The sequence below is a fragment of the Spermophilus citellus genome (genome assembly GCF_964194105.1).
Source record: "Spermophilus citellus genome assembly, chromosome: 17".
NCBI lineage: Eukaryota > Metazoa > Chordata > Mammalia > Rodentia > Sciuridae > Spermophilus > Spermophilus citellus.
Window position 1 is genome coordinate 52,851,648 of NC_138199.1, and position 277,582 is coordinate 53,129,229.

The 277,582-nt window shown below is 45.2% G+C and overlaps 11 protein-coding genes across 23 annotated transcripts; 9 read left to right on the top strand and 2 right to left on the bottom strand.

Annotated features, from left to right (window-relative positions):
* Positions 1 to 3,163: 3,163 nt before the first annotated feature.
* Positions 3,164 to 12,978, top strand: GSDMA (gasdermin A; the record flags this gene model as incomplete). Of its 3 annotated transcripts, XM_081271825.1 has the most annotated exons (11): positions 3,164 to 3,377; positions 3,576 to 3,756; positions 6,644 to 6,809; positions 7,631 to 7,727; positions 8,201 to 8,248; positions 8,614 to 8,640; positions 9,179 to 9,199; positions 9,818 to 9,972; positions 10,845 to 10,959; positions 12,146 to 12,219; positions 12,736 to 12,978. In XM_081271825.1, the coding sequence occupies 11 exons, from the start codon at positions 3,164 to 3,166 to the stop codon at positions 12,976 to 12,978; spliced, it is 1,341 nt and encodes a 446-aa protein (XP_081127951.1). The 3 variants fall into 3 exon arrangements, with proteins under 3 accessions (XP_081127951.1, XP_081127950.1, XP_081127952.1); XM_081271824.1 differs by lacking the exons at positions 8,614 to 8,640; positions 9,179 to 9,199 and having other exon boundaries at positions 8,201 to 8,252; positions 9,774 to 9,972; XM_081271826.1 differs by lacking the exons at positions 8,614 to 8,640; positions 9,179 to 9,199 and having other exon boundaries at positions 9,782 to 9,972.
* A 3,470-nt stretch (positions 12,979 to 16,448) lies between these two features.
* On the top strand, positions 16,449 to 33,935 carry PSMD3 (proteasome 26S subunit, non-ATPase 3). Its single transcript, XM_081272477.1, has 12 exons — positions 16,449 to 16,847; positions 19,915 to 20,105; positions 22,645 to 22,782; positions 24,345 to 24,481; positions 25,600 to 25,790; positions 25,923 to 26,026; positions 31,006 to 31,120; positions 31,222 to 31,341; positions 31,427 to 31,530; positions 31,785 to 31,940; positions 33,245 to 33,295; positions 33,463 to 33,935. The coding sequence occupies exons 1-12, from the start codon at positions 16,628 to 16,630 to the stop codon at positions 33,538 to 33,540; spliced, it is 1,605 nt and encodes a 534-aa protein (XP_081128603.1). The 5' UTR covers positions 16,449 to 16,627; the 3' UTR covers positions 33,541 to 33,935.
* Positions 33,936 to 34,894: 959 nt separating this feature from the next.
* Positions 34,895 to 44,329, top strand: CSF3 (colony stimulating factor 3). The gene is made up of 5 exons (XM_081272494.1): positions 34,895 to 41,300; positions 41,453 to 41,613; positions 42,047 to 42,154; positions 42,282 to 42,428; positions 42,720 to 44,329. The coding sequence occupies exons 1-5, from the start codon at positions 41,192 to 41,194 to the stop codon at positions 42,882 to 42,884; spliced, it is 690 nt and encodes a 229-aa protein (XP_081128620.1). The 5' UTR covers positions 34,895 to 41,191; the 3' UTR covers positions 42,885 to 44,329.
* Positions 44,330 to 45,026: 697 nt separating this feature from the next.
* Positions 45,027 to 80,767, bottom strand: MED24 (mediator complex subunit 24). Of its 5 annotated transcripts, none has more exons than XM_081272478.1 (27): positions 80,413 to 80,767; positions 68,689 to 68,855; positions 68,521 to 68,603; positions 60,263 to 60,301; positions 59,783 to 59,856; positions 59,201 to 59,433; positions 59,009 to 59,065; positions 57,511 to 57,622; positions 57,222 to 57,372; positions 56,840 to 56,953; positions 56,260 to 56,307; positions 55,751 to 55,833; positions 55,399 to 55,485; positions 54,712 to 54,823; positions 53,706 to 53,848; positions 53,222 to 53,259; positions 52,615 to 52,697; positions 51,749 to 51,927; positions 51,532 to 51,631; positions 51,047 to 51,222; positions 48,437 to 48,701; positions 47,992 to 48,173; positions 47,699 to 47,789; positions 47,255 to 47,354; positions 46,119 to 46,199; positions 45,631 to 45,779; positions 45,027 to 45,491 (listed from the first exon to the last, which is right to left on the bottom strand). In XM_081272478.1, exons 1-27 carry the CDS (start codon positions 80,532 to 80,534, stop codon positions 45,375 to 45,377), a joined length of 3,186 nt encoding a protein of 1,061 aa, XP_081128604.1. In that variant the 5' UTR covers positions 80,535 to 80,767; the 3' UTR covers positions 45,027 to 45,374. The 5 variants fall into 5 exon arrangements, with proteins under 5 accessions (XP_081128604.1, XP_081128608.1, XP_081128607.1 ...); XM_081272482.1 differs by having other exon boundaries at positions 68,693 to 68,855; positions 80,413 to 80,553; XM_081272481.1 differs by lacking the exon at positions 80,413 to 80,767 and adding an exon at positions 69,325 to 69,377 and having other exon boundaries at positions 68,693 to 68,855.
* On the top strand, positions 80,072 to 104,120 carry THRA (thyroid hormone receptor alpha). The gene is made up of 9 exons (XM_081272493.1): positions 80,072 to 80,230; positions 91,697 to 92,054; positions 94,441 to 94,508; positions 95,234 to 95,334; positions 97,493 to 97,640; positions 98,255 to 98,460; positions 99,531 to 99,677; positions 100,130 to 100,388; positions 101,248 to 104,120. Exons 2-9 carry the CDS (start codon positions 92,002 to 92,004, stop codon positions 101,496 to 101,498), a joined length of 1,233 nt encoding a protein of 410 aa, XP_081128619.1. The 5' UTR covers positions 80,072 to 80,230; positions 91,697 to 92,001; the 3' UTR covers positions 101,499 to 104,120.
* A 640-nt stretch (positions 104,121 to 104,760) lies between these two features.
* Positions 104,761 to 112,192, bottom strand: NR1D1 (nuclear receptor subfamily 1 group D member 1). Of its 2 annotated transcripts, XM_081272491.1 has the most exons (8): positions 111,600 to 112,192; positions 108,538 to 108,870; positions 108,183 to 108,271; positions 107,934 to 108,078; positions 106,997 to 107,637; positions 106,510 to 106,695; positions 105,867 to 106,077; positions 104,761 to 105,245 (listed from the first exon to the last, which is right to left on the bottom strand). In XM_081272491.1, the coding sequence occupies exons 1-8, from the start codon at positions 111,628 to 111,630 to the stop codon at positions 105,046 to 105,048; spliced, it is 1,836 nt and encodes a 611-aa protein (XP_081128617.1). In that variant the 5' UTR covers positions 111,631 to 112,192; the 3' UTR covers positions 104,761 to 105,045. The 2 variants fall into 2 exon arrangements, with proteins under 2 accessions (XP_081128617.1, XP_081128618.1); XM_081272492.1 differs by lacking the exon at positions 111,600 to 112,192 and having other exon boundaries at positions 108,183 to 108,341; positions 108,538 to 108,636.
* Positions 112,193 to 134,280: 22,088 nt separating this feature from the next.
* MSL1 (MSL complex subunit 1) lies at positions 134,281 to 147,492 on the top strand. Of its 2 annotated transcripts, XM_081272993.1 has the most exons (9): positions 134,281 to 135,679; positions 138,419 to 138,642; positions 140,324 to 140,706; positions 142,622 to 142,669; positions 143,132 to 143,196; positions 144,525 to 144,592; positions 145,002 to 145,126; positions 145,293 to 145,365; positions 145,872 to 147,492. In XM_081272993.1, exons 1-9 carry the CDS (start codon positions 134,912 to 134,914, stop codon positions 145,960 to 145,962), a joined length of 1,845 nt encoding a protein of 614 aa, XP_081129119.1. In that variant the 5' UTR covers positions 134,281 to 134,911; the 3' UTR covers positions 145,963 to 147,492. The 2 variants fall into 2 exon arrangements, with proteins under 2 accessions (XP_081129119.1, XP_081129120.1); XM_081272994.1 differs by lacking the exon at positions 142,622 to 142,669.
* Positions 147,493 to 150,620: 3,128 nt separating this feature from the next.
* Positions 150,621 to 176,958, top strand: CASC3 (CASC3 exon junction complex subunit). The gene is made up of 14 exons (XM_081272992.1): positions 150,621 to 150,984; positions 151,367 to 151,394; positions 151,785 to 151,822; positions 166,512 to 166,670; positions 166,757 to 166,908; positions 167,249 to 167,425; positions 167,588 to 168,273; positions 172,410 to 172,474; positions 172,783 to 172,897; positions 173,129 to 173,227; positions 173,463 to 173,674; positions 174,406 to 174,528; positions 174,675 to 174,738; positions 175,297 to 176,958. Exons 1-13 carry the CDS (start codon positions 150,754 to 150,756, stop codon positions 174,696 to 174,698), a joined length of 2,109 nt encoding a protein of 702 aa, XP_081129118.1. The 5' UTR covers positions 150,621 to 150,753; the 3' UTR covers positions 174,699 to 174,738; positions 175,297 to 176,958.
* Positions 176,959 to 180,088: 3,130 nt separating this feature from the next.
* Positions 180,089 to 194,224, top strand: RAPGEFL1 (Rap guanine nucleotide exchange factor like 1). The gene is made up of 15 exons (XM_081271987.1): positions 180,089 to 180,992; positions 183,701 to 183,779; positions 184,848 to 184,983; positions 185,200 to 185,297; positions 187,755 to 187,867; positions 188,082 to 188,249; positions 189,097 to 189,194; positions 189,297 to 189,419; positions 189,940 to 190,118; positions 190,214 to 190,304; positions 190,832 to 190,882; positions 191,210 to 191,297; positions 191,553 to 191,617; positions 191,992 to 192,046; positions 192,283 to 194,224. The coding sequence occupies exons 1-15, from the start codon at positions 180,473 to 180,475 to the stop codon at positions 192,405 to 192,407; spliced, it is 1,989 nt and encodes a 662-aa protein (XP_081128113.1). The 5' UTR covers positions 180,089 to 180,472; the 3' UTR covers positions 192,408 to 194,224.
* Positions 194,225 to 206,137: 11,913 nt separating this feature from the next.
* Positions 206,138 to 254,400, top strand: WIPF2 (WAS/WASL interacting protein family member 2). 5 transcript variants are annotated; one of them, XM_081270484.1, is made up of 9 exons: positions 206,138 to 206,372; positions 221,527 to 221,705; positions 227,473 to 227,604; positions 238,784 to 238,916; positions 239,602 to 239,718; positions 240,905 to 241,561; positions 250,244 to 250,450; positions 253,810 to 253,911; positions 254,101 to 254,400. In XM_081270484.1, exons 3-9 carry the CDS (start codon positions 227,542 to 227,544, stop codon positions 254,139 to 254,141), a joined length of 1,320 nt encoding a protein of 439 aa, XP_081126610.1. In that variant the 5' UTR covers positions 206,138 to 206,372; positions 221,527 to 221,705; positions 227,473 to 227,541; the 3' UTR covers positions 254,142 to 254,400. The 5 variants fall into 5 exon arrangements, with proteins under 5 accessions (XP_081126610.1, XP_081126611.1, XP_081126609.1 ...); XM_081270485.1 differs by having other exon boundaries at positions 221,636 to 221,705; XM_081270483.1 differs by lacking the exon at positions 221,527 to 221,705 and adding an exon at positions 224,160 to 224,349.
* A 7,331-nt stretch (positions 254,401 to 261,731) lies between these two features.
* On the top strand, positions 261,732 to 272,709 carry CDC6 (cell division cycle 6). Its single transcript, XM_081270481.1, has 12 exons — positions 261,732 to 261,800; positions 262,651 to 262,864; positions 263,676 to 263,957; positions 264,074 to 264,273; positions 264,884 to 265,059; positions 265,406 to 265,512; positions 266,456 to 266,595; positions 267,518 to 267,618; positions 268,918 to 268,982; positions 271,279 to 271,481; positions 271,772 to 271,912; positions 272,185 to 272,709. The coding sequence occupies exons 2-12, from the start codon at positions 262,687 to 262,689 to the stop codon at positions 272,272 to 272,274; spliced, it is 1,683 nt and encodes a 560-aa protein (XP_081126607.1). The 5' UTR covers positions 261,732 to 261,800; positions 262,651 to 262,686; the 3' UTR covers positions 272,275 to 272,709.
* Positions 272,710 to 277,582: the final 4,873 nt, after the last annotated feature.

Sequence of the window (277,582 nt, forward strand, 5' to 3'; positions counted from 1 at the left end):
CAGGGACATTACATTCAGATACTCTGTCTTTACTCTGAGTTCAGCCCTCCAAACCCCTGTGACTGCCTTAACCATTTCTTAACCTTTCAGTAACCCACACACACTCACACACATGTATAAAGTAGAATTTGTGACTTGAGAGTGTTATAGATATTAAATACTAAGATTAAAATTTAAAAATCTGTGATTGCCTGATTTAGTACTACCAGATGATTCACAGGTATTCAGTAAACTGCCGCTGATTAAAGTGGTTTAGCCTGTGAATTTATTGTTATTCAATAAATTCTGACATCATGACAAGACACAAATGTGTTTCACCTCTGTGTTCATGACAGAGCACACTCAGGACAACATACAACACATTTCTACATACATGCACACTGTGACAGGGACCAAAAGACTAATGACAACCTTCCCACACACCCACCTCTCCAACCTTGCCTCTTCTAAGGAGCAGGGACATTGGATGACCTATGCAACGGTTAGAGGTGTTGAAGGAGGAAGTGTTTGATGGATACACAAAGAGGGCAGGGGTGGATGGGAAGGGAAGCAAGCAGTGTGGTAAGGAGTGAGGACCAGAGAGGCAAAGGCAAGGTGGTTTTCATTTTGTTTGTTTTGTTTTAAAACATAGGGAGGAGCCATATGGGAGCATCTGTCGCACTGAATGAGACCTTGAAGACAAAAGTAGAGTAATAAAATGTTTAGGGAGTTTTACTGAGTCTGGGTGGTCTCATCTTCCCATTCACCACCAGCTCTTCAAGGAAACCTCCAGAAAAGATCAATCATACTCCTCACGTCCTTCACGTTTGCATTAGTTTTTCCATGAGCTCTGCTGAGGAACGCCTCACGGTGAACGCAACAGCTCAAGGGTGGTCAGGACCCATGTGCACACATACGAGACCACGGAGCCCCATGCTACAGGCCTTGCGTGTAAATCCCTTAACTTGTCATCTACAGAGCTAGGCATGGGTGTCAGGTCTCCTTTAAAATTCCTTCCAGGCACAGACAGAAGACAGAAGCAGGACCTGAGTGACCTACAGTGAGACTCCTGACCCCCCTCAACAGGCATCTTGGGCTTTTCCAGTAATATTGCTGCTATGCCTCTGCCTCTGTTGACAGACATGTCCATGAGCAGCTGAGACACAGAACACTTGACGACAGAAAACCTCCTGGCCTAGCTCCGTCTCTGCCTACTCAGACTTACATATCTAGCGGTACCAGAGATATGTATATGGGGCTAAAACAAATGCACTGAGGCGGGGATGGGCAGGCTGACACACAGGACGGTGAAGAACAACTTCTCAGCTGCTCTGTTCTCTCTTGGAATCTCTCCTGGAATCTTATCCCCTTATCGCACCTGTAAGGCCTACCATGAATCCCAGATGCTTCCTGATAGACCACGTTCACATCAAAACAAAGATGCCTGTCCTTCCTCATTCATACACACATACGCACACCCGTGTGTGCGCACACACACACCCCGACTCCCTCTGCCTCTCTGTATCTCCCAAAGATGGCCACAAACTAACCTTCACCTGCCACCTAGCTCTTGGCCCGGTTGCCCCCACCTACGCTAACACCTTCCTGGCAGCACCCTTTCCACCCCCTCAGCCCTTTGGATGCCAGAGCCTGGGGGCCTGGGGCAAGGCGCACCTGGAACAGGTTGATGCTGTTCTCCCGGAAGTGGAGCGGGAGGGGGCGGGGTCACCGGGGCAGGCGGGGTCCCTGGAAGCCTATATCCCTGTCTCCACAGAGGCATAAAGCAACCTCTCCTGGCAAAGGACAGTCATCCTCTCAACCTACAGGCAGAGCAAGCCCTGGGCCCTCACTCCACACCAGGTTTCCCGAAGGACCCAGAGCATCATTCCCTGGTAAGAATTTGATGACGGGAGAGGAGGCAGGGGACAATTTGGTGATCTAAGGAGCTGAGTGGGACCAGAAGGGCAATCGGGTAGGTATCCTGCTAGATCTTGGGGACAGAAGGGGAGGTGGCCCAGTGAGTGCCTCTCTGGTGAGGAATCCCATGTGCCCCCATTTATCCCCAAGAAGGTTGTCCTAGCCCATCATGGCCCTCCCAGGAGTAAGGGGTGACAAAGCACATTGGAGCAGTCACACATCTGTGACTGTGCCTCCACTTCCCTGACTCTGTGAGGTACCACAAGAAAGCGAGGCACTTCCAGGCCAGCTGGTAGGTTCTCTTCCACCCACAGGGATAATCTGGGTGTGCCTCCAGCTGCCCAGCAGAGCACCTGGACTTGAACATCAAACACAGAGACCTAAGATGGTGAACCTCGGGCTCTCGTAGGCCCCACATTCTCTGAGGCCCTCTTACCCGAGCATGTGTCTCCCAGGGCTACATTCATTCATTCATTCGTTCATTCATTCTTTTTTCTTTTCTGCACTCATTTGCCAAGCTCCAACTCTGTGCCAGGCACTGCCTTGGTACTGATGCCTCAGAGGTGACTAAGACCCATTGCCAGCTGTCGGGGAAGTCACAGTAGCGTAGGTGAGTCAGGTGAAGAGATCATAACAACAAGAAGTGGCAGGTGTTTCAGGAGATGTACCCAGCACTTGGCTGTGAAGTCACCAGATGCCTGAAGGAGTGAGGGGAGGTGTCACCAGGGAGTGACCTAAATTGAGTCTTAAAAAATGAATAGGAATGCTTTAGATTGGGAAGAGGATATGAAAAGCAGAGAGAACAAAAGCAAAGAACATCAACAGGCCTGGAGCGGTGGGGCAGCCACCATGATGGGAGGTGAACCCCCATCAACAAAGGGCAGCTAGTGCAGTGCCCAGCTCTGCCTTCCGGCACCTTGACCCCAGCATTCCCTAGCAATGGCTGCTCCCGGGTGTGAGAGAAAGCTTCACTTCTACAACTAATGAAATGCTCCATCCAGGCTCTGTGACTGTGGAAAAAAAGAATGTAGACTGAGAAAAGAGCCCTTTGGTTGTGGCTTCCCTAGCCCACCATGTAAGCTCTGGAACCTGAGACTCCTCACCATAACATGAAGACTTCTTGGGTTCTTTCCAGGTCTAACATCTGAGAATCCAGGCATCTGTAAGAGCTTCCCCTGCCCCAGAGCAGGGTGGCTCCCCACTTCAGGGACCTTACCAGGTCCTTGGCAGCCATCTTGACAGACTCATCTCTCTCCTCACAGGGACAATGACCATGTTTGAAAATGTCACCCGGGCCTTGGCCAGACAGCTAAACCCTCGAGGGGACTTAACACCCCTGGACAGCCTCATTGATTTCAAGCGCTTTCACCCCTTCTGCCTGGTGTTGAGGAAGAGGAAGAGCACACTGTTCTGGGGGGCCCGCTATGTCCGCACCGACTACACCCTTCTGGATGTGCTTGAGCCAGGCAACTCACCCTCAGGTGAGCCTCAGCCGTGGGACTGGATTCTGAGGGGTGCTGCCGGGTCGGAGTCAGGCACCTGCTCCATGAGGAGGACTGGGAAGCTCCTCTCTGACCTGCTATGGTTAGGAGTCATCTCCTCGACATATTCATTAGGAGCTGAACAGGTGACATAGAATGCCTCTCACCCCAGACCCTTCTATCTTCTCCTTCCTGCAGATCCAACAGACTCTGGGAACTTTGGCTTTAAGAATATGCTGGACGCCCGAGTGGAGGGAGAGGTGGATGTACCAAAGACGGTGAAGGTGAGGGGGACTGCAGGGCTCTCCAGGAACAGCACGCTGGAGGTCCAGACACTCAGTGTGGCTCCCAAAGCCCTGGAGTCCTTGCACGAGGAGAGGTGAGAATGGAAAGAGCACAGGGGCTAGCAGGGTGGAGTGGGGCAGGGCATGGAAAGGGTGCATTGGGCCCTGAGTGAAAGGGTGAGACCCTCACACTGACCTATGCCAATGTGGTCACCACAGGGAGTGTATTCAGGGCATTTCCTAAGCACTCCTTTCTATCCTTCACTACCCCCAGGGTCACACACACCTGGGGATGAATACATCCACTTCATGAGACCTTGGAAAAGTCATTTCTCTCCAAACTTCAGTTTTCTGAATGATAGAGTTAGATGATCATTTCTAAGGTTCCTTCCAACTCTAGAACTATTAAATGCCCTAAAATGGGGAGGGGCCCGATCTTAAACTGCTCCCTCCTGAAGCATGAGCCAAGTGGTCTGCTCCCATAAGTGAAGCTTTCTGCCTGGCCCCATACACACACCAAGCACACACTCGGGAATGCTGTCCCAGCAGCACAAGGGGTGTGGCAGATGCCACATTGATGCTAGGCTCCATGCATGTTTGGCTTGATGGGGGAACTGACTTTCAAGTAGTTAAGTAGTGGTTAAAAGAAGAGGTAAGGACTGGGGAGTCCAGCTGGAAGGGCTGGAGTGTTCAGAAGTTACGCAGTAAACATTTGCACGACTCTGGTTGAATGCAAAGCATCCGGTTATGGGCTTGGGTACCCCTCGAGCATCTTTGTCCAAGAACTCTGTGACCTAGGAAGGTGAAAACTAACATGCCACAATTACTAAAATCCAAGACAAGAAGTGGTCAGTGCCAGGGCAATGAACCTTGTGGAAGGCCATAGGAACTTCTCATCAGGGAAAAAAGGTAAGACCCCACAGAGGTGGTGGCCCACGATCTAGGGCTTGAAAGATGAAAAGAAATTATACACACAGGGCTGGGAGAAGACACACAGGTAAGACCTCTCAAAACCAGTAAGAACAGCCCATCTGGCAGGTGCAAAAGAGGCACCCATGGAATAAGAAGAAGATGTAGGGTGGACTCGGCTCACGGAGGAGTAGGGCCAAAGAAAGGAGGTGGACGTGTAGGCTCTGATGTGTCCCATGACAAGATGGAGGAAGTTGTTGGATAGAGGAAGAGGGAGAGGGGTTTGAGAACCAGGAAAGTTACCGTTCTACTATCCATCAGAGATGTAAAATGACACAAGAGCTGGGCGAGAGCAGCTGGAATGAAGACAGAGGAACAGATGGACAGCCTATTCTATGCAGAGGGCAATAGAATGGCCAGATGCAGTGGGGTATGCCTGTAATCCTAGCAATTTGGGAGGGTGAGACAGGAGGATTACAAGTTCAAGGCCAGCCTCAGCAACTAAGCGAGGCCCTAAGCAACTTAGCAAGACCCTGTATCAAAATAAACTACAAAAAGGGCTGGGATGTGACTCAGTAGTTAAGTGACACTGGATTCAATCTCCAGTACTACTACTACTACTACTACTAATAATAATAATAATAATAATAATAATAAAGGCAATAGAATGGACTTGGCTTGGCAGCTGATTGCAGGGTGAGGGCAAAGATTTTGTCAAAGATGACCCTGTGTTTTGACCCAGATTGTGACATTATGAGACATTAAAGGTGACATTACAGGTGATAAGAAGACAGAGGTGAGAAGTGGATCTGTAGAGAAAGATTGTGAGTTTCTCTTAGACATTTTAAATTTGTGGTTCTGCTTTGGCATTAGCTGAGAATGTTTAACAGGTAGTTGGAATCAAGGACCTGGAGATCAGGAGTGAGAAGGTGCTTTGGACCCTCAAGTAAAGACACATATGTGGGCTGGGGATGTGGCTCAAGCGGTAGCGCGCTCGCCTGGCATGCGTGCGGCCCGGGTTCGATCCTCAGCACCACATACCAACAAAGATGTTGTGCCCGCCGAGAACTAAAAATAAATAAATAAATATTAAAAAATTCTCTCTCTCTCTCTCTCTCTCTCTCTCTCTCTCTCTCTCTCACCTCTCTCACTCTCTCTTTAAAAAAAAAACAAGACACATATGTGTTGAACAGCAAAATAATACTGTAGAAACTGGCGGGGGGGGAGTTGGAGGGAGTTCCAAGAGCAGAGGAGTGAGAACAAGATCTCAGAGAACATAGCATTTTAGGGAGCCAAATAAACTGGAAAAGGGGATTCAGACAGAATGGATAAGATTCAGGAGCCAGAAAGACAGGGGCAGAACCAGCATGGTACAGTGTGCTCAGAAACCAAGAGAAGACAGAGTTGCCTTGGACAGCAGGTGCAGTGTCATTGATTTTGATGAACATTGATTTTTGTCATTGTGATTTCAGCTAAGTTGGGGAAATAGAAGCCAAGTTATAGACAATTCAGAATTCAGGGCAGTAAGGAATTAGAGAGTGGGTACAGTTGGGTCTTTTGAGATATTTGCCAACAAAGTAAAGGAAAGAAATAGGATGGTCATTTGAGAGAGTAACTGGATCAAAGGAAGTGAATTTTTAGGATCAGGGACATGTTTATATGTGGAAGTAAACAGAAGGAGCAAAAAGAGAGGAGAGATTGGTGTTCATGGCAAGAGATGAATCCAGAAGAGATGAAGCGGAAGGCAAGGAAGGAGAATCATGGCCGGGCAGAAGGAGAAGGGGAAAGGAAGCAATCATGAGGCCCTTTCTGGGCCAGGTTCTGTGCCAAATGATGACCTGATTTACCTCCACACTGGAGGGAACCATCTTTATCCTCCTTTTATAGATGAGGCAACTAAGCCTCAGAGAAGCTGTGGCTGATCTGGGTTTCCAACTCAGACTGATCCCAGAGTCCTCACTCCTTCCCTGTCACCATAATGTCCAGTTCCTACAAATGACCATAGAAAAGAGAAGGGCATGGTCCAGGTGGGGAGAAGCTCTGGATGGTCCCCTTATCCTTCTTCTGCCACAGGAAGCTGGCAGCAGATCACCCTTTCCTGAAGGAGATGCGAGATCGTGGTGAGAACCTGTATGTGGTGATGGAGGTGGTGGAGACGGTACAGGAGGTCACTCTGGAGAGAGCCGGCAAGGCAGAGGGCTGCTTCTCCCTCCCCTTCTTTGCCCCACTGGGGCTACAGGTTTGGTCCAAACACACACACACACACACACACACACACACACACACAGGCACTTACATTCCCAGAGGTTTCATTAACTTTGCTGGACAGGTGCCCACTAAGGATACTGAAGAAGACTTACTGACTTACCCCTTCTCCTAGCTCCTCAAGATCCAAATCCTAGTTGGTCAGACACAACCCGCTTCTCCAGTTGATGGTGCCCAGTGTGAGCAGATTTCTGATCCAGACGCCACAGGGAATATTGGGAAGGGGAAACATGCTCCTGAGTATTCCCTTATAGTGCTCCCAAGCTCCTTGCTCACAGAAAGTTCTCAGGCTCAAAGTCAAGATGCATCGGTTAAAGCCCAGACTACAGTCTTGGGAAATTCAATGGAAATAAGCAAGGCTCACATACCTATACCTAGTAAGTGTAAATATTCAAGGATGATTTGGCATTTGGGGCCAGGAGGAGAGATTAGTCATGAAAGACTTCTGAATGAGGTAAGCAAGGGACAGATGGAGAAGAGAAAGAAGGAACCAGGGCCTGGAGGTAGGACAGGGTGGTGTACAGGTACTTGATGGAGCAGGTTGGCCCAGTTCCTTTCATGCATCTGAACCAGGAAGAATCCTGGATGGGCACTGGAAATGAGTGGGAGGGCTTCAAAGCCCGTTCCACAAGTTCAGACTGGATAGAAAGATGATCTGGGACACCACTGAATGGTTCCCAACTTGCTATCTCCCCAAAGCTCTCAGGCCTGGCTTTCCACCTGCCCCCACCACCACTCTCATGTCTCATGCTTAGGATTTCTGCAGACTCACAAATCCTCATTGTCTAATCCTAGGGATCTGTAAACCACAAGGAGGCTGTAACCATCCCCAAGGGCTGCGTCCTAGCCTTTCGAGTGAGACAGCTGATGGTCAATGGCAAAGATGAATGGGGTGAGCGGAGTCCTGGAAGATTTTTCCCTATGACAATTACTCGCATCATTACCGAGGCATCCTGGTCCCCTCTTGTGGCCATGTCAGGGAATGGCAGAAGGAGTGTATTGTATCATCCAGTTCTGGGGACTGAGCCACAGGGCCTGCTCCAGAGGAAGGGGGAAGGGGCTTCTGGGTTCTGAGCATCTGCTGGGTGCTAGGCATTGTGGAGGCTGGGACAAGGGACATAAAACTAAACAAAATCAGCCTCCACTCTCAAGAAACCAAAGGAGGATCAATGCCAATACTAGGATGCCAAGTAGAAACAGTGCTATCTAGGAGAGAACTTCAAACTTCCTGTAGTGGAGGTCAAGTGGAGAATTAGATGAGCCATTTGAGGGACAGGATCTAGCCCTGAGAAAGGGGCCCTTGGGCTTGAGGCTGGAGAAAGAAGGGTAAGCGACCTCCTGATCTTCTTCTCTTGCTCCTTGCAGATATTCCCCACATCTGCAATGACAGCATGCAAACCTTCCCTCCAGAAGGTAAGTGAACTGGCTCTCCACAGCTCCTGCCCTGCCCCCTACTAGCAGATTCTGTAATCCCTCTGGGAGCCCCCTGCTTTTGTCTCCCACATCCCAGAATATCTATCCTCAACTTTAGGAAAGACAGAGGTATATAAATAGTGCCCACAAGGAACAGAGAGAAGGACAGAGACCAGAGACACAATTGGAAGCAGAAACAGGACTTGGAGTCAGTGTATGTTGCCAAATTGTGGGGGTGGATGAGCTAACAGGATCTCCATGTGTTTGTATAATCATCCCCCATGAAGCTACCTTGACAGATGCTTTAGACAAAAAAGGCAGAAATTAGTTTTACGCTGACCGATGTGCATTGTTTCTCTCTTTAGAAAAGCCAGGAGAGGGGAAATGCGCACGTAAGTGATCCTATCAGTCCACTGCAACTTTCTTGACTCTAGTTTAAAAAACACTAGTCTTTTCCCCTCCTGCATGAGACTGACAGGGAAGAGGGCAGAGCGGGTCTCATTAGCAATTTGCCCCTGACACGTGGCAGAAATTCTGCTAGCTTAGGAAAAAGCAGTGGAAGGGAAAGACCTTTGGACAAGATACTCGGGTGGTCTGATATCTCAGACCTTTATCCCCAAAGTCCTTGGAAGCTATAACCTATTTCAAACATATATGTTACTCTGCCACCCAGGATCTGGGACAAAAACTGAGTCACAGTGATGCCAACTCCATCTGGATGCCCCTTTTCACATTCCTGATAGCTCTTCTCCTGACCCATTCCTGATTCCCAGGAATGGTGCAAGAGTATCTTTAAGATAGTTGGGATCTCCCAGGAGCCAGACTGGACCTGTTACCGCATTCCGATTAGTGTCTCATCCCCTGGGGATGGCTGCCAATCTGAAGGTCTGCATTCTTATCTATTTTGTTTGTTTTTCTTATGTTTTTCAGTTATCCAGGCATCTGATGTTGGTAAGGAATTTTGTTTCTTCCAAGATTTTGGCACGAAGGTGGAGGGAGAAGCATTAGGGTAGAGGGAAGGCCAGGCAAGGGCTGAGTGCCAGGTTCTAGGGTTTGGAGCCACTTCCAGGGAACCACTCTTTCCGGTGCAGAATCAATGTATTCCCTGGATGCCAGGCCCCAAGAGGGCCAGGTTCTTGTTCATACTCTCTCTGGATACAGAGCCACTGCTCTCTGAAGCATCCCCGTCTTGGCCTTTAGGAGGTCACCAAAGTCATTCTCCCTTGTCTACTAAATCTTGAGAAGGGGGATTAGACCTTCCTCTCAGCGTTTAGCTGGCATCTCTGAGAATGGGAAGTCATTTGCTTACTGATACAGGATGAGGCCTGGGGTCTCAGGATGATTAACTGTTGGGTTAGGTGATACTGCCTTGCCCCACCCCTTCTGTTGGGGCTGGAGGATAACTTCATAACTCTGATCCTTGGCAAAGAAAACAAGGCCATCTCCAGCTGGAAGCAGGGGATGGAGCCCTGAGTGGGGCGAGGGGAGGAGCCTAGGGGAGAACACTTTCTAAAAGGGAGGAGAGGCTGTCAGTTGAAGGACTGGTGTGTATATTTCCTGTCCTCGTAGGGGAGGTACATGAGGATTTTGGGACACTGAAAGAAGAGGTTCAGAGAGAGACCCAAGAAGTGGAGAAGCTGAGTCGAGTGGGGCAAAGTTCCCTGCTCAGCTCCCTTAGCAAACTTCTAGGGAAGAAAAAAGAACTCCAAGACCTAGAGCTCGCGGTAAGTCCCCAGCAGGAGGATGGGAGGTGTGGCAGAAGGAGGGGTTTGGGTGGCGGGCATTTGGGACACTGCTCTTGGTGGGGATACCTGACAGAGGCAAAAAGTGGCCAATGGCCAGGAAAATAACTTCCCTGACACTGGGCAAGTGCCCCCAGGCTACCAGGTGACCACTGCCCTCTCTGTCCCCTGAAAAAGGCCAAACCATACAGGTTTCCCTGAGACACACACTCCCTTTGATGGACAGAAGGTGGACAGTAGACCAAAAGTGCCTCTGCTGGAAGGAGCCAGAACCTTTCCAGAGTCCAGAATCCAGTAACCAAGGAACGCAGGAGTCTAATCCTTTACAGGATTTGTTACTACAAGAGAAACTGGGAAAAGGGAGAGAAGTGCCATGTATCGAGGGACTATCACGTGTCAGGTGTACCACCTGTTCAATCTTTTTTGTTGTTTTTTGGTACCGGAGATTGAACCCAGGGGCACTTAGCCACCGAGCCACATCCTTACCCCTTTTTAATATTTTACTTAGGGCTGGGGATGTGACTCAAGTGGTAGTGCACTCGCCTGGCATGCGTGAGGCACTGGGTTCAATCCTCAGCACCACAAAAAAACAAATATATTGTGTCTACACAAAACTAAAAAATAAATATATATATATATAATATATATATCATATATATGATATTTTTATTTATTTTATTTTATTTTTTTTACTTAGACAATGTCTCAATGAGTTCCTTAGGGCCTCACTGCTGAGGCTGGCTTTGACCTCCCATCCTCCTGCCTCAGCCTCCCAAGGCCCTAGGATTACAGGCGTGCATCACCACACCAGGCTTGTTTGGGCAATCTTAAATGTCATCTACCTTTTCCCACAGCTTGAAGGGGCTCTAGACAAGGGACATAAAGTAACCCTGGAGGCACTCCCAAAAGATATTGTACTATCAAAGGAGGCTATGGATGCTGTCCTCTATTTCCTTGGAGCCCTAACAGGTAAGTAGGGAATAAAGTCTTCACTTTTTCAGTTATAGAAATGAATCACCTGAGTGAATACCAGGACATTATACTACAGTTATGTAGTTGATATATGCATTTTTTTTAAAGATATATGCATTTTTTTTCTTTTTTTTAAGAGAGAGAGAGAATTTTAATATTTATTTTTTAGTTTTCGGCGGACACAACATCTTTGTTTGTATGTGGTGCTGAGGATCAAACCCAGGCCGCATGCATGCCAGGCAAGCGCACTACCGCTTGAGCCACATCCCCAGCTCTATATATGCATTTTTAAAAAGTAGTTCTATTCCTAAGGATTTATTTGATCTCTCTTTTGTGTATGTGTATATTTTGTTGTTATTATTATTTTTGGTATCGGAGATTGAATCCAGGGATGCTTAACCACTCAGCCACATTCCCAGCCCATTTTTATATTTTATGTAGAGACAGGGTCTCGCTGAGTTGCTTAGGGCTTTGCTAAATTGCTGAGTCTGACTTTGAACTCCCGATCCTCCTGCCTCAACTTCCCAAGCCACCACATCTGGCTCACTTGATCTCTTTGGATAACCTGAGAAGGCAGTCTTTCTTATAGATTTGGGAATTAAGCCCACTTTTTTCAACTACATATATAAACCTTCTGCACATAGCTAAGCTCACAAACTTCTATACTGATATCTGTTAGCTTTCATTTCTGAGAGTAACATCCTATAATCTTGTCCCTACATTCTCTCCTTCCCTCTACATGAAACATCCCCCCACTTAGAAAACTCTGGTGGTTAGAGTCAGGTGATGGGTGGCAAAGAAGGGGAGGAAACAAGGAAGAAGAAAAACTCTCTTGTCCTTTAGGTATAAGATGAGGTGTTTGTTCCCATAAGAAGGCTGCCTTCAAAAGCCAGAACCAAAGTAGACCCCTCAGCCATGGCTCCCTTAACACCCCAAACTGTAATTCCACTACAGTTTCTTTGTCTTCTCTATAAGACTGCAATTTCCTTGAGTGAAGGGAGTATGATTTTTACATAACACCTGGCAGCGAAGCCTAGCCTAGTGCAGGCATTCAACCATGAATGAAGGAATGAATTAATCAATTAATGCGTGCCTGAGTTCCAGAAGTATACTATTTGGAGTCTGCTATCCTCTCTGCACCAACAACATACATCTCTTTCTCTGCTTTTTTTTTTTTCTCCAGTGCTGAGTGAAGCCCAACAGAAGCTTTTGGTAAAGTCCATGGAGAAAAAGATCCTACCAGTGCAGCTTAAGCTGGTGAGAAATACACACACACACACACACACACACACACACACACACACACAGAGTGTCAGGCAGAGTTCAGGAGGAAGTAGCTAGAACCAATGGAAAGGTATAGATTTAGACAAAAGAGTCTGGAAGGCCTCTCCCTTATTTCAAGAGCTCATGCTCTTTCCATGTTTCTTCCTTTTTGTTATTTCACAACAAGGGGAAGGGCGAATTTCTGGCCATACTCTGGGTTTATCAGCCTGTTCTTGGGAGACAGAAAACTGGCTTTGCTTATTCCTGAGTGATGTAAGCAAGTCTTTAAATGTCTCTGAGTCTATCTCGATTTATTCCTCAGTAAAATGGGGCCAAAATAAATGTACTGCTGATTGTATAGGGCTGTTAAAAGACCCACATGGAGCTGTAATGTGTAAGATAAGGAGTTATGATAAGGGGAATATAACCTTATGTTTTTTCACAAAGTCGGGAAGGAGAAGAGAGCCTTCTAGATCTTCCTTTCCATGATATTTTGTTTGGTTCTTGCAGGTGGAAAGCATGATGGAACAGAATTTTCTGCAGGATAAAGAGGGCATTTTCCCCCTGCAACCTGAGTTGCTCTGCTCCCTTGGTGAAGAGGAACTGACCCTCACAGAAGCTCTAGTGGGGCTGAGTGGCCTGGAAGTGCAGCGATCAGGCCCCCAATACACTTGGGATCCAGATGCACTCCCCCACCTTTGTGCCCTTTATGCTGGTCTCTCCCTCCTTCACCTGCTGACCAAGGCTTCCTAATGAGACTTCTGTCTGCCCCCTGCTCCCCGATGCCTGCCCAGACTCACAGTGCTGTGTCCTTAATACCCAAAGGCATTTCAGAACTACCAGGACAAAGAGGACTAAAATCCTAGTTGATCATCCATGATAACCAAGTTCTACCTGCCCCACTTTGTATCTCGCCCGCTACCTCCACAACCCACTAAGCTGGTCTGCTAATGCCTAAATCCTGTAGAAATAGAAGCACTCAACCTTTAAACTATGAGCCATTTCAGCAAAACTGAAAAAAAAAAAGATAAATTAGTTTCCTATCCTAATCTCTCCTACTTGTGCTTAGAAAAAAACAAGCTTTATAGGAATTAGAGGAAATTAGGATAATGTGTCTTTTTGTGTTTTTCTTTAAAGAATTTGTCATGGGATGAACCAAACAGCTATGTACAACCATAAAGTTCCAATAAAAATAAATAAAAAACAATTTGTCATAAGGAAATTCTTTATGCAAAAAAAAAAAAAAGAAAGAAAGATTAACCTACTACCTATGAATCATATGTACAAGATTCTACTCTACTGTCCTCAGGTCAGTTGGGAAATGCTTAGAGAACATTTATAAGGATATAGAAAGTGGAATATAGAATGACAAGATCATCAAGGCATCTTGTCTTCAAATAAAAACATTTGGAGTCCTCTAGCCCCAGGTTGAGGGATTAGGGGTGAGAAAAAATAGAGCTAGTACAAGCACACAAGAAGAAAATTTTCAAGTTTGTTGATTAGAAAATGCAGATGAATCTTTAAAAATGAAACCCAAAAATGAGATTGACCCAAAACTTTTTTTTAATTGTGTTATCTCCACCAGGCATGATGGTGCACACCTGTAATCCCAGCAATGAGATAGGAGAATGAGATAGGAGTAACACAGGTTCAAGGCCAGCCTCAGCAACTTAGTGAGACCCTAAGCAACTCAGTGAAACCCTGTCTCAAAATAAATTTTTAAAAAGGGCTGAGAATGTTGCTTAGTGGTTAAGTGCCCCAGGGGTCAATCCCCAGTACCCAAAAAATCCCCAGCACCCACCCCAAAATTGTATTATTTTCTTCTTTCAGCTCTCTATCTTCAATTTAGGGTGATTGTGGGAGAAAGCAGTGTGGATAGGTTTGACCTATTGACCTGCTAATATGTGTATTGCACTCTCATTAAACTTCTATGTTTACATCCTTCTCTGTCTAAAACTGGGCTTGAACATCTTCCACCAATCCTTCCCACCCCCACTCCCACTCCCACCCTCGGTGCTGGGGATTGAACCCAGAGGTGCTTAACCACTGAGCACATCTCCAGCTTTTTTATCTTGAGGCAGGATCTTGCTAAATTGCTTAGGACCTTGCTAATTTGCTGAGGCTGTCTTTGAACTTGTGATCCTCGTGCATCAGCCTCCAGAGTCGCTGGGATTACAAGTGTGTACCACTGTGCCCAGCTCCACCAATCTCTTTTGAAGTAGTTTTATGGGAGGGATAATCTCTCCAAGGCTTTTGACCCTAGGAATCAAACTCTTCCCCTTCTTAGCTAGCACTTGCCCAGGCTAATTCCCTCACTCACCAAGAATTCGTGACCAACTGCCAAAAGCTTTGTGTTAAGCCACCTCCCATTTCTGGGCATCTTCCAAAGCCTCACTAATTGCTCATGGACATCTTGGGTTGTTATCTGCTGACTTGGTTATTTTTCCTTTGTGATGTAAACTTAATAGACAGGTGAGTTAATATCTTAACTATCCAGAAGGGTAACTTGGATTGTAAGGATGAACAACACAGCAAGTCTGTGTTCTGCCTTTATCATTCTCATCCACCTCAGCTACAGATATGGTGTTGTGAAGAAGACACTTTAATGTGTTTACTCCAGTGATGATTCAAAAGAATGTTATCCAAACTCTAGCCCTGGGAGGTGAGAGGACAGGAAGGACTTGGTCAAAACATGTTCTTTAAAACTGGAGCACACACCTTTTTCATTTAGCAAAGTGGCTGTTTAATGCAGGCAATTGTTTGCAGGAATAGTATGAAAGGAAGAATACAAAAGATATGTTAAGATATCACATATAAGGGCTGGGATTGTGGCTAAGTGGTAGAGCGCTCGCCTAGCAAGGGCAGGACCCGGGTTCGATTCTCAGCACTACATAAAAATAAAGGATGTGTCCACCTACAAAAAAAAAAAAAAAAAACATATCACATATATTCATATGAATACGAACCAGAATATAGTCAAAACATATCCTCTGCCTCTAGGTTCTTGCAACAGGGCTAGATTGTGTGAAGGGTCCATCCAAGGTCTAAAACTTAGAACTTCCATTTATGGAAGAAATCAAGGTTCCAAGATGGGAAATTACTGTATTGTATCTTAAGAAACTGGAACCAGTATCCTCCTACCCTACAGAATCACTGGAGGAGTTCTTTCAAATGTAAATGGGCAGGGTTTCTTTCTGGTCCAATTTAAGGCCCCTCAACAGGTTCCCTAAAGTCTCTGCCAGGGGGACTTTCCACCCTTACAATCTGCTGCAGGCCAGAGCATACTGTCCACTATCTTACTTTCGGACACCTTTCCCCACCCCTCCCCGCTACTGTACTAAATTCTTGAGCAGTTTTCCACACCCCCACCCATGCCTTCTGCTAACTTTCATCCATACAGAGAGTGGACCCCTATCTTTTATTAAACTGCAGTGATTCTACGCAAACACACTCTCCCCCATTCACACTCCCAGGCTGCAGAGATTTGGTGAGGGAGGGTTGGGGAGGGTAGAGGTGTACTGGGGATTGATAGAACCCAGGAGCACTTTACCACTAAGTTACATCCCCAGCCCTCTGTTTTTAAATTTTGGGACAGGGTCTCGCTAAATTGCTCAGGTGGGACTTGAATATGAGATCCTCCTGCCTCAGGCTCCCGAGTCCCTGGGATTATAGGCGTGTGTGCCTGCCACCGCCGGGCTAGGCTGCAGAGAAAGCAGTAAACTACAATCTGACAAGGAAGTCCCGATCCATGGGTTTCTTCCTACTCCCCAATTCCGTTTATTTAAACCCCAACAGCCTAGCCCTCCTCCGCAGCCTTCTTTTCTTGCCTCGCGCTGGAGGCACCGGGCGGCCGTTGAGCACGAGCCCGGCGGATCCCAGTGGCCACTCGAGACCCAGCAAATTGCTGGAGCCTGGACGCAAAACCCGCCCGGCAACTTGTGACGTCATCTCGCTCTACGCTCGGATAGGCCCTACCCACTCCATTCCAGTTGGGGTACTCTTAAGAGTCCGTTGGAGTCCAGGTTGGAGTCTGAGGGGACCTCTCGTGGACACCCATAGAAATGCACTCGAGGAGAAGTTAAAATCAACACATTTAAGCACTTCAAAGAAAGCCCCACAAACTCATACAGGCTCCTCCCCGTCCTTCCTCCAAGATCCGCCTTCATCCTGCACTTCGGCTGTTGATTTCTTTCCCCTTAATTGACTCGGCCATCAACCCACGGGGCCTGGCGTTTCCCAGAAGACCCAGCGCCGGGAAGGGGTTTGCAGCTGCTCCGTCATCGTGCGGCCCAACGCGAGCCCGCGCTTGTGTACAGGCCCGGCTCGGTTCCTGGTCCCTGGTACCAGGATTCACGCGAGGCCCCGGCCTCGGTCCCCGGACTAGGCCGCGACTCCGAGCGCCATGAAACAGGAGGGCTCGGCGCGGCGCCGTGGCGCGGACAAGGCGAAGCCGCCGCCGGGTGGAGGAGAACAAGAACCACCACAGCCCCCGGCCCCCCAGGATGTGGAGATGAAAGAAGAGGCAGCGACGGGTAGCGGGTCAACCGGGGAGGCCGACGGCAAGACGGTGGCGGCAGTGGCTGAACACTCCCAGCGAGAACTGGACACCGTCACCTTGGAGGGTACGGGAGCCCGGGTCGGGGAAGTACCAAATCAAGGGTGACAGCGACCCGAGTGATGTGGATTCTCTCTGGAACACCAGCGCAGCCTCCACCACCCTCGATTCCTTGGGTTCTGTCATTGGGCCTGGGGTCGGGAGTGCCTGCCCCCACTACCCTGACACTCTTCTGACCTACTCCATTTACATCCTATCCAAATGATTCTTGCACCCCCACCATATGACTTACCTCTGTAGAATCCATTGTGTGTGCATGTGTAAACTTGTGTAAAAGGTGCATGAATAATATAGATTACATGTTCCCTTAGTTTAAAGAGTGTACAAAGGGTTTCTGTTGTCCTACCTGCCCTTAGTAAACTTCCCTAACAGCGCCATTTAAACCTATTTTATTGTTTACTTATGTCTGTAGTTGAAGTGCCCAAACGATCTCCTCTCCTTTCAGATCATTACTCCCTCTTGATATTCTAAGTGTTTAAACACATACACACTTTCAACTTTGTTTGAAATTTTGGCGTTTTTGAGTTCCTAATTATCACTTTGACCTCAACTACTATATACCAGTACCATTCTGTCCAGTACCCATTTCTTTCCTCCTGGGTGCCATTTCCCATTCTCTTTTTCCTCTAAGCATCAGTTTTGCATTTCCCATGTAGAACATCCTGTGCACATTTGGAATGGGTAGAGAGAGACTTCCCATGTGACCCTGATTCTATTTTCTGGCTTCTGGATCAAGTAGGACCAAACTACTTATTTAACTGCATGAGAAACTACTTTAAAGCATTGAGATAAGTAAAGCTATGCTCCTGGGTGATGCTTTTGAGGATTTGGTAGTGTTGACTGCATCAGCTCCTGCTCTGAAGTTGGGCAACAAGATCATAGAAGGTCCTTTTATCTAAAACGATAGCTAGTAGCAAAGGTGCCATTTAACATTACCTGTGGGGTAATAGATACATGTGTTTATTTTTTTCCTTTTTTTTTTTTTTGTAGTTGTAGATGGACAGAATGCCTTTATTTTGTTTGTTTATTTTTATGTGGTTCTGAGGATCAAACCTAGTGCCTCATGCGTGCTAGGCAAGCACTCTACCACTGAGTTACAGCCCCAGCCCCACATGTGTTATGAACACTTTCATTTTCTTATTTTTTTTGGGGGGTGGGGAGTACCAGGGATTGAACTTGGGGACACTTGACTATTGAGCCACATCCCCAGCCCTATTTTGTATTTAAAAGACAGGATCTCACTTAGTTGCTAAGGACCTGGCTTTTGCTGAGATTGGCTTTGAACTCAAGATCTTCCTGCCTCAGCCTCCCAAGCTGCTGGGATTACAGTCCTGCACCACTGTGCCTAGCAACACTTTGATTTTCTTGTTTTAAAGTAGTTTTTGTTCATCAATTTTGGGAAATATAAAAAGTCTAAATTAACAGGGGAAAAAAATCCAACCATAGTTATTTTTTTTTCCCTATGAATTTTTGATCTAGTCTCCCATAATTGAGATATACAATTTGGGTCAAGATGTAACTAAGTACAAATAATTTCCTACTTTTTTCTTTTTTCATTTAACATCTATAAAGATAACATTCAATTTATTCCAGAAACACATATCAAATACCTAGTATATTGGTTAAGAGTACAAGCTCTGGAATTAGTTTCCTCATTTGTATAGGTGAAAGGGATAGAACCTTTTAAATGTTAGTATATCAATAATGTGTCCCATATACCCTGTGCTAATTACCGAATATTCATAGGTGACTAAAAACTGCCACATTGCACATCTGAAATATTTGTAGGATTTGAAGGTATAACTTAGTGGTAAAGTGCTTGCTTAGCCTGCACAAGGCCTTAAGTTCAATTCCCAGATCCAAAGAAATAAAAGTATTTTTAGTTTCATTCTTTTATAAATAGCTTTACATTGTTCCTCTTTGTGTCCAGGTGTTTTTGGTTTTGTTTTGGTACCAGGAATTGAACCCAGGAATGCTTAACCACTGAGCCACATCCTCAGCCCTTTTCTATTTTGAGACAGGGTCTTGCTGATTTGCTGAGGCTGGCTTTGAACTAAGATCCTCCTGCCTTAGCCTTCCAAGCCACTGGGTATGCCTCACCATGCCTTGTGTGCCCAAGTTTTTAAATCTATTCTTATAATTATTTCTTGTGCTGGGTACATGAGCAAGGTCCGGCGTCTGATCCCCAGTATTTGGGGGGGGGGGGGGATTTATTTTTTTAAGTATAGGTTCCCAGAATCTACATGCCCAAGTAAAGTTTTTGATACTGTCTAGAAAAACTGCTGATTTACATTATACTCGCAGAAATATTTTTTTTAGTTGTATATGGACACAATATCTTTATTTATTTTTATGTGGTGCTGAGGATTGAACCTAGTGCCTCACATGTGCTAGGCAAGCACTCTTCCACTGAGCCACAATCCCAGCCCAGCAGAAATATTTTTTATGCTACAATGTGTTTTCATTTTTTAAATATTGCTAATTTGGTAATATTAACATTTGCAATTATTCAAATACTAGCTAAATATATTTTGTGTGACTGTTTGCTAATTGCCTTTCCTCTTCTGGTTTATGACCATTTTTATTTTGAAATTATGGCAGTAGAGTTTCTCTAAACTATTTATACAAGCTTTTTATAGAAAAAAATATGAATCTTTGGTTACATTTTCTGGTAATATTTTTTTTGTTTACACAATTATTCAAAAGGCTTTTTTGCAAAATCAGGTTCTTCCATTGCACGTATATACATGTGTATTTGTCACATTGTTCACAGTTAGAAAGTTTCCTATTTTGAAATCTAATAAATTTCCTCTTTTTTTTTTTTTTTTTTTTTTTTGCTTTTTTTCTGTTTTTTTCTTTCTTCTCATTCTGTCATCCTCTGCCCGTCTATATTTTTCCTTGTCTCTTGGTTACGTCTGAAAAAAAAGTGTATAAATCTATAAATATTGCTTAACCATATTAGGGCAAAAGAAGTGATTGCATATTCTGCCCTAGAAGCTCCCTAGAACTGCTTGCCCAGAGTGGTGATAGAATAAGAGGAGTTAGAAGTAACATCTTTTTCTTCTCTTTTACAGACATCAAAGAGCATGTGAAACAGCTGGAGAAGGCTGTTTCAGGCAAAGAGCCAAGATTTGTCCTGCGGGCCCTGAGGATGCTACCTTCCACATCACGCCGCCTCAACCACTATGTTCTGTATAAAGCTGTGCATGGCTTCTTCACCTCTAATAATGCCACCCGAGACTTCTTACTATCCTTCCTAGAAGAGGTGAGTGGGTCAGTTGAGCTTAAAAGGTGTGGACTTGGCCTCAGACCTCCAGTATAGAATTGAAGACCTCTCTTACAACCTTTTGTGGCATCAGGAGTAAAACCAGAGCAGCATATTTAACACTTACTTGCCCAATAGCAAGGGATCTATCCTTCTCTTGTATAGTGTCATTCTTCTAAATCAGGGAATCCCTGATTTAGAAAGAAAAAAAAATCAGTATTCAAAAAGAGTTGAGGTATAGCTCAGTGGTAGAGGGCCACTGTGTAAAGGTTGCATGAATAATACAGATTACATGTTCCCTTAGTTTAAAGAGTGTACAAAGGGTTTCTGTTGTCCTACCTGCCCTTAGTAAACTTCCCTAACAGTTAAACTCATATTTGAATTGAAATCCAAACTATTTAGTACCTATGGGACTTGGATGGTGACTTAATCTCCCTGTACCTTATCTTCTTCATTTGTTAGATGTGATGAATAGATTAGAGGTAGGGTGGAGCTAGTACAGAAAGCTCTTAAAACAGAGCCTGGCATATCATGGATGCTGATGAGGTCTGTTTAATGAGTGACTGTGTTCTCCATGGCAGAAGAGACCTCTCCTTTGTAGTTATGGAATTCCCTCTTCATTCATGGTACAGTCCAGATCTTAGCCTTCCCAAACCTCTCAGACTTTCCAGCCACTGGCATCTCCCTAAAATCCTGTGCACTCAACAGTCTATAGATGTGAAAATCCCTGGAGGCAGAACAATGAAGAGTTTATTATCTGGGAAAGGAGGAAAGCACACCCTCCCCAACCCCACTTTAGATGGTTTTAACCTTCACATCTCTAAAGTCACCACATGTGATTAATTTTGGGGTTGACTTAACACATTATGTCTTTCAGTGTCAGTGACTAGATGAAAAATGTCAGTGACTAGATCAAAAATAAGTATTACATATATATGTCAACTTTATTTCCTTTGTTCCCTCTCCAAAAAAACCCACAACTTTTTCTTAGTCTCATTTTGCCTCTTTTTCCCTCCTTGCCATACTGGGGATTGAACCCAGGGGCCCTCTACCACTGAGCTATACCCCCAACTCTTTTTGAATACTGATTTTTTTTTTTTTGCTTTGTTTTTGTTTTTTTCTTTCTCCTCTTTTTAGTATTCTTTATCCGTCTGTATTTTTCCTTATCTCATGGTCATGTCTGAAATTGAGTGTATTGAATCTATAAATTTTGCTTAACTATATTAGGGCAAAAGAAGTGATTGTATATGCTGCCCTTTAATAAGAGGCCCCCTAGAACTGCTTGCCCAGCCCTTTTTATTTTTTTGAGACAGTCTCCCTAAGTTGCCCAGGTTGGCTTTGATCTTGCATTCTCCTGCCTCAGCCTCCTGAGTAGGTGGGATTACAGGCGTGTTTCATTATTCTCCGCTTATGTCATTATTCTTGAGTTCATCTTTAGAATTATATCACTCATTAAGCCCTGTCTGGTAGGATTTACAATGGTTCCAGGTGTAGTGTTTTATTTATTTATTTATTTTGAATTTTTTAATATTTATTTTTTAGTTTTCGGTGGACATAGCATCTTTATTTTATTTTTATGTGGTGCTGAGGATCAAACCCAGCACCCCATGCATGCCAGGCGAGGGCGCTACTGCTTGAGTCACATCCCCAGCCCCTGTAGTGTTTTAATCTCTACTTAAGATTAGAGTCTCTTTGAGGATTCCTCACATTGTTCTTTTTTTTTTTTAAAGAGAGAGAGAATTTTTTAATATTTATTTTTCGGTGGACACAACATCTTTTATTTTATGTTGTGCTGAGGATTGAACCCAGTGCCCCGTGCATGAGAGGTGAGTGCGCTACCACTTGAGCCACATCCCCAGCCCCTCACATTGTTCTTTATGGTCCCATTGTATTCAGAAAAGAAGCCTATGATACTTGTCTACCCCCTTTATTTAAAAAAAAAAAAAAAAACAGAAGGCTTTTTTTTTTTTTTTTTTTTAGTTGTAGATGGACACAATACCTTTATGTTATTTGGTTTTAATCTTTATGTGGTACCAGGGATCGAACCCAGTGCCTGACAAATGCTAGGCAAGCGCTTTACCACTGAGCCACAACCCCAGCCCCCCCTCTACCTCTTTTTTGTATTTATCATATAGCTAGCCTCCTTGACTCCCTCAGGAAAAACTGTCTTTGTTTTTTTCCTGGTACTGGGAATTGAACTTGGGGGCACTCAACCACTGAGCCACATCCTTAGCCCTATTTTGTATTTTATTTAGAGACAGGGTCTCACTGAGTTGCTTAGCACCTTGCCATTGCTGAGGCTGGCTTTGAACTCTCGATCCTCCTGCCTCAGCCTCCCGAGCTGGGATTACAGGTGTGTGCTACCATACCCAGTGGAAAAACTGTCTTTTTTATTTTATTTTTAATCTCTAATGCCTAGCAAAACCTTGGAACATAAAAGGTATTCAGGAAACATGTTGAAACACATTGTGGGTGCTCAATAAATTCTCAGTTGATTGATCTGATTGAGCTCTTCCATGGTAACTTTCTCCTCTCCCAGCCCATGGACACAGAAGCTGATTTACAGTTCCGGCCCCGCACAGGAAAAGCCGCATCAGCCCCTCTCCTGCCTGAAGTGGAAGCCTATCTCCAGCTCCTCATGGTCATCTTCCTGATGAACAGCAAACGCTACAAAGAGGTATCCAGGACACTGGGAGAATGTAGTGAACCCAAGCAGTGTGAGGGGTTTGTGGGGAAGATTGTCCCAGGTGAAGAAATGGAGATAATCACTGTTTTGTTTTGTTTTCCCCTTAAGAACCATCCTGCACACTCTTTTCCAAGTGGGTATGTGTTTGACCTCAAAACCAGGGAGATCCGCCTTCTACTTCTTTCTGGGCACCATGGGAAAGGGCTGGCCATGGTCATTCTATCCCTGTCTTTGGTTTGATACCAGTATAATGGATTCTTTTGGGAAGAGTAGGAGACTTGAAGACAAAGACCTGGGTTCCAATCCTAACTGTATCTTAGGCAAATTTAATTTCTCCTAGCTATATGTAAAAATGGGAATAACTATGCACTTTACAAAATTGTCACTAGTATTGCTTTAAATAACATGCTTAGAGTGCTTGCTAGCGTGCACAAGTCCTTGGATTCAATCTCCAGCACCACCAAAAAAAGAAAAAAAAAATGTCAGCTATTTTTATGGGACTAAAGAACTCCATTTTGGATACAGGTTAAGCATCCTTAATCCAGATGCTTCAAAATCTGAAATTTTTGGAGCACCAACATGGTGCTATAAAAGGAAAATACCACCCCTGACCTTATATGACAGGTCTTAGTCAACAGACGTGCACAAAAAGTACTGTATAAAATACCCTAGGTGTGTAAGGTGCCTAAGAAACATGAGTAAATTCCATGTTTAGATTTGGGTTCCATCCCCAAGATATCTCATTATGTATATGCAAATATTCCAAAATCTAAAAGAATCCTAAATCCAAGATACTTCTGGTCCCAAGCATTTTTAGTAAAGAACATTCAATCTGTACCACACTTCTACCACCACCACCCCAGCTAGGGCCAGCTTCCTCCTCAGTCATAGCCACTGTCACAGAAGGCTGCTTAAGAAATGACAGGTATTACTCTTCAACTCCTTATTTTGTTTATTTCTTTCCTCATCCCTGTTTTGTTTGTTTGTTATTGAGATCAAATTCACCCCTTTGATGTGTACAGCTCAGTGGTTTTTATTATATTCACAAGGTTGCACAGTGGTCAACACTAGTTCCAGGACACTTTTTTCACCCCAGAAACATCATACCTGTTAGCAGGTATTCCCCCATCCTCCCCTCACCCCAGTCCCCAGTAACCACTAATCTGCTTTCTGTATCTATAGAAAATTTGCCTACTATGAATCACAATATATGCAAAGAAGCCTTTGCATCTGGCTTCTTTCACTTAGCATAAGGTTTTATAGATTTATCCATACCTAGTGTGCATCAATCAGTTCTTCATTCCTTTATACGACTTAATAATATTCCATTACATGAATATACCACATTTTGTTGTTCCATTCTTCAGTCACCAAGGAACATTGGGTTGTTTCCGCTTTGTTATTAGGAATAGTATGGTTATGAACATTTCTGTACAGACTGTTCTGTGGACATGCTTCAAGTTCTCTAAGAGAGGAATCAACTGGCTCATATGGTAGCTCCATGTTTAACCTTTTGAAGAACTGTCACTTGATTCTTTTGGCTTCTTCCTCAGGCACAGAAAATCTCTGATGACCTCATGCAGAAGATAAGTACTCAGAACCGCCGGGCCTTGGACCTTGTAGCTGCAAAGTGTTACTATTATCATGCCAGGGTCTATGAGTTCCTGGACAAGCTGGATGTGGTACGCAGGTACAGATGGCCAGGTCTCCCTTGGCAGCCCTTCATCATCACTATGGAACTATGGGCATGCAGAGAGCAATGAGCTGGTGGGTATAAAGTACCCAGCAGGTAGTGGGAACAACAGTTTATATGTCCTGAGTATGGAGGGGTGATCTTGGACAAAGGAATGGAGATAACACTGGACTGTTAAGAACTGTCTTCCCTCGGGGTGTGATGGCATGTGCCTGTAGTCCCAGCGACTCAAGAGGCTGAGGTAAAAGGATCAAAAGTTTAATGTTAGCCTCAGCAATTCAGTGAGGCCCTCAGCAACTTAGTGAGACCCTGTCTCAAAAAATAAAAAGAGCTGTGGTTGTACCTCAGTGGTAAACACCCCTGAGTTCAATTCTGAATACCAAAAAGGTGGGGAAGGAAGGAACTGTCCTCTGACACTTTTTTCACCCCCACATCAAGGGAGGACTGAGAAGTAGGTTAGGAATGAAAGGAAAAACTGGAAAATATTTTCCCCTTCTACTCAAAACCTACAGTGGGTCCCCATTTTTCTCAAAGAGAAACCAAAATCCTCCCATTAGCTTATAAGGCTGACATGTCCTATCCCTTACCACCTCCTTGACTTCACCTCTTTCTGCTCTGCCCAGCACACTCGGTACCCTCAACCCCATTAGCCTCCTGCTCTTCCTTGAGCAGGCCAGGCATACTCTTCCTCAGCCTTTGCACTGGCTCTCCCCTCTGCCAAGAAGGCTTTCCTCCCTGCCTTCTTCAAGCCTCCACTTAATTGTAACCTTCACAGTGATCAAGCTATTTGAAATCACAGTCACATCCTTGCTTCCTGCAGTCCCCATTGCACTTACTCTGATTTCTTCTCAGCCCATACCACTGCCACCACCATCTGTCATGCTACGTAGTGCCATGAGCATTGTCTCTCCATGAGGTTCCCTAAGAGCAGGGTTTTATTCTTTTTGTGCAGCTAGCATGGCACTTCACACAACTGCCAGTCTAGAGTTGAATATTCAGTGAGTACCCAGAAAAGCAGTTTGTATCACATTCTTAGGAATCAAGAGAGAATGCAGAGTCAAAGACAGTTCAGAGAGTTGTGGCTTGAGGCCTTTGACATCTTTTCTTTCTTGAAGCTTCTTGCATGCCCGACTCCGGACAGCCACCCTCCGGCATGATGCAGATGGGCAGGCCACCCTGCTGAACCTCCTGCTGCGGAATTACTTACACTACAGCTTGTATGACCAGGCTGAAAAGCTGGTGTCCAAGTCCGTATTTCCTGAGCAGGCCAACAACAATGAGTGGGCCAGGTACCTCTACTACACAGGTGAGTAGAGGGGCCTGACGACAAATCAGAAGAGGTCTCAGGCTCACTTAATGCAAATTTTCTAAGGGTTGGTCTGTGTGCTCTCTGGTGATGGCACCACTCTCCTGACCATTCTTCTTTCCTCCACTCCAGGACGAATCAAAGCCATTCAGCTGGAGTATTCAGAGGCCCGGAGAACGATGACCAATGCCCTTCGCAAGGCCCCTCAGCACACAGCTGTCGGCTTTAAACAAACAGTAAGTAGCAGTTGCCATCATTCCTTCACCTCTAACTCATCTGATACCACTTCAATTTGCTTTGATGTCCAGGGTGCCAGGAAAGGCTTCCTTAATCTTTGTCATCCCAGAGGTTGCTTCAGCTGTCTATTTATGGCTATTATTTTTCAAAGCACAGTAAACATGCCTTCAGCAGCTTGTGTTCAGAATATTCTCCTTGGGAGATAGGTTTTAGAATATTCTTGATTCCCAAGCACTCCTGTCAGTTATTCTAGGTGTGGGCATGGATTGTGTTGATAAGCCCCAGGCTCTATTTTATCTGGTCCCTCAGCACACATCTGAGATCAGTGTTGTCTGTGGCCAGGGAACCCAGAAATTTCCTTGAAGCTGATGGCTCAGGTGGAGATAAACCTTGGCCACTTAAGAGCTGTGGGTCACCAAGGAAGTTTTGAGCTTTGACTTTGGTATTAGGCATTGTGATGGACAGGAATTGGCATTCTTAAGGATAACATTTTGAAGAAATAAAGAATGTTGATTCAGGCTTGCAGGCCTGAATAAGGTCTCAGAAAGCAGTAGCTCGGATTTGGACTTTGTTTTCCCCTACTGAAGACCTTTGCTTCTGCCTTCTGCCAGGACATATACCACCCTCAGTGCCTGACAGAGAACAGGGAGGATATGTTTAATGATTGGGTCAGTATAGTGGAGATTCGTTTTGTATCTCTTCATAAAGGCAGAGAAAGACAAATTTATTTTTGGTCTAATAATTAAAGAGATCAAAAAGTTTAAATTTGAACTGATTTTTGGAAGATGGATAGAATTTTCATAGAAAGAAATGGTTTTCCAGACACATTGGCATGTGAGCAAATGATTAGATTACTTAAAACCTAAGTCACACTAAAGTGTCTTTTAAGAAGCCGGGTGCATGCCTGTAATCCCAGCAGTTTGTGAAACTATGGCAGGAGGATTGTAGGTTTGAGCCAGCCTTAGCAACTCACTGAAACCCTGTGTTAAAATAAAAAATAAGGGGCTGGGGATGTGGCTCAAGCGGTAGCGCGCTCGCCTGGCATGCGTGCGGCCCGAGTTCGATTCTCAGCACCACATACAAACAAAGATGTTGTGTCTGCGGAAAACTAAAAAATAAAATATTTTAAAAAATAAAATGTAACGCAGTGGTAGAGTACTTGCCTAGCTTGCTTAAGACCCTGGGTTCCATCCCTAGTACTGAAAACAACAACAACAACAAAATACAAATAAGGAATACACAGAATGTCTGGTGCCAGGGGAAAGGCTTTTTGGGGCAAAGCAATATTTTCAAACTAGGCATAAGGTTTCCATTTGTCCTGTGGTGGAGCAAAGTGGCAGGAAGGAGCAGAGAGCTAGAGTGAGATCTTTGGCCAGTGTGAGAAAGCCTGGGAAGATGAAAGGGGATGTCTGTATGTTTGTGTGAGAGCCTGCTTCCCTCTGCCCTTCCCCTTACCCTGAGACCCCAGTGTACTGCATGGGAGGCGCCTGGGATTCATATTGAAGGCGGGCATTTCTAATAGGCTCTCAGATGATGCCAATGCTGTTGGTACATGGACCACACTATGAGTAGGTAGGTGGCTCTGGCTCATGTCCTTCAGGGATAGAGGAAGGCCATTTAGCATCTGTTAACACAACTGCCTTCTCTCAAAACCTGATGTCTCTCCTTACCTGTCCCCTACCCCACCGAAAACACCCAAATTTATTATCTTTGCTGAGCATGGTGACACATACCTATAATCCCAGCTACTTGGAAGCTGAGGCAGAAGTATCACAAGTTTGAGACCAGCCTCAGCAACTTTTTGAGCCCCTAAGCACCTTTGTGAGACCCTGTCTTAAATAAAAAAAATAAATAGATAAAAGACTGGAAATGTAGCTCAGTGGTGTAGGCAGGGCTAATGTTCCTCTGTGGAGGCTCTAGGCAAGAATGTATTTTTTTTCTTTTCAGCTTCTGGAAACCACTGGTATCCCTAGGCACGTGGTTTCCTTTCATCTTCAAAGCCAGTAGCAATGGACTGAATCCTTGTCACATTGCATTACTCCAACCTCTGCTTTCTTCTTGGACTCTGCCTCCTTTTCCACTTTTAAAGACTTGCCTTGGGTTCTCCCAGTGTCTTAATCCACCTGGGCTACTAAAATAAAGGACCATAATCTGGATGGTGCATAAAAAAATAGATAGAAATTCATTTCTCCCAGTTCTGGACTCTAACAGTCTGAGATCACAGAACCAGCACAGTTGGGTTCTGGTGCAGCTCTTTTCCATGTCTCACTGTGTCCTTACTTGATAAAATACCCTTACTTCACTCATTCTTTCCCTCCTGTTTTTACCTAAAGATAGCTTCTCAACTGTATTCTTTTTTTTTTTTTTTTTTTTTTTTTTTTTTTTTTTTTTTTTTAAGAGAGAGTGAAAGAGGGGAGAGAGAGAGAGAGAGAGAGGGAGAATTTTTTTAATATTTATTATTTTTTAGTTCTCGGCGGACACAACATCTTTGTTGGTATATGGTGCTGAGGATCGAACCCGGGCCGCACGCATGCCAGGCGAGCGTGCTACCGCTTGAGCCACATCCCCAGCCCCTCAACTGTATTCTTGATCCTGTTCCTTCCTGTCTTCCAAAGCCTTGGCCTGACACCTGTTCGCTTAAAGTCTACCCAGAAAAGAAGTTCTGGGGCTGGGAATGTGGCTCAAGCAGTAGCGCGCTCGCCTGGCATGCGTGCGGCCCGGGTTCGATCCTCAGCACCACATACCAACAAAGATGTTGTGTCCGCCGAGAACTAAGAAATAAATATTAAAAATTCTCTCCCTCTCTCTCTCTCTCTCTCTCTCTCTCTCTCTCTCTCTCTCTCCTCTCTCACTCTCTCTTAAATAAATAAATAAATAAATCTCTAAAAAAAAGGAAGTTCTGCTGCTTTCCCCTCAGGCAATCACACCTGCACTGTCCTGGCTCCTCACTGGCAGTCCACTGGCCAAGCACCTCGTCAGTCATTTCTTTCCCTCTGTTTCTTTTTACTTCCCCAGTCCCCATCAGAACACCTTGAAAGCTTACCTGCTCCTAGTAACATCCACATTCTCTCCTCCAGTAATCTTGCACATTCAGAACTTCAACCCTCGCCTCTGTTAATTTTCATTCAAGTCCATTACTAACCATGTGAGTTTGCTTGGGCTGCCACAAGGCACCACAGCTTTGGTAGCTTAAACAGAATTTAATTTTGTCCTAATTATAGAGACCAGAAGTGCAAGATCAGGCTGTCAGCACAATTGCCTTCTTCTGAGGCCCTCTCCTTTATTTGTGGATAGCCATCTTCTTCCCATATTCTCACATGATCTTCCTTCAATGGGTTTCTGTGCCCTGTTCCCTTAAAAGGATGCTAGTCATACTGGGTTACAGCTTATCTGTGTGACCTCATTTTACCTTAATTATCCTTTTCTCCAAATACAGTCACATTTTGAAGTCCTGGGGGTAGTCTTCAGCATCTAATTTTGAGGAAGGATATAAATCAACCCAAAACATTAATTCTGACCCCTCTTGTGAACACCAGACCTGGAACTATAACCCCCTCATCACTGTAGACACTCCCCGATTCTTCAAACTCAGCCTGTCCCTAACATATTCCTTTTGGCCCTTATAGCCTTTCCTTCTACTCTGCAAGAAGGAACCTCGGGGTCATCTCTGACCTCCCCTTCCTTTTCCCCCTTACTGAGTTGACTGCTGTGTTGGCTCACGTCTTCAGTATTTGCCTGCACTTTCATGTTGCCAGCCCTCTTCTTCGAGTCACTGATCCTCCCCCTAGCATTCTGGACCATTGGGACTGGTCATGTTCTTCCCCTCTCTAGCAAGCCAGCTCCCATGCAGTTGCTACCTAAGCAAAGCTTAGGCCTGCCTTTCCTTTGCCCAGGAAGCCTCCCTGGCTCTCCATCATCCACCCAGTGGAAGGTCCTAACACTTTCGTGAGGCAGACAGGCCAAGTGCTGTTATTCTTATGTTCTTTTGAGGGATGAGGAAGCTAAGGACTAGTGTATCAGCACTTCCTGGCTCACACAATTAAAAATTGGACCTCAGATGTCCAGGTACACATTCTGAACTGCTCAGCCTCACATTCAAGGTGGCACATTTCTCCTGAGGGCTCCCAGGCACTTTTCCTGCCTCTTTAATCTTCTCTCTTGGCTCAAATGTGCTCCCTCCTTTTTCTCTTTGTCAGAATCCTTAAGGCGCTCATTAAATTCTACCATTTCCATGGATTTCCCCTCTCACAGGGATTATGCCAAGCAACAGGGCAATCTCATGGGTATATGTGGGGGATGAAGAATCTTTGCCCAGCTGTGAACATAATCACACACTACCATTTTCACCCTCACCTCTCCTGTGACATTAGCTGTCTGTGTCCCTGTGCCTCCTGCTTGGTTGGCAATCCCCTCCACCATAGTTTCCCTTCCACGGTGCTAACCCTATAATGGGCACCATTCAGAAACACCTCACAATCCTATGGAGACGGAAAGGCCCCATTTTCCAGCCAGTCTTCTGTGTCTGTCCCTTGCTCCCTCACTGAGGTCTGCCAGGCCCTCCCTGTGCTTCTGCCTCTAGCTAGATAAGTAGCTCTACACATTGTCCCCCTCCTCTCCTCCAGTAACAGTCCACCTGTCAGCCTCTCCAGAAGATACAGTCTTCCCCAGCCTCCTATCCTGTCTGTCCTCTGTCTGCTTCAGAGTGTTGCCTTTGCAGAGCAGTGTGTGCTCTGATTGCCCAGATGAAACTAAGCTGAGGGCTCTGTGTGGCCCAAGGGTCAGCTGTTCTCAGTACCTGGCTGCAAAGATGTAGCTTTGATTCTCTGCCCAGCATGGGTCCTCCGGGATTTTCCCCTCCTAGGGAGCCTCATCTCAAGGCTGCCCCCTAGTATGTCTGACTGATTGAAGCCCCATTTCATTTTCTTCTTCCATGGTGGGACTCCCTGCCCACTGTGCTCCTGTGTCATGCCCTGTCCAGGTGCACAAGCTTCTGATTGTGGTGGAACTGTTGCTAGGGGAGATCCCGGACCGGCTGCAGTTCCGTCAGCCCTCCCTCAAGCGCTCACTCATGCCCTACTTCCTTCTCACCCAAGGTAAGGCCAGTCCCCTCCCAGAGCCTGCCAGAGCCCTTCTTTGGCCTCTCTGATTCATGTGCCCATTTGCATTATCTAACCCATGCCTGTTCCCCCTGCAGCTGTCAGGACAGGAAATCTAGCAAAGTTCAACCAGGTCCTGGATCAGTTTGGGGAGAAGTTTCAAGCAGATGGGACCTACACCCTAATCATCCGACTTCGACACAATGTGATTAAGACAGGTATGGGTCCAGGTCTCTGGCAGGGTTTCTCCAAGGGACAGAGTCCATACCAACCCTGCTCACCCCAACGCACCTTCCTCCCCAGGTGTGCGCATGATCAGCCTCTCCTACTCCCGAATCTCCCTGGCCGACATTGCTCAGAAGCTGCAGCTGGATAGCCCAGAAGACGCAGAGTTTATTGTTGCCAAGGTGAGGCTGGGTCGGGAGCTGTGCTATCCCAGGTTCTCAGGGCCAAAGTGGGAGGAGATTGGCCAGAAGGGAATAGGTAAAGCAATGGCACAGTCTCTTCAGGAGTGCCAATTATTTGCAGAGAAGCCAGGAAGTTACCAGAAAGATTGTGGGTGTGACTTTGTGAGAGTGTAAGGATGACCAGGCAACAGGATGGGAAAAGAGGTTCTCAGATAGGCATTCTGGTAACCTTTCCTTCTTTGGGGGGTTTGCAGGCCATCCGGGATGGCGTCATTGAAGCCAGCATCAACCACGAGAAGGGCTATGTCCAGTCTAAGGAGATGACTGATATCTACTCCACCCGGGAACCCCAGCTGGCCTTCCACCAGCGCATCTCCTTCTGCCTGGATATCCACAACATGTCTGTCAAGGTGCGAAGCCCTTGGCTGTGGCCCAATCGCCACCTACTTCTGAAGCCACTGAAGTGGGCAGACAGGCGCAGTGGGGGAAGGACTCTACCAAGATTCCATAACCACTTGCCTGCGGGACTCTGCTGCCTTCTGTTGCTCCTTAGGAATGTGATTGCTTGCGGGGCACCAGACAGGGATGCTGGCTGCAGGGCTCTAGGTCTGTGTTCTCTGAGCTAATGGTTAGGTACTGCCTGCCTGCCTGCTTCGCAGCATTGTTGAGTAAATGACATCACCATGTGAATTCAGGCAAGTGGCCAAATCTAAACCATATAAAATGTAGGGCTGGGTTCCACAGGGGTGATAAGCCCTTATCCTCTGTTAGGTATTGAGTGTGATGCTATTATTTTGTGTCTACCATTGTTCTTTTCTCCAATCTTCTCCCAGGAAACCAGGGATATTACTGCCTTGCTTAAAATCTGCCAAAGCCACAGTCAGTGGGACATGCAAGATCCTTTGTGATCTGATCCCTTCTCACCTCCCCTTCTTCCACTCCTTCCACTCCCAACTTGTGCTATCCCTTAGGCCAGGCTTTCTCACATGTGAGCCCTCCACCTAGAAGGCCTAGTCCCTTTCCCATAACCAGTGCCTCCTTCCTCCCTTTTCTTCTCTCTACCAAAGAGCAGGTCAGCAATCCTTCCCTCCAGATCCTTCCAATCTCCCGTTTTAAGCATTTACCACCTGGTATTATAATAATTTATTTCTGTGCTGGGCACTACCACACCTACTTGTAATCCCAGAAACTTGATAGGCTGAGGCAGGAGAATGCCAGGTTCAAGGTTAGCCTGGGTAACTTAGTGAGACCCTGTATCAAAAATGTTTTAAGCCTGGCACAGGGGTGCATACCTGTAATCCCAGTGGCCCAGGAGGCTGAGGGAGGAGGATCAAGAGTTCAAAGCCAGCCTCAGCAAGTGAGGAGCTAAGCAACTCAGTGAGACCTTGTCTCTAAATAAAATACAAAACAGGGCTGGGGGGTGTGACTCAGTGGTCAGGTGCCCCTGAGTTTGATCACTGGTGCCTAAAAAAAGAAAATGTTTTAAAAAGGGCCAGGGATGAAGCTCAGTTGTAGAGCATCCCTGGGTTCAGTTCCCAGTATTGCATAAAATAAAAATAATTCATTGTTGCACCCAGCTCCCCAGTCAGCTAAAGTAGAGATGGTCCCTGGTGTTCAGATCTTGTTATGGTAACCTTGGAGGGGTGTGTTAAGTGACCACCTCCCCTGTGGTTCCTCCCCCGCCTTCATCCTGCTCTTCTTCCTGCTCTACTAGGCCATGCGGTTTCCTCCCAAATCATACAACAAGGACTTGGAGTCTGCAGAGGTGAGCTTCCTTCTTTTTTGACCAGACTGAAAGGTCGACTCTCCATTCAGAAAGCGGGGAGGGAAGTGTGTGGAGAGCCAGGAGCTGCTCTGAGCTTGGGCAGTCCCTGGCCGTGGGTGAAGCACCTAGGGAAAGAGCCCAACCAGCCCTCACCCATCTCTCCCCAGGAGCGGCGTGAGCGAGAGCAGCAGGACTTGGAGTTTGCCAAAGAGATGGCAGAAGATGATGATGACAGTTTCCCTTGAGAGGGGGACAGGGTGGGGGGGGTGAGTGGGGACTGGCTCTTTATCTTTCCCCCTAAGGGGTCCCCTGCCCAGGGATCTGGCCCTTTTTTCCCATACACAGCTCACAGGCTGCATACGTGCAGGGGGTGAGGGGTGCTGGGAGCCGGCCACCCCTACCTCACCCCAGGCCCCTCTCCAGTGGTGACTTAGCACACAGTGGGGAGGAGGGCAGGCAAGCAGCCTCCCCAGGGCAGGGTCCTGGCTAGTGGTGTGGGCAGCCGGAGGGGAGGGACAGCCCCGTGCTCTTTTCTAGGCAGTTAGGCCTAGAGTTGGAACATGTGTTGGGTTGTTCGTTTTTTTGAAACTTCAATTATGATTTTTAAAACAATAAAAAGTTCTCCAAAACTCCTTGTACATCCCATCAGTAACTGTGCTTTGCTCTTGCTGCAGTATTGATCAGCCTAGTTTTTTGTGTTTTTTTTTTGTTTTTTGTTTTTTGTTTTTAGGGCTAAGAGTCCTTGCCCTAGATCTGAGGACCAGTGTGTCTATAGAGAGGGGAGCAGAGGAGGGTGAAGAGGCTGAGAGGCTGAGCTGGGGTCAGTAAGGAGGGCTCAGGTTTACTTTTACCTGACTCAAATACAGAACAAATCACAAAATCTCTCCGGTATCCCTTCCTTTCCTACATTTATCAAAAGAATCAGACTCAGTGGCCTCCTGGTTTTTAATGTCAGAAACCTAGGCCTCAAGAGGCTCAATAAAGGGCAAGTGTGTGACGCTCCACTAGGGGGCACAGGGGAGCAGAATATGGTCAGGTTGCAACAGGCCAACTTTGGCCCTATGAGTATGGGTGAGCTGCTCCCTGAGCATAGTTGGGGGTTAGCAGGGGCTACGGGGCTATCTCCAGGTAATTCCAGATGTAAATAGTGAGGAAAACATCTGCCTGTGACCAAGTCTCCCAGCCACTCCTGACCGAGCTCCCTGTAACAACAGGACAATGGAATTATTCCTATTCACTGGCTGGCACCTGGGACATTGCTGTGCATGTCCTTTTGTTCCTGCCATGCTCTTGGAAAACTGTGGGCTTCTGCCTCCACCCTCACTGCCTGCCTCACCACCTGGCTGAATTCTGCAGGCCCTCCAGGCTGCCTGCCTCCAGGGGCATCCATGCCTCAGCTTAGAGGCCACTCAGCCCTTCCGGGGCTGGGGATGTGGCTCAAGCGGTAGCACGCTCGCCTGGCATGCGTGCGGCCCGGGTTCGATCCTCAGCACCACATACCAACAAAGATGTTGTGTCCGCCGAGAACTAAAAAATAAATATTAAAAATTCTCTCTCTCTCTTCTCTCGCTCTCTCTTTAAAAAAAAAAAAAAAAAAAGATTAACCTTCCCAGCTAGGTTGAGTTATCTGGTCTGCTCACCTTAGTAGGAATGAAGGAATCCAGATTTTGGGGTTGGCACTTGCAGATCTAAAAAATGCCAATCTCTCAAGGCTGTAAATGAATTATGACCCCCCACAGGGCACACTTGGAGTTTTCCTCTCTTTAAAAGATCTCTTCCTTCTGGGCATGGTGGTACATGCCTGTAATTGCAATGACTCAGGAGGCTGAGGCAGGAGGATCACAAGTTTGAGGCTAACCTCAGCAATTTAGTGAGACCCTAACTCAAAAAATTGAAAGAAAAGAACTGGGATATAACTTGGGGGGGGAAGTACCCCCTGGGTTCAATCTCCAGTACCTCGGGGGAAAAAAAAGGAAAAGGTTTCTAGCAAAGAATCCCACTGAACTACCTTCTTCCTTGTTCTCCAAACCTTGTCCTCATTATTGGAGCAGCTTATGTATCAACTCCTGAGTCTGTGGAAGATGATTTTATCCTAGTGTCCAGATTCTTGTTGTTTGTGGTGCGGCGGATGGAGCCAGGGCCTTGTGCGTGGTTGGCAAGCGCTCCTAGCTGCACAGTTTCTCTTGCCCGCCACTAGTTGTAAGGATTCCAATCCTTTCCCTATTTTATCCTCTGATTTTGCTGGCCAAGGGAGAGGCGGGCCATGGATGCAGAGTACCATCTGTGTCCTTTAATGACTCCTGCATGTCAGATGTGTAGGGGGCGGAGCACGGAGGTGGCCCCAACCTGAAGCCCACTGCACCGCAGGCTGCATTGCCTCCTCCCGACCTGAGGGGGTCTGTTATCTGGTTGGTCTGTCTGGTTCTGGATCTCATCCTCCCGGCCTTTGACCTCTTTATCTGACCTCCAAACTTGGCTTTCTGAGCCTGTGGTTAGGAGGCTAGTACACACAGGAAGGAGCAGGGGCCTCAGCTCTCTCTAGTCTGCTTGAGGTTTCTAGTTACAGCGATGCCACCTCTATGAGGTTATGAATCTTAAAAGTCAGTGCTGACCCAACTCAGGCCCTCTCTTGGTTGGAAAAGGATTGGTGAATTTGTCACGTCACTCTCTTCGGGGGAATTGGGTTTATTTGCCATGATTTCCTGGTTCTTGCCCTCTTCAAGCCTATGGACCCTTTTTCCTTCTACTCGCTGAAAGTTTCTTGTAATTCCTGCCCACTGGCTTGGATTTTACTTCCTGGAGAAGCTTAGTGTCACTTTCATGTTTGGAGAGTTCATAATATTCTGTATTTCCTGGTTTTGTTCTTTAGTTTGAAAATTAGATAGGACAAAAAAAAATAGCCATATACTTTCTACCCAAGTTTAATCAATGTTAACATTTCATTCTTGTGTGAAGTGTTAATTAACAAAGAAATAAAACAGGTTTATTTGTTTTTGTTTATTTTTTGGTACTGGGGATTTAACCCAGGGATGATCCACCACTGAGGTATACCCTTAGCCCTTTTTATTTTTAATTTTGAAATAGTCTTGCTAAATTGCTTAGGACCTTGCTAAATTGCTGAGGCTGGCCTGAAACTTGTAATCCTCCTGCCTCAGCCTCCTGAGTTGCTGGGATTATAGGTGTGTGCCACAGCACCTAGCTACAGGTAATTTGGAAGTTCATCTTGCTCCTGCGGCAGAGGCAGCCACTCCCATTAATACGGCGGGTAGTTTTCCAGTATATCCTTTTATATTTTTACTACAAAATACAATTAAACTTTAATGGGAGGCTGAAGCAGGAGGATTGTGAGTTCAAAGCCAGCCTCAGCAAAAGTAAGGCACTAAATTTTCCATAAGTGGTGCATCACATGATGTAACTTGTTCAATTCTCACTGGATATTGTTCTGATTCCTGGTTATGTGTGTGCTCAGACCATACAGCCTTGCCCCTTCCCTGTGGAGCTTTCATTCTGTGGAGGAGGGAGGCTTATATGGTGTTTTTTAGCCATTTCCCTGCTAAGCTGCATTTAAAACATGTTTCCAAACAACACTGCAAAGAACTCTGTATATGTCCCCTTGTACATATTCACTGTGTATAGTCGTTCCTCTATATCAGGGGGATTATTGCTTATGGGACTCCCATGGGCACAAAATCAGAGGATACTCAAGTCTTTTGTATAAAATGGTGTAATATTGCTGGGCACAGTGGTGCATACCTACGATCCCACAGCTTGGGAGGCTAAGGCAGGAGGATTGTGAGTTCAAAGCTAGCCTCAGCAAAAGTAAGGCACTAAACAACTCAGAGAGATTCTGTCTGTAAATAAAGTAAATACAAAATCGGGCTGGGGATGAGGCTCAGTGGTCGAGTGCCCCTGAGTTTAATCCCCAGTACCACAAGAAAAAAAAAAGGCATAGTATTTTTATAAGACCTTCACACATCCTTCTTTTTTTTTTCTTTAGAATTTTTAAATATTTATTTTTCAGTTTTCGGCGGACACAACATCTTTGTTTGTATGTGGTGCTGAGGATCGAACCCGGGCCACATGCACACCAGGCGAGCGCGCTACCGCTTGAGCCACCTCCCCAGCCCCTTCACATATCCTTCTGTATACTTGAAATCATCTTTAAATGCCTTATAATACCCAGCAATATATAAATGTTATATAAATTGTTGTCATATAAATTGTTGTTATATTGTATTGTTTGGGGGAAAAAAGTCTGTCCATGTTCAGTACTGACACAATTTATTTTTTCTGAATATTTTTAATCTGAGGTGGGTTAAATCTACAGATGCAAAGACCAGGAAGCTGAGAGAACTGTACATAGTTAACAAATATAAAGGGACAGATAGCAAATGCATAGCCTTTTGGCCATATGTTCTCTATCATAATTCATCAATTTTTCTTTTCTTTTTTTTTAAAGAATTTTTTAATATTTTTTTTTAGTTCTCGGCGGACACAACATCTTTGTTTGTATGTGGTGCTGAGGATCGAACCCGGGCCGCACGCATGCCAGGCAAGCACACTACTGCTTGAGCCACATCCCAGCCCCCTCAATTTTGCTTTTCTAACACAAAAGCAATATAAACAATATGTAAATGAATTACTTTGGGGATTTGAATTTCAAATGATTTTTGTGTGTTACTTTTGTTCCCCCAACCAGTTAAAAATCTACAGGCCATTCCTAACTTAGGATGTACAGGCCTCATCAGCCCAGAGGTTGAGTCTACCTCTCTGCTCTAGACAGGCCTGAGAGGTACAACTGCTGGCTCACAGGACATGCCTATTTCCACCTTGACTAGATGCCATGAAGGTGCCCTCCAAGGAGGTTTTACAATTATACTCCCCCCAGCAACAAATGAGTGTACCCCAGAACCTTATAAAGATGCTGAACCTAGCACCAGATGAAAACAAAGTGTGAGAGGAAGTTGCCAGGAGCTCTGACCATTAAAAAATACCTGGGAAGCCAGGTGCAGTAGCACACATCTCTAATCCCAGCTACTCAGGAGGCTGAGGCAAGAGGATAGCAAGTTTGAGGCCAGCCTGGGCAACTTAGTGAGAGCCTGACTCAAAATTTTAAAAATTAAAAAAGGGAAGGTGGCTGGGGATTGTAGCTCAGTGGTAATACATGCCCCTGGGTTCCATCCCCAGCACCTCACATACAAAAAAAGAGAGAAAAGAAAAAGAAAGAAAAGGGGAATATCTGGGAATGGGAGGGGCATAGCTCAGTGCTCAGTGGTAGCACACTCACCTAGCACGCACAAGACCTTCGGTTCCACCCTTAGCACCACACACACAACACAAAGAACTGCCCGGGAGAGGATGGAAGGATATTGGAAGGATGGACAGTAGGGGTTTCTGGAGACAGATCACTTTGGCCTCTAAGCTTCTAATCTACCTAGTCCCTATGTGTTGTGGCTGGTGATAACAAGTCCTTACGCTCTGGTTATTATCCTCCCCTGGGTGGGACCAAAGTCTGGATTGAGCCATTATCCAAAATGTATGCTATCTGGTTGGGAAGACAGCATAATGAGGAAAGAGCGGGGCTTGGGGAAGAGCACCTACTACAAACCAACCCTGGCTCTTCCACAGACGACCTTGGTCAAGGACCTTCACGTCCCCTCTCCCTTTCTCATCTGTAACATGCCAATTGGCTGACAAAATGAAATGACAAAAGCACAATGAAAGGTGCCTTCAGGTAAGAGGTGCCCAGAAGGGCTGTGGCTGTGGCTCAGTGGTAGAGTACTTGCTAGTGCGAGTGAGGCACTGGGTTCAATTCTTAGCACCACATATAAATAAAATAAAGGTTCACTGACAACTAAAAAAATATTTAAAAAAAAAAAAAAGAGGTGCCCAGAAGTGCTGGCCAACATTTTTAAGAATGCTGCCCTGGCCAGGTGTGTTGGCACATGTGTGTGATCCCAGCAACTCTTGGGGCTGAGCAGGAGGATCGCAAGTTTGAGGCCAGCCTCATCAACTTAGTGAGGCCCTAAGCAACCTAATGAGACCCATCTCCAAATAAATATAAAAATGGCTAGGGGGCTGGGGATGTGGCTCAAGCAGTAGCGCGCTTGCCTGGCATGCACTGGGTTCGATCCTCAGCACCACATAAAAATAAAATAAAGAAAGATGTGTGTCCACCGAAAACTAAAAAATAAATATTAAAACATTCTCTCTCTTTCTCTCTTAAAAAAAAAAATTGGCAGGGATATGGCTCAGTGGATCAGCGCCCCTGGGTTCAATCCCCAGTACCAAAACAAAAAAAAACAAAAGCCCGCTGCCCTTCTGCCCTCCTCAGTTCTCTTGAACCCACCCTTGACTTCTGAGGAGTTGGGCACAGATCTGAGTGTCATCCTTATGTGAAGGTGAACTAACTACTAAGGAGCAAGGAGCGCAGGGGGACAGGAAGGCAAAATGTGAACAGATTGGCAGATGAGGTCCCTGCCAGTTGTGGCCACCAGAGGGCCCTCCCGCCCCAGAGATGGCCCTGCCTGGTCAGACACCCACTCTCCACATTCTGTATGCTCCTTGAGGGTAAATTAGTTCAGAAAGTGGACAGCCTGGGGTGAGGTCAGTCAGACCAGGTAGGTCCCATCCCTCGTGGGAAAATCTCAGGACTGAGGCAGAGCCCAGGTTGGAATTCCAACTCTGCTATCCGCAATCTTGGGCAAGGCACTTCCCTCCTGGCCCAGTTCAGAGCTGGGATGAAATTGAGATCACTTCAATGCTAGGGGTGGAGATTGGCACTTTCTCCTTTGTCACTCCCAGCCCACGTCCACTTCAGAGCAACACACTCTGGCTGGTAGCCTCTTCTCTGGGGCAATGGGTTATCAGGGAAGTCACATGTCCCAACCCTGCCAATTCCAAGGCTCCAGGAACTCTGCTGTCCAAGGGGTAGTGCACTGGGTAGTGCGCAAGGAGGTGAAAGGGCAAGGTCACGTGAGCCAGAGCCCCAAAGGGTCTTACTTCATTCAGGATGGGCATCCTGTTTCCTCAGGCTCTGCCGGGATTCCAGGGGCTTAATGGAATGAGTCATGGGTGGGAGTTATTGGGGAGTTCCCAGCTAATCAGCTTGGGACAGGACAGCCTGAAACAAGGGATGGTGCCTATCTAAGCTTTGGGTGGGCACAGGAGGCAAGACCCCAGTGTCTCAGGTCCCTGTCCCTGCAGGAGTTTTGGAATAAGAATGGGGACAACTAGCTTTTGCCTTCTCTTTTAGAATTTGTTTTCACATTTTTACAGTTTATTGTGTGCCCCCCATAGCAGAGTCATAGTTGGTATGTTCTCCATGATTTGACCTAAGACAGTAACACAGCTAGGGGCATGAAATAAGAAGAACAGCTTAAGTTTCTAAATTATGTCTCTTTTTAAAAAATATTTTTTATTTTATTTTCTAATTTGTTCTAATTAGTTATACTTGACAGTAGAATGCACTTTGACACATTGTACACAAATGGAGCACAATCTTTTAGAACTTTTACCTAGGGTAAAGCGAGGGGCAAAAGGAGCTGCCCAGCAGTCTGCCAGAGGGAGGGAGGCAGCGTCAGGTCAGCAGCCTGAACAGACTCTTGCCTCCAGGGCTCTGACCAGCGCACAGCCTCCTGACGAAGTTCTGTTCAAATACCCTGGAGGCAGTTTAGGCCTGGGTGGGGCTGGAAGGGGGAAGAGAGTTTGAGGGGGACTAGACGTCAAAGAAGGATCAGAGATTCCACAATTTCACAAAACTTTCGCAAACAGCTTTTTGTCCACCACCCCCCCCTGCATTGTCCTGGATGCCAAATTTGCATAAATCCTGGAAGTTATTACTAAGCATTATTAGTGGCAGCCCCAGGTAATTTCCTCACAGGCCTCCATGGGGTTATGTATAAAGGCCCTCTGGAGTTGGCCCCTGACAGAGCCCAGAGCCTGCAGCCCAGACCCCACAAGACCATGGCTGGCCCTGCTGCCCAGAGCCCCACGAAGCTGATGGGTGAGGATCCTGGCTACCTATTTGCTCTGGGTTTGGGAGGGAGTCCGGAGTGGCAGAGGAGCTGGGATCTCCTTTCTGGGCTGGGGGATTGGAGACACTTGGAGGGAGCCAGGTGGGAGGGGACAGCGTCTCCTGAGCAGAGTCTATTCCAGCCCTGCAGCTGCTGCTGTGGCACAGTGCATTCTGGACGGGGCAAGAGGCTGTGCCCCTGGACCCTGCCAGCTCCCTGCCTGTCCCCCAGAGCTTCGTGCTCAAGTGCTTAGAGCAAGTGAGGAAGATCCAGGCCCAAGGCTCTGTGCTACAGGAAAAGCTGGTGAGTGAAACAGTGGAAGCCACCTGAGGGTGTGGAGGAAAGAAGACACAGAGAGAGAGAGAGAAAGAGAGAGAGATACAGAGGGAGCGGGGAGGAAAGGGGAGCTAACTGAGGGAACTGAGAAACTGAGAAGATGTCATCAGGAAGGGGCGCAAAGAGTGAGACACATGGGGGACATGGAAGAGAATGAGGAGAGTGGAGCTGAGGCCGTGCTGCAGGTGCTGGCCAGGGCAGACGGGATGAAGGTGGAGGCCACACATTTGGGAGAAGGGCAGGGCCCGCGGCAGTCAGAATTGGGGAGCATTGCAGAATGGGGCTGAGAAACTGGGCAGGACACTGAGGGAAGGGAAGCCCAGGGAGATGGGAAGACTTGAGGAGGAGCAGCCTGCAACCTGGCCCTGGTGAGTGGTCCTCAACATCCTTCCATTCCCAGTGTGCCACCTACCAGCTGTGCCATCCTGAGGAGCTGGCGCTGCTCGGCCACTCTCTGGGCATTCCTCAGGCTCCCTTAAGCAACTGCTCCAGCCAGGGCCTGCAGCTGGTGAGTGGCTGGAGGGGAATGAGGAGAGGTGGGTCAGAGGGAGGGACCACACCCCTATGCCAAGATGCCTGAGAACAGGGAGTGGCCCACCCCATGCAGCGCCTACCTCTCCTACTCTGCCCTCCAGACAGGTTGCCTGAGCCAACTGCAGAGTGGCCTCTTCCTCTACCAGGGCCTCCTGCAGGCCCTGGCAGGGATATCCCCCGAGTTGTCTCCCACTGTGGACATGCTACAGCTGGATGTTGCCAACTTTGCCACCACTGTCTGGCAGCAGGTGAGCCCTGGAGGGAGAGGCAAGTGACTGACGGGGGTGGAGACCAGGTCATACTGCCATGGCCACACTACATCCTGGAAGCTCGCTACAGTCGAGAGAGCATTCTGGGGGCGGGGGGGGGGAGGGCCTTGTGCCAAGGGCAAGGAGTCAGGTCTCAGACCTGAGTCTCAGTTCCACCGTGAACTGCGTGGCTGCCCACAGTCCTGCACAACAGCCCCCTCCAGTGTTTTCTCACTTGCAGCAACTCCTGCTCAGCAGAGCCTGATCCCTCATCTCTTCTTTCCCCTGCAGATGGAAGACCTAGGGGTGGCCCCTGCTGTGCAGCCCACCCAGGGCACCATGCCAACCTTCACCTCTGCCTTCCAGCGCCGGGCAGTAGGTGTCCTGGTTGCTTCCCGACTGCAGAGGCTCCTGGAGCTGGTGTACCGGGTTCTGCGCCACCTTGCTGAGCCCTGAGCAAAGCCCTCCCCACCCAGTGTATTTATCTCTATTTAATATTTATGGTTATTTAAGCCTAATATTTAAAGTCAGGGAAGAGAGAACAGAGCCCAGACCTCTGTGTCCTTCCCTCCATCTCCGAGTTTCATTCTCCTGCCTGTAGCAGTGAGAAAAAGCTCCTGTCCTCCTGTCCACTGGGTGGGAGGTAGATAGGTAAATACCAAGTATTTCTTCCTGGAGCTGCTCCCTGGCCCTGGCTCTGTGGGGCACTAAGAAGAGCCACAGTGAACCCTGAGGTATCTACCTTGGGGCCCCGGGAAGCATCAGAAGGTCTCTCACGTGGGAGACAAGCCAACCCTGTTTAATATTTAAACAGCAGTGTTCCCCAACTGGATCCTTGTATCCCTCTTTCTGGTCAGCCAAGTCCTGTGTCCCCTCACATCCCCATCCCCATAGTCATTATTAAGTCTCTGGAGAAACACAGGCAGCCGGGACTAGGAGTCTTGGACCTGGAATTTGTTGAACAATCTAGTTTCTTTCTGATTTGGGGGGCATGTTTGACTCCCAGTACAAGGAGCTCAGACATCAATGTCCTTGGGTTTCTTGCCCCTGTCCCCACCAAAGTCAGATTCTCCTTTTAGGACTGGGATTAGGAAGGGAGAAGACAAGGGGCAATCACGAAGGGAGTGTGATGTGAAAGGAAGCCCAGGCCCAGCTTCTACCCTGTTCCCACTCTTCATTGTAACCAGGCTGAGGATAATAAAGTATTTGTCTCTAGTAAATGTCCTTCCTCCTTCTTGAGTCCAGCTAGTGCCTGGCCAGGGACTGGTGAGTGGTGGGAGAGGCCAGAGGGAGTGGGGAGGAGGCTGAGGAGGAGGCAGGTCCTCTCGCTCACCCAGCGCTGACTCCTTCAGCATGTACCACCTGGGTGCCTACTCTGCAAGTGCTGGGCTGTGCTAGGGACAGAGCAATAAAAAGCACACATTCCTTGTCCTGGTGCAGCCATAGCCTTGTAGGAAAGGCAGAAGGCAGACAGACTGTGGGTGCTGGAGGCGAGAGAGGGCTTGGGGCTAGGGTGGGCTCACCAGGCCAGACACAGGCCGACTGGGCTGTAGCCAGGGGTCCTGAACATGTGCACAGCTGGCTGCTTTACCAGCTTCCATAAATTTGAGCCCATCCACAGAGTTGCCCACAAAGACAGAAGATGAGGAAGCTGAGTGTTTGGTGACCACTTGGGTCAGAGCTCAAATTCCAGGGGCTGGGATTGTGTTCAGTGGAGAGTGCTTGTCTAGCACATGCGAGGCCCTGGGTTCAATCCTCAGCACCACATAAAAATAAATAAATAAAATAAAGATATCGTGTCCAGTTACAACCGAAAAATAAATAAATAAAAACATTAAATTTTAAAAAAAAGAACTCAAATTCCAGGCCTGGTTATCTCTTCCTCACAGAGCACTCCAATCAGCCCTTTCCTGCCTGGCTCAGCCTGTGGGTGAAGAGGCCCCAGGGCAGGGCTGGGATGTGGCCAGGGAGGGCTGGGTCCTCGCCTCCTTACCACATGTGTGAGGCACACCTGTAACTGAAGGGTCCCTGCCTGGTTTGGGAGTGCCCCCCAAGCCAAGTGGAGCCACCATCCTCAAGACCTCCCGCCTGTGACTCCTCAGTCACCTCCATTCCCTTCCCCACCTGCAGGATGGCTCAGGGCCTTCTGCCTCAGGCTTGGAGAGTGGGTTGTGAACAAGAAAGGGTTAAGGAGTTCCTGTCCTTATCACCCCTGCTCTTTTTCTGGAGGGGACAGATCAAATTATGGGTCAATCAGACTGGATGGGGCATGAGAGAAGAGAGGACACCCTGCCCCAGCATCTTAAGGCCTTCTGCCCAGGCTCCCTTCTCAGGGTACGGCTCAGGACAGGGAAGGCGGTACCTCTCCTCTCCACCCCAGTTGAGTCTGTGGAAAGCAGCTGTTCTCATCCCCTGCCCTGCCCTGCCCTCCTGAGTGGACAAGCGGGAACCTGAGTCCTGCCTGCCTCTGCACCTCTTCCTTCTCCTCCTCCCTCCTCACCACAGGATTGAGCCCCTCCCGGCCACAGCCCAACAGGAAGAGTGCAAGGAGAAGTCCCCGTCCTGATCCAGGCAACACAGGTACTAGAGGCACAAAGGACCCGTAAGGACTTTTATTTACAAATGAGCTTTCCCTCAGTTACTACAAAAATATATTTATATACATATACGAATCTGCAAAGTTCCTCAGGGCTAAGTGTACTTCTGGTATGTGGGGGACACCAAAGGCTGAAGATCCAGGCTGCTCACGCTCTTCAGGCATTAGCATAAGGGAGAGGAAATCACAAAAGAAACTGTGAAAGTCCCGAGAGGAGCAAAAATCTGGAAACTGACAAAGGGTTCTCACATCATGTGGATTTGAGCAACAATGGCTCATCTTTCCTCACTGTTCCCATCTAATGCTCTTGGGCTGGAACCTAGCCACTCACTGTGGCCCCTCTAAGTCCCTCAGAGCGCAGCAATGGCTTTGGCAGCCACCTGGCGGCCCAGAGGAAGGCTGAGGTCTGTGATGGCCAGAACCACTTTGGGGCTGGACATGGCTGACACCTTCACCAGTTCTGAAACCTGCAAAGAAAGATGGACAAACAGCTGCTCACTGGGGTAGTTCAGGTAGGTGTGATGTCCCAGGAGGAAGAAGTCCCTTCCTTCTGTGAACTGCTACCCCTAAGGCTTGCCACCCTCCTCATCTAGACGTGGTACTCACGGTGGTGAAGGGCATGAACTGCAGGATGCTGCCCCGACTGCCCTGCTCCAGGCAGTCCACGCACTCCTCCATGAACCACTGCACAAACTGGGTGTGGGGGCCCGCGGTGCGGGAGCCCAGGATGGAGGAAATGAGCAGAAACAGGTTGGCTGTGTGGAGGGGGAGAACAGAGAATTCATGGGAGGATCTGAGAACAGGTCAGACTCAGGGGGAAGACGGGACTGAGAAAGGAAGAGAAAGAAGTGCTGGAAGTGCTCCGGATGGGGATATCAGAGAGAAAAGGCAAAGAGGAAAACAGAGAGGAGAAGGGGGCAAATGGGAGCCGGGGAGACAGGAGAGATGGAGGGGAGAGGTGGGGACATGCGGTGGAGGGCAGTGAGGGGGTACTAGGAGGACCCCTTCCACGACAAGGCCTCCTGGCCTCCCCTGAGGAAAGGGGACTCCTCCCAGCTCAGCCCCTAGATTCAGACGCAGTTGGGAAGACTCACCCAGGACTCGGTTCAGAGGGTCCCTCATGTTGACTGTGTGGAGCTGAGAGGCCGAGAGGGAGCTGTTCATGGACCGGTCAGCTGTGGGACAGGGCAGAGGGGGCAATGCACTCAAAAACTGGCTCTCCCGGGGCTAGCCCTCACCTGTCCACCCACAGGAGATATTTGGTGTGTGCTGTGTTAAGAGAAGATCTTTGGATCAAGAGTCACAGTAGGGCCCCAAATACAGGGGATGAGTGAGAAGAACTAATAAGCACCACCAGGGCCAACCTTGGCACTTCTCATGGAGTACGTGGCTTAACGTTCTCAACGCCCGCTTTACAAATGGGACTCAGATTTGCAAAGTAACCAGCTATAGGTCACAGGTCTACAGGTGGTAGACCCAGCATCTTTCAAGCATGTGGTTAGTTCCCTAGTCTCTGAAAGGCCCAAAGAAACTTCTAGGTTCAGGAGCAAGCTCTGGAAACAGGAGAAATTAAACACCACCGAAGCCGCCTCTGGCAGGAAGCCACGCAATGAGGGGAGGACAGTGAGAAGGTAATGACATCCAAGGAAGCACGCTGGAGAGGGCAGGAGGAGCGGGAATTAGCCTCAAGTCTCAGCCTGGGCCTGCTCCAGGCCACAGGGCATGTTTCGGGGGAAGGAAGGAAGGCCACAGCTGGTGAGTCAATGGCACAGGCTGTACCGAGGTAGTGAACTCCCTTCATGCAGTGTCACCCCTTAACCCTGTGCTGAGGAGGTTCGGGAGGGGCAGCTGTGGGGCTGGGAGGACCTGGGCAGAGGAGCTCCTTATTTATTTATTTATTTATTTATAGTGCTGGAATTGAACCCAGGGCCTCGTGCATTCGAGGCAAGCACTCTACCAACTGAGCTATATCCCCAGCCTGCAGAAGAGCTTCTTTATGGACAGAGAACAGTGACCTTATCTCTAGGGGTAAGCAAGGGAGCATCCCCTAGGGAACAAAATGACACAAGCCCCTGCCACACCCTCTGACCAGCCAGCACAGACTGGTGACCAAGGCTGTAGCTGAGGTGCAGGGCTGAGGCCCATGGCAGGGATCAAGCGGAGCAGCTTCCCCAGGGAAGAGTGAGTGCCCAGGCAAAGAGGGGCCCATGCAGCCCTCCCACACACTCACTGGGACTGGAGAGGATGTTGGCGTCGTCCTCATTGGAGCTCAGCAGTCGCATCAGCTTTGATGGCTGCATGTCGTCCAAGGGAAAGAGGCTGATGTAATCCTGGAGAGCAGGAAAGTCACTAACACTTACCCCCAGCCCTCAAAGTTCTAGCAACCAGCAAAGAGGACTGGAACTCAAGTCAGAGCCCACAGTATCGGCATTGCCAGCACGCTGGTCCCTTGCCTCACCCCTCCACAGACCCAGTGAGCAGACAGGACCTTGGCCAAGGGCAGCTGGGGGTCCATACAAGCCACCTCTCCAGATCTTGACTGATCAGGCCCAACCAGCTGAGGCGAGGGCAGTGCCCATGTTTCTGACCCTACTTCCCGAGGAGGCCTCTTTCACCAGCAAACACTCAGAAAAGGTGAATAGAGACATTAATAAGTGAGCAGAGAAGCCTCTACCTCAATGTCTTCCCGGTGTCTCTTCTTTTGGCGGGAGGATGCCTGTCCCTTGTGGGAGGAGTAGGAACTCAGGGCACACCATACAGCTAGTCTGGCAAAGGGTTCCAGGAAAAGGAGGTACAGTTAGTGGGAACCAGAACAAGGTACCTGTGTCCACACTGATCAAGCCCCACCTGATAGGACATGCCCACAGCCAAGCTCCCAAGGTGGTACAGGTTGGGGTGCCTAACTTTGGGCGGCAGGGGCTGGAGGCCCACGTGTGGGAGCCAGGCAGGCTCTGAAGAGAATCCTACTTCGCCAGCGCAGTGCCGGGGGGATCCATGAGGCTGTGCCACTTGGAGGAGTCGGTGAGCAGGCCAGGCAGGATGTGGCCCAGCAGGACGAGGGTCACTTGCTGCATGTCCAGACAGAAGATGGAATAGAGCAGCTCCACTGCCCGCAGCGTGTGCTCCTTCCGAGTCTCCTTCAACAGCTCCTGATGGGCAGGTGAGCCGGATGCTGAAGAGCTGAAGGCCCGACTCTGGCACTCAACACCCCTACCACTCCTGTGGGCTCTCTGGGCAGGTACGGGGGCCACAGTGCTTTATTCCCCCACCCCCATCCCATACTCAGTATTCCCAGGAGGCTGCCCAGCTCACAGCAACTTCTTTAAGAGAATCCTAGCCAGCCGGGCTGGAGGCTGGGTCTCAGGCTGAGGACACCTGCCCACCCCAGCCCACACCCACCCAGCCCAAGTACCTTAATCAGGTTGTTGCAGAACCAGTAAACACCTCCCATGTGCAGCAGGGTGTCGAAGATGTGGATGGAGCGGCTGTCCACCCAGCCCTTTTCCAGCACCTTGGCAAAGATGTCTGTTAACACCTCCTTGATGGGCCGCTTGGGGGGCAGCAGGTTCCAGTAGGGCATTGTGTCCACCCCCGTGGATGGGAACTTGATCTGAGTGGCTGTCTGCTGTAGCACATCTGCACACATGTGCTCCAGGATTGAGTTCATAATCACCACTCTGCAGGGGCCAGGGAAGAACATGTAGGCCAGACTTGGGTTGAGGGAATTAATGCCACTCTGTGCTAGTGGAAGAGACACCCCATAGCCCCGGAACTGGCTGGGCTTTCACCTGCTGGGCACAAAGCCTAGTAAAGGTACCAGGCAAGAGCTGGATCAAAGATGGATCTAGCAATATATTTATATTTTCTCTGCCTTCTCCCTCTTCAAAAGTCCCCATCCCCCAGGTCTGGATCTTGCCAACTCTCTGGAATAAATAAATACAATCACTTCCCCCTGGGCTGAGTGCTTGGTGGGGGGGTCCCCACCCAGCCTTGGCCTCTTCCCAAAGTAAACTGTCACTTCCAGGAGAGGGCCCAACTCCTGCCCCACAGGAATCTTCCCGGCCCTGGATAGCTGGGCAAGTACATACGTCTATCTAGGATCCTGTCATGAGAAACTTGAGCTGTACGTACAGACCAGGGTCTGAGCACTGACTGTTCTGAGAACACTGTGCGGCTCCGGGAAGGTTCTATCACTTTCAGCTTTCAGAGCCACTTTTTTCACCCATACAACGGAGCCACAGATCCTCCCTATTCTTTACCAAAAGGTCTTAAGGTGCTTAGGATGGGTGACGGCACAGCAAATATTACATGACTTGTTGAGGGAAAATGAGGAAAGAAAGGAAAAAAGAAAGGAGCAAAAGAAAGCAGGTGTGACTTCATAGAGCCCCTGGAACCTCACTTCAGCTAGATCTCCTAAAATATCCTCTACAGCTGTCTTGTGAATTGTCACTCAACACACATTCACAGCCGCAAGAAACAGAAGTAACCCAAGTGTCCACAGAGGGACAAATGGGTGACCAAGATGCAGTATATCACGTACAATAGGATATTACTCATCCTTAAAAAGGAAGGAGATCCTGTAATATGCTACAACATGGATGAATTTTGAGGAACTTATGCTTCATGAAATAAGTTAGTTGCGAAAGGGCAAATATTGCCTAACTCCAGATATGAGGTATCTAAAGTCATCAAATTCATAGACAGAAAGTAGAATGGTGGCTGCAGGAGCTGGGGGAGGGAAGCTGTTGTTTAGCGTACAGAGTTTCAGATTTGCAAGATAAAAAATGTTCTGGAATCTGTTGCACAATAATGTGCACAGAGTTAACACTGCTGAACTGTACTCTTTCTTAAAAAAAATACTTTTTTAGTTACACATGAACAGAATGCCTTTATTTTGTCTACTTATTTTTATGTGGTTCTGAGAATCAAACAGTGCCTCACATGTGCGAAGAAAGTGCTCTGCCACTGAGCCCCAGCCCCAGCCCTGAACTGTAGTCTTTTTTTTTTTTTTAAAGAGAGAGTGAGAGAGGAGAGAGAGAGAGAGAGAATTTTTAATATTTATTTTTTAGTTCTCGGCGGACACAACATCTTTGTTGGTATATGGTGCTGAGGATCGAACCCGGGCCGCACGCATGCCACACGAGCGCGCTACCGCTTGAGCCACATCCCCAGCCCGAACTGTAGTCTTAAACTTGGTTAAGATTAAATTTCCTGTCATGTGTTTCTTGTCACAGTTAAAAAAAAAAAAAAAAAAAAGCCAACTAAACAACTTATTGGTTGACTACATGAACCAGAATCACTGAGTTCAACACAGCAGAGGTCACCAGAGAGGTCACTCAAGAGCAGAACATGAAATAAATGTCACAAAGATCGGTCGGGGAAGGCTGTCAAATCCATAGATGCCTCATAGTTCCTCGAGAGCAACACAGCCAGATAAGCCCTTTGCTTTTCTACTCAGTTAGTTCTCTAGAACTTGAGCCCTTTGAGGGTCTGAATCGTAGCTGTTTGGGGTCTCCATCTCCACAGAGATGCTGGATTAAAACACTACTGGCATAGAAATACACATTCAATGTTTGCTGAGCCAGCTAAATAAATGTGTGAATAAGAATTGGTGGGGAGGGGCTGGAGTGGTGGCTGGCACATGTGAGGCCCTGGGTTCAATTCTCAGTACCACATACAAATAAATAAATTAAATAAAGGTCCATCAATGACTAAAAATTATTTTTTAAAAATATCATTGACTTTAAAAAAAAAAAAAAGTATTGGGGGGGAGCGGGGAGGAGGGACGCAGAATGTGAGCAAGTCTACAGCCATATTACCCTGAATGTTCCTGATCTCTGAAGCTAAACAGGGCGGGGCTGGCTAATACTTGGATGGAAGGACCTGAGTGAGAATGGAAGCCAGTGAGGGCAGGAATGAGTGGCATGTTTGGGAAGGTAAGAGAAGGATGTCTGTTACTGGAGGTGCTGACTTATCACGACATACCTGCAGGGTATGAGAAGGGCAGGGACAGTTTACTGACCTCTCATTGTAGAACTGCAGGGTGTTCTCACTATACAGTGGCCCTGCCAGCTGGCGGATCATCTGCAGTGACTTCTCACGCTCGTCCAGCCCCAGCATCCGGACATGGGCCACCAGCCAAGCCACAGCACACACGGCCAGACTGCATACCTTTCCCTTGATATTATCAGTGATTTTCTAAGAGGAGGGGAAAAGGGTGACTGGAATCGCTCTCTCCCCTGCCCTGCCATCATTTCCCCAGCCTCAGTGGGCAGCTGAGTGCAGCAGGTATAGTCTTAGGCCACAATCCACACCTCTTTCTACCACAAGTCTGACTTTCCCAGAGCCACCTGAGTGAGAGCAAGTGGCTAAGACTACCATTCTAGGGAAGACTGATGGCAAAAACTCCGGATTAAAGATCTTCTTGTTCTTAGGAAATAAAACAAGCTATCAATGTCTGACTCTAGGTCTCAGGGAAAAGAAAAACTGGTAGAAAGATGGGGCTACCTGGATGGACTCGAAGGCCAGCACTCCATTCTCCCAGGCATTGAGGATTTCTAAGATGGCAGCCGAAATGCTCAGACAAGCTTCATGCCACTTCATCTGCCTACAAAGGGTTGGCAGTGGGAGAAAAATCACCTCAGGTGAGTACGGAAGGGCTTAGGAGAAAGAGTCTTGGCTCTATCCCACCACTGCCCTTAGAGTAGGCACCCAAACCACTAACACCAGCTTCATCTCTGAGGAGTTGTTGAGCAGGGCCACCAAGGATTCCACTTTGGTGGAGTCAGGCCGGAAGCAGGGGTGGTCAGGGTTCAGGATCTTGCCCTCCTCTGGCATGCAGGTCTGCATCCAGGTCTCAAAGAAGGGTACCTCTGCTCCTGTGCTTGACTCTGACAGAATCACCTGGGCAAGAGTGAAAGGAGAGGTCCTAGTTAAGTGAGGAGGATGAGCCTGGGATTGAAATTCTGTTTCCTGCCCCCTGCTATTTCCTTCCCAGCCTGAAGAACTAGGGGCAAACTGGTCTCAAGGGATGCAGATAGGGCCTATGCTGCCACCTAGTGGTTGGTGTGGCTGTGGCACTAAAGTATGTGAGGCATGACTAGGGGCATCTATTGACTTCCCCCAGGGATAGGCACCTGATTTCTGAGTCCAGCAACACCAACTGGCTTGGTGAAACAAATTGACCAATTATATTGTTATGCTGTGTGTATGTATGAATACATAACAATGAATCCCACATAACAAGGAATAATTACAATGCACCAATAAAAATTTAAAAAAGAAAATGCAATGTAATCCAGAATAAGACTTCTACCTCACACATAAATTAAGGTCTTAAGAGTCCAAAGAATTTTCCCAAGAAAATACAAATGTATTTTCCATGTTTTAACAAAAATAATGTTAAAGAAGCTATATCATCAATTAGTTGAATCAGAATAAAAATTCTGATCAATGGAAAATAAAAAAACAAAACTCCCAAAATAATGGCTTGGGAGACTTACGGGGTGAGGGGAAGTTATTGATTGGTTGCTTCATCTTTGCCCTGACCACTTGTCATCCCCTAACCCCACCTGCAGTCCTCTCACTCACCTCTGAGCCATAGGTCTGGGCCACATGGCACAACATGAGGAAGGAGATATCAAAGAGCAAGGCACGAACTGAGGCTGTTTTGGCTGTGGAAGGGAGAAGAAGGCCAGCCCCTCAGCCCAGGGTGAAGACCCAAGGCCTGTGCCTGGATCATGAGAACAGAATTTGTCTTTTTGTTGTTGCTTTTTTTTTTTCTTTTAGTGGAGCTAGGGACCGAACCCAGGGTCTTGTGCATGCTAGGCACACACTCTCCCACTGAGCCACATCACTAGCCCAGGATTTGTCTTAAGGAAGGTCAGGGACCACATGGTTCCTTCAAAGCTCTGAGGCTCAGAATCCTTTTCTTGAGTCTCAATTAGAACATCATCCCTTCCTTGGAATCCTTGTGTATCCTCCAATACACAAACAAATCACAAAGGGAACAGGTGGGAGAAAAGCAAAAGGATGGCATTAGAAGATCCCATTCCCAGCATCTCCTTCACTCAAGGCTCCCAAAGCTTTAGTCAGTCATGGCTCAGAGGAGGAAACCCAGCTGCCCCAGAAGAAGCAAAGGCAGCCCCTCCCTCTGCACCCTCCCTACTGCCACTGAGTTCTTGCAAAGTTGACTTACTGCTCTCTCCACTGCCATGGGTGGTAAACTCATTCAAACTGTGGAAGAAATGGACAGGGTAAGAGTTAAGCAACAGCCAGGAACTGAGGGCCGCAGGGCTTGCAGGGGCAGTCACTAGAATATAAACTACAGGCTAAGCTTAAAATGAACACCATTATACCAGAAAAAAAATTTTTTTCTATTATTAAAAGATTTTTTAGGCCTAGAGAATAGCTCATTGAATGGAACAATCTTCTATATGTCAAATTCCAGGAAAATTAAAAAAGGCAACAGAAATATGAAGTTCCTTATTAATAACTGGGAAAGGAAAAGACCTCTTCGAGTCAAGAGAACTGGCTCCTCTGTCGAGGCCTCTGGCTGGGTTGCCCTGGCCTAGCCTGTGCATCTCAAGGGAGACCCAGACCCAGGTGCCCAACTCCTACTCTGCCACCTCCTCCCTTTAGAATGTCCTCCCCTCCAAGGTCAAGGGCTCAGTCATTCTCACTTGATGAATTTCCGGGCAAAGGATTTAAGCTTCCCGGTGGCAGCAGCAGCAGCCAGCAACAAGTCCAGGCTCTTCCCGGACAGCATGTGTCCCAGGACCCCCAGCAGCCCCTCTGGGGACTTGGAATGGTCTGCATCCATCGTCTGGGGACAGGACAGGAAGTCAAGTCCTGAAGAACATTGAAGATCCCCACCCCGCCCAGATACAGCCAGGCATATTTCCTCTCTTCATGTCTCTAATAGCTAGCATACCACCTCTGCAATTTAATCTGTCGTTCTGCCTCCAACCTGGAAACCATTCCCAAAATCTAAACACTGCTCTATAATCCACCCCTCTCATCCATACTGTCATGATGGTAGTGGGAATAGGAAGCTTGGCTATTGTGTCCTTTGTCCCCCCACAGTTCTAGAGATTGAACCCAGAGTTGTTTTACCAATGAGCTACTTTCTCATTTCCTTCTATTTTTTTATTTTGAGTGGGTCCTACTAAGTTGCTGAGACTGGCCTTGAACTTGCAATCCTACTGCCTCAGCCTCCTAAGTCACTGGGATCCCAGGCCTGCACCACTACACCTGGCTACTGTGTCCTTGTGAGATGGCATCTCTGAAACACCTACATGTGAAGCTTATAGTGGCAGCTGCCCTTGCCTTCCCCCTTTCTCTGCTTCTAAAGTAACTATGACTGGAATCCAGATGAGAGAGATCTATGAGCCCTGTTTATTTATCTGGACATAGAGGAAAACCAGAAGGAAGAAAGAGAAGACTGCTGGGCACAGTGGCACACGCCTGTAATCCCAGCAGCTCAGGAGGCTGAGGCAGGAGGATCGTGAGTTCAAAGCCAGCCTCAGCAAAAGTGAGGCACTAAGCAACTCAGTGAGACGCTGTCTTTAAATAAAATACAAAAATAGGGCTGGGGATGTGGCTCAGTGGTCGAGTGCCTCTGAGTTCAATCCCTGGTACAAAAAAAAGAAAGGGAAGACCCTGGTGGCAAGGAAAGGATGCACTCACCTTGAGAATGTTTGTGACAGTAGGCTCTGCACGGAGGATGAGCCCAGGATTAGGCTGGATGTTGGCATTTTCTGATGACTTTTGCTGGGGTGCATGTTCCCGATCTGCTGAGCTATGGCCATGACCAGTTGGCAAGAGAAGGGGACAGGAACCAAGAGAAATTCTTCAAACACTCCCTACTCCCTAGTCCAACCCCAGAAGCAGAGGCACAGAGGTGGTGGGAAGCATACAGAAATTCTGGGGGTTGGGATGTAGCTCAGTGGTACAGTGTTTGCCTTGTATGCACAAGGTCCTGGGTTCTCTTTTCAGCACCACCAAAAGGGGAAAAAAAAAAAAACTTTGGCGTTGGGATGAAGTTTATGAAAGGGTGTTCGATACTGGAATCACTTCAATTTGTCATGACTCATTACATTTATTTTGAAAGTTAATTTAAGATTTGTTTTGAAAATTTGAATTTTTTCTTTGGTCACAAAAGAAGGTGAGTTAAAGAGCAGCAAAGAATAGTGTAAAACCCCGGTCTGAAGTCAGCATCTTCTTTCCCCCCTGGTTTCCTGTGTTACAAGGTATGGTGCCAGTCACTTGCAACCCAGCGTTCAAACAGAAGAGGGAAAGGTACCAGCAGGCAGTCTGACATGACAGAGGAATGTCACAGGGCTCTTGAGGCAGCCCAAATGGACTTGCACTTACCGCTTGGCTACAAGGTTGGCGAAATTAGCTTCAGTCAGAAGGCCCTGCTTGTTACATTCTTGGAGGAGGAAGTTTGTACAGTCACAGCTGTGAGGGAAAACAGGATGAGGAAAGTGGGCACAGAGCTAGGGCTTTTGAGGAATGGGAACAATGGGTTCCTGCCCTGTCTCCTCCCTCCTTCAGGATGAAGACAATTTGGATTGCCCGAAGGCAGGCAGAATGACTGTGGATACTTGACAACATTGTGTCACCAACAAGGAGACAGGATCTCTTGAAATTCTTCTGACACAGAGAGCAGGGGAAGGGCCCAGACATCTTCTAGTAGCATAGAGGTAAGTAGGGGAGTTCATACTTGCAGCGCTGGTCAGCTTTGTCCAGCAAGGGTGTGAGCTTCAGCAGGAACTCAAAAGCACAGTTGACATCCTCAGTGAAGTCCTGCAAAGAGTCAGCAACTTCCCCTGGATTTTGGGTCCTCCATGCCTCCTGAAGCCTATGGTGTAGACTCACAAGGATACCATGCTGGGTGAGCCTCAAATAGGCTGCACCCACCACTATGCCCCAGCAGCTGGGTGGGGAAATGTTGGAGGCATCACTGCTCCCACGTGTCCACTCTTGCCCAACCATCATGGGCAACCTTGCCTGTGGAGGGTCTGAACTGAGATGTGTCCTATCAGGAGCCCGGGAGTGCATCCAAGGATGCTCCCAGGTGCTCAAGCACATCCATGGGATTCTAGCCTCCCTCCTGTCACACACACTCTGCTGCTCAGCCAGGGTCTGCGGGACCCTCTTCTTGCCCTTGTTTCTCAAGGGAAGAAATACCCTTAGCTGCTCCCATCCTGCCATCTCATTTCTCCAACTCACCTTGTCCCCATGACAGTATTTCTTCAACTTCACCAAAACCTGTGGAATCTAGGGAGTGAGGTAGGAGGAAAAACAGGAATTTCAATTTCTTTTCTCTTTCACCCGCCACTGAAGGCCCCCCATTCCCTGCCCTGGACACAGTAACAGGAACATTACTGTCCTGGAAATGAAAGCATTCTTATTAAAGACCAATCTTAAAGTCCATGGGCACCCAAACACCTGATTCCCCTCACCCAAAAAGACCTGGTGACCTCTCACTTATGCTGATTCAACAAAAAAATATCATTTGCAAAAGTGGAACCCAAGCTTCAAGGGGGACCAGGACCACTTTCTCTGACTCCCTCAGCTGCCCTGCACCAACATGACCAATGACAAACTAAACAGCACCTTGTGGCAGGAAACAACAGAGCCCTGTCAAGTGGGCTAAAAAGACTTTCAGAGGAAATAATCAATTGGAACTTGTGCTGGGGACTTAGCAGGCTGGGTCTGATGCCAGCAGAAGGCACATGTCCAGCATTTCACTGCTTCTCCTAAGAACTATCCCTAGACGGGCTCTCTGTTGCTTGCATGTCCCAGGTACCTTGAGGTAGGTGAAAGCCGTCCACTTGAGCTCCTCCGTGCCCTCAGGAGACTCAATAAGCCCCACGAAGCAGGCTTTCCAGATCTCCAGGACAAAAAGCGGGGTGGGGATATGCTATAGGAAGATCCAAGGATGGAGTATAAGAGAGTGCCCTGTACCCCTTCATCCTTCTGCAGGTTCTGGGGACCAGGTTGGGTCAATATTAGGACTAGGGACCTAATGTTAAATGACAGGACTGTCATCCACTTAGTATCAGAGCATCCACTTAGCATCAGGGACCAAAAGAAAACCTATTCTTCCCAAGAAGTACCAGAAGAATCCTCCCTCCTTCCCAAATGGCCAGCCCCCCTTAGAGAAAGGAGAGCCATTCGGCCCCGCCTACCTGCATGCGCTTCACCATCATCAGCTGCTCCACCAGGGGCTGCGTCTCACCGGTCAGGTTCATGGTGCCCTCAAGCAAGACCACCGCGTGCACAGTGGGAAAGCCAGTCTTGTGCAGCTGCTCTGAGTGCACAGATAGCATGGTGGGGATGCTGAGGAGAACAGACACAGGGCAGTGTTGGGGACTGAAGGTAAGAGCGAGAGGACAGACTGGGTACCACATCTTCCCTTGACACCCCAGGGCATTTCCTCTCTCTCCCTTCACCACCTTCACCCTGGAAGCTGGGTACCTCCTAATGAGTGTGCCACACTGTTCAGCCTGGCTCCGGAGCTGAGGGTTGCTGAGATTGGCCAGGATCTCCCCAAGCTTCAAGAGCGAATGCTCAATGGCAGTCCAGGAGGCTGGCAGAGAGAAAGAAATGCAGAACCATGATGGGAAACAAAGGAGAAACAGAGCCTGGCCCCAATCTCCTCAATCGTGGCACTCCCTGGGCCCAGGAAACTGCATAGGGAGGCTTTCCCTGAGGACGACACAGAGGTCTGGGCCATGAGGGCAGCATGCACTAGAAGGGAGTGAGCATCAAAGGCCAGAGCCCCTTAAAACCATTCCCGAGGGCCTGACTTCCAGGGGCTACACAACTGACTTCACTGACTGGCAGGCACATGTAGGCAGTGAGAGAGAGAAGTGAGGGAGGCTAGAGTTCAGCAGCACAAAGACAGAAGTGACCACAAATTGGGTCAGAAGCAGCCAATTCAAAAGGCAAGCCTTGTAGTGGCCATCACCTCCACTCTGGGCAAGCTGGGATCCTACACACTACCCACCCTTCATCTGGGCTGGATGATGAGGGCTCCCCCTTCTGAAATGCCTCAGTTATACATCCTTCATGGCTCTGTTCCCTTAATAACCTGCCCAACTGGTCTAACCCACCCATCAACTGGTCTAACCCACCCATCTCTCTCCTAAATGCCTGCACTGCATATTTATCACTTAGTTATAAGTCATTTATCCTAGTTACAATTCCAGAAGGTCCAATGATGAATAATGGCACCAACCAGCCCATTGACTATCATGTAGCATGGGGCGGGTGGAGGGAGGGGGGGAAGAAGACAAGAACTGAGATCCATTAAAAATAAATATTCATTCACTTTCCAGCAATAAACATTTATCACATGTTCAAAGTAGGCAAGAAACTGTCAGCATAGCCTATTTTGACACAGATTCTCTTTCTGGACTTTGCATTCCCAGACAATAAAACATACTTAGAGAAGTAATAAATAGACTAAGCTCTCCAACCCAGGACACTGGGTGTCACCCACTCTAGCACTTAACAGAAGACAAAAGCTCCTTAGGTGGTCCTGAGCCACCAAAGTCTAAGCAAGACTATGGCCTCAAGACCCCTCAGGGATGATGGAAGGCTTCCCTCCCACAGATCTTCCTGTTCTCAGGCTCTGGAAAGTTCCAACATTTTAGCATCTGAACTTGAGTGAAGAGATGGATGGTACACAGGCCTGATAGGCACCGAATTTAAAGGGACATTTCAGGTCATACTCAAATTCAAGAGTTATTTGCTTCCAGAAGATGAGTAATATGGAAACAAACAAGAACAGACGGTATAGTTGTCTTGTCCTCTAATTTTCTTTGCACATATGATGTACTAGTCTTGCTTCCCACTAGTGTGTAAGCTTGTTGAGGGCAGGGACCCTGCCACATGCTCCTTTGAGAGCCCCCCTCCCCCCTCCCCCAGCACCTGGCACAGTGCTGGGCAGACGACAATGCTCAGTAAATACCTGTTGGTTGATTGGCTCGGGTGCCACCCTGCCCAAGTCCCTGGGATGTATGCAATGCTTATGGGGAGAGAAAAAAGGAAGTGGGATGGTTTCAGATCCTCCTGGAAAGAAGTGGGATGGCATCCTGCCTCTCCCCTCTCAATTAAAAGGAACAGCTACAAGAATAGTGGCACAGGTAATCAGGGGACATACAGGCCTCCTCTAGTTTGGCGATGTGCAGCAGGGCCCGATTCTTGGTGCTGCTGAGGGTATTCTCCAGGCGCTGCAGGCACATGGCAAGCTGCTTCTCCCCAGTGGCTGGAGTGCCGGCCTCCACTCCTTCCTGGAGCCGCTCTGCAGAGGCCGCGGTGCAGCGCAGCAGCCAGTGGAGGGCGCTGAGAAGGGCTCGGCACAGCCCAATGCACTCCTCTGCTTTGCCGTGACAGCTACCAGGAAAGGATGTGAAATCTGTCTCTGATCCAGAGGCTGAAATCTGACCCACACCAATGTTCCCCAGAGAACTCTGGCACTCCCCTACTAGGGAAGAGAGTTGGAAAGCTAGCAAAGTCCTAGGGAAGACACCGAACTCGGCTGCCTTCCACCAGACAAGATTTCAAATGAGCTATTCCAAGTAAAGAGACATTTCGACTTAAGGGAATAAATAGAAAACATGGGGATGGGTAGGTGGGTAGAAAAAATGTGGGAATCCACAGAGTTGATCTCAGACTATATGCTAGGAGCTTCTCCTATACCTTGAGAGAATGCTGGGTGAGAATCTCGTCACCCAGCCCTTACCTCAGTCGGTCACAAAACATGTCCATGATATCCAGCAAAGCCTGGATACACAGGTCTCGGGAAAAGTCATCAAACTGTGGAAAAAAACAATAGAGAGGTTCAAGAATGCCCCAGCCAACCCCTGGATCTCACACATAGAACAGGTGGCACAAGTAGGACTCCTGCTTTTCTTTCCTCCAATCTCAGGTTTCAGATTCAACAGCCTTCTCATATTAAAAATTGGCTTCTAGAGCTGGGGATATAGCTCATTTGAGTGCTTGTCTAGCATGCACAAGGCCCTTGGCTCGATCCCCAGCACCACAATAAATAAATAAATAGATAGATGGCTTCTACTTGCTAGCCCCCACTTCCCAGGACCTCCTTTCCTGATGGTAAGGGCAGCATCCAGCTTCACAAGTCATATGAGGTGGGCCTTGCTGGCACTATCATAGCTCTCTGGCCCCTGTATCCTATCTGGCTGGTGAGTGGTTATGTTCATACCTTACTGATAGCTGTGAGAACAGAAGAGTAGGACACCATCTAGAGGGAAAGAAGAAAGAAAACATTCAGATTACTAGTCTCCTACTCAAAAGGAACAATGATGCTTAATGTTACTGCAGCTCTGAGACTCTGACCCCTTCAAGAGGCCTCCTCAACCCATTAAACAATATATAATAATGCCATACATTGCCCTATTTCTGCTTCTATCAGACTCAATGCAAATGATACCATCAACATAAGCCCATTGAGATGAGTTTAGGGCCAGGTGTAGTCGCATGCCTGTAATCCCAGCGACTCGAGAGGCTGAGGCAGGTGGATTCCAAGATTGAACATAGCTTCAGCAACTTGTCGAGGCCCTGAGCAACTCAGCAAGATCTTGTCTCTAGTAAAATATAAAAAAGGGCTGGGGATGTGGCTCGGTGGTTGAGTGCCCCTGAGTTTAATCCCTGCTACAAAAAAGAGATAAGTTTGGGGGTACCCAAAGGTGCTATATTTCATGTTCACATGCTACTTGTCCATATAAGCAAGGTTTAACTGACTACCAGTAAGTAAAAGAACCATCAAGGGCTAGGGATATAGCTCAGTTGGTAGAGTGCTTGCCTTGCATGCACAAGGCCCTGGGTTTGATCCTAGCACCACACACACACACACACACAAAAAAAAAAAAAGAAAGAAAAAGAAAAAGGAAAAGAACCAGTAAAAGTGAAGGCTACTATTATTTTATTCCTATAACTTCTTTTTTTTATTTTTTGGGGGCTGGGAATTGAACTCAGAACCTGGTGTATACTAAGCATACATTCTACCACTGGGCTACAACGCCCCCAGCCCTGTTCCTATAACTTCTATCAAGAAGAGTAATTTGAGCTGGGCGTGGTGGTGCATACCTGTACTACTAGTGACCTAGGAGGCTTAGGCAGAAAGATATCAAGTTTGAGGCTAGCTTCAGCAACTTAGTGAGACCTTGTCTCAATATAAAATAAAAAGGGCTGAGAGCAAAGCTCAGTGGTAGAGACTCTGGATTCAATCCCTGGTACTGGGGAAAAAAAATGTGATCTTGGTTGAGGGTACAGCTCAGTGGTAGAATGCTTGCCTAGCATAAATGAGGCCCTAGGTTCAATCTCCAACACCACTAAAAAAAAAAAAAAAAAAAGGAGGAGGAGGAGTGGAAAAGAGAGAGGAAGAAGGAAAAAAGGAAAGAGTAATCTTATTTGGGCAGAAACTAAACAGAAACAAACATCTATGATGAACAAGGGCTACCTGCACCTTGAAATATGGAGTGAGCTTCCAAAGTTGAAATTTTTCCTCTATGTTCCAAGTAATTCCCTTACAACCATCATTACACATGCTGCCCCCACAATCAAGGAGCTCCTTGAAGATAAGGACACTCTTATTCAATGATTACCTCAATCTGTTTTTTTGTTTGTTTTAGTACCAAGGATTGAACCCAGGAGCACTTAACCACTGAGTCACATCCCCATCCTTTATTTGTTTATTTAATTATCTAGTTAAATTTGAGACAGGGTCTCACTGAGTTGCTTAGGTCCTTGCTAAATTAATGAAGCTAGCTTTGAACTTGTGATCCTTATGCCTCAGCCTCCCAAACCTTTGAGATTACAGGCATGCACTACTACGCCTAGTTGACTACTACAATCTTGATATTTATAGAATAAATTAAAATGGATCTTTGGCTGGGTGAAGTGGCATATGCCTATAATCCCAGCGGCTCGGGATTACATGCCTATAATCCTCAGGCCTGGAGTTTGATCCCTCCCCCCCAAAAAACCCAAATATTACACAAACACAAGGCTCTTTTTTTTTTTCTTTTCTTTTTTTTTTTTTTTTTTGGTAACAGGGATTGAACCCAGGGGGGCTTAACCATTGAGCCTCATCCCCAGCCCTTTTTTTTTTCTTTAATTTTTTTTTTTTAATATTTTATTTTTTAGTTATCGGCGGACACAACATCTTTGTTTGTGGTGCTGAGGATCGAACCCGGGCCGCACGCATGCCAGGCGAGCGCGCTACCGCTTGAGCCACATCCCCAGCCCCCCAGCCCTTTTTTATATTTTTATTTAGAGACAGGGTCTCACTGAGTTGTTTAGTGCCTCAATCAGTTGCTGAGGCTGGCTTTAAACTCACAATCCTTCTGTCTCAGCCTCCCAAGCTGCTGGGACTACAGGCATACACCATCACGCACGGCTAATACATAGCTTCTGAGTAATATAAATTTGGGAATCCTTGATTAAACATATATACATAGTTTTCTTTTTTCTTTCCTTTTCTTTTTGTAGTACTGAGCCTTGTACATGCTAGGCAAATGCTATTCCACTGAGCTATAGCCCTACCACTTTTGAGACAGGGTCTAAATTGCCAAAATTGGCCTCAGCCCCCTGTGTTGCTAGGATTATAGGTGTGCACCACCACAGCCAGCTTACATAGAGCTTTCTTTATTGTAGGACTTCTCAGAACTATAATATATTCATATACAATGAGAATCTCTAAGATGGCTAGAGATAAAACAAGCAAAATTCTTCAGATTTTTTTGACCAAAGGATTTCATTTACCTAGTATTTCCAAAATACATTTTGGGAAATTCTACCTGAACAGAAAGTTCCCTGAAGACCTGGGAAGAGTATTGAATTTATATCTGTTTCTCCAGCACCTAGCACTGCGCCTGCTCCTAGCAAAGTTTTCATTACTTTAAATAGTTGAATTTTAGGGCTGGGATTGTGGCTTAGTGGTAGAGCACTCGCCTAACATGTGTGAGGCCCTGGGTTCTATCCTCAGCACCACATAAAAACAAATAAATAAAATAAAGATATTGTGTCCAACTACAGCTAAAAAAAAAAAAAAAGTTGAATTCTAGAGACTGGAGTTGTGGCTCAGTGGTAGAGCACTTGCCTGGCATGTGTGAGGCCCTGGGTTCGAACCTCAGCACCACATGTAAATAAATAAATAAAATAAAATATCCATTTACAACTAAAAAATATTTTCAAAAAAAAAGGTTGAATTCTATTAATTAATTAGCTACATTCTGAAAAAAAATTATCTTAAAATAAATTTTTTTAAATATTTATTTATTTATTAGTTATTGGCGGACACAACATCTTTGTTTGTATGTGGTGCTAGAGGATCAAACCCGGGCCGCACGCATGCCAGGCGAGCGCGCTACCGCTTGAGCCACATCCCCAGCCCCTTAAAATAAATTTGTTAGTAAAACCTATTCAGGGGAAGGCAGGAGATGTGAGCATAAGGAAGATAGTAGAATGAAACAGACATTATTACTTTATATATGTATGTAACTGTATGACCAATGTGATTCTACAATATGTATACTCAGAAAAATGAGAAATTATATCCCATCTATGTATGATATATCGAAGTATATAAGTGTATTCTACTGTCACGTATAACTAATTAAAACAAATTTAAAAATTAAAAAAAAAGTAAAACCTATTCATCACCATAAGATGAAGGATACCCAGTTCAGAAGAAATAATTTATCTTTGGGGCTAGGAGTATAATTCATTTATTGAATGCTTACCTAGTATACACAAAGCCATGGGTTCAATCTCCAGCTCAAAAAAATTGAGATGGAAATTTTTTAATATATTTTTTCAGTTGTCAATGGACCTTTAATTTATTTATTGATACATGGTGCTAAGAATTAAACCCAGAGCCTCACACATGCCAGGCAAGTGCTCTGCCACTGAGCCACAACCCCAGCCTGAGATGAAGAATTTATACTGAATAAATTTAGTCCATACATAAAATCTCTCAAGTTGTCAGATGTTTAAAAAATAATTATAATCTGGTGTGCATATCTATAACCCATGTGACTCAGAAGGCTGAGGTAGGAGGATCACAAGTTCCAGGTCAGCCTTGGAACAAGTTCATCTCAAAATAAAAAAAAAAAAAACAAAAAAAAAAAAAAAACAGGGGATTTGGCTCAGTGGGTAAGTGAAATCCCTAGCACAAAAATTTACCAAAAAAAAAAAAAAAAAAAAAAAAAAAATTAAAAAGCAGAATGCAATGATAGAAACTACCAGAATAATCACCCACTTCCTGGGTTGTCTGTCTCCGCTTAAGGAGAAGAAGCCTCCAAAGATTTGAGAAGAAAGCTACATCAGCTTCAATGACCTGAATATGTATTTTCCCTCCATCACCTAAACAGACTGCTCTCTGTTCAGACATCTTTAACTAGAATTCTTGAACAGGAGCAAAACACAGAGAGGGCTTAAATACAATCAGTGTTCAGAATTACCATCAGCAGGACATACTGTGAAGCCAAAGCTAGTGTCTGACAGTGATCAGGAAGCTGGGAGCCTGCCTGGGCAGAATGACCATAACCTTCCAGGCTAGTGTTTGTTTATTTACAACTGATGTCCCCATAGCAAGAGCTTGGCAAAGAACTGAACTTTGTTGGATACCAACCTCTAGGTGGAGCTGGCTGTTCCCAGTAAAAGAGACCCCACACTACAAGGAAAGAAACTCCCAGTTCTGCATGTTTTGAGGAATGCTGTTAGACAAAATTAATTTATGGTCTTCAAATTGTGAATTCTGTAGGTTCATCAATTTTTTGTTAAGTATATTAAGAAAACACTGCTCCAGAGACCTGAAAACACTTTCTATGTGGTAAACTTTCACACAGGACTTAACGTATTCCAGTCTCATTAATTCCATCAACATGCTAGCTCTGAACCACCACAAACCCCGGAGGCTGGAGGACAGTGGCATGGCCAGCTGGACACATGGCTCGCCCAGCCTGACCTTGCAGCTGCTCTCTAATCCTCTCTGCTCTTCTTCATATTCAACACCCCAACTACTCTTAAGTGCCCTCTCCAGGCACAACACTGGACCAAAGAGCCTCTTGACTCTGAAGGAAGAACGAATTACTGATTTTGCATAGCACTTGACAGGTCATGAAGGTCTTTCATGTATATTTATTTCTTACTCTCTTCAGCCTCTTTCTCCTTCTTGCCTTTCTCATCACTGTTTACACATCTCAAGATTCATCTACTTTTGAAAGAGCTTCCCGCAGACCCCACATTTCTACTTAGCTACTCACTGTCTCTACCCACTCTCTTCCGTGTGCTCTTCAACTCACTCCAATCACTTCTGTTCTGACCACAATACCTTCATTTTGTTTCTATGTGGTGCTGAGGATCAAACCCAGTGCCTTCTCTTTAAAGTCATCAACTAACTCATGCTGTTAAACCCACTGGATCTGTTCTGATCAACTTCCTTGTTTATCGATCTACCTTTCCCTTGCCTTCTCTTTTTCTTTTTTTCCTTTGCAGTACTTGGGATTGATGCTAGCCAACAGCTCTTCTTCCCCCAGCTCCTCCCTTGGCTTTTTTTTTTTTTAGTATCACAGATTGAACTCAGGAGTACTCAACCATTGAGTCACATCCCGAGCCCTGCCTCTTTTTTTTCCCCCATGGTGCTGGGGATTGAACCCATGGCCTTGTGCATTTGAGGCAAGCACTCTACCAACTGAGCTATATCCCCAGCCCCCCAGACCTTTTTTTTTAAATTTATTTTATATTATTATATTTTTAGCTGTCGATGGACACAATACCTTTATTTTGTTTCTATGTGGTGCTGAGGATCAAACCCAGTGCCTCATGCATGTCAGGCAAGCACTCTACCACTAATTAAATGTGTCAATATTGGAGTATCTATATGATATTTTCCAAATGACAAATCTGTGATTTGCAAAAATCATACCTGGATAAAAGATCTATTTGAAGTGCAAGAGAAAGAGATCAATGGATTCTAATGTTAATAGCATGTAAAATCTTCTTTGATAGGGCTTCAGATTACCTGTCAAATTTTAGTACAGTATCAAAGAAAAACATCCAGTTATCTTTATTTATTTTTTAAATATATATATTTAATTTGTAAAAATTTTTTAGTTGTATTTGGACACAACACCTTTATTTATTTTTATGTGGTACTGAGGATCAAACCCAGTGCCTCGCACATGATAGGTGAGCACTCCACTGCTGAGCCACAACCCCAGCCTCCTCAGTTATCTTTAAACTTATTAATATTTTTTTCTTTTCAAATTAAACATCTAATGTGTAAAATCAGATTTTTTTCAGATGCTTTAAGCAAAATAGCCTATTATGACAATTGAATGTAGATCCAGGTATTATGGCACACACCTATAATCTTAGCAACTCAAGAAACTAAGGCAGGAGAATGGCAAATTCTAGGCCAGCCTCAGGAACTTAGTGAGCTCCTATCTCAAAATAAAATAAAAAATAAAAATGGCTGGGGACGCAGCCAGTGATAAAGTGTCCCTGTGTTTAATCTGCAGTACCACCAAAAAAAAAAAAAAAAAATTGAATTCAGAAGCAGTTTTGAGAATTCACATTCTATTTAAAAATTTTTTAAAATAGGGCTGGGGATGTGGCTCAAGCAGTAGCCGCTCGCCTGGCATGCATGCGACCCAGGTTCGATCCTCAGCACCACATACAAACAAAGATGTTGTGTCCGCCGAAAACTAAAAAATAAATATTAAAAAATTCTCTCTCAAAAAAAAAAAATTTAAAAATAAAAATATAAATGGTTGGGTTGTGCCAGGGGCGGTGGCCACACCTGTAATCCCAGAGGCTGCAGAGGCTGAGGCAGGAGGATCACAAATTCAAAGCCAGCCTCAGCAATGGCAAGGCGCTAAGCAGCTCAGTGAGACTCTGTCTCTAAATAAAATACAAAATAGGGCTGGGATGTGGCTCAGTGGTTGAGTGACCCTGAGTTCAATCCCTGGTACTACCCCCCAAAAAATGGTTGGCTTGTAACTCAGTGGTAGAGTGCTTGCCTAGCATGTTTGAGGTCCAAGGTTCAATCTACAACTAAAAAAATATTTAAAAAAACCAAAAAAAAAACCAGGGGCTGGGGATGTGGCTCAAGCGGTAGCGCGCTCGCCTGGCGTGCATGCGTCCCGGGTTCGATCCTCAGATCCTCAGCACCACATACCAACAAAGATGTTGTGTCCGCCGAGAACTAAAAAAATAAATATTAAAAATTCTCTCTCTCTCTCCTCTCTCACTCTCTCTTTAAAAAAAAACAAAAAAAAACAGGGGCTGGGGATGTGGCTCAAGCGGTAGCACGCTCGCCTGGCGTGCGTGCGGCCCGGGTTCGATCCTCAGCACCACATACAAACAAAGATGTTGTGTCCGCCGATAACTAAAAAATAAATATTAAAAAAAAATTCTCTCTCTCTCTCTCTCTCTCTCTCCCCTCTCTCACTCTATCTTAAAAAAAAAAAAAAAAACCCAACACCATGTGATTTCTGCCTCCCAGACCTTGCACACATTTTTCTCTTTGCTTTATACACTTTCATCAATCTGCCTGGTTCTTACAAAACATTCAGGTCTTAAGCCTGAATAGTTTAAAATGGCTTAAACATCACTTCTTTTTTTTTTTTTTAACATCTTTTTGAGAGAGAGAGAGAAGTTTTTTAATATTTATTTTTTAGTATCGGCAGACACAACATCTTTGTTTGTATGTGGTGCTGAGGATCGAACCCGGGCCGCACGCATGCCAGGCGAGCTCGCTACCGCTTGAGCCACATCTCCAGCCCCTAAACATCACTTCTTCCAGAAAGCCTTCCCTGATTGCTCAGACTGAAATTGGTACCCCTTCTGTGTACTCCCATAGTACCTATACTCTTTATCATAAATATATCCTGTGATTGATTAAACATCTGTTTTACCCACTACATTCCTTATGTACTGAGATCAGCTCTTGTTTATAGTTATGTCCCCAGGAGTTAGCACTGTCTGGCAAATATAAGCATTTGCAAACACTTTTTTTTTTTTTAAGCATTTGCAAACACTTTTTTTTTTTAAGCATTTGCAAACACTTCCCCCCCCCCCCGGGGGTGGGGTGGGGGTACTAGGATTGAACCACTGAGCTACATCCCCAGCTCTTTTTATTTTGAGACAGGGTCCTAAATTGCTTAGGGTCTGGCTACATTGTTGAGGTTCACCTTGAACTCCAGATCCTCCTTCCTCAGCCTCCTGAGCAGCTGGGATTACAGGCTTGTGCCACCATGCCTGGCAGCATTGGTAAACACTTATTGGTAAACTGAATGTAATATTCATCAAGATAAATGAGTTATTAGGTTTGCAAGTAAAGTGCAGTTCAGAAAGTGCTCTATTCAAATTCACTTAAAAAGTGTAAACTGACAACTGCATTCCAAGTGTTTTACCTCTAAAACCCTCACTCTTTGGGGGATGGGGGCAGTTTACCTGGGAACTAATGGCATACTTCAGATAAGACAGGATGAGAGGATTAGGGGAAGGTCCAATCATGGCCTGCTCCAAAAGTGCTTCTGCAAGGGAAATAACAAAGTAAAACTGAGTGGTTGCTCTTGGGGGTTTATTCCTCCCATCCATCCTTCCCGCTTTACTTGAGACCTGCCAGGTTGAGAATGTCCCAGGTGGCTCCTTTGGGAAAGAATTTCTTCATGTTGATTGCCCATTGGTAGTCACTCCATCGCTCCTTCCAGGCTTGCAAAATGGCTTGCTTCAGGTTCACCACCTTCATGACTTCACTCTGAGGAGGCGAGGCCGACAGTCGCCAGCTTTGAGGTAAAAGAAATGGAAAGAGAGAAGGGATGAGGTGCTGAGGGCAAGAACAGGGAAGGTAGAGTTAAACAGAAAGGAGATTTGGGAAAATAAAGCAAGGCATAAGAACCGGAAGGAAAATAAAGAGAAAGGGTGCAAGGCAGAGATCCTGTCAAGATCTCCCCTCCTGAACCATCCTCCCTTAAACTGGGGCACTAAAAGAAGGTGTCACGTTATGTATAACTATAATGCACCAGTAAAAAATATGGAAAAATAAAAAGAGAGTGTCAAAGGGGCTGACACAAAAACTAACAGAGGGCAGGAAGGGGTTAACCGAGCTCCGGTTGTCTCATTACGCCCTTAGCTATCGCTGTGTCCCTCAGCCATACCACCCCAAATCCTGACAGCCCTCTTTTCCCCATCTTCTCCTGAAATTATAATTCCCCACTTCCATTTCATCCACTACCACCCCAAATTTAAGCCTACCATACAATCGAGTTCTAGATCTTAGGCAACGCCATTTTGGCACCTATGAAGGAACTCGTTTTCTATTGGCTGAGGATACCAGATACTAACCAATGAGAATGCAGCAAGAGACAGGCTCCCGCCGCAGTGTCTTCTGGAAATTGTAGTTCATTCGACCGGGGTCGCGTATGTCTAAACTAGCCGGGAAACTACGGAATTAATCTAGTGGGCCTTTCTCTCCTTCAAAGGACAACATCAAGGAGCTGAGGCATCAAGAGATTCAGAGGTTAGGCGAGCAACCAGGCGTTGTCCAATGACGTCACTGTCTACCGGACCCTCAACTGCATTCTGACACCCCTAGTTAGTAGGCACTGCAAGCATGTTATGCTCAGTAACACGTTCTTTTCTGGCTTTGCCCTATTCACCCACTCACTCCAAAGCCCTGGCACCACCAGAGTTCTCATTTCTACACCTGTATTTCAGAAGTGACACTGAAGCGTAGTTAGTTGCACACATCACTACCTCACTCTAAAACCTGACAGTTCTTCCAGAATCTCCAGGCTATGCATACTGCTTGCATGCAGGTTAAGATCACCAAACCAAGTAAAGTCTAAGAAACTGTCCAAAAGGACCTAGGGAGACGTGATGAGGTAATGTGGTACCGTGAATGAGATCCTGGGACAGAAAATGAATATTAAAGAAAATCTTACTGGGCACGGTGGCACATGCCTCTAAGTCCGGTGACTTGGGAGGCCAAGATAGGAGGATTGAAAATATAAGGACAGGCTGGGCAACTTAGCAAGATCCTGGGTCAAAACAAAAAATAGGGGCAGTGATTGTGACTCAGGGGTGGAGCACTTGCCTAGCATGTGTGTGGCACTGGGTTTGATCCTCAGTACCACATAAAAAATAAATAAAATAAAGGTACTGTGTCCATGTACAATTAATTTTTTTTTTTTTTTTAGAGAGAGACAGAGATAGAACTTTAATATTTATTTTTTAGTTTTCGGCGGACACAGCATCTTTGTTTGTATGTGGTGCTGAGGATCGAACCCGGGCCGCAATTAAAAATTTTTTTAAAATAGGGCTGGGGATGTGGCTCAAGCCGTAGCGCACTTGCCTGACATGCGTGCGACCCAGGTTCGATCCTCAGCACCACATACAAACAAAGATGTTGTGTCCGCCGAAAACTAAAAAATAAATATTAAAAAATTCTCTCTCAAAAAAAAAATTTTAAAAAATAAAAATATAAATGGTTGGGTTGACGGGCTGGGGATGTGGCTCAAGCGGTAGCGCGCTCGCCTGGCATGTGAGCGGCCCGGGTTCGATCCTCAGCACCACATACCAACAAAGATGTTGTGTCCGCCGAGAACTAAAAAATAAATATTAAAAATTCTCTCTCTCCTCTCTCACTCTCTCTTTAAAAAAAAAAAAAAAAGGATACTAGTCCTGTTGGATTAGGGTCCTACCCTTAAAAAATAAATAAATAAATAAATAAATAAATGGTTGGGTTGTGCCAGGCGCGGTGGCCACACCTGTAATCCCAGAGGCTGCAGAGGCTGAGGCAGGAGGATCACAAATTCAAAGCCAGCCTCAGCAATGGCAAGGTGCTAAGCAGCTCAGTGAGACTCTGTCTCTAAATAAAATACAAAATAGGGCTGGGATGTGGCTCAGTGGTTGAGTGACCCTGAGTTCAATCCCTGGTACTACCCCCCAAAAAATGGTTGGCTTGTAACTCAGTGGTAGAGTGCTTGCCTAGCATGTTTGAGGTCCAGGGTTCAATCTCCAGTACTGAAAAAAGAAAAGGAAGAAAAAAAAAAAAACTAAGGAAATCTGATAAAGTATGGAATTTAATTAAAGGTTATAACTGTAACATACTAATATCAGGATATTAATAAAAGAAAAATTGGAAGCCGGTGTGGAGGCCAGTGGTAAAAACTTGCATAAAGCCTTGGGTTCCATTCATAGCACAGAAGGTAAAAGAAAAAGACCTCCAAGTATATGGAGACCCTCTACTATCTTCAAATTTTTCCCTAAAAATCTAGAGCTTTTTGAAGTTCATTTTTAAAGCTCTCTTTATTCCTAAGAACTATATTGTAGTTTATTATGTCCACAGCTTTTGCTTGTTTCCCTCCAGTGGGAAACCCAAAACCAAATGTTATCCACCTCTGGTACGGATGTCTGAGCGTCCCTTCTCAAAGTCCCCATGCCTTTCCTGTTCTATGAACAACCAGCTACAAGAATAACATGGAGGCCCGCCACCAATGTTCTGTCATTCCTCATTTTTAGCCCCCAAACCCATGTTCTGAAGAGCATGATATCCCAACCCATGAGTCTAGTCTCCATCTCTCTCTCTCTCTCTCTAAGACAGATTTTGACTATGTAGCCCAGGCTGACCTCTAACTCACAGTCCTCCTATCCTAGCCTCCCAAGTAAGAGGAGGGCTGGGGATGTAGCTCAGTTGGTAGAGTGCTTACCTCACATGCACAAGGCCCTGGATTCAATCCCAAGCATCAAAAAAAAAAAAAAAAAAAAAAAAAACATAACCGTATAAATGGAATTACAGATGTACACCACCACAACTGGCTCCTCCTAGGTCACCTTTTGAAGGAAAATCTTGATAATTCCAGAAGAGCATCCCACTCAAGCTCTGAAAGTAACATTGTAGCTATGTGGGCAGATAATAACATGATCCTGGTTTTCTGGAGCATGGTCTAAATGGGAAGATAGGAATACTGTCCAAAGGGCAGGAGGGCCACAGCATGTCCCTCTAAGATTGATACTGCCTATGGCCTTCCCCACTCTACTCACCCACATTCCCCTCCATTCTGTTCCCTTTGTGCCTTCCCAAGTGACACTACTAGAGAAGAGTGTTTATACAAGACAGTTGTCAAATATGTGTAGCTAAAGTATTAAAAGCATGAAGGAGGGAGAACCTCCAGGTTCCCCCAGAAACCCCCCCCCCCCAACACACACACCTGCCACCACTACAAGCCCTATTTCTCTGTAGTCTCTCACATAGCTGATTTCCCTTTTTCTCCCAGGACCCTCACTCCACCTTTGCCTGCCCCCACTTCCTATTCATTTTCTATTACAGAAGCCTAAGCCCCCAGCCTTGGGCCATTCCTAGATCCTGTGCTACTATCCCATCCCTCATAGCCCAAACTGCCCTTCTTGGAGAGAAGCTGTTAATGTGGTGACTGCACTTGACCTCACTGAGTTAGTGGGTCTTGACTCCGGTCCACCTGGGAGGGGGGAATATTTGGACCCTGAGGATAGTAATAATCTGAGCTCAAACCATGCCCTCTGGCAGGAAGCCTGGAAGATTTCTAAGGAAATGCCTCTTCCCCATTTCATAGTGATGGGAAGGCAACTGTTGTAGTCAAGTCATCTGCCTTCCCTGTCACCCTGCCTCTCACAAGCAGTCCTTTCTCTAGTCTTGGCAGGGTTCCTCAAGGACCAGATTCCTATTCAAGGACTCCCTTAGTTCTGGGCAAGGGCTATTTTCAATTTCTCTACTTTGACTCTTTTCTACTTTCTACTCTTTACTCTGTAAATATCAGAGACAGCTTTTCCCTATGTCACCTCTACCCATGCAACACAATATCTTCCTGGGGATCCTCTTAAGCTCTCTGCCTTGCCCGCCATAGGAACAAGACTTCACAAAAATCTTCCAGAGGATCAGAAAAGATCCTGAAGTCCTCTTTGGATTAAAAGGAAGTGTCACCTGAACACCCCCCCTTAAAGTCCCCTCCTAACTTTCCACTGTCCTTGGCTGTCTCTCAGCACCAACAAGGCTGGGCTCCCACCTCTGCTCTCCCACCCCTGAGCCCCAACATTTTCACCTTGTTGATTGGTCCCAACAGGAAAGGGTCTAGCTGGAGGGGAGGGGCAGGCAGAAGCCAAACAGGCAGAGTGACCTAGCAACATCAAGAATGGTGGCAAGAGGCTGGGGTTGTGGCTCAGTGGTAGAGTGCTCGTCTAGTACATGCAAGGCCCTGGGTTCGATCCTCAGCACCACATAGAAATAAATAAATAAAGGTGTTGTGTTCAACTACTTCAAAAAAATAAACATAAAAAAATGGTGGCAGGGGCTGAGGTTGTGGCTCAGTGGTAGTGCTCTCCACTGGCCTGTGTGAGACACTGAGTTTGATTCTCAACACCACATAAAAATAAATAAAATGAATGTATTGTGTCCATGTACAACTAAAATAAATAATAATAATAATAATAAAAGAATGGCATCAAAAGATCTGGGGATATAGCTCAGTTGATGGAGTGTTTGCCTCACATGCACCACACACACACAAAATGGTGGCAAGAAAGCAGCTAAGCCAGGATCTGGTAAGAGGCTGGGAGAAATAGGCTTTTGAGTTCTCAAGGGGAAGGGGACATTCTTTATCTAGGCTATTGAGGAAAAGAGGCAAGAGTCTAGACCCCCAAACACTGAAATTATTAGTAAGCATATAAGAAACAGAGCTTCCGGGCTGGGGATGTGGCTCAAGCGGTAGAGCGCTCGCCTGGCATGCGTGCGGCCTGGGTTCGATCCTCAGCACCACATACAAAGATGTTGTGTCCGCCAAGAACTAAAAAATAAATATTAAAAAAAAAAAAAAAGAAAGAAAGAAACAGAGCTTCCTTTCGCTCCAGAAGGAAATTGAGTCATTCCTGTCCCCAAGGTAGAACAATTTCCTTGGGAAGCTTTCCTGGGTCCCCCAACTCTGAGCCGCAGGTGAATGGGAAAAGAGAGTTGTTACCATACACTCCCACGTGGATGGCTCCAAAGCTGTTTCCTCTCCCTACCAGTTCCCAAATCAAAACCCCTACTTTCACCAGGTGTGGTGGCTCACACCGGTAATCCCAGAGATTTGGGAGGCTGAGGTAGGAGAATCACAAGTTCAAGGTCAGTCTCAGCAATTTTGCAAGGCCCGAAGCAATTTGGTGAGATCCTGTCTCAAAATAAAAGATAGAGATAAAAGATAAAATGGGTTGGGGCTGGGGATCTGTGGTTAAGCATCCCTCAGTTCAATCCCTAGTATTAAGAAAAAAAAAAAATCCCTGCTTTCTATTTATCTGGAGGAAGAAATCACAGATAAGAGGCCTGTGAAATGTCTATAACCTCAAGCAAAGCCCCAAGGACAGCCCTTGGACTCTCAGATCCCTATCTCTGTCTTCACACTGTTTCAAGAAAGGCAGAATTTGAACCAGCCCTCTCTAATACCTTGGAGGACACACTCCCCGCACACTTCTCCACACTCCCCGCACAGCAGGAAAGAAAGGTGTAGTGATCCTGAAGCCTGACAGTATCAGGGAAGGGAGACCAGCCTGCATTTCCTGCGTATTGCACCTGCTCCAGGCCCTGAGAGCCACTCTACTTTTCCTGGCTGTCTTTCAGGGTTTCTTCTACCTTTATTCATTCCACACTTTTCCCCCCTTGTACTGTGAATTGAACCCCGGGGTGCTCTGCCACTGAGTCACATCGCCAGCCCTTTTAAAAATATTATTATTATTATTATTATTATTTTAGTTATAGGTGGATGGACACAAGGTTCATTTTATTTTCATGTGGTGCTGAGGATTGAACCCAGTGCCTCATGCATACTAGGCCAGCGCACTCTACCTCTGAGCCAGCCCAATCCCACATTGCCAGCCCTTTTTATTTTTTATTTTGAGTCAAGCTCTCAGTAAACTGCTGAGACTGGTCCCAAACTTGCAATCTTTCTGCCTTGGCCTCCAGAATAGCTGGGATTACAAGAACGTACCACTGCCTTTGGAGTCTATTTTATACCTCCATACAGGAGTGTCCCATCTTCTCCACTAACTGGAAAGGCAGGACTTCAGAATAGTAAGCCCCAATTCTGATGGTAAAGGAGACTGCTCCCTCTTCTCTTCTCTTTTCTTCTCTGCTCTCCTTTTTTTTGGGGGGTACCAAGTGTTGAACCCAAGAGGGTAACCACTGAGCTATATCTCCAGCTCTCTCGCGCGCGCTTGCTCGCTCTCGCTCGCTCTCTCTCTCTCTCTCTCTCTCTCTCTCTCTCTCTCTCTCTATATATATATATATATATATATATATATATATATATATATGTATATGTATAATTTTGAGACAGGATTGCTTAGGGCCTTGTTAAATTGCTGAGGCTGGCTTTGAACTTGTGATCCTCCTGCCTCAGCCTCCCAAGATGCTAGGATTACAGGTATGCGCCATCACACCCGGTGCTCTCCTGACAAAGGTAAGTTGAGGGGGTTCTGTGGGGAAATGAAACCAGAGACTGGAAACAATTGGGGGATATAATATCTGACACAAATTTTAAAAAAAATTGCTGGGCACAGTGGTACACACCTGTAATCCCCCAGCAGCTCCAGAGGCTGAGGCAGGAGGATTGCAAATTCAAAGCCAGCTTCAGCAATGGCGAGACACCAAGCAATTCAGTGAGACCCTGTCTCTAAATAAAATACAAAACAGGGCTGGAGATATGGCTCAGTGGTGAGTGCCCCTGAGTTCAATCCTCAATACTCCCTGCCCACCCCCCCCCCAAAAAAAAAGAAAGAAAGACTGGTCACTGGTCACAGTGGTGTACACCTGTAATCCCAGCTACCTAAGGAGGCTGAGGCAGGATAAGTGCATGAAAGACACTTAATAAGACCCTGTTTGGAAATAAAAAATAAAAAGGACTGAGGATGTAGTTCAGTAGTAAAGCACTTGCCTAGTATTCTTGAAGCCCTGAGTCAGCTCCCATTACTGGAATAAAAAAAAAGTGTCAAATTTAAAAATAAAGGTAGGAGAATCCCTAAAAGACAGATGCCTGCTTCTTTTTCCATTTCTTGCTTCTACTACCAAAAGCAATGCTCCACCAGATGTGATCCTTCCCCTGACTCCCTCTTTGATGATTCATAGCTAGGGTATTTAATGAGACAAAGGTGATAGGGGAGAAATAAGTGGCTATTTTACTCTTTTATTGTTGTTGTAAATTTGTTTTGGTGTTGGCAAGTAAACCCAGGGTGCTTTACAACTGAGCCACATCCCCAACCTTTCTTATTTATTCTTTTTTTTTTTTTTAATTTTGAGACAGGGTCTTGTTAAAGTACTTAGGGCCTCACTAAGTTGCTGAGGCTGGCTTTGAACTTTCGATGCTCCTGCCTCAGCCTCTGCAAATCACTGGGATTACAGGTATGTGCCTTCATGCCCAGCTGCCCCAAAACTTAATTTCCTTCTCCACTTTCATCTCTCCTTCTCCTTCTCCTTCTTCTTTTATCCAAGCATCATTTATTCTTGATTAGGAGATCATTAAAGGGGAAAAGCATCCAAGTTTTATGTTCTCTTAGCTGGTGGTACCATAGTTTCCTCAGTTTTCCAGAGCACCCCTAATAAGAGGGGCTGTGTTTACAGAGTGAAGGGGTGTCTGCTGGACACTTATTACTTGTTGACATTACCCAAAGTCCAGGAGGTCAAGATTCAGTAGGGGCACTGGTAGTGTAGTTCAATGGTAGATAGAGATTATGTTTAGGCCCTGGGTTCATCCCCAGCACCAAATAAACAAATAAATAATGAGATAGGGAAGGGAAATTATTAAGGTTCAGGCCACAGAGTTAGCTCCAGGGCTAGCTGGCAGAGGCTTGTCCCCTATTTTCCCAAAGTGTCAAAGATGTATGATGCTTTTTTTTTTTTTTTAAGAAAGAGTGAGAGGAAGAGAGAGAGAGAGAGAGAGAATTTTTTAATATTTATTTTTTTAGTTCTCGGCAGACACAACATCTTTGTTGGTATGTGGTGCTGAGGATCGAACCCGGGCCGCACGCATCCCAGGCGAGCGCGCTACCGCTTGAACCACATCCCCAGCCCCTGTATGATGCTTCTTGGCAGAGGTGAAGGATGCTCTTCAGAAAGAAAGGAGGAATCTCTTCAGAAAGATATCTGGGTCCTCTGGCTGAGAGGGGTTAGATCCTCAAGAAATCTTGGGGTGCTTCCTAGCAACAGTCTGGGAGGAAGGGAGGGAGAGAAGCAAAAGAGAGAGGGAGGGGCCTGGGCATGGCTGCTCCTACTAGAGCCCAGAGAACAGTCTGTTCCTGCTGCCTCCTTGGCAACCAAAATCTAAGCTGGAGTGGAGGGGAGGGGGACCGTCAGATTTATCCCCCTTGGAGGGTCCCTAACCATTCACATTCATACCCCACCCTCTGGCTCTCTCCATAGGAGCTGGGCGTGCCCTGAAACAGAGTATCAGGGATGGGAGGGGATGGTCTAGGTGAGGGGTATCATAGCAAGAAGGGAACAGGAGCTGGGGATGAACTGAATCTGAATCTGAGAAGAGCTAGAAGCTTCAGGAAACAGGTGGGCAGGGTGACCGGGTGGGAAGAGGAGGATGCAACACAGGGACAGGGGCTATAAGCCCAGACTTGGTTTGGATCTGGGCGTCTGGTGAGACACCTGTTCTGGAGGCAGTGTGCCCTTCATTTTGCCCTTGCCCAGGTCTGTTACCAGACCCTATTGGGAAATCAGGAAAAAGGGAGAGGTCAGGAGAAGATGGGAAGGGTTCAAGTTACCCCACTCTGTCCCTAGCAGGGGTTGGAGGGAGGTAGATCTTGAGGCATTTCATTTTTTTAGCCCTGGCTTTAGTATTTCTTTGGGGAGGAGGGCATCTAGGATTTCAGAAAGTCTCTCCCGCCCAGTATTTTTAGGACACTGCATCAAAGACAGATGTGGTGGAGAGAGAGAGAATAGAAGGGAAACAAAAACAATAGCACCTTCATCTTCCCCTTCTGGATTCCTCACCCCTGCCCTAATCTAGATGACTGCTGGGCCTCTCTGTTGCCTTCTATTTTTACCTGGTCCAGGCAAAATGTGTATCTCATGCACCCAGGTTATCTCCCAACTCCCAGGGCAGCCTGGACCCGAGGAACTATTTTCATGCAGGACACAGCATGCACACTGCAGCCTTGCTCCCCAGGGTTTCAGTCAAACCTGATCACTGACGAGGTGGCATCAATTGGCAGGCAGCCACCCTCGAAGCACCTACACTGCACACTGCACTGACTTCACACTGCAGCCTTCGGCCCCACACTGCAGCTGTTGAATGTTCGCTCTGAGCCCAGACTGAACACAGGTGCCCTTACTGCGTGCTGATTCTGCACACTGCAACCTCAATTCCCCCACTGCAGCTGCCACTGCACACCGCAGGTGCCCTTCACCTATTACATTGCCCTCATCACCACCAATTAACTGCACACCCCATGGGTGTGTCAGCCCAGCTGCCCTTCTCATCCTCATGGTCTCAGGGGCTCCAAGAAAGGAATCCTCCCCTCTGATATGTATTGCAAACCCTAACACTCGCTGTAAGAGAAGTGGTTCCATCAGAGAATGGAGGTGGCTAAGACTATGATGGGCAAAGGGAGCCGAACTTGGATAGGCTGTTGGTCAGAACCTCAATTCAGCAAGTGATTCTGCCCAGTATAAACTGGGCGATGAGCAGAGCAGTCCGCACTCCCCCCACCTCATACACACACACACACACACACACACACACACTCTCTCCTCCCCAAGAACCGCCTGTGAAGGCAGTGCCCCGCCCTGGGAACCGTGGGAAGCTTGTGGCCCCCGCTGGTAAAACTGGGCTAATGACAGCGGGGGAACCGGCGGGGCCAGAGGGGGGGGTGCTAGAGTAATTAGACCTCTGCCTGGCGCTAAGAGGTCCTGAGATGAAAGGGGCTCTGGCGTCACTGGCATGGTTTTATGTCCATGAATGCAGGTGTGTGTGTGTGTGTGTGTGTGTGTGTGTGTGCGCACGCTCGCTCGCGCGCGCGCGCGCGTGTGTATGTGTGTGTGTATGTGTGTGTGTGTGTGTGTGTAGGGGGGTGGGGCTGCAGTGGAGACCTCTTCTTCCGGGAAGGGGATCTATGTATACGCAGCCCTCCCTCCTCCTTAGGTTGGCCCTGGTACCATTTGGATTTTGGTGGGGCAAACATGGGAGGAAATACCACGTCAGTAAAGCTGGGAGATGAGGGATTGTGGCAAGTCTTGACCCCTTAGAAGCTCAGCCCGGGGAGCAGATTGTTAGGGAAATGGCAGGTGGCCTTGAATACAAAGAGCCCCTACTGAGAAGGGTGTAGTTTGAAAGGGGAGGCAGTGGATGAGTATTAATGTTAGAAATGAGGGAAGGTGGTTAAGGAGAATGATTCCCCGAAGGATTAAAAACATAGTTAAGAGGACCCCAGGATTCACCTGCCCAGTCCTCTCATTTTTAACTGGAGGTAACTCTACCCCCGCAGCAGTGGTGATTTGTTCAAGGTCATACAAGTGAGTTACTGGTAGATAAGGGACCCGAACTCCGAAACATACTCTACACCTCTAAGCGTTTTATATTTGGCCTTCTTTCCCAATTTATTAGGTGGAAGCAGCTCTTCAATACTTCCTCCCCCACCCCAAGGTGCAAACCCTCAAACCCCCAATTCCCTCAAAAACCAAAGGCTGTTTTTTAAATGACATCTTTTCCAAATCATGTCACCAAGTACCACTCCTGCCGGAGCCGTCTAAGTGGGAAGGCGAGTCCGAGCCCGGCAGGGGCCCGGGCGGCTGGGGGGCAGCCGAGCCGCTGGCCAGGGTCCCGGGGCGCGGCGGGGGGCGGGGGGCGGGGGCCGGCGGCTGCAAGGCGGCCTGCAGGGAGCAGCCGCGAGCCGGCCTGGCGCGCAGATCCAGAGCCTGAGCCCCAGCCCGAGCGGGGCGGAGGAGGGAGGAGCCAGAGCGGCCGCCGCCTCTCCCGGAGGAGCCGCGGGGCCGCCACACTCGCCCCCCGCCCCCCCCGCGCTCACTCGCTCTCACACCCGGGCGCTGGAGGCGGGCGGCCCGGGCCCCACCGGCCCCCCCATGGACGCCCCCGGTACGGGGCGCTGAGACCCCAGCGTCGTTGCCCAACCCGGTCCAGCGCGCCACGCCGAGGTAAGGAGGAGGGAGCGAGGGGGCATTAATATGCAAATATCTCGCGATTGATTATGCAAAGCCGCGGGTCTCTGTGGGCAGCTTGCAGGCGGGCTGGGGGCGCCCAGGGGGTACCCGCTGCCAGCTTCAGCCTTTCCAGGCGCCCCGGTGACCCTGTCACAACCTGGGAGCTTGCAACTTACGCCCTGGGGAAGGGAGGTGCTGCTGGGAGGTCGGTGGGCCCCGGGGTTCGCCGAAGGAGATGGCGTCTGGGCCTCCCCCTCGAGGGCCCGCCCGGCCTCTGTCCGGCCGGTCTGCTGCGCATTCCCAGGCCGGCCCCGCTGCCGGAGCTCCCCCGCCCGCCGCGCCGCGGTTTGTTTACGGTGCGCCGGAGGACTGCTCCCACCAGCCCCCACCCCTAGCCTCGGAGGCCGAGTGGCCTTTGCAAAAGCTGCCTCCAGCTGCGGAGGGCAGCGTGAGTGCGGTGGTGGTGGTGGGGGGGGAGGTTTGCGTGGATCGGAGGAGAGGGAAGTCCCCCTCCCCTCACCCGCCTCCCCAATTGAGCATGGCTTTCTGGTTGCAACATTACTAATTGCAAAAAAAACGAGGCTGGTGGGGTGGGGTGGGGGGAGTGTGTGCATGTAGTGGTGGGGATGTGCTTGATGGTCCCTAGATGACTTAGGAGAGTTGCTGGCTGGCATGGCTGGGGCAGAGAGGAAGGAATAGAGCTGTGTTGTGTGCCCCCTCCTTGTTTCCCTCCCTTTGCAACGTGTCTCTGGTGCCCCTTCTCTGTCTAGGGCCCTCCCTTATCCAATATGAAAGGAAGGCCTGGAGGGATGACAAGCAATGGAAAGAGCCATCAATTCCAGGGATTGGAGGGGTGGGCGCATAGAAGGAAAGCCAGTAAAATGGGAACCTGCCTCTCAATACTGGCTCCAGCCCCAGGAGTGGGGGAATAAAGGGGGTTGCAAGATGAAAAGGGGAGCAAAGGTGGCATGCAGACACAGATATGTCCACACAGACAACTACCCAGGGACACCCAGGCAGACTCAAGGACAGGAGCTGCTGGACACACCCACATGGGGACAAGGGAAGAGGCTGCCTGCTGATGCACTGTGGAGCTCAGGGTGGGACACACCCACGGGAGACCAAGAGCAGGGAGACCAATCCATGCATGTACCCACGCACAGGGTCACACAGAGATGCTGTCACACGCAGGGGCAAGGAGGAGTCACTGTCACCCACACAGAAAAAGTCACTATCGCATGCATGCATGCACACAGAGCATTTGCACACAGCCCGCACAATTACAAAAGACCCTGTCACTCACAAGCACACACGTGCTCACATGTGCCCGGTCACCAAGTCATCATCGCCTGCCGTGGCAGTTGTTGTCACTCAAACACAAATGCAGCTACACATCAGTACATGTGTACACAACTTAGCAACAAGTATTTTCTGGACTCTTACTGTGGAACCCAGAGGTTCTATAGAAAGAAAAAAAAAAAAAGAAAAAACCCTGCTCCTGAAAAAATAAAATTTGAATGAAAAGACTTTCCTGCATAATGGTGCAAAGATTACATTCTCAATAACACATTCCAGTCACTATTGCTTGTCATACCACTGTTACTAGATGGCAAGCTCCTTGAGACCTGAAAGAATCATTGGAAGAGTTCTGGATCCCTCTCAGAACCCAGCCCAGGATGTACTCTGTAAACACTTGTTAATTGATTGACTGTGGGAACTCCAGACACAGGTGCATTTATTTGCACACAGTCCCACGGACTCAGGTGCAGGACACATCACAAGGCTCCAGTCCACACAGTCACAGGTTCACGCCAGCAGTGTTCAGACAGCCCCGGGTGCACACATTGCAACCAGGGCTGCCTGGCATACACCTAGATGCACAGTATCATAGACTTTTTCCTTCACCTTCTTTCTGTCTGCTTCCTTTAGACTCAGCACTGTTGGCAATGGACTTTTTTTTTTTTTTCCTTTTGGAGGGACAGAGAAACAAGAGCAAGTGGGCACAGGGGGGTTCCAGAGGGCCGAATCATGGACCCAAAACAGTGTCCAGTGACTTCTAGCAGCTGGGATTGTCCTGGTTGCTCCGGGAGGAGGGTGTCTTGGGAAGAACTGGTTCCTAAGGAGCAGATCTCTAAACCCTACCCTAAAAGCCAAAAGGGACCTAACTGCCCCTGCTAGGGGTTATTTGCCTGGGCCTTTCTTGGGGACCCTCTGTTGCCCCCAGCTGAGTGCCTGCCTCACACCGGGAGTCCGCCCCTTTTCCCACCTCGGCTCTCCTGTCCAAACTTGGAAGCTTTCCTTAGGAGGCCCTAGGCTGGCGAGTGTCTGCGTGAGTGATGTGTATTTTTGACTTGGAATTTCTCTCTAATGCTGTCTCTCTGTTGCTCTGTCTTGGGGTGTCTGATTCTCCCTCTCTTGTTCTTCTGCCAGTCTGAACTCTCTCTCACCCTGTCCTTGTTTCTGTTTCTGCCACAGCCTCTTTTTTCAAGCTGGGAACTGGCAGCGACTGTTCTTCATACTTTTCCAGTTGTTAATACTCAAAACTGTGGCCCTCTGCCCCGCCCGCCCAGCCTCTGGGGTCAGCGGGAGGTTGTGGTGGGGGTGGGGGGCTGGGGGGCTCAGCTGGCTGTTCAGGACATCCTGCACTTCCTTAGTGCTGCAGCTGCAGCTGACCAGCAAGTTTTGGGGGCTGGGAAAGGGGGAAGGGGAGGGTCAGCTACTGTCAAAGGGGTCAGCTACTGTCCATGCTGACCCCTTAGGTTGGTAGGTCCAGCCAGGGGACACCAGTTCTGTGGACACCCTTGCTGTGCAGATTGCAGCTCCTAAACAAGCCAGTGAGCCTCCTCACTGACCCAAGCCAGTGGATATTGGCTGGAGTTGGCAGGACTAGGTCAGCTGGGTCCACATCAGGACTTGCAATGGCCTTTCTCCACACCCCTGGCAGCTGAGACCCACCTCAGAGATGCCCAACAGCTGTGTCCTTCTTGCCTCGGCTCAAGCCTGGTTCTGAGGGTACAGCTGTTCAGAATCTGTGGGGCGCAGTGAGGCCCTGTCACAAACCAGCAGGTTTCAGCCTAGAGAGGGCAGAAAGGGCAGGAGAATTTGAGCAGTGGGCACAAGGGCAGGAGACCCAAAGCCCAGGGAGGCACCAAACATTTCTGGCCATGCTTCCTTCTAGCCTTGGCCTACTTGGATGAGGAGGTACTGGTAATGATTCCATTGTGGAGACTCCTTGGGCTGCCACAGGAAGGAAAACTGAGGCTTGGTCACAGGAGACACTTAGCAAGATGAAAGAGCAAAGTATCCTTTTCTCAGTATATCAGGGATTTATTTATTTATTTTTGTGGTGCTGGGGATTGAACCCAGGCCTTGTGCATGCAAAGCAAGCACTCTACCAACTGAGCTATATCCCCAGCCTGCAGAGATTTTTTTCTTTCTTTTTCTAGAGACTCCCTGGGTTTGAATCCCACCTCTGCTTCTTGCTGGTTTTTGCGACCTTGCACAGAGTGATTAACTTCCCTCTTATCTATAAATTGGGGATGGTAATCTCTACCTCATTTAGCTTTTTGACCTTTAGAGAAGTTAAAATACATAAAATTATTTTAAAAGTGTCTGGGTCAGGCATGGTGGCTCACGCTTGCAGTTCCAGCAACTCTGGAGGCTGAGGCAGGAGGATCTCAAGTTCAAGGCTAGCTTGAGCAACTTAGCAAGACCCTGACCTCAAAATAAAAAAAAAAAATAAAATAAAATAAAAAGGGCTGGATATTTAGCTCAGTAGTACAGTACCCCTGGGTTCAACCACCCCAATACAAAAAAAGGGCTGGGGGAGTACCTTGGTACACTCATACCAAGCTATATGTGTAAGCTTTACAGTAGACGAAGAAACCTGTGGGCCTGGGGTTCCCAAGATTTCTTAGAAAAGTGTGGTAGAAAATTGAGTCTCCTAGACATCACAGGAAAAGGAATGGAACTAGGGTGGGGGACATTGGGTCTCCAGTTTCTAGCTTCCTCAACCCTTCACATCAAATCTTTTTTTTTTTCCTATACATTTTTGCAACCATGAACAAGTGTATGGAGCCCAAGGCAGATTCCCTTGCCCGCCCTCCTTGACTCTCTCCTTTTAGCTTAAAGGAAGTCCTTGGGAGGGGCTGGGGTTGTGGCTCAGCGGTAGAGCACTCACTTAGCATGTGTGAGGCCTTGGGTTCCATCCTCAGTATCACATAAAGCTAAATAAATAAATGTATTGTGCCCATCTACAACTAAAAAAGTATTAAAAAAAAAAAGTCCTTGGGAGCAGGGGTTGTGGCTCAGTGGTGGAGTGGTGGAGTGCTTGCCTCATGTCGTGGGGCACTGGGTTTGAACCTCAGCACCACACAAGTAAAATAAAGGCATTGGGTCCACATACAAATAAAATTTTTTTAAAAAAGTTAAAAAAAAAAGTCCTTGGCATCTCAGCCTGGGACACACCTCCTTAGCTAAGGGAACATGCATGAATCTTTGTACATAGCTACATCTCTCTTGGGACAAGACTGAGTGAAGGGGCAGAGAGATAACAAAGAAAGTCTTTACTTCTCCCTAAGTTCTCTCCCTTCTCCTGTGTGGGTATAGCACAGAGCTCAGGGAGGAGCAGCACCCTTCCTCTCAGGGACCCAGCACTGCAGCTACCAGGACCCATCCTGGCTGACAGATGCCAGATTCCACTTCCCTGCACAGAGCAGGCATTAATATGAAGGGTGGTGGCAGAGAGAAACTGAGACCCTGAGGAAGGACCAGCATGGTGGGCCTGATACCTGGAGATCCTGGGTCTCTCCTGTGGTGTCTCTTTCCTATTTTGAGCCTGATGATCAGGATCCCCTCTTCCCCAATCCCCTTTTATTCAGCCTCTGCCCTTCAAGGTGAAGCAAGGACAATGGTGGATGCCCCATGGTGGGGTGACTGAGAGGCTGTGGAAGGGGAACCCATTGAATTCCACTTCTCACAGCTGTAGAGATGCTTGGGGAATTTTGGTGCCTCTGGGGGGATGGGGGGGAGGCAGGCCTGACTGTGGAAAGATCTCTGCCTGGGAGTTGGGAGGCTAGGTTTTTGCCATTCACCAATTGTGTGATTTGGGGCCTAGGTTTTTATTATTGAGAAACAATGATGTCCTTCCTACTCAGACTGAAGATAAAGGACATAAGGTAGTTCAGGCTGGTGTGTAGCTCAGTAGTAGAGCCATTGCTAGCATGTGCAAGGGCTGGGTTCCATCCCCAGCACTGCAAAACAAACAACCCTCCTTAAGATGGGAAGATACCTCCTTCAATCCATTGCTGGTTGGTATGGTAAGCAGTGCCTGGGGATCTTTCTTCCCTCTCAGAACTGGCACACAGTAGGCTGGGTATGCACATACCACTAGGAACTACTAAGACTGTTCTCAGTAGTGGGGGACACGTGTCTTCACCTTAGTGTCACCTGGCAGGCCAAAGTTAGGGTTCTAATGGCAACCTCCCTCCTGATTGGTATGAGGTAGTCCAGAGTGGGGGCTAGAAGTTCCCTAGGTAGACCAGGGGAGCCAGATGGATGTTATTGTGTCCAGGAAATGCTATCCTTGCTCCCTTGCTTTGGGAGTGGGCATTCAGTCTGGAGAGCAGGGACTGGGGTTAAAAGTTAGTGCCAAAGGCACAGCCACACCCCCCAGCAGTGGCAAAGAGCTGCGTGATTGGGCCAAGCCCCCAGTCACTGCTGTCTTCCTCCTCCTCCTCCTCCCCTCTGCTTCTGCCTCCTCTCCTCCTCCTCCTCAGAAGAGATGGGCTCTTGGCTGTCTGAGCACTAGCTGCCTGTTTCATTTTCTCTTTTTCCAGGCCTGGGGAGGAGGAGGGTACGGGCTTTGGTGGCTATCAGCATTTTCGTACACATCAGTGAGTGGGTGTGTTGTGCACGCATCCATGTGAGAGTGTTTTTGTGCATGTGTGGGCTGGGGAGGGCTCTGAATATCTCCTGGAACCGTGCTGGAGCCCTGCGGGTCTGCGCATGCGGGGTGAGTGTGTGTGTCTGCACGTGTCCGTGTGTGTGCCGGAGACTCAGCTGCATTTGCTTGTGCACTCTAGCTTTCTCTCTCTCTCACTCCTCTCTCCCTCTCTCTCTCACCCTCTCCCCCCTTCTTCCCTCCCTCCCTCTTCCCCCTCTCCCTCTCTCTCTGCCTCTCTTTCTCTCCTCTCACAGATACATGCACTCGAACTTCTCAATCCCTCTTCGTTTTTCTCTCCCTCCCTCCTTCCTCCTCCCTCCCTATCTTCCCCTCTGTCTCTCCTTCTTTTCCTCTCCCTCCCTCTGCCTCTGCCAGTTCTCCCAGGGTGGGGGCTAGCTCCTGCCTCCATAGGGCGCCTGGGAGAACATCCCTGCCTTTCTTTTCCCTTCCACCTTTCCCTCCCCTCCTAGGCCAGACTCCCAGGGCTGGCTGACAACTTCTGCCTTAGAAGAGTGCAGAGGGAGTACCCCAAGCCCTGCTGTGCCCATGATGCCATCTGCAGCAAACGCCTTGGCCCTGTGACATTCATGCCTCCAGCATTCAGCTGCCCCAGCTCCCAGCTCCAATTACCCACTGGCTGCTGGGGGGAGGGTGGGGAGAGTATGCCATGCCCAACTTGGGGGTGCTCCTCATTCTGCCTTTTTGATCATTTAGATCTCCTGCTTCCTGTTCCTGAGGGGAATTAGGAAAGGGGGCCTGAAGTTCTGTGGGCCTGTAAGGAAGGTGCTGAACTCTTGAGCATGGCTATAAGCCCAGTCATCCATCAATGGGCATGGGGGCTGAACATGACCAGGGAGGTAACCCCCCAGTCCTGGATGCCCACCTTAATACCTGACTGGAGCTGGCCTGGGCTGCAGGAGGTGGGGGGGAGGAGATGCAGGTGGGTGAGGTTATGGGGGAGTGGGAGGGGAAGCGCTGTCTTTGATGTTAGTACTGGGCATCTGGCCCAAGACAGGGCTGCTGTTTATGTCTTTCTGTCTTTGACCTGCAGGGGGGAGTTTCCTGTTATATTCTTTGTGGGGGGGGGGGCAGGGAGAATCCTTTGTTTAAGTAACCAGTCTCCCCCTTATGTACACCCCCACCCCATCTCCCATTTTCTAGCCTCTAAGTCCCCATAATAGCTGGGAGATGAGATTCTGTTCTTAAGCTCCAGAATCCCATCTCCTAGGGGACCCAGGGAGCACCCACCCAAGGGTGTTGTTGCCTCACTCCCTTCCTGCCCTCCATGCCTGTTAAGCTGTGCCCAAGTCTCTGTGTACTTCTGTGCCACATCACACCTGCCAAATTGTACCTGCCTTCCTGCCTTCACTTCCCTTTCCTGGCACTAGGATAACAGATTTGGGTGGGGCAGCCCTGTTCCCTCTATACCTGAGAATAGAAGAGAAGGGGGTCTGGGAAAGGAAACAGAGGTCGCAGCCCTAGAGAAGCATCTGACCCTTAATGTGGGGTGTGTGCTGCTGCTGCAGCGCTGCAGTGGCCACAGACTCCCACAGACAGTTGGGTTGGTGGCTGCCCGTGGGAGCCCACCTTGACACAGGGGCAGCGTCTGCACATGCATACCTGTCTGCCTGCGCGTGCCATGTGTGTTTGGGCTACAGTGGCTGTCCTGGTCCCATAGTATTGCCCTTCTTGGCTGTGATGGTGTGGAGTCAGGGCATCCATGCTGGATGATTGGGAGTGGGTGGTGGGGGAGGGATCTCCCCCCACCCTAGCAGCAAGCAGAGGGGAAGGGGAGAGGGAGGTGTGAACCTACCCACAGCACTATTAATAGCCCACATGCCAGGCCACCAAGAACCAGCTGTCACCGTGGAAACCATTCCTACTCCCCCTTCCCCCAGCCTCCATGGGGAGGGACTTAGGCGGGGCACAAAGCACCCCCCACCCATCTTTCTTTGTTACCTTTTTCCCTTTGTCTCTCTTCCTTCATCTGTCTCTCCTCCCCTTATCTGTCCTCTTTCCCACCTCACCCCTTCTCTCCCACCCTCTTCCCATCCTTCCCTTTTCTTCTTCCCCTTTACTACGTTGACATCCCTAGCTTTACCTTCCCATCCCTGTGCTGTCTCTTTGTTCTCTCCCCTTCCCATTTTTCTTCCCCTCTTTCCCTATCACCTCTTTTGCCCCCTCCTCCTCCTCTCTCTCCCCTTTTCTCAGCCACCCCCCTTTCCTGTACGTGTGTCTGTGTGCTTGTCAAGAAGGAGGGTAGGGCTGTCTTCAGAACATTAAGGGCAAAGTTCAGGGGCCCCAGAAAGGTGGGGCCAAAGCCAAGCTCAGAGTAAGAACCACCGGGTGGCAGCATGGTGTGCAGTGTTTGAAGCTAGATCCTAGGGGCAGACAGTTCCTGCTGTCAGCCCCAGAAGTCCTCTGGGGGTGTCCCTCAGATCCGCAGGATTGCGGAGTGGGACTGACAGCAGTGGGAACCTGGCATGGTGCCCATGGATGCCGCATTGGCTTCTCATCTCTGTACCCCCATCACAGAAGCACTTAAGCTTAATGAAATGCTTCCCCCTCTGCGGGCACCTTGCCCACGCTGCCACGAGGCAGCTCTTATCTGACAAAGAGGGAGTGGGCAGCCAGGCCAGTCGACAGGTGGGTCTTACTGTCCTGCTGTCCAGCAGACAGCAGTCTCAGAGTCCGTAGCTCCACCCTCTCGGCTTCCTTGAGACTGAGCCTATGCCTCTGCAAAGGATGTTCCAGGAAGGAGCTTAGGAATATTAAGCTGGACCCCTGGAGGAGGGGAAAGGGGCTGCCCTTCAGGGAGGGTATCCCTGTCCCAGCCCCCTTGCCCGCTGACCTCTTTCTGCCCCAACTAAACAGGCTCACATGGTTTGTGCCTCCTTACATTCTAGGCCTTCTTCATGGGCTCTGTGTTTCCTCAGAGGCCCAGATTTGTCACTGAAGAGATATCAAGGAGTCCCCATGGATTCTAGACTCCTAGTCTAGAATGCCCTAGGCAATAAGGGCAGCACCTTGGTCTTCTGCCCACTGCCAGGACCTAACTATAGTCTGAGCAGCACTGAGTGGCACCAGGGCACAGCTCTTGCACAGAGGTGGGGCAGAAAAGGACCCTGCCCCTCCCCCAGTAGGCACGTGCAAGCCCTTGGCAGTGCCCAGACACATTTGGAGTTAAAGCTGGGCTGGGGAGGGGGAAGGGGAAATAAACAGGGTGGCTTAGGTTGGCATTGCCCCAGGTCAGCCCTGTAGCAACTGGTAGTGGTGGGGTGTGGGGAAGGGGGGTCCTCCAGAGCTAAAGCCTGGGGCAGGAGCTGCCTGTGCCCTGTGGCTGTTGCTGGGGTTCCCTGCCCAGTTTGACTGATAGCTGCTAATGCCCATTCCTATGTGGACCTCTTTGCCTGCCCTGAGGGCCTGCTCCCCAGGGCTGCCCCTCTCTTAGCTTGCCCACTCCTGGGCCTGCCTCCTCCCCTCCCTGGGGGCGCTTGGGCCTCCGGCTGGCGAGTGGATTTTTCCAGCTTCTGTAAACAAGTGGTGGCAGTGTGCCAGGCGGGCAGGAGACAGGCGGGGGCAGCACCGCAGCCAGGGTGTGCCAAGCACCGAGGCACAGTCTGGGGGGAGACAGGGAGACACCCAGAGAGAGAGAGAGAGAGAGAGAGAGAGAGAGAGAGATTTAGAGGCAGACAGACAAAATGAAGCCTCTGGGCTCAGATAGAAGTGGGAATAGAATAGCCTCTATTGTCCAACCCAACCCCCACAGCTTTTCTCGCCCCCTACCCCTCTCTGTTCTGGCTGAGAGTAGCGGGCCTCAGTGCCCAGCCCCTGGGCATCCCCACCCACTCCTTCTCCTCCCCCCAACCTCCACCCCTAAGGGCTGGCTACGCCATTATAAATTTATAACAGGAATTTCTCCACAAGCCAAGAAAAACTTGACCTACTTTCTTGACGGCTCCCTGGGCTAAAGCTCCCTGCTTCCCCCCACCACCCCCCAGTCTCCTGTCCAGCCCCGACTGCCCAGTCCTGGCCTGAGGGGGGGATGTCAGAAGCAAAATGAGCCACTTTTCTGTGCTCCTTCCACACTCCCCACCCCAGGGGCTGTCTGGGTGCAGAGGCCCTGCTCAATGCCTTGACTTATCTCTGCCCCCCTCCTCTTACCCTGGCTCCTTATCAGTTCTGGGGGTGGGGCCAGGGGGCCCAGGGCAAGGTATCTGGTGCAGCAGCCATGTGATGGAGGTTGTACTTGGGGAGCTGTACCCTTTGTCCCCCTCCCTCCCATATGCCTGCACCTGCCACAGATCCGCAGCCCAGAGCCAGAGGTACAGTACAGAGGGATGGTGGGCCTGGAATGGCACTGCTGTGGCTCCAGGTATCAGACCAAGGCTAGCATGAGAGCCAGGCTGTGGGGCTATAATTCCTGAGCCACCTGCTTCCTCGCTATATGTACTCGAGTAAATAGTCAAGTTTTCTAAGACTCAGTTTCCTCATCTGTAAAGTTCTGAAGCCCACTTGAGAAGGCACATATTATCCACTCAGTCAACACATATTAGTGTCCTTTCCTATCCTTGTTGGTAGCAGCTCAACCAAACCAAGAAGTCTGGCCCTTTCTGGGTGCAGTGGCATATGCCTGTAGTCCTGGCTATTTGGGAAGCTGAGGCAGGAGGATCACGAGTTCCAGGCCAGCCTCAGCAACCTAGCAAGCCCCTGTCTCAAAATAAAAAGGACTGGGGATGTAGTTCAGTGGTAAAGCGCCCCTGGGTTCAATTCCCAATAAAAAGAAAAATTAATAAATAAAGTCTGGTCCTCAAAATGGACAGTGGGATTTGGGACCTTGTTTGGAGGTCTGGAATCCTTGAGGGGCCAGAGTTATGGGGTTCTTTCTAGGTCAGCAGCAGGGGAGGTCAGCACCCAGTTTCTTTCAATGTCTCTGTTTGTTAAGGGACTAAGGTGAGCATTCAGGATCCCTGCATGCTGCCCCTCCCCCGGGCCTTTGTGGGCACCCTTATGCCTGTGCTGGAATTTGCTCATCTCTGGTCCCCTCTTACAACAAAGATACTGATGGATCTTAGGAAAACTTGGATGGGGGTGGTAATAATAACTAAAGTTTAATTAATAGAGAGTTCTTAAGGACCTTTCATTTGTTTGAATGGGGCTGGGGACGTAGCTCAGTTGGTAGAGTGCTTGCCTCGCGTGCACAAGGCCCTGGGTTCAATCCCCAGAATCACCAAAAAAAAAAAAAAAAAAAAAATCTGCTACCCATGTAGGTAATCAAGATGAGCTCATTCTTTCCCTCCATATCTTTCCATGTCTGGGGCTTGGGATATGGCTCTCCAGTCTTCACTGCTGTGCTGTGATCCGAGGTCATTCTGGTCTTGTCCCTGTACCTGCCCTCCATGCCCACTGCCATCTTATTATGAGCCCCAGAAGCCCCAAATATTGCCACCAAAAGAAACCTACCCACCTCCTGCCAGTGGTGCCTTCTTACCCCTGCCTTTCTCTTCTCTCCACAGGGATCTCTGGACAGGACGAGACTCTGAAGCTACTCCCCCAGCCCCTAGCCCAGGATCCCCCATAAACCCTGCTTACCCCCCAGTTATCCTACCTGCCATTCCCTGGCCCCTCCCACCGCCTGCCCCTCTTGGGGTGCAGGGCATGGTGTGAAAGGCCAAGTGCTGAGGCGGGTACCATGGGTGCTATGCCCTAGGGCCTGGGTGGTAGTGGGTGGGTGGCCTGTGGGTGTGCCCGGGGGGGGGGCCATTGTGCCCACCCCAGTCTCTTGGCGTGCTGGAGGGCATCCTGGATGGAATTGAAGTGAATGGAACAGAAGCCAAGCAAGGTGGAGTGTGGGTCAGACCCAGAGGAGAACAGGTAATGGGTCCAACAACCTAGTAGTTCCCACTCCTAGGCAGCAGGGCCTGGTCAAAAGAAAACTGAGCTCCCTTTGAAGCACTACCTTTTAAGTACCTCAGGAGATGGGTGTGAGGCCAGCAACCCTGATGCCTGCTACCTTTATCCAGGAGATGAGGGATGTTTAGATGCCACAGGGAATTAGACATTTGGATTGAGAGGTACCCATTTTGAAGGGCGAAGTGATTTAGAACAGAATAATCATAGGCAGCAGGCATATGGCCCCTTCCTGGACTCTGCTGAACAGTCTCTAGCGTCCCCAGTGTTGCTGCCCTCATCTGGGCATGTGTGATCCAAAAGGCATTACCATTATCTTCCTCTCCTTATCAGCCCTTTCACCATCTGACCCCAAGCAGTTATGTTGTCCATAAGCCAGACTGCACATAACTTGACATTTCAGGGCACAGGCACCAATAACTATTGGTCATAACCCACTCTTGAGTTTGGAATCTTTTGGGAGCCCCACAAGTTTTTCCTTGTTCATGGTTAAGGGTGGGCACTGCTATGGAGGTCCTCCCAGGAATTAAAAGTGCAAGCCAACCGTAAAGATTTTGTTTACAGGTGGGTGAGGAGTCAGCCCTGCCACATAACTAGGGACGGGTTACCTATGATATGCACTACCCTTGAGCAGCCTAGAGGGTCTTTTCCCCTCCCATCAATTCCAAGTGGCACAGAGCTCTGTCCCAGTTGGCATGTTGTCCCAGGAGCTGGGTACAACTTGTGCCTATGGCTAGGGAAAGAGTGGGGGTGGGGGTACTCTGGGGAGCAGTGTGGCTGGCTGTTGCCTAGGAGATCAGATCCTGAGCCAGAAGGCCAGAGGCCTGGCCAGGCAAAGCCCTAGGGCTCAAAACTGGTTCCCTGGAGAAGGAGAGGAAATGGATGGGGATTTGCAATTGTTTAGGCATGGTGCTGGAGTAACCCCCCTCCCTGAAAGGCTAACTTCTGGCAAAGATATAAGAAGGAAAGTCTGTCTGTCTTGTCATTGTATATCTGTCATTTGTAGCTACTGCCCAGACTTATGTGGGTTTGGGAGAATCTGCCCTGAGAGGTTGTACAAAGGCAGGAATGCAAGTTCCCAGTTCCCCAGACTGCAGCCCCTCCCCCATGTTTCCGCGCCACCTTGTGACTGTCCCTGGGACGGCAATTATGAGTCTGGTAATTGCTGAAGCCAGCCACTCCACTGGGGCCTAGGTGGCCGAGTTCCTCTGCACTTACTCCTCTGGAAGGCGGGAGGAAGGTCTGACCCTCCAGCCCTGTAGGAACCAGACAAGGGTAATCCCCAAGGGGCGTGGAGCACTGGGCTGTCTGTGACTGTGACCCTGGCCAAGGTCACTGTGTCAGTGTGTTGGGAGCTGCATCCGGCTCCAGGAGGAGGGGCCGTGCAACGTGCCACATGCAGGGTGGGTGTGGAAGGTTATACAATCCTTGCATGCGTGTAGAGGGCTTATGTAACCTGCATGCACTGAGGTTATGTAACATGTATGTGGAGAACCCAGCCACATATATGTGAAATGACTGAGTTGCTAATAATACCTTGCATGAAGGGGCTCAGGGTCCTTGTCCTGGCTCTGACTTCATTGCACAGTGTCATCAGGCACAAGTGTCACCGTTTGCTGCTGTGTTAAATGGAGGCTAGGAACAGGGTGACTCTAGTATTTTCAATCATTATGGATTATTTAGCATGTGTGCATGACCTGGAAATCAAACAATGCATTCACACTGGGAGAGGGGTAGTAATATTAGGTGGCTGTCCAGAGGCATATCCTAGAAGTCACATAACACACTTGAGAATGCCCTGAAAGTTGCACTGATATGTAGACCCTTATTTCCATCCTTGGGTTTATACTGAAGGTTGTATTGTTATTCATATGCACAGGTGTCCCGTTGCATGTATGTGTTCAAAATGATACGTAGCTTTAAGAATATTCTGATGATTCTTTTTGCATATTTATCATCTGCTGAAGGCTTAAATATGTGGATATCCTGTGTATTATGAGCGTTTAAAATCTTTAGCGTGTGTGTGTGTGTGGGTATATGTGTGTGTATATATATATATACACAGAGAGAGAGAGAGAGAGTGAGTGTGTGTGTGTGTGTGTGTGTGTGTGTGTGTGTGTGTGTGTTGGGGTCCTAAAACATGCTTTTGCCCTAGTCAAGCCCCTTATCTTTCTCCTGCAGCTACCAGATAGCTGGATCCTTCTCTAAGTTTTGTCAGCTGATGTTGGGGGTGGGTAGGATGAGAACCTAAGATGGAGGAGTTGGGCCTGGAAGATCGAATGAGGCTCTTGGATAAGGAAGGGCTATCCAAAGACTGCTCTGTGATTCTACTCACTTTGCCCCCATCCAGTGCCAGGTCACCAGATGGAAAGCGAAAAAGAAAGAACGGCCAATGTTCCCTGAAAACCAGCATGTCAGGTGAGCCTGGCTGCATGTACCCCTTCTCTGTACTCCTACCCCATCAGACCATATGGGGCCCTCTCTGGGCCTAGGTTCCCTTCTAACACCTTCTATGTCCCCTGGGAGAGCCTCCTACAGGGCTTGGGATGGATTTACCTGGGGGTGAGAGTGGTGATATGGGACATGCTCCAGCCCTTGAGGAGGGATTAGGACAAGGAGGGCCTCTTCCTTTCTCCCATGATCTCCTCACATTACACCCCCCACCAGAATCAGAGCTTGAGATAGAGGATGGAAGGTCTGTATTCTCCTGAAATGAGCTGCTCCTGTTTGTGTTTCTCTCTCTGCCATCCTCTGTGCCTTAGATATAGCAAAATGTACCCATGGTGTGCACACCTGTAGTCCCAGCTACTTGGGAGGCTGAGGCAGGAGGATCACTTGAGCCCAGATCAGCCTGGGCAATGTAGTGAGACCTCATCTAAAAGAAAAAAAAATGAAGGGGGGAACCTTAAATGGGCAGTCAAAAGAACTGATATCTGGTATATTTGTAGAAAAAGGGATGGACAAAATTAGCTCCCATATTATCTCCAGGATTCTACCTTTCTACTTGGAGACAGAGATCCCTTCAGCAAGGCCGGGCTAGGAGATGGGCCAGAAAAGAAAAGTTGGGGCTGGGGAAAAGTATAGGAACCTCTCTGCTGGGCTCCTCGCCATGCCTGCTGCCTCCATCCTTTCCTCCCTCCCAGGGTATATCCCTAGTTACCTGGACAAAGACGAGCAGTGTGTCGTGTGTGGGGACAAGGCAACCGGTTATCATTACCGCTGTATCACTTGTGAGGGCTGCAAGGTATGGACCAGCCATCTCCTGCCCCTCCCCCACCACCTGAGCCCCCTTCTCATTCCCTTTGAGTCCCTCAGCACCTGGCATGACAGACAAGCTCTGTAAACATCTAACCTAAAGCCCACCTGTGATATCATCATTTTTCTTCTCTTAAACATTCATTTATTCACTCATTCATAATCCCTGTTCTACCACTCACAGGTTAATGGCCTAACCTTCCTGAGCCTCAGTTTCTTCATCTATTCCATGGAGATAATCATACTACCTGTTTCATAGAGATGTTGGTAGAATTAGATGATTCACATGAAGTGTGTAAAACAGTGCCAGGCACATAAGAAGCCCTGGATAAATGTCAGCTGTTACCCATCCATGCAGTTATTAGGAGTGAGGAGTGCAGACTATGCCCTGCCCTCCAGCTGCCCACAGCCTACAAGAGAGGAGCAGATCTGAAACAGACATTGGTGTTTTTCAAAATGTGGTTCATGGACCACCTGGAGTACTAGCTAAAATGCAGATTCCAAGGCCACATTGCCACCCCTTCTTGGTCAGAACCTTTTTGTGCTGGAGCTCAGGGATTCTGACTATAAACAGGCTTCCCAGGTGCTTCCAATGCACCTGAAAAGGTGAGAACAAGTGCTGGGGGGGTATCGTGGGTGCACACAGGAGATGAGAACAGCAAGTTCTCCCTAGGCAGAGGGGCAAGGTCATAGTCTTGGGGAGGCTTAATTAGATTTCACTTTGGTTGTTTCGACCAGCATGGTTTTTCCAGGATCACCACCTTCTGCAAATGTCAGACTTTCCAAGAAACAGATCAATTAAAAATCTGTGAAAACTTGGGCTGGGGATATAGCTCAATTGGTAGAGTGCTTGCCTTGCATGCACAGGCCCTGGGTTCAATCCCCAGCACCACACACACACACACACAAAAAAAAAAAAAAAAAAAAAAATGTGAAAACTTAAAAGCTACTCACTTTCTTAGTGTCAACCAAATCTGGTGGTCCAGGGATTTAAGTTCCAAAGCAGTGCTCCTAGAAGCAGTGCTCATAGTGTAGCATAGAGCAAGACATCTGGGTCCCAGGGAACATTCCCCCAAAGACAGAAATGTCTTGGCTCCTTTCCTAGAGAGTTTGATTTTGTAGGTGTGGAATGAGAACCAGGAATCTTGTGTTTTTTGTAATTGCACTAGATGATTTTATTTTTATTTATTTATTTATTTATTTTTTTTTTTTAAGAGAGAGGGGAGAGAGAGAGAGAGAGAATTTTTAATATTTATTTTTTAGTTCTCGGCGGACACAACATCTTTGTTGGTATGTGGTGCTGAGGATCGAACCCAGGCCGCACGCATGCCAGGCGAGCGCGCTACCGCTTGAGCCACATCCCCAGCCCCTAGATGATTTTAATGTACCCCAGAATCTAAGATCTCAGACCTTGATGTCCTCTATCCTTTACCTGGGGCTGAGTTCTGGCTCTGCTGTCTAGTTAGCCATATCACTTTGGGCAAATTGCTCAATCTCTCCAAGCCTCAGTTTCCTAGTGTGCAAAATGGAAACAATGACAATTTCTACCTTGTAGGATTGTCATCAGAGTTAAATGTAATAATGCAGAAAAAAAGGTATATCTTTACATAGTAAGCATTCAGTTCAAGTCCTAGCTATTTTTATTGCCACCGCCTTGATTCTTGAGATTTTTTCCTTTAAAGCAAAGACTAATCCTGATACATGTAATTTTTTTTTCAAGCTGATAGAGTTCATACCCAGTATTTTTTCATGACTTCCACTTTTCCTATTTCATGAGTTCCACCTGCATGGGCAGCAAGCAACATACTGTATATGAAAATGAGTCAATGTCAGGTTAACAAGATGGAAAATAAGATATCAGCTGGACTTCCAAAGCTGTTATTCCTTCAGGTTTCACAGCTTCTCACACCATCCCAGACCCAGTGCTCACCAATGCAGCCGTCATTCTTACCTCTGCCATTCCCAGATACTCCCCACTTCTCTGCAGCCTGGGGGCTGTATTTCTCAGGTCATTGTGCCTGCGGTGTCAGGAGGATGCCAGGTTCCTTCACTGATCTTAACTCTCTCACCAACCCCCAGTGAGCTGTGTGGTTGGCCCAGGAAGGGGAAGTCATGATTAGAACCTGCTTAATCTCCCCCTATCCCAGGGCTTCTTTCGCCGCACAATCCAGAAGAACCTTCATCCCACCTATTCCTGCAAATATGATAGCTGCTGTGTCATCGACAAGATCACCCGCAATCAGTGCCAGTTGTGCCGCTTCAAGAAGTGCATTGCCGTGGGCATGGCTATGGACTGTAAGGGGCACGGGCCGGGGGAGTTGAGCCACTCAGCTGGGCTAGGGGTGATTCAGGGGTGGCATCTCCCTTCCATTGTACCCTTAGGGCAGAGTCACAGTTCAACCCAGGTCAGGTTGGTGGTGGACTGTTCAGAGTCTTGGTCCCTGATACCCTTATCATAAGGGGAAAGGGAACAGGATTCTCTATGGGTCTTACACATGGGCCCCAGTGCCCACCTGCCTTTCACTACTTAGGGACTTAGAGAGGGCATTGTTGGGTAAAATGAACTCCTGAGAACTCTCCTAGCACTGTGATCCTGACCCCCAGGAAAAACCTCCTTTCTGGATAAGGGGATATTTTTATTGGCTGGGGACTAGGAGGCAGGATCATCTAGAAACTGTTATCACCATAACCTATTGGACCATAACATAATACTACCCTGGATCTTTCCAAATTGGAGTTGACATTGTCCCCCTTATTGTGCCACCCAACTCCTAGGTGATTTGGGTGGTCACTTAACCTCTCTGACCCTTGGTTTTGCCCAACCTCTGCACTAGAAGAATAGCTTCTGAGAGGACTGTGGATAGGGGAGGGAGAGTGCCCTGCAAGGAGTCTCTTGTCTCTGTTAACAGTGGTTCTAGATGACTCAAAGCGAGTGGCCAAGCGCAAGCTGATTGAGCAGAATCGGGAGCGGCGACGAAAAGAAGAGATGATCCGATCTCTGCAGCAGCGACCAGAGCCCACTCCTGAAGAGTGGGATCTGATCCATGTTGCCACAGAAGCCCATCGCAGCACCAATGCCCAGGGCAGCCATTGGAAGCAGAGGCGGAAATTCCTGGTAAGGGGCACCAGGAGAGCAGCAACCGGTTGGCAGGAGAGGAGAGTGGGCTCTGAGGCTTGCCTCCTATGGAAAGCCTCCTCAGTGTAACCCAGCCCAGAGCTGATACTCTCCACACCTTGGTGGTCCTGATTTTGCACATCATATGCAAAATCACTGCTCTCTGGTCCTACCTATTTCCTAAGATGGGGTGCTCTATGAGGAGAGGGCTTGTTTTACTCATCAAATTTTTAGTGCAGAGGTGACCTCTTCTCGCTCTAGGTGTTGTGTTAGGCCCTGGCAAAACTGAGTGACAATGGATGATTATTTTTTTTCCAGAAGATGGACAAGTGTCTTTATGTGGAGGGGGGAGACCAGAAACTGGATCCTGGTTCCTGATAGAGTGTGCAATGGGGTGGAACAGTGCACTATTAAAAGCATGTGCTCAGCCAGGCACAGTGGCCCACGCCTGTAATTCCAGGGGCTCAGGAGGCTGAGACAGGGGGATTGCAAGTTCAAAGCCAGCCGCAGCAATGGCGAGGCACTTAGCAACTCCATGAGACCCTGTCTCTAAATAAAATACAAAAAAGGGCTGGGGGATGTGGCTCAGTGGTTGAGTGCCCCTGAGTTCAATCCCCAATATCCTCCCCACCCACACACAAAAAAAATTGTGCTCTAATACCAAGCAGATGTTTATCAAGATGTAGTCATATGACTTTGGCCCTAATACTTAACTATACTAGGCCTCAGTTTCCTGCTCTGTGAAATGGTGATAATTTTATCTTCCTCAGAGTTGTGGCTAGGATTAAATAAGATATGTAGAACATGTAGTCTAATGCTTGGTCAGTCATTACAACTGGGATTATTATTACATTACTGCTGCTACCATTCTTACCATTGTTATTATTAGCAGACTTGGAGTGCTCTCTAGGGTTTATCCTCTGCCCCAAAACCTGGGAGATGGGACACAGCTAGTCCTATCTGGCCCCTCTTCCCCAGGCTGCCTTGGAGCTCCCCCTGGTGGGCAGGGAGCCTCAGTGAGAGGTTGAAAGGGGTCTGCAGCCTCAGATGACCCCTATCTCTTCCTCTAGCCGGATGACATTGGCCAGTCACCCATCGTCTCCATGCCTGATGGAGACAAGGTAGACCTAGAGGCCTTCAGTGAGTTTACCAAGATCATCACCCCGGCCATCACCCGTGTGGTGGACTTTGCCAAAAAACTGCCCATGTTCTCCGAGGTGAGTGGCAGATGGGAGGAGAGACATGGTGCCAGTTTGGAGGGCACCATGCTCCCCAGGGCACTGCATGCTCCTCTGAGGTTCTCTGGACAGGGAGTCCTATAACTAACATACAACCATTGCTAACTCCTTGTGCCTACCTCCCCAGCCCTTCTCCCCTCAAGTCTCCGTGGCCACCCACCTCCAAGCAGCCTAAGCGTTCTCCTCATTGTGGGCAGGAAACAGGCTGCTCTCCTAGCTGCTGGACTTTGGCCAAGTTAACTAAATCTCCTGTACCTCAGTTTTCTTATCTGCGGTGGGCTGGGGTGAATAACAGGACCACCCTCAGAGGCCTAAGTGTGAAGTTTAAGTAAAAATAGGATAGACATGGTTCCGCATCAGGTCAGCTGTGGGAGAGACTGGAGTATGGGGAGGGCCGTGCTGAGTGGTCCTGTGACCCTGCCGCCCCACAGCTGCCTTGTGAAGACCAGATCATCCTCCTGAAGGGGTGCTGCATGGAGATCATGTCCCTGCGGGCTGCTGTCCGCTATGACCCCGAGAGCGACACCCTGACGCTGAGCGGGGAGATGGCCGTCAAGCGGGAGCAGCTCAAGAATGGCGGCCTGGGAGTGGTCTCCGACGCCATCTTTGAACTGGGCAAGTCACTCTCTGCCTTTAACCTGGATGACACGGAAGTGGCTCTGCTGCAGGCTGTGCTGCTAATGTCAACAGGTACCTGCTGAAGGGCTGGGAGGGCCCAGGAATTGACAGGGACCCCAGAGCTAGGCTGAACCCTGGGCTTGTTGCCTCTCCTTTTTTCTTAATCTTAAAAACTCTGTACCCAAATCTATCTCTCTGACCCATTCCCTCTTCTGCAGGCTACCTGTCTATCACCCAGGCTGCCCTCTGTCTTGTCTTTTTTTTTTTTTTTTTTTTTTTTTTTTTTAGTTGTAGATGGACATATATTTTTATTTTTACTTATTTTTGTGTGGTGCTGAGGATTGAACCCAGTGCCTCACACTTGTGAGACAAGCATTCTACCACTGAGCTACAACCCAAGCCCTGCGCTCTGTCTCTTATTCCCTGTTCTGTCACCCATCCCATCTTTGGTCCCCAGGCCTATCACTTGTTCCCCAGTCCCTGTTCTGTTCCTTATCATGCCTTTGCCCTGTTCTTTCTCTCTACCCCCCATCCTTTGTCTCTAATATATTCCTTTGTTCCTTTCCTTCCACACTCTCTTCCCATCCACCTTCTGTCCACCATTCCTTCTATCTCTAAGTCCTACCTCTTATCCCCCAAACCCTTTTCTTCCCTCACTACCACCCCACCGCTCTGCCCACCAACGCTTTTCTGTCCCCTGGTCTTCCCCTCTCCAAACTTTCCTCTTGTCCCAGGCCCCCCTCCCTATTCCCCTGTCTTCCTTATGTATTGCTCCATGCCTCCTGCCTGGCGGCTGGTCCTCACATCTCCTTCAGTGCAGTTTTCTTCTCTGGATCTCTCCTAACCCCTCTGCTCATATCCTCCCCCATGTTTCACCTATGTCTCTCTCAGACCCTCACCACTCACCTGTCATGCCCTTTCTTCTTTGCAGACCGCTCGGGCCTGCTGTGTGTGGACAAGATTGAGAAGAGTCAGGAGGCATACCTGCTGGCGTTCGAGCACTACGTCAACCACCGCAAACACAACATTCCGCACTTCTGGCCCAAGCTGCTGATGAAGGTGACTGACCTCCGCATGATCGGGGCCTGCCACGCCAGCCGCTTCCTCCACATGAAAGTCGAGTGCCCCACCGAACTCTTTCCCCCACTCTTCCTCGAGGTCTTTGAGGATCAGGAAGTCTAAAGCCTCAGGCGGCCAGAGGGTGTGCGGAGCTGGTGGGGAGGAGCCTGGAGAGAAGGGGCAGAGCTGGGGGCTGAGGGAGATCCCCCCCCACACCTCTTCTCTCCTTCCTCTCATCCTTGGATAGATGCAGCTCCCACACACCCCTGCACTGCCCAGGTCCCCCTCAGAACCTCCAGCCCTGAGACAGGGCAAACAAATGAACTTGCTATGAAAGGACAGTATGGGAGGCTGGGACCGTGTCCTGCAGTTCCCAGGGGCCCCGTCCCCTAAGAAAGTAGGGGAAGAGAACTAAGAGGGACAAGCCATCTTGACTGTAGGGATAAGAGGAATGTGGGATGGGGGAAGATGCCCTCACACCCTACACATACAAGAGATTTCCCCCACCCAGTTCCTTGGCCTAGGTTTCCCCTCCAGGCTAAGGGCCTCTACTTTCCCAGATGCCTGGGTGCAAAAAAACGGCTTGGCTTGGATCCTCCCCTGGAGGTTAAAAAATGATAGTCATCCTAACTGCACTTTGGAAACCAAGCAAGGGGAAAAGTTAAATGAAGAAAAACTAGACAGAGAGAAAAAGACAAAAAAAAAAAAAAAAAAGAGAGAGAGAGCGATAGAGAGAGAAAGAGAGAGAGAGATATTAAGTTATTAACTAAGGCTGGCCAGAGGGGAAGGATCCCCCCCCTTTCCCATCCCCATGCACTTTGAGAGCTGCCCTTCCTCCCCCCAGATCAGAGAGAACCCCCCCCAATTCCCCAGAGTAGGGCTGCCGATCAGAGCTGTGAGTTGACACAACAGGGTCCTGGCCACCCCCTTGCCTTGCCCCTCCCTCTGTGCCCCTTTGGCACCCCCACCCCAGTACTTTCTCTGCTCTCTGCCACTCGTGCCCGCTGAGTTCCATCTACCTCTCACGCTGGATGCCAGCTGGCCCCTCACCAGCCTGCCCTACTGCCCACACAGCTCCCCTTTCAAGTGCCCAGCCCCAGGGGCCTCTCCCTATCCCCCCTCCTTCTGCACCTTGGCACCCACACAGGAAAAAACTGTGGCCCAGGCCCCTTCCCTCCTCATATCCTGCAGTATTAGCTAAATCCAGATGCTGCGTGGGGGGTGGAGGGGTTGTGTGTGAGCGTCTCCCAGGCCTCCACCCCTGTAGGACTCTTTCCCTGTTCCCCGTCTTCTGGGCTCTCTCTCTGATCTCTGCCCTCCTTCCCCAACCCCACTCAATGCACTGGGGCAGGCGAGCAGGCATATAATGGGGTTGTTTCCATTGATGGCACTTGGTTGGGGCCCCAGGGGAGGAGGCAATTGGTGCTCCTCCTATTTTCTTTGAAGCTCTTCAGGCTGGCCACCCCTTTGCCCCTGGGACCCCTTTCCCCTCTTCTTTTCTCTATTCAGGGACTTTGGCTTGAGCCATCTCCCACCCTCCTGGTGAGGAGTGCTCTGTTGGTCTGCACTTGGGTGAGCTGCCCTCCTCTTCCTCCTGCCTTTGGCAATGCCCACTCCTCAGGGGAGAGAGGGGGGGAGGAGGTGGCCCTCCCACAGGTGGGAAGGAAGAGATGAGGGAGACGGACTGAGCAGACCAGAGAGCCCTGGGTTCAAGGCTGCATGTCGGCAGGGATGGATGGGTGGACATAGATGCCCCCGGAAGCCATGGGGAATAGGGCAGGGGGCAGGGGAGGGGTGCCAGGGCTTCCTGCGCTTTGCACTATTGGGGCACAAATGTCTTAAGTAGTGGGGAACCTGCCACCCCACTCTGACCCTCAGCCTGCCACAGCCCCCTATACACACACACACACACACACACAAAGGCAGTGCTCCGCTGTCTGCCAGGGCAGTGTCCCTCCCCACTCTTCAGGTGTTTCCTCCAGGTAGACTGCCTGGAAGAGCACATTGTCACCTGTCTGAACGCCTGCCCCAATCCTCTGGGCCCCCATGCTGCCCATGCTGTCTTTGTCTCTATCCTCTCTCTCTCTCTCTCCTGGGGTACTGATTCCTGGATTCCTCCAGTCCCATGGGGAAGCCCTCTCATACCTTCCTCCCACACCTGGGGGCCTAGTAGAGTTCCTGACCTGTCTGCTGTCTCCCCACTTCCTCCAGCCCCACCCCTGTCTTTCTATCCCCTTTCTCAACCATGGACATGGTGGCCTCTTACATGCACATGGGAATCCCCCCACCCTTCTCAATCATGTGAGCTGTGATCCCCCACCCGCTGGCCCTTCCCCTTCCCCTCAGTGATGTGGAGTGTATGTGTGTGTGAATGTGTGAGTGAGTACACGTGATGGGGGAGGAGCCAGGGAGACTCAGGAGTGCCACGCACCTGCTCTAGAGAGGCAGCTGTCCCAGTCCCTGCTGAGGAAGTGGGGGACAGGGCCCTCTCCTGGGGGCCATTGGTGCTAATGAGGGGGAATGGCCTTGACGTGGGTGCTTAGCATGCCTCCTCCAGTGTTGGCCCGGGGCACTAGGGCAGGCTGGGTGGGGCAGCAGGTGCAGTATTGGTGGGAGGATGGGTTGCTGGGAATAGGTTGAGGGGGCCAGGCCAGGACAAGGGGGTGCCAGAGCCATGACCACTACCCCACCCCCACCACCCGCCTCTCCATCTCAGTATTCCCCTCCCATCACTTATAACACACATACCTCATCCAGCCTCCTCCCTGCTCAGACTTGGGGAGGGTGGGGGAGGAGGAGCCCCTACCCCTATCCCCAGTGGCAGGTCTGCAGGGCTGGGAGAGGGCAGGGCGTGTGACATAGACACCGTCCAAAAGGGGACAGTACTTCCTGCCCTGGGAACTCCTGGGTGGGGGGAGGGGGACACTGCCCAGAGGCGCTACTGAATGTATGAGAAGCTGGTGCTGGGGTGGGGGGAGGGGGGTTGTGGCCAGAAACAGGGAAGGAGGTAGGTCCCTTTCCCAGGGAGGGGTGGGACCGGTAGGGGTGACTTGAGGGGCTCCTACTCCTGCCCCACATTGACAATCAGTATGTCTGTTATGTGCGATTTTTCACCCCGTTGTGTTTTGGGTCAGGATTTTAAAGAAAGATATTTTTATGGTAATTGTTGCTCGTCTATTTTACTATATATTTATGTAATAAATATATGATGAAAATAACCCCCTTGGGCACCCCCCCTTAGACTTGTGTGCTGTTTCCCTATATCCTCCCATCTGCTGGCAGAGTACCCACCCCACAAACTGACCAGATGGAGAGGTGTCCCCCCCCAAGCCTTGGCAATAGTCCCACCCCAGCCCCCAAACGAGCACACACCACAGAAGCCAGCTCAGCTGTGAACTATTGGATTTGAGACAGGAACAGAACAAATGGGGGGCCAGAGAAGGGTGGGAAAGTGAGAGTGGTTTAAATAGGGGAGGATGGGAAGCATGGTGATGGGGGAGGGAGCAGGTATTTACAAGAAGGCTCAGGGGGCCAGAGGCTCATCTTGGAATATTTTATAACAATATAAATAAGATTCTGGTTTGCTTTTCCTTTTCGTCTCGTAAAGGAGAGAGAAGTGCAGAGTTCGATTCTGTACAAGGGGGCAGCGGCAGAAGGCCGGCCGGGCGGGTCACTGGGCGTCCACCCGGAAGGACAGCAGCTTCTCGGAATGCATGTTGTTCAGGGTCCGCAGGTCCGGCAGCTTGAGCAGCAGCTTGGTGAAGCGGGAAGTCTCCGAGGGCCGGTTCTTCAGCACCAGAGCCCGAAGAGCCCGCAGCAGCGTCTCCTGGAGCTGCTCCACCGAAGCGGAATTCTCCATGCCCGAGCGGTCTGTGGGGAAGACGACAGCAGTGAGGCAGGCTCCCTGAGCTCCTCTGACGAGGAACCGGAGGTCTGCGAGGACCTGGCAGGCAAGGCAGCCTCTCCCTGAAGCCCCTCAGAGGGCCCGTGGGGAAGGAAAAGGAGCGGCACAACTCCTTCCAGGCCTCCGCCCAAGAGCAGGGGGTGCCTGAATGCTGGGAGCACGGCTGGCAGGCTGGCCACCTCCCATCCTACAAGACCACTCTCCTCCCCTGAAAAGGCCATGTGTGGCCAGGCTCCCTTGCTTTTTGCTCTGTAGTTCCCTCTGCCTGGGATGCCCTTCCCCCTTTCTCTGCCTGGCAACATCTTACTTGTCCTTTGAGACCCCACTCAAGTGTCACTCCTTCCCCAGCTCCCCCAGGCAGAAATAGTTGTCTGTGCTTCCTTGATTCACGCTTTTACTGTGACACTTATCTCACTGTTTTATAATTAGTCGGGCATGAGTCTGTTTCCCAAGCTAGACTGTGTCTGAATCATGTCTGTATCCCCAGTGCCCTGTGCAGGGCCTGGCATAGAGTAGGTACTCCATAAAAGGTGTGTTGAATTGAACTGCGTCTGCCTCCTCCCGGGTTAGGCGAGAGCTTGACCTACCCGCAGAGACAAGCACCACCGCGGTAAAGAGGCCCAGCTCCTCCTCAGTAAGCGCCAAGGAGTTGAGCTTCTCACTAAAGTCGAACATGGCATTGAGCAGGTCTCCCATGCCCATGGCACCAAGCTCCTGCAGGCTGTAGGTGGTACGGCTCAGGAACATCACTGTCTGGTCCTTCACGTTGAACAGTGATGCAAAGCGCACCATCAGCACCTGAAGGGAGGACCGTCATCCTGGGTTAGGTGGGAGAAGCAAGTGCAAAACACCCCAGAAGTTTGCCAAAGGGTTTAGTGGTACTGCCCTATGTTTCTCAGGGTGGGAGGGTTGTTTCTGAATGGGCAATGCGGTGGGAGGGGGCAGGTGGAAACACTGGGAGCATCCCACTGGCTTTGGAATAGGTACTTCACCAGTTAATTTGCTCACATCTAGAATGGGGGTAGCACTTTTCATGTAATGGGTTACAATTAGATGCCGGCTGGGATGAAAGAAGTTCTAGCCATCCAGAGGTGGGCATGGGAGGGTTCTGCCCCTCTATCAGATTCTGGGATTCCAGAGCCTTTCAGAGCCCCTGCTCACCCCAGATATCAAGCCATTCTGCTGGATCCTTCCCAAGCTTAAGAGCAGGGAGCACAAAACATCACTCACCTCAAAGGTGCCGGCCTTGAGCAGGGTGACCTGGTCATGCTGAGAAAGGTCACGGAAGCCAGGGATGTGCTTGGCAAACTCTACTACCTCCCGAACAGCGGGGGTGAAGCTCATGGAGAAATCTTCCCAGATCTCCTGCACAGTTCGGCCACTGCGTCCGTGGGGATACATGTTCATGGGACATGCCTGAGGAAAGAAGGGTTGTGGGGAGGGTAATGTCAGCCAGGTTGGCTTAGATGGGTTTCCCAGTAGGGCCAGCCCCCAGATTTTGCCTGGGCTAGGGGCTGTAGTCCTGGAGAATGGACAATAGCAGTCAGGTGCCAAGTGGAGATCAGGGATTCCCAGGCAGAGCCCAGACTGCAGGGCAGGACACCCTCACCTGGGAAGAGGATATCACCACACTTAGCCTCCAGGAATACCCAGCTGTCCTATATTTAGTCTGTTCTTCCAGGCCCCCTCCCCTCTCCACCCCTTCCCATGTCCTCACCAGCAGAACATTCTTGGAGTTGCCTTGCCGCGGACTGTTGGCAGGTGCCTCGCCTTCTGGGGCTGCATACACGTGGGTGGGGCACAGACGGTGCCCATTGCTATTGGGCTGGTGGCAGCTGTGGTGAGGAGGGCCGGGGGGCCAGGCAGGAGGATAGGAGGAAGGGCCCTGGCGTAGACCATTCAGGGCCTCATTATTCCGCTGCGCGGCCAAGGTGTTGTCATTGGGGGCAGGCGGGCAGCCCTGACTCTCCCAGCGATGTGGGATGGTGGCTGAAGGGCTACTCGATGTATGGTTAGCATTGAAGTTGCCAGGTGAAGTGCCCAGCTTGTCGTGGGCATAGGTAAAGATCTCTCGATGTGCCCGGGCCACCTGAGATATCACATCCTCCACGGTGGGCTCAGGGCTTGGGGATCTGGGTGGTGTCAGCTGTTGTGGGAACTGAGAGAATCCCACCAGGGGTGAGGGGGTCGGAGCAGGAGGTGGCGAGGGTCCCATGGGGCCTGAGGTGGGGTGCTGGGTGGGTGAGGTCTCCAGTGGGCACTGGCTGCTCAACTGGTTGTTGGCCAGGTTCATGGCACTCTGCATCTCAGCAAGCATCCGCTGCTTCTCTCTTTTGGGGATGCGCCCAAAACGCACAGCTGTGACAGGATAAGAGCAGTGTCAGGAAGTTCTCAACACACTCACATGCATCTCTTCCTTCCTCAGACCCTAAAGGCCTGAGGAAAACCAAACCCAGCAAGGCCACACCCATCAAGGTGATCTTTCCAAGTACAGAGGAATTGATGGGAAAGAAGTATGTGTTTACCCAAGAGGATAACATAGGGGCATCCTCCATGCAAATGAGATTCACAGTACCATGTGTCTCAGTTTAGGAGGGATTAGGTCAGAAGGTTTGGGTGGAGGGAAAGGGGAGGATATGAGAATGCTGCCTCACCATCTCGAGACATGCCCACGGAGAGACACTTCTTGAAGCGACATTGTTGGCAGCGGTTGCGATTGATGCGGACAATGGAGCAGTTCTCATTTTTCAGACACCGTTTGTACTGGATGTTCTGCTGGATGCTTCGACGGAAAAAGCCCTGGAGGGCAGGGGCAGTTAGTGAGCATCTCCATCCAAGCTGGGCCTATGTGTTCTGGGAGAGGAGTGTCACCTGCCCCTGCCCTCACCCCCAACCTGCCTCACCTTGCAGCCCTCGCAGGCGTGCACACCATAGTGGAAGCCTGAGGCCACGTCCCCACACACTTTACACAGTAACACCATGCCATTCAGCTCTGTGGGAAGAGATGGGCAGTGGATAAGCAGAGGCCCTTCCGTCTGAGTGGCTTGAAATGTGGAGGTTTTCTAGGGTGGAGATTTTGCAGGGGAAGAGTTAAGGAAGCACTCCAGTGTTTAAGGGCCCCTCAGATGACCAGACAGGGCTGGACAGGGGCAGGCTGAGGCCAAAGTATGCCCTGAGAGTAACTGTCTCATGAAAACGAACTCCCAACCTAGCCTTGGCTCACTTCCCTTCCCTCAAATCATCTGGACATCAACTCACTGGTGATATTGCTGGTGCTCTTACTGGGGGACACGCGGCTGCTGTCTTCCATGGCCACTTGTAGACTCCCTGGGGGGCTCCCATTATAGAAGGAGGATGATGATGAGGAAGAAGAGGAGGAAGGGGAGCTGTCATCACTTAGGCTGGGTGGAATGCTCCCAAAGGAGCGAGCTGGGTCCTGGGTAAGGGAGCCAGTGGGCGATGGTGGGAAGTAGGTAGGGCAGCTTTGGGTCAGGGACTGGAAGCTGCCATTGGAGTTGTCACTGTATAGAGACTCCGGACTGGTGCGGCTTGGGGAGGAGCCACTGGAGCCAATGTAGGTGATGACGCCACCTGGCAGGAGAACACAAGGGAAGGGGATGTCAGCTGCCATATTTTTGATCCTAGGGCATCACCAATTTCATCCCAAATCACTATTCCTCTTATAAGTTAGCCATGTGGAATCCCTAAGCTTGGAGTTCATTAGTAACTCCCAACACAGACATGACATTGCTAATCTTGTCATAATAAGTAACTCCCCAACACATGCTAGGCATAGTATGGCCAAACAAGTGCACTGTCCTTTCTTCGCAGGATACAATCAATTTCTGCTTGAGTATGAACCATGATGCCTGTAGTCAACTCATACCTCCTGCCCTAGATACTCAGCTAGGAAATGTCAACTGTAGGCAATGACTTAATTGTCAGTGTCAAAACTAGGGATGGGACAAGTAGCAGAGAGCCATTCATAGTGCTGGGTCTTCAAAAACAAAAACCAGCTCCCATTTCTAACTTCTTGAACAAAGACCATTCCAGGGATAGAGATCATAGACCAAGAAGGATGGCTAGCTAACAGTAAAGAGAACAGAGGTCTGTCAAAATAAAATGGTCATGTCCCCCCCACCCCCCCAAAACAGGGAGACAAATTCTCATAAGGTATTGCAGGGAAGAAACCAGCTCAGCCTTGCTTCCCCCGCCTCCAAGAGATGAGTCACAGTGGACTCTATCTCTGAGTCCAGGAAGGGCTTAGCGGTGAGTTGCAGGAGGTGGAAGTGAAGTACAAATTGTCCAGCCTGGGGCTCTGGAATTCCCCCTTCCAGATCTTAGACTGGTGACATATTCAGCGCTCTGGCCACTCAGGGACTTTGGCACTCTAATTATAATCAGCTGGCTCTGCTCTTATGGTTTCAGGAGAAAATGGTGACCTGCCTGCCACACCTCTGCCAAGCACCTAGCAGGGCCTGCCATGGGTAGGGTGGGAGAAGGGAGGATCCCAGGACACGTGTAAACTGACACATGCCATGCCACCGTGTCTACAGAGGCACATGTCTTGCTCACCCACTGACACTAAACTGGGCAGGGCAGCCTTAAAATAGCTCAAGGTTGGTCAGGGTGAACACAGCTCCCTGTAAAGTAGTTGCACAACAGATCAGCTCCTACAGTTTCAGGGCTGAGGTGGGGGATGGGATATTTATTTGGTAGTAAATGAACTTGACCCAGTTTATCCATCTCCGAAAGGGGAGCAAGACCTTTATTCAAAGAGCCTTCCCACTTTGAAATGAGGGGCCCACCAAAAGAGTCTAATTCTAGATCTAGATCTTTCACCAACCAACTTTCGTTGGGACCTGGAGGAAATCATCCCTCTACCCTCTGCCCAGTTTTTCCTTCTGTGAGGAAAAAAAAAAGGGGGGAAAGAGAAGAAAAGCAATATCCTTTCAGCTAGGGTTCTGGGTTATAGTTATTTGGGGGCAGTCCTTAGAGGCCAGCTGCTGTTTAATCTGTGGACTGCTTCTTGATGGGTGGAGGTGGAGGAAGATCATGCTTGGAGGGAGGAAAGAGATGCTTGGGGAACTGTAAGAACTGGGAATGTGGATAAGGAAATTGGGTCCAAACGCAGTGCAGCTAAGTACATGCAAACAGAATTGAAGGGGAAAAGCGAGCAGAAGGATAATCAGATGTGAGGTGCCTTTGGGGAGCATAAACACGAGGCCAGGAGAGGTCAGGGGTGGCTCCATCTTACTCTGCCTCTGTGATGGGGGAGGGGGGCCGGCAGGCAGGCGAGAAAAGGAGGCAGGCGGGGGCGGTGAGTCAGCCCAGCTTCACCCAGATCTCGGCTGGGCGGGGCGGGAGCCCAGCCCTCAGCCGGCCTCACGTCCCAGCTCCACGTGTGCCCATCGCACGTGGCTCCCCAACGAGGAACCCCGGAACTCAAGGCCCCGCCCTCTCCGCTTCCCGTCTGCCGCGAGCAGCAGACCCGCCCTCCCTCCGCCCTTCCCTGCAGTCCTGGGTCGTGGGCTGGGCCCAGAACACTCGCTGGGCCAAGACAACCAAGGGGAGGAGAGAAGGGGACACGCGTTGCCGGAGCAACGGGGGCGGAGCTCATTATGTAACGGGGCCGGGAGGCAACAACCAATGGGGTGGCGTCCACGGCCTCTGCTGAATGAAAACAAATGCAGCACGTGGGCCCGGCTCTGCGGCCATGTGAGTCTTCCTGGAGCCCGGGCACTATGGGTGCCCTCCCTGGGGCCCAGCACCACGCTCCGGACTCCTCAAGTGCCGCTCCCTACTGTCACTGAGGATTCCCCTTTGAGATTCGACCCATTCATTCCCCCTGCCGCTCCTGCCCCCATCGCCCCACGGCTTCTGATTCCCTGGAGCGTGCGGCAAACTACAAGAAGGAGAAAAAGAGAGAATTCCTCCTTCCGAGGCCAGGCATACCACAGCTGCAGGGGATGACAGATGGGGACGTTTCAGGACACTGCTCCAAAGTTCCCAGTCTCCCTAAGCTCTTCAGCTCACTATTCCGTACCCGCTCTCCGCTTCCTCTTGTCAGGGATATGAGTCCTTCTTGGCTCAAGGGAGCTTTGGGACTGATGGGTGGCGGTGGTGGTGAGCTTCAGGGTGCATTCCCAGAACGAACAACCCGCTGTGGAAATCCTACCTTATGAACCCTCAGCATGCTAGCAAATGTCTGAGCAGAGGGATTCCCCAGTCTCCTACAAAGTTCCTCTTGTGATAAGGCGTAAGATGGAAGTTGGGAGACAGACAGAGGTAGGATGATAGTAGTAAAGGAATTTCTGTACCTGTATTGTTATTGGAGTCCAGGGTCGTCATGTCTTCACCGGTCGAAAGCGGTCATTCAAACTGGACCTTGACACAGACTGGAGGTTGCGGTTGCTGTTCTTGCCCCCGGGGCACTGGCTGAGGGCGGGGAGTGGACCCCGCTGCTCAGGTTCAGGATCCGAGGCACCCTGCAGCAAGCTCTTAGGGTGGCCGGACTGCAGCCCTGCTGAAGGGTAGGACGCTGAGGCAACGGAGGTCTGCTTTGCATGGGAAAAGCAAAGTTAATGTGTGTGGGGAGATCGGCCTGCAGTAGTTCTGGCTAGAAGGTACCAAGGAGGGTCGGGTCTCTGCAGTGCACCGGGTGCTACTGCCTGACGGCTCCGCAGCGCTGCAGGGTAGCGAATCTGGAGCTCCCGGTGCAAAAGTCCCAGAGGGAGAGAGGTTGCAACCAGGAAGTAAGTAGGTGATGGGAGAAACGGGGCACCCAGGCGCAAAGCAGAGAGACGTGTGCCCTGCTACGTTCCCTCAGCAGCAATATTTCACTCTGCCAATCTCAGCCGCCTTTTGCCCGAGCCTTTCCCTGGGACAGAGGGCTCTGCGCAGGCGCCAGCAGCCCAGGGTTCCCGGGCCGCACGCGGCACTGGAGCAGGTACCATGTGATCCCAGGGAGCGCCTCGTGCCCCAGTGACACACTTTTCCAACAGCCGGCACGTTGAACTCCGTGCGCCTGCGCACGCTAAGACTATCGGGATTTGTAGTCCACTGACAAAGTGGGCGGACTGCGTGTGTTTCCCCTTTCTGCTTTGCAAAAGTGCTTGCTGGCAGCGGGGAGGAGCTGAAAGTGGAAAGGGGTGGGGTGCGCGGAAGAGTCAGGCTGGCGTGTTTGGAAAGCCTGTATGGCAGGGGCATGTGAATTCCTGGGGAGGGACTGGCAAGCTTGTCTGCTCCCTGGGAGATCAAAGCTTAAAAGGCCCTTTCTGCAAACTTTGCAAACGTGAGAGCTTCACGTGATTGCAGGGCTGACCTCGCCCTGAGGTTACTGGTGACGCGGGGAGAGAGACAAACAGGGGAGGGAGATTTCCCTGGAGTCAAGAGCTTAAGCTGCTTTTGCTGCTGGGCTAAGGCCTGCGATGGAAAGGCAATGTGACCCCTTTTCCCTTCTACTCCCCTTAGGGAGAACACCCCAAGGGAAAAGAGTGTCAAGGAAGTGGGGATATCCCTAGGGACTCCCTGTTTGCTTGTATGACATGCTTGTATGACACCACCCCACCCACTCGAGGTGACTTCTGGGTGAGTCATTTCCCTTTATCTGGGAAATAAAAAGGACAACCAAGGGGAACTTCATGGTGAAAGTGCTTTGAGGTCCTTAAATAATGGGGCAGAGGTGAAGCTGGGCCCTGGAGGAAGAATGACAGCCCCTACCCTTCACCCACAGTGCTTGAGGGTGGCCCATGGATTCCACAGAAGATAACAGAAGAGAATATGAAGATCGTCTTAATCTTCCCTCCTTTTACTGAAGAGGAAAATGAAGCTTAGAAATTAACTAAGGGGGGGTCTGGGGATATAGCTCAGTTGCTAGAGTGCTTGCCTTGCATACACAAGGCCCTGAGTTCAATCCCCAGTACCTAAAAAAAAAAAAAAAAAAAAAAAAAAAAAGAAAGAAAAAGAAAGAAAGGAAAAGAAATTAACTCAGGGTCAGGTATCCATTGCTAGTTTCATCTGCCCACCCTGAACATCAGAGAGATGGGTAGATGTGCAACTTCCAGTATACTCCCTTCAGAGTAGCAACTACCATGGTAGTGAAAAAAGTCTCCAGGGACTGGGGATATAGCTCAGTGGTAGAGTGCTTGCCCAGCATGTACAAAACCTTGTGTTCTATCCCCACCGCTACCAAAAAAAAAAAAAAAAAAAAAGAAGAAGAAGAAGAAGAAGAAAGGGCTGGGGATGTGGCTCCAGCGGTATCGCGCTTGCCTGGCATGCATGCGGCCCGGACTCGATCCTCAGCACCAAATACAAACAAAGATGTTGTGTCCCCCGAAAACTAAAAAATAAATATTAAAAAATTCTCTCTCCCTCTCTCTCTCTCTCTCATTCTCTCTCTCTCTCTCTCTCTCTCTTGAAGAAGAAGAAGAAGAAGAAGAAGAAGAAGAAGAAGAAGAAGAAGAAAAGGCTCCTGTTCTCAAGCTGAGGTCAGTCCTCTCAAAAGGCTTGGATAAGGGAGAATGGGAGGTTTCTCTAGCAACCTGGTGAACCTGAGAACCTGAGCCCCCGGCTGCTCCTGCCAAGTCCTCAGGTCTAGTATGTCTAGGAAGGATTTTCTTTTTTTTTTTTTTTCTTTTTTTTTTTTTAATATTTTTTTATTTTTTAGTTCTCGGCGGACACAACATCTTTGTTGGTATGTGGTGCTGAGGATCGAACCCAGGCCGCACGCATGCCAGGCGAGCGCGCTACCGCTTGAGCCACATCCCCAGCCCTAGGAAGGATTTTCTTCATGCAGGAAGCCCTTCTCCTCTACAAGCAGCTCCTTGGGCAGCCATGATGGATACCTGGGAAACATGATAGCTGCCAAAGAGGCAGAGAAAAGAGTAAGGGCTGGGTGTGGTCGTATATACCTGTAGTCCCAGCTATTCAGGAGGCTGAGGCAATAGGATCACTTCACCCAATGAGTTAAAGACCAACCTGGGCAACATATAGAGATCCCATCTGAAAAAGAAAGAAAGAAAGGAAGGAAGGAAGAAAGGAAGAAAGGGAAAAAAGTGGGGCAGGGGGGTCACCAAGGAAAGAGCTGGCTATTGAGGCCAGTGAGGTTGGCAGCTAGCCAGCTGACCAATGACCCCTCTAACTCCCCGCAGAAGAGTGGCTCCCTAGAATAGCCTAGGCTTTAGCTTTGTTCCCCTGCCCTCAACGAAAGTGAGAGAGAGAGAGAGAGAGAGAGAGAGAGGTAGGTAGGTGTGGGGGGACAGTGGGCTTTTCTCTGGCCTGGAGCCTGGCTCTAGGGCCCAGAGCCTGGAAGCTGCTGCAGAGCGTGGGAGGAATTGGGAGGGACTAGGAGAAACAAGGAAAGAGACTTTTCAGGAAAACTGGGTTCTGAGTTCAGTCTCCACCCCCCCTCCCTCCTCCCAGGGGACTGTGGAGGGAAAGCTGGGAGGTAAGCCACCATGTCTGGTGCTGTCCACTTTCTGCAACCCTCCTGACTCTCCCCCACAGCCAGGGCCAGAACCCCAACACAGGTATCTGTCAGGGGTGGACTTAAAATCAGGACCCCTATGGTGATGTCTAGCTCCCCACTGGCCCCAATCCTGTCACTGGGGAACATTCCCTTTAATTGCCCTGGCTCCGCCCAAGACCCCCTGATGTTTGTGGCTGTGGTGGTCCTGCCCACTCCCTGGCTACTTGCTGAGTGTTTCTCTCTAGAGGAGAAGGGCCAGGGGTCAACATTTCCTCCCTGAGTTTTCAGCCAGTGAGAAGGAGGAGGCTGAGGCAGCAAGAGCTGAAATTCAGTTGGCCTAACTCTACTCTTGGCAAGAAGCTGGGTTGTTTTTGCAGTCTGTGTGAGGTATGAAGGCAGAGGCTGGGAGGGAGGAAACCAAAGAGAGAGGTTACCTCTGCCCTCTCCTTCCTCTGCACTTCATATAGGGCAAAAAAAGTAAGTTTTGCCTGGACATGGTGGTCCATGCTTGTAATCCCAGCTACTTGGAAGGCTGAGACAAGAGGATGGCAAGTTAGAGACCAGCCTGAGGGACTTAGTGAGACTCTGTCTCAAAATAAAATATAAGGGCTGGGGATGTGGCTCAAGTGGTAGCGCACTCGCCTCCTAGCATTCGTGAGGCACTGGGTTCAATTCTCAGCATCAAATAAAAATAAAATAAAGATATCATGTCCACCTAAAAAACTAAAAATAAATATTTAAGAAAATAAAAAGGCCTGGGGCACCCCTGGGTTCAATCCCTAGTCCTCCTAAAAAAAAAGTAACTTTGGGGTCTTTCTCCTTCCTCTTCCTTCTTTTCTTTTTTTTTTTCTTTCTTTCTTTTTTTTTTTTTTAAAGAGAGAGTGAGAGAGGAGAGAGAGAGAGAGAATTTTTTAAATATTTATTTATTTTTTAGTTCTCGGCGGACACAACATCTTTGTTGGTATGTGGTGCTGAGGATCGAACCCGGGCCGCACGCATGCCAGGCGAGCGCGCTACCACTTGAGCCACATCCCCAGCCCTCTTTTTTTTTTTTTTTTGTACTGGGGATTGAACTCTGGGGTACTCAACCACTGAGCCACAACCCCAGCCCTATTTTATATTTTATTTAGAGACAGAGTCTCACTGAGTTGTACCTTGCAATTGCAGAGGCTGGCTTTGAACCCCATTCTCCTCTCTCAGCCTCCCAAGCCGCTGGGATTACAGGTGTGTACCACTGTGCCCAGCCCTCCCCAGCCCTTTTTATTTTTTATTTTGAGACAGGGTCTCACTAAATTACTGAGGCTGCCCTCAAAATTGTGATCCTGGGCTGGGGATGTGGCTCAAATGGTAGCACGCTCGTCTGGCATGCGTGCGGCCTGGGTTCGATCCTCAGCACCACATACAAACAAAGATGTTGTGTCCCCGAAAACGAAAAAATAAATATTAAAATTCTCTCTCTCTCTCTCTCTCCCCCACACACACCTTTAAAAAAAAAATTGTGATCCTCCTGATTCACTTTCCCAAACCTCTGGGATTACAGGTATGCACTACTGTGTCTGACTGAGTCTTCCTTCTGCAATGTGTGAAGGGGATACACAATGAAAGGCAGGGCTAACCCTTGTCTCTAGAAGCTTCTAGTGTATCTATCAGTCTACTTTTTGTACTAGATGCTACTGGCAGGGCAGAGAGTAGGAGACCCAGAACCAACAAACTGGGGTTGGGAACACTGGGTTGTCTGGCTGTTGGGAACCTGGAATAGATTCATAATCGCTCTTTGACCTCACCTTGGCTTTAGATAACAGGTGTATCTCAATACAATCTTCCTCTCCCTCCCACCAGCTGGACATTCCAGTGCACTTCTACACACACACACACACACACACACACACACGCATGCATACACACGCCATGCATACATGCACAAACACATCATTCCTCCTACAGCCCAATTTGGCCCAAGAAGGGACCACATTCAATGAACATGCTCAGCAAGACACAGTCCTGGATCCATATTATATACACTTCCACTCTGATTCCTCAGAATCTGGGATTGTAGAGACCAGCCCACCATTTAGGGGCTACGTTGGATCCTTCATGTGTGATTCTAGAAAAGACAAGGGAGATAAAGGAAGGAAAGGGATCAGGATCTTTATATTCTGGTGAGTGCGTCTGCATGTGATTCTATGATTGTAAGTGTGAGACTGTACCTTTGAATGTGAGTATGAATGCTGTGAGTGTATGTGGGTGTGTATTTGATCCAAGATCTCGTCTCTTTGCCAGTAGGTTGTTCTGGGTAACAGGGCAACGCCCTGTGCAACTCTTGGGTGGCCTAAATCTTGGACTGACTGCTTGACTGACTGACTGACTGACTGAGGGTGCGTCCATGCTGAAAACAGGTCAGACTTCAGTAAGTAGCTTCCCATCCCCCTCCTTTCTCACCAAGGAACCATTGCCCAGGATAAAACCTGTCTGCCCAGGTGATGCAAACCTGGAACAGAAACCCTGGGGATGCCCCCAAATCCAGGAACCAGCTGTGTACCTGGAAGAGTCTCATTCCCTGCCCTGCTAGATCCTTTTCCTGGTCTCTAAAAGGCCAGCTTTCTTTCTTTACCACACCCAAGTCTTCAGTGTCTGGGGAGAACTTTAAGACATGCTAGAAGAGTAATAAAATCTGAGCTACCTTGTTCTTTGGGAGATAGAGAAAGAGAGGTGAGGTATGAATTGGCGGTGGGTTTTATGAATGTATTTCACCTCAGATTCTTTTTTTTTTTTACCTCAGATTCTTTTTAAAAAATATTTTGTTAGTTGTTGATGGACTTTTATTTATTTATATGTGGTGCTGAGAATTGAACCCAGTGCCTCACACATGCTAGGCAAGCGCTCTACCACTGAACTACAACCCTAGATTCTTTTTTATTTTTTAAATATTTTCTTAGTTATCAATGGACCTTTATTTTATTTATATGTGGTGCTGAGAATCAAACCCCATACCTCAAACATGCTAGGCAAGTGCTCTACCACTGAGCCAAAACCCCAGCCCCAGATTCTATCTTTTTAAAAAATATATTATTATTATTATTATTATCATCATCATGTTAGGTGTAGATGGACACAACACAATGCCTTTATTTTTATGTGGTGCTGAGGATCGAACCCAGTGCCTCACACATTTGAGGCAAGCGTTCTGCCATTGAGCCACAATCCCAGCCCCCAGATTCTATCTTTAAAAAATAATAATAATAATTTTTTTATAGTTGTAGGCATGGACAGCATGCCTCTATTTACTTTTGTATGCAGTGCTAAGGATCGAACCCCATGCCTCACACATGGTAGACAAGCAGCTCTACCACTGAGCCACAGCACCAGTACCTCATATTCTATCTTTATCTAACTACTATTGTTTCCAAGGAAAGGAAATAATAAACATGTATTAAGTGCCAGTTTATTAAGTGCCAAAATATGCCAGACACTGCTCAATACGCATATTATTTCACTTAATATTCACAACAACCCTATGCTGTAGGTGGCATTCTTATTTTAGAGATGGGAAAACTGAGACTTACACATGTTTACTAACTTGTGCAAGGTGCCAGAGAGGCTAAGTGGTTTGTCTTAAAGCCATATTTGCATAGTACTTAAAACTGAGATGTCATATGGAAGAATGACTGAGCTGATGGAGATTATTCAAAGGGCTAAAACTCCCAGCGCCCGCCCACCTTTGGTACTAGGGATTGAAACCAGGATTGCTTTACCACTGAGCCACATCCCCAGCCCTTTTTTATATTTTATTTACAGAAAGGATCTCACTGAGTTGCTTAGGGCCTCATTAAATTGCTGAAGCTGGCTTTGAACTTGATATCCTCCTTCCTCAGCCTCCTGACCCACTGGGATTATAGGTGTGCACCACCGCACCTGAATACTCCCCAACCCTTCTTGAACTACTACTGTCCACATCATGAGTATGGCAGTGCTAGGATTCAACACCAGGCCCTAAGTCCAAACTCTTTCCACTGGCAACACTGTCCCTCCCAGAGAGACTGGTTGCTCCAGGGGGCACTTCTGAGCAGCAAACATCCCAGTGTTTCCCAAGGATGGATGGTGCTTGGAAGTGAAATGAACAGAAGAAACCTGTTCAGCATCCCTTGTTCCTCCCCCCACAAGAATCTCAGCTTCCTAGAACCTCTCTTTTATTTATTTTTGTGACACTGGGGATCGAAGCCAGGGCCTCAGTCATGCTAGGCTTTACCACTGAGCTACACCTAGCCCCTCCCTCCTCCTTTTGAAACAGGTTCTCACTGAATTGCCCAGGCTGGTCTTCAACTTGAGATCCATCGTCCTGGGGCTGGGGATGTGGCTCAAGCGGTAGCGCGCTTGCCTGGCATGCGTGCGGCCCGGGTTCGATCCTCAGCACCACATACCAACAAAGATGTTGTGTCCGCCGAAAACTAAAAAAAAAATAAATATTAAAAATTCTCTCTCTCACTCTCTCTTTAAAAAAAAAAAAAAAAAAAAAAAAAAGAGATCCATCGTCCTGTCTGAGCTCCAGAGTAGCTGGGATGACAGGCATGTGCCACACACCTGGCTTAGAACTTCTCCCTCTCTCTCTCTCTTTTTTTTTTTTTTTTTTCTTTTGGTACAGGGGATTTAACCCAGCGACATTTAATTTCTGAGCCACAACCCAACCCTTTTTATTTTTTATTTTGAGGCAGGGTCTAAGTTGTTGAGGGCTCCCTAAATTGCTGAGGCTGGCATTGAACTTGCAATCCGTTTGTCTTAGCTTCCTGAGCCACTGGGATCACCGTGCCCAGCTTAGAACCTCTCTTTTAACTTCAACACATCTTCTTCCCTAAACCTTTCCCTTTTTCCATCCTACATTCATCTTTTCTGGTTGTAAAGTTGGGAAGAAACCACAGTAGGGTGCAAAAACCAAAACAACCAGGTAGCAAAAAAATCTCCCACATAGATTGCTTTAGAGGTGAGTAACAAAGCAGGCATATGAACTCTTTTCCTTACTCCAACCCCAGACTTTGGGGTTTGTAGCTGATGGGGGGATAAAGGGAAAGGTAGGTTGGGGCCCATTAGAGTTTCATGGTGCTATCTTCCAGGGGCTATATTAAGAACTGATTGAAAGTGTGGAAGGTCACCAGGGTCAGAAATTGGGTACAAAACCCTAAGGAAGGAACTTCTGACTTCCCCATTTACCTGCTTGAGCAAAGTGCATCTCTACAGCTGCCATCCTGAACAGATGCTTCTCCAGTAGATTCTTTGGGGAACCCAAAGGACCAAAGGATGATCCCCCTCTCAGAGTAGAGGATCCCACGGACATCATAGGATCCCAAAGGTGGCATGGACTGTCCTTGGCATTGGAAGACTAAGCCCCAGGTAACCCATTTTCTGTCGTGGAACTCCTCTTCCTAGTTAGAGGGTAATGGCATCCAGCACATGCAATGCCAAAGTCTTCTTCCTGTCCACTCTGCTGTGCTGCTATTGGAATCCACTGGTGGTATCTTCCAGGCCCCCGTGTCTGACCACTGACTGACACTGAGCTTCTGTGGACTGAGATACAAGGGAGTATGGGCATTTGTATGTGCATGTGTGTTGTGTATACATGTTTGTGATGGTAATCCTATATGTCTGCCTCTGTCTCCACCTCTTACCCCAAGATGCATTTCAAACCCTCTCCTTATCCAGCATTTCCCTGTTCTTTGGGCTTATGCAGATCTCTATGCAGCTTCCTGTGGAGACCAGAGGCTCATGATAGTCCTTGTGATCAGGATGGACCTCAGAGGAGCTGAGGCTGGGGCAGGCATTAGGGGCCATGTGTAGCTTCTGGGAGGCTTACATAAACACTGGCTGGGATGTGGAGGGGAAGAGGGGGTGTGCAATGGGCCCAGGAAAAAAAAAAAAAACAGCAACTCCTGCCCCACCAGCCAGCTCAGCCTGCTTGGAAACATGGAACAAGGCTCACTTTCCTTCCTCCTGCCCCTCTCCCCTGATCTGCAGCTGTTCGTTGGGCTGGAAGGACTGCAGAATCTTGGGGGAGGGAGGCAGGGGAAGGAGAGGGAGAGGATGCAACTTCATAAATTTGGGATCTTTCTCTCTCTTCTAAATTAGGGGGGAGGGAGGAAGAAGCAATTTGCCAGAGAGATTTTCAATGCTGCAGGAAGGAGGTTTGGCTCATTAGAATGCACAGTTTGCACCCTGGAAAAAAAAAAAAAAATCTGTGCTGGTTGCAAAAATGCAGACGTGTGTAGGGGCCCAGCGGAGATTTAAAAAAAAAAAAAAAAAAGCGCTAGCTCTGCAATGCAGGATCTCTGAAGTTTTGGTGCGATGAGGAAATGTGGGTCGTGCCCATTTCATTTGCTTGTTCCTGCTAACCTACTGTCCGCCTGACTCCAGCAGTCTCCCATCCCAGCAAGAGCATTGCTGCTCAGAATGAGGGTCACAGGCCACGGGTGGGAACAGAGGACTAAAGTGGGGGTCTGGGATTAAAGTGTGGGGGAGGAGACACTTAAGTGATGGGTGGAAGTTGAAGTTATCTTTTGCACACTTACTTGTTCTCCAGCTGGACAAGAATCTGTGCAAAAGTCCTTCCAGTTCTCCCCCACTTACCCATGACCCACCTTTGGGTCCTCCTCACCCACTTCCTGTCCTCTGACAGACCACTGCTGCAGAAAGGAACTTTGTTCCAAGTCCCTTATCCCACAAATCCCTAAATTCTCCTTGTTCTAATCAGAGAGCGGGCACTAGCTGCATGCACAAGTGGCATCCTTCTTCCTAGAAAGAGGGGACAGAATAGCCTGATTTGAGGAGCCCAGACTGCAAGCAAAGCAAGTCTTGGCTCTGGGCTTCCATCAGGACATCAACAGGAGGGGCTGGGGAGGGATTTTCTGTGCTCTCAGTTGGGGGAGGCCCTTTGTTCTTTGGGGGGTTAGGACTTTGGGTGCTATAAAATGCCAAGGGACTGCCTGGAGGAGAATATGCCTGGAGAAACCATGTTTCCTTGCTGGTGTTTGTTCCCTGGTGGCTCAGGAGAGACAAAAGGGCAGAAGCAGGATATAGGGCCAGGAGACAAGGGAGCCCAGTGCCCTTTCACTCTTGCCTCCCGTTCCTCCGGCCGCTGGAGGACAGGACCAAGTGTGTTTGTGCAGGCAGGAGGCTCACGCGGGCTGCCGGGGTCACATGGCCCGGGCATGTGCAGCCTGCTCCATTTCTACCACAACAACTCGCTCATAAACAGCCCGGCTGCTGCGGTGGTGGCGGCGGAGACATGTGCAAGCGAGGGGGTGGGGCACGTGGCCCTGCCCGATCCAAGGGAAGGCGGTCGATCGCTCAGCATTGCCTCCACCCCTCCCGGTACTGGCGCTGCCTCGCCACAGGAAATTCCTAATGCTCCGTTGCTGCTGCAAAACATGTTTTAGGGAAGTGACTGTCAATAAGGATGGAGTCAATAGACTATTTGAAAAAAGATATCACAGATAATCAGTCCAACACCAACTTATACTTGCCCTCACTCTATCTTTCTTAGCACCCTGAGGTGGAGGGCTAAGCAGGAGTCACATGCTCATTATTCTCACCAATTCTTTCCTCCTGAGTTATATAAAATTGGGACTCTCTTGGGTGAACATTGAAGTGAGGGGCTGGAATTCTCTAAGACCATTATTCTCAGCATCAGCAGCAGGGCCAGCATCACTTTGGAACCTGTAAGAGATGCAAATTCTCAGCCGGTTGTGGTTGTGCACACCTGTAATCCCCGTGGCTCAGGAGGCTGAGGTAAGAGGAACTCAAGTTCAAAGCCAGCCTTAGCAATTTATCAAGGCTCTAAGCAGCTCAATGAGACCCTGTCTCTAAATAAAATAGAAAATAATGCTGAGGATGTAGCTCAGTGATCGAGTACCCCTAAGTTAAATTCCCAGTATAAAAAAAAAAAAGATGCAAATTCTCAGCCCCATCCCAGGCCTACTGAATCAGAAATTCCCCGGGGCAGAGACCAGCAATCTGTTTTAGTAAGCACTCCTGGTAATTATGATGCATGCTGAGGTCTGGGAACCAGGGATCTAGGTGTAGTTTCCTCAGAGGAATGTAGACCAGGACCTGGGAATGTGTCTACCTTTCCTGTTTTTGTGGCTTCATTTCAAAGTTCAGCCAGAAAGCATAATCAGATTTAGTTTGACTCAGCATAAAAAGCATTTATTGAGGAGCTGGGGTTGTGGCTCAGTGGTAGAGTGCTTGCCTCGCATATGTGAGGCACTGGGTTCAATTCTCAGCACTGCATATCCTTTAGAACAACCAACTGTGGTTTAAATAGCTTTGAGGCTCAAGGTATAAATTGTTTTCTTGTCTATTTTTGCTGGCCATAGGGATGCTAATATATGTCCATAGACTCTTGACTCCCCATGTGTAACTAAAAGGATGAGGACCATGCACATATGAATACACAAACTCATACTCCTTGGGATCTCAGAGGCAATATTAGGGAGAATCAAGAAAAGGAATGAGGTCCCAGAGGGGTGGAAGTTCCCTGGGCAAAATGTGTTTAACAGATAATAAGCAGGAAAAGTCTTTCAATAGAAGAGGGTGGGGACAACTCTGGCCTACTCCAGCTTCCTGAGACCCAGAGACTGTGACCAGAGGAAGCAGAGAGTCTCTGAGGCAGATCACAAAACTCCTGAGAATAAAACCTGAGCCTGGAAAGTGACAGGAGAATAGGGAACAGACATCAGATCAAAGGGTTCCCTTACCCAGGCAAAACAGAGCAGGGGAGAAGGGAGCAAAAGCCAGGGATGGGGGCACGCCCAGCCCCTCTCCTCTGGCCTTCTCCCCATCACAGACAAATGCTCAGGAGCAGAGCTTCTGCTACTGTCTCAGCTCTGACCCGTTGACTCCTGGTTTCTCCCTCTTTCATTTTCTTTTTTTTAAATTTTTTTTAGAGAGAGTGAGAGAGGAGAGAGAGAGTTTTTAATGTTTATTTTTTAGTTCTCGGCAGACACAACATCTTTGTTGGTATGTGGTGCTGAGGATCGAACCTGGGTCGCACGCATGCCAGGCGAGCGCGCTACCGCTTGAGCCACATCCCCAGCCCTCCCTCTTTCATTTTCTGAGGAATTTCTTTCCCTCTGATTCTCATAGAGCTCTTTTTGCTTCTCTTCAAGGCTTCCTCTCTGTGCCTGACAGGCTCTGGGCTCAAGGAGCAGACAGCCCTGCAGGCTCAGCTTCAGTGACCTACATTGGTTCTCCCCTAGGCCCTGGGTGTGGGGGCTGAGGTTTCAAGATAGGAACTTGGGAATCTGGCACAGGTCTACAGATGATGACGTCAGGCAGATAGGCTGCAAAAGTGGCAGTGAGGGACTGTGAGGCAGAGGGCGCCACAGGACTGATTTCTCACTTTGTTATCTAAGGGCCTTTGTGGATAACATCATAAGAGTCTCCTCCCCCAAATGCAAAAACATTTCTGAGCAGTGACCCTTTAGATAGGAGCCAGAGGTCCCTTTTAGGCTTTGTCTCTGTTCATGAGATCTGAGAGTTGTTTCTGTCTGCTCCCCATTCTTGCTAAACCCACTCATTTGCTTCAACAGAAAGAGTTCCTCAGTCTTGATGTGGACAAATGGGTTGAGATCTCAGTTGATTTAATTAAGGGAAATGGAGGCTGAGAAGAGGTCAGATATGCACAAATTCGCTCACTTCTGGGCTTACCTGTACAGAGACCATGGTACTTTTTTAGACTCAAAGCTTCTGAAAAGGATCCAGAAGGAGCTTTAGGGATGAATCATCATTTATAACCCAGGACTCTGGCAACTGAATCTCTCTTTCCACCTACAAGCCTCTGGGGAAGGCAGATTTTCAAATAGGTGCCTTCCCTCCAGCTCACTATAAGCCACAATGTTCAGGATGCCCACCACCTCCAGGTTGTGGATGTTTTGTCCTGGCAAGGATATCCTATGGTGGTGAAGGGGAAGTAGGTGGTGCTGGTGATGACAGAGTATGACAGATGAGCCTTTTGCTTGGGGCAGTGGGGGTGTGTGTGTGTGTAGGACTGGGTGACTCTCCTGTCCAAAGGGCTTTCCCTTGGCCAAACCACTCCCCATAGCCCAGAAAGTACACAGCTTGGCACCCAGCCTGGGAGAGCATTCCTCAAGACTACGATAGGCTGGGGGATGGTTCCCACCATAAGAATGGGGGACGGAAGGAAACTAGCAGGGAAGGAAATGACCACAAAGCTTGAGAGGTGGGCAGTTAGTTCCTAGTGACATGCGTATTTTTTGTTTTAGAGAGGAGGGCTGAGACTTGATGCCTTCCAAGGACCATGCAAAGGGTCTGTAGTCTTAGAACAGGTGACCCCTGGGTCACCTTTCCGCTCAGGGTCATCCCTGACGTCCCAAGTTGTCCTCTAGAGGCTCCATAGCTTGCTTACTTTCTCATTCCTTTATTCTGGGACTGTGGTTGAGCTCGGGAGCCCCCGAGTGGCTAAAAACTGGCACTGCAGTTGGGCTGGGGGAGGAGCTCATCTAATCTCCAGCTGCCCCTCCACCTCGCCCCTCCCTTTTCTTCCCACTAAGCTCAGAATTCTGGAAATAGCACCTGGTAATGGGAGCGCTGACAGATGCTGAGTTATAGGAGAGCAAGTGTCCCGGTCAGAGTCCTCAGTCTTCTATCTTGATCTTTTGGGGGCTGTCTCCATTGAAAGTCGGTGCCTTGGGGCTGGGGATATGGCTCAAGCGGTAGCGCGCTCGCCTGGCGTGCGTGCGGCCCGGGTTCGATCCTCAGCACCACATACAAACAAAGATGTTGTATCTGCTGAAAACTAAAAAAATAAATATTAAGGAAAAAAAGAAAAAAGAAAGAAAGTCGGTGCCTTGGGAATCCTCCCATTCCTTTCCATGCATTGCTCCTTAACATGGCCCTAGTTAATGTGCTGTTTGTCTACCATGAGTTCTCCCTCTGTGGGCTCCAAGGCTTGTAGCTCTTGGGCCATCTGCTATTCATGACCCCTGTGACGTTGGAGGACAAATGGCCCCATGATAATTCCGAGTTTAAATTTATCCTTCCCTCCCCACTCGACTTATACCCTACTTTTTCCCCCCCTCTGAGCATCACAATTCCTTTCAGCATGTTCCATAACCCCCAACTCCCTATACAACTCTTTAACTCCACATCTCATGTAGGGTGAAAATGGACAAAGTCTATGTCAAAATTTTTCCTAAGCAAACTCATTCCCTCTTTTTGGCTTCATTTGACCTATTTTCCAGCTTTTCCTGGTTAGCTCCCTTGTTCTATACACTCCCACTGGATTAATTTTTGCTGCCTAGTCCACTCCTTCTTCCTCTAACACTATCTCCTGCCTGCTCTTTCCTTCCAGGGCAAATGTTCCCCAATACTGGAAGAGGGAGAGACACTGTTTTAGAAGTAATCTGCCATCTACACGGAGAGAACTTCTTAGGGAAGGGGGTGGTGATGGAGGCCAGGACCAGCTCACCCACCCCAGGAAAGGCCCTGTATCACTCAGCCCATAATTAGGGAACTCTTGGCTCTTGTCTGGTATGGGAGGATCTGAGCTCTCTGCCAACAACATGAAGAACTCTAGGGGAAATGGAGTTAGAGTAGAGGTAATCAACTTACAGTTAGGGAATTAAAAACTTTACCCAACTCCATCCCAGTCTTGTTTTCTTTGCTATCCCTTCTCTCAAACCTGTCTCTTTTTCTGGAGGTTGGGGTGGTGAGGAGGAATGCTGGGGATTGAACCCAGTGCTTCAGCAGCATGCTGTCTACCACTGAGAGACACTCATGGTCTGTCCCATCTTTTAGTTGTGTAATTCTTTGATTGGCCAGGAAACTGTGAGGATATGAAATCTTTACGCCCAGGCAGCTGCATTCCTCTATTGTACTCCAGCCCTCAACAACCCCACAGGATGCTGCCCCACAATCATCCTGAAGGGGGCACTTCTGTTCGGTTGTTACGGTGGTACCAGCTAAAAGGAGGCCCCAGGCAGGAAAAATAACAATTGATCACGTGTTGGGGGTGGGGGTTCTCGCAGGGGCTGCTGGGACAGGGAAGGGAGGTCCACGTGGAGTGGGCGGAACGCGTGAAAGTTTTGGCGGGGCCTCCGGACGGAGAAAAATAGCCAAATTTGAGTTGTGATTTTATTAAAAAAAAAAAAAAAAGGGGGGGGGGAGGGTGCGGGGTGGGCAACAGGGAGTTTTGCCTTCTCCTCGGAGAGGCCCTCACAGAGGGGATAAGGGGAGAAACACTCGAGCATCCTGATCGCGGAGGCCTGCTGGAACGCAGGGCAAAGTTTCTGCCAGAAAGAGCTCAGCCCGGCCAGGCTTTGGAGCCGGAAGCCGTATGGCTCCATACTGGTTTTCCATCCCCCACCCTCCCAGAGAAGGGAAAGGTGGCCTCTCAGGCTGTGGTCTCTTTCGTTCGTGGCTGGCATTAGCCCAGCCCCTCAACTCCAGTCTTTATTTACCTTTCCAAGAGCCTCAGGAAGCCGCCCAGATGAATTCTCTCTCCCTGGGATGGAGCCAAAACAAGTCTCTGCTTTTAAAGACCGAGTTCTGCCCTGCTAGCAGGCAAATGCAGCTTTATAGTCATAAAGCTGGAAGAGACTTTAAAGATGATCTATTTAAATTTTCTTTTGAGTCTGGGAAAACCAAGTTCAGGCAGGTAAGAGGGCTCTCTACATGCTCTTTCCACACCACAGCCATTCCTTTCAAAGAATGGAGTTCATGGAATTCTGTCATTCTTCTTAAGCCTGGGAAGGGTGGTTAAAGTTGCTTTAACTCTCTCCACACCATTGGCCAGAGGGCAAAAGGAGTGGTCATTACCGGTAAAGTAGAAGACTATTTAGGGACTTGATTCATGAGTCCTAAACCATTTTCTTAGGCTTCCTAACAGCAATTCCACATTCTCCCTCTTGGCCTTTACTCTTTGAAACCTGATTTCCTCACATAGCTTAGTTCAGACATAACCAGTTTGAGATCTATTTGGAAGAATTTCCTACTCAGAAGACTTCCCTTCAGGTTTTCAGTTTTGGGGGGTGGTTTATCCAGGTTATCTTAAGAATTGAGATGAAGATTGGACCTTCAACTCAAAAGTTCCAGTTTTAGTTTTGGGGGAGAAAAAGTAGGGTTGCTTAGTTTGGAGCAGTGAAACCTGGACTCTGTATTTCAGAGATCACCATTCACCAGGGTACAGGGGTGGAAGGGAGTTGAGGACTGATGTTGGATTGCCAGCTTTTTACTTTGCCAATAAGGGCTTTTTTTCTTTTTCTCTTCTTCTTCCTCTTTGTTTTTTAAACCTTTTACTTATTTATATATGGTGCTGAGAATTGAACCCAGTGGCTTACACATGGCTAGGCAAGTTCTCTAACACTGAGCCACAAAACCAGCCCTGCCAATAAGGATATATAAAAACTACCATGCCTGTAATCCCAGGTACTTGGGAGGCTAAGGCAGGAGGAGGATCACAAGTTTGAAGCCAGCCTGGGCAACTTAGACCCTGTATCAAAATAAAAAAAAATAAAGGGCTGGGGATATAGCTTAGTTGGTAGAGTGCCCTGCCTTGCATGGGTTCAATCCCCAGCACCACAAAAAAACAAAGGAAAACAAAAATTAAAAGAGGGGAGTTAGGGATGTAGCTCAGTGGGAAAGTGCTTGCCCAGCAAGCATGAGGCCCTGGGTTCAACCCCCAGTACCACAAAAGTAAATAAATAGATAGATAGATAAGAATACAATAAGAGCAGCATGAGGGCACATACTGGTAATCCCAGCAATTTAGAATTTTGAGGCAGGAGGATAGTGAGTTCAAGACCAGCCTCAGCAATTTAGCAAGGCCCTAAGCAATTCAGTGAGAACCTGTTTCTAAATAAAATATAAAAAGGGGCTGAGGATGTGGCTTAGTGCTCCTGGGTTCAATCTTCAGTACAAACACAGAACAATCCCCCCTCCCCTCAAAAAAAAAAAAAAAGCAAGTAAATAAATAAATAAAATAAACAAATAAGAATAGCAGGGGTGTAGCTCAGTGGTATAGGGCCACTGAGTTTAATCCCAGTACTGCAAAAAATAAACCAACAAAAAAATCTACCACCATCAATTGCTGTTTATTATTATCCTTTCACAAAAGGAAGTATATTTTTTTTTAAAGAGAGTGAGAGAGGAGGGAGAGAGAGAGAGAGAGAATTTTTAATATTTATTTTTTAGTTCTCGGCAGACACAACATCTTTGTTGGTATGTGGTGCTGAGGATCGAACCCGGGCTGCACGCATGCCAGGCGAGTGAGCTACCGCTTGAGCCACATCCCCAGCCCAGGAAGTACATTTTAACATACACAAAATAGAAAGTTTATCATTTCAATAACAGGTCATTCATTCAACATTGATCCACAATGGGTACTAAATAATGCTACTCCCCCATTTTGCCTTAGACTGGCTCCAGTTTAGTTCCTCCATCTCTAAATCAAGTGGGGGCAGCCTGAAGACCAAGTCCAGACCAATGTCTTTTTTTTGTTCCACAAGATAAGAATTTTGCTGTGAACATTTGTTGGTACTAGGGATTGAACCCAGGCTCTTGCAGTGCTAGGCAAATGCTCTACCACTGGGCTACATTCACAGCCCTTGTTATTTTATTGTGAGTCAGGGTCTCTTTGGCTAAATTGCCCAGGATGGCCTTGAACATGTGATCCTCCTGCTTCAGCTTCCTGAGTAGCTGAGACTATGATGTGTACCATCAGGTTCAGTTTAAGAATTTTTTTTTTTTTTTTTTTGTACCAGGGACTGAATTCAGGGGCACTCAACCACTGAGCCACATCCCCAGCCCTATTTTGTATTTTATTTAGAGGCAGGGTCTCATTGAGTTGCTTAGTGCTTCACCTTTACTGAGGCTGGCTTTGAACTGGAAATCCTGCCTCAGCCTCCTGAGCCACTGGGATTACAGGTATGCACCACTGTACCTGGCTACAAGGATTTTTAAGTATTTGCAAAATTTAAAATAATTCATGACATGAAAATTACATAAAATTCAAGTTTCATATAGTAAAATTTCATTGTACAATGGCCATACAGATTATTTTGAGGCTGTTTTTGCACTACAGTGGCAGAGTTGAGGAATGAAAAAAAGACCCTCTGGCAGTCAAAACCTAAAACAGGCTTTTCCTTCAAGAATAAGTAGGTTGGAAGCCACATGCCTGTAATCCCAGTGACTTGAGAGGCTGAGGCAGGATTGCAAATTCAATGCCAGCCTCAGCAACTCAAAATTTTAAAAAAGGGCTGGGGATGTGCTTCAGTGGTTAAGCACTCCTAGGTTCAATCCCTGGTACCAATAAACAAACAAACAAACAAAAGGTAGGAGCAGAGTGCAATGGCACATACCTATAATGCCAATAATTTAGGAGGCTGAGGCATGAGGATCACAAGATAGAGGCTGGCCTGGGCAATGTAGCAAAACTCTAAAATAGAATAGGGCTGGGGATGTGGGTCAAGCGGTAGCGCGCTCGCCTGGCATGCGTGCGGCCTGGGTTTGATCCTCAGCACCACATACAAACAAAGATGTTGTGTCCGCCGAAAACTAAAAAATAAATATTAAAAATTCTCTCTCTTTAAAAAAAAATAAATAAATAAAATAGAATAGACCTGGGTGGTGACACATCCCTATAATCCTAGTGACTCAGGAGGCTAAGGCTAGAGAATTGCAAGTTCAAGGCCAGCCTCAGAAATTTAGAAAGACTGTCTCCAAAATAAACTTTGTGGTAAAGCATCCCTGGGCTCAATTCTCAGTACTAAAAGATAAAATAAATAAAAAAGTGCTGGGGATGTAGCTCAGAAGAAAAACTTCCTGGATTTAATCCCCAGTACCAGATAAACCAAACAAACCACTATGCATGTTTCATTTCATTAATTTTCAAAATAACCATCTAAGGTAAAGTACTATATTATAGTCATTTTACAGATAGGGAAATTAAGGTAGAGTTGGATAACACACTGCCAATAAACGTTGGAACTGTGTTTGCTTCTTACAATTTCACGTCTTTTCTCTTAACTGCTTAGTTTCCTACCTGCCATTCTATTGCCACTATCTATTTATTGACATTGGCACTCTACATTAATCACTTATCATCTCACATCTGGACTAATGGCCCTCAAGTTGGTCTCTGCTTTTCCTGAAGAGACACAGATATTGTAGTTAGCTTTCAGATCTAATCATTTTATTTATTTATTTTATTTTTATTTTTTAAATTTATTTATTTATTTTTTAGTTCTCGGCAGACACAACATCTTTGTTGGTATGTGGTGCTGAGGATCGAACCTGGGTCGCACGCATGCCAGGCGAGCGCGCTACCGCTTGAGCCACATCCCCAGCCCCAGATCTAATCATTTTATACTTTGCTGAAAGGAAATCCTTCTATGGTTCACCATGGCTGGCAAATTATACATTTCTTTCTCTGTTGGTACTGGGGATTGAACCCAGGGGGTGCTTAACCACTGAGTCACATCCCAGCTTTTTATTTTTTTTTTTAGCACTGGGGATTAAACTCAGGGGTCCTCAGTCACTGACCACATTCCCAGCCCTATTTTGTATTTAGACACAGGGTCTCACTAAGTTGCTTAGCACCTTGCCATTGCTAAGTCTGGCTTTGAATTTGAAATCCTCCTGCCTCAGCCTCCCGAGCTGCTAGAATTACAGGTATGCACCACTGCTCCCAGCTAGCCCTATTTTTTTTTTAAATTTTATTTTTTAGTTGTAGGTAGACACAATACCCTCATTTTATTTACTTACATGTGGTGCCGAGGATCGAACCCAGGGCCTCACACAAGCTAGGCAAGTGCTCCATCACTGAGCCACAACCACAGCCCTCAGCTAGCCCTGTTTTTTTTTTTTTAAATACCTTTATTTATTTATTTATATTTATGTGGTGCTGAGAATGGAACCCAGTGCCTCACATGTGCGAGGAGTGCTTTACTGCTGAGCCACAACCCCAGCCCCCCAGCTAGCCCTTTTTAATATTCTATTTAGAGACATGGTCTCAGTAAGTTGCTGAGGCTAGCTTTGAACTGGTGATCCTCCTGCTCCAGCCACTTGTCAGTCACTGGGATTACAGGCATGCACCACCATGCCCAGCCAAAAACACAATTAATGTTATATGACTGCCACTCTCAACCATGGTAAAGGTCAAGGGCAAATGTCTTCTCTTAATGTATATATCTAAACAGCTTACCCATTCAATGAATATTTATTAAATGCCTACTTTGTGCCAAGTATGATTCTAGGTGTTGAAGACACAGCAGTGAACAATACATGCAGTTTATATTTTAATGGGGGAGGACAATGAACAGGATAAATTACATATTAGATGGTAATAAGCACTTTGAAGAAAAATAAAACAGAAAATGAGGCAGATGTGGAGAGGGTTGAGTTTATAGTGTGGCCAGAGAAGGTGCCACTGAAAACATTTAATTAAGAGCTGAAGAAAGGGAGGAAGTCATGTGAATATCTAAGAATGATCTATGTAGAGGGAACAGCAGGTATAAGAACCTAAGCAGATACATGCTGGGTGTTTGAGGGACAGCAAGGTGGTGAGTGTGGCAGGAGGGACATAAATAAGGGGGAGAGCAAGAGTTGAAGTCAGGGAGTAGTACTAAGGTGTCAGACCCTACAGGGCATTATGATGATTTTGCTTTTATTCCAAGTGAGATGGAATGCTGAGAATTTTGAGTAGAGTAAGAACATGATCTAAATAATATCTTTTCAGGATCATTATGGCTGCTGAGAGCATACCTAATTGGGGGAAGGCAAAGAGAGACCAATTATAAAGTTACTACAATAGAGGGGGGAAGAGAGAGAAGGGGGGAGGGTATGACTTAGACCAAGGTGTAAGTTGTGGATGTGCTGAGAAGGTGTAGGACTTTGGATATATGTCCTGAATGGCAAGAAGATTGACTGACTTATCAAATATGGGGTGGCAGAGAAAGACAGAAAGAGTGTACGAGAAGCAGGATCTGGGTTGGGGATATTCAGAAGTTTGATTTAGATGTAAATTTAGAATGCCTATTAGATATACCTAACAGGGGTCTGGGGGTATACAGTTCAGTGGTAGAACATTTGCCTAGCATGCACCAGGCCCTGGGTTTGAGCCCCAGCAAAACACACACACACACACACACACACACACACGAGTCTGCTGGACATAAAACATGATTTTGTAGAAAGGAAATGAGTTCAGGAAGAAATAAATTCGAGAGTTGTCAGTATAGTATAGAGATGTTATGGAATGTCCTGACACTGAAAGAGATCCTGTTCTGCAAGCAGCCCACCCTCCAGACCCTCCAATCCTTGGTATCCTTAAGGACAATACTTCCCTTGCACATTTGAGGCTGTTCTGTCTGGTGGAAGAGGACTGAGGCTCTCTTGGCTTCTTAATGCATTCATACCTATTTGTTTAAAATTTCCAGTGCTTGATGCCTTGGGCCCTCAAGGCAAAAACAGTTTTAATTAGAGGCTTTCACAATTAGACCAGAGAATGTTTGTCTTCTCCTTCTCCTTACAGATTTTAAAAGGCACACCTCGGACAGAAATGAAAATCAACTGGTTAAAACTATTTAAATATTTCCGCAAGGAAACTCTTATGAGGACATGTTGGCATTAGTTATTTGGAAATGAAGACGCACACACATACAAAATCGATCTGGATAGGAAGAAGTGCTCACACAGGAAGACCCTAAAGCACCCCTATTCCCCATACAGGTACAAATCCCTTCAGAGATTTCCTCCCTGAGCCTCCTCTACGATGTTAGGAGTGGCTTAAGAAGGCCGGGGAGATGGCCGTTGGGAAACAACTGTTGGTAGTTGGCAGTACTTCATCCCAAAGAGGTTGTGGCAACTACTCCCTCGGGCAGCAGACATCATGGATTTTCCTGCCTCTGGGACCCAGCGGTCCCTTCGTTTCTGGTCTGCATCCCTTAGAGACAAAGAACTTCATTCTCTCCCATGCCAGTGTGGGACTGCTGGGGAGCGTACGAGGTAGAGGGTTTAGAATTCTACCCCATGAAAGACCCACAGGTTGCAAGAGGGGCCTGGATCCTGACCGGTCCAGGAGGGTCGCGGGGTCGCTCCGGCGTGGGCCAGGCGCGTTGCCAAGGTGCGCGGGGAAGGGCCACCCAGCGCCAGCCGGCTCCGCGGAGCGCTCGGTACGCTGCCACGAAGGGCGGGCGATCTGCCTCCCGAACCTCCTTCCTTCCTCTCAACTCATTTTCCCGGGGAGCCTCGGCATTGCCCAGCTACCCGAGGCAGCGCTCGCCCTTTTTTCCTCCTCCTGACCCTCCCCCGGCCCGCCCCTCCCTCGACAGCCCACCTTCGCCCGCTCCTCCGCACGCTCCTGGGTCCTCGCCCCTCATCCCCGGCCTCCCCTCGCCGGGCCCCCTCGCCGGGGGCACCCTCCCCACCCCCCTCGAGGCGGCGGCGGTCCCTTTCACAATAGCGCTGCCAGCCTCCCTCCTCTGGGCTCCCGGTTCGCTCCCGCCCGCTGCCCTCCCCGCGCATGCGCCCTCCGGTCGGCGGCGGCTGCGGCTGCGGCGGCTACCAGCGGCTCCGTTTTTTTAAAGGGAAACGCTGAGGCGCAGGGGGTGACTGTGGGGGAGGGGGACTCGGAGCTGCGGAGACCCCCGGGGGAGGCAGCAGACCCCCTCCAGGAGTAGGAGGGCTTTGGGCGGACCCATCCCTCCCACCCCCTCCTGAGGAGGAGGGGGGGGAAAATGGAGGCTCGGGGCGGCTGAGGCGAACTCCGGGGCGGGGGGCCGGGGCGGGGAAGGGGGGTGTGGGGTGGGGAGACGAGGCGGGCCCGGCCGGGCCAGGGGGGGCCGAAGCGAGCTCCGGGGATGAGCTCGGGGGCGGCTGGGTGCGAGCTCCTGCCTCTGAGGCGAAGGCGGCGGCGGCAGCAGAGGCGGCGGCGAGGCCCCTATGGGCCGGCGGCGGGCCTCAGCTGCGGCCTCCACTTCTCCGCACGCCGGCGGGATGGCGCCCGGGCCTCGGCGGAGCCGCGCTAGCAGGGGCCTGCTGCCGCGCTGCTGAGGCGAGCCCGCCAAACTCCCCTCCCCCTCCTCCGTCCTCGACCCCCCGCACCTCGCCCCTTCCCCACCCCCTCCTCCGTCTTGGTCCCCGGCGCTGCTCCGGACCACTATGACCATGAGATCCGCAGTGTTCAAGGCGGCCGCGGCCCCTGCCGGCGGCAACCCTGAGCAGCGACTGGACTACGAGCGGGCTGCGGCGCTGGGCGGGCCGGAGGACGAGCCCGGGGCGGCCGAAGCCCACTTCCTCCCCCGGCACCGTAAGCTCAAGGAGCCGGGACCCCCGCTGGCCTCCTCCCAGGGCGGGAGCCCCGCGCCTTCCCCGGCCGGCTGCGGCGGCAAGGGCCGGGGCTTGTTACTCCCGGCCGGGGCGGCCCCCGGGCAGCAGGAAGAGAGCTGGGGCGGTTCGGTGCCCTTGCCCTGTCCGCCCCCGGCCACTAAACAAGCCGGCACTGGGGGGGAGCCAGCCGCAGCCGGCGCTGGCTGCAGCCCCCGGCCCAAGTATCAGGCGGTGCTGCCCATTCAGACGGGCTCTCTCGTGGCGGCGGCCAAAGAGCCTACGCCCTGGGCTGGGGACAAGGGTGGGGCGGCTCCCCCAGCTGCCACCGCTTCGGACCCGGCGGGACCCCCACCACTACCTCTGCCCGGGCCGCCACCCCTCGCGCCCACCGCCACCGCCGGGACCCTGGCGGCCAGCGAGGGCAGATGGAAGAGTATGAGGAAGAGCCCTCTCGGGGGTGGCGGCGGCTCGGGAGCCTCCAGTCAGGCCGCCTGCCTCAAACAGATCCTCCTGCTGCAATTGGACCTCATCGAACAGCAGCAGCAGCAGCTGCAGGCCAAGGAAAAGGAGATCGAGGAGCTGAAGTCAGAGAGAGACACGGTACAGGAGGGGTTAACCTGCGTTCGGGACGAGGAGCAAGTTATGCGCATGCTCAGGGGAAGGGGTGCTGTAGAAGGCTAAGGTCCCCTGGGTTAGGGGGTAGAGGAGGTTGGCCACCAGCAAGGGAGTATCTTAGGTGCCGGGTCCTTGGGAGCCAGGCTCACAGACACGTTGGGTCAGAGAGAAGGGTTAAAGGGCAACCTCCCAGGGGGAGGGGGAGGGAAGGATTTGGGTGTCAAAGGGTTAATTTAAAATGACAACCCCAAACTTGTGGGAAAGGCATTTAGAGTGGGAAAACACCTGAATTGTGAGGGGTTAAAAATGAAAGGGTGGGGTGCAAATGTGATGTCTGTATGGAAGGGGTTAAATTAAAGAGCTATTGCGTTAGAAATTGTGGAGGAGAGGGACTTAGCAGCTGTTGCTCTAACCACTGCTGCAGCATCTTTAGACAGGAGGGTCAATGGCCTTTTAGCAAGCAGAGGGATAGAGGTGATTTACGTGGAATCTTATTTTAGCATTCTTAAATGATGTTATGAGAATCCCTGCCCTTGATTTCAGACAGTTTTTTTTTTATATTTATTTTTTTAGTTGTAGGTGGACACAATATCTTTATTTCGTTTTTTTAAATGTGGTGCTGAGGATCGAACCCAGTGCCTCATGTGTGCTAGGTGAGTGCTCTACCACTGAGCCACAACCCCAGCCCCCAGACAGTTTTTAATAGGAATCTGAGTTATAAAACATGACCCATTGACCAGATCCCTTGTATAAGCATGGTGTTTGAAGCTGGAAGATTTTAAGACATCAGGGGAAAGTAAGCTTGTTCAGTATATTAAGTAGACACCCCCTTTGTGCATAAAATTCCTGTTTTAGAATCTTAACATAGTAGGAAGTCATTTATTATTTCTTTGTGCTTCTAAGGAGTGTGACTCCATAGGCTTGTTTTTTTACTGCTGCAGTTAGTTAAGGACACCTAGGCAATAAACATACTCCTTCAGATATCAGGGGAGCTGGGGTGATGGGGTATTACTGTGTTAACATACCTTTAGCTGTCTAAAAATAAACATGGTTTCTACAATTGTGTTCAGGCTGCAGCAGTTTTCTTTCTCCTCTCTCTCTGTGGCGTTGTGTGCGCCAAGGGCTGAGCAGGGGAGGAAAGGGCTATTCATTTTGTTTGCTTTTCAAATGAATCGCATCAGGCGGCTGTTTTATTGGAGAATGCATTCTGCAAGGTAGAATGAGAGCTGGGGCAGGTCTCATTAAAATATCTCATGGTGTTGATTTGTGGAAGTTACTCAACATGGAGGTGGCACTGCTCAGCTACTGTACTGCAGTCCAGGGGTGTGATGGTACTGTAATTACAACACATCATATCCTTACATGGGGAGGGGGTGGAAAGAGAAGGGCCAGTGAAGAAGAAATCAAGGAAATGTCACCCACAGACTGTGGTTAAGTAATGCTAAGGCTGTGAATCAAAACAAATATAAGGAGAAGAAATGAGAGTATGGCTGACAAGGGGTCTCTCTGCTGATTGTTGGGGTTTCTGCTCAGTTCCTGAGGTAATAGCCCCTTTGGAGGCTTTCCTAAGCCGGGAAAGTGGGGTGAGTTAAGGATAGTGTCAGTCTGAACTTGGCATTGGAGGTTTCTGTTGTGTATTGCAGTCTGAGCATTGTTTAAGCTTTTTTTCTCTTATTTTAGTTGTTTTGCCTCTTGTTGAAATCTATGTAATGGATGTAATGAAGGCAGCATTAATATCATTGTTTAACCCAGACACAATTTTTGTAATAACCCTAAGTTGCACAATGGGCACCTTTCTTAAAACTGAGTTAATGTGAAGTTTTTGATGACAATAGACTTCCATTTTCTGTGTATGTGATTTTTCCTTTTAGTTAGAATTAAAGGACTCTGATTTTAATAAATATTTAGAAAAGTAGGTATAATCTGTTTTCTGTTACTTAAAATGCAAAGCAATATGTATATGTTGTGTTTGAATTATTGAATGGAGTGTTCATAATTTTAGAAGTATTCCCCCAATGCACAAGTACACCACTTACAAATAGCCCTGCCATCCCTAGTGTCACTGTGGGAGCTCTTAATTCCTTCTCAATACACTATTTGGACATCACCATTGTGTACAGAGTTCTGGAGTAGAAGTAGAGAGAATAGGGTTTAGACATCTTGGGACCTCTTAAAAGAACATAGGGCTGAGGGTGTAGCTTAGTGGTAGAGTACTCACCTAATGTGTGCAAGACCATGAATTCAGTCCCCAGCACCATAGGGGGAAAAGACAGAGATCATATATAAAGTAATTCTGGAAACTCTAAAACCCACTAGGAGCCACAAGGATAGCAGTACAAAGACTGTGCCATTAAAAGTCCTGCTGTGGCCCCTCCCAATGGAGAGGATCTTCTTTCAGACTTCCCCATACTTCTTCCCATCTAGATAAACCCCTAAAATTAAAAAGCATAACTGTTTTCTTTACTGCGTTTCAGGAAAACTATTTGGATTAATGTCTGCCAATTAAAAATAAGTTGAATAGGACTGGGATGTAGCTTAGTAGTAGAGCACTTGCCTAGTATGCCCAAGGCCTGGGTTCTATCCCCAGCATTGCCAAAAAAGACCTGGTTGAATCTATAGGGTCCAGAGAAAGGCAGAAGACTATGCTGATTCCTAAATGGGCCAAAGTGCCTGTGTTTAATTTTTGTGTGTGTGCTAAATCTCCATTTTGCCACTCTCTTTTAGCTCCTTGCTCGGATTGAACGTATGGAAAGGCGGATGCAGCTGGTAAAGAAGGATAACGAGAAAGAAAGGCACAAGCTGTTTCAGGGCTATGAAACTGAAGAGAGAGAGGAAACAGAGCTATCTGAGAAAATTAAACTGGAGTGCCAGCCGGAGCTTTCGGAGACATCCCAGACTCTGCCTCCCAAGCCTTTCTCATGTGGGCGGAGTGGAAAAGGACACAAAAGGTGTGCTGATAACTTTTTTCTACTGTTTGGACCTGATGAGAACACTGTTACCAGTGACTGAGAGTAGGGGATTGGGATTTATGAATTGGTTTTATAGGAGCCATAGCCTGAATTATGAAGTCTTCTATACTGAGATATTGTCTTGAAACTTTCTTGTATAGGCTATAAAAGTCTGTTAGGAACACTTTGGTCACAGTAGTAATTACAGAATGCAGAGTACATCATAAAGAGAATGTGCAACAAATATGACAGCTGAGTTTCTTAAAGAAAACTGTAGTAGTTCAAGTTAAGAAGTATTAATACCTCTATTGTGTTAGGTGCTAGTAGACACAAAATATAATGCATAGCAAGGTAGGTACAGTGGCTCATGCCTGTAATCCCAGTGGCTCAGGAGGCTGAAGCAGGAGGATCGCGAGTTCAAAGCCAGTCTCAGCAACAGCGAGGCACTAAGCAACTCAGTGAGACCCTGTCTCTAAAAAAAGCACAAAATAAGGCTGGAGATATGGCTCAGTGATTGAGTGCCCCTGAGTTTAATCCCTGGCACCAAAAAAACAAAAACAAAACAAAACACACATAATTGTCTTTGGACTTAAAGAAATTAATCAGACTGTAAGGATAGGCAAAAAAATTTTGAAAACTCAGAATTCAAATTTGATAAAATATGCAGATTTACAAAACTGATACAAACTAATTTTTGTAAGATTCAGGAATATTAAAGATTATTCTTAGTTAGAATTCTGAAACTTCGTAAGGAGCAGATGGATCTTAAAAAAGAAGTAAGGAATTTAGATTGGCAAAGAGAAAAAAGAGATGGCGTTCTGGAGATGTGCAGGGAGGGAGAGAGAGGTAGGAGAAAGAGAGCCAGCAGACAGCAAAGAAAAAATACGAGATTGTAATCAACATGGTATATGATTGGGGGATAAAGTAATTATTTTATTTTTTGTACAGGGATTGAACCCAGGAGCACTTTACTACTGAATTACATCCCTAATTCTTTTTATTTATTTATTTCTCATGTAGCTGTCCAGACTAGCCTCAGACTTGCCATCCTGCCTTAAAGGCCTCCTGAATTACTGGATTTATAGGCATGTGCCACCATATCCAGCTGGGGGTTAAAATAGAGATTATATTAGTCTGTAGTTGGAAGTAATGAAATAGTTGGCACAGAGTAGTGGCACCAAACTTTGGCTATAGAACTTTGAATAAAATAAAAATGTTTTTTAATATAGTAAGCAATTCCAGGTGCAGTGATACTTGCCTGTAATCCCAGCAACTTGGGGGTTGAGACAGGAGGATCACAAACTAGCCTAAGCAACTTAGTAAGTCCCTGTCTCAAAATAAAAAAAGGAAAGGGTTGAGGATGTAGCTAAGTAGTAGAGTACCCCTGTGTTTAATTCCCTAGTTCCTAAGGGTGAAAATTATCAGAAAGTAGGTACTATTAGATTCTTAAGTATGGAAACTAACTTGTTCAACAAGCACTTATTAAGGGCCTATTCAACATACTGTTTAGGTATGAGGCCATTTCTGCTCATGACTTCCAAATGAGCACCAGATATTTAGGTACATGATGGTACTCATTCTGGGATAAGAGAAGAAACTCGTCTTATTCCAAAATGTAAATTAGGTCAGATTTTATTCAAGAGTCAATAAATTTTATCACATTTTCTTCCCTATCTATTAGGAAAACCCCATTTGGAAGTACAGAAAGAAAGACTCCTGTTAAAAAGCTGGCTCCTGAATTTTCAAAAGTCAAAACAAAAACTCCTAAGCACTCTCCCATTAAAGAGGAACCCTGTGGTTCCCTATCTGAAACTGTTTGTAAACGTGAATTGAGGAGCCAAGAAACCCCAGAAAAGCCCCGGTCTTCAGTGGACACCCCACCAAGACTCTCCACTCCCCAAAAGGGATCCAGCGTCCACCCTAAGGAGAAAGCCTTCTCAAGTGAGATAGAAGATTTGCCGTACCTTTCTACCACAGAAATGTATTTGTGTCGTTGGCACCAGCCTCCCCCATCACCGTTACCATTACGGGAATCCTCTCCAAAGAAGGAGGAGACTGTAGCAAGTAAGGCATAGAGAACACTTGCTCTTATACCCTAGTGGTGGCGGTCAAGCTAACAAGTGTGAAAATGCCTTTGGCATTTTTTAAAAAGTGCAATCAATAAAGCAGAGTTCTGTCAAGAATGAGTAAGTTAACAGCCAGAGACAGACACTGTGCAGGCATTGCAAATAGATGGAATTACAGCAAAATGTGCTCAATGTATTTGCCTGCTTACAACACTGGGAGATGTGTTTGCCAGTAAGTTGCTCATCACAAGAGCACCAGACTTGGGGGTGTAATCTCCGGCAACTTGCATGCCCTCTGAAAGAAGGGTTTTCTGTGCTGTGAAATGCATAGAACTTATACTTTGCCATGCACGACTGTTCCTGCAATTGATATTGTGTGAAACCTGGGAGGGTGGTCTTTGGGTGTTCTCAGGGGCCAATGGTAATTTTTGGTTGGGGAGCCAGCTTGGGGTGGGGAATTTCACCTGGGCCTCCGCTCTAACTATATAAGCATTTATCTGTATCTCTATGTCCCGGTCTGGGGGGCAGGAGGAATCTGCCAAAGACCAACAGTCTTACTTTATCTTACTATACTTCACAAAGGTTCTAAAATGTGAAGAGTTTACTTGGATTGCAGTAGCCCATTGGTTGTTCATATATTTAAATAAAATGGTCTACAAACTATTTTTCAAACAATAAGGACTATCTTGGGATATCTGAGCTGCTTGGGGAGGGTGTGGGGTGTGGGACTTTGGTCTTCATTCCCCTTTTTTTGTTTTGTTTTGTTTTCTCTATGGCTTCCACACAGAGATGCTCCCCTATCTCCTACATCAACCAGTAACTGAAATGTGTCTTCAATCATGTGACATTAGTCTATGACAGTCGCTGTGGGTGCTCTGGGGTAATGGTGGGGAAAGCCTTCTTGGATAGAGCCTCAGCCCTGAGTTTCTACCACTGTGCCTTTCCCTAGCAGAGATGGGGATGGGAATCCATTCCAATAAGTTGAGAGCATTCTCCAGGCTTTGTTTGGCTGCTCTGGTGACAAAATTAAGTGGGGAAGGTAGATTAATTACCTAATATTCATTAGGTCTCACACTTGAGTACATGAGATAGAGTAGGATCCTGATCTAGATTCAGATTTTTTTTTGTTGGTTCAGTCAGTTGAACAGGTTTATCCTTAATGCTAACCTTTTTGCTGCCATGGCAATGCTGTGTAACAACTTAAGAGAAACCATGAAGCAACTTCCCATCCGGAATTGGGAAATGGCTTGGTCCAGAGCTATTCTGTGTGGCTGGCTGTTTTTGAAAACTTTGTCTGCCCTAGTACAGCAATTTCCAAACACCTCTGAGATTGTGGGCATTAACAATATGAAGGAGTATGATTGGAGAGATCCCAGTTCCTTGAGGAGCCTGAGTTATGAGTAAATGTGTGAATCTTTACTCTTGATGCCCCTATCTCAAGAGGAAGTCTCAATGGCTTGTTCTAAGGAAGCTAAAGTCTTTGTACATGTTGTTGAGGCTGGACCAGCAAGGTAGTTTGTTTGGAGGGAGGAGGGAGCTGTTGAAGAAGACTACATATGTAAGTTTTGAGAACACTGATCTTTTATTTGAAAAATAGGGTCAACTTTTACTCACCTGCCATGTTCTGAGTTTAAGGTTTGATATCCTTGGCCATCAACTGTTGCAGGGAAACCACCCTAAATAATGAAGAAAAGAAGTCGTCTCAGTGTAAAAAAAAAAGTGGTGGGCTTATTTTCTTTTCTTTTGTCTGTTGTTCCCTCTTCCCCTCCCCCAGAGAGAAATTCTCAAAAGAGCAACTCAAAAAACAAAATGGCTTCCTAGTGAGAACTTCAGTGATGATCCTTTCCTCCATTTTGGGTATGGGCTTTTTTTCTTTTTACACTGAGATGATTCTTCTTTCCTGCATTATTTAGGGTGTCTGATGCCATCAAGTGTTGCAGGAGAAACTTCAGTCTTGGCTGGTGAGTAGAATAGGAATTGTGATGGCTGGGCCTGGGGTGGGGGTTGGTGGGATGGTGGATGGTTGGGAGCTGCATTCCCCATCATTTGGATGTGGGAGAGTGAGATTCCTTGGTGTTTGATTGATTCGCTACCATAGACTTCAAAATGACAACAAATTTCAGTTGTTTTTCAGGAACTGCAATAGCATCCATTATATGAATTGTCAGGTATTGGCTTAGGGTTTTTTGTGATCCTGAGTTTGGCAGACTGCAATGGCATTTTAGGTTCTTTTATACCATAGCGAGGACACTGAATATGGCTTCAGGTGAGGCCATAGAATGGATTCCTATCACTTGGTAACCTTGTCTTATCTGGGGAGAGACCTCTTGTCCTAGTGAATAGTTGGAGGGTTGTATGACTCTGGATTTAAGGGTGGTTCCACCCCTCCTCTCTTTCTTTTTCTTTTTCTTTTTTTTTTTCAGTTCCTTCTTGGAGGGACCATTCTGTAGAGCCTCTAAGGGACCCAAATCCTTCAGACCTTCTAGAGGTAAGTACCTAACAGTGATCAATGGGAGGGAGTAAGAAACTCAAGAGAATATAGGAAGATTTAGCTGGGCATGGTAGCATGTACCTGTCATCACAGCTACTCTTGAAACTGAGGCAGGAGGATTGCTTGAATCCCAGAGTTTGAGGCTCGCATGGGCAACATAGGAAGACCCTGTCTTTTTTTTAAAAAAAAAAGCTGGGCAGCACATAGCATGCCTGTAATCCCAGTGACTCAGAGGCTGAGGCTGGAGGATCACAAGTTCAAGGTTCACCACAGCAAGTTAACAAGACCCTATCTCAAAATAAAAAATAAAAAGAGGTAGAAATGTAGGTCAGTGGTAGAGTAGTACTGGGTTAAATTTGCAGGTGGCACCCCCTACACACACACACACAAAGGAAGTGTAACTTGAATATGTCATAGTACTATGGAATAGATTAAATAGAACTTTAAGTCCAGAAAGTCTAATTTCTTCGTTTTATACATGAGAAAACTGAAATCCAGAGTAGTTAAGTGATTATTAAAAAATAAGTAGCTAGGGGCTGGGGTTGTAGCTCAGTGGGAGAATGCTTGCCTAGCATGTGTGAGGCTCTGGGTTCTATTCTCGGCACCACATAGGAATAAATAAAAATAAAGTTCTGTCAAAACTATATAAGTAGCTAGATAGTGTCCAAAACAAAGTTAGATTTCATGCTAAAGAGGAAAGTGAGCATGTTCAGTTTAGCAACAAACTTATATATTCTGACTGGGCATGGTGGACATCTGTAATCCCAGCAGTTTGGGAAGCTGAGGTAGGAGGATCGTGAATTCAAAGCAAGCTTCAATAAAAGCAAGGCACTAAGCAACTCACTGAGACCCAGTCTCTAAATAAAATACAAAATAAGGCTGGGGATGTGGCTCAGTGGTCTGAGTGTCCTTGAGTTCAATCCCTGATAACCAAAATAAATAAATAAATAATAAAAATTAAAAAAAATATATATTATACACATGTTAATTACAAGCTCATTTGACTCTTAAAATTTTAGTGTTTTAAACTTAGACTCTTATAAAGAATGGTGGAGGGAGAGTTTATGGCAATATCAGGGGTGTTTCAGTTTGACCTAACTTTTACCTTGGAAAATTATGGGAATGATCTTGAAGTTCAGAGATTCTGAAAAGGTGAGGGTAAGGAGAAGAGTACATGTTTAATTTATCTGTTACCAAGAGATTCACATGATATCCCTAGAACTCAGACTCAGGTAAAAAATTTTACATTCCTGGAAGCTGGATGTTACTTAGTATATAAGGGTGACATGGTGATAAATAGTTTATCACTGTTGTTTCTTACACAGAATCTGGATGACAGTGTGTTTTCTAAGAGGCATGCAAAACTGGAGCTGGATGAAAAGAGAAGGAAAAGGTAAGGCCAGAAACATGCATTCTGTGAACAGTTCCACTCTAGGACACTGACCTTCCACTTCCATGCTGTGGAGAGTCCTGGAGCTCTTAACACTATTACATTACTAGCTTCCCAGATGGTTGAGTATTTTAGTTGGAAGTGGTAGTTGTAGGGTAAACAAGTTTGGCTTCTTTTTCTTCATTTATGCCCTTATTCTGCTGCTTTGTATGGAACACCAACACGTGGTCTAGACTCCTAAACCTAAACAGCTCTTCCCTAAACAGGCAGTCAGTTCTCTTTACCTCACCCAAAGGAGTCAGCAAGGATCTTCCTAGCATCTGGATTGTGTGAGTTGCTTTTTTAGAGAAAATTTTGGGTAAGTAGTAATATTGGGTTTGTTTGTTTCTTTTGTTTGTCTGGTTTTCTACAGATGGGATATTCAGAGGATCAGGGAACAAAGAATTTTACAGCGACTGCAGCTCAGAATGTATAAAAAGAAAGGAATTCAGGAATCTGAGCCTGAGGTTACCTCATTTTTCCCTGAACCAGATGATGGTAAGTAAGTTCTGCCTATTTAAAAAAGTAGGTTTTTCAAAGGAGAAAAAAAAGGGTGCAAGGCTCCATACTGTCATGTTCTGTACTATATTTTGGAGCTGAGTATAGTTGCTAGACACTTGGCATCTTTGTCACTAATGAGGTCCCATTTGACTTTTTTCCATAGTTGAAAGTTTGATGATTACCCCCTTCTTGCCTGTTGTAGCATTTGGACGACCATTACCAAAATTAACTCCACAGTAAGTATGAAGATCTTTTCTCCCTCCTCTTAGGTGGCCAGTATCTCCTTTTCAGATGCATGGAAGCCTAGATAGAAGGTAGAACAGGTGGCTTAGGGATAGCCATGATTCTTTGATAGAAATAAGGCTACTTGGACAAATAGCTTTTGCAGGGATAAAATTCTCAAGCCAGGAATAGGAAGATTGCTTTTTGAGTTAGAAATAGATTATTGTGTGTGTGTGTGTGTGTATGTATGTGTGTGTTTGAGATGCTGGGGATTGAACCCAGGGCCTTCTGCATGTGAGGCAAGCACTCTACCAACTGAGCTATATCCCCAGCCCTATTCTGTCACTTTAATGGTATACTGACTGTTGCTGTGGCTTTGAGGCAAGAAAGACACTCCAGACTTGGGACTCAGAATTCAGATCTAAAAGTCTTGAGAGACATGATTTTTTTGGAATTAATATGGTGTCCACACTGAATCCTTTCTGGTCTTGCAAACTGTTCCTTATCCCTTTTTTGCCAGGAATTTTGAGCTGCCCTGGTTGGATGAGCGTAGCCGATGCAGGTTGGAGATCCAGAAGAAGCAAACGCCTCACCGGACGTGTAGGAAATAGCTGTGCGGACAAAAACCCTCTGTCTTCAGATAGTTGTAGCATGCCATTCCCAGAGAGTGGCAGAGACCTGTATATGTGACCTATGTCCTCATGTATGTTATCATCATTCTTTGATAATACCTTCCATACTCCCTCAATTTTAGTTTTGTTTTCATCACTCTGATTTCCTAAAAACTCTCTTTCATTGGGCTAATTGTCAATTATGGAGGGTGATTGGGATTTTCTTTCCCTTTTTGGGGAAATGAGTTCTCAAGCTAAACCTATAGGATGGGTCTGCTTCTACACATTTGCCTATGTTAAAGGGGTACAAGGGCTCTCTTCATTAGACATGTGTAAGATGAAGCAATCCCTGCCTTTAGGAGCTGTCTGCCTGGCACTCTTCTTGCCCTCGCATACTCTCTGTATAGCTTGGGTATAGTGGTTTTTACCCTAAAATAAAACAAAAAACCTCACCATGAGCATTAGGACCAGATGAGGAATAACAAGTGAAGTGATGAAGCAAGTCATCTTCACAGAGTAGGAAAAAGATTGGAGATTTGGTAGATGAATATCTGGAAAAGATAGTTGTTCTCTTAAAACTATTCTGTGATATAGCCATGTGGGAAGGGATATGTGTCTGTATTTTCTTAATTAATGGGTAACTAAAGTTCTTCCCCCACCCCTCAAAAAATAAAATCTTTGGAAAAGTGAATGGGAATGTTAGTTTCAGACAAGTTGCGGTGCTAAAAAGAAGCATTTGTCATTTGGGGATGGCATGCCAGAACCTGTATAGATGTCCTTATGTCACATCACTTCTCAAGTATTCCTTAGTTGGGCTTTATCCTTTTAGCTGAGCTCTTGGTGGTGGGGTAGAGATTTAGGGAGGGTGGGGGGAGGGGGTGGAAATGTGTGCTTCCTTTGGCTGGCAAATGTCTAAATCTTGAAACAGATGTACCTAATGAGCTTCTCCATTCACTTTGTAAAAATACATTTGTATGTGTACCATCTTGGTCCCTTCCCCTGCCTCCGTTTTGTTAGAAAAATTTCAGGACAGCACTCCCAGGCCACTTTGGTCTCAGTGTACGATCCCTGTTAACTATCTGGAAGAAAAATAGAGACAAGACTTCTGGTCTTAAATATATAGGAATTGCCTTTCCTTAGTCTTCAGGACTATTGTGTGAAAACAAGTAGGGGTCTAATCTCCTAGAAGGTAGGGGCTTTTATCCATGAAGAGAATATGTCCCCAGATTATTAGCACTTTTAGAGGAGAAGCCAAGGTATGTAGGGTGTGTGGCCGGCCCATCAGTGGAGCATGAGAGAGAACGGGACACCATTGTGGGAAGAGAAGAAAAGTTCCTCAGGGGCCTCCCACTGCTAAAGCTTTTTTGTGAAATGTTGATCTGTGCTCCCTGGGTTTGACTTTGAAAGAATTATTCCGGCAGCACATGTAGTATTCTTGGATGATCTTGCTGCTCTTATTTCTGTGTGTGTGAGTGTGTGTGTGTGTGTGTGTGTGTGTGTGTCTGTCTGTCTATGGGTTTTCATTTGTAATTCCATCTGCTTAGGAGAGTGGGCTCTCTATAAGGGAACCTGCTGCAAACTTCAGTGCAGTAAGGATGTAGAGAGAAATAGGACTTACTCCACTAGGGGCTCTCATCTCACATCACACCTTAAGGAAAAGGAGATTTCTAGAAAAATTGGGCCAGATTTTCTTTGTTCTCCATTATTTTAATGTGGCAAGCTGTTTAGTAGTCCTTTTCTGACCTGTTATGTTCCTTTATAATGTGCCCCAAAGGAAAAAATACCCCAATCAGTGTCTCTTTACTTTGTTCCCTGATCCCTCTCAGTTTCTTCTTGATTTCAGCATTTGTCAGATTCCTAATTTTAGGGGTGGGTTAGGAAATTTAACCTTTATATTTCTGCCCTACACAGGGGACTCCTCAGATATTGAACTTTTGCTTGACTGAGAGGAATCCATGAGGTGCTATCTGGCCAGGCTTAAGTGGATTCTGTTTCCTTGGTTCTCCCTTTCTCTGAGGGCCTCTTATTTTATTGTCCCCTCTTCTAGATAATTCTCCTTTGATTTGAGTACTTTGAGGTTCCTTGACAAGGAGGTTGGAGCAAAGTTCCAAGGGTGAAATTACAGTGTGTTAAGAGTGAGGGGAAAATTTGTCTTATTTTTCCCTACATGGGATACAACACTGTGAAATTCAATCTTCAACTGAAGGCCCTGCAATTCTCCTAAAACAGTTTTTTGTTTCCTTCTTTAACGAGGTTTAAGCTAGCGTTAATAAATTAAAAAGAGAAATTGCTTGTCTGTCCACTTCAGCTTTGTTTTATGCCCATTTCATATTGTTGTCTGTGTTGTAATTCATACTTTTGATACCATTTCTGATGTGTAAAATTGGTTGTCTTGTAAATATCTTATAAAGAGTTCAATTGTAAATAAACTATTGTGGCTGTTAATTTTTGAACTTCTGCTTCAATTTATTAGGTTTGTTGAAAAATTCTGCTTGTATATTTAAAAGATGGGAAAAAGAAATCCATTTCCACAACAAAATAGAATAACATAATTTTCCCTTTTATATAATGTACTCCTTTCCATTTGTGTAGAGTGCAATGTTTGTTTCATCCCTCTGTTGAGTGCTTCCTTATACATAACTGGCAATTTTAAAAACAAGATTGTAGGATACTTGATGCCCAATGTCTACAATAATAAAATCTCATAACTGGAAATATTTTATAGGTCATCTAGTCTGACCTTTAATACATGATTTCTCTTGGATAACATTCCATACAAATGAATCCAGCTCTGCTTCAACCCAATGTCTTTCCTAGGCAACCCCTATTGGGTCCTCTCTATTCCTGCAGGAATTCTCTTCTCACTTAGAAAATCCTACTGTAATTTGCTAAAAACAAAAATAACACCTAACTTCTTTTTGTTTGAACCCACTGGTTCTTACTTTGCCTTTGAGGGTGATGAAAAAATGTTAATCCCTTCTTTTCCTTAGAGTCCATCTAACAGTTAAGATGGCTATGGCTATCCTAAGTCTTCTCTTCATGGTAAACATTTAGAAATCTTACAATTGTTCCTCAAAAGAAAGAAATTCAGAATTTTCAGTTCCTTCTGAATGAGTGAACAGTTTACCCATTTCCATTTGTTGAAATTTATTTTTTTAGTTTTAGGTAGACACAATATCTTTGTTTTTTTTTTTATTTTTAGGTGGTGCTGAGGATAGAACCCAGTGTCTCATGCAAGCTAGGCGAGCACTGTACCACTGAGCCACAACCCCAGTGCCCTGCCATGCCCATTTGAAAACTGAATTTGGACCAAATAACTGAAAGGACCAAATAACTGAAAGGACAAAATGACAGACTTCCCTTTCCTTATTAGACATTAAAGTTCACAGCCTTATTTGCATTAATTTAGCTTATGATCAATAAATTCTCCAGGTCTTTTTCTGTAACTTATTAAATCATACATCCTCCATTTTGAACTTAGGCAGTTGGATTTTTGGAGCTAGATTTACAAGTTGTTACATTTGGCCAACTAGACAGATGGTTTTGGGCCACCAGTTAAGATTGTTTGGATCTTAATTCTGTTTCAGAAGTCATTCGTGGCGGGGGCGGGGGCGCATGCCTGTAATCCCAGCAGCTCCAGGCTGAGACCTGAGGATCCCAGGTTCAAAGCCAGCCTCAGCAACAGCGAGGTGCTAAGCAACTCAGTGAGACCCTGTCTCTAAATAAAATACAAAACAGGGCTGGGGGTGTGGCTTAGTGTTCCAGTACCCCTGAATTCAATTTCTAATATCCCTCACCCCCCCAAAAAAGAAGGCATTTGTAATTCCTTCTAGTTTCATACTGTCTATAAATTTGATACCCATAAGGATCCTTAACTATGATTTACAAAAATATTAGCAAAGAATTTGTGCTATATCAGTGACTTTATTTGTTCGTTATATAATCTTAATGTCAACTCCCCTAGGTACAGTAACTTAGCTCCTGAATCTTGTATATCCTTATTATGGTCTAAGAAAATATAATTTTTTTCATTGCTGACAAACGCCTTGCTAAAATCAAAGCATTCCCGTTTGGTAACCCTGAACTAGAAGGAAATCAGATCAGGATTTTGAACCAATACTAGTTTCTATTTATGTTTACATCGGGCCTAAAATCTTGATGAAACTAGCATCAATTTGGGAGAGGTGGCAGCTGGGGTGTGAAGTCGCATGAAAAGGAGAGGAAAGGAGGACAACAGAACACACTGCAACATTAAGTTCTCAGACTCCACTGCAGATAATTAGTTTCTCCTTCACCCCTTAGCTTAAATTTGATGTGGCAAATATGACCCAGTACTTCAGCTTTGGAGATTTACCTTGATTTGATTCGTGATTTGACCAAACGAATGCAGTAAAATGCTCTGCCTCAAACGTAGGCAAAACGAAAAATGGAGACAGAAAACCATGAAACAGTCCAAATGCTGCAATGGAGCCATGACGTCTATCTACGCCTTCTACTAGGAAAGCCCAAGATGGCCGGGTGCGGGACCCGAGTGACAGCCAAACTCCAGCTCCCGGCACCCTGCGCCTGCCTAAGGGAAGCCAAGGACAGTATCACTCTCCCTTACGTCACCGAATACGTAATCCCGTTTGCCCGAAAACGTGCCGCAGGGCGCAGGCTCCGCCCCCCGAAGAGCGGGGCGATCAAGCGCAGGACGTGAAGCATGCCGGGATTAGCTCTGGAGCTTCCCAGTAGCCTCTGCGGCGGGCGTGGTGCGTAAGGAGCTGGCCGGCGGTGGCCGTTCTCCGTAAGATGGCGGACCGGCGGCGGCAGCGCGCTTCGCAGGATACGGAAGACGAAGAATCTGGTGCTTCGGGCTCCGACAGTGGCGGCTCCCTAGCGCGGGGCGGCGGGAGCTGCAGCGGGAGCGCTGGAGGCGGCGGCAGCGGCTCTCTGCCTTCCCAGCGCGGTGGCCGCGGCGGGGCCCTCCATCTGCGGCGGGTGGAGAGCGGGGGCGCCAAGAGCGCTGAGGAGTCCGAGTGTGTGAGTGCGCGCGGGCGGGGCGGCGAGCCGGCCGGGGGCGGGGTGTAGGTGAGGCAAGATGCTGGGAGCAGATTTTGTTAGAGAAGAGGAGAGTTATCCCGGGGCGAGTTTGCAGCCATCCGGAATCAGAAGGGAAGGAGAGGTTGGGGGATTCTGGGGAGCGGGGAAGAGACGCTGCAGATGAAAAGCCGATGTTTATTCAGAAATTGGGACTGGAGATGAAGAGGCAGGCCTTCCTCAGATATTACTTGTTAAAGATTTACCTTTCTCCATGTCTGTTCAATCATTTTGTGTGGAGTCTTCAACAGTCCACCTACATTTCTTATTGGGCTTCTCACTTCTGCAAATCACAGAGCTAACCCTGTTTTCTCCTTCCCCTCAGGAGAGTGAAGATGGCATGGAAGGTGATGGTGAGCACTGTTTTTTACCTCATCACAAGAGTATTTGTGTACATAAACTCAGGTCACCTATTTCCAGCAATAGACATCCTCTCAGACTGTTACGGATTTGAGGGACGGTGCTGCAGAGTGGCTTTTTGGAACATAGTGGTTAAGAGCATAGTTTTTGGCTAGGCACAGTGGTGCATGGGGATCAATCCTCAGCACCCCCACTCCCCAAAAAAGAAGAGGTTCTGGAAGTGTGATCTTGGGGCAAATCAGTCTCAGTAAATTTCCCCTACTTTTATCTCTTTGGTAGGTTGATGTAAGAATTGAGAGTTTTAGCTTGACCCACAATAAAAAGTCAGGAATGCAATTATAATTTCTCTTGCTTTTTCTTCACAAATTTCTGTTTTCTTTTAGCTGTTCTCTCCGACTATGAAAGTGCAGAAGACTCAGAAGTGAGTGTAATAGATTTTTTCCTATGGTGAAAGTCATAAAATGCATTTTAAAAATATCTGCAAAAATACCATGACCCTACTTGTTTCTCTTCTGTATTCTTCATTTATGTTTCTTCAAAACTTAATGGAAGTATTGTTTAGTTAGTGGTAGAAACTACAAGTGTTGGTTGAACTCTTAGTAGTTGGCTTCTCTCTCTCTATATATATTTTTTTGATTTTTTAATATTTATTTTTTTTAGTTATTGGCGGACACAACATCTTTGTATGTGGTGCTGAGAATCGAACCCGGGCCGCACGCATGCCAGGCGAGCGCGCTACTGCTTGAGCCACATCCCCAGCCCCTGGCTTCTCTATATTTGAAAAAATTAATGTTTTTGTTTTTTGTACCAGGGATTGAACTCAGGGGCACTCGACCACTGAACCACATCCCTAGCCCTATTTTGTATTTTATTTAGAGACAGTGTCTCACTGAGTTGTTTAGCACCTTGCTGTTGCTGAGACTGGCTTTGAACCAGATCCTCCTATCTCAGCCTCCCAAGCCGCTGGGATTACAGGAGTGTGCCACTGCACCTGGCCTTGTTTTTTTTTTTCTTTTTGAGATGGGGTCTCCATGTGTTGACTGGACTTCTTTCTACCTTAGCCTCGTGAGGAGCTGGGACTATAGATGCCTGGACCAACATGCCCAGTTTGAAAATAAGAGAACTTTCAAGTCCTTCAAAAGGTTCTTGACAGTTTTATGCTATCTGGGTTGAGAAGCTAGACAGTTGGATTATTACTTTTTTTTTTTTTTTTTCATATGTACCTGAAGACTTTGAAAGGATAGGATATTGAAAGATTCAAAAGCATCTTTCATATTGTAGATAAGACTTTCTGTCTCTAGGGAAAAGTTTCCCAGAGTAAAGCTTATTTGTTTTGATTGACTAAGTAATTACAGATGCTTCCAGAATGGCTATCTTAGAGTTGTTGAATAATCCTGAGTTCTCGATTTAATGATGTGAGTATATGCAGGAAGAATTGACTTGTGGATTAAAGATTCTGTAAATTTTATGAAACTGTTATTACATCTTGAATTCTGTTAAACCTCTGGAGATGCAGCAGTGAACACCTAACATAACTACTATCTTTCAGATCTTACAAGTTAAGGAAGTCCACAAACATTTAGGCAGTCTTACCTAAATAAAAGAGTTGTCACTTTATGACAGCTCTTGGGATAGGGTTAAGAAAAGTGTTATTATAACTGAACACTGAATCCATCGCAGGCATTCAAGAAAGAATATTATAATTAGCAAAACAAAACTTGTACTAGGCACAGGGGGAAACAGGCAGGAAAGCCCAGAGACAGGAGAGAAGGTGGAGCATTTGGAGACTTGAAATAGTTTGATGTGGTCAGAGCATTTTTGGACAGGATGGGTAACAGAAAGAAAGGTAAGTTGATGAGCAGGGGCTGGATCATGAAGGGGATTACTTGTTCTTTTTCTTTACTAAGTACCTGCTTTGTGCTAGGACTGTATTAGGCACTATGTAAAAGACAGATGTAGTTCTTCCCTTGTGGAGTTTTACTTTCTGGATCAAAGAGGGGAAAGAGACATTTAAGCAAGAATTATTATAATGTTTGATAAATGCCATGATATTGGAAGCATAAGATGTGTTGGGAGCACATTGCAGGGGCAATTGATTGTTTTTAGGGTATTTGGAAACAGAATGGGATGTTAAATAGGAGTTAGCCAGGCAGAGAGGTTTTGTGTTTTTTGGCACTGGGGATTGAATCCAAGGGTGCTTTACCACTGAACTACATCACCAGCCCTTTTTATTTTTTTTTATTTTGAGACAGGGTCTTGTTCAGTAGCTTAGGTCTTACTAAATTGTTGAGGCTAACCTTGAACTTGCGATTGTCCCGTCTGGGATTTGCTGGGATTACATACCTGTGCCACTGTCCCTGGCTTAGGAAAAGTTTTCTAAATAGCGGGAACATTGAAAAGAAGACCTATAAGGTTGGGTTGAATGATCAATTGTATAATATGAAATGTTTATATAACTAAGACATAGGAAGGCAAGGGCTGGATATGGTGGCAAATGCCTCTAATCCTAGCAACTCGAGATGTTGAGGCAGGAGTCTCAGCAATTTAGGAAGGTCCTGTCTCAAAAATAAAAATGATGGGGCACAGTATGCATGCCTGTAACCCCAGCAAATGAGGAGGCTGAGGCAGGCGGATTAAATTCAAAGCTGGCCTCAGCAAGACCCTGTCTCTAAATAAAATATAAAAAAGGACTGGGGATGTGGCTCAATGGTTAAGTGTCCCTAGGTTCAATCCCTGGTACCAAAATAAAAATAAAAAAGTATTTGGGTTCTATTCTAAGGAAGTGAAAAAAATTTTAAAGTGTTTTAAAAGTCCCATATGGTTAGATTTAAATTTTAAAGCAGTGTTTGCCAGATCCAGAGAATATTTCCTTGAGAAAATCCAGTTGGCCAGTACCTACTGAAACAAAATCTTGGAGGGGCTTGGGAAACTCAGATGTTTATGTTTGTAAGATCCCAGGTTGATGCTAAAGCACAGTAAAATTTGAGAAGTAATTATAACAGTTATTTTATCTATAGCAGGGAGAATTGATTGATAAGATTGGACAGAGAGGAGCTAGTTAAGGAAGCTATTAGGGAAATATAGGCCAGCAATGAGTGTGGCATGTAGGATAGTGGCAGTGAAAATAGAAGTGGACAGAATTGAAAGTTGTGAGAGGCTTGGGATGAGGAATATTTTATAGTAGCCATTACAGACTGGAAGCATTGGAAAGATTGCTTGGCACTTGGAATGTTTAGTGAGGTTTGGTGATTCTGAATTTATAATGGCTTACCATTCTATATGTAAAGGAGTTTGGATGTTGTCTGATAGCAAGGGAAAAAATGGAACTGAGGATTTACATGTAGATCATGAATCAACAGCAGGGCAAGAGAACTGTTAGTTTGTTAGGATAGTCCAAGAAACATGATAGTGGTGCTCTAAAGAAGGGTAAAACACCAGTGTAACTGGTAAGACATGGATAGCTTTAAGAGATTTTGGTGGTACTACTCTTACCTTTCAGTAAATTAATTAAGGAGTCAAAGAAATGTCCCAAGTTGATGAATAGTGCTAATTAATTACTAAAAAAGGGACTATAGGATGAAGAGATTTTACAAGGACCATGATGGGTTAGGGTTTTTGTTGTTTTGGTACTGGGGATTGATACAATGTTTCATTAAGTTGCTGAGGTTCTAAGTTGCTGATGGCTTTGAATTTGCCATCCTCCTGCCTCAGCCTCCAGAGTTGCTTGGACAAGACTTGTGGGCTACCACTGCCTAGCCATAGGTTAGGTTTTAGATGTTTTCTTTTGTTTGTTTTGCAGTGATATGAATTGAACCCATCGCTTTGTATGTGCTAGATAAGTGTTCTGCCACTGAGTTACACTCACTGAGCCAGGTATTGGATGTTTTGGGATTGAGAATTTGTGGGACTTTGAACTTGGCCTCATGCATACTAAGCAAGTGCTCTACCATTTAGCTATATCCCTGGCCTTTTTTTTTTCTTTTTTTTTTTTTTTTAATTTTGAGACAGGGTCTCACTAAGTTGTCAAGGCTGGTCTTGAACTAGCAATCCTCCTGCCTCAGCCTTCCAAATGGCTGGAATTATAGGTTTGCACTATCATGCCTAGCTAATACATGAGTGCAGTTCTTTTTTTCCCCCCCCCCCCCTCATCTGAATAAATTCTATATCTAGTTAACATTGACAATATCAATTTCTGTTGTTTCCAACCCAGAAGCCTGACTAATGGACTTTAGTATTAAAGTAATTTTTTTAATATATAAAAGGAATATATCTTATTTTCCTAGGACTGCTATAACAAATCACTATAAAGCATATTGCTTAAAACAACAGAAATTTATCTCAGAATTCTGGAAGCTGAAAGTTTAAAACCAAGGTGTTGGCCAGACTGTCTCTGGAGGCTCTAAGAAAGTCTTTTCTCTGGCTCTCTCCGAACTTCTTGTGTTTACTGGCAATCCTTTCCATTCCTTGGTTTGTGTATACATCATCCAGTCAATCTCTGCTTTTATTTTCACACAGTGCTCTTCCTGTGACTATTCAAATCCCCCCCACTTTTTTTATTGATGCATTATACTTACGATGGTGGGATTTGTTGTTACATATTCATATATGCATACAATATAACAACTAATATGTGATTTCTAACTGATTTATCATACCTTCCTAATCCTGAGTTTTTATTATTTAGTCTATCTTTGTTTTATTTTAATTTATTTTGGTACTGAATATTGAACTCAGGGGCACTTTATGATAGGGCCACATCCCTAGCCCTTATTTTTTTTTTATTTTGAGGGCAGGGTCTTGCTAAGTTGTTGAAGTTGGTGTTGAATGTGGCGATTCTCCTGCCTCAGCCTTTTTTTTTTTTCTTCCGGTACCAGGGATTGAACTCATGGTCTCACTGAGTTGCTTAGCGAACTTTTATTTATATTTTAGTTGTAGATGGACACAATATCTTTATTTTATTTATTTATTTATACGCAGTGCTGAGAATCAAACCCAGTGCCTCACACATGCTAGGCAAGTGCTCTACCACTGAGCCACTACCTCAGCCCCATGCACTTATGTTTTTGAGTATAGGGGATACCTTATAACCTAATTTTATTGTAAATGGGTCCAAAGGGTTTCAGTTTTGCTATCCGGAGGCTCTGTCATTCCATGTGGAGATTTGAAGAGAGATCAAACTATGTTGTTTCCATTTTCCCAAAATCTTTGAGAAAACTTTTAAAGAAACTCGTCTCTGAAGGGTAACCTAGAGAGATGATAACTGGAGAGAGTTCTTTGATGCCAAAAGGTGGTTTGATGGTGGTTTTTAAAGTTGGAAGGGTCTTAAGTTTGGTTAAAGATTGAAAGAACAGGGCTGGGGATGTGGCTCAAGTGGTAGCGCGCTCGCCTGGCATGCGTGCGGCCTGGGTTCGATCCTCAGCACCACATACAAACAAAGATGTTGTGCCCGCCGAAAACTAAAAAATAAAGATTAAAAAATTCTCTCTCTCTCTCTCTCTCTGTCTCTCACTCTCTCTTTAAAAAAAAAAAAGATTGAAAGAACAAATTCAGAAAGAAAGAAAAGAAAGGGAGTGGATAATATGTGTGCTGGTATCCTTGCCTGAATATGTGAGAGGTAGGAACCAGAAAAGAGAACTTGTAATTATAGAGAGGTGAAAGGTATCTGTGAGGGAAACTGGTGTTCCTTTGTTTTTTCTTTGTGAAACAGAAAGAAAGACATCTGCTTCAAGAAGTGAGGTTGAGCCTGATATGGTGTCACTGGCCTGTAATCCCTACTACTATAAAGACTGAGGCAGAAGGATTACAAATTCAAGGCCAGCCTGGGCAATTTAGAGGACCCTGTCTCAACTTAAAAGAGAAAGTTGAGGGGCTGAGGTGATGGCTCAGTGGTAGAGCGCCTGCCTAGCATGTGTAAGGCACTGAGTTCGATTCTCGGCACCACATATAAATAAATAAAATAAAGGTCAGGTGACAACTAAAAAATAAATAGAAAGTTGAGAGTGTAGAGTATAGCTCACTGGTAGAACACTTGTCTACCATGTGCCAAGTCCTGTGTTCAATTCCCAGCACTACCAAGAGGAAAAAAAAAGATGTTAAGTTTGGTGGTAGGGCATGGTAGGAATTGTGAGACTGAAAGAGGTTTGAGAGTTGAAGTTGGAGGTGACATTCTGTGTGTATAAGTGTAACCTCCTTCATTGATGGGGTAGTTTATTGTAGAGCTAGAGAATGCAAAAAGTTGAGTTGATATAGTCCCAGGCATTGGGGACTGGCAAGGGAATAGAGGGTGTTCCTAGTAGTGATAGAAATGAATGAGCGTGGGTTCTAGAGCCAAGAAAAATAAATGTGAGACTGGGGTCATGGCTTAGTGGTAGAGCGCTTGCCCAGCATGCGTGAGGCACTGGGTTCGATCCCCAACACCACATAAAAACTAAACAAAATAAAGGTATTATGGGGGAAAAAAAAGAGTAAATGTGAAAAAGGATTGATAGAAAGTTGAAGATCAGGGCTGGGGTTGTGGTTCAGTGGTAGAGTGCTTGCCTCACTTGTGTGAGGCACTGGGAAAGGTCCATAAACAACTAAAAAATATATATTAAAAAAAATCAAGGAAGTAGCTGTCTTTAAGAATTTGGAGATGAGAGAGTAAAGGAATAATTAATAATAAAAAGCAGCCCATTCCTTCCTCATACTGGGGGGATAGAACCCAGGGCCTCACACATCCTAGGCAGTCGATCCAGCACTGACCTATATCCCCAGCCTTTTTTTAAATTTTGAAACAGGGTCTTGCTGAGTTGCCCACGCTGGCCTTGAACTTGCTGTTCTTGTCTTAGCTTTCCAAGTAGTTGGTATTAGAAGCATGTGCCCAAAAAAAGTAGTTTAAAAACAAATAGTGTTATTGATAGTTTGCTTAGTGTAAATTTATATATATATATATATATATATATATATATATATATATAAAACTTACTGTAAATTATTTTATTGTGATGCTGAAAATCAAACCTAGTACTGCACACGTGCGAGGCAATGGGAGGCAAGCACTCTACCACGGAGTCCTAACCTGCTTACTGTAAATTTTATTCATTTAAAGAGTACAGTTTAATTTTGAAAGGTACAACCACTACTGTGTCAGTTTCAGATGTTTCTCACTTCAAAAAGAAATATGTAACCTTTAGCTATGAATCCCTCTTCCCCCTCCTCTTCCCTCAGGTCTAAGTAGACACAAATGTACTTTCTGTAGATTTTCCTTTTCTGGCCTTTTATATAATTGGAATCCTGTAATATGTAGGCTTTTGTGACTGGCTCCTTTTATTTAAAATAATGTTTTCAAAACATTTTTAGCGAATATCAGTACTTCATTACATTTCATGACTGAATAATAATTGGGTTGGGTTGTAGCATGTGTGAGGCACTGGGTCTGGTTCTCAGTACCACATATAAAATAAAGGTCCATCCAATAACTTATAAAAATTTTTAAAAATAATCAGTTATATAGAAATATAGTTTTTTAATTCATTCATCCATTGATGAAAATTTGGATTGTTTCTGTTTTTCCTCCATAAAAGTTGTATATATGAAAGGTCTATAATGTATTTTTTTTTTAAAGAGAGAGAGAGAGAGAGAGAGAATTTTTTAATATTTATTTTTTAATTATTGGCGGACACAACATCTTTATTTGTACGTGGTGCTGAGGATCGAACCCAGGCCGCACGCATGCCAGGCGAGCGCGCTACCGCTTGAGCCACATCCCCAGCCCTCCTCTTTTATTTTTTTAAGGCATGAGCAATACTTTATTTAATGTGTGTGTACCACATTTTCTTTATCCTTTTGTCCGTCAGTTGGCACTTGGACTCTTGGGTTGTTTCCTTTTTTCTTTTTTTTCCCTCCTCCTCCTTTATGATTCTGGGGGTTGACCCAGGTACCTTGCACATGTTTTTATTTATTTTTCACCCTCTGTCCTTTTTAAGTTTTATTTTGAGACAGGGTCTCCCTAAGTTGCCCAGGATGACCCTCAAAACTTGTGATTTTTCTGCCTCAGTCCCCCAAGTTGTTAGAATTACAGGCAAATGTCACAATGCCTAACTATTTCTGTAGCTTCTTTCATCTTTTTGGTTATTTTGAATAATGGTGCTGTAAACATTGGTGTACAAGTTTTTTTTGTGTGTGTATGTGGTGCTGGGGATTGAACTGGGGCCTTGTGCATGATAGGCAAGCACTCTATCAGCTGAGCTATATCCCCAGCCCCTAGTACATACATTTTTGTATGGAGATATATATGTATATATATATCTCCATATTTGTTATTGGTACATTATAATTATACAGAATGGTGTTTCACTTTTCTTGAGTTTGTACCTAGGAATGAAGTTGCTGAGTCATGATAACTCTGTTTAATTGTTTGAGGAAACTGCCAGATTGTTTTCCAAAGTGTTTGCACCATTTTACATTTCTAGTAGCAATGTATATGTTTCAGTTTCAGTTCCTCTACTCCCTTGACAGCACTTGTTATTGTCTGCTTTTTTTTTTTGTATTAATTCTAGCCATCCTAGTAGTGTGAAACCTGTTTGATTTGCATTTCCCTGATGACTCTTCAGATATTTTGCCCATCTTTTAGTTGGGTTATTTGTCTTTGAATTATTGAGGGTTTTTGTTTGTTTGTTTTTTAGTATTGTTTTAGTTGTTGATGGACCTTTATTTTATTTATATATGGTGCTGAGAATCAAACCCAGTGCCTCGCACATGCCAGGTAAGCTCTCTACCACTGAGTCACAGCCCCAGTCCCATAATTATTGAGTTATTTTGTAAGTCCTTTATTGTATGTGATTTGCAAGTTTTTTACTCCTCATTCTGCGGATATTTTTTCCTTTCTTTAATGGTGTTCTTTTAAGCGCAAAGATTTTATTTATCTATTTCTGTACTGGGGATTGAACCTAGTGGTCAGTGGGTGCTAAGCTATATTTGTAGCCCTTTAAAAATTCTTTTTTAAATTTTGAGACAGGGTCTCACTAAGTTGCCCAGACTGCCCTTGAAGTTTTCCATCTTCCTGCCTCAGCCTCTGGAATAACTGGGATTACAGGTGTGCACCCCTGTGCCGGTCTCAAAGGTTCTAATTTTTTTCCCTCTTTATGGTGGTGCTGAGGATCGAACCCAGGGCTTCACACATGCAAGGCAAATGCTCTACCACTGAGCCACAACCCCAGCCCCTCTAATTTTGATTAGGACTAATTTATCGGTTTTTTTCTTCTGTTGTTTATGTTTTGGTGGTATATTTAAGAATCCTTGTCAATCCCAAAGCCCTAAGGATTTACTCCTGTGTTTTCTTTTAAGACTTTATTGTTTTAGCCTACTTCATGTAAGTCTTTGATCCATTTGAGTTAGTTTTTGTATGTAGGGAAAGGGTTTAAGTTTGTTCTTTTTCATATGACAGCACTAGGGTATTTAGATTTAACATTGTAATAGTTGAGCAGGTTTACTATTTTAAAAAAGTGTGTAGGGGGCTGGGGATGCAGCTCAAGTGGTATAGCGCTCACCTGGCATGCGTGCGGCCTGGGTTCGATCCTCAGCACCACATACAAAGATGTTGTGTCCGCCGAAAACTAAAAAATAAATATTAAAAATTCTCTCTCTCTCTCTCTCTCTCTCTCAAAAAAAAAAAAAGTGTGTAGCAGTTGCAGGTAAGACTAGTTTGGAGTATAGGCATGAAAATGAGTGACTAGAGTCGGAGAGAAAGATTGACCTCTGAGCTAGTCTTTTAAGTAAATGGCAGGGTGGGCCTAGGCAGAAGCATAAGTGATAGGAGCCTCAAGCAGGAATTTCAATTGAGGATGAGAAACTGGCCATGTATAGTCAACAGCTACACATAAGACTGAGATAGGAGGATCACTTGAGCCTAAGCAACATAGCAACACTTTGTCTCTAAAATGTGAGGTATATAGATATATACACATGTATGTGTGTATATATATATTATATACATATTTTTATCTATTTATACACACATACACATAAATAAAAAGATAAAAAGAAGTTGAATCTGGAAGAGATGTTGGGAATGGGGAGGACACCAACCCTACCTCTTAAATCTGAAAGATGGGGGTAGTGGGTGGAACAAAAAGCTAAAGGCCCTGCATAGTAATTTTTTACTGGAAGCAGTTTGCTTCAGGATTAGTGAGAGTTGGAAAGAGGTCAGAGCAGAATGTAGAGGAGTTTGTCTCTTCCAGCAAAGACCTTTTTTTTTTTTTTTTTTTTTTAATTATAGGTAGACACAATGTCTTTATTTTTACTTTTTATGTGGTGCTGAGAATCGAAACCAGGGTCTCATGCATGCTAGGTGAGTGATCTACCTCTGAGCCACAACCCCAGCCTAGCAAAGGACTTTTTTTTTTTTTTTAAAGAGAGAGAATTTTTTTTTTTTAATATTTATTTATTTATTTTTAGTTCTCGGCGGACACAACATCTTTGTTGGTATGTGGTGCTGAGGATCGAACCCGGGCCGCACGCATGCCAGGCGAGCGCGCTACCGCTTGAGCCACATCCCCAGCCCTAGCAAAGGACTTTTTAATTTTTTTTTCTTTTTTTAGTTGTAGATGGACACAACACTTTTATTATTTTTATGTGGTGCCAAGGACCAAACCCAGTGCCGCATATGTGCTAGGCAAGTGCTTCACCACTGAGCTATAACCCCAGCCCTAGCAAATGATTTCTAAGACATCCCTATAGGGTAGTACCTTGGCTTGAGTTAGACCAGGCTTTGACTCTATTTCGGAGTCTCAGCAATGTGTTTATCTATCTTGCCATTCTTCCTTGAAATCAAAATTAACTTCTCATTTGGAATAAAAGAATTGCCTCATTTAACATTGTCATACAGATTAGAGGGGGCAGAGCATAAAGAGTTCCTTAATTGATCATGCTTGATACTATTTTAAGGTCATATAAAGTCATTTATGGGGCTGCGGTTGTGGCTCAGTGGTAGAGTGCTTGCCTAGCATGTGTGAAGCACAGGGTTCGATCCTCAGCACTGCATACAAATAAATGAATAAAATAAAGGCCCATCAGCACACACACAAAAAAATTTTTAAATAAAATAAAGTCATATATGCACATTAAGCAAGTTATTGAATTTTTCACTCCAAAACCTGTGGGGAAATAATTATCAAGGAAAGAATTGAATGATTACCACCCACCTGCCCCCATATAAACAGGAGAGAAGATTTCAAGTAATTGAAGAAAATGAGAAGAATCAAGGGTGATGGGTTGGAATGCTGTAGATAAAGGCTTGATTCTCATAGTAAAGGTGTAGTCAAGTTGAGCGCAGTGACAAATGCCTATGATCCCAGCAATTTAAAAGGCTGAGGCAGGAGAATCACAAGTTCAAAGCCAGCCTCAGCAACATGATGAGTTCCTAAGCAACTTAGACCCCATCTCAAAATTTTTTTAAAAAGAGCTGGGCGTGGTGGCGCATGCCTGTAATCCCAGTGGCTCGGGAGGCTGAGACAGGAGAATCACAAGTTCAAAGCTAGCCTTAGTAAAAGCGAGGTGCACGCAACTCAGTGAGACCCTGTCTCTAAATAAAATACAAAATAAGGGGGGCTGGGGATGTGGCTCAAGTGGTAGCGTACTTGCCTGGCATGCGCGGGGCGCTGGGTTCAATCCTCAACACCACATAAAAATAAAATAAAGATGTTGTGTCCACTGAAAACTAAAAAATGAATATTAAAAAAAAATACAAAATAGGGCTGAGGATGTGACTCAGTGGTAAAGTGCCCCTGAGAGTTCAATCTCTGGTACCAAAAAAAAAAATTTTTTTTAAAGGGGTGGTGATATGGCTCAGTGGTTATATGCTCCTGGGTTCAGTTCAATTCCTGGTACGAAATATATATCTAAATATAGTCAGGCAATGTCCCTTAGTTCTCTGTCACTTTTCTGGGAATCCTAACTTAAGACACTTGGAGGCCAAAATACCCAGATACTGAGCAGTGAACAATGAGGAAGAGGGATTAATTAGCTTGTCTGGGCCAATCAGACAGACCTAGCTCTATTTGAAGAAAGTGGATAGAATGTATATCTTGAGAGCTTCTCACTTAAAAAGGACTCTTGGTTGAGTTTCTTTGACCAGATTGCGGGGGTCAACCTGGCTTAGAGAGAAAATTGTGGTTCAGGTCAAGTGTCAGTCCCTGTAGAACAGAAGTCCCATGTACACAAATTTGCCACATGGTAGAGCTAAACCACCAATGGGTACTAGATCACTGTTCCATTAACCCATTTCTTTGTGGTGTTGTAGCCATTTAAGTCTACCTCCCTAGCCTGTGGTTCTACCTCCTTAGGTTAAAATCCAAGAAAGACAAGGAGAAAAGAGTAACCTTGTTCTAAAGCCATTCCCCTGCTCATGAGTCTTAGCTGCTGTTGTTTTTCCTATCTAGGGCTAGCTATACCTCCATTTTCTGACCAATTCTAGTGCCCCCTATTTAGATGGCCTAATGATTCTCTTTGTGTGAAGAGACTCAACACTTTTTGTTAGGAGCAGAATTATCCAGTCTTGATGTGGTAAGAGGGGAAAAGTGGATAGGAAAGAGATCACAAGTTTGTTCGTGTGTTGTTGCCGTGTCACCTCCCCACTTCCGCCCAATATCTAAACAAGATGTCCTGAGATTTTCCAGGTCAAAATTTTATAATGTGATTCTGGACAGAGTTCTTGGCTCTAGAGATCTCATGCTTCAGAAAACTTAGAAACCTTCTTCACCCCGCCCCCCAAAAAGAAAGATAAACTTGGCATCTATATTATAGACAGGAAGAATGTTAAGTCATGGGGCTAAGGGTGTAGCTCAATGGTAAAGTGCATCCATGTGGGGTCCTGGGTTCATTCTCCAGCATCAAAAAAAGAAAAAAAATATCACTATTTCCCAATTTGGAGGTAACAATGCCTTGAGAAGTGTTTGGGGTTTAGTTCAGTGAAGAGTGCTTGCCTAGTCCATGAAAGGTCCTGGGTTCTATCCTTTTGTGGGAGTGGGGTGTGGAGATGAAAATAGTAACTTGAGAAATCATAGAATCATTATAAGAAGTTTGCAAATTCACTAAGTAATCTGTTGCTATGGATTAAATATATGTCATATATATATATATATATATATATATATATATATATATATATATATTTTTTTTTTTTTTTTTTTTAAGTTGTTGACAGACCTTTATTTTATTTATTTGTATGTGGTGCTGAGAATTGAACCCAGTGCCTCATGCATGCTAGGCAAGCATGCTACCACTGAACCACAACCCTATCCCCTACCTTTATATATTAATTATTGTAATTCCTAGTATTTTGGTACTAGGAATTGAACCCAGAGGCACTTAACCACTGAGTCCTATTCCCAGCCCGTTTTTTTTTGTTTTTTTTTTTTTTTAATTTTGAGACAGGGTCTTGCTAGGTTGCTCAGGACCTCACTAAATTGCTAAGGCTGGCCTTGAACTTGCTATCCTCCTGTCTCAGCTTCCTGAGCTGCTGGGATTTTAGGTGTCTACCACTATATCTGGCTGTACTATTATTTTTGAAGATATGTAAATTAATAAAATGTGAGTTTTTTTAAAGTGTTGAATGTGTACCAGTTGTTTGTAACATAGTCTAGATATATCCTGAAATTTTTAGATCATAAACTAGACAGGTCTGCATAATAAAAGATTAGAAATTTCTGCTCTAAGTCATTTGAGATGGGTTAAATGAGAGTGTAGTTATGCACTGTGTGTTTAAAGAAACAATTCATGGAAAGGGAATGAAGTTGTCAACAAAGATATAGCTCTTTCAGTATGTAAAGTACTTTAGTCTATCTTCTATTTATTTATTTATATTTATATTTATTTTTTAGTTGTAGTTGGACACAATACCTTTATTTTATTTATTTATTTTTATGTGGTTTTGAGGATTGAACCCAGGGCCTTGCACATGCTAGGCAAGTGCTCTACCACTGAGCCACAACCCCAGGCTTCTACCTTCCATTTATAGCCCCTGGATCCCTTCTTCATGTTGCCACTGCTAACAATTCCTTGCATATATTCCACTAATATCTATATGGAAGTGTGTGTGTACATGTATGCACACATGTACAGGCGTGCATGCATGCAGATACATGTTTCTATATATTCATATTTTATATTTATTTTAATTAGGTATATATGACAGCAGAATGCATTTTGATTCATTGTACACAATTGCAGCACAACTTTTCATTTCTCTGGTTGTATACAATGTAGCATCACACCATATGTGAAGTCATAACTGTACCTAGGGTAATGGTGTCTATCTCATTCCACCATCTCTATATATTATATTTTGTACTGAGTGCCCTTACCATTTAGAAATATGGGTAACAATGTTGATATGCTTGCTCTTTCTGTATGTGGTGCTAGAGATTGAATCCGGGGTCTTATCTCACCAGACAAACACTCTACCAATTGAGCTTTATCCCCAACTCCTATTAGCTTGCTTTTAATTGTTTTGTATTGGGGGGTGGTACTGGAGATTGAACTCTTGGGTGCTTTACCACTAAGCCATATCCCTGGCCCTTTTTATTTTTTGAGACAGGGCCTCACTAAGTTGCTTAGGGCTTCATAAGTTGCCGAGGCTAGCCTCAAACTTGAAATCCTCTTGCCTCAGTCTCCAAGTTGCTGGAATTACAGGTGTGCACCATTGTGCCTGGCTTAATTCTTATGCTCTAGTAAATGTTTCTCAGAAAATATTTTTCTAAAGTATGGAGAATATTGTTATATTGTGTGTTGTGTTTATACACAAATATGTAACAACAAATCCCATCAATATACACAATTATAATGCACCAGTAAAATAATATAGGAAAGGCTGAGCGCAGTGGCACATATCTGTAATCCCAGCGGCTCAGTAGGCTGTGGCAGGAGGATCATGAGTTAAGAGCCAGCCTCAGCAACTTAATGAGACTCTAAGCAGCTCGGTGAGACCCTGTCTCTAAATAAAATACAAAAAGGGGTAGGATGTGGCTCAGTGATTAAGCATCTCTGGGTTTAATCCCCAGTATCAAAAAAAGGGGGAAAAAAAAGTGGTTTCATTCAGATCCTATCTCCCAGCTGACAGGGAAACATTTTTTCAGGCTGAAGAAGGGGAATACAGCGAAGAAGAAAACTCCAAAGTGGAACTGAAATCAGAAGGTAATGATGCTGCAAATTCTTCAGCAAAAGAAGAGAAGGGAGAAGAAAAGCCTGACACCAAAGGCACTGTGACTGGAGAGAGGCAAAGTGGGGATGGACAGGTCAGTACACAGCACAGTCCTCTTTGGGAGCTTGAATAGGGAATTGCAATCTTGGAAGAGTAAGGAGCCCTTTTTCTTTCTTTCAGGAGAGCACAGAACCTGTGGAGAACAAAGTGGGTAAAAAGGGCCCTAAGCATTTGGATGATGATGAAGATCGGAAGAATCCAGCATACATACCCCGGAAAGGGCTCTTTTTTGAGCACGACCTTCGAGGGCAAACTCAGGAGGAGGAAATCAGGTAAAGGCTACTTGGTGCTGCTGCTTTCTAGCATGTATTTTGAGCTTACTGTATGCCAAGACACTTTATCAAGTGCTTTACCTGTATTATCTTGTTTATTATTCACAATTTAAGGTAAGAATCACAATTACTATGCTCTTACACAGATGAGGAAAATAAAGCATAGAATGTTTGGTAATTTTTGATAGGGGACTAAGACCCAGACCCAGTCAGTCTCCAAACCCCATCACATTTCTGCCTCCCTTAATAGGAAGCCTCTGAGCTATGAAGTACTTGCATAGGATAAGAGATGTTTGAAAGTACCAAGTGGATCAAGACACTTTTCCTTGATTTTGTCTAGACCCAAGGGGCGTCAGCGAAAGCTATGGAAGGATGAGGGTCGTTGGGAGCATGACAAGTTCCGCGAAGATGAGCAGGCTCCAAAGTCCCGACAGGAGCTTATTGCTCTTTATGGCTATGATATTCGCTCAGCTCACAATCCTGATGACATCAAACCCCGAAGAATCCGGAAACCTCGGTGAGGAAATTTTGGATTGTTGATATTTTCAAAAAGAACTCCTCTGCTTTTCTGAATGCCTTTCTAGCTAATAAGTGAGTGGATAAGGAAATGGAATGTGTCCCTGAATCACTTTATATCTATCATGGTCCCTTAAACAGTTTCTCCGTTTCCTTTTTTTAGATTTGGGAGTCCTCCCCAAAGAGATCCAAACTGGATTGGTGAGCGTCCAAACAAGCCCCATCGCCATCAGGGTCCTGGGGGTACCCTACCACCAAGGACATTTATTAACAGGAATGCAGCAGGTACTGGCCGCATGTCTGCACCCAGGAATTACTCTCGATCTGGGGGCTTCAAGGAAGGTCGTACTAGTTTTAGGCCTGTGGAGGCTGGTGGGCAGCATGGTGGCCGGTCCGGTGAGACTGTTAAGCATGAGACTAATTACCGGTCACGGCGCCTGGAGCAGACTTCTGTGAGGGATCCATCCCCAGAAGCAGATGCTCCAGTGCTTGGCAGTCCTGAGAAAGAAGAGGCAGTCACAGAGACATCAGCTGTTGCTCCTGATACAGCACCACCAGCCCCTGATAGGCCTATTGAAAAGAAATCTTATTCCCGGGCAAGAAGAACCCGAACCAAAGTTGGAGATGCAGTCAAAGCTGCTGAGGAGGTTCCCCCTCCACCTGAAGGGCTGACCTCAGCACCTCCAGTCTCAGAAACCACCCCTCCTCCATCTACTAAGACAGGGAACTGGGAAGCTCCAGTAGATTCTGCTGCAGGTGGACTAGAACAAGATGTGGCACAACTAAGTATAGCAGAACAGAATTGGAGTCCAGGACAACCTGCATTCCTACAACCACGGGAGCTTCGAGGTAAGTATTATAGTGTTGATGGCTAGCTGTTTTTCTGCATCATTGGGCTTAGGATTTTGGGAATTATATCTTACCTTTTCATTAACTGAGTAAAAGTATGCATTAATTGGTTCATTTGTCCAGTTCTCAGAGCATTTGTATCTTTTACCCAAGGCTATCTCACTACTTTTTAATTTTTTTTTTCCTTTTCTGGTACTGGGGATTGGACCCAGGGCCTTGTACATAGTAGGCTAATGCTTTACCACTGGGCTACATCCCTAGCACTTGTTATTTTATTTTGAGACAGGGCATCACTAAGTTCCCAGGCTGGCATGGAAATTGTGATCCTCCTGCCTCAGCCTCCCAAGTGTCCCACTACTTTAGGTACTATTAACTGATCATTGTTGAGCCTCTGAGTCAGAATCCTTTTCTGTTCTCTATACAAAAATGTAGAAAAGGGCTGGAGTTGTGGCTCAGTGGTAGAGGGCTTGCCTCATACCTGTTAGGCACTGGGTTCGATCCTCAGCACATTAAAAATAAATAAATAAATAAAATAAAGTTATTGTGTTCATCTACAACTTAAAATATTTTTTAAAATGTGGAAAAAAGGAGCTGGGGTTGTATCTCACTGGTAGAGTGCTTGCCTAGCATGTGTGAGGTTTGATACTCAGCACCACATATAAATAAATAGAGGTTCATCAACAACTAAAAAAGTATTTATTAAAAAAAATATGGAAGAAAGGGGCTGGGGTTGTGGCTCAGTGGTAGAGCACTCACCTAGCACAGGCTGCAAGGCCCTGGGTTTGATCCTCAGCACCACATTAAAATAAATAAATAAAACTTATTGTGTCCAAGTATAACTAAAAAAATAAATGTAAAAAAATTATTTATGGGCTGGGGATGTGGCTCAAGCGGTAGCGCGCTCGCCTGGGATGCGTGCGGCCCGGGTTCGATCCTCAGCACCACATACCAACAAAGATGTTGTGTCTGCCGAGAACTAAAAAAAATAAATATTAAAAAATTCTCTCTCTCTCTCTCTCTCTCTCTCTCAAAAAAAAAAAAAAATTATTTAAAAATGTTGAAGAAAGAAAAACAAAGTGAAAGAAGGTGGCAGTGTTGTTAATTGTTTGAGAACCAGCTGTTGTTCCTGACACTGCACACTGTTTGAGCTAATGGTTAATGTGTGTGTATGTGTGTATATGTGTGTGTGGTGCTGGGTGAACCCAGGGCCTTGTGCGTTAGAGCCAAGCACTCTACCAACTGAGCTATATCCTCAGCAGCCCCACTAATGATAATATTTGAAGGCAGAAACTTTCTCATGTGAGTCTGGATTGGGCTCTTCTTTTTTTGAAGGAATGTCTGTCAAATGTCATTAGCCTTCTAGAGACAGAGTGCCCAGTAGAACTTTATGTAATTCTGGTGCTTTTGAATACTTGAAATGTGACCAGAGGGAGGAAGTGAACTTATTTAAAATTTAAATAGCCACATTGGGGCTAGGATTGTGGCTCAATTGCCTAGTATGGGTAGGACCTTGGTTCGATTCTCAGCATCACATAAAAATAAAGGCATTGTGTTGTGTCAATCTACACCTAAAAAATAAATATTAAAAAAAAAAATTTAAATAGCCACATATGGCTAGTGAGTCATCATATTAGACAACACATAGTTCTACAGAGTAGGATCTAATGTCCCTTTTGCCCATTCTGCTTTGTCTGTCTAACCAGATAGACTGAGGTGTCTTCTTAGTTTCTGAAGTCTAATGGAAACATAAAGATAGGAAGTCCTCATCTGAACTGGGAATGCAACACCCTCCTCTAGTACATGTGATTTTTAAATACCCCAAATCAGTGTAGCCTATATTGGACCTAGAATTGATCTCTGAGAGTAGTAGATACACTTGCTGATTTGGGGGGGTATTGAGGGGGATTCTGGGGATTGATCTACTTTTTGAGCTACTTTTCTACTTTTCTGGTACTGGGGTTTGAACCAACTCTTTTTGTTTTATTTTGAAATAGGGATCTCTGTAAATTGCATAGGGCCTCACTCAGTTGCTGAAATTGGCCTTGAACTTGTGATCCTGCTGCCTCAGCCTCCCAAATTGCTGGGATTACAGGCATGCCCCACCATGCCCAGCTTCCCACTAGTGCTTTATTATCATTCTGAGACAGTCTCTGATTCTTTTTTATCCTGAGTAATTTTCAGCCAATGTGGAATCTTCCCAAATACCGATACCTGTGCCAATAATGTAATCAAGTAGATTTAACAGAATATCCTACTGCTCTCCAGTTGCTGCTCTGAATTTTCTGGGCTGAGATTTTACAGTATGTTTGATAATGTGCTAATTATAACCTCCCAGGGCCTCTATTCAGGGAAATGTTTGGTAGGGAAAATTTGAGCATAAGGGGGTTTTGTTTATTGGTTGGTTGAGTTTTGTTTTGGTTTTGGTGCTGGAGATTGTACCCAAGGGTTCTTTGTCACTCAACCACATCCCAGTCCTTTGTTTTTTTTTTGTTTGTTTGTTTGTTTGTTTGTTTGTTGTTTGTTTTTTTGTTTTTTTAATACTGGGGATTGAACTCAGGGGCACTCAACCACTGAGCCACATCCCCAGCCCTATTTTGTATTTTATTTACTCACTGAGTTGCTTAGCACCTTGCTATTGCTGAGGATGTCTTTGAACTTGTGATCCTCCTGCCTCAGCCTCCTGAGCTGCTGGGATTATAGGCATGCGCCACTGCTCCCGGCTCCAGTCCATTTTTATTTTGAGACAAGATTTCACTAAATTGCAGAGGTTGGCCATGAGCTTTCAGTCCTCCTGCTTCACTCTCCTGAATTGCTGGATTAAAGGTGTGTACCACCTCATCTACCATGAGTTTTTTAAAATTTTCAGACATGATCTCATTAAGTTGCCCGGGTTGTCCTCAACTTGTGATTCTCTTGCCTCTGCCTCCTACATGGGATTACAGGTGTGTGCCGCTGCATCCAGCTGAACATGAGTTTCTTCACTGAAGTCATTTTTTTTAATGTTTAAGTACTTTATTACTGTGTTAAGGTGGTTGGAAATAGGGGCAAATTTTCAAATGCTATTATTGCCCATAAGGAGATAGTTTAAAAAAAAAGAAAACTAGGACAGGGATTGCGGCTCAGCAGTAGAGCACTCGCCTAGAACATGCGAGGCCCTGGATTTGATCCTCAGCACCACATAAAAATAAATAAATAAAGGTATTGTGTCTAACTACAACTAAAAAACAAAAATATTTAAAAAAAAGAAAAAGAAAACTAGCAGGTGGTACACTCTTGTGATCCCAGTGACTCAGGAGGCTGAGGCAGGAGGATTGCAAGTTTGAGGCCAGCCTCAGCAATTTAGTGAGGCTCTAAACAACTTAGATCCTGTCTAGAAATTAAAAAGGTGCCAATGGTTAAGGCCCCTGGGTTCAATCCTTGGTACCAAAAAAGAAAAGAAATCCAGCTGGTTCAATCCCCAGTACTATTACTACTACTACTACTAATTATTATTATTATTATTATTACATAAATAAAAGAAGAAAGCTTTTCCCCATGTTCAATGCCGGGTTTCTGTTCTCGCCAATTGCTGGGTTTCTGTTCTCGCAACTAAAAGGCTCAGGGGTCACTCTAGTTAAACTGGGCTGACTGGGCTGCACGAAATAACCACACAAGAGACACAAATACCTTTTTCTTTGGGGTTGCTGTGACGGCTCCTCTGACCTTAAGGGTCCACAGAAAGAGAGAGAGAGCAGTGCTGACCCCTTTTATTGAGGAGAAGCTATTCAAATGAGACAAGGGGTCAGGTTTCAGGGGGCTGAGTCTATCTACATGATGTCCACTGTCAGCAGATTGACTGACACCTGCGTAGGCCACACCCAAGGGCACAGTAAGAGGAGGGGACACACACAAGGCACTTCCATGGAAGATTCTATCCTAAACAGGGCAAGGGGTTATATTACAAAGGAGCAGGTGAGCATAGCTTCACCCATGGGGCTGTAGCAAGACACCCATTTCTGTGACTGAGCACCTCAGCACCCAGCTGGGGAGTGTAACTCAGTCACCCATAAGGTTGGCCTCCCACAGTTCAACTTGTCATTTCTTGGTGACACCCTTGAGTCCCACTCAAAACAGTCACTTTTTGTTGTCTACTACAGGTGTGCCGAACCACATACACATGGGAGCAGGACCTCCACCTCAGTTTAACCGGATGGAAGAAATGGTACAAAAAGGGAAGAGGAGTAATTGGGGGAGGGCTGCATATTATAGCTTGTCTACTGTTTAAACCAAGATAAGGTCTTGATGTTAATTTCCCCATTGATTGCTCATGTTTCTTTTAATTTAAGTTTCAGAAATGTAGAGTAGAAGATTTAGTTTGGAATATTGATTCTTTTCATTGATTTTTCATTTATTTTGCAAATACTAAACACCTTCCAGGTACCAAGTGTTTTCCAGCATCTAGCAAAAGATAGGACTTTATATGAGAGTCAGCCATTAGAAGTCTTGTTCAGGTCTCTCTCTTTACCTTAGGGTGTCCAGGGTGGTCGAGCCAAACGCTATTCATCTCAGCGGCAGAGACCTGTGCCAGAGCCTCCTGCCCCTCCTGTGCATATCAGTATCATGGAGGGACATTACTATGATCCACGTGAGTTGTTTGTTACTGTTTGGGTTCCTTTCTTGGCATGGTGAAGTGAATTAAGAGTCCAGCCTTTTATCTCTTAATTTCCCTTCTTACCTCTCAAACTATTCTCAAACATTGCCTAGTTGCTTTTTTTTTTTTTTCACGTGGAAAATTGAGGACATCTTTTAAAGGGTTTGGGAGACAGGAAGACATTTCCTTGTGATATGAAGAGAGTCACAATATGATATCTTACAGTGCAGTTCCAGGGACCAATCTATACCCATGGTGACAGTCCTGCCCCACTGCCCCCACAGGGCATGATTGTACAGCCGGAAATGCACCTTCCTCATCCAGGTAAGCTTTGTACTTCTATCTGTATGCTTCTAGTATGTAAGGATGTGTTTTGGGGACTCCATAAACCCCAACATACTTGAGCTCTTTGCTGCTAGCCTGTGAGGCTGGCCATCCTGGCTGTTTGGGTCCATTCTGAGGATTTCCATCCTGAGCTGTTTTGTGCTGCAGTTCACCCAGACCATCCTGTGAAAATGGAGGTATCTTTTTCAGTTTTTGTCATCCTGTTCTTGTCCAGGTTTACATCCCCACCAGACACCGGCACCTCTACCCAATCCAGGCCTCTACCCACCACCAGTGTCCATGTCTCCAGGACAGCCACCACCCCAGCAGTTGCTTGCTCCTTACTTTTCTGCTCCAGGAGTCATGAACTTTGGTAATCCCAGTTACCCTTATGCTCCAGGAGCACTGCCTCCCCCACCACCTCCTCATCTATATCCTAATACACAGGTGAGATGGCTAATGAGCAGATTTTTCTAGGTCCATATCTTTTAAATCAGACAGGACTGTGCTATGAGGAGAATGCTAAAGGAATTTGAGAACTTTTCAGTGATGCTGATTTCATGTGGGGCAAGGATGCCTCCTGGTGGTCAGGTGCAGGAAATGCAGCTTATGTAATGCTATTTACTCAGCAGCACAAAGGAGCTGTATTCTAGCTAGTTATGGTGGTAAACACTTATAACCCCCTAGCTATTAGGGAGACTGAGACCAGAGGACCAAAAGTTTGAGGACAGCCTAGGTAACTTAATTAGCAAAAACCCTATGCAAGTTCCTGCATTCAGTCCTCAGTAAAACACACACACACACGCACACACACGCACGCACGCACGCACACCACACAAAGAGAGAGAGAGAAATTCTCCTCGACAACTTGCCCTACTTCCTTGATACCATCTGTATCTGGAGTGTCACCATTGAGCTCAGCCTTTGCCATTTGTTACCAGATGGTAGAAACTGAAGAAAGCTGGGCAATATTTTGGAGGAAGTAACCAGAACATAGTAGTGTCATATTAAGGCAGAAATGAAAAGTCACATTATTTTAAAGGGGGCAGCTTAAAACTTAAAAATTATAGAAATTCTCCAGTACTCTTAATTTTTGTGGGTAGATGATGTTTCCTCTTTGTTATAGGCTGGATGAAATAATTCTTAGCTTTTTCTTCTCTTGGCTTGTGGGGTCCCAGGCTCCATCACAGGTATATGGAGGAGTGACCTACTATAACCCTGCCCAGCAGCAGGTGCAGCCAAAGCCCTCCCCACCCCGGAGGACTCCCCAGCCAGTCACCATTAAGCCCCCTCCACCTGAGGTATGAGCTCCTACCCATATTTATGGCATATGCTTACATCAGTGGCTTTACATTTTGCAGAGAATTTCTCTGCTCTTCAGGTTGTGTTCCTGTGGAGTGTAGTCTTTTTTGGTATGACCTGATAGGAAATTTTAACTTTATTTCAGGTTGTAAGCAGGGGTTCCAGTTAACATGACTTTCTGAATATTTTAACTCTAACATCATAGAGAAGTAAGTGAACAACTTATTAATGACTTTTGTTCTTAAAACTAATGATTGTACTTGCTTACTTAACAACCAAAATCACCAAATTAATGCTTAATGTTATAATCATGGGATATATCTGAAGCTTTAAAGGAAGGACACACAGAATCTGCCAGTTTGTTTTGCAAATGTATTAGGCAGGGTTGAAGCAGAATCTGTTGTTAACTTGACAGTTTCATTTGGGAACCCGTAAGGAAAATACACAGGAATACAGTATATTGACCAAGAAAAGTGGAAACCAGAATTGAAGGTAATATAGCAGAAGGAGTCAGTTTTAAAGATATAAAGGAGAAGGAACATGAGGATTACTGTGTTTTAAGATCATTAAAACATTTAGGGTCTGGGAGTGTAGCTCATGGTGATAGAGCATTGCTTAGCATGTGCAAGGCCTTGGGGTTTATCCTTAGTGCCACAAAACAGAACAAAACCGCATTATTAGAATGTGGCTTCATGAGAACAGTTTGTAAATGTCCAGAGGTTCACTAACATTTTAGTGGTTCTTCCCTTTCTCAACTCTTTCTCAAGATCAGCGGAGATGAGATCTCAGGAGGGAAGAGAAATTCAACTGGCTATCTACCACCCTGAGGGCTTCAAAGGTATAGGATGGCCCTACCAGCAGGCATCTGAAGGAGGAGGAGCCCTCTTCCTCTGAGAACAGGCTCTGCTGGAGAGAGGAGAAACAGGTGACCTCCTCGCACCTCCACTCTTCACTTGAGCTGTCTGTGCTCAGGGGAGCCGAGACCCAGACAGCCCAGGCTTCTGAGGATAGATTCAGAAGCCCAAGTCTTGCTCTTCATTTTCTCCTGGGAAATTTAAGTGTCTTCTCCCAGGGAAGTTCCTGCCTGTTTGTTTTGTTTCCTAAAATGTTTGTTTTTAAAGCCCGGCTTGCTATTTTTAAATTAATATTTTTAGTTTTTCTGTTTCTTTCTCTCTCTCTGCCTTTAAATGAAACAAGTTCATTCTTCTGGTTTTCTAGCCCCTCTGGGTTCCCTTTGACTCTTTCCTGCATCCCAGATAATTGAGAATGTATCAACCAAGTGTAAAAAGAGCTGGCCTTTCACTTTTGGTGGGCCTTTGTTATTCTCTTGTATACTTGAATTCTCTTAACTCCTCTAACCCTGTGGAAACAAAGCTGTTTACACACAGTGTCCCTTTGTGGAGAAAAGCTCAGAGTGGGTGAGTAGGAGCCCTTTTTTGATTTAGGTTTTACAAGTCTGAGCTTCAAACAGTACCTGTGTTCTGGTGGGCTTCAGTCCTCTACTGAGGGCAAAGTCTCTACTGTGGGGAGAAATGGCAAACCAGATACTTTTTCAAGGAAAGAGGGTCGAGTGAGAGCCTTTGCACCTTAGGGGAATGTATTCACACAGTCCTCAGGACTCAGACTTTGGGGTTAGTGGAATTAGAGGACCCTGCTTCTCTTCTTTCCATTCTTACCCCACTCCCTTCTCAGTTGCTATGGACCAATGCATCTCTCTAGAGGCAAATACAGCAAGCAGTCTACCTTGTCCTTTGCAGTTGCTCTTCTCCATAATTTTCCTGCTACAAGTGTTTTAGGTGTTACTTCCCCCAGTTGTCCTGTTCTTGCAAACAGAAGATATGGCACCTGGGCTTAAGGCCTAAGGAAGCCAGTCAGTCACCTTCTGGGCAAGGGCTCTCCCTTCTGTCCTCCCTGTCCATGGCACCAACCTGCTGCCTCTGCAGGATAGCTTCCTGTTATTGCAGCACTGTGTCTGCCAGAGGGAACTTGGCCACTATCCCTGTCCTTCTACAGAACCTGAGGGAGAAGGTTCCCCTAGTAATGTCACTGTCTGTTCTTACTCCTTCCCTCCAGCAGCTGGCCTAGCCACTGAGTCACGGTGTGGGATCAGGAAGGAGGAGAGGCAATTAAGCTGTAACCCCCAAGGAGGAAATAACTAAGAGGTTCCTTCCAGGGGTAGCCGGCGGTTGTGCCTTTTGTAGGCTTCCCTTTGCCTTAAACCTGAAGATGTCTCCTCAAGTCTGTGGGCAGCATGCCCAGATTCCCAGACCTTAAGACACTGTGACAGTTTTCTGTCTGTCCACTATGTTTAGTTGCAAGGATTTCTCCATGTTGTTGCTGTTTTTGTTGTTGTTGTTACTGTTTTAAAGGGTGCACATTTGTGATCAACATTATGACTTGGAGATAATAAAATTTAGACTATAAACTTGGCTACCTTGCCAGTGTTTTGTGTGAGTATGTATTTGGGAGGAAATGAAGAGGACTTGCTAAATCCCTCACAGATTCACAGTCACAACCCAAGGGCTGGGGATGTAGCTTCTCAGTTGGTAGAGTGCTTGCCTTGCATGCACAAAGCCCTGGGTTCAATCACCAGCACCACCAAAAAAAAAAAAAAAAAAAAGTTGTGGTGGCTCCTGTGGTTATAGAAAACTGGGCTCACACCACTTACCATGGAGACAACCCAAGCCAGCTCAGACTTGTGAAATGGAAGCCCAGAAAGGTGAGAGCCTCTATGAGGCCCTAAGTATGTCTGTGCTCCCCGTCACTTCTGTTTTTCTGATAAGAAAACCACATTTACACTACCACATAGGTATCAGGATATCATGGAGTCCCTCAATTGGAAGTGTCATGAACAATAAAACAGCCCATGTGAACATCTATGCCTTCTTTTGTGTCTTTCTAAAAAGTAAAGATACTGGCACTTAAGAATTTCGGACCACAATGTAAGGGAGAGGTTCCTATCAGTCTTAATACAGGTAAGGGGAAGGGAAACTCAAAACACTACCATCTGTGGATCATTCTGCCCTTTACCTGGGCCCCTGGTGCACACAGGATGATTCCCAGCTTTGAATTGACTGTTGCTTCCAGGTCTGGATAGGATGGAAGTTTGCTGGTATGGGAGAATTTGATGTGGAGTTCTTGTCCTGGAGTTCCAGAAAGGCTTATGCTGGGGACATGGATATTCTTGTGTATCTTAAAACTACAGATGGAAGTTCCCCCACACCTCAATGCTGCTGCTATGGCCAGATAACCATGAATTTTCCGAGCCCATCCATTGTCATTTTGCTCCCCTTCTCCCCCACATGATGATGATGATATCTGTAGGCCTGGTCTCCAGGGTCATGCAAAGAATGCCAACCAATCTTGGGGGTGGGTTACTAGTAGGAGGAACAAGATTGTTGAGATGCTTCCCCCTCACCCCTGCCTCCTGCTTCCCTGGTCCTGCAGTTAGATCCCATTGCTCTCTGTTGCCCTGGTAACCAGCTCTGCAAGAAGAAACTCAAGCTCAGCAAAGCCCCCAGGTTCTCTCTGCCCTCCCAGCCTGCTTCTTGGTGGGCAGAAAGAAGTGGAGTACAAGGGGCAGACAGATCAGCCTTAGATAGCCCTGCCCAACCCGCTTCTAGACACCCAGAGGCTAAACTCTCAGTTAAAGCTTTTTGGCCCCACGGTTGTAATTCATACCACTCTACTTTTCTCTTTATTTTAACCATGAAAGCAGGTGCCTTACCAACACTTCCCTGGTTGGTCAGCACACAGGCCTGGTACCTTGTGGGTGACTCAAAAACTGCAAAAATTTGGAATCCCAGAGTCATCTCAGCATCTTCAGCTCACTAAGACTGGGTTGTACCTCTGGGGCAGTGATTTTCAACCCTGATTATTTTAATCACCTGGAGAGCTTTTAAAAAATACAAGCTTGGCCCTTCCTCATCTCATTTAATTGATTGGGGTGTGGCCTGGGCACCAGTATTTCTATAGTTTCCTGTGATTTCAGTGTGCAATAAAAGGTGGAAAGCACTACTGCTCCAGGAGGACCATTTCCTGGATTCAAGGTCTTGAACTTAAGTCATTACCTGGTGTCCTTGAGTAACTGTCGGTGGGGGGGGGAGTCTTGTCCCCCAACCTTTTAGTTTCCAGAAGTCAGTCCATTTTATTTACAGCTCCCACACCCTCCACACTCCCCAATTCACCCTAACCGACAATCCCAAATCCTGCCCAGAGAGGAGGTTACCAAGGCAACCGGCTTAATCTGGTAACTGTGGCATGTGCTGGGAGAGAAGCCCTCTCCTCTTCCTATTTGGATCATAAAAAACTACCTGGGGAGCTCCAAGCCACTCCAGCCAGTTTCCCCTTTCAACCTGAGAGATACTGGGATGTCCAAAAAAAAAAAAAAAAAAAAAAAAACGGAGCCCAGGAAACTGATACTCAGACCTAGCTTCTTAGCCATGATTGGGTTCGTTCTTTTTATTGTTCCCTCTCCAAATCCCCAGATGGGTGTGCAGAGCTTTATTTCTGTGAACACATGCCATAGCACACATGGGACTAGATATGCACATACAGTGACATGAGTGTAGTATACACCCTGTCAGTTCCACCACCACCACTCCCAGCTATTAGCATTCCTATCCTTGCCTGGCTAGTGCACAGTACACGGGTGGAGCATTGTCCAAGGAGCCTCAACCCAGCTGGAACAGGGTGCCACTCCCTTGACCTTGAAAACTTTACCTGGATGTGTTCACACTGTCTCAATCACTCTCCTCCTAGGGGGTTAAGGGGGGGTGTACCCTTAGGGACAGGAGGCTCTTGATATGAACATTAGGAATAAGGATTATTTGGAATGCAATCTGAATACACTATTCCCATTCTATTGCTATGTAACACTGTGCTTGGTGTGCTTGATGATGTTAGTTGGCAGGTGGGTTTGTCACCCATTTCTGTGGCCCTGCTTCCTTCTACCAGTGGGCTCAGGTGCCCTCATATTCCTGGTCTCCTCCCTTCTGCCTACTATTTCTTTTCACCCAAACTAGACCTGCCACAACCTGCTGCTCTCCACCTGGCTCTTACTTGCTTGCCAGTACCTGCCTCACAGGCCAGCCCTGCACCACCTACTATGCCCCACTAGAGAGGGCAGAAGGGCACCGCCCCCAGTGCCAAAGCCAATCCACCCAAGAGGGCTTCCTAGCCTTTCTTATTGGAGTTAAAGACCAGGTATTCCTGTGAGTATGGTAGAGGTGTGCAGGGTTCAGCAATCTTTGTAGGTCTCACCTGTACTGTACAGGTAGTTGAGTCCAAGTGCAGGCTACAGACCATGTCTGGCTATTTGAAATGATGCTAAGAGACCCAGTAATTCCATAAACCAGGAATCCTTCTCCGTTATTAAGTCATTCCCTCGCCTTTGCCTTTAAATTCTGTATCTGCTCTGAACCCAAGCCCCTGTTTCCTTCATGGTCAGCCCCAGCACCCAAGTTCAAGCCTCGCGCGGCCCGGGGGGACGGACCCAGGGATGGTAGAGGCGGGAAAGGGGCGGGGACTGGGCAGGGACTAGAGAAGGGGGCGCGGTCTCTGTACTGCCACCTTCCCCCCGGCGAGGAGCGCAGCCGCCGCCGCCGCCGTGTCCTCTCAGCCTTGCGCTGGGCACGCTGCCTCTGCCGCTGCAGCCCGGCCCAGGCGCGGAACCCGGGGCACTGGCCCCGTTGCCTGCCCACCCTTCGGCTGCAGCCGGCATGGGCAGCCACTGAGAGCGGGCACTCCTTCCCTCTGGCACCTCCCCTGGCCACTGGCCACTGGACTTCGGCCAGCAAGCCTCGGCCACCTCTAGTCCCCAGTCCGGCGCCTGGCACGGCCCTCCACTCTGCTCCGGCTCTGAGCATCGCGTTCCTGCCCCCCCCGCCCGCGCCTGGGACACCTGGGTCCCCCGGCGGCCCTTAGGAGAGGGGCGGGGGGGGTATGAAGCCTCTGGAGAAATTTTTGAAGAAGCAAACGTCGCAGCTGGCGGGACGGACGGTGGCGGGAGGTCCCGGCGGGGGTCCGGGGAGCTGCGGCGGGCCTGGAGGGGGTGGGGGACCTGGCGGGGGTGGCGGTCCAGCCGGGGGACCGCGGCCGCTGCAGCGGCGTCAGAGCGTGTCTCGCCTGCTGCTCCCAGCTTTCCTCCGGGAGCCCCCCGCCGAGCCAGGGCTGGAACCGCCCACTGAGGAAGAAGGGGGAGAGCCCGCGGGGGTCGCGGAGGAGCCGGTCAGCGGGGGACCCTGTTGGCTACAGCTAGAGGAGGTGCCAGGGCCAGGGTCGCTCGGGGGCGGGGGACCCCTGCGCTCCCCTTCTTCGTACTCCTCAGATGAACTGTCCCCAGGCGAGCCCCTCACTTCACCGCCCTGGGCGCCCCTGGGCGCTCCTGAGCTGCCGGAGCATCTTCTGAACCGGGTTCTGGAACGGCTGGCTGGAGGGGCCACCAGGGACAGCGGCGCCTCAGGTAAGAAGTCCACAGGCTCATCTATCCCAGAGCAGGGGGTGCCCCTGGTTCCTCTTCTTGCCCTTGGAGAGTGGGAATGGCCCTGAGCCTGGGTGTGGATTTGAGGGCTCCCCCTAAACCGGGTAGGGACTGAGCTAAGCCACAGACCCTGTCTCAAGCACAAGAGGAGCAGCAGTGCCCACCTTCCTTCCCGTAGCTGTCTCACCCACCAGGGAAGAAGCTGAGCCTCCTCTCCTTTAGCTACCCTTCCCCTCCTCTGGACATTTTAGCCACCATCTCCCATGGGTCCCTGCTGTTGACTGCCTCCTCCTGTGCCCTTAAATGGGGACCTGACATATTAAAATGGAAGCTTCTGAGCTCAACCTGTGCCGCCTTCGGAACGTTCCCAAGGCCTGAAAAACCTGACAGGAGTCCCTGACTGTGTAAAAGCCCCAGAGCACAGGCCAGCCCACTTGATAAATCAGCGTGGACAAGGCCCAAACTGCCTTTGGGGGTTAGGCAAAGGCATCTTCCTTAGCAGCTTGGTAGGGGCTAGCATTCTATTTGGGGATGGACTCAGACAGTGTTTGTGAAGAAAGGGGTCTCAGCATCAGGGCCCTGCAACATCCAGGGGAGTTGGGGCTTTTCTGGCTCCCACCCTTGCGGTGTCAGGCCTTTGCTCTTGGCTGCTTTAAAAAATAATAACCACACCCTGAGAGGCTTATTCCCTAAATGATGATGCTATTTCACCCCTCCCCATCAGCACCTTACTAAGGGGCCTTTAAGAAAACTGAGTCCCAAATTACTGGTTAGTGCTGAGGTAGAAGATCTCGGACTCTTAGGTCCAACTCTTGACAGGCATTAAGCATAGGAGGGTCTGAGGTTTGAAGCCCAAGTTGAGACCCTAAAGATGGGTGAGGGATTACACTTTGCTCTTAGCCCTCTGCAAGGAACTCCAACCTAGGTGTGTGGAGTGGGATACCTCCCCTAGATTTTTCTCAAGGTCTGGGTCCTCTCCTTTGGCTCGGGCTACAGTTGCCCTGGGGAGCTGACACCTTTTGGATTTAATTAGAAAAATATCAGACACACACAGCTCTCCTAACCATAACTTCCCGCCTACACCACACACCCTGTGTCTCTATGACACATTCCCTGGGGAGGCTGTGCATTGGACCAGAGCCTGCTTTGGAAGAGACAGATGCCAAACTATAGCCCCCATATCAGCATCTCCCCCACTCTGTCCCATGCTCCTCTTTTGCTCTGTCTTTGCTTTCCTGTGAGATAAAGAGACCTCCTTATTCCTAGTCACTGTTCCTGGAGCTGGGGGTCAGGGCTGAGAGATCTCTGACTTACTTCAGAATATAGCAGTGTAGGTAAAGAGGAAAAGGGAGAAACTGTCTTTGCCCTTCCACAGGGGGCTGGTGCTACAGACTCTGCTCTCTCCCCTGGGGTGAGGCTCCTGAATTGATTATTACCCATATTATCTGGCCAAGCAGGCTGGATCCCCAGAGTAACTGGTTTGGGAAAGCCCAAACCAGTCCCAGAGTGAATTGAGAATCAGTTTAAACTGCCACCCTGATACTTCCATTATAACCCATGTTCTCAAGCCATTTTGGTTTCCTCCCAGGGCTTGTAGGAGGAAAGGGCTTACAGAAGGTCCTCCACACCTAGCCAGAGCCTCTCGAACATCTGGGCAGTCCCATCTGAGTACTAGGTTCTACCCTGACACTTTGCCCTTCTTCCAACATATTGAGAAAAGAGCAAAGATGCAGGAATCGGGGTTCTTCCAGCTCCGGGCAAGTCCCTTCTAGCACTGGGCCTCAGTTTCTCATTTGTGAAATGAAAATGGTTGAAATAGATGATTTTGTGTTGGTTCTTCTTCATCTTCATAGCTAGAATTGATGGTCTGAGATGGTGAGCCAAGGTCTGTCAGAAGCCTTGGTTTTGTCCTGGAGCAGTGCCTGGGGACCTGGCCCTAACCTGTCCTGGTGAAGACACCTGGCTCCCTCCCTGTGCCCTGCCTGTGTGTGCCAGGAGGCTTTGCCCCACCCCAGGGCTGGCTGCGAGTCAGGGCGACCTTGTACCCGGCTGACTGGCTGAGCCAGGCCCAGACAGGGGTGTGGAAGGGAAAAGGGTGGTGAGAAGAGCCCCTCCCCTCCACCCTTCCATCATTAACCCTTGCATCTCTGGACATCTAGAGTACACAAGCTTTCTATTTAAAGCCTCTGAGATCAAAGAGATGGCAGTCCCTCCCTCTCCATTTTAATGGGTCTCGTTCCCACCTGTCTGGGTGGAACTCAAAGTAGTGAGGTAGGGAGCAAGGAGGGGAGGAAGGATACACACACACCACTGACCCTAACCTCTCTGTTTGGAAGTTCTCTTTGTTTAGAGACCCTTCTGTGGGCTACTTCATTTTTCAGGCAGTTCTCGGGCTTGGTGTGCTATCTGACCAACTTTCCACATATACCAAAGAGAAGTATGCGTTGCTGTCAAAGGCACACCTCCTTCCCTCCAGCTGCCTTGGCAGCTGCCAGCCCCACCCCCGCGACAGCTGCCCAGGATCTTCACACATGTGTGTGCACGTGTGCAGAGCATGACAAGGCAGGTGGCCGGGGCTCCAGCCTGCCTAAAGAGAACTTGCCCTTGGAGGCCAGAGAAGGAGTGCAGGATTTCCAGTCTGGTCCTAGAAGTGCCCTTTTGACATTCGTGGCACCCATTGATCTCCACAGATATCTTGCTTGATGACATCGTCCTTACCCACTCCCTCTTCCTCCCAACGGAGAAATTTCTACAGGAACTACATCAGTAATATCCTTTTGTGGAATTTGTAAAAGATAGGCCAGGAGGCAGCCCATTTTCCCTATCCCACATGTGACATCAGAGCCCAAGCTCTCCCCTAGAAAATATACCCAGCTTTTCAGTTCACCAGCTGTGTCTCTTTAGGTAGATCACCTCACCTCCAGGGGCTTCCAGTTCTTCTGTAAAATGGAGGTAAATAATACCTGCCCTGCCTACCTATGGCCTGCTGCGAAGATCAATCTGATAGTAGATGAGTAGATGTGAGAGTTCTTTGGCAACTGCAAAGACCTGTATAGATGTAAGCTGTTATTATCCTAATAAGGGTGCCTCTCTTCCCACTGAATTATTCTTCTAAACATCTGGTTGTCCAGTGCATTATTACAGAGGCTGCTGTCAACATCAGGTCTTGGCTGGGCTTCAGTAGGAGACCTTGGCCAGTACAGATGAGCCACTGCCCAGCCTGTTCATTAGATCTCATATAAGCAGATAGCCTTTCACTGAGTTATTTTAGAACCTAATTCTTTTTTTTTTTTTTTAAAGAGAGAATGAGAGAGGAGAGAGAGAGAGAGAGAATTTTTAATATTTATTTTTTAGTTCTCGGTGGACACAACATCTTTGTTGGTATGTGGTGTTGAGGATCGAACCCGGGCCGCACGCATGCCAGGCGAGCGTGCTACCGCTTGAGCCACATCCCCAGCCCCTAGAACCTAATTCTTAATGTCAGGTCACTGAGTAAGTAGAATGTCTTAGATTCTCTTAGCAACATCAAGCCTCACAAAGCAATAAAGTTAGGTTTGGAGGTGCAACTGTAAGCTCTGGGCCCTGGGCTGGCCAGAGGATGGGATGGGTCTTGGGCAGGGTATTCGTAAGTGAAAAGCTAACAGGAAATGGATGTGATCAGGTGGATGCCATCACTACCTATTCTATGCAAAAACCTGGGCTGGCACAGGAGAAGGTCTTGGCTCCAGGACCCCTGGCTCCTAGAGAATATTTGGGAGTAGTTTAGCCTGCCATTGCTTCCCTTCCCAATTTCCTCAGGCTTGCCTGTCCATGGCTTTTTCTTGACTTAGGGGTCAGCTTTGTTCGGGCAGGGGTCCTGGAGGGCCCTGAGGGGCTAGGCCGGAAGCAGGCCTGTCTAGCCATGCTACTCCATTTCTTGGACACCTACCAAGGGCTGCTACAGGAGGAAGAGGGGGCCGGCCACATCATCAAGGTGGGCCTGGGGAAGAAAAGGTGGGTGAGCAAGCTATTAGCTCTGGAAGGAAGCCCTTTTGAAGGAGACATACTCCTCAAGTTGGGTATCTGGAAGCAAAAGATGTCATTGGGTCTTGGATTATATGATTCTTCTATGCTCAAAGGCATGGAGTCCCTGCCCCGGCCCTTGCAGAAAGCGGTACCTGGAATGAAACCCCTGTCCTCCTCTTCTCAGGATCTGTACCTGCTCATTATGAAGGATGAATCCCTTTACCAAGACCTCCGAGAGGAAACACTGAGGCTGCACCAGCTTGTGGAGACAGTGGAGCTGAAGTGAGGGAAAATGGGTTGCTGGAGGGGTCAGGAAAGAGGTCCCCTGAATTCCTGTATTACATGGGCTACCTCTGGTTCTTTGGCTCAACATAGTGTTGTTGTTGTCCTGTGTATGTGTGTGTATGTGTGTGTGTGTGTGTGTATGTGTGTCTGTATGAGTATGTGTTTTGTACCAGGGATTGAAACCAGAGGTGCTTAACCACTGAGCAATATCCTCAGCCCTTTTTATGTTTTATTTTGAGACAGAGTCTTGCTTAGGGCCTTGCTAAGTTGCTGAGTCTGGCTGTGAACTTGCAATCCTCCTGCCTCAGCCTCCCGAGTTGGGATTATAGTTATGCACCACTGCACCTGACTTCGATATGGTTTTATTTTAGTCCCTTTCTCTTACTGAAGGGTGACACAGAGCACTGTGTCCAGTCATTTTTATTGTCCATTCACCCATCCATTTGCCTGTTAATCCAGTGGTGAACTAGTTAATATTTAACAACTAATGCTCAGGAGAAAGAGCCTTGATTCTTAGCTTTTGCTGATTCGATGGCATAAATTCTGTCATCGTTTTTGATTTTAAGCTACTGACATGATGTCATTGAATATGGAATAGAGAAGAGATGTGTGTGGTAGCTAGATGTTATATAGCGTTTCCACAGTACTGATACACTAGAGGTAAAAATCTCAAAAGCACAGATAATAATAAACTGTACCAAAACAATTAGCATACTTCCTTTTATGTAATAATTTATTTGAGCACGTTTATAAAATGTGTGTTTATACACACATACTTGCATATTTTAATGGCTGTGTAAAACATAAGTTGGCAAAATCCTTCAAAATTGAACTCGTGAGCTGCCTTCAGGACACCACTGCATTTCTTCATCCCTTCTGCCCTTTCAGTTTTCTCTTTTCCATTCCCACCACCATGGCCCTTGTGTAGGCCTCTTTAACTCTCACTTGGATTTCTTTTTTCTTTTCTTTTTTTTTCTTTTGATACCAGGGATTAAACCTAGAGGTACTTAATCATTGAGCCATGTCCCCAGCCCTATTCTTTTTAAATTTTTTTATTTTTTTAAATATTTATTTATTTAGTTTTCGGCAGACACAACATCTTTGTTTGTATGTGGTGCTGATGATTGAACCCGGGCCACACGCATGCCAGGCGAGCGCGCTACCACTTGAGCCACATCCCCAGCCCCCTTTTTAAATTTTTTAAATTGTCAATGGACCTTTATTTTATTTATTTATATGTGGTGCTGAGAATTGAACCCAGTGCCTCACACATGCTAGGCAAGTGCTCTACCACTGAGCCACAAACCCAGTCCTCCCTAGCCCTTTTTTATAGCTTATTTAGAGATAGGGTTTCACTAAGTTGCTAAGGGTCTTGCTAAGTTGACGAGGCTGGCTTTGAACTCACAATCCTCCTGCCTCAGCCTCCTGAGCTGCTGGGATTACAGGTGTGTGCCACCACACCCAGCTCTTACCTGGATTATTGCCGCAGCCTCCTACTCAGGGCTTCAGCTTGTGGCCTTGCATATTTCTCCCTTTCTTTACATTGACAACAGAGAGAGCTTTCAAACTTGTATAAACAATACCATCACACTCCTGTTCCAAAAGCATCCACACTCTCTCACTACCTCTAAGACAAAGCTAAACATCTGAATACAGCATTCAACACCCTTCTCTTTCTGCCTTCTGTTGATCCTTCCCACCTCATATCCCACATCTTTTTCTACCTTTGACACTCCCTACATAGCCCACCATTCTCTCAACTCCTGTGCTTTCCCAGATTCCTGTTGTTGCTTATATCATACACCCAGAATGCCTTCCTCCCACCTCTTTCACTTCCTGTTGTCCTTCAAGGCCTAGGTCAAATGCCATCTTCTCCATGAAAGTGTCACACAGATCCTCCTTTTAGGAATAGCTTTCAACATCTCTCTCCTGTGCCTTTTTCACATCACCAATACCTCCTGCCTGGTGTTAGAAGTAGCTGTATGCACGTCTGTCTCCCTCCCAGATTGTGAAGTCCTTGTTGGCAAAATTCAGAAAACATCTGATGGCCTACTACCTACCATGTGCCAAGCAGTGTGCTAGGCCCTGGAGGATGAAAAAAAATTTTCAGTAAGAACAAATCCCAGTCCTCAAAAGTTCCCAGTCTCATAGAGGAAATAAGACATGAACATAAGCAATATTGTCCCAATATTTACAGCATTTGAGGCAAGCAAGTGACCTTTCCTGGTGGGGGGTGGATCAGAGAAGAACTGGTGGGAAAAGTGGCATTTGATTTGAGTCACTTGGTCACTTGTCCCATGCTGGTCATTGTCTTCTCTTCTTATCCCTTTAACCACCTTCTGAAAGTGGAGCTGGTATGTCCTTGACCCATTTCTAATATCCTTGCTTAATGTTGCCTGCTTAGTACTCCAAATGCTCAGCAGAGCTTGCTGATGCCCCATGTGTCTGTACCAGGATCCCAGAGGAGAGCCAGCCACCCAGCAAGCAAGTAAAGCCACTCTTCCGCCATTTCCGTCGGATAGATTCCTGTCTCCAGACCCGAGTGGCTTTTCGGGGCTCAGATGAGAGTAAGTATTACCATTAGAAAAGGCAGGGCTTCCCAAGTGACTCGGGAGGATTGCGGGGTATCTGAGTTTTGAGTACCATCAGAAGAGTCTCCCTGTGTAGTGGAAGTAGATAGTACACTTATCTTCAGAGGCCAGCCTCTGATATAGAACAGAGGTACCCTGGAGGGGCTGGTACCTACCTGTGTTGAAAAGCTGCTTTCCTGTCTCTGTGCAGTCTTCTGCCGAGTCTACATGCCTGACCACTCTTACGTGACCATACGTAGCCGTCTCTCAGCATCTGTGCAGGACATTCTGGGCTCTGTGACAGAGAAGCTGCAGTATTCAGAGGAGCCCGCAGGGCGTGAAGATTCCCTCATCCTGGTAGCTGTGGCTTCCTCAGGAGGTAAGGATCAGTGCCCTGGGGCTGAGACAAAGACTGAATTCTAGGTCTTTGCTACTCAAAGTATGATCCTGAGACAAGCCTCATGTGCATCTCCTGGGAACATTTTAAAAAATCTCAGACCCTACCCCAGACATTCTGGATCACAATCTCCATTTGGCTAAAAAAGACCTCCGGGGGATTGAAGTTTGGGAAACAATAGCCCAGTACCCTGGGATTCTGATTTGAGTGCTGCCTCTCACTCACCTGGGGATTGGGTTCTAGTTCTTTTTTCAGGGTAAAGACAGGGTGGTAGGGCATGGCGGCACATACATGTAATCCCAGCTGCACAGGAGATTGAAACAGGAGGATCACAAAGTCAAGGCCAGCCTGGGAAATGTAGTGAGACCCTGTCTCAAAAACTACAAATGGCTGGTATATAGCTTGATGGTAGAGCACTTGCCTAGCGTATGCTAGGCCCTGGGTTCAGTCCCCAGTACCACAAAAACAACACAAAAAAATGCAGGGGTTCTAATCTCTGTGGGGAGACAGAAGGCCTGCAGTGTATCTTATTTTCCTCTAAGAAAAAAAGTCCTGCCTTTCCAATGTCACAGGGACAAAAGAATGAGGGGAGGAAAAAAAAAAGCTATGAAAGAATGTTGGAGGTTAAAAAAAAAGGAAGATTATAAATGCAAAAAAAATAAATATGATAAGTATGGCAGATAAATATGGCATCAACTGGTGACAGCATGAGTCCCACTGGTCTAGAATGTGTCAGTGCAGGGCTAGGTGTTCTGGATGCGAAAGGAAACAGGGCCTGGGATGTGTGAGGGAAGGGGTGAGGGGCGCTAAGCAGTCTGTTCTCCTGCAGAGAAGGTCCTTCTCCAGCCTACTGAGGACTGTGTTTTCACCACACTGGGCATCAACAGCCACCTGTTTGCCTGTACTCGGGACAGTTATGAGGCCCTGGTAAGACAAGGTTTTGGCTGGGAGCAAGGGCTGAGGGGGCACTGTGAACAGTCCCTCACCCTGCCACCAGGAGCCCAGCCCCTCTGTCCCTGCCTGTAACAGGTGCCCCTCCCTGAAGAGATCCAGGTCTCCCCTGGAGACACAGAGATCCACCGAGTGGAGCCAGAGGATGTTGCCAACCACCTTACTGCCTTCCACTGGGAGCTATTCCGATGTGTGCATGAGGTGGGGACTGAGGCTGGTGCTGGGCATGGGGCAAGAGAGAGAAATGAGCCAATGGGAGTCAGTGTTGGAAGCAGACCCTCCTGGTTAGATGGCTCAATTGCAGCATGCCCTTGGGCAATGCACAGTCAGGACCTCCTCAAGCCTTTGTCTTCTCAAAAAATGGCAGAGAGAGACTCCATACCTGAATGATTTAGGGCCAAAGCACAGCTTACCCAGAAACTGACTCAGGGTAATTTTAAAATATTCACTGTTAAAAGAATTTTTTAAAAAGGTAAGCGACAATAATGTCTCTCGGGTGGTTGTCTTGAGGAGAAGTCAGCCTTTAGCAGGTGCCTGGCACCTAGTAAATGCTCAGTAGATGGTGATATCCTATTAACCTTGGTTCTCTCTCGCTTCTTGTCCCCCCCCCCCCGCCCCCACGCTCTGGGCTCCTGCCTCCTCCATCTCCTCGCGCCCTGCGCTGCCATCTTCCCACCCATGCCCTGACACCTCGGTGGCCCCTCCGTCACTGCGGGTGTAGCTGGAGTTCGTGGACTACGTGTTCCACGGGGAGCGCGGTCGCCGGGAGACCGCCAATTTGGAGCTGCTGCTGCAGCGCTGCAGCGAGGTCACGCACTGGGTGGCCACGGAGGTGCTGCTCTGTGAGGCCCCGGGCAAGCGCGCGCAGCTGCTCAAGAAGTTCATCAAAATCGCAGCCATGTGAGTGTGGCCAGCCGCGACGGGGAGAGGGGCACACAGAGGCTCGGCAGCCGCAAGCTGCCAGATGCCCCCTAACCCTGCCCCGCACTCCTCAGCTGCAAGCAGAACCAGGACCTGCTGTCCTTCTACGCTGTGGTCATGGGGCTGGACAACGCTGCCGTGAGCCGCCTGCGGCTCACTTGGGAGGTGAGGAACCACCTTCCTTCCTTCTCTTGCCACGGAGCTAGCTCAGTCATCCCGTTTCAGGGATCTTGGCATCCGGGGCTCACCCCAGTTCCGTCTCCTGTGATTACCAATAGTCTTTGTGCCGTTTGGAAGCGGGCGCCCTCTTCTGGCAACTATAGCCCCAGGTCACAGCTTGTGTCACCTCTTCTTGGCGCAAATTGGTAAAAAGCCAAATTCCCAGACTGAGAGGAACTGACCTGAGGAGTAGGGCTGAGTTTCAGCCAGCAACCAGGTGGCTTTGCTATGCTTCTTGTCATAGTACATGCATGAGCAGAAGTCTCACTTTCCCCAGAAAAATTCAGTCCTCTGGGTTCTTTCAACTTCTGGACTTTTCCAAGGACTGACTGCTTCCCCACCCACTGGCTTCCCACCGCTGAGCAAGATATGCCAGCCCTTTCCCCTTCTAATGCTGGGAATTAGTCAGATGTTCCTGTGAAATCCGAGGTGCTCCACTCTGACATCTCTTCTTCTTCCTTCAAACTCTGCAGAAGCTGCCAGGGAAATTCAAGAACTTGTTCCGCAAATTTGAGAACCTGACAGTGAGTGGGTTTGGCTCTTTCCACTGCCCTTGGACTTTCATCCCTGTTCTTGTAAACCCTCTGCCTTCAGCTTCCTTTTCAAGGTTTTTAGTGCCTGGGACACTGGTCCTCTACCCACCATGCAGGAAGGGGAAGGGTGGAAGTATTGCTACCCTGTTTTCCCTGGAGGAGGGGAGGAGAGCAATAAGCCCCTCCCTGTCACACACCCAGCTAGACACCCACACACCCCTCTAGCTGATTGGGCAGAGAGATGAGGGAGAGAGTGGGAGACATGTTTGGGGTACACTGAGCCCATCTGTCTCTTATCCCTCTTCTGTGGAATGCTAGGATCCTTGCAGGAACCACAAAAGCTATCGAGAAGTGATCTCCAAAATGAAGCCCCCTGTGATTCCCTTCGTACCTCTGATCCTCAAAGGTGAGAGAGTCACTGCCACACTGTGGTTCTCCTCTCCACATTTCCTTCTCCCAAGCCCCAGTTCTGACTCTCAGTCCCCTCTCAGCTCAGCTCTATGTGTCCCACTGAGGAGACTTCCAGACTGAAGTATAGACTGGCATATAGGACCCTCCCCCTAAGGAGAGGGGCACACAGAGGGGGAGGGTCCTATATGCTATGGCCCTTTGGACCTCCTCTCCTCTGTGTGCCTCAAATTTGACTCTCTTCTTCCCCTAGACCTGACATTCCTACACGAGGGGAGTAAGACCCTCATAGATGGCTTGGTGAACATTGAGAAGCTGGTGAGTGGTTCTGCCAACTCTCTGTCCATGAGTGAGGGGCTTTGTCCTCCCCCTCTCTCCTGTCACCTTCCTAAAATAGAAGTCTTCCTCCATGGTACCCAGCTTGCCTAACAGACTCTCGACTGTCTCCCTGGTGGCATCACTGTGGCAACCCACCCATGGGTGGCAAAGCTGACAGGCCGCTTTGGGGCAACTCTACCCGCCAACCCACCTGGTACCCACCTACACCCTTTCCTTTGGTCCTTCAAAAACCCTTCAGAACTGGGAACTTGAGAGAGTAAAACCAACAAAGTTGGAGAATGGGGGTGGGGGGTGTGTAAGGGGGAAGCATCTTTCTGTGCCCTTTTCAGGGCTTATTTCTTGTCATCTCCCAGCATTCAGTGGCCGAGAAAGTGAGGACAATCCGTAAATACCGGAGCCGGCCCCTCTGTGAGTGCCCAGTACCCGGGGTTCTAAGAGTGTTTTGGGTGGAGCACTGGCTGAGTGGGAAGGTTAAGGGGACCTCTGTCCTTAAACATGTTTTTACTTACACGGGTCGGGTCCGTCCTCCATTCTCTCCTTGTGCCTCCTGCCAAACACCTATCCTAATCTTAATGCTTTGCCTGGTGTATGGAGAGGAAGAAGGGAGGCTGGGAGCCTGACTGCTCTCCTTCCCTGCCCCCCAGGCCTGGACATGGAGGCCTCCCCTCACCACCTGCAGACAAAGGCCTATGTGCGCCAGTTCCAGGTCATCGACAACCAGAACCTCCTCTTTGAGCTCTCCTACAAGCTGGAGGCTAATAGTCAGTGAAAATGGAGGGGCTGGACTGCCCCCACCAGAGTCCTTGGCACCTGGCACTCAAGCACTTTGCACGATGTCCCAACAAATTCACATGGAATATATTTCCTCTGGAACAACTTCCTGCCCCATGGGGAAGAGTCAGATGGACTTACCTGGATTCATAAGCTCATAAGCTTATTCATCCTTCTGAAATCCCTTTACCCTTGCTCTTTCACGCCCCAACTACACTAGGTGTGTTCCTGCCTTTTTGAGGAAAAGGGGATAGAGTGCTCCTTCCTCTGTCACCTCCCAGTGAGGTCTGTTCCAGAGAAGGCATTTCCAGCCTCTACTTCCCAAGCAGCAACTCACAAGACAGGCATTGTGGGAGGCACTGGCAGCTTTCTTCCCCACTGCCTGTCTGGCTTCCCCTTAGTCAGGGTTGGGAGCCCTGGATGTATCCCTGGGATTATTATCCTGTGTGTGTGTGTGTGTGTGTGTGTGTGTGTGTGTCCGTGTCCCCTCTCGGGGAGCAGGAGTGCATCTGGCGATGGAGGGAGGGTGTTATGTGTGCTGGGGGGGGGGATTTTTCCTTCTGTTTGGTGCTACCCTTGTCTGCTCTGCCCTAGGGACAGCGTAGTGTGCTCACCCACCCACTCCTGCTCAGTGCCTCCTGCTGCCCTGCATGCCCAGGCTTGTGAGCCAAGCTGCTTCCAAGGGCAAAGAGCAGCAGCAGGTGGGAGGGTTACCCATCAGCCCTGTGAGTCTCCCACCCAGACCTCCCCAAGATCCCTAGATGGGCTCTCATGAGACGGTAAAAGATGCTCAGGGAAACACAGGCCTAAGCTGCCTATAGGACCCTTCCTCTGCCTTGCAGAGGGGCACAGCAGTCTCAGGAGTTAGGGGTGCCTGCTCTCCCTACTCCTGCTCTTTGGGGTGTCTCTTTGCTAACAAGGGCATTGTCATCCCCCTTCTGGCTCTTGTATCTGATGCTAACAACACAGTCTCTGTCCCTTTCTCCCAGTCTTGACACCCCTTGGTCCTCCCCATAGAGCTGGGTGGGGTGGATCTCTGTAAAATAACAGGACTGGCAGATTCCTGAAAGTGGGGGGAGAAGGAGCAGGCAGAGACTGTAGAGGTGAAACTGGACTCTGACAAAGCCTTTGTTACCTCTGTCTCTGCTCCCTCTCCCATTATAGGGCTCCATGGCTGCAGGGTGCAGGGGCTCCTGGCAGCTACTGGGTGAGGTTTCCTGGCACAGCCTCACCCGCCTTCCTGGCACTACTCTTTCCCTTTTGAATAGGCAGTGGTGGCAGTGGCAGCAGTAAAAGTGGCTGCTGCTCCTGCTCTGGGGTGTATATATTTTTTACCCAAAGCTCTGGAATTATAAATTTATTTTTTAAAACTCAAAGAGGGAAAGAGCCTTGTATAATATGTAAACATTGTATCATAGGTTATGTTGTACAGTCCCTTTTATACAGAGGTCTGGTTCCTGTTTCAAAAACTATCTGTGGACATACACAGGCACCATGCCCCACCCACCCACTGCAGCCCTCACAGTGACCATGGCCCCTCCTACACCCTGCAACTGCTGATGCCTGCTTCTATCCCTGAAGCCCTGGACTTTCCACCCTTCCTCCTGAACCCTCTCAGCAGCCTTCTCGCTCCAGTTCCCCACCCCTCCTTGAACATGGTAACCCCCTGGCTGTTTGCCCCTTGCCTTGAGGCTGCCCTGTTGCTTTCCAGGGGCTCCCCAGCCCACACCCCCACTTCCCACAGCTTTAACAGAGTGAACTGTGTGTATTGTACAGGCTCGGTTGTCACTGCAGAATCTGCTGGGTGGAGAGAAAGCCGATAAAGTCTATGAATCAACTGCCTGCTGTTCTCCGTTCTGTTTCTCTGAGGCTGGGGAAAGGCTGAGGGATGGGAGAGGGAATGGCCTCTCAGGGCTCAAGGCCCCTCAGCAGGACTGTCTGGAGTGACTTGGAAAGTGTGGGTGAGAGGAAAAGGAGCCAACCTCACAAGACCTGTCACTAGTGACTAGAACTTGGAAGAGTGGACATTTTTGTTCTTACATGGTATACGTATGTGATTGGTGTTTAATGCTAACTCTGTAAGGTAGAAGATGGAGACTGAGCAGCCCCAGAAGAAGATCCAAGTTATAGGGTGAGAGATGGGACAGAACTTGAACCCCAACCCAGGCCAATCTGTTGCCTATTCATTCAGCCAATGGCTATGAGTTCTACCAAGGCACATGGAGCCTAGTGTTATTCTCGGGAGATGGTTAAGCTCCAGGAAACACACACTCAAACAGCTGCATGGGAGCCCTTAATCTCATCTGTTCAATCTTCTTCATCTCAGAAAACGGTGCTTTCATCCACCCAGGTTTTCAAGGCAACATTCTAGGAATCACCCTTGATGCCTCTTTTTTCCCCCCATCCTCACTCATCTCATTGGCCAGTCCCACCAGTTATAATTCCAGAACATATCCTGATTGACCCACTTCTCTAAGTCTCCCTTGTGACCACCCTAGTCCATCCCACCTTCATATCTTCTTTGGATGGCTACACAGCCTCTGACCTTGTCTCTCAGCTTCCTCTCTCTAGTCCATCCCATCTGCTACCAGTCAGGACTCCATAGGGCAGCCAGATGCTTTGTGTGTGTGTGTGTGTGTGTGTGTGTGTGTGTGTGTGTGTATTGTCTCACACATACTAGGCAAGCACTCTGCCATGGAGCTGCTACATTCCCAGCCCTGAGTCCCATTAAGAGAAGTTGAAGTAATCTTTACATGAGAAGTAAAAATAGTGGTTACTCAATGGGGTGGGAGGATCAACCAGGCAGGGGCATGAAGAAGCCCTCTGGTGTGATAGAAATGTTTTTATATTGTGAACATTATTATGAATATACTATGAACATTACACAGGGTGTGTATGCACTCATCGGGTTCATAGGGTAAAATCTACATTTTATCATAGTTATGTTATAGCTCAAAGCAATTCAGATTGTAATCCTAAATTCAGAGTGTCACCCATTTTCAATAATACTTAGATTAAAAGTCAAAATCCTCCCTCCCTGTCCACATCTCCTACCCTTTTGTCACTCACTCACTCTGCTCTAACTACACTGATCACTTTCTTGTTCCTGAATCACCTAACATTCATTTTTACATTTGCTGTTTCCTCAGCCTTGTCTGACCATTTGATATCAAGATCCTGCCCCTCCCTCATTGCCCCTCCCTCACTGCCCCTCCAGAGCCTCCTTTTTTTCCTTCCAGGAACTCCTCATACATGTTTTTTTGTATATTTGCTTAGTGTTTACCTGCTCCACCTTAGCTCCATGAGTGTGTCTTGTTCATGATCTAGTACTCAGAATTATATCTGGTCTATAGAAAATGTTCATTACATATTTTTAAAAATATTTATGTATTTTTAGTTGTAGTTGGACACAATACCTTTATTTTATTTATTTTTATGTGGTTCTGAGGATCAAACCCAGGGCCTTGCACATGCTAGGTGAGCACTCTACTGCAGAGCCACAACCCTAGCCCTCAATACATATTTAAAAAATTTTTTTGTAGTTGTAGATGGACAGAATGCCTTTATTTTATTTATTTTTTTATGTGGTGCTGAGGATCGAACTCAGGGCCTCACGCATGCTAGGCAAGCACTCTGCTACTGAGCTACAGCCCCAGCCCAATACATATTTCTTTTTTAGTTGTTAATGAACCTTTATTTTTTATTTATTTACATGAGGTGCTGAGAATCTAACTAACTCTCTAACTCACTAACTCAGTGCCTCACACATGCCAGGCAAGCGCTCTACTACCGAGCCACAACCGCAGCTCTGTTCAATACATATGTGTTGAGTAAATAATGAGATTGGTTGAAATGGGAGCCAGAAGACAGGCACAAAACACAAGATGATAAGTGCTCTAGGGATTAAGCCAAGGGGGTTCACTCTTGGCCTGGGGATGGGGAGGACAGAATAAGAGACATTTTCTTGGAAGAGATGACCCAGACATCAAAGGAGGGATCGGGTTTGGTAGTGAAAGCATGGAAGTGGGAAATTAGGGATGAAGCACTGGAAAGCACTTGGGAACTGGGCCTTTTTAGCATGGAGAGCTACTTCTGCCCTGTAGGACTGGTCATTAGGGGAGCTAGAAGTGTGGAGGCTGAATAGGTTCTGAATAGGTGCTGGCATCTCGCTGACCGACTCCTTGAGCAGGTGAGGATGGAGTCCTTGTTGCCCCTCTTCCCCAGGAAGGCAGACAAATGGTGTGGATTATTCTTACCCCATCTCAGCCACCTTCAGACTAATCTGTTACCTATTTTTCAGAGGCGATAACAAAAGTTGCCATTCTTTGTGCTTGGCTTTGTGTGCATTCTCTTATTTAATATTCCCAACAACCTTTGAGGTTGGTTCTATCTGCTCCACTTCCACTTTCCTGATGAAGAATTGAGGTCTTGAGATTTTTTTTTTTTTAAAGCATAGGCAAGGGGCTGGGGATGTGGCTCAAGCGGTAGCGCGCTCGCCTGGCATGCGTGCGGCCCGGGTTCGATCCTCAGCACCACATACAAAGATGTTGTGTCCGCCAAGAACAAACTAAAAGATAAATATTAAAAAATTCTCTCTCTCTCTTAAAATAAAAAAAGCCAATTCATTTCTGACTTTACAGCCTATACAGCCCACGCTCTATAAATCCTGGGAGTCTGAATAGTTGAGAATTATCTGCTTTGTTGCAGGTGGCTGTGGCTGGCAGAACTTTTTCTTTTCTTTCCTTTTTTTTTGGGGGGGGGGCGGGCAGAACTTTTTCTATCCATTTCTTTATCCCACCTGTGTTCAGAGAGTCACCCAAGACCAAGAAGTAGCAGCAAAAGGGCTCTGTGGGCTAAGGCTGGGGGAATATGAGCTTATATAGTAGCCTAGCACCTCCTAGACTAGTCAGCAATGAACAAAAGGATGAAAATGATCTGGAGTGGTCAGAAGACCAACGTAATAAGGTACCCTTTTGATGGGGTATTGAGAGGAGAGCAAGGAATTTAGGCAGTGCCCTAGTCTTCCACTAGGTGTCACCACCAGAATTACTTTCTCAAGGTACCTGGGGATGGGGACTAGCCCACAGCATAGAGAAGGGGAATTTACATTTCTTGGGGTCATTTATTTATTTATTTATTTTTGGTAGTACTAGGGATTGAGTCCAGGGGCCCTTTATCAGTGAGATACACCCACAGCCATTTTCTTTCTTTCTTTCTTTTTTCTTTTTTTTTTGAGAGAGAGAGAGAGAGAGAGAGAGAATTTTAATATTTATTTATTTTTTAGTTCTCGGCGGACACAACATCTTTGTTGGTATGTGGTGCTGAGGATTGAACCCAGGCCACATGCATGCCAGGCGAGTGCGCTACCACTTGAGCCACATCCCCAGCCCGCCATTTTCTATTTTATTTTATTTTGGTGGTCCTGGGGATTGAGCCCAGTGGTGCTGTACCACACAGCTACATCCCCAGCTTTTTAAATTTTTATTTTGAAACAGGGTCTTGGCTAAGTTGCTGAGGCTGACCTCAAACTTATGATCCTCCTGTCTCAGCCACCAGAGTTGCTGGGGTTATATGTGTGCCTCAGCCTGCTCCTTATAGGTGTAGTTCCTTGGTTGTCACTTAAGCCCTCTCCTCTTTTCTCTATAATTCTTTTTTTTTTAAGAGAGAGTGAGAGAGGGGAGAGAGAGAGAGAGAGAGAGAGAGAGAGAGAGAGAGAGAGAGAGAGAATTTTTAATATTTATTTTTTAGTTATCGGCGGACACAACATCTTTGTTGGTATGTGGTGCTGAGGATCGAACCCGGGCCGCACGTATGCCAGGCGAGCGCGCTACCGCTTGAGCCACATCCCCAGCCCTATAAATTTTTTTTAAAGAGAGAGAAAGAGAGAGAGAGAGAGAATATTTTTTTAATATTTATTTTTTAGTTTTCGGTGGACACAACATCTTTGTTGGTATTTGGTGCTGAGGATCGAACCCGGACCGCACGCACGCCAGGCAAGCGCACTACCGCTTGAGCCACATCCCCAGCCCCTTTTCTCTATAATTCTGAGCCAAGATTTTATTATTATATTTCTGTTTGGGGAGCTCTTGCTGCATAACAAACTATTCCAAACTGAGTGGCTAACAGACAACAATCATTTTATAACTTCTCATGAGGACTCAGCTGAATGGTTCTTTTCTTTCTATCTCTGTACTGGGGATTGAACCCAGGGCACTTTACAACTGAGCTATATCCCCAGCCCTTTTTATTTTTTATTTTGAGACAGGTCTCACTAACTTGCTTAGGGCCTCTCTACAGTTGCTGAAGCTGGCCTCAAACTTGCAATCCTCTTGCCTCAGCCTCATGGAATTGCTGGGACCTGTAGTCTTGGCTTGGACCTGGGACTTGGCTCAGGGGATGATTCTGCCGGTCTTGCTTTAGGTCTCTCACATGGCACTGTCAGAAGCTATCTGGAGCTAGACTGTATAGGATGGCTGGCTCCCATGTCTCTCACCCTGATAGGAAGAGCTGGGCTGTTGAGATGGCTGGACCTTTCTCTTTCTCCATGCCAAGGTCTCTTTTTCCAGATTTCTCATAAGGGATCTTAGAGGTCTCCACCAGGCGACCAGCACGCTGGTTTCATTAAAGAGGTTCGTGGCATAGAAGTTAACTAGTGAGATCAAAATAAAACACACAGACTCAATTACCTTTTTATTTGACCAGGTCCGAGACGGCCCTCCCTCTGGCTCTCGCCTCGAACCACCCGGTGGGGCAAGGCTTACTCAGGACTAGCAGGGGGGAGAGAGAGAGAAAGAGAGAGAGAGAGAGAGAGAGAGAGAGAGAGAGAGAGAGAGAGAGAGAACGCCAGGGAGTGGCCTTTTATTGGGGAACAAGAAATTCAGGGGAAAAGAAATTCAGGGGAAAATTCCATCCAATGAAGGTCGAGGGGGGCAGCATTCCAAGGTCAGGGTCAGTGATTGGTCTCAGGGTCAATAGTCAGTCACACCCCCACACGGACAGGCTCTCGCACCTGGAGAGGGTGGGGATAGCTCTGACACAGTTTGGCCAGAACGCCTCACACCCAAACAGGGAGGTGCCCAATCACGTGCGAGAATGGCTTCCCACAGAGGTCCTGAGAGCACAACAGTGGAAGCTGCCAGGTCTTCTTTAGGCTTAGTTCCAGACATAGGATGGTCTCGCTTTTGCTGCATCTCACTGGCTTAAGAGAGTCTCTAGTCAGCTCAAAGTCAAAGAGTACCTGGAATCCTGCTTCACTGAAAGCCACTTTTTAAATAAATATTTTTACATGATACCTTTATTTATTTATTTACTTATTTTTATGTGGTGCTGAGGATCGAACCCAGCACTTCACTTGTGCTAGGTTAGTGCTCTTCCACTGAACTACAACCCCAGCCCCTAAAAGCCACCTTTGAAGACCACCTACCAGTTTATGAGTCCCAAATTGCTATGGCTCTTTTCAGTGACAGAACCAAATATCCCCTGGTCTACTAAACATCTCTTCTTGGTCATCCCAAAGGCTGCTCAGATTCCTTGACCACCCCAAATCCTCTTCCTTTCAATTCTCTTAGCCTCACCACCACATAGGAGTTCGAGCTGGAAGCTTAGCCATCATCTCTCACTGCTCCCTCTCTTCAGTCCCCACATTCCATTTCTTAAATATCTCTAGAACTCTCCATCTCTACTGCTAATAACCTCTTGATCATGGCTAAGACAATTGCAAACTGTCCATGTGTGTACACACTTGGGACACATTCCGTTTAGTATTATCTCCATTTTGTGGATGAGGACCCTGAGGCTGGCAGAGATTGGAATAACTTGCCTAAGGTCTCAACCCAGCAAGAGAGAACTAAATAGTGACAAGAACTAAGTTTCCTCCAGCTCAGTTGATAGGCAGCTCTGCCTCTAAAACCTAGTGCCCCCTGTCAGTACAGATTACTGTCATCTCTTCTTTGGACTTCCACAGCTGCCTCACACCCAGCATTCCTTCCTCCATGTTGGCTCCATCTAATCCATTCTTCATGCAGTCAGAGGGATTTTTCTAGAGTACAAAGTGGTCATGGCACTTCTCTGCTTATAGTTTTCAATGTTTTCCCTCCTGGCCTTGAGGTAAAATCTAATAAAGTCTTTCAGAAATTGGTCCCTGTCAACTTGACAGTATAGCATGGGGCAATGGTCTACATGGGGACATTTTGGAAATTTGAGTTTTTGTCTTTCTCAATTAAAAAGACATGCTACTGGAATTTGGTCAAGAATTCTAGAGAGTTGCAATACAAGGGATGATTCCTTATAACCAAGAATTCTCTTGGGTTTCACAAGACTTTTGGATGACCTGCTGGATGTACTATGTGAAAAACGTCTTTGTAATTAGCTGATCCCAGGATCTATCTCCATTAACTGTACACTCAAGGGAGAAGGGGACAAGTTTATTTCTGGATTTCTGGATTACTCTTATCATGAGAATGTAGTCCTTTGAATCCCACCTTTATGGAAGGAGAAACTCCTGCTAAATTCCTCTTATTGAGGGTGTTCTGGGTGTTCCCTTTTCCCATGAGACATTCATAAAAATCTCAAATTCACCTAGTTAGGCAAGCACCTTCAGAACAAAGGCCTGCTTCAGTGTTCCACTTACATTTCTCTGTGTCCCTTGCCTTCACTTACTGTGTTTTGCCCTGAAAATTCCTTACTTTTCCAAGCAGTGCATCAAAGCATTTGAGATATTTATTTATTTATTTATTTTTGGTGGTATTATGTACCGGGGATTGAACTCAGGGACAGTTGAGCACTGAGCCACATCCCTAGCCCTATTTTGTATTTTGTTAGAGACAGGGTCTCAGGGTCTCACTGAGTTGCTTAGCACCTGGCTAAATTGCTGAGGCTGGCTTTGAATTTGTAATCCTCCTGCCTCCGCCTCCCCAGCTGCTGGGATTGCAGGTGTGCACCACCACGCCTGGCTCAGCATTTGAGATATATTTTTTTAAATATGTATTTTTTAGGTATAGATGGACACAACACAATGCCTTTATTTTTATGTGGTGCTGAGGATGGAACCCGGGTCCCGCCCGTGCTAGGTGAGCGCTCCACCGCTGAGCCACAATCCCAGCCCAGCATTTGAGATATTTAAAAAATATTTTTAGGGGCTGTAGCTCAGTGGTAAAGTGCTTGCCTCACATGTGTGAGGCACTGGGTTCAATCCTCAGCACCACATAAAAATAAATATACTGTGTGTTCATCTACAACTAAATAAATATTAAAAATATTTTTAGTTACAGATGGACAAATACCTTTATTTTGTTTTATTTTATTTATTTTTTAATGTGGCACTGAAAATCAAACCCAATGTCTCACACATGCTAGGCAAGCGCTCTGCCACTGAGCCACAACCCCAGCCTGAGATTTTTTTTTTTAAAGAGAGAGAGAGAGAGAGGGAATTTTAATATCTATTTTCCAGCTACCGGCGGACACAACATCTTTATTTGTATGTGGTGCTGAGGATGGAACCCGGGCTGCACGAATGCCAGGCGAGCGCGCCACCGCTTGAGCCACATCCCCAGCCCCGAGTTTTTTTTTTTTTTAAACATTTTTTTAGTTGTTGATAGATCTTTATTTTATTTATTTATAGTGGTGCTGAGAATCAAACTCAGTGCCTCACACATGACAGCCAAGTGCCCTACCGCTGAGCCATAGCCCCAGCCCTCTTGAGATTTTTTAAAAATATATTTTAGTTGTCCATGGACCTTTAATTAAATAAATAAATAAATAAATAATATGTAGTGCTGAAAATCAAACCCACGGCCTCTCCCACATGCCAGGCAAGCATTTTACACTGAGCCACAACCCGAGCCCCAGCATTTAAGATTTTTTTGGTACTGTGGATTGAATTCCAAGGCACTTAATCACTGAGCCACATCCCCAGCCCTTTTTTGTATCTTATGTAGAGACAGGGTCTCACTGAGTTGTTTAGGGCCTTGCTAAATTGCTAAGGCTGGCTTTGAACTTGTGATCCTCTTGCCTCAGCCTCCCAAACCACTGGGATTACAGGCATGCACCACCAGCAGCGTTTAAGATTTTAAAAAAAGTTTTATCCAGGATTTTAGTTGTTTTTAGGTCTTCTAGGTTCTTAGCCTGAAAAGGAAAGCACAAGTATGCAATATTTTTGCACATATTTAATATGACCTGTCTTTTCCAGTAATGCAACCACTATGTAAATTGTTTTGTATTGTTCTGAACTTTACCAAGAGTTGTTCACCATTTTGGAAAGTCAGACCAATGGCAATTCTGCCTAATTCAACTCTCCTCGGTCAGTCTATATTTGTCCCTATCACATTCTTAGTGATTCTAGGGCTGGGGGTAGAGTTTCCTATTTTCCTCTAACTTCCAGTGTAGAATAGTGCCCAAGTGTCTGCATATTGAAATGCCTTCTTCTTCTTCTTCTTCTTTTTTTTTTTTAGAGAGAGAGAATTTTCAATATTTATTTTCTAGTTCTTGGCGGACACAACATCCTTGTTGGTATGTGGTGCTGAGGATCGAACCCGGGCCGCACGCATGCCAGGCGAGCGCACTACCGCTTGAGCCACATCCCCAGCCCAAAATGCCTTCTTCTTGTCCTTATTTTTCTTTAATAGCCAGAAAATTATATTGATCTGCTTTTAAAATTGTGTATCCAGGTAATTTATATTGCTTGTTAATTTCACTTCAGGGTAGTAGAGTTAAATATTTGTTTTTAAAAAGATGCATTGAAGCCAGGTGTAGCAGTGTACCTGTAGTCCCAGCTACTTCCATGAGTTTGAGACCAGCCTGAACAACATAGTGAGACTCTGTTAAAAAAAAAAAAAAAAAAAGATAAAAAGGGGACACTAGGAGGGGACAGATTTACTGATGTGATCATTAGAGTTCAAAATCTGGAGAATTTCTGCTATTTTGAAGGCATGTGACTTGGAGCACAATGGTTAACTTTTTGGCATTGAGGTGTAGGTCAGTGGTAATGCTTGTGCTCAGCATGTATAAGATCCTGGGTTCAATCCCCTCCCCATGCCCCTTCATCCCTAACCCCCACACACCTCAGAAAAGATGGTTAACATCCTCAGTTGTGCACACCTGTAATCCCAGAGGCTCAGGAGGCTGAAGCAGGAGGATTGCGAGTCAAAGCCAGCCTCAGCAACTTAGCAAGGCACTAAGCAACTCAGTGAGACCCTGTCTCTAAATAAAATACAAAATAAGGCTGGGGGGGAATCCCCTGCACCAAAAAAATAAAAAAGAAAAAAAAATAAAGAAGAAAAGGTGGTTAACACTGTTGAGTCTTGGTTTCCTTGGTTTCTTCATCTGTAAAATGGGGGTGGTATTATGTTCCTCAGAAAGTTATTGTGAGGATTAAGTGAGTTACAATATGTGAAGTTATAATAGTACCTGGCACATGGTGTTAATGTCAGACCTTGCCAGGCATTGGGGACATGCCTGTAATCCTAGCAATTTAGGAGGCTGAGGCAGGAAGATCACAACTTCAATGTCAGCCTTAGCAACTTAAGTGTGGCCCTAAGCAACTGAGTGAGACCTTGTCTTAAAACAAAACAAAAAACAAAAAAAGAAAAGAAAAAGAAAAAGGGCTGGGGATGTAGCATGGTGGTAGAGTACTCCTAGTTTCAATTCCTACTAGCACACAAACACACACTCACACCCTCCCCCCCTCACACATACACACCCACAAAGTCACAGGCCCCATGATTATGTCTTTGACCCAATTTCTTGTCTCTTCCTTAAGTTCTAGCTCTCATCACATCAAAATACTTTTCTTGGAAAATGCCATGATTCTTCCTGCATATACTCTCCCTGGAATCCTCCCTTCTTTGAAACCCTATCTAATTCCTATCCATCCATCAGATCTCACTCAGAAAATGGGTAACAGCCTTACTTAGCTCTTTCTTCATGAAGTCTATTGCTATCTCCACAAGTGATGTGTTCCTGTTTTCACCACAGTGGCTGCCCTTAACACAGAGTGATGTTACAGAGCACAGGGGCTTACATTAACTACAGTGGGCAGGGAATGCCTTCTGTAGAGGGGCATTTGAGCTAAGGCCTGAAAAATTAAAGAGGATAGATAGTGCAAAGGCTCTGAGGTCAGGGCTGCCTGCAGGACCACACATCATAAAAGTGATTGAGGAGGGTACAGGTAGGACATGAAGATGAAGATCTGGGAGGCTCTAGCAAGAGTTAGGATCCACTTCCACATTACCTCACCTTCAAGCATGCAGAAGTACATACCTGGACATCTTTACTTTTGCATCCATTGATCTCTATGTCTGGAATGTGTTCCTTGCTTCTCTGATTATTAATAAAATCCTACTCATCCTTCAAGGCCAGTGAAAAACCATTTATGAAATCTTCTCTCATTCTTTATCAGGAATTAATCACTCCCTTGTCTGATGTCCCCATGGCACTAATCACATGCTGACTTGTACCTCAGCTAGCTGTTTACATGCCAGTCTGCCCACCAACACGGTGAGTTCCTGAGGACAGAGGCTCTTAGTCATCTCTGTATCAATCTCCTGGTGCCTGGCCCACATCTGATACATAATGAGACACTGACTTGACTAGTGGGTGGGGTCCAGCACTACTCATGGTGGAACAGAGAAGGAAAACAAAAATAATAACAATTATGGCTTATCACGTGTTGTCCCATTCATTACCTGATTTGTGCCTTCCAACAACCCTAAGAGACAGAAGGGACAGGCATATGCATCAATTTTACAGACAGGGTTGCCGAAGCCTTTTAAGTTGTGGGGACTAAGTCCCAATCCTGTCTCTTACTTCAGATTCAGCGCTGGAAATGGAACTGACCCAAAGAGCAGTTTGAGGATATAAATCAGTGGGATGGGCTGCAGTGACAAAGTGCTTTTGTGGGTGGACTTGGGAGAAATCCTCAATCAGTTGCCAAGGAGTTAGCAATTGCGCCAGGAAGGGCAAAGTATTTCTGTCTCTGAGCCAAGCAGCTGAAGGATTTCGCAGCACCATCTCTCATCACTGAAAATGGGAAACCCTTGGCCCACGAAAGATACCGTTTGGGTCTGGTGGCTCAGTTGATGTAAAGGATGACTTGTTAGCAGGGGCCTGCTTCTCTGTTGCCATGACAACCAGAGCTTGCCTATTGGTCCCTTGCAAGGTTAGCTGAGGCGTTCTCTTCGTTAACTCGAGATTAGGGAAGGACACTTAGGGGGAGGGTGTGTGCGCGAGCGCGCCTAGTGGACTAATGATGAAAAAGAAGTATATTCAAGGGCTGGGGATGTGGCTCAAGCGGTGGCACGCTCGCCTGGCATGCGTGCGGCCCGGGTTCGATCCTCAGCACCACATACCAACAGAGATGTTGTGTCCGCCGAGAACTAAAAGATAAATATTAAAAAAATTCTCTCTCTCTCTCTCCTCCCTCTCTCACTCTCTCTTTAAAAAAAAAAAAGAAGTATATTCAAGAAACACGATAGCTGAGTGGTTCTCCACCTCGGTGACATGTTAGAATCACGCGCATTAAAAGTCCCGATACTAGGCTGCACTCGATCAATTAAATCAGAATCTCTGGGACTACAACCCTGACATCAGTAGCTAGTTGAAGCTCTCCAGGTAGTTTCAATTGTAGTCAAAGATGCAAATCCCGGTTTTAGCTGCTAAGCGGAGTTCTTGCGACCTTCTCAAGATGGCGACCGATCCAGCCACTTCCGTCTTTACGTGCGCCGGCAGGGGGCAGGTTTTCCAGAGGCGCATGCGTTTAGCGTGTCTTTGCTCCCCGCTCCCTCCTCCTTTTTCCCCCGCCTCCATTTTGTTCGCGGACGCTGGGGACGGTGGGAGCACATTCATTTCCGGGTTGGCAAAAGGGGCGGCGGCGGCGAGAAAGAGAGCTTGCTGGGGGGGGGGCGAGTGAGACAAGACGAAACCAGAGCAGAGGTGGCGGAGGATTCGCCCCCGGAGCAGCTGCAACCAGGTCGGAAAGAGGCTGAGAGGGCTGGGTCCGTCGCTGAGGTGACCTGCGGACCTGAGTTGGGAGGGAGGATCGGGAGAGGGGGGCTTTGGGCGGGGCTTGAGGAGAGTGGGGGCACCGGAGGAGGGGCCTGAGGGGGAGAGAGGGGCTCTGGGGGCGGGATTTGGGGAAATGGGGGTTGGGTCTGGAGAAGCTAGAGTGGGGGCGTGGGTCATCTAAGGAGGAGTGGTCAAGAATTGGTACTGGGCGGGCGCGGACTGTGAAGATGGGCGAAGTGCTTTTTGAGAGTCGGGAAATAAAGCATCTTGAAGGGTTGGTTGAGGTAAGACGGAAACTCGCGGTGAAGAACGAGGTAACCGTGCGCAAAAGGGGAGATGGGAAGGGAGTACCTGTTGGGAACAGGTAATTAGTAGGATGCTCTGGGTGAGGAGGCCCGTGTGACATTTTGAGAATTGATTTAGATAAAAAGTCATGGTTGGGAGGATGGCTCAGGAAACTGCTTACATTAGATAGAATCTTACAAGCGTTAGTTGAGAGGCAGTCAGAATGCAGTTAAAGGTTGGACTGAGAAATGTTGAGATACTCTTTGGTGCACCTGGAGTTGAGGGCTTGGTGTTTGAGTGCTAGATGTGGGCGTTGTGTGTGATTGAGTTGCTGATCAGGAAGGAAAATTCTGAAAAGATGACATTGTAGTGGGGAGTTGGAAGAAGCTGGGAATTCATATTTTTAAAGAGACTTGAAAAATACTCTTTGGGGCTCTTCCAGGGCCCATCTCATCTCCTCTCCTCTCCTTTCCCTCCCTCCCTCCTTCCCTCCTTCCCTCCCTCCTTCCCTCCCTCCCTTCCTTCCTTCCTTTCCTTTTTTTTTTTCATTCTGTTATTTTTGACTTAAGTTTTGGTTTCCGAATGACTTATTGAATGTTTCCGGCTACTCTTCTCCTTTTATGAACCAGAAAAGAGCTTAGAGAGTAAAAACTGTTCTAGCACACCTCTGGCTTTACTCATTAACTTTGAGGCAAATCATTAAACTCTTCATTTTTTCCCCCCTTTGTAATATAGGAGGAATTTACTTTTGCATCCACTGATAAAATTCTACTCATCCTTCAAGGCCAGTTAGAAACCATTTATGAAATCTTCTCTCATTCTTTATCAGGAATTAAAATCCTCATCCTGTTCTCTAAAAGACTGTGTTAAACAAGTGAGATGTTGAAGTGGTTGCAAACAAGTGCTCTGGAAACAAGATTGAGATATTGCTATTTGAAAGACATTTTTCTCAGTCTCTTCCTCTTGGTCTTGTGTGTGTATAATAATGTATATATATATGCACACACACACACACACATATATATATATATATATATATATATATATATATATATATACACATTATTATATAAAATGTATATCTGTGTGTAAATATGTGTGTTTCTGTGTGTTTGTGTGTGTGTATTGCCAGGAAAGAGTTGGTTTAGATTTGATGCATGTTTAGTTTTTAAATTATATTCTCCCCCCCAGTAGTAGTGGGGATTGATTTCAGGGCCTTGGGTGTATAAGATGAGCTACATCCCCAGTCCTTTTGTGTGCATAGTACTGGAGATTTTTTTTTAAATATTTTTTTAGTCGTAGTTGGATGCAATACCTTGATTATTTATTTATTTACTTATTTGTTTTATGTGGTGCTGAGGATCGAACCCAGGGCCTTGCACATGCTAGGTGAGCGCTGTACCACTGGGCCACAACCCCAGCCCTGTACTGGAGATTTGAACCCAGGAGTACCCTACTAGTGAGCTACATCTCAGCCCTTTTTATTTATTTATTTAAAAAAAATTTTTTTTTTTTTTGTCCTTGTAGATGGATGGAATACCTTTATTTGTTTTTTTTTATGTGGTGCTGAGGATTGAACCCAGTGCCTCACAGATGCTAGGCAAGTGCTCTGCCACTGAGCTATAGTCCCAGCCCTCAGCCCTTTTTATTTTTATTTTTTATTTTGAGACAGAGTTTTGCTAATATGCCCAGGCTGGCCTTGTACTTGCCATTCTCCTGCCTCAGCCTCCTGTGTTGCTAGGATTACAGGTGTGCACTGCTGCATCTAGCTTTTAACTATTCTTTTAAAAAATTTAAATATATGTATGTTTTTTAGTTGTAGATAGACATAATACCTTTCTTTTTATTTATTTGTTTTTATGTGGCGCTGAGGATTGAACCCAGGGCTTCACACATGCTAGGCAAATGCTGTGCCACAACCGCAGCCCCAGTGTGAAACTTTTATATAGTTGAAAATTTCTTACTATTGTGTTACATTTTATTGGTTACCATCAAAATGAAGATAAGGAAATTAGAGTTGGGAATGAATGAGGTCAGTTGATGGAGACTAGGAGAATGTAGTATTTTATTCTTGACAGAAACTGGGTTTTTCCATGAGCTCTTTTTTTCTTTAATTTTTTTAGTAGTAGATGAACATAATACGTTTATTTATTTATTTTATGTGGTGCTGAGGATCGAACCCAGTGCCTCACACGTGTCAAGCGCTCTGCCACTGAGCCACAACCTCAGACCCTCCATGAGCTCTTTGAGAATTCCCTGAAAAATAATATTTTGGACAATTGAGCCTTATCTTTAATCCAGTCACTATCTATGGCCTTGTTGTCAGTTGGTAGGGATGAGTGTGCTGTGGACAGTTTTAGCTGCTTTACTGTTTTTTTTTGTTTGTTTGTTTTTGCTAATTTTTTTTTTTTTTTTGTAGTGGTAGGTATTGAACCCAGGGCCTCTTTCCAACTAGACCACTCTACCACTGAACTATATTCCTGCTTCATTGTTAATTCTTCAAAATCCTGTTTCAACTTTTTTTTTGGGGGGGGGGTACTGGAGGTTGAACTCAGAGGCACTCAACCACTGAGCCACATTCCCAGGCCTATTTTGTATTTTATTTAGAGACAGGGTTTCACTGAGTTGCTTAGCACCTCAGGCTGGCTTTGAACTTGCAATCCTCCTGAGTCGCTGGGATTGTAGGCATGCACCACCGCACCTGGCTTTTTAACTTCTGTAGGGTGATTCTCTCTACACTTTGCACATAGGTAAACTTATTTAATCTAGAAGTATTCCTGAAAGTCTTGGCATTTCTGAGGTTCGAGGTGGATTTGCTAAAGAGAGGGCAGTTTTTAATTCTATCTCCCACTTAGTATCAGAATGGTGTTTACCCTAGTTAGTACTGATTAGCTATGTGATGTCAGCACAAAGGTGAAATTCAGGGGAGACTGGAAGATATTGAGAACACTGGGGTTTTCAGGTTTTACTGATGGCTTTCAAGAAGGGAAGAGAGGAGTCTTATGTTGAAGAGAAAATTATAGAATGTTTTTCTTGATTTCTTCTGCTTTCTGGTTGGCTCTGGTGCACTTGGTTCTATTTTCCTACTGCTGAAGTAGTTCTGAAATTCAACAGGCTGTTGGTTCAGGCTGTTTGAGTAAACCATAGCCTTCACACCCACTCCAGGAAGAGCTGCAGGCTGTGGTATATATGTACTTATAATGGGGGTAAAAACCTGTGTAATATTCAGATTTTTCAACCTACAGTGTGATTTTTTTTTTTTTTAACGATCCTGGGGACTGAACCCAGTGTCCTGCATACTAGACAAGTGTGCTGCCTCTGAGCCCTTCAAGTTTTTTTTTTTTTTTTGCAGTACTGGGGATTGAGCCCAGGGACACTCTACCACCAAGCTGCATACCCAGCCCTTTTTGTTTTTATTTTGAGACAGGACCTCACTAAGTTGCTGAGGCCTTGAACTTCCTGCCTCAGCTTCTGGAGTTGCTGGGATTAAGGTATGTGCTGCATCTTGGTTCATTTGTTGTTGTTGTTTTGGTACTGGAGATTAAACCCAAGGGCACTGTACCTCTGAGCCACATCCCCTGCCCTTTTTTTTTTTTTTTAAGATTTTTTACAGGGCTGGGGATGTGGCTCAAGCAGTAGCGCGCCTGGCATGCGTGCGGCCCGGGTTCTATCCTCAGCACCACATACAAACAAAGATGTTGTGTCCGCCAAAAACTAAAAAAAAATAAATAAATATTAAAAAATTCTCTCTCTCTCTCTCTCTCTCTCTCTATCTATCTTTTTTAAAAAAAAAGATTTTTTACAAGATGGACACAGTATCTTTATTTATTTTTATGTGGTGCTGAGATTCGAATTCAGTGCCTCACATGTGCGAGGCAAACACTCTACTGCTGAACTATAATCCCAGCGCGCCCCCCAATCCTATTTTGTATTTTATTTACAGACAGGATCTCACTGAGTTGCTTAGTGCCTCGCTAAAAAGTCTTGCTGAGGCTGGCTTTGTACTCATGATCCTCCTGCCTTAGCCTCCTGAGCTGCTGGGATTACAGGTGTTAGCCACCATGCCTGGCTATCTTGGTTCTTTTTTTTTTTTTTTTTTTTTTTAATAGTTTTTGGTTGTAGGTGGATGCAATACCTTTATTTTATTTATTTATTTTTATGTGGTGCCTTACACATGCTAGGCAAGCACTCTACCACTGAGCCATAACTCTAGCCCTCTTGGTTCATTTTTTTTTCCTCTTTAATATTTATTTTTTAGTTGTAGTTGGACACAATACCTTTCTTTTTACTTATTTATTTATATGTGGTGCTGAGGACTGAATCCAGGGCCTCGCACTTGCCAGGCCATCGCTCTACCGCTGAGCCACAACCCCAGCCCCTCCCCCCCCTTGGTTAATTTTTAAGAGGTTTCTGAGATAACTTATAGAGGCTCAGAGCTCCTGGGGAGGCTTTTGGTATAGCTTGCTTCCTTAATATAATGTTTTTCAATTTTTCCTGTTCTACATTTTCCTGTTGCTCTGCTTAAGCTATTACTAAGTGGAAAATGGCAGATTTCACATTACCCTCCCCCCTCCTTTTTAGTTTCTGGTGGATATCTTGTCTGTGTCACAGTTGATATCACCAAATTGAAAAGATTCTTGACTGTTTCAAATGGGGAGGGTGACAGAAGCTGAGTTGGGTTTCCTGCACCAGAGAATGGACTCTGTCAAAGCAAAGAATAGTTGCAGATACACAAACCAGGACTTTGAAGCTGTGATTAACATTTTGGCAACATGCATCCCTTTGCCAAATAACTTCTTTTCTTCTTGAATGTGATTGTTGATCTCCTTCTCAAAGTAGGCTCTTGTTGCTACTGTTCTTCACACAGCTCCCAAGCAGAAGTTGGCAGAGTTTCGGTTGATTGACTGTCTCTTGAGCCTGGATTAGAGTGGATGGGGCTTTCCATGTCAAAATGAGGTTCATTGGCAGATCCTGAGAGCTGTTCTGCAAGGAAAGAGAGGCAGCAGTCTTTACTGAATGTTCTTGCAATCATTTAGTTATTTTTTTTCTAAATTCAAATCTGGTTCTTTTTTTTTTTTTTAAAGAGAGAGTGAGAGAGGAGAGAGAGTGAGAGAGAGAGAATTTTTTTTAATATTTACTTTTTAGTTCTCGGCGGACACAACATCCTTGTTGGTATGTGGTGCTGAGGATCGAACCCGGGCCGCACGCATGCCAGGGGAGCGCGCTACCACTTGAGCCACATCCCCAGCCCATCAAATCTGGTTCTTATTCATCTAGTGATTAAATGCAGAATCATTGCCTTTGCCTAGCTTTGCAAGTCTAGGGCACTGAGGAAGAAAGGTAGTATTTCCAATCTCTGCCCCAAATCCCAAGCCTTTGAGCCAAAGGAACCTTATAAGCTAAGCTTATGAACATTTCTTTCTTTCTTTTTTTTTTTTTTTTTTTGCAGTTCTGAGGAATGAACCCAAGAGTGACTGTGAGGCAAGTGCTCTACCATTGAGCTACAACTCCAGCCACCAATGAGCCTTTCTTTATATAATTTAAGAAGGTATATTAAATTGCTGGGCATGGTAGTGCATGCCTGAAATTCCAGCTAATCTGGAGGCTGAGGCAGGAGGATTGCAAGTTTGAGGCCAGCCTGGGCAATTTAGTAAGATCCTGTCTTAAAATAAAAAGGGCTGGGGATGTAACTCAGTGATAGAGTGCTTTCCTAGCATGTAAAAGGCCCTGAGTATGAACCCCAGTATGGCAAAGAAAGAAGGGAGGGGGAAAATGCTAAACATAACATTATGATGTTAATAGAGAAAAAACTGTGGTAGATTCTGTGTCACTTTTAAACCTCTTAAGATTTTTGACTTAGAATACAGAAAGAATCCATGGAGGCATATAAGTTATCAAATGGAAGAACCAGGAATTGGCTCCCACAGTTAATATAATTTAGAATGACTGTCTCTACTTTGTAAATACCTTTTTGTTTTTTAGGGAGGGAATAATTAGCTGAAGACTACCTTGTTTCTGCTAAATCTTGGGATAGATTTTTTTTTTTTTTGGTACTGGGGATTGAACTCAGGCACTTGACCACTGAGCTACATCCCTAGACCTGTTTTGTATTTTATTTAGAGATAGGGTCTCACTGAGTTGCTTAATGTCTTGCCATTGCTGAAGCTGGCTTTGAACTCACAATTCTCTTGCCTCAGCCTTCAAAGCGGCTGGGATTACAGGCGTGCACCACCATGCCTGGTTTGGATAGACTTTGAAGATCTTTTCTTGTAATGTATGAGTGGCCCTATGTTGCAGATAACCCCCAAATGAATCTTCTTATTAACTTTGGAATCAGTTTTTTCCTGCCATCATTAGTCCATAGTATTCTGTTTCTAATATGCAGGTTCAAATTCAAAGATTTTGATATGGTTCAGGGCTTTGCTTGTGGTAGCAAATATTGGAGTTAATGTTTAATGTTTCAAATCTTTCTTTCCTGAAAAGTCTCTTAAAGTTTGGTAGATCTGTATATGTAAGTAATATAGTATACTTACATGTACAAATTCTTATAATTAAGTTTTAGAACTATTTTAGTTTCTTAAACTTGGTGGATTCAAATAAACTTCATTTGGATTTTGAAGTCTCTCAGTGCAAATAATTTGTTTTTAGTCAGTATTTATATTTCTTCAGTATTAATTCACTGACCTACTTTCTATGCTTATGAAAACACTGAATCCAATAATCTTTTGTTTTAAAAAAATATTTATTTTTTAGTCGTAGTTGGACACAATACCTTTATTTATTTATTTATTTATTTATTAAGATGTTGACAGACTTTTATTTTATTCATTTATTTAAATGCAGTGCTGAGAATCAAACCCAGTGTCTCACATACATGCTAAGCAAGTGTTCTACCACTGAGCCACAACTCCAGCTACTTATTTATTTATTTACTTATTTATTAAAATACTCTTTTTAAAAAAAATTTTTTTAGATGTTGATGGACCTTTATTTTATTCATTTATTTATTTGTGGTGCTGAGAATCAAACCCATGGCCTCACACATACTAGGCAAGTGCTCTACTACCGAGCCACAACTCCAGCCCTACTTAGTTATTTTTTATGTGGTGCTGAGGATTGAACCTAGGGCCTCACACATGCTAGGCGAGCGCTCTACTGCTCAGCCATAACCCCAACCTTCCTTTTTTTTAAAAAAAAAAAAAAAAAACCCTGCTGGGGCTGGGGATGTGGCTCAAGCGGTAGCGCGCTCGCCTGGCATGCGTGCGGCGGCCAGGGTTCGATCCTCAGCACCACATACCAACAAAGATGTTGTGTCCGCCGAGAACTAAGAAAAAATAAATAAATATTAAAATTCTCTCTCTCTCTCTCTGTCCCCCTCTCTCTCACTCTCTCTCTTTTTTTAAAATATTTATTTATTTTTTGTTTGTTTTTTTGGCAGACACAACATCTTTGTTGGTATGTGGTGCTGAGGATCGAACCCGGGCCGCATGCATGCCAAGCGAGCGCACTACCGCTTGAGCCACATCCCCAGCCCCTCTCACTCTCTCTTTAAAAAAAAAAACAACCCTGCTAATAATCTCTTCTGACTGTGAAAACATTCCCCATATGTATTCAGAATTGGGACACTTGGTTGTTGAAAAATGGAATTTAAAGTGGTATAATCTAGTATGAGGTAGTATGTCTGAGATTTGTGGATAAGTGAGTTTTTTCTGTTTCCATTTCTGCCCTCCCAGTGCTGATCAGGCAGGTAAGGTGTTTTGTCATCTAAGATTCAGGTATGGGATATTTAAACTGTTTCTGTCTCTCAGAAATAAGGACGTGACTATTTTTAGAAATTATTTATTTAATTTTATTGATTGATTAATTGATGGGTACTTGGAATGGAACCCAGGGGTGCTTTATCACTGAACCACATTCCCAGCCCTTTTTTTTTTTTTTGGGGGGGGGTACTGGGGATTGAACTTGGGGGACTCAACCTGACCCATATGAGTTGTTAAGCACCTTGCTGTTGCTGAGGCTGGCTTTGAACTTGGGATCCTCCTGTCTCAGCCTCCCGAGTTGCTGGGATTACAGGCATGTGCCACCGTGCCCAGCCCTTTTTTTAAAAAAAAGCTTTATTTATTTACTTATTTCGGTGGTGCTGAGGATTGAACCCAGTGCCTTACACGTGCTGAGCTACAACTGCAGCTCAAATTTTATTTTTCAAATAGCATAGAATTCAAAAGGTAAAAGATATACCTTCAGATATACATTCTACCCTTCTTATCAGTCCAATTCATTGTCCTGGGTGCAACTGATACTATGTTCTTAAAATCCTTTCTAGAGATACCATCCATGTATAAAGTAAATGTATATATTACTTGTTTGAAAAAAAAAAAAAAAAGACCAAGCGTAGCACACTGTTGATACTATCTGCATCTTTTTTGTTGTTGTTCTGGTACCAGAGAACCCAGGAGCGCTTAAACACTGAGCTACATCCCTTACTTCTTTTATTTATTTTGAGATAGAGTATTGTTAGTTGCTTAGGGCCTCATTAAGTTGCTGAGACTGGCCTCAAACTTGCAGTCCTCCTACTCTCAGACTCCTGAGTTACTGGGATTATCCTCATAAACCACCATGCCAGGCTCTTTTGTTTTTGAATTTACTTTGGCCATTATCCTAATCAATAATAATGAGTTTGATACCTTCCCTGAACTGATAGATCTAATTGTTTCCAGTCTTTTGCTATTATAAACTATGCTCCAGTGAATAACCTTTGTGTATGTGAGTATATCTGTAAGGGTAAAGTCTTAGAAGTAGAATTTCTCAGTCAGATGTGGTGGCTCATGCATGTAATCCCAGTGACTTGAGAGACCGAGGCAGGAAGATAAAAAATTTGAGGCCAGCCTCAGCAACTTAGTGTGGACCTGTCTCAAAATAAATAAAAAGGGCTGGAGATGTAACTCAGTGATAAAGCACCCTGGTTTCAATTCTTAGTATGGGAGTGGTGGAGGAATAGAATTGTTCAAGCTGATTTTTTTTTTTTTTAAGAGAAAGAGAGAGAGAGAGAGAGAGTTTTAATATTTATTTTTTAGTTTTTGGCGGACACAACATCCCTGTTTGTATGTGGTGCTGAGGATCAAGCCCGGGCCGCACGCATGCCAGGCAAGCGCGCTACCACTTGAGCCACATCCCCAGCCCCCCTTTTTTTTTTAATGTTTCTTTCTTCCTGTTTTGGAACTAGGGATTGAACTCAGGGATGCTCTACTGCTGAGCATCCAGCCCTTTTTTTTTTTAAATCTTTATTTTTTTTAAAGATAATTTTTTTTCTTTTAGTTGTCAGTGGACCTTTATTTATTTATATGCAGTGCTGAGAATCAAACCCAGTGCCTCATACATGCTAGGCAAGCACTCTACCACTGAGCCACAATCCCAGCCCCTTCCCAGCCTTTTAATTTTTTAATTTTTTAAAAAAATTTGGGATAGAGTTTAGCTGAGTTACTGAGGCTGACCTCAAACTTGCTGTCTTCTTGCATCAGCCTCCTGAGTAACTGGGATTATAGGCATTTACCCTTTTTTTCTTTTTTTGATATTTCTTATTCATTTATTTTATTTATTTATTTTTTTTTTAAAGAGAGTGAGAGAGGGGAGAGAGAGAGAGAGAATTTTTAATATTTATTTTTTAGTTCTCGGCGGACACAACATCTTTGTTGGTATATGGTGCTGAGGATCGAACCCGGGCCGCACGCATGCCAGTCGAGCGCGCTACCGCTTGAGCCACATCCCCAGCCCTTATTCATTTATTTAACAGGAATTGTTGAGCTCCTGTGTGCCAAGGACTGTGCTAGGTGCTGAAGATATAGCAGGGAGCAAACTGTGCGGATAGTTAACAGGAATCCCAGCCCAGGTTGACTAGGTAGAAGGGCTATCAGGGAAGATCTTTGAGCAATTGACTGTTTTTTGTTTGTTTTTAAAATATTTTTTAGTTGTCAGTGTACATCTATTTATTTACTTATTTATATGTGGTGCTGAGAATCTAACTCAATGCCTCACACATGCTAAATAAGCGCTCTCCCATTGAGCTACAACCTCAGCCCAGCAATTGATTTTTGAGCTGAAACCGAAGGATAAGTGTAGGACAAAAGACAATTCTAGGTGGAGGGAATGGTTTATGTGAAGGTCCTGAGCGGGGAAGGAATGTGGATATTTTGAGAAATTGAAAGAAGTTTGAGCATGGCTAGTGATTAAGGAATGAGAAGCAGAGAGGAGACAAGGTTAGGAAATGTGGGCTCTCCTAAAAAAAAACAAAAACAAAAAAGGGTAAATAGTATAGTGAATTTTGAGCACAATCTCTAGAGATTTTTTTTCTGTTGATTCTTTCTACAAAAGAATTCTTTATTAATTCTTTTTTAGTGTTAATAGTGAAACCATTAGTATAATAAAGAAATTAAAATCTGATGCTTCTGCAGTAGAGCATGCTTTGTATGAGAACTTTCCAGGATAAAGCCTATTCTTTTAATCTTGATTTCTCTCAGGTCCTGCAAATTCAACTTAGTTGTCTGGATTGGGTCTTACAACTTTAGGATCTTAGAAACTGGTTTGGAGATACAATTATTGGGTAACAGTTCTTAGATTATGGGGCATGATTGGATTGCCAGTTTGTTAGATTATGCTATTTTTAGGAAACAGAAAATTTATTTATTTCTAGGGAATATTGACCTGTTTACAATCCTCATGGGACTAGGAAAAGAGCACAGTTGTTCTTATTATGAACTGGTGAATATAGAATTCTTTTATACCTGTCGTCTAGGCCATGTTTTAATATGATGCATACGTCCAGCATCTATTATAACTCTGAATATATGAAAGCTTTTTAAGTCTGGGACCATTATAACTCTGGATATAGGAAAGCATTTTTATCTGCAAGTATATTGACTTTTGTTTGGAAATCACAGCATTCAAAGCCCAGATGGTCCTGTTTGATTTAGTACCTTTCTTATGTAACTGGATTAGCTTGTCCTGTTTTCATAACTTAAGAGTAGACTCTTGATTTAGTAGTCTGTCACTGGTGATCAAGGAATGAAAATGTGCATGTTTCTAGTTTTTCAGGATGATAGAGAAGAGACTCTTCAATAGTGTAAGTCATAGCTTTGTTATTAGATTATCTGTGGGGCGTTGGGACTTTTAATATATTATCTTTGAAATGAGGCATGACACTTCTCCGTGTGAAGTCTGGATCAATATTTTATGAAGCATCTGCTTATATTTTATTTCAGTCCTTTTTTTTTTCTTCAGTATTTTTTAGTTGTCAATATTTATTTATATGCACTGCTGAGAATCAAACCCTGTGTCTCACACATGCTAGGTGAGCCCTCTACTGCTGAGCCACAACCCCAGGCCACCATTAATAATCTTAGCTACCTTAAGCACCAAAGCAGGCAGTTTGTAGAACATTGGAAACAAGGCAGACCACAAGTCTGAGTTCTCTCTGGGGCCATTCATTGCTATTGGAGGGTAATAATGGCATTCAGATCTTAAACCACAGCCCACTGACAGAACTCTGGGAAATGTAGTTTCTAGGTCTCTAGCCTCTTATCTCCAGGTGAATCTAGAAGGAAGTAGAGGAAAATATTATCAAAAGAAGGGGGGGATAAAAAACAAAGAAAATTTACAGTCAACCTAATGATGATGTGTACCAAGATTACATTTAATTTCTTGCACGGTTTTCCCCTAGATGTAACATTAGTCATTCCTTCCTTTCTTTTCTTTTTTTGCTTGATTTACTGAATATCAAACACTGACTCATCCCTAAATTCTTTTTTTTTTAAATAATTTTTTTAGTTGTAGTTGAACACAATACCTTCATTTTATTTATTTATTTTTATGTGGTGCTGAGGATCAAACCCAGCGCCTTGCCACGTGCTAGACAAGCTGCTCTACTGCTGAGCCACAACCCCAGCCCCTATCCCTAAATCTGACAAAAGTATAAATCTCTTCTTTAAAAAAAAAAATTATTTATTTTTATGTGGTGCTGAGGATCTAACCCAGTGCCTCCCACATGCTAGGCAAGTGCTCTACCACTGAGCCACAACCTCAGCCCTAAGTCTCTTTTTTTTTTTTTTTTTTAAGAGAGAATTTTTTGATATTTATTTTTTAGTTTTCAGCGGACACAATATCTTTGTTTGTATGTGGTGCTGAGGATCGAACCCGGGCCGCACGCACGCTAGGCAAATATAAAATTTTATTTTGGATGTTATAGTTCTTCAAAAATTATAAGCCCTTGCTTTGTGGTAGTATGAAATTTGATGCTATTCTAATTCTGGATTTTTTTTTGTTTTTATTTAGTTGTAGGTAGACACAATAACTTTATCTTATTTATTTATTTTTACATGGTGCTAAGGATCGAAGCCAGTACCTCACGTGTGCTAGGCGTTCTACACTGAGCCACAACCCCAGCCCTGGATTTTTTTTTTTTTTAAAAGAGAGAGTGAGAGAGGGGAGAGAGAGAGAGAGAGAGAGAGAATGAGAATTTTTAATATTTATTTTTTAGTTCTTGGCGGACACAACATCTTTGGTATGTGGTGCTGAGGATCGAACCCGGGCTGCACGCATGCCAGTTGAGCGCGCTACCGCTTGAGCCACATCCCCAGCCCCAGGATTTTTTTTTTTAAGAGAGAGAGAGAATTTTAAAAAAAAATTATATTTTAGTTTTTGGTGGACACAACATCTTTATTTTATTTGTATGTGGTGCTGAGGATCAACCCAGTGTCCTGCACATGCCAGGTGAGTGCGCTACCGCTTGAGCCACATCCCCAGCCCTCTATTTCCTTTCTTTTCTTTTTCTCTTTCTTGCTTGCTTGCTTCCTTCCTTCCTTCCTTCCTTTCTTTCCTTTTTTTTTTTTTTTTGGTACTGGGATCGAACCCAGGGGTGCTCTACCACTAAGCTATAGCCCTAACCCTTTTTTATTTTTTATTCTGAGACACTGTCTCTCTAAGTTGCTTAGGGCATCACTAAGTTGTTGAGGCTAGCCTTGCATTTGTGATCTTCCTGCTTCAATCTTCCAAGTTGCTGGGATTAGCGGTATGTGCCACCGTGCCCAGCTTTGTAGGGTGGCTTTTTAAAAAAAAAATTTTTTTTAGTTGTAGATTGGACATAATAACTTTGTTTAGTTATTTATGTGGTGCTGAGGATCGAACCCAAGCCTCTGCCACTGAGTGGCAAACACTGTGCCACTGAGCAACAGTTATTTTTTGAGATAGGATCTCAAAACTCACCTGAGTTGCTAAGGCTGGTCTTGAACTTTCCTTCCTCCTTTCTCAACCTCTTGTGTTGCTGGGATTACAGGTGTGCGCCACTACACTGGGCTTATTCTCTGAATTTTATGTATCAGTATTTTTGCATGTCATCATAAGTTGTTTGTTTACTTTGATTCTGTCCTTCCTATCAGAGATTTTCTTCAAATATCTGATAATTTTGGCTCTCTGTTTATTTTTTCAAAATATTTATGTTTTAGTTATAGGTGGACACAATATATTTTCTTTATTTAATTTTTTTTGTAGTTGTAGATAACAGAATACCTTTACTTTATTTATTTGTATGTGGTGCTGAGGATTGAACCCAGTGCCTCATGAATGCTAGGCAAGTGCTCTGCTACTCAGCTACAGCCCCAGCCCACACAATATATTTTACATTTATGTGGTGCTGAGGATCAAACCCAGTGCCTCACTCATGCTAGGCGAGTGCTCCCCTCTGAGCCACAACTCCCGCCCTTCTCTGTTTATTTTTATTTTATTTTATTTATTTATTTATTTATTTACTTTTTTTTAAAGAGAGAGTGAGAGAGGGGAGAGAGAGAGAGAGAGAGAGAGAGAGAGAATTTTTTTAATATTTATTTTTTAGTTCTCGGCGGACACAACATCTTTGTTGGTATGTGGTGCCACATCTCCAGCCCCCTCTGTTTATTTTTAAGAATGAGACACTAAAAAGCTCAAACTAGGTGGCCCTGGGCTCATCACTTCCATAGGGTAAACTGGCAGGCTGGTCAGAATATTCTTGCCTATAGAGTATAGGCCCGTGGCACATGTTTGAGTGTGTCTGACAACTGCTGATTCTGGAGCCACATAGGAGAAGAGAGTTGGGGAGGGAGAAGAGGACTTGCTATTTGAGTAGTTAGATATTTTACTTGATCTCCCTGTTTTCATTGTGGCATTCCTGTCTTATCTGTGACTGGTCCCTTGGTTCAGAGGCCCTCTTGTTCGGTTTTCTCAATCTTCTAAGTGGTAGCATGGAAGAAGATAGAGGAATATGTTGTTGTTGTTGTTGTTGTTTTTAAGTAGACTTCTAGTCTACCACTGAGCCAAAACCCCAGTCCTGTATTATACCCTCCTACATCTTCTTTTCCAGAAGTATCAGGCACCTCTAATTTCTGAGCCTTTTCTAAATGTTTTTTCTTCTTCCTTTTGGAACATTCTGCTACTGAGCTACATCCCCAGTCATTTTAATTTTTTTGTTTTGAAATAGGGTCTTGCTACATTGGCTAAGGCTGGTTTTGCACTTGTGACCTTCCTGCCTCAGCCTCTGAGTCTCTTGGATTCCATGCCTGGCTTCTGTGAAGTTATTTATTCCTAGTATATCTGCATTCCTGCTTTCAAAACGTTGTTGACATCTTTCTTCTTCTTCTTCTTCTTCTTTTTTTTTTTTTTCATTTTCTTTGTTCTTGTTTTTTTTTAAATTTTTTTAGTTTTGGGATTGAACCCAAAGCCTCATGGTACATGCTAAGTACTACACATTCTACCACTGTGCTATAGCTCTAACTTATTGTTTTTTTCTTTTCTTTTCTTTTTTTTTTTTTTAGGGTTGTATCTTAAAAAAAAGAAAAGAAAAGAAAAAGAAATCTCTGTTCTGTTGCTGGCTTTTTTTTTTTTTTTTTTGAGAGAGAGAGAATTTTAATATTTATTTTTTAGTTTTCGGCGGACACAACATCTTTATTTGTATGTGGTGCTGAGGATCGAACCCAGGCCGCACGCTTGCCAGGTGAGCACGCTACCGCTTGAGCCACATCCCCAACCCGTGTTGCTGGCTTTTCTTTTCTTTTTTTATTTCATTTTTTTATTGGGGATTGAACCCAGGGGCACTTTACCACTAAGCTACATCCCCAGCCCCCGACCCTCTTTTGTTGTTGTTGTTGTTGTTGTAGATGGACAACATGCCTTTTTTTATTGTTTATTTTATTATATGGTGTAAGGATCGAACCCAGTGCCTCACACATGCAGGGCAAGGGCTCTGCCACTGAGCTACAGCCCTAGCCCCTCCCCAGCCCTTTTTTAATTTTCTTTTTTTGTGAAAGGGTCTTGCTAAGTTGCTTAAGGCCTTGCTGAATTGCTGGGACTGTTCTTGAATTTGTGATACTCCTGCCTTAGCCTCCCAAATTGCTTTGATTCCAGGTGTGCACAACCAGGCCTGGCTTTTTGCTGGCTTTTTTTTTTTTTTTTGGTAGTTGGGCACAATACCTTTCTTTTTATTTATTTATTTATATGTGGTGCTGAGAATCGAACCTAGGGCCTCTCACACACTAGGTGAGTACTCTATCACTGAGCCACAACCCCAGCCCTTATTTTTTTTAATTGTACAATTAGATAGATTCTTTTTTTTTTTAATGTTGCTTTAGGGTTATTTTATTTATTTATTTTTTTTAAGAGAGAGAGAGAGAAAGAGAGAGAAGAGAATTTTATTTTTAATATTTATTTTTTAGTTCTCGGCGGACACAACATCTTTGTTGGTATGTGGTGCTGAGGATCGAACCCGGGTCGCACGCACTCCAGGCGAGCGCGCTACCAGTTGAGCCACATCCCCAGCCCTAGATAGATTCTAATAGTTATCTCCAACACTTTTTTATAACTTTATTTTATTTATAATAAAATAACTCACACATGCTAGGCAAGTACTCTACCACTGAGCCTCAACCCCAGCCCATCTTTTTTTTTTTTTTAAGAGAGAGTGAGAGAGGAGAGAGAGAATTTTTAGTATTTATTTTTTAGTTCTCGGCGGACACAACATCTTTGTTGGTATGTGGTGCTGAGGATCGAACCCGGGTCGCACGCATGCCAGGCGAGCTCACTACCGCTTGAGCCACATCCCCAGCCCCCCCCAGCCCATCTTTGCTGTCATTTTAATGGTGTTTTTATGAGGGAACATTGATAAATGCATTTAGGCTATCATGTTTAACCTACACATTCATCAGCTTTTTCTTGCAGATGTCCATTAAAACACCATAGTATCTGTGCAGTGTAATACTGTGTCTGTGATTAGTAATACTCCTTTGATACAAGTGTTTTCCAGATTTCCCTAACCCCAAGTATCACTTAAGGTGCTTCTTTAATATATAAAATATCAGGTCTTCTGGAAATTTTCTGATTTTAGTGGGTGTGGATTTAGGGCCCACAGATTTATTTATTTATTTATTTAGTTAGTTAGTTAGTTAGTTAGTTGTGGTTGGATACAATACCCTTGTTCATTTATTTTTATGTGGTGCTAAGGATCAGACCAAGGGCCTTACATGTGCTAGGCAAGCACTCCACCACTGAGCCATAACCCCAGCCCCCACAGAAATTTTTGTGTTTGTGTTTTAAACAGATCCTCTAAATGTATCTTAAGGCATATTTGAAAACCCTGATTTAAAAGAGTTCTTTCTCAACTTTTAGTGACATCTCATGCTTCCATGACAAACTCCTTAGCTATCACCTAGCATTGCTTTTGTATTCAGACTCTGTTTTAGTCTGTCTAGCTTTGGTCTGCATTTCTAAATTAGGATGTGTCTTTCATCTGATTAACTCCTCTCTCTTCCCTAGTATTAAATATTGACTGATGACAATAACTTTGGCCTTGTGTGACTCCATTTTTCTGCTAAATCCCTAAGTCCCCTGGTTCTTAGGATATGTGGGTGGGGAGGAAATATTAATTATGAGTATTTAACTACTCTATATTTTGCTGCCTAAATCCAGGAATCTATTAATGCTTTTGGAAAAATGGAAAATTGACACAGGCTTTGAAAATAGATGTAATAATCATCTGCCTTGGATTTATGCAACATCTTTTTTGAAGATGTTATAGCACTGTGATTTCAAGTTGTTTTTTAGCTTTGACAATACAAAGAGGCACATTTTCTTTTCCTTTTGTATTGTAGATTCTAGGACTGGAAAGGAAAAATGGATAGTATCTTTTACTGCCTGTTTATAAAATGTCTGGAAATGTGTTTGTAGCTTCTGCTTGGTTACAGTGAATTGCTTGGTGATCAGGGGCTAAATGGTACTTGGTTTGGTAACGGGACAGAGGACAACTGTAGTACTCTTATCTTCAATCTTAGAAATCTTGTGGTTGTTATTAGCTAAAATTTAGCCTGAGGAAGCCATGGTGGCTTTGGCATAGAGCTGATATGCATTCTAAGATGAGCAGCACTGAGCCACATCCCCAGCCCTTTTTATATTTCAGTTTTGGGGATCAAGAAATGCAATTTCCTAGCTGGATACAGTGATGCACACCTATAGTCCCAACTGCTTGTGGGAGCTGAGGCAGGAGGATTGCTGCAGACCAGCAGTTTTGAGACCAGTCTGGACAACATACTGAGACAGAAAGAAAGAAAGGAAGAAATGGGATTTCCTTGAGACCAACCATTTTAGAAGTAACTATTGTTGTATCTTTGGCCCCTATTTTAATGTCTTCGGGTAAATTACTTTCCTGGTTTTAGCCTCATTTGTGAAATGCAGATTAGTTACAAACTATATTAGAGGGCTGGCCTGATAGTAAGTGCTTATAATCTCAGCAATTTAGGAAGCTGAAGCAGGAGGATTGCAAGTTTGAGGCCAGCCTTGGCAACTTAGACCCTGACTCCAAAAAAAAAAAAGAAGAAAAAGAACAATAGCAGCAGCAGCTGGGGTGTAATTTAGTGGTGGCGTGCCCAGGAGTTCAATCCCTAGTACCACAAAAAAAAAAAAAAAAAAAAAAACTATAATAGTGCTGTTTTGTTACTTGATAGATAACTTTTCATGTGGTAGTTATGCTCTGATCAGCTTCCATGAGTGTGACTATGGGGGACAGCTATTGTAGTTTTTGAGTGCTGTTCTACGACTTGATAAGTGGCTACCTTCTCAGGTGGTAAGTTATGCTTTTATCAGATTCTGTGAATGTGCTTATACCAGGTGTCAGTAAACTATGGCCTATGAGTCATATCCGATCCATAGCCTATTTTTTTTTTTTTAGAGAGAGAGTGAGAAAGGGGAGAGAGAGAGAGAGAGAGAGAGAGAGAGAGAGAGAGAGAGAGAAGTTTTAATATTTATTTTTCAGTTCTCGGCAGACACAACATCTTTGTTGGTATGTGGTGCTGAGGATCGAACCCGGGTCGCACGCATGCCAGGCGAGCGCGCTACCGCTTGAGCCACATCCCAGCCCCCATAGCCTATTTTTATTTGGCCCTCAAACTAAGACTGGTTTTTATTTTTAAAAGATTATGAAAATCAAGAGAAGGAAAAGACAGGCCACAGACTGGGAGAAAATATTTGCAGAAGACATATCTGATAAAGGACTGTTATCTAAAACATACAAAGAGCTCTTGAAACTGAACAATAAGAAAACCAAACAACTCAGTTTTTAAAAATGATAAATAGAAAAAAAATGATAAATAGGGATTGGGTGTAGCTCAGTGGTAGAGCATGGGTTTATCATGGTAGAGCCCTAGGTTTAGTCCCCAGCACACACATACAAAAAGTCAAAAGACCTAAACAGACAGCCTCACCAGAGATGATATACAGATGGCAAGTAAGCATATGAAAATATGTTTAACATCATGTCATTAAGGAATTGCACGTTAAAACAAGATACCACCACACACCTTATACAACTGCCAAAATTCATACATCTTAGTGGTAGAGCACATGCTGAGTATGTGCAAGGACCTGGGTTCCATCCCCAGTGCTGGCAAAAAACAAACAAATCCTTTTTTTATGTGGTTGCAGTAGTGCTTGCCTGTATTTCCAGTAACTTGGGCTGAGGCAGGAGGATCGCAAGTTTGAGGCCAGCTTGGGCAACTTAGCGAGACTTTGTCTAAAAAATAAAAAGGGTTGGATATGTAGCTCAGTGGTTGAGTGCCTTTGGGTTCAAACTCCAGTACTGCAGACCAGCAAACAAAGAAAAAAAAGAATAGCCAAAATCCAAAACCACCCATGATGCAAAGATGTGAAGCAAAATGGTACAGCCACTTTGGAAGAAGTCTGGCAGTTTCTTACAGAACACAACATACTTTTATCATGTGATCCAACAGTCACACTGCTTAGTATTTACCCAAAGGAGTTGAAAAACCCTTCACATGGATGTTTATAGCACCTTTCTTCAGAATTGACAAAACGTAGAAGCAACCAAGATGTCATTCAGTAGGAATGGATGAGCAGACTGTAGTATATCTAAACAATGGAATATTAGTCAACACTAAAAAAGAAAAAAGAGCTAAAAAATGGATGTAGTATCATGTGACTATTGTCCCAGCAACTCTGAAGCTGAGGCAGGACAATCACTTGAGCACAGGAATTAGAGATCAGCCTGGGCAATATAATGAGACCTCATCTCAAAAGAAGCTAAAAAAGATGTCAAGACATTAAGGACTCTTAAATGCCTATTACCAAATGAAAAGACAATCTGAAGATGCTCTATGGTATATGATTTCAACTATATGACATTCTAGAATCAGAAAAACTATGAAGATAGTAAAAAGATCAGTGGTTGCTTAAGAATTGGAGGGATTGGCTGGGGTTATGGCTCAGTGGCAGAGTGCTTGTCTGGCACATGTGAGGCACTGGGTTCGATCCTCAGCACCACATAAAAATAAATAAAGGTATTATGCCTGTCTACAACTAAAAAGTTTATATATAAAAAAGAAAGAATTGGGAGGAAAATAAGATTAATAGAATATAGGATTTATAAGGCCATAAAACTTCTATATAATACTATAAGATGGTAGATATAACTCATTGTACATTAGTCAAAACCCACTGAATGTACCATACCAAGAGTGAACCCTATGTAAATTATGGACTTTGGATGTTAATGATGTGTCACTATAGAGTTATCATTTGTAACAAATGTACCTGTAGTATGGGAGGGTATTCATGTGTGGAGACAGAGGTATATGATAATTTTATGTAGTTTTTGCTCATTTTGCTGCTGAATCTAAAACTGCTTTAAAAATAAAGTTTAACCTGGCACAGCAGTGCATACCTGTAATCCCAGCAACTTGGGAGGCTGAGGCAGGAGGATCTCATGTTCAAAGCCAGTCTCAGCAACTTAGTGAGGCCCTAAGTAACTTAGTGAGACCCTGTCTCAAAAGAGCTCAGTGATTAAGCTCCCCTAGGTTCAATCCCTGGTAATAAATAAATAAATACTTATTTATTTAAAAAAAGAAGGGAATGGGCTTCGTTGTGCCTCAGAGGTAGAGAGAGTTCTTCCTCAGCATGCACAAGGCTCTGGGTTCAGTCCCCAGCACCTCAAAAAAAAAAAAAAAAAAAAACCAGAAAGAAAGGTTAACAAAACAAAGGAAAAATAATATGCAACAGAGACTGTTGCCTAAAATGTTTATTATCTGGCCTTTTATCAAGAATGTTTACCAAGCTCTGGACTATATTACATCACATCTAGAATATGAGGTGCTTAGTCTCTCTAGTGCCATGCCTAGTCCTCTAGTCCTCTTAAAGTGTGCGAGACTCCTCAGTGTCTTTAATGGTAAAGTAATTCTTATGATTATTTATTTCATTTACAGGTATATGAGTGACCTAAAGCTGCAAGTAAACACGGAGAGAGAGCAGTGCCAACAGGGAGCAGGGCAAGGATGCCAATTCCTCCTCCTCCTCCTCCCCCTCCTGGCCCTCCTCCCCCTCCCACTTTTAATCAGGTAGGTAGTCTTCTACTAGTCTATCTCCAAACGTTTAAGTAAACAGATTGATGGCCTTGGTTAAAAATTGGTTAAAAATTCGATTTTCCTGCCCATACCAATGTTATTTTGAGCCTGCCCTTTAATTCTGTTTTTAACATCCCAGATTTTTGGTCCTAGTATTCATAGATACTTAGGAATTCCTTGTATAGACATAGTATACTCATGACATTTGGTATGGGAAAATGGAGAACCAATATTGTCTGTCCTCATCATTTAGTCTCATGACTTCTGAAGAGGTCCATTTATTACCGTAATGGCATGTTTTATTTCCTTGTCCTGGTTCATTCTAAATAGAAATTTGAACTGGTTGTATTGGATTAGGAACTTGTGTTTCTTCCTGAACTATTTGCTTTTCAAAGGAGATTGTGTCATTTCTTTGGTATCCCTGAGAAAAGAGACAGGGATTCTTGGTGGTTGTTTCTTGCTACAAGTTCATTTTTTCCTTTTCTGCCCTGAGACAGTTCATTTTAAAGTCAAACATATCATGTCTTACACCCTATTAAGAAAGGAAGGAGCCGGCCTTGGTGGCACACGCCTGTAATCCCAGTGGTTTAAGAGGCTGAGGCAGGAGGATTGCGTGTTCAAAGCCAGCCTCAGCAAAAGAGAGGTGCTAAGCAACTCAGTGAGACCTTGTCTCTAAATAAAATACAAAATAGGGCTGGGGATGTGGCTCAGTGGTTGAATGCTCCTGAGTTAAATCCCCAGTACCAAAAAAAAAAGAAGGGCTGGGAATGTGGCTCACTGATAAAGCACCCCTGGCCTGGGTTCAATTCCAAGTGCCTATCAATTAATCAATAAAATTAAATAAATAAAATTTTCTAAAAAAAGAAAGGAAGGAAGCTGGGAATGGTGGCTCAGGCCTATAATCCCAGATACTCAGGAGGTTGAGGAAGGAAGATTGAAAGTTCAAGCTCAGGACTGGGATTGTGGCTCAGCGATAGAGCGCTTGCCTAGCACATGTGAGGCACTAGGTTTGATCCTCAGCACCACATAAAAATAAATAAAGAAATAAAATAAATTGTGTCCATCTACGCTAAAATTTTAAAAAAATATTTTTTAAGTTGTTTGATGGACCCTTATTTTTTTTTTTTTAAAGAGAGAGTGAGAGAGGAGAGAGAGAGAGAGAGAGAGAGAGAGAGAGAATTTTTAATATTTATTTTTTAGTTCTTGGCGGACACAACATCTTTGTTGGTATGCGGTGCTGAGAATCGAACCCGGGTCGCACGCATGCCAGGCGAGCGCGCTACCGCTTGAGCCACATCCCCAGCCCCGAACCCTTATTTTTTATTTGCTTATTTATATGTGGTGCTGGGAATCAAACGCAGTGCCTCACACATACATGGCAAACACTGTACTGCTGAGCTACGACTCCAGACCCTACACTAAAAATTCTTTTTTTTTTTTTTTTTAAAGAGAGAGTGAGAGAGGGAGAGGGAGAGAGAGAGAGAGAGAGAATTTTTTTAATATTTATTTTTTAGTTCTCGGTGGACACAACATCTTTGTTGATATGTGGTGCTGAGGATCGAACCCGGGCCGCACGCATGCCAGGCAAGCGCGCTACCGCTTGAGCCACATCCCCAGCCCCTAAAAATTCTTAAAAAAAAGAAAGAAAGAAAGAAAGTTCAAGCCTAGCCTCCACAATTTAGTGAGATTGCTGCCTCAGAATGGAAATTAAAGATTACCTCTAGATAGGGAATAGGGGTGGGAGGGAAAAGGAGGGAGAAGGAGAATAGCAAGGATGGTGGAAGGGGATGGTCATCATTATATAAAATACATGTATGAAAATGTGAATTTGGTGTCAACATACCTTATATACAAACAGAGATATGATAAATTGTGGTATAAAGGTGTATTAAGAATTGTAATGCAGGGCTGGGGATGTGGCTCAAGCGGTGGCGCGCTCGCCTGGCGTGCGTGCGAGCCCGGGTTTGATCCTCAGCACCACATACAAACAAAGATGTTGTGTCCGCCAAATACTAAAAAATAAATATTAAAAAAAAAAATTCTCTCTCTCTCTCTCTCCCTCCCTCCCTCCCTCTCCCTCTGTCTTTAAAAAAAAAAAATTGTAATGCAAAAAAAAATCAATAAGAGAGCTCATGTATAATGGCATAATTTGCTGTGAGCATACTTTATATACAGAGTTATGAAAAATTGTGCTGTGAATGGATAATTATGAATGTATTGCATTCCACTATTTGTCATGTATGAAATAAAAAGAAACACAATAGGTATATCTGTTAAAATGAAAGTTATTAATTCAGTGAGTATTTTTAGAAAGTTCTTAATAGACTTTCTATATGCCTGATGATAAAATAAGAATTAATAGAAAATAAAATGTTGATATTTGCTAAGGTTAATAAAAAAAAAGAATAAAAATTAAAAAGGGCTGGGAATGTAGTTCAGTGGTTAAACATCTTACTCTGGGTTTAGTCCTTAGTAATGGGAAAAAAGAAAGAAGCTTATGGAATAGATTGGTAAGAATACAAAGTTTCAATAATGGGAGGAAAAAAACCAGGGAGGCAGCCACTCTAACCTTACCTGGGCTGTGAAACCTCCTGGTGTCACATAATAAAGAAGGAATCTGTAGCTGGATAATCTCAGTGGCTTGGGAGACTGAGACGAGGATCACAAGTTCAAGGCCAACCTTAGCAATTTAGATCCTGAGCAATTTAGTGATGCTCAGTCTGAAAAAGAAAGAGGCCAGTTGCGGTGGCATACCCCTAAATCCCAGTGGTTTAGGAGGCTGAGATAGGAGGATCGTGAGTTCAAAGCCAGCAAGGCCCTTAACTCAGTGAGACCCTGCCTCTAATAAAAATACAAAAAATAGGTCTGAGGATGTGGCTCAGTGGTTGAGTGCCCCTGAGTTCAATCCCTGGTACCAAAAAAAAAAAAAAAAAAAAAAAGAGGAAGGAATCTGTGCCTTCTCATTTTAGTAAAATTTACAAGTAAAAGTAACTTCTGACAAAAATGGTCCATAGGTGTGTGTGTACATAATATATATACATATGCATATGTGTGCGCACATAATTATTTATATAATTAGGTATTTAATAGGTAAGAAATTGTGTCTTGAAGAGGAAAAGTTACTTGCTTAATTTGAGGCCAGCTTGGGTAACTTAATGAGACTCTGTCTCAAAATAGAAAGGGCTGGGGCTGGGGATGTGGCGCTCGCCTGGCATGCGTGCGGCCCGGGTTCGATCCTCAGCACCACATACCAACAAAGATGTTGTGTCCACCGAGAACTAAAAAATAAATATTAAAAATTCTCTCTCTCTCACTCTCTCTCCTCTCTCACTCTCTCTTTAAAAAAAAAAAAAAATAGAAAGGGCTGGGGGGCTGGGGATATAGCTCAGTTGGTAGAGTGCTTGCCTCGCATGCACAAGGCCCTGGGTTCAATCCCCAGCACCACAAAAAAAAAAAAGTCTGGGATACAGTTCAGGAAAAATAGGGAGTGGGAAGGGGAAAGTGACTTGTTTAATTAGATTGGTCTCAGAAGTAGGACTAGAGTGTAGGTCTGCCAACTTGTACTTATTTTCCCTATAACCTGTGGTTTTCAGACATCTTCTTAGGATGTATATGAACTCCTTTTGAGGTGAAATTTTGTATGCAAGCCCATTAAGAGCTATTGTGGCTATAGTGGGAGGAGGAAGGGGAGACAAAGGCCCTGAGAAGAGGTGATGCTTGAACTGAGTCTGAAGTGAGCAGATTTTAGTTAAAAATAGAAGTCACTTAAAGTCAAAGCAGAATGTGAAAGGATGGTGATTTGTGAGAAAACATACGGAGGTTTAGATTATTACTTGAGATAATGTGATAGGAGATGAAGCTAGAGAGGCTGAGGGTTTGGATTTTTCTCTTGTGATAATGGGGAGTTGTTAAAGTATTTCAACAACTGGAGCAACCTGTTCAGTTTGTATTAGAAAGGTCACTCTTACAGTGTGGAAGTGGATTGGGGGTTGGGATTCCACAAAAGACTATTGTTATTAAAAATTGAGGTTCTGGGGGCTCCAATTGTAGCTTAGTAGTAGAGTGCTTGCTTAGCATGTGTGAGGCCCCGGGTTTGGTCCTCAGCACCACATAAAAATAAATAAAATAGAGGTATTGTGTCTATAACTAAAAAAATAAAATAAAAAATTATAACTAAAAAAAATCTGAGGGTCTGGACTAAAGCAGTGAGGATGAAGAGTGGACATGATTTAGAAAGTAAATTTTTTAAAAATTTTGTTTATTTAATTGTAGTTGGACACAACACCCCAATTTTATTTTTATGTGGTGCTGAGGATCGAACCCCAGGGCCCTGCACATGCTAGGCGAGCCCTCCATTGCTGAGCCACAACCCCAGTCCTAGAAAGTAAAATGTTTTTTAAAAATATTTCTTTTTAGTTATAGATGGACACAATGCCTTTATTTAATTTATTTTTTTAATGTGGTGTTGAGGATTGAACCCATTGCCACACACAAGCTAGGCAAGCATTCTACCACCATGCTACAACCCCAGCCCAGAGAGTAAAATCCGTAAAGAATTTGGTGACAGAAAGAGGAAGGAGATTTGAGAGATTTGGGAGCTAGATTGATGGTTTTATTTAAAAAATAATTATGTTTGTGAAAGAGCTCAGTTTTGGACAAGTTTAATAATGTTTTCTTTACAAAAGTAATATGTTCAGCTGGGTGTAATGTATACCTATAATCCCAGGGTCTCAGAGGTTGAGGCAAGAGATTCACAAGTTAAGCCCAGACTGGGCAATTTAAAGAGGCCTTAAACAACTTAGAGACCCAGCCTCAAAATAAAAAATAAGCCAGTGGGTAGCACACACCTGTTCCCAGCAGCTCAAAAGGCTGAGGCAGGAGGATTGCAAGTTCAAAGAAAGCCTAAGCCAAAAGCAAGGTGCTAAGCAACTCAGTGGGATCCTGTCTCTAAATAAAATACAAAATAGGGCTGGAAATGTGGCTCAATGGTTGTGTCCCTTGGAATTCAATCCCTGACCCCCAAAAAATAAATAAAAATGAGAAATGAAAAGGGCTGGGGACACAGCTCAGTGATAGAGCACCCCTGAGTTCAGTCCCTAGAACTGGAATGGGGGGGGGGGAGATATATTAAAAAATTTAGAAACTGTGGATAAGGAAAAAGGAATAGCCATTCATAATCCAATCTCCCCCTTATCAGGGATTGAACTCTGGCACTCAGCCACTAAGCCACATTTTGTATTTTATTTAGAGACAGGGTCTCACTGAGTTGTTTAACACCTTGCCATTGCTGAGTCTGGCTTTGAACTCGAAATCCTTCTGCTTCATCCTCCTGAGCTGCTGAGATTGCAGGTGTGCACAACTCACCCAGTTTATAATCCAGTCTTCATAATGGTTTTATGTATATCTCCCCCTTCTTTCCCTTCTACTTAAAAAAAAAAAAGAAGAGGCTGTACATACTATACATACTGATTTCTAATCTGCTTTTTTTTTTTCATTACTATATTTTGAATAGTATGAATGGCTTCTCATGTCCTTAAATGTTTAGTAGTGTCATTTTTGGGGGTATTGAGTAATAGTATTTTCAAAACTGTTATTGTAATGTGATTGTGGAGCTGGGTACAATGGCACAAACATGTAATCCCAACAACTCTAGAGTCTTGAGAAAGGATTGCAAATTCAAATTCAAGGCCAATCTGGGCATCTTAGTAGGATTCTGTCTCAAAATAAAAAGGCCTGGAAATGAATTCTGTATATGAGTGAGTCCCTGGATTCAATTCCTATTACCTCTCCCCCCAAAAAAAGTTTGTATAAAATTAGGAAATACTAATAAAAGTAAAAAATGCCAAACTATCGTTAACTTTTGTTAACATTGTGTTTTATATTTACTGAAGGAAAATTAGAAAATACAAGAAAACCAAGAATTATTACATGATATTAATCTTCAGTAGTATATCATTGTACAGTATGTACTTGCAGAAATTTTCTGTGTATACCTTTTTTCCTCCTAAAGTATATATTGTTTATTGAGCTTTTACTATATACACTAAGCACTGTACTAACAATCTTTTTAAAAGTGTGACCTCATAGCTGAGGAGGCTGAGGCAGGAGAATCACAAGTTCAAAGCCAGCCTCAGCAAGACTCTCTCAAAACAAAAAATAAAAATAAAAAGGGCTGGGGATGTGGTTTACTGGTTAAGTGTGCATAGGTTCAATCCCTAGTATCCCCCCAAAAAGTAATAAATAAAAGTTTGATCTCACTAGGAATGTAGCTAAGAGGTAGAGAGCACTTGCCTAATGATGTGTGAGGCCTTGGGTTCAATCTCTAGCACCACAAGGAAAAAAAGAAAAGAAAAAAGTGGCACCTCATTTAATTCCCAAAACTACCTGTGTGACAGGTTCTATTGTTATTCCTGTTTTATAGAAGAGAAAACTGGAGTAACACTATTGTTTTGTAATATTTTTATTGATTGTGTCAAAATGTTTACTGCTGAGACAGATAGTTCTACATCTTTAAGAGCTTAACTAGTACTCCATTGTATAGTTATATTTTCATTGTTCCTTTTTGTTGAACTTTTATATTATTTTCAGTTATATGCTGTTATAAATAATTTATTGCAATTAGTAGCCTTGTGCATTTTTTTTCCCCCCTCAAAACTAATTCCTGGGGCTGGGGTTGTGGCTCAGTAGTAGAGCACTTGCCTAGCACGTGCAAGGTGCTGGGTTCCATCCTCAGCACCACATAAAAATAAATAAATAAAATAAAGGTATTGTGTCCAACTACAACTAAAAAAAAAAAAATATTTAAAAAATAAATAAATAAAAGTTAGGCTGGGTGCCATGGCATACACCTATAATCCCAGCAGTTTGGGAGGCTGAGGCTGGAGGATTGGGAGTTCAAAGACAGCCTCAGCAATTTAGCAAGGCACTTAGCAACTCAGTGTGATCCTGTCTCTAAATTAAAAAAAAAAAAAAAAAAAAAAGGATGGGGCTGGGGTTTTTGGCTCAGTGGTAGCGTGCTTGCCTAGCTCTGAGAGGCACTGGATTCTATCATCAGCACCACATATAAATAAATAAACAAAATAAAGATATTGTGTCCATCTACAACTAAAAAGGGGGGTGGCTGAGAATATGGCTCAGTGGTTAAGTGATTTTTTTGGATTGGGTTCAATCCAAAAAAAAAAAGAACAATTAAAAAAACCCAAAATTACCTAAATAAATTTAAAAAATAAGAAGTTACACTAAAAGTGAATCTGCTTTAAAAAATATATATAATTGGACTGGGATCACCACTCAGTGGTAGAGCGCTTATCTAGCATGTGTGAGGCACTGGGTTTGATTCTCAGCACTGCATATAAATAAATGAATAAAATTAAGGTTCATCAACATCTAAAAAATATTTTTATAAAAGTATAATAATAATTATTATTATTTTATACTCGGGGGTTAAACTCAGGGGCATTTAACCACTGAACCACATTTCCAGCCCATTTTTTGTTTTGTTTTTTGTTTTTTGTTTTCAGGGGGGCGAGTACTGTGGGGATTGAACTCAGGAGCACTCAACCACTGAGCCGCTTCCCCAGCCCTATTTTGTATTGTATTTAGAGTCAAGGTCTCACCGAACTGCTTTAGCACCTTGACATTCCTGAGGCTGGCTTTGAACTCATCCTCCTGCCTCAGCCTCCTGAGCCGCTGGGATTCAGGTGTGCACCATTGAACCTGGTCTGTTTTGTTTTGTTTGGTTGAGACAAAGTCTTGATAAGTTGCTTAGGGATCTTGCAGGGTTGCTAAGGCTGGCCTCAAACTTTCTTTTTTATTAGTTTTTTGTTCTTATTTTTATGTGCTGCTAATAATCAAACCCAGCACCTCACACGTTAGGCAAGCATTCTACCACTGAGCTACAACATCAGCCCTGGCCTCCTATTTCAATCCTCCTATTTCAGCTTCCTGGCCTCCTGAGACGCTGGGATTACAGCTATGTGACACTGTGCCTGACTGTAAAATTAATTTCAAGAAGTAGAATTCTTGTGCCAGACTTTCTTAAGGCTTTTGATACACATTGTGAAATTACTTTTTAGAAAGATTATACCAATTTATCTTGCCCTACATGGTGTGAGTGCCTGTTTCTCTGAATATTTATGACCACCATATGGTACTTCTTCATTATACACATTTTTTTTTGAGCTCAGTGTACCAGGCGTGTACTGCAGTGAGCAGTGGTCCCTGCCTTCGTGAAGCTTGTAGTCTTTTTAGTAATGATGTAATCTTTACCAGTTTAATAGGCAACTAATGATACTCTGTTTTAGCATGCATTCTTTTTTAATACTATGTATATTTTGTTTGTATTGGTGGTTATTTTATTTCTTTTGTGAAGTATTGGCTATGTTCTTTGCTTATTTTCTTGTTGATTTTTAAGTTGTCATTATATGGTAAAGCTCCATAGGTAGGATATTACCTTTGTGTTTATCATATATTACATTTGTCCCAGATATCTTTTCCTCCCAGTTTGTCATCTGCCTATATTCCTAAATAAATAATTTGTAATAAGTAATTCTGTCAGTCTTTTCCGATATTTTAGTTGTCATGTTTAGAAGGTCCTTCCACTTACCTATTTTCTCCATACAGTACATATATGGTTTTGTTTTTTACACTTAAATTTTATAATTCAACTAGGAATTTAACTTTATAAGCAGATGTCATCCACTGTGTATTTAGTAATCTATCTATTCTGCACTGAAGAAATATATTTTTATTCTTCAAGTACTGGGTATTGAACCCAGAGCCTCATTACAGCAAGCTCTCTATCACTGAGCCATATTCCCAGCCTTGTTTTTTTTTTTTTTTTTTTTTTTTTTTTAAATAGCTTTATTTTATTCATTTTATTTTATGTGGTGCTGATGTTTGAATCCAGGGCCTCACATGTGCTAGGCAAGCATTCTACCACTGAGCCACAACTCAGCCCCTCCAGCCTTTATTATTACCATTTTATTTTAGTTGTACTGGGGTTTAATCCCAGGGGCACTTTCTTTGTTACTTAGCTACCTCCTCACTCCTTTTTATTTTGAGACAGGGTCTTGCCTTGAACTGGTGATCCTCCTGTCTTGCTCTCTCTGTCTTAGCTAGGATTATAGGCATGCACCATTTTCTTATTTCTTTCTTTCTTTCTTTCTTTTTTTTTTTTTTTTTTTTTTTTTGTGGTTGTGGAGATTGAACCCAGGGCCTTGTGCATGCAAGGCAGACACTCTACCAACTGAGCTATATTCCCAGCCTATTCTTATTTCTTAACATTGACCTGGATCTGCTTATGAACTTCATATTTTATTGCATTTATTAGCTCTGTCCCTGTACTCCTGTTGTTACTCTTGGCTTTTGGTGGCACACATCCTATTTTTTTTGGCCGGGTGTTGAGGGGAGTACCGGGTGTTCAACTCAGGGACACTTGACCACTGAGCCACATCCCCAGTCCTATATTGTTTATATATAAATTATATATATATGTGTGTGTGTGTGTGTGTGTGTGTGTGAGAGAGAGAGAGAGAGAGAGAGAGAGAGAGAGAGAGAGTATTTAGTTGTTGATAGACCTGAGAAATGAATGTAGTGCCTCACACATGCCAGGCAAGTGCCCTATTTTGTATTTTATTTAGAGACAGGGTCTCACTGAGTTGCTTAGCACCTCACTTTTGCTGAGGCTGGCTTTGAACTCAGAATCTTTCTACCTCAGCCTCCCAAGCCACTGGGATTACAGGCATATTCCACTGCACCCAGTCACAAGTCCTGTTTTCTTAAAAATTCCATTTGTTTAGTTTAAAAAGCTCTAAGCTTACAAATTATGTTAAGATTTAACACATATATAATATTGGGTCTTCCTATTCAGGAATACCATTATTGATGTGTTATATTTACAAGTAGAATATTCATTTGGAGATGTCCTGTAGTCTTTGGTGCATATATATATATATATAGGTATGAAGCTCAGATCATAGGCATGGGGGACAAGAAAAAAAAGATGTGGGATTTTGGGGCTTACATGTGGTATGCAAACCATTAGATGAGCTTGCTCAGAAACATTTGATGGAGGCTAAGCATAGCTCTCTGGGAATTGACATTTAAGAGGAAAATAAATTACCTGAAAAAATACACGATGTTGAAAATTTCAATTGGGAGAGTAGACAAGGTAAGGACCTTTAAATCTTGGTTCTGTTTACTAATCATGTGACATTACTTTCCTAAACCTTTATTTCCTCTTCTTTGGAATGGGAATATTATTATCTATTCTATAATATTGTTTAGAGTATAAACTGAAGAAAGATGGAGACAACAGGATATGTTAGTAGAGATAAGATGAGCTTTGTGGTCACCATTGGGGTTTGGATTCTTGCTTTACCATTTACAAAGTTGTACTGTCTTAGGAAGCTATTCAGCTTCTGGTTCACACTTTCCAAGTGGGGGATAATGATAATAATACCTTTCTCATAGGAATATTTCTAGGTTTCAATGAGATAATATAGATAATATGCTTAGCACAATTTCTGGGACTCAAATGTTTGCGTTGGTGATGGTGATATGTATAGAGTGGTCAATGCACAAAACCTAGCGTATGGATAATATTAGTGCAGGCCTTCTGTCTGAAACTTATGAATAGGAAGAGATCTAGGGCTGGGGATGTGGCTCAAGCGGTAGCGCGCTCACCTGGCATGCGTGCGGCCCGGGTTCGATTCTCCAGCACCACATACAAACAAAGATGTTGTGTCCGCCAATAAATAATAAATAAATAAATATTAAAAAAAAAAAAGGAAGATATCTATACTCTTCACAAAAGTTTAGAATAGGGGCTGGGGATGTGGCTCAAGCGGTAGCGCGCTCGCCTGGCATGCGTGCGGCCCGGGTTCGATCCTCAGCACCACATACCAACAAAGATGTTGTGTCCGCCGAGAACTAAAAAAAAAAAAAAAAAAATTCTCTCTCTCTCTCTCTCCTCTCTCACTCTCTCTTTAAAAAAAAAAAAAAGTTTAGAATAGGAGAAAAAAGACTGGCACATTGATATGGCCATTTGGGACATATGTGTGATTGGGTCACGCAGGCCTCTTATGGAATCCAGTTTCACTTAGGTTATTTATCTTGAGCTTGTGATGAAGGGAACTATTTAGGTAAACATTTTATTTCCCTCTTCCTCCAGGCAAACATAGACCCTCCCAAGCTGAGTAGAGATGAGCAGCGGGGAAGAGGTGCCCTCTTACAGGACATTTGCAAAGGGACCAAACTGAAGAAGGTGACCAACATTAATGATCGGAGTGCTCCTGTCCTCGAGAGTGAGTCTAAGCTTCATTTCCTAGTGAGACATGAGGATTCCAGAATTGACTTGGAGATTTATCTGGGCTGTCATTTTTATTATTGAGTCTTGAGTGAGAAACTTTTGTCCTGGGACTTCCATTGGCTCTTCCTGTTTGCTCATTTGAATACTTAAAAATTTCTTCCTGACCCTTGACAAGTATTCTCCAAGTTAAGACTCCCACCTTCTAATGCTTGTTGGGACACATCTTTGGCTGTTCTTTGAGAAGACTACTACATTCCTAGAAACCTCTTGACTGAAACCAAACATGATTTTATAATTGCTACAAGTTTCCATTCCTGTAGTCCTCTGGAGAGTTTCCTTGAACTGTTAGCTCCCTTACATCTGGGATTTGGAAAGGAAAGCCCAGAGAACTCTGTTGAACGTTTCTTTATCCCACTTGTTATCACTTCACCCTAAGTAAGAGAAGAATGGCTCCTTGTTCCTTTTGTTTTTTTCTCTTTCATCACAGTGAAGAGTTCCATCCCCATTTGAAGCTGTGGAGTAGAAAGGTCTAGCTTTTTTAAATGAAAAAGAAAAAAAAAAAAAAAGCAAGATTGGTTTGTTTGCGAATTAAAGCCCAGATAGAGGAGGGGTTTGTCTCAGGGTTGACTGGTCATCAGCACAGAATATACGACATGAAAACTTAATGGTATGCTTTCCAGAGCCCAGAGGAAGCAGTGGTGGTTACGGCTCTGGAGCTGCTGCCCTGCAACCCAAGGGAGGTCTCTTCCAAGGAGGAGTGCCGAAGCTCCGCCCTGTGGGAGCCAAGGACGGTTCAGGTATCTGATAAATACTTTCTTAGGAGATTTCTAAAGTGCATTTGTTAATTTCTGACTTGTCCCAAGTAGGTCATCTGGCGTTGAGGACTGTGGTTGAGGTGGGAACAGAGGAGTAGTTACAGAATAAACAAAATTTGAGAGGTTAAATAAAAATGTATTCAACTTAGGTAAAGAAAATGTGATAGATATACAAAAGAATATTATTCGGCATTTAAATAAAAGGAAATTCTGTCATGCCTGTAATTCCTAAACCACTGAGCCACAACCCCATATAGACATAAATAAGCTAGGAGGACAGTATTTTAAGTGAAATAAGCCAGATAGACACAGAAAGGCGAACACTGTATGATCTCACTTATATTTAGAATCTAAAATAATTGAATGTGGAAGTTGAGAATACAATGTTGGTTACTAGTAGCTCGGTTAAGCCAGAGATATTGATCAAAAGGGGATAAGGACAGAGATATTAATCAAAGAGTAGAGAGTTTCAGTTAGACAGGGAAAATACATTTTAGTAATCTATTACATAGCATGGTAATTATAGTGAATAATAATATATATTTCAGAATTGCTGAAAGAGTGATTTTAAATGTTATTACTGTGAAGAAATAAATATTTGGGGCTGGGGATGTGGCTCAGCGGTAGCGCGCTCGTCTGGCATGCGTGCGGCCCGGGTTCGATCCTCAGCACCACATACCAACAAAGATGTTGTGTCTGCCGAGAACTAAAAAATAATAAATATTAAAAATTCTCTCTCTCTCCTTCCTCTCTCACTCTCTCTTTAAAAAAAAAAAAAAAAAGAAAAAAGAAATAAATATTTGACACGCTAGGTTTGTTAATCAGCTTGATTTAATCCTTCCACAGAGTATATATCATACATAAGTATGTATAGGTATTATTTGCCAACTAAAAATAAAATCAAAAAAATTATTCAGCTTATATCAGCAAAAATTTTTAAATGATTCTGAGCCTAAAAATCAAATAAAAACTCAGAACTAAGTCTGGGAAGTAGCTCAGTGGTAGAGGGAGTGCTTTATATTTGTCAAGCCCTGGGTTTGACTCTCAACACCACAAACAAAACAAATTCCAGAATAGTGAAGGTTGCACTGAGGAGGCAGGTGAAGTAGAGATACTGTCTAATAGATACCTTGCTCTGTTGACCCAGTGTTGTCTGATGTATTTGTAGAGAACATAGCTGGTAAGCCAGCGCTACAAGTCCCCAGTTCTAGAGCTGCTGCCCCAAGGCCTCCAGTATCTACAACCAGTGGACGTCCGCAAGATGATACAGACAGTGGCCGAGCCTCCCTCCCAGAACTGCCCCGGATGCAGAGACCCTCTTTACCGGACCTTTCTCGGCCCAATACCACCAGCAGTACGGGCATGAAGCACAGCTCCTCCGCGCCTCCCCCACCACCTCCAGGGCGTCGTGCCAACGCACCCCCTACACCTCTGCCTATGCACAGCAACAAAGCCCCAGCCTACAACCGAGAGAAACCCTTGCCACCGACACCTGGACAAAGGCTCCACCCTGGCCGAGAGGGCCCTCCTGCTCCCCCTCCAGTGAAACCACCTCCTTCCCCTGTGAATATCAGAACAGGACCAAGTGGCCAATCTCTGGCTCCTCCTCCGCCGCCTTACCGCCAACCTCCTGGGGTCCCCAATGGACCTTCCAGTCCCACTAATGAATCAGCCCCTGAGCTGCCTCAGAGACACAATTCTTTACATAGGAAGACACCCGGGCCTGTCAGAGGCCTAGCACCTCCTCCACCCACCTCAGCATCTCCCTCTTTATTGAGTACTAGGCCTCCTCCTCCAGCTCGAGACCCTCCTAGTAGAGGAGCAGGTAAGTGTTTGGAAACCCCTTTATTTCCTTTCATGATTTTTTCTTTTCACCTTTTTTTCCTCAGAGTGTCCCTTCAGTGATTGAGGAGAAGAATAATTCATACACTTGTATTATTGAGAGCCATTGTTTTGGTACCTGGGATTGAACCCAGGGATGTTTAACCACTGAGCCATATCCCCAGCCTGTTTTTTTGTTTTTTTTTTTTTTTAAAAACATGGTGTAATTTTTTTTAAAATACCTTTATTTTGTTTTATTTATTTATTTATTTATTTTATGTGGTGCTGGTGATCAAACCTGGTGCCTCATACATGCTAGGCAAGCGCTATACCACTGAGCTACAACCCCAGCCTCCCAGCCTGTTTTTTGTTTTTTGTTTTTTGTTTTGTTTTTTACAGGGTTATGGAAAGTTGCTTAGGGCCTCACTAAGTTGCTGAGGCCAGCTTTGAACTTGTGATCCTCCTGCCTCAGCCTCCTGAGACACTGGAATTATAAGCATGGGGCACTGCACTCAGCTTTGAGAGTGGTTTTATATGTCAGACTCTGATAGGGAAACATGAGTAAATAGAAAAGATAAAAAATTCTTGTTCTGGATAAAGTAGTAAAACAAATATATGGTCTACTTTGGAGAAACACAAAGGAGAGAAGAAATATGAGGGTGGGAATGAGGAAATACTTTGAGATGGAGTAGTTAAGAGTCAGGACAAAGCCTTACTGATACAATGATTTTTTTTTTTTTTTTTTTTTGGTATTGGGAATTCAACCCGGGGGTGCTTTACTGCTGAGCCACATTTCTAGCCTTTTTTGTTTTTCATTTTGAGATAGAGTTTTGCTAAGTGGCTGACACTGATCTCAAACTTGTGATCTTCCTGCCTTAGCTTCCTGAATTGCTGGGATTACAGGCATGTGCCACTGCACTCAGCATTTTTTTTTTTTTTTTTGGTACTGGGGAATTGAATTCGGGTGCTTAACCACTGAGCCACATCTCCAGCTCTTTTTATGTTTTAAACAGTGACAATTTGGCAAAGACCTGAAATAACGATGGGTAAGCTTAGAAATTCTCTGAAGAGTATAACCATTGCAGGCAATGGGGACAAGTGAAGAGGCCTCAAGGCATGACTGTTTTGTTTTTTTTTTTAAGGAGTATTTTTGACTCATTTTGGGGACAGTAGGGAGGTCATTTTGACAGGATGAGAAGGAGTAAGGGGAAGAGTGGCAGGAGTGGAGGTGAGAAAACTAGATTTTCCTGAGAGAACATTGTAGGACTTTGTGAAGAGTTTGGACTGAACTCTGTGATGGGGAGCTACTGGGGGGCGGGGGTTAACAGAGAAGTAGTATTTATTTGATTTACTATTTAATGAGACCACTAGCTTCTGTGTTGAGAACAGACTGTAGGAAGATTGAGGTGGCAAAAAGGAGACCACTCAGGAGGCTGTTGGAATAAACTGGGCAGGTGGGTAAGACAGCAGCAGATTTGGGAGAGGAGTGCTGTTTGGTTTTTGGCATTAAATAAGTTTGAGATGCCTATTAGACGTCCAAGGAGAGAGAGTGAATTGGTGATTGAATGACACTTTAAAGTTTAGGGGAGAGATCTGGGCTAGAGAGGTTAATCTGAATGGCATCAAAAACCACATGCTTGATGATATCACCTAAAGAGGTAGTTATATATAGAAAATGTCTGTGTCTGGAGCCTCCTATGTTAGAGATGAAGCAGAGGAAATAAAAATCCTCTAATGAGGAAGGAGGGAGAAAAACCAAGAGAGTGATGGAAAAACCTCAAGGTAAAGTGAGCACCTCTTTTCAGTGCTGTTGAAGGGTCTGGTAAGTTGGAGGCTGAGAACTGACGTTGGTCTTAGTATCAGAGGACCAAAACAAACAAACCAACAAACCAGCAGAGTGGGAACAATTTACCTGAATAGTCTTTGAGGAGACAGGAGGAAATGGGATCTGATCTATAGGTAAGGGGTCTTCCATAGAAACAAGAGAATAAGTAGTGCAGTAGTAGGAGCTTGTGAAGTTTCTTCTAATTTGCTTGTTTTCACAGTGAAGAACATCAGCTATAAGTGATAGGGAAGGAGAGGACAGTTTGAGGATAGAGAGAAAAGGCATGAAATGGCCATCTGGAACGCAGGAGTTGAATGGACTAGCATTCTAGGGTAGCTAAAATGTAAAAGGCCTACTTCAGATTAGGGGCTATATGTTTTAAGTAAGAGTAATCAACATGGTGTGTGTTCAGCTGTGCATTTGCAGGTACAGAATAAGGTGCAGAATTGTAGGTAACCAGTGTTGGCATTTTTGGGGCATGTGTGATTGTAAGGGAGAGTGGGGAGTGGGTATATAAAGTTGTATTCCTGTTATTGGACTTTGAACCATTCCTCCCAAAAGTGGCTGTTAAGCTCTATGTGTACATATATTAATCTTTATATGTATAGAATGTTGATAAAGAAATTGTCACTGGGCATGGTATCATATGCCTGTAGTCTAAGTTACTCGGGAGACTGAGGCAGAAAGATCTCTTGAGCCCAGGAGTTTGAGGCCAGCTTGGGCAGCATAGTAAGATACTGTTTCAACAATAAAAGTCTTGTCTTCAAGAAGTATGCATTATAAGCCCATTAAGCCGGGCATGGTGGCATACGTCTGTAATCCCAGCTACTTGGAATGTTGAGGCAGGAGGATGGAAGGTTTAAAACCAGCCTCAGCAATTTAGTGAGGCCCTGAGCAACTTAGCAAGACCCTATCTCAAAATAAAACATAAAAAGGGCTGGGGATGTAGTTAAGTGCCCTGGGTTCAATCCCTGGTACCAAAAAAAAAAAAAAAAAAAAAAAAAAGCAAAAGTCCATTAACCTGTGCTGCTGCTTAGTTAGGTACATACAGATTTGTACTTTAGGAGTTGGCAATCTAATAAAGGCCAAACAGTAGTCCACACGTTTTTGACCCATATTTCCTTAGTTTTTGCCACAAGGATATGGTCCTAAGGTGGCCCTTGATTCTAAGAAGTTCAGGTTTAATTAATTATTATTATTATTTTTTTGTGTGTGAGAGATACTGGGGGTTGAACCCAGGGAGGGGCACTCTACCAGTGAGCTGCATCCCTAGCCCTTTTTTTTAAATTTTAAGACTGAGTCTTGCTAAGTTGTCGAGGCTGGCCTAGAACTTGCAATCCTTCTACTCTAGCCTCCTGAGTTCTTGGGCTTACAGGTGTGTGCCACCATATCTGGCCTATTTTTTTTTAATTTAATGATTTTTTTAAAAAGACACTTTATTTGGGAAAAGCTTGTTATCTTTCAAACCCATCCAGGAGAGAAGCAGAGAAAAACACAATTTCTATATGGTTTGAATAGTCTATAGACGTCTTGCTTCTCACATTTCAGTTCTATGTGCTTTGTTTGGAAAATTTTGAAATTATGATCTTTGTTCTTCTGTCTAGTTAGCCATTACCAATGTTGGACTGGGAGAGGCCTTGGCTTATGTCTCATCAGTACCAGAACAGCAGTTCTTTTTTTATCTATTTTATTTTTTTAGTTATAGACAGACACAATACATTTCTTTATTCATTTATTTTTACGCAGTGCTGAGGATTAAACCCAGTGCGTCACATGTACTAGGCAAGTGCTCTGTCACTGAGCTACAGACCCAGCCCAAAACAGCAATTCTTTTTATTTTTTTATTTTTAGTTGTCAGTGAACCTTTATTTTGCTTTTTATTTATATGTGATACTGAGAATCAAATCCAGTGCCTCCCACATGTCCGGCAAGCACTCTGTCACTGAGCTACAACCCCAGCCAGAGAACAGCAATTTTTAAGAGTTGTACATTGGGAAAAAAAGATATTTTTATCTGAGGTTTTCTGAGTAGTGACTCTATTTGTTGTATGGCTTTGGGCAGATTGCTCTGATTTTCTGTTTCTTTACTTACCTGTAAGTGATTCAGCTATGGTGGCACAGGCCTGCCTGTAATCCCAGTAACTTGGGAGGCTGAGGCAGGAGGATCACAAGTTCCAGGCTAGCTTCAGTAGCCTAACAAGACCCTGTCTCAAAATAAAAAGTAAAAAGAGCTGGGGGTGTAGCTAAGTGTCACAGCACCCCTGCATTCAATCTCCAGTATTGCAAAAATAAATTAATTAAAATTAAAAACATAATAAACTAAATAAAAGTATGTGTGAAAATGTGAGGTGCTGATGAATTTTACTGGTTTTATGCAAATTGCTTCTAGGTATGGACTTACCGTTTTAGATAATATTGTGGCACTATTATGTGATAATGTCCTTTTGTTTCTATATGAATTATTTATATTTGAAAGCATGGAATCTTTAATTTCTCAAGAGTGCTCAGCCACCAAAAAACTTGGTTTTATTGATCCACAGAATTTATTTTCTTAAATTTTCCTTTGAGGAGTAAAATACGGTCCTTTTTTAAGGGAATCAAAAGAGAAAATTGATCCATCATGTTTTCTTCAAAACTCGGATTATTTTGGATTCCAAAAGGCTGTCTCCTACCCCAGGGCTTCTTTTGTAAGCTGATTGTTTTTTTTTAGGGTCTTTGGACTCTTGTTCTGTCATTTGAAATAGTCTTAAAACAGGATCTGTCAAAGAGCTCAGAGGCTTATTGGAGAGAGTGGGACATGGTTGGGATGACCCTTTGTGAGAAAGGAGCTGGATAAACCAGGCCGATCATTCTTGGCTTACTCTGTTTTGGCCAGCTCAGGTTGTCATTCCTCACTGTGACCTGTCTAGTGTCTAGCTGGTATCCTTGTGAACCTAACTAACTCTCTCTGCCTTACAAGTAAATACAGTTTTTCAGGGCCCTAGGAAATCTAGGGTTTAGGGAATAAAAAAGAGCTTTGATTTGGGATAAAAACAGGTTTAGAGATCTGCTAGGTGATAAGGAGATTAATCTTTATTATATCCAGTGACCCCTGCCCATATCTTAAACAGTCCTTAAAAAGAATGAGAGAGAGAATTCACATTCTGAGCATATCTTATGAGAAACAAAAACTAACATTTATTGAGTCTGTTGTGCTAGATTGTGTGTGTTCATGTGTATCATCCCATTACTGTGTTCAGCTATATGATCACCCTACAGGAGTTCTCACAGTATTTCAGGAGGAATGATAATATCCACTTTTATAATTAAAACAGTGTTAAGACACACTTCCAATACCTTAGTTAGGGCCAGGCGTGGTGGTGCATGCCTGTAATCCCAGCAGCTCAGGAGGCTTAGGCAGGAGGATCATGAGTTCAGAGCCAGCCTCAGCTACTTAGTGAGGACCTAAGCAACTCAGTGAGACTCCCTGTCTCTAAATAAATACAAAAAAGGGCTAGGGATGTGGCTCAGTGGTTAAACACCCATGGGTTCAATTCGTGGTACAAAAATTAAAAAAATAAAAATAAAAAAATCTAGGGAGATAAGATCCTTATTGCTTGAGGTAGAACAGTGTGAGGATATTGCAAAGAGCAGATGTAGGTACTGGTGATATAGCTCAGTGGTAGAGTGCTTGCCTAGCAGGCAGAAGGCCCTGGGTTCAATCCCCGGTATCTCTGTCACACACACACCCCAAAAAAGAGCAGATGTGTGCTGAGTCTATTTTTATTAGATCTGTGACCTTAGACAAATAATTTGAGTCCTAGTTGTCTCATTTGTGAAATGGGGATAATAGAAAATACTTTGTAGAGTGGCTGTAAGAGTTTTAGTTTTTAAAGATTTAGTACAGGGGCTGTGGCTGTGGCTCAGCGGTAGAGCACTCGCCTAGCATATGCGAGCAAGGCCCTGGGTTCGATCCTTAGCACCACATAAAATAAAAAATAAAGACATTATGTTCACCTACAACTAAAAAAATAAATATATATAAAATAAAGATTTAGTACATAGTGAAATGCCTGGAATGTGATGGATACCCAATCAGTGGTAGCTGCTCTTGTTAATTAAAAGCCTATGATAATACAACCTAAACACTGTAGAACCTATTCCAGTGATATTACCCCTTTCTCAGGCATGCTTTTTAAATTTTTAAAAAATTAATTAATTTTTTTAGTTGTAGATGGACACAATACCTTTATTTTGTTTATTTATTTTTATGTGGTGCTAAAGATTGAACCCAGTGCCCCACACATAGTAGGCAAGTGCTCCACCACTGAGCTACAACCCCAGCCCATATTTATTTATTTTTATGTGCTGAAGATTGAACCCAGTGTCTCACATGTGATGGGCCAGCGCTCTATCATTGAGCTTCAACTCCAGCCCTTAGGCATATTTTTGATATTAGCTTCTTGGCAAAGTTTTGTCTTTTAAAGATGAATTTGAGGGGCTGGGGATGTGGCTCAAGTGGTAGCATGCTCGACTGGCATGCGTGTGGCCTGGGTTCGATCCTCAGCACCATATACAAATAAAGATGTTGTGTCAGCCGAAAACTAAAAAATAAATATTAAAATTCTCTCTCTTTCTCTCTCTGTCTCTCTCTTTCTTTTTAAAAAAAATAAAGGGCTGGGGATGTGGCTCAAGCGGTAGCGCGCTCGTCTGGCATGCGTGCGGCCTGGGTTCGATCCTCAGCACCACATACAAACAAAGATGTTGTGTCCGCCGAGAACTAAAAAATAAATATTAAAAAATTCTCAAAAAAAAATTAAAAAAAAAATAAAAATAAAGATGAATTTGATTTTTGTAAATGGCCAAGAAGCAGAGTCAGAGATGGGTACACATTTTGTTTTTTTTTCCTTTTTTTGGTATGAGGTTTGAACCTAGGAGCATTCCACCTAAACCCCCTGCCTAACCCCCCCACCTTTTTATGGGTACTGGGATTGAACTCAGGGGCATTTCCACTGAGCCACATCCCTAGCCCTATTTTGTATTTTATTTAGAGCTAGGGTCTCATTGAGTTGCTTAGTGCCTTGCTAAGTTGTTGAGGCTGGCTCTGAACTCACAGTCCTTCTGTCTCAGCCTCCCGAGCCGCTGGGATTATAGGGATGCACCACTGCACCTAGCTCCCCTGCCTTTTTTTTTAAGCTTTCACAGTGACACTTTTATTTCTGTGGAATTGACCCTAGAAACGTAGTGACTGATTATAATATGTGTATCCCCAATCTTTTTTATTTTTATTTTGAGACAGGGTCTTGCTAAGTTGCCCAGGCTGGCCTTGAATTTGGGGAGCCTCCTGCCTCCGACTTGAGTTGCTTGAGATTAAGGATATGCACCACTATATCCAGCCAAATGTTTTTGTTGTTGATGGTGATGTGACAACCTCAGAAGTGCAATGTGACTTCCCATAATAATATCAATGGCTCTGATAAACTGGCTTTGGAGGCACTTCCAAAAGAGGTGTTCCCAAATTTTTTGAGCAATGAGAAAAACACTGTATATATGTAACTTCCCAAGGTGAATCTACTATATATATTCTGAAAAACACTCAATTTAGTCTGTACTGTAAAGTTTTGGAATATATGCTGTAAGATACCAAAAAAAGGAGAAGCTCAAAATAGAGTAGATTGCTTTGAAGAAAGCCTTGAGAAGATGGGACTTGAATTGAACCCTGAAAGATAGATAGGATTTGGGGGTTGAGGTTATAGCTCAATGGTAGAGTGCTTGCCTAACATGTGTGAGGCACTGAGTTCAATCCTCAGCACCACATAAAAAATAAATAAAATAAAGGTATTGTGTCCAACTACAACTAAAAGAAATTTTTTAAAAAAAGATACAACTTGGTATTAAGGGAAGAGGGATTTCAGAGTATTGCAGGGAGAGCCATAAGAACAAAACAGGGATTCAGTTTATTCATTAGACATGGAATACTTCCTATGTGCTGTACATTTGCACAGAATAAGGAACTATTCAGACATTAGTATACTAGGGAAGAAGCCCATATAATGAATAGTTATAATGCAGTATAGTAGAATGGTATGGATACACTGTGTAGTGCAGAAGAGGGGCACCTGACCCAGTGTAGAAATTAAGAAAGAAGAGCTGGGCATGGTGGTGCTCTCCTATAATACTAGAGACTTGGGAAGCTGAGGCAGGGGGATTACAAGTTCAAGGCCAGCCTCAGCAGTTTAGCAAGACTCTCAACAACTTTGTGAGACCCTGATTCAAAATAAAAAATAAAGGGCTGGGGATGTGGCTCAGTAGTAAAACTCTGCTGGATTCTTTTCTAAAGAAAAGAGGAAGAAAGGAAAGAGGGAGGAAGGGAGGAAAAGAAGAGATCAGGCTTACTGATGTAGTTTACTATTTAAGCAAAGGGCTTGAAACTTTCTTTTGTACAAGATGCAAAAGCCTTGAAAAGATTGAAGCAAGTATTTTAGGGAGTTAAATTTGAGCCGTAAGAGATTGGATGCAAGAATACTTGGAAGTCTACTTGGAAGGCTTTTGCAGAACAGGCTAAATGTGAGATGATCTGAATTAGAATTGTGGAGGAAGGGATGGAAAAGCTAGGGGAAAGACATCAAGAATAGATAGGATTCTTGACTCATTTGTGGAAACTAAAAAAGGTCTGAAACTTTGATATCTGGAAAAGTGACAGTGCTATTCAAGAAATAAGCATGAGGGGGAAGGTGAATATGATATCTAACATGCTACTGAGAGGCTCATAGCACCCAGTTATTCAGGAAAGCACTAAGACACTTTTTGCTGTGTCTCTCAAATCCTCCTTCCCCTTGCCAGCTCAACACCCAAACCTAACTACTTTGAATTTTAATTGCAGCTCCTCCACCTCCGCCCCCTATGATCAGAAATGGTGCCAGGGATGCTCCTCCACCCCCACCCCCATACCGAATGCATGGGTCAGAACCCCTGAACAGAGGAAAACCCCCACCTCCACCCTCAAGGACGCCAGCTGGGCCACCCCCTCCTCCACCACCCCTGAGGAATGGCCACAGAGATTCTATCACCACTGTTCGATCTTTCTTGGGTAAGTAGTTAGTTGTTTTGCCTCAGAGTTCCTGTGGTTACTTCACTGACTGCAGTGTCTTGGCTGCCAGATGGCTAGTGTGGAATGGGAATGGCTACAAGATAATCTTTGTTTACAGCAGTTCCTTTCTGACATTTACTCCCAATCATTTTTATTAATGTCTAAATCTTTTTTTAAATTTTTTTTATTCTACTTGTTATACATGACAGTAGAATGCATTTTGACACATCATACATAAATGGAGTATAACTTCTCATCCATCTAGTTGTACATGATGTAGAGTTACAGAGGTCATGTAATCATATAAGCACATAGGGTAATAATGTCCAATTCATTCTACTATCACTCCTACCTTCACCCCCTCCCCTCCCTTCTTTCCCCTCTGTCTAGTCCAAAATACCTCTATTTCCATCTCCATTGTGAATTAGCATCCACATATCAGAGAAAACATTCGACATTTGGTACTTTGGGGTTGGCTTATTTTGCTTAGCATAATATTCACCAGTTCCATCCATATACTGGCAAATGCCATAGTTTTATTCTTTTTTAAGGCTGAGTAATATTCCATTGTGTATATATACCACAATTTCTTTATCCATTTATATGTTGAAGTGCACTTTGTTGGCTCCATAGTTTAGCTATTGTGAATTGATCTGCTGTAAACACTGATAGAGCTGTGTTACTGTAGAATGTTGATTTTAAGTCCTTTGCGTATAAACCTAGGAGTAAGATGACTGGGTCAAATGGTGGTTCCATTCCAAGTTTTCTGGGGAATCTCCTCTATATTACTTTCCATAATGGTTATACCAATTTGCAGTCTTACCAGCAATATATGAGTGTATCTTTTCTCCTACATCCTCGCCAACATTAATTGTGCTTGTATTCTTTTTTTTTTTTAATTGTTTTTTTCTTAATTGTTGATAGATCTTTTATTTATTTATTTATTCATATGTGGTGCTGAAAATTGAACCCAGTGCCTCACACATGCCAGGCAAATGTGCTACCGCTGAGTCACAATGCCAGCCCTTGTTGCTTATATTCTTGATGATTGCCATTCTGACTGGAATAAGATGGAAGTGTAGGAGCTGGGGTGTGGCTCAGTGGCAGAATGCTCGACTAGCATGCATGAGGCACTGGGTTCGATTCTCAGCACCACATACAAATAAATTTAAAAAAAAATAAAAAAGGTCCATCAACAACTAAAAAAAATTTTAAAAAAAGATGGAAGTGTAGTTTTGATTTTCATTTCTCTAATTTCTAGAGATGTTGAACATTTTTTCTTATACTTGTTGATCGATTGTATTTCTTCTTCTTTGAAGTGTCTGTTCAGTTTCTTTACCCATTTATTGATTGGGTTATTTGGGGTTTTTTTTTTTTTTTTGGTGTTGAGTTTTTTGAGTTCTTTATGTATCCTGGAGGTTAATACTATATGGAGGTGCGTGTAGTAAAGATTTTTTCCCATTCTATAGGGTCTGTCTTCACATTATTGGTTTTTTCCTTTGCTGTGAAGCAGTTTTTTAGTTTTATTCCATCCTGTTTATTGATTTTTGATTTTACTTCTTGCATTTTTGGAGTCTTGTTAAGGAAGTCAGTTCCTAAACTGACATGGTGGAGATTGGGACCTACTTTTTCTTCTATTAGGCACATACCCTCAGACTTTCATGCCCCATCCATTGACATACCTTTTCTTATGTGAATTCTAGGCATGGTTGCTTTGGAATAGGTTGAACTATAATCAGCAGGTGTCATGCTAACTCTAAAGCTCCTCTCACGTCCCCCCAAGGATCATTACTTATGGTTAGTTTTCATGGCAGAGGCTGTTCCTCTTTAAGATTGTTCAGACAAGAATTATATATCCTAGGAAGAGCTCCTTTTAGCTGTGTAAAAACTAAACAAGTGGGCTTGGGGTATATCTCGGTGGTGGTGCTTCCTTAGCACGTGCAGGGTCCTGGGTTCAATCCCCAGTACCCCAAAACTAAACAAAACAAGCTTAGTATGCCAAGGCCCTGTTTTGATCCCCAGTATTGAAACAAACAACAACCAAACAAAAAAAACATCACACAACTCTTATCTAATCAGCAGAGATCACTGACTGACTAGCTGTGTCATTTTGAGGAAGTCACTTCACTTCTCTGGGCCTCATTTCTATTATTTGTATAGCAAGGAGATTGATTAGATCAGGAAATCACCAGATTAACTTTTCCAAGTTTATAAGTATTGGGACCCCCTACCTAAAAGATTCTGGTTGTGGAAAGGAGCCATAGAAAATGTGGTCCAGAGAATATTATTTATCCACTGTGGAGGACCCCTGGAATAGAGCTTATGTAAGCTCTATTGTAGCCCTAGCACTCTGGATTCCTTGGTGGTTGTTTTCTTCCCTCCTGCCCACATCCCCCATGTTTCAGTCTGTTCCTATTAAATGCACCAGGTGTTTGCTTTGAACACACATCCATAGTGAAGAAATCTTTGTAATGTGATTAAACTGCACCTATAGGAAATTTGAGCCTTCTTGTGGAGGGCCATAGAAAGTGGTAGTGGGACCAAGGAGGTGGCTCTCTCAAGTATGTTGCAGAACTAAATGAGGGTAACCTAGGCTGAAAGGGAACTATGTGGTCAAATCTCTCAGAAGCTGCAGAAAAATATTACCATTTGAGGTTAATTCTGTAATTTGTAGATTCAATTCAGGTAGTTTCCCATGGTGACAATCTATAAAATGACCATGTTATTGAATCTTGGAATTCTTGTTTCTTTCTGCTTCCATGCAAACAGTTGGAAGCAGTTTCCTGTTCTTGCCTGATTTTTTTTTTTTTTTTTAGAGAGAGAGAATTTTTTTTTTTAATATTTATTTTTTAGTTTTCGGCGGACACAACATCTTTGTTTGTATGTGGTGCTGAGGATCGAATCCGGGCCGCACGCATGCCAGGCGAGCGCACTACCTCTTGAGCCACATCCCCAGCCTTCTTGCCTGATTTTTGATGGGAAATTTTGAAGAATCAGCTCAAAGACTTACTCCTTAAAATAACCAAGTTTGTGCATGGGAGCCACCTCGGGTGCTGCTGTTGCTGTCTTTAAGAACCTTGGTTGGGCTGGGGATGTGGCTCAAGCGGTAGCGCGCTCGCCTGGCATGCGTGCGGCCCGGGTTCGATCCTCAGCACCACATACAAACAAAGATGTTGTGTCCGCCAATAACTAATAAATAAATAAATATTAAAAAAAAAAAAAAGAACCTTGGTTAGATGGGCAAGGCAGGCCCTCCATATGTCAGAGTGCATTTAAAGATTAGTAAGGGGGGCTCATAAGACAGAGGTCTGTGGAGCAAGAGAAGTTCAATATGAGGTAATACTCTGTTCTTTTCGCAGATGATTTTGAATCAAAGTATTCTTTTCACCCAGTAGAAGATTTTCCTGCTCCAGAAGAATATAAACATTTTCAGAGAATATATCCCAGCAAAACAAACCGAGGTAAGAGAAGTAGTAAAGAAAGTGTTTCCATAATTGCATAGAATATAGAATTTTTGTGTTTTCTTAAGTCAAAAATCTGCTTCTCCTCATCTTCATTTTCTTTAAAAGAAACAAAGCAAAACCAGAAGACAATCTAGTCCCCAGATTTTAAAAATTAGCTTAAAAAGCCTTTTTATTTTATTTTTTCAGCTGCCCGTGGAGCCCCACCTCTGCCACCCATTCTCAGGTGAAGTCTGGCTTGGTCCTGTTCCTCAGGAAAAAGGATGGACCTCCTTTTTTTGTCAGATGGTCCTCTCCATTCCCCTGAAACCTGCATGAGAGCTCCTAACATGTTTCTCCTGTGCAAACAATCCTAGACTCCAAGCATCCTTCCAGCTCACCTCCATCTATGCATCTCATCTCTGGACTTGGTGATTGGACTCTTTGCGTCGGCAGTAGGGTCTCAAACTTTGTATCCATCCCTACTCTAACAAACCCTGCTGGCCAGAAGAGGAGAAAGTCTCCATGTCTCCTGCTCTCCTCTGGGGAAAGGTGCCTTGTTGTGGTGAATGAACTCATTGTTGGGCAGGGTGGAGATTTGGTACCCTTATCTGCCCTTATCCACTGTGGGGGGAGCTTGGCAGGTAGATTATATTCCATCATTTAGGAGGCTGGCATGGCCAGAACTTTGGTGGGAAGGGAGGGGGCATTTTTAGTGAAGCAGTAAAGGAGTTTGCAGAGAATTGATCTGTTTTAAAGGTCAGCTTTGGAGAAAGGACAAGGAAATGGGTCTTCTTTATTTTTAGGGGTATTTCAGTTTTGTTCTCACTGCCCACCACCCAATCCCAGGGGTAAGTTGGATATAAACACTAAATACTAATTAGTTGAACTAAAACTTTAATCAAATGAGAGGGTGAAATAAACCGAGGATCATTTTAGAGCTATTCAGTTCTTCTGTAACTAAGGAACTAGGAGCCATTTGAGTCCTCTAGGACTTCCTGCCCCCTTTCCTCAGGGTGCTAGGCTGAAGGGTGTTCTGCCCCATCTCCTCAAAAGAAAAATTCCTTTTTGTCAGGGGCATCATTCATTCCTGATTCACAAATCCCAAAAACTGCTGGTAGGAAATAGGAAGACAGGGTCTGGGCCTTAACTTCAACTTCAAGTCTGCCTCAGTCTTGTCTTACTGACCCTAGCCCTTTGAGTCCTTCATGCTCCAGAATGACTTAAGAAGGGAAGGGCAAAACACTCTGCAAGAGACTTTATGGCCTGCTCATGCTGAAGTTCACAGCCCATCTGACTGAGAAAGCTCTTTCCATTCCTTTCTTTATCAGCCTCACCTTCCCAAGATTTCAGGGGCTAATGCAGCAGAGTTAAAGGGGTGAGGAAGTGAGTAGAAGTTTGTGGAGATACTCAAAATTCCTTTATGCCAAGAAGCACAAAAGACTTTGGTGTGAAGTGTGCTTCAGTCTGATAGATCTTCCTTGGTAGCCAGCAATATGTTGTTTCTTTGTCTTCCAGGCCTTAATTAAAAGAGCACAGAGAAAATGGAGGGACCAACTGAGGTTGGATGATGGGACAGTGACTTTCCCTTCTCCAACAACAGGTTGGGGCTCCTGGGCTTCACACACCAGATGGTTTGGTTTGCTACAGCTGTTGCCATATATAGAGGCTACTCAAAACTTGGCATGAGAGCAGGGAGACCAGGCTGTTTTTGAAATGAAGGGGGAAAACTATTTAAAACCCTCTTCTGAAACATCACAGGCTTTAAATGCTGCAGGGACCTTTCTAATCCATTAGATCATAAACTAAGGATCTGAGCATGATGTCAGGTGAAACCCAAATCTTCTCAATGGTAGGTGAATGAGGGCTCAACTTGGGTTATCTGTTTGGAGTCTCTTTGTCCTTTGCCATCCCTTAGACCACATTAACTCTGGATATAGACTCTCATGATTAGGTCTGTCACCAGACTTTTTCAATTATTATTTATCATGCTTCTTTTAAAATCTGTTAGCAGTTACCTCCCAGACATTTCCCCAGCATCCTGAAGTGACTAGAGCTGAGAGAGAGGAGAGTACACGAGTTGTTACTGCAGCAGAGTTCCAGGGTAGATGCTGACAAGTTACTGAACTTTGACTGTGAAGTCTTCCCATTTATTTTTGAAATGGGAGTTGATGCCTTTTGTACAGTGTTTATCAGAGTGTGTTTTTCTTTTTCCTTTATTCAAACATACATAGAGCATCAAAATAAGAATCACAAATAAAACCAAACCTCAGCTTTTCATTGGGGCTGATATCTTCCTCCCCATGACCTGCTACCACTCATATTCCTCAGCATTTGGACTGTGTCACGTGGGTATTGATTGTACTTTAACTGTCTTGGCCTCATGAAAAACAAAAAGGCCTGGGTCTAGATCTAATCAAATGGCTTTTCTCCTTTGGAACATGTTAATGACACAGCACCTATTTAAATATCTTTGCCTTATACATTATTTCTTCCCACTGTTAATAACAGATTTATTATCATGTATATTTGCTATTGAAGATGGGAATGTGATCCTCATAATTATTGGTCTATTTTGTATGTTGTACAGAGCTTGTAATATAGGTTTAAGGTGGGCTAGCTGCAAGAGCACTAAAACTTCTCACCTTTAAAACTGCTCTTTTTATCTGCTCATGGGGATGTCAACTCTTCAGTGGAAGATCAGGTGGTCTCATGTTGAGGCTATAGCCCAGTCCCCATTAACTCCCTTCTCCATTCCTGGAGGGAAGAGACATTGCCCAACTAAGCATCTGAGAAGCTGTGTTAACAGTGATTGTGTGGGCTTGGTTTTATGATGTTTTTCCTTAGTGGGAAAAACGTAATAGTTGTTTCTTACTGCCCTTTCTAGGAAGCAGGGCAGTGACCTCCAGGTTTTTAAATGAGCTAGATGCCTGTCTTCCCCCTCTCTGGTCAACAAACCTGGACCAAGGCATGTTGATATTCCAGGTATGGTTTTCTTCATCATGGGGATTTGATCCAGCTGCATAGCCCCACCATTTTCACAGCCTACGCCAGCAGAGTAAGAGCCTAGGACTATACCAACTGATAGACATGAGGCTGCTGTCTCCAGGAATTTGTCCCAGCCTCTTAACTGGCAAAGGCAAGGAGACTGGCCATTGCACTGGGGGACTCCCCTCACCCCTTTGGCTTCTCAGCTTGAATTACCTCCAGGAAGAGGTGAGAAAAAAATGTAAATAGACTTGCTACAGAGCAACTCAGGGTTGGGGTGTGTTTTAATTCTCCTGATCACTTGAAATAATCTGTAGGCTGAGTGTTTATGGGAGTGGGGGAGAAGTATTACTCCAGGGTCCTTCCTTTCTGTGAAGCTCTGGGGGTGGAGTATAGGGGATCAGAGGCCCTTTGATGGCACTACTGTCCTGGAAACCCAACCTACAATCAACTGCAAAATCAGATTCTTCACATTCCAGTTGTAGTCTTTCTTTCCCTGTTGAATATTAGTCCCTAGTTATGAAGTCATGGTGGCTTTCTGTTAAGCCACCCTAATTTAGGGAATGGGAGGGAAAGGCGGGTGAGCATTATAGCTCTGCCTTCAAGACTTATATCTTAAAAACAAAATGAAACAAAACTATAACCACCTTCAAAATCACATGCAAAAAAAGAAAAAGGGATAACTGACTGAAGGAAGGGTTTGGTTCCATTCAACTCCACGTTCATTGTGCCTTTACTGTGTTAGATTTCTGTGCTTTCTTCCTTTCCCTCTGAAGTAATTAAAATCTTCCTTGATAACTGCTGTTTCCTCCTTTCTACTCTTATTTGTGACAACTTGGTGGGTTCCTTCTCTAATTATCTTAAATCTCATTCCACTGATGGCAGAGAGTGCCTAGCCTTCTTTTCTCATGTCTAACCTTTGTCGTTTTCCACAGTGACCAACATGGAAGTCACAGTTAACACTGAATAAAAGACTAGAATGATGTGTGTGTGCATGCGTGTGTGTATGTGACCATCCCATCTACATGTGGATACACTTCTTTAAAAAATAATTTATTGTATGATTTATTTTGTAGATATATTCTGATTATAGTGCTCCCTCTCCCAAATAGCACTGATTCTTTTTTTCCCCCTTACCCCCTAAAATGTATAATCTGGTCTCAGGTTCAATTTTTTGGTACATTTCTTTCTTCTGAATGCTGTGCAGTTTAATTAAACCTTGCTTAAAAGCAAAAACTGAAAACTGTGTACTCTTGTCTGGAATACCATCACAAGTGGTGGCATAGAGAGGGGGGGAAAAAAACCTATTGCCTCATATTCTGGTTAAGTGTGATGGTTTGATTCCATGTCACTTGAGAAAGTAGATGTACTGACTTAAGCAGAAGCAGCATCTGTGGTTTCCTGAGAGTTTTCTCTCCTCTTCCACATGTTTTGAAATTGCAGTTCTAGTTAGTTGTGTTGACTAAGAGAACCTGACAGTCATTTTATATATATATATATATATATATATATATATATTTGCTACTGAACCACTCTTTGCCCATGATTTCAGGGAACCCAGGAGGCCCTCTGACCTTATGTCCTTTCCTTGTATCCCTTATGATTGTTTCTACTTGTGTTGTATGTCTGATTCTCAAATTCACAGTAGAAGAAAAGATGGGGGCAGAGCATTTAGGTTCATGTGTACATTCTTATGTGGGTGTTGGTTGTTTTCCTCAGTGCTTTTCAAGCTGAAATCTTAGCTGGGTGGTTTTTTTTTTTTTTTTTTTTTAAACTTTGATTTTAGGTGTAAAAAAATTCAACCAGACATTTTTGCTTACTATGGTCAGCTGATATAATAACCTCTAAGGTTTAATGAGCTTAACTTGAACTTTCATTACTAGCAAAGGTCTTGAAATCATTTCCTATACTGAATCATAATGGGTGTGTGTATGAATCACTCTCACATAATTTAGGTATAAAAACCTATGAGGAGGGTGAGGGGAGGGAGGGAAAAAAAAAAGACTCATTTCATTTTCATCCATACCTACCAGATTGGCTGAATTCCTGATTATTTGACCCATCATTGTTATTAATATGATTAATAAACTACCTATTTATTGATTTAATTGTTCTTCCTGACTGCAAATGGAGCTTGCCTAAGTGAATCTCAACTTCTTAACCATATAAGCTTTCTTTGCCTCACTGGGTGGTATTGCTTGTATGCAGATGCTAGACAGGTCCTTCCAGTGCACTTCGTTTCCTCCTCCATGATACTGTGTATGAGTGAAGTGATAAGCACACCAGTTTATTCACTCTAATTACTACCAAGGCAGAGCTGCTTGCCTTGAATGTGCCTCTTAAGTATTTCCTGACCCAGTCTAGCCATGAACTAGCTCACTGGAAGGAAATTGCCTATCTCTGATTCCTACTTTGCAGACAGAAGTAAGAGAACTGAAATATTAACCTCAGGACCCTGAAGAGTCCCAGAAGATAACTTGGAGAAGGGCATCACCTTTGACATCACTGAAGCCCAGTCTGGGTTGCTTTTACACATAATTGAATTTCTTTTTCACTCCTAGATTTAGGGATGTGAGATTGATTTACTGGTACTGAGGATTGAACCCAGGAGCATTTTACCACTGAGCTACTTCTCCAGCCCTTTTTATTTTTTTTTTATTTATTTGTTTTTTAAATTTTGAAATAGGGTCTTGCTAAATTGCTTAGAGTCTCACAAAGTTGCTGAGACTGACCTTGAACTTAGGATCCTCCTGTCTCAACCTCCATAGTTCCTGGGATTACAGATGTATGCCACTGTGCCCAGCTGGGGTGTGATATTTAGAGGACTACAAATATGCCGTTCAACCACACACACACAAAATTTTCACACAAAGAGTGGATATCTTGGCAAGAATGTCCTTTTCATTTCTTCATTTGGCAAACATTTATTGTGTACTTCACTGTACCACACAACTACAATGATGATGAATAAAGCATGGTCTTTGCCTCCAAGGATCCTATAGTCTAGTAAAAGACTTAAAGGCAGCTGAGAAACTTCTAAAGTGTATTTAAAGTCTTCATGGGATTTAGCACAGAAGGATGGTGAGTTGCATTCCAGACAGTGGGAACAGCAAGAAGAAAGAGAAGCGATTGACACTGATGGTTGTGTGCATGATGTTAGTGGAGGTTCATTACTAGTGAAAAGAGAGAACTTCAAGTAGATACTCTTTTAGAAACTTCAGTCCTGACATTCTGTGACACTCTTGTCTGCTTCAACCGGGGTCAAGTCACTTTTCTTTGGCCAATGCTGTTATTTTCTGGTGGTTTCGTCAGCTCCAATATGCACTTTAAGTACTTAAGTTCTGCTCCCTCCTACTGTGAATGTAGTTGTTTACCCAAATCTCTCAAGGCTGGCAATTATTAATGGCAAGTTTTAGATGCGCAGGTTATAAAAATATGAATAGTGAAGGTGCATCCTGGGTTCTGTTATTCTGTTAGGTCAGAAATACCATCTGATCAGAAAGCATTCTAGTTACTCTTTTTCCATTCATGGAAGCCTGTGTTTTGTAGTTTTTAGCTGCTAGAAAGCTCCTTCACCGTCTCTTCCTATTTAGAACCTGCATCTGTTTAACCTCACCCCTATGACTAAGTGGTCAAGAATTTGATTTCCTGTCAGTACAAATTCTGGCTCTTCCACTTGGTAGTTGTGTGACATTGGACAGGCTTATGCAATCCCCTGTATATCTTGGTTTCCCCATTTATAGAATGGAAATACCAACTCTGTGGATGCTTGTGAAGATTAATAAGCTGATAGTTGGTAAAATACCAAGTTCAGTCCCTAGCATATACTTAAGCTTTCTGTATTGACTCATCTATATGAACTAAGTTAACAATTAACTAACAATCATATTGTTGTGTTCCTATTTCTCAGTTTTATAAAAAGGCTCTATTTGATATTGAAGGGTAAAAGATAAATGTTTATCATCACTTAGAATTGGGTTCTGGCCTTTAAAGGAACCTGAGGCTTAGATGGGTTATTTATTAGCTTTGTAAGCTGACCTTCAAATTACTGCTCTAGTTTATATTGTTCATTAAATGCTCAACTTGCCTCGTCTATAACTGTCTTTCCTCGCCCTGAAACCCCAGGGTTTGGCCACAGAAGATTTTAATATTAAGAGGACATAATTCCATTCCCCACATATGTGGATTAATGATAAGAAGGTGGACAGGGTATAATATTCTTATCCTGAACAGAAGCGCTGGGATAACTACTTCTCACTTGTGAAGCACAAAAGATACTGTGTTGAAGCCACGTATAAAACTTTACCAAAAAAATACCAGTTTAGGTGCCAAGACATCAGAGTCCAAGGCTCTTCATTGCCCCTAAGATAGTGTGGCCTCTAATCCTGTGCATTCCTTTACTTCATGCCTTGCAGGACTGAATTAGAGGTGACTAAAATGCTAGCATCATTCCTGGCCCCCAAAATGGTAGGTATTATGTATTGTTACCCTGAAAATCTAACACATTGGGATAATGAAAATGGATACGTCTGGCAGTGAGAAGGACAATGACATATTAACACCTGTAGTCCAAAGAAGAACGCGGAAATAGAGTCTCATGGGACAAAGACTACATTCCCCGCCCGGCTTTGCGTCTTGGCGGGCTAACTAGAACCGCATCCGCTGCCACCGCGCGCCTTTCCGCGGAAGCCCCGGATGCACACGCCCTCTCCGGCAATGGGTGTGGTCTCGCATTGGCTCTGAGACCTGGGGCCGTCTTATTGGCTGTAGGCTTTCCAGCTGGATTGGACACGAAGGAAGGGGTGGTGGCCAAGGCTCGTGGCGCGGCGGTGTCAGCCAATGGGAAGCATGGCTGGGCTTTAGCGCGAAGCGGGAATGCTGCGACTGTGCGGATTTGGCGCGAGCTGACTTTTCTACTGCTGGTGTGTAATTTAGGGGAGCTTGTGGAAGAGAGTCCCTGAGGCCGTTTGAGACGCGAGAAGGAACCTGCACTGAGGTGACGCATCCCTGAAGGGTGGAAAGGAGAGGATTTCCCGGTGATGCCTGGGGTCTGGGAGCCAGCGGGTTGGGAGAGGGCTGCGGGCTCCCACGAGGCCCCAGGTAAAGTTGAGGAGATCTGAGATCGCAGCAAGTCTGAGGTCGGCGTCCCTAGGAAGAGGGATGTGGGCCTTCGGAATGGTGGAAAGGTTCTGGCAGTGCTGCGTGATGTAAGGAACTGAAAACTGTAGGAAGGAAATGTTCCAGAATTGAGGACTGTGTGGAGTTAGGACTACCGAGTCCAACAGCGGAGTGAAGACCGAGCTGTGCTGTCAGGGCACAGGACTGTCAGGGTGGCGGTTACGGGCTCAGTTGAAGATGCCCCGCAAGCCTGGAGTGAGGAGATTAGAAGTACTGTAAATGAAAATAAACTTATTGGGTCGCTCTAGCGAATAAGAAAATGGGCTGGTGCCAGAATGCTTGGGATTAGTTAATCCCTGTTTTCCTGTGATTTGGGGCCTCTGTGCATCTCAGTTGTCTCATTTGTTAGATGGAGATAATAATTGTACCTACCTCTTAGGTAGCTGTAAAACTTAAATGAGTTAATATGAGAAAATGCTTATAACAACCTTTTACACATACTAGGTAGGCAACACTGTTAGCTGTTATTGCATAGATTTGAGTGTGAAGCAGAATGCTAAAATATTATAACATAATTTATGAAATGAATGTTGATCATAAGTTTAAATAAAATTCCATGTTAGTTATTTTCTATTCTCTTTAACACATTTACAGGCTGCTGTGTTCTTTACATCCTGCTGTGTTGCCATCATGCCTCAAACCAGATCCCAGGCACAGGCTACAATCAATTTTCCCAAAAAGAAGCTATCTCGGGCTTTGAACAAAACCAAAAACTCTAGTGACACTAAACTACAACCAACAAATGTCCAGGCTATACCCTCTTCTCCTGGTGTAAAGAGTCTGCCTCTCAGCCCTAGAAAACGTCTAGGTAAGCTTTCCTTTGTATGAGTACAGCTTTTTGACCAGTAGCTCTCAACCTTTCTTTTCTCAGTGATAAGATGCCTGTCCTTCAAAAGACTTTCCTAAGTTCAGTTGAGTCTGCTCTATAAATTTTATTTATTTTCAGAATAAAATAAAGATTTGGTGTAAGCAAAATGGTTACTAAGTGCTTACTGAACTTCAGAGTTAAGCCACTTATTGAGATCACTTTCTGAACTACTTAATAGATCTGGTCTTCAGTTACCTAATACTGAACTTAGTTCTGTCATTGTTTTCAATTATGTTGCAGTTATATGGTATTATGAAATTTGCCTTCATATTGTGAAATCAAGAGAAACAAATGGGTCATGTTCTTAATATTTTCAGACCTTTTCTTATTTTAGAACATTGGTTGGCACCCAGGACCTCTCATATACTTGGCAAGTGCACCTTAAGCCCCAGAGCATTTGTTTTTAATGGGGTGTGATTAGGTTATCAGAGCTGGGTGCAATTGCAATAATAAGTAAAAGCCAGGGGTGCTGCGAAGCATCCCATAATACACATGACGTTCTCTCCACAACAAATGATTCTTTGGTCCAAGATGTCAACGATGCCAAGGTTGAGAAATCCTGTTTTTTAGAACAGTTTTAGAATTTTACTGCATTAGAACTCATTTGATTTCTATGAAATAATAGGATTCAGCGACGCCATCTAGTGGCCAGTATTAGCTTCTAGGTGAGAAGGATGTTTATTTTGTGGTTTCTCCTCTCTTTTCACTATCTACTGCTGTGAGTGACCATGTTTTGATTTTAATGTTTCAGGTGATGACAACCTATGCAACACTCCCCATTTATCTCCCTGTTCTCCACCAAAGCAAGGCAAGAAAGAGAATAGCCTCCCTCGTTCACATACAACTAAGGGACGGAGATTGGTATTTGACAATCAGCTGACAGTTAAGTCTCCTAGCAAAAGAGAACAAGCCAGAATTCATCAAAATAAAATACTTCCCTCAGTTCAAAAAGATCAGGAGATCATAACAAATTCTGAACAGAAATGTCCAATGGAGAAAGACTCTGCACATTTGAGATTATTCAAGCAAGAAGGTGCGTTCTTAAATGGCAGCTGTTATAAACAAAGCTGATGACTCCAAATGAAGCTCAGTGGGTTTTTTTCAGTCACCTTCTGTTGTGTCTAGTTGTCCTTTTTATGTCTGATGCAGGTACTTGCTACCGACAAGCAAAGGTTGTCCTCAATACAGCTGTCCCAGATCGTCTGCCTGCCAGAGAAAAGGAAATGGATGTTATCAGGAATTTCCTGAGGGAACACATCTGTGGGAAAAAAGCTGGAAGTCTGTACCTTTCTGGTGCTCCTGGAACTGGAAAAACTGCCTGTTTAAGCCGAATTCTGCAAGACCTCAAGGTACATTGAGAATCTGAATGTTGATGCTCTTGCTAAAATGATACTTGGGGTTTTTGTTGTTGTTGGTGGTGGTGGTGGTGGTTGTAGATGGATACAATACCTTTATTTATTTATTTATTTATGTTTTTTAGGGTGCTGGGGTTGTGGCTCAGCGGTAGAGCGCTCACTTAGCACATGTGGGGCCCTTTCAATCCTCAGTACCACATAAAAATAAATAAGATAAAGGTATTGTGTCCAACTACAACTAAAAATATATATATATTAAAAAATTTTTTTTTAGTTGTCAATGGACCTTTATTTTATTTTATTTGTTTTTATGTGGTGCTGAGGATCAAACCCAGTGCCTCACACATGCTAGACAAGTGCTCTACCACTGAGCCACAACCCCAGCCCGATACTTGGTTATTAAGGGTTCAGGAAGACAAACATTTAGGAGATTGAAAATAATAAGACTTTTTTGTTTCATTGTCTAAATCTTTCCAAATGAAAGTAGAACTTCCTCTCTTGTATACTATTATCTCTCACAAGATAGTTCAAATTTCATCAAATCTTTATCTGAAGCCAAAATAACTGCCAAGTTTTTTATTTTTGTTTGTTTGTTTTTTTCTAGAAGGAAGTAAAAGGCTTTAAAACTATCATGCTGAATTGCATGTCCTTGAGGAAAGCCCAGGCTGTATTCCCAGCTATTGCTCAGGAGATTTGTCAAGAAGAAGTATCCAGGCTAGCTGGGAAGGACATGATGAAGAAACTGGAAAAACATATGACTACAGAGAAGGGCCCCATGATGTAAGTATTTCTCTGCTACATATTGCTCAGTGAAAATCTGCAAGATCTATTGCTTACCAAAAGAATATTCACGATGTTTGCTCTATAAGAAGAGGTAGTTACATAAACCTAAAAAGAAAAGTACACTTTCTAATTTTTTAAATTGGAAAAAATGTTTTTAAAACTAATTGCTTGAAAACACTGGGATGTTGGGGGTTTCGTTCTAAGAGTGACTAGAGATTTATATAAATTACAGTCTTCAAACTTGTCTCAACTTTACAAATGTGACATACAATTAGTCCAAATCAAACAGATTGAAGGTTTAAGAAAGTAACTATGGATGCTAATTGTTTTTCTTTCTATATAGTGTGTTGGTGTTGGACGAGATGGATCAACTGGACACCAAAGGGCAGGATGTATTATACACACTGTTTGAATGGCCATGGCTGAGCAATTCTCGATTAGTGCTGATTGGTTAGTTCTTAATTGTTAATGTTACATGGTGGTTCTGAAACTTTTGGGTTTTTTTGTTTGTTTGTTTGTTTGTTTGTTTGTTTGTTTCCAATACTGGAGATTGACTCAAGGATGCTTTACTACTAAGCTATATCCCCAGCCCTTATAATCTTTTTTTGAGGCAGGATCTTTTGCTTATGGCCTGGCAAAATTGCTGAGACTGGCCTCAAACTTGTCTTCCTATCTTAGCTTCATTCACTTTGGACTAGGCATGTAGCTTAGTGGTAGAGTACTTGCCTAGCAGGTGTGAGGCCCTGGGTTCAATACCTAGTATTGCACAATAAATAAATAAATCTGTCCAGCTTTTGCTAGTAATTTTAATCTAAGGTACATTACTTTTAAGCTGAATAAAAATGACTTAGGAGCTGGTGCTATGATGGCATATGTAGTCTCAGGTACTCAGGAGGCTGAGGCAGGAGGATCAAAAGTTCAGAGACAATTGGGTAACATGGCAATACCCTTTCTGTTATAAACAAATAAAAATGACCTGGGGCTGGAGGTGTAGCTCAGAGGTAGAGTGTGTGCTTAGCATGCACAAGGGCCTGGGTTCAAACCCCAGCACACCCATCCCCACCTATTAATAAGACATAAAACTTTATTTTTAGAAACAATAGATTTTTAAAATATATTTGGTCCTGCTTATCAGTGAATAATTCTGACCCTACTTTGAAAAGACCATTCTATACTAACTAACTAACTAACTAACTAACTATATATATATATATATATATATATATATATATATATCCTATCTAATAGGTATATTTTACCTTTGGAATGGGGAGGAAGGCAGGTGGGAAGCAACAATTGAATGCTAGATTATAAGTGGAAGTGTTTATCTTTCAGAGGTTTCGTTTTTCTTTTCAGATGATTTGACTGATGATGCTTCTTATCTCCTCCTCAGGTATTGCTAATACCCTGGATCTCACAGACAGAATTCTGCCAAGGCTGGAAGCTAGAGAAAAATGTAAGCCACAGCTATTGAACTTCCCACCTTATACCAGAAACCAGATAGCCGCAATCTTACAGGATCGACTTAATCAAGTGAGTGCCAACCCTTATGCCAAATTTTGTTCCTCAGATGACCTTTGTTGAGGAAACCTAACTGTAGTTCTAAATTATTTTGCTTTGATTGCTTTATTAATGGTATGGGGCATACCTATGGACCCATAGTGGGAACATTTTTGTGTGAATTTCCATTTATAGCTCCATTTATTGGATCTTCAGTGTTGAAATAAAAGAAGTGGAATAATTCATTCAAATGCTTTTTTTTTTTTTTTTTTTTTCTGGAACTCCCTAGTTCCTGTTGAACCCAGGGGCACTTAACCACCCAGCCACATCCCCAGCCCTTTTTATTATTTATTTAGAAACAGGGTCTCTCTGAGTTACTTAGGGTCTTGCTAAGTTGCTGAGGCTAGCTTTTTAAAAATCTCTTAATATACTTTTTTTTTTTTTTTAAGTTGTCAACAGATATTTATTTATATGTGGTGCTGAGAATCGAACCCAGGGCCTCACACCTGCTTGTCAAGCACCCGACCATTGAGCCACAACCTTAGCCCTGAGGCTGGCTTTGAAATCTCAATCCTCCTGCCTCAGCCTCCTGAGTAGCTGGGATTACAGGCCTGCATGCCACCATGCCCAGCCACTCAAATGCTTCTTTAATGACCTTTATAAATAGGGCCTATGAAAAATTTTCTTCTGAAAGTGACTAAATAGTTTTGTGGGTTTTTTTTTGTTTTTTGCCAATTTATGTTCTGATTAAACTGCTTTTTGGTTTTCCTCATTCGTGAACCTTTGCCACATTCCTATAAAAATTCTTAATATGTGAAGACTGAAATATCTTCATTTATTTACAAATAGAAAAGACAACTCCTAATGGGTAGCCAGTCAGGTTTGGTCTTAAATATTTACATCTAGAACCTAAACTGCAGAGAGCTTCAAATTGTCTTCTATGTCTTGTCTAAAGGTGTCTGGAGATCAGGTTCTGGACAATGCTGCAATTCAGTTCTGTGCCCGCAAAGTCTCCGCTGTTTCAGGAGATGTTCGCAAAGCGCTAGATGTTTGCAGGTGAGTTATGGCACTGTAGGCTGCTTTTATTTAAAGAAATCTAGAAATGGCTGTTAATTGTCTCATGTAACTCAAGTGAATGTGGCTTAAGAGGCTTCATTCTGCTACTTTCTACACTCAGAAAAGAGGACTTGTTTCTCAGTGGGGAGCTCTGGATTTCCACCGTGTTAATGTCTGAAACATTATCAGTCCATTACCTACAGAGGGAGAAACAAATGAGATGTTGCTGGCACTCCCTGTGGTGATTATAGATTGGTTAATTACATTTGTATTAAAAAAGACTCCAGTTTACTTTTCCATTAGCTGGTTTCAAGCAGGTTTATTTATGGACCTGAACCATCTTTGCCTTTAGACTTTCTTCCCCTTCTTTCCTTTTGTAGGCACCCCTTCTTCCCTCCAGTTGGTAGTCCCCCACAGTATTCCAGACCTTTCTCCTTTCCCATCCCCCTCCCTCTCCTGCTGGGGAAAGCCTCTGTGCTGACTGATGAAATTTCTTCCCTCCCAGTAGGGACACTGGGTCCATTAAAATGATACTTGCTGTGCTGGCCCTCTGGTCCAACCTCCCCCTACTGCCTTGCAGAAGATCCAGGTCTGGCTTATGGCTTCCTGTGGGCAAAGCACTTTGGAGAGAGCAGTGGGAGAGTAAGCTCTTCCTATTGCTAGATTGCATGATCCTGAATTTAAAAGTTTCCCTAGTCAGCAAACTACTTGAGTGAAGACTATAGCTATGAACAACATTCATGTAGGCTGGCATGATTTAGCCTTTACATATCCTATGTATATATAACTCATGACTCCCCTTTTAGGTCTGCTGTGTATGGATGGTGCTAGTTTTCTTAGTCACCCACACTAATATCTTCTTTTCTACCCATGACATTTTTCCTCCTCCAAAATGTTATTGGCTCAATGTTTGATGACCTACTTGGCATCTAAAAGGAACCATGTAGTGTGTTGAAATTTCTCAAATCCCTGGTCCATGAATTATTTCAAGGCAATTAAATCCCCTTTAGCTGAGACATAACCTAGTTTTGTTTGGGGGCTTTAAATTTTTAAAACATGGGCTGGGGATGTGGCTCAAGCGGTAGCGCGCTCGCCTGGCATGCGTGCGGCCCAGGTTCGATCCTCAGCACCACATACAGACAAAGATGTTGTGTCCGCCGAAAAACTAAAAAATAAATATTAAAAAAAAAATTTTTTTAAACATGCTTTTAGTTAATGTGCCTGCTTTTGAGCTTGGTGGTTGGTGTGGTATTTAGTTTGGCTCTGATGAAATTAATTTTAGAAAAAATTTTTTTATAGGAGAGCTATTGAAATTGTAGAGTCAGATGTCAAAAGCCAGACTATCCTCAAACCACTGTCTGAGTGTAAGTAGTTTATCTTCTTTTTGTCTTATTTTATAATTGGAAGCTTAACTTTGCTGAGGAAAGAGGTATAAAGATAAAATGAATGTAGTTAAATATACACTCACCCATTCCTCTGTGTGTGTGTTTAGTCAGTTTCATTTATTTTACTTTAATCTTGCCTGCCAATACCATAGTCTATGAATTACTGGAAATGAATCCCCCAGGGTGTTATATAAATGGCTAGGATAGAGTCAATTTTCTTTCCAGGATCTAGGAATGAAAACTGTCAACAATAAGCTTCTTTGTGGGTGCTTAAGTTGAGTGCAAGGAGGTGAAAACAAAGTCTGATAAATAAGAGAGGTAAAAAATTGTGAGTTCATCTTGTGATATCTTAAGCCTTTAAACAAGTCTAGGAGGGTAGAGGTACAAAGATCATATTGCTACAGTAAACAGAAGGCTATCACAAATGGCAAAATTAACTTTCTTTCCCTGCAGCTTTGTTCTTTTAGATGTGGCAGATGTAAAATGGCCATGAACTACATATCTTATTGATGTTTAATATCCAATGTTAATATTTAAAAACAGGACAGTTTGACTTGGCTGTTTCTTCCTTCATTCCTGCACTGGTTTGGAGTTATTAAAGTTGTTTCTATCTGGGCTGGGGATGTGGCTCAAGCGGTAGCACGCTCGCCTGGCATGCGGGCGGCCCAGGTTCGATCCTCAGCACCACATACCAACAAAGATGTTGTGTCCGCCGAGAACTAAAAAATAAATATTAAAAAATTCTCTCTCTCTCTCTCTCTCTCTCTCTCTCTCTCTCTCTCTCTCTCTCCCTCACTCTCTCTATAAAAAAAAAGTTGTTTCTATCACTATAGTTCTGCATAAAATCTTTCTCTTTCATCAACTTGTTAAAATAAATAACTTAGAAAAGAAAAAATAACTTAAAGTATTTCAGAAGTAGACAAATTTGTGTTTAGACTGAGGATAGTCAATATATGCCAATGTGTATATAAACTTAGATACTGGTTTCCTGATTCTCTTCACCTCCCTCCGCCACCTTTTTGCCGTACCAGTAACATTTCTGCTTGTCAGTGAGCACCACTGGCACAAACATTGTTAAAAGAAGTTGTAAGGTCTAGACTAACCTAATTCCTATCTTGACCTTTTTTTTAAGTTTTAAAGGACCTTTGTTTTATTTATTTATATATAGTCGCTGAGAAGATTGAACCTAGTGCCTCACACATGCTAGGCAAGTGCTCTACCACTGAGCTACAACCCCAGCCCCCTCTTTTGACTTGATATGGGTGAGGTTAACTTAATGGTTCCAGAAAGCTATAGGAACATTGAATTCAACTAAGTAAAAGAGGGAACTTTCTAATATATAGAAACAACTTCTTTGAAATATAGTGGGTTCTGCAGCAATGAAGATATTCAAACAAAAGCTGGATAGGTGACCACATGTTGGGATTGTTTTAGAGCAGACTCGGCCATTGGGTAAAGGGTAAGAATAGACCTCTGAATTCCTTTCAATTTTAAGATTCTGTTACTTGATCTGTGAGCTCTGGTTTCTCCATTAGTCCTCTGCAGCATCCCATTTGTGGTAATGAAATAGAAGCGAATTGTGTGGGGCAATTGCAAATGGTCTCAGGAAGTAACTTCAGGCAAAGGTTGTTACAGAGCAAATCCCTCCTCTGTCTTACAAATCATGCATCTCCAAACAATAAGCCCATAGTCCTGTGCAGCTTGTTGGCAGTTTCCCAACCTCTGACTTTTGAGAGGGTGCTATCTGCTAGGATATCCAATGACATTTTCTCAAGTGTTACTCTCCTGCATATCAGCTTGGGCAAGTGAACCAAACCTCAAAGGTCATTTCGGAGGCCATCTGGATGACCGATATGAGATTGACTTTATTGTCCACATTTATCTACTCATTTGGTTCAAAATATTAGGTAATTTTTCCAACTATTTTCTTTTTTACGTTCTTAATAGCTGGGCATAGTTATCATTTTTTCTTTGAGGTTCTATTCTTTACCTCTGAGGCATTAAGAATTTCCAAGGCAGAAAACCATAGCTCTCTGTCTGGTCCTTACTCTATTATGAGGTAGATTTTGTCTCTCCAACATTGAATTACATTCTGTAGGACCAAATGTCACTTAAATAACCCTACTTCCCAAGTCTTCCCACATTTATTTGGCATCTTTCTGAAGATAGCATTGTCTTTTATCCTTTGGCTTCTAGTTAGAGTTGGAACTTTGCTTTGCCATCATGTGAATGACATGGGTTTCCTTTAGTTAAAACATTATTATTTACTTTGAAGGTAAATCATCCTCTGAGTCTCTGGTTCCCAAGCGTGTTGGTCTTACTCACATATCCCAAGTTATTTCAGAAGTTGATGGTAACAGGATGAATTTGGGCCGAGAAGGAGCACAGGATTCCTTCCCTCTCCAACAGAAGATTTTGGTCTGCTCTTTGCTGCTTTTGACCAGGCAGTTGAAAATCAAAGAAGTCACTCTGGGGAAGGTAAGTTGGGAATCTCAGCAGAAGAAGCTGAGGTAGAGATGAGAATCTGCTTTGCAACACAGGTATTTTCCAAAGGCTTATCATGTTCCAACTGGTATGAATTAAGTGTTTTAACAGTAAGAATTAATATTGGTACTGTATAAAAGGCAACTGACTCAATTTCCCTTGGGATGTGCTTAAGCTTAAAGTCCTCTTCCTACATTACAGTATAGGGTTTTGGGAATATCTACTGAATGCTTGTTCAAGGATGGTGACTTTTAAGTAACAATTCTCCCTCTTTTTCCTCCCAGTTATATGAAGCCTACAGTAATGTCTGTCGTAAACAGCAGGTGGCAGCTGTGGACCAGTCAGAGTGTTTGTCACTTTCAGGGCTCTTAGAATCCAGGGGAATTTTAGGATTAAAGAAAAACAAGGAAACCCGATTTACAAAGGTATGACCCACTGCTTCTTTATGACAGTGCTTTTAATTGTACTGTTTAAATGACAATAATTAGATAAGCAATTTTTTTAAAGTTAAGATTTAAGGTGTTTGAGAATAGGAGTGTGATATGAATGAGATTCCCCCCCACCTCCCAGGCCATTGTAAAAAGCAGTATTTAATTGCTTGCCTCTAGGGAGAGAAGTTTAATATGGTAGAAGTTAGTGCGGTAGCAACTTTGCTTTTACGGGTTCTTCACCATGCAAAATCCTTTTCTCTTTTCAGGTGTCTTTGAAGATTGATGAGAAGGAAATAGAGCATGCTCTGAAAGACAGAGCTTTAATTGGAAATATCTTAGCTACTGGATTGTCTTAAATTCTTCTCTCACATCCACCCAAAAGTATTCATCTGGCATTTAGAGAGCTATGGAGTCTTCATTTTAGTACTTTATACATTCACTCCAAAACCAAATATGACTTTTTTTACTCGACAGCAAGGAATTTTAATCTATAGATTCATGAATATTAGCACAGAATAATATCAATGGGTCTTATTTTTATACATAAATGAATAAGTAAACCCTTTTTAAGTTAAATTAACTGCCTCTCCAAGTATACAGAATTATATTGTGGAATGTGTAAATCTTTACCTCTAAGTTTCCTCAAACATTGGTATATTTTCTTAAGAACTCGGAGGTTAGGGTAAGAAGAATGAAAAAGAATGAGGAAAAAAAAAGTCTACATGGAGATTTGAAGGACGTTTCATTTCTTTATGAAGAACTACTATGTTCATGGTGCTGAATTACCACATTGTGACATTTTTAAGACGGTCATCAGAGTTTTTTGGATACTCCTAACCTTGTGGGGGTAGTTAGAAAAATGTAACTTTACATATCATGAATATATTTATTTATTTTCAAGTTGTATTTGTCATGTGTGTGTGTGTGTGTGGTGCTGAGGATTGAACCTAGAGCCTCGTGCATGCAAGGCAAGCACTCTACCAACTGAGCTATATCCCCAGCCCTGTATTTGTCTTTTTAAGCATTCATATTTTAAGAGACCCCAGGCTTTCAGAAAGCAATGTGAAAATTCCTTACCAAACATTTCCAGTCTTTGCTGCCCTCAACTCTAAGCCATTGGTTCAAGATGCTGCCACTAGGGTTGGATTTTCATCTGAACAGATGTTTTTCCAGTTTTATTAGATGAATTAATCCTTATGGTTACTTAAGACTCCTCTGAGTTTGGTTTCTAGTAGCATTAAATGGCAGTTTGTGACAGGAACACCAGAGGGCACCATTACAACACTACTCAAAGTGTAGGCTTGAGGCTGGGGTGGTTTTGAGGGAAGGGGTGGAAAGGTACTTAGGTTTGATTTGTTTGGAAGATTGCTTGTATAACTTGAGCAAATAAATGCCTGAGATATAAACCGTGTGTGATATGAATGATCTGAGAGCCAGCACCAAGACTCTGCTTCTCCATGAGCTCTTCAATTGCCTCCTGCTTTTCTGATAGGGCCTTGGGTCTGGGAACTTGATATGTGTATAAATGATCTGTTGGCCACAGTTTCATTCATTCTGCCCACTGTATCTTTGTAAAGTGATCTGCACTACAGCAGGTGGTATGGGATAGAAGAAAGGCAAGCAGAGAGGACTCTCTGAAATGAACACTACCCACTGGTATGTATAGGAGGGGAGAATCTGTGGACACAGGGCTGGATGTTGTTCTTACTCACACTATATTAGAGCATTAATTCACTCAGAGGGCAATTTTGCAAATGGGGTACACAGTTCTATATTGAAAAGGTTGGAAGGCATCTGGGGCTATAAGGGTTAACAAGCATAATTGCAAAGATTGTCCGAAGGCTGATGGAAAGCAGAGACTGAATGGGATTGAGAACAGATGCGAAGCTTGATTTAAATTACATTTTATTGGATGCTGCAGCCTTAAGAGACGTGACTGCTTTACAGTTTGTTTCCACACTGTGGGCAGCTGTCTGTTCTGTGTCCACAGTAGGATCCTGCCCAGAAAGGATCAGCCTCCCCACCTCGTTGTGTTTGAGGCTTGGCGCCTTCCTCTTAACTGTAGAGCTTGAGTCAGGAACATGGCTTGACTCGCAGTGGGGCTGCTATGTCTCCTCCCTGGCTTCCATCCAAGATCACATTTACAGATTCAAAGGGGCCAAATTTCTTTTCCCCTCTCTCTCCTTTCTCTCCTTCCCCTGGTATTTGGAAATAGGGCTTTCTGTGGACTGGTTTGTTAGTTTCCTTTCCTTCAGTTCTCCCCCCACTGTCAATTTCTAGGTCATTGCTGCTCTTAAGACTTCAGCAATTGGAACAGGGTTGGTTCTGTCAATGATGCGTGAAGCAGACTTAGAGTCCCTGCTTGGCTTCCGCTGCCCTTGTGGGAGCAAAGGCTGATATATGTTTGTCAGTAAAGTCTTAAGTGTAATTCAGACAGCCAGAGAAGAAAAGGAAGAAAACTTTCCTTGCTGTTTTTTTTCTCACTGAAGCTGAGAGCTACAGGAAGGTGGTAGGAATTTTAGTGGGATGGGATGGGCCTATGGTTAGTATTTTTTGCCAAGATATTAGGCTACTTCATATGGAGTAGTGGCAAAGATGCTGACCTACTTTTTTTTTTTTTTTAAGATGCTGGGGTGTGTGTCTGCCTATATCCTGGTTTGTCTTTTTTTTTTTTTTTTTTTTTTTTAATAAGTAGATAAGCTTCCATAGTGTTGGGTATTGCCATGGAAAGAAAAAAAAAAAAAAAACAGACACAATAATGTTGGTGTGAGTTTCAACCTCAGAGCTGCCACTGACATTTCTGGCTCAATGAAGACTCATCTGTGGCTAGCTAACTGCAAGAGTGTGTGAGGTCCAGGCTACCCAGAGATCAGGAAAGTTGGTAGAGCCCTATTTTCTCCAACCCTCCTCCCTCATTACTCCCTACTTTTAAAAACCCTTTTAAGATGCACCAATAAGAACTGGGAAGTGAGCTAGCTGGGTATGTATTACACACCTGTAATCCCAGCTACTCAGGAGGCTAAAAGGATCAAAAGTTTGGGATCAGCCTAGGAAATAAGTGAAAGACTTTGTTTCAAAATAAAAAGGGCTAGGGATGTAACTCAGTAGTAGAGTGTTTGCCTTGCATGTATGAGGCCCTGGATTCAAGCCCCAGTATGGCCTGGAAGTGGAAATAAGATATGGCTTAAACCATATTTTTAAAAAATATCTAGGAGTGGAAATGTAGCTCAATGATAGAGTACTTGCTTAGCGTACATGAAGCTCTGGATTTGATCCCTAGCACTGAAAAAAAAAATTTTTTTTTGAGAAGTATTATGTTGATTACTATGGGAGGAAAAGAAGTCCAAGATTAAGAGGTTTTGTTTTTGTTTTCTGGTGTTGGGGATGGAACCTAGGTCTCATGCCATGCATACTAGGCAAGCACTCTACCAATGAACTACATGCCTAGGCCCAAGATTGAGATGTCATTTACATTTGTATTTATCCTCACAGTCAGTGCCTGGTGCCTAGTGCGCTCGTGCGCACACTGGGGATTGAACCCAGGGCCTTGGGCATGTGTGACGCAAGCACTCTACGGAGCTATATCCCCAGCCCTCCTGCTAAGTATTTAACAATTGTTCAATGATAAATGAACCAAGTAAGATGCTGTCTTTCCCATCTTGATAGTTCTCAGCTGAAGGTAAACATTGCTGGTGCTTTTGTACAGAGGTAGAGCAGGCCCCTGCAGAAGAAGGGTACTTCACCTACAAAATGTGTCTTGGCATAGTTCTGGAGCATTTATTGGCCTCACAGATGCATTCCAATCACTCCTCTGATGTAGTTGTATTTTGCTTGAGACAGCCTCTATGTTGCTTGTTGCTTGAGGGAAACTTTGGCTATGGGACAAGGCTTACCTTCAGGCTGGGAAGAGGTGTGCCTGTTACCAAGTGTCCCTAGACATTGACCAGAAACTGCCTATAGTTGGCAAGGACCTAGGAAGGAACCCATTTTTGATTCCTACTTTTTAACATTTGGGGAAAGTAGTGATCTCAGGTTCCTCTTGAAAAGTCAGGACACCCTCTAAGACACATTCTCTTGAGCTGCAAACACAGCAGGTCTTCCTCTTAGAAGTACATTCTGTAGGGGGAGAAGGTGTACTCCTCTGGCCTCCCCTTGATTTCCAGCCCCAGCCCCAAGGCACTGGCAGTAGAAGCTAATTGGGTGCAAGGGGCCTGGGTAAAGGCTGAAGACTGGCAAAAGGAGAGGCAGCTCCGTTTTTTAAAAAGCTCTAATTGAGTTCTGAATCAGCCTCACTCCCTTTGATCCCTCCTCTGTTTCCCACACTGCCTGAAAGAGCTAGATCAGCACTTTATAACAAGGGTGCGCCTGCTCCCCACACCCGCCCCCCTTCCTGACGCTCTCTACTGCCGCCATCCACTACTTGTCTCCTTCAGTTAAGATAATGAAGATGCTGAGAGATAAAATGTGTATTTAATAAGGGTGGGGGTAGGGAGGCAGAAAGGGGCAGCCAGGACCTTCCCTAGTTTGGGGCCTCGCCAAGACTCAAGCTGAAAGCAAAGCTAGAGTAAGACTTGGCCCCAGGGTGTGGGGGTTTCTGGGCCTCAATCCAGCTGACTTCACTGCCTGCTGTTTGCCCTAAATTCCCCCACCTCCACCCTCTCACCCCCACACTCCTTTCTTTCTCTCCTTGCTCCCAATGGGAAAAAGGAGCCTTGCTTCCACTTACTTTAGAGCTGGTAAGTTGGCCTTTGGTGCGGTGCCCCCTACCCCAGTGTCAGCTGCAAGGTCGGGCTAGGGCAGCCCTTGTAGCCAAGGCCTGTAGAAGCTGTGGGTTCACAGTGGGGGGTGAAAAAGCTGGAGTTAATGAAGACCAGCTGCTCGTCTGGGTTCTGCCTACAGCTAGCTGGAGGCCAGCCTTTGGTGGTGGTTAGAGGTGGGGGGGTAGAGTGTGACCTCCATCCATGGGCACAAGGATATCCTGTGGCAGCTGGGCCTGTGCTACTCTCTGAGCTTGGTTTCATCCTTAGTTTGTAAGAGAGTAGTCTGTTTCCCTCTTCCCCTGCTCCTCCCCTCCCCAAGTAACACTCAGCCCTTATTGAGCTTTATAACTGTAGTGGTGGCCCAGCTGAGATCTGAGGATCTCCAAGTCCCTTTTGTAAACACTCATTAACTGCCTGGGAAGAACCAAGAGCCCTGTTTAACAGCTGGGAGAGAACTGAGGCACATTAGGGTGAAAGGCTTGACCTAAGTTCACCCCATGGACTCCACCCTGGGGCCCTCCATCCTTACCGTCTAGCTCCTTTCCCTAGTTCTTCCGGCAAGACAGAAGGGGTGGAGGCCTTGTTGTCCTCTCCCCTTCTAGGAAGAAGCCATGATTTCTCCCTTCCCTCAAGTCTGTCCTGGACTTCCCCTGGCCCTTCACCCCATGACATTTTCCCTGCTCTGCTGCTGGAGATAATGTGTAACTCTCCTTGCAAAATGTTCTCAGTCCAGTATTGTGCTGATTTCTCACCCATCATTTCCCTGGCCCACCACACCTGAATTCTCCCTTTTGAGCTACAAACAAACTGACTATCCTAAACTGAGTCAGCGACCTGGAAGCTGATCTTTTATGTTAAGAGGTCCTCTACCCCCTGTATTTATCCAAAATGATACCTGGGAAAA

What these genes read in the sequence shown, in the direction of transcription:
- WIPF2 (XM_081270484.1), top strand. Translation starts at nt 227,542, where the DNA reads ATGCCAATTCCTCCTCCTCCTCCTCCCCCTCCTGGCCCTCCTCCCCCT. An exon ending in CACTGTTCGATCTTTCTTGG is followed by an intron (nt 250,451 to 253,809) that starts GTAAGTAGTTAG and finishes TTCTTTTCGCAG; the next exon opens with ATGATTTTGAATCAAAGTAT. An exon ending in TCCCAGCAAAACAAACCGAG is followed by an intron (nt 253,912 to 254,100) that starts GTAAGAGAAGTA and finishes TTATTTTTTCAG; the next exon opens with CTGCCCGTGGAGCCCCACCT.
- MSL1 (XM_081272993.1), top strand. Translation starts at nt 134,912, where the DNA reads ATGACCATGAGATCCGCAGTGTTCAAGGCGGCCGCGGCCCCTGCCGGC. An exon ending in ATCCTTCAGACCTTCTAGAG is followed by an intron (nt 143,197 to 144,524) that starts GTAAGTACCTAA and finishes TTTCTTACACAG; the next exon opens with AATCTGGATGACAGTGTGTT. An exon ending in TTTCCCTGAACCAGATGATG is followed by an intron (nt 145,127 to 145,292) that starts GTAAGTAAGTTC and finishes TTTTTTCCATAG; the next exon opens with TTGAAAGTTTGATGATTACC.
- CASC3 (XM_081272992.1), top strand. Translation starts at nt 150,754, where the DNA reads ATGGCGGACCGGCGGCGGCAGCGCGCTTCGCAGGATACGGAAGACGAA. An exon ending in CGAAGAATCCGGAAACCTCG is followed by an intron (nt 167,426 to 167,587) that starts GTGAGGAAATTT and finishes TCCTTTTTTTAG; the next exon opens with ATTTGGGAGTCCTCCCCAAA. An exon ending in ACAACCACGGGAGCTTCGAG is followed by an intron (nt 168,274 to 172,409) that starts GTAAGTATTATA and finishes TGTCTACTACAG; the next exon opens with GTGTGCCGAACCACATACAC.
- CSF3 (XM_081272494.1), top strand. Translation starts at nt 41,192, where the DNA reads ATGTATAAAGGCCCTCTGGAGTTGGCCCCTGACAGAGCCCAGAGCCTG. An exon ending in CTGTGCTACAGGAAAAGCTG is followed by an intron (nt 41,614 to 42,046) that starts GTGAGTGAAACA and finishes TTCCATTCCCAG; the next exon opens with TGTGCCACCTACCAGCTGTG. An exon ending in CCAGCCAGGGCCTGCAGCTG is followed by an intron (nt 42,155 to 42,281) that starts GTGAGTGGCTGG and finishes TCTGCCCTCCAG; the next exon opens with ACAGGTTGCCTGAGCCAACT.
- THRA (XM_081272493.1), top strand. Translation starts at nt 92,002, where the DNA reads ATGGAACAGAAGCCAAGCAAGGTGGAGTGTGGGTCAGACCCAGAGGAG. An exon ending in CCTGAAAACCAGCATGTCAG is followed by an intron (nt 94,509 to 95,233) that starts GTGAGCCTGGCT and finishes CCTCCCTCCCAG; the next exon opens with GGTATATCCCTAGTTACCTG. An exon ending in TGTGCTGCTAATGTCAACAG is followed by an intron (nt 100,389 to 101,247) that starts GTACCTGCTGAA and finishes TCTTCTTTGCAG; the next exon opens with ACCGCTCGGGCCTGCTGTGT.
- CDC6 (XM_081270481.1), top strand. Translation starts at nt 262,687, where the DNA reads ATGCCTCAAACCAGATCCCAGGCACAGGCTACAATCAATTTTCCCAAA. An exon ending in ACAGAGAAGGGCCCCATGAT is followed by an intron (nt 265,060 to 265,405) that starts GTAAGTATTTCT and finishes CTTTCTATATAG; the next exon opens with TGTGTTGGTGTTGGACGAGA. An exon ending in AAAGCGCTAGATGTTTGCAG is followed by an intron (nt 267,619 to 268,917) that starts GTGAGTTATGGC and finishes ATTTTTTTATAG; the next exon opens with GAGAGCTATTGAAATTGTAG.
- PSMD3 (XM_081272477.1), top strand. Translation starts at nt 16,628, where the DNA reads ATGAAACAGGAGGGCTCGGCGCGGCGCCGTGGCGCGGACAAGGCGAAG. An exon ending in AAGCTGGATGTGGTACGCAG is followed by an intron (nt 24,482 to 25,599) that starts GTACAGATGGCC and finishes TCTTTCTTGAAG; the next exon opens with CTTCTTGCATGCCCGACTCC. An exon ending in CTACTTCCTTCTCACCCAAG is followed by an intron (nt 31,121 to 31,221) that starts GTAAGGCCAGTC and finishes TTCCCCCTGCAG; the next exon opens with CTGTCAGGACAGGAAATCTA.
- NR1D1 (XM_081272491.1), bottom strand. Translation starts at nt 111,630, where the DNA reads ATGACGACCCTGGACTCCAATAACAATACAG. An exon ending in GAGCACCAGCAATATCACCA is followed by an intron (nt 108,272 to 108,537) that starts GTGAGTTGATGT and finishes CTCTTCCCACAG; the next exon opens with AGCTGAATGGCATGGTGTTA. An exon ending in CGTGGGCATGTCTCGAGATG is followed by an intron (nt 107,638 to 107,933) that starts GTGAGGCAGCAT and finishes ATCCTGTCACAG; the next exon opens with CTGTGCGTTTTGGGCGCATC.
- MED24 (XM_081272478.1), bottom strand. Translation starts at nt 80,534, where the DNA reads ATGCGCAGCAGACCGGCCGGACAGAGGCCGGGCGGGCCCTCGAGGGGG. An exon ending in GGACATTCTCAACCTGGCAG is followed by an intron (nt 68,604 to 68,688) that starts GTCTCAAGTAAA and finishes TTTCCCTTGCAG; the next exon opens with AAGCACTTTTGGAGCAGGCC. An exon ending in TCCTCAGAGATGAAGCTGGT is followed by an intron (nt 51,632 to 51,748) that starts GTTAGTGGTTTG and finishes AACCCTTTGTAG; the next exon opens with GCAGATGAAGTGGCATGAAG.
- RAPGEFL1 (XM_081271987.1), top strand. Translation starts at nt 180,473, where the DNA reads ATGAAGCCTCTGGAGAAATTTTTGAAGAAGCAAACGTCGCAGCTGGCG. An exon ending in AGCTGTGGCTTCCTCAGGAG is followed by an intron (nt 188,250 to 189,096) that starts GTAAGGATCAGT and finishes GTTCTCCTGCAG; the next exon opens with AGAAGGTCCTTCTCCAGCCT. An exon ending in TATTCCGATGTGTGCATGAG is followed by an intron (nt 189,420 to 189,939) that starts GTGGGGACTGAG and finishes CTGCGGGTGTAG; the next exon opens with CTGGAGTTCGTGGACTACGT.